Source organism: Cuculus canorus, chromosome 1, assembly GCF_017976375.1.
Source record: "Cuculus canorus isolate bCucCan1 chromosome 1, bCucCan1.pri, whole genome shotgun sequence".
In the NCBI taxonomy this organism is placed as follows: domain Eukaryota; kingdom Metazoa; phylum Chordata; class Aves; order Cuculiformes; family Cuculidae; genus Cuculus; species Cuculus canorus.
This window is the reverse complement of record NC_071401.1, coordinates 23,470,807-23,757,005: the sequence shown is the minus strand read 5'-3', so window position 1 is coordinate 23,757,005 and position 286,199 is coordinate 23,470,807. Positions and strand designations below refer to the sequence as shown.

Sequence of the window (286,199 nt, the reverse complement as noted above, 5' to 3'; positions counted from 1 at the left end):
GATTTTAAGTAATTAAATGATGATATCTTGGGCTAATGCTCCAAGGTGGAAAGGCTGCACTGTGACTGATGGGCTTTGCTGCATCAGCTGCACGTGTCCTTCCTTTCCTGTATCTCTCTCTTTATGGCAGTTTTCATTGTCACAGGGAAGAGTCTCTGAAACTCCAGATCCCAAACCATCTGCTGTCCATCGCTACACTCTGACAGCCGTGCTGGGGGAGGAATCCCCAATCCCCTGCTGGGGTCACCTTGCGCCCCTGCAAGGATGTGCTGCACTTCTGTCCCGTGGGGGTGGCTCAGCCCAAAGTCCCATGGCGCTGCTTCAGCGGGAGGACAATCATGGAACCATGAGCATATCCAGCCCTAAGAGCACAGATTTCCTTTGCTAGTGCTTGGGTGTGCCAGTCCCAAACATTACACACAGGAAAACATTGGTGTTTTCATGTCCAGGAATGAAGAAGAATCCGAATCATTAAGGTTGGAAAAGATCTCTAAACTCACACAGCCCAACCGTCAGCCCAATGCCACCGTGCCCACTAAGCCATGTCCCAAAGAGCACCCTGGCCAGGTCATGCAGTGATGGGTCTCTCCTCCTTCTCCTCTCCTCCCCACTGCCATGGTCCTGCTGCCTCGGGCTGGTGCAGAACAGCTGTGAAGGGAGCAGGAGCAGTGCTGTGGGGCTCAGCCAGTGCAGTGCTGGGAGCAAAGCTGGGCTGGAGCTTGAGGGAACCCTCTGCCTACCCTGCTCCCCCTTTGGAGTGGAGAATGGGAAGCAACGAGGACCTTCAGCTGTGCCAACCTCACTTTCTCTTCTGGGTTCCTCTTGGTTAGTGGTGACAGGGTGGGTTTTGGGCAGGTCTGCTATGCCATCTCCTAGCCAGCAGTTTCTACCCCTCCATTTTTTACCTCCGAATTTTGCTTACTTAGTGCTCCATGAATCTTGGGCACTTAGTCCTCAGGGCACTAGGAGTTGTTATTATAAAACACATCACTTCCATTTTCCCATTTAGGGGTCTTTTCAGCTGCAGCCTCTCCTCCTTTTGGAATGAGGGGAAGAAGGAAGGTGTCTACAGGCTGGTGTGACCGACTGGCTGACCTTCCACTCTCAAAGCACAGGTCTTCCAGCAGCAAGTCATCAGGGCTGGGCCTTGGCTGAATGCCAGCCTTTGGGAGGAAAGGAGGGAGTATAAACAACGCCTTTCCCAGTTTTACTGCTGTTAACAATGTTCTGGGTTGCCAGAGTGTACCATTGTTTCAGCCTTTGCTCTGTCGTTTCTTCTGGTGCTTTCTCAAACACCTCCACTCATTTGTTCTTTGTATCAATCAGTATTTTGTGTTACAACGTGTACTTCTTCACAGTGCTCAGAAGTGTCACAAGCTGCGAATGTTATCACCAGCGATATCACAATCCGGTGAAAACTCCAGCAGAAAAGCCTCTTTTCAGTTTGTCACACAATCCTAGGAACAACATTCGACTCGTTTCCCTGACCTTTCAGCGTTAGCCAGCACTATTAGGATATAGCTTTGTAAGATTTAGTAGCGGCATCTTCATTAAACTGATTTCCCCATTCTAGTTGCTCCCCCAGCTCAGAGCAGCTGATGTTGGTACAGATCAGTTCAGCTCTGCTTTTCAGTTTCTGGTATAGGCAGCGAAAGATCACCCTGTGTGGAATACTGGATAGTCAAGGCAGAGCGAGAAGTTGGTCTTCTCACCACCAAGCTCCAAACCTTTCCAATTGCTTCACTATTAAGGATACGCTTACCCAAAACACATATTTTAGGTGACCCTAACCATCTGCTTCTAGCAGTTCACCACCAGTAGAAGCATGTAGGAGAAGAGGGGCAGCTGGGAGTTGCACCTCCAATAGCCTCCATCAGGTGTGTGGAACACTCTCCTCCTGAAAGCATTCCTTTGAATTCACAGTGCAGATTTCATGATCAGACCTGGGCAACTGCTAAGAAAACAGTTACGAGGTATAGTAGAAGGCATAGCTTCCAAGAATGCCTAAAAAAATGGAATGAGCCACATACAAGCTCACACCTGGTTTCCCAGCAGACTTTGTACTGCACAGTAGCTGCATTTCCAGCTCTTCTACAATATATTGCTGTGATGCATAACTGAGGCAGCATGTAACCCTCTCTAACAGCTTTGCTCAAGCACTAGGCTGGGCATGATCAAACATGGAACTTTTCAGCCACTGGTGTCGATTTATAGCTTGAAATGTGTTTGTTCTTGTGTGCCCTTATGAAGCATAGAGGGAGCAATCTTCTAGAGCAAAAGGGAAAAAATGCGTTGGCACTGAGGCATCACTGCTTGGCCTGACTTGTCTCTCCTCTGGTTCTCTCCGCTGTGTTTGCCCAGTTTGTCCCAGCACTGCCAGCTCTCCTGCTGCTACCAGCACCCCGACCCTGCTGCCCAGCTGTACCTCGGACTGGCTTCATGGACCTTTAGCTCTGCAGCTCCTGCTTCCAGCCAGCAACACATTATAAACATTTACCTTTGTATGAAACCTCTTCAGGTGATTTTTCTGAATGTGTTTATCCAATATGACACGCGGTCTGTTGCTTTACAAAATACAGACGCTGCTCCAGCCCCTACGGGTGAGACATAAAGGCACACGCGGGCTCTGCCAACAGCGCCGCAGTGGGCAAAGTCCTCAGGGCACTAGGAGTTGTTACTATAAAACACAGCAGGCGACTGATAGTGCTGGGCATGTGCTCCATATCTCATAGTCCTGATTTTCTGCTCAAACTAAAGGCTTTTAAATGCCACAGAAATGCTTTGTGTTAGGAAGAGTGACCAGAGCAAGAGGCTACCTGAGTCGTGTCAGTCCATACATGTTCTGATCTCCAGAACGCTGGAAGTACCTTGAGAATTTACTGACTCTGAGATCCACACTACATGCAATTCTGTTGCCTTCTGAGCACTGAAAATGTTCCTTCCAATCTGCTTACTGGTCTCAATATTGGAACTTCACTTATTTTCGATTTTTTTGATGGAAAAAAATGTCAGGCTATGAAATATGGATTTTTTTAATCTCCAATGGTATCACTAGTGATCACAAAGACCAAGTACTATAGTGCATACAGCTAGTTGAAACCCTGAATTTTATTGTTTATAAACATGGATGAAATCTGAAATGATTGTTTGCAAACACTGAAGATACTATTTGGAAAAAAAGGGGGACCTAAACTAAATCACAGAATAAATCACGGGAACAGATCTTCAGATGAATAATGCAGGAGACTCTAAAACCACCTGTCTATTCACTGAGGCAGTTGTTACTGCTACTGCAGTCAAACAAACACAGCTGTATTTTCAACAGAAAGAGAGTCGTTTTGTCAGTCGCAGCAGCCACCATAAACCTGACCAGGGTGAGCCAGCAGGTGGGTGTGCACCAACAAGAGCCAAGACGCCAGGTCATTCAGAAGCATCCTGGGGTTGCCGTGGGCAAACAGTGACACTTGTCCTCTACCCAGCCTGATGTTTCTGGGGGCTTTAGTAGTTCCCAGGCCCTGCTGAGGGACACATGAAGTTGTGCCAGATTAGAACAAGCACGGGAGCATCTGAAAGCTTTTCTCCCCAACAGCCAGTCACATGAGATAGGGTGTCTAGGGTGGAAATCTGCTTTGCCTTGGGAAAAGGGCGGGAGGGAAGGGTTTGGGAGATTTATCACAAGCAGAGGAAACACCCCCTGTTCTCTTGTTTTCTTATCCTTCTTATTTTCTGAAACAGCAGCAAACTTTTCTTTAGCAAGGTATAGAGCATGCAGTAGTTTGTATTTACAGCAAGATAGAGAGCTGTAACAGTATTAAATGTCCCAAGTAGGCAAATTAATACTGAACCTTTGGCAGACACTGCTTATCAGAGTGCAGCACTTCAAGAAGTTCATGGCTTTTTTTAGGACTCGCAAACATAGCTCATATTTACTCTCTGATCTTGCAAAGAGATTTCATTTCTAGTATGCTTTACACTTACCTTTCTAGCAGCAATGGGTAATTTTATTTTACAGTGCTGCTCAAAATTTATTAATGAATAACATGGCCACAAGTCCTCCCATTTGGCATAGTCGGTGTATATTTTGCTATAATAGAGGTATTTTTATTACATGTAGTGATTGGGAACCTGATACGATATTGTAAGAACAGATATTCTAAACCAGCTTCTGCTCTTGTGTAGATCATAGAAGGTTTGTGTCCCAGTGAACAGGTTTCTGTGCCCTTTGAAACTACAAGGGACAGAAGAAAGTGAACGTTTTGTCAGCTTTATTAGCAAAAAAACATTACAGAAAATGGTTGTAAATTTTAGCATCTGTTTGGTTGTTTTAGAAAGCCAAATGTTAAAATGGCAAAGTAAACAGAAGGTACTTTCTCCCACTTAGTGTTTTCTTATGCTGCTTTACTAGGAGTTTATTTGCTTTGAATATAGCAAATGTGACAGTAATTCACAGTTCTTAGCACTTTTTGTGCCACATTTTTAGTACTTTGAGGCACAAGTATTATCTACCTTAATTACCGGTGATATGAGGATAGTAGGTTGAGTTTGCAGATAGTCAAATACTTAAATTTCTTCAAGGGTTAATGTCAAATATGTGTACATATATATAAAAAATTTAATAAGGTATAGGCTAAGAAAAGAATTTTAAAATTTTGCAGTAACTGAGAACATTTCTAAAGGAAGCATTAAGCAAAAAAATTATAATTTTGAGATCTTTTATTATTATGTACAATTTTCTTTGCATACTATTAGTTAAAAGGGTGACACATTTTAGCAGAATCATTTTTTAGAGATGTTGCAACGCAGATTGGTAAAGCAACGGGAAAGGTGAAGTGCTGAGTTATAGTGAGAGCTGAATATACCACTGTATCAGTACAAGAGTAACTGGATAAGCATTAGGTGCTTCTATACTTTTCATTATTAGAATTCTTTGCCCAAAATAAAAGCAAAAATAGTTTGATTGCTTGCCAACAGTTTGCAATATGATTTTTGTTAGATATGTTTGCCCAGCAGTAATTATGTAGTTGAAACATCTCTTTGGATCTAGAAGATAATGACAGGTAGGTGCTAAATGATACATCATTTAGTGGCTGCAGCCCAGCACTGTGCAGATAGCCCTGGATGGTCTGTCAGCAGTAAGTCGCTGCTCTCTGGGGGGATTGCTAACATGAAATAATATTAATTAATCAGCAGATGGTAGAACTTACAAGGGAAGCAGAATGAAGTCAGAAGCTGACCTTTGTTCAGCTAAATGCAACATGCAATCCTAGTGAAGAATTGCTGCTAGCAGGTTGATTAGGATAAAACTGATAAGTAAACTGTTAGGGCACAACTAGAGAGGACAGAATTAAACCCTTTCTGTCTGTGTGTCTATTTTTCTGTCAATAATCTAGAGGCACCTTTCCCCTTACTGTTGCTCAATAGGATAAGCCATTGAGAAAGAGCTGGTTTGCAGCTTATGAGGACAGAAAAGTGTTTCATGAGGGAAGCTCAGCAACTGGAGACCATGCATGGTGTGAGACAGCAAGGCAGCAGCATTCATGTCTGAGAGCCATGAGGTTTCTGGACTGGTCTTACTTTCATTTTAAGTGACATTTTTTGCATTAGGGACAGAGAGCAGTGAGATGATGCCGTTGGCTATCCTTGACCTCTTGCAGAGACTCCTTTCCCACCTCAATGCTCCCTTGACTGAAAAAAAATAGACAGTTCAGTCTATGGGCATGAATAAATCTGGATTACACACAAATAGAAATTGTTTTGCAGTAAGATTTTTTTTTTAAAATACATCTATATATACACTCTAAGGACTGGCAGGGGAATGCTTCTTTTTTAAGCCACCACATAAGCCACCACTTTCACCTCTTAGAGCCGGTCAGTGTCTGCGAGGCAGCGGGTCAGCTTGTGACAGGACACACATCCATCCTCCTTGGGCAACCCAGGCCTGAAAGAGCATCACTGTGGGATGACGAGTGTGGGGAGAAGGGCAATTGCCCTGTGCCACTGACCACAGTCATTTTTAGCTGGTGTAAAGAGCGAGTGCTGTGATACTGATACCGCTGAATATGTTCTATGAGAGTTCCAGATCTTAGGACTAAGCAGAGCCAGCGGCTCCATCACCTCCTCCGGGAGAGCATCTGCTGAGCTCTGGCCAGCAGTGAGGTCTAAAAGGCAAATTGTCATGAAATAGCCTTACTTTTTATCTCGTACAGGCTATGCAGTTAATGTTTGTGCATTGGATTCCTTTGTCTGAAGCAACAGCTGAGCATTTTGGTAAGAATATGACATTTTGGTAAGAATATAGATTAAACATCACTTCAGAGAATTTTAACAAATACAACTGGATTTTGTTCCAGTGGTGATTCTTTTTTTTTTTTACTGGGCTCCAAGACTTAAGGCTTAAACTTTATATGAACGTATTTTTCTTATCATATCTACCCAGTTCTTGCTGTGCTGTTTTTGTTTATCAAGTCTGAAAGCATTTGTGAGAGGCTTTACTAAATCTGACAAAAGGGAAAGTCTGAGCAGTTGCAGTTGAGTTTCCCAAACTGAGCAAGTGAATAGATTGATCCAAAAATTGAGCTGGATTTCAATTATCTGTGCCACCAATACATGGCTGATTGGTTACAGATCCCGTAAAATGGACACCTTTTGATAATGACTTCTATGACAGACGAGCTGCAATACTGTTCATTTTCTAGATGCAGGGCAGGAATCAAAATATATATGTATGATTTTATAGTGCCAAGAAGAGCTCCAATGCATTTTTGAAAGTGCTACAAAATACCCTTCGTCAGGCTCCTCTTGTAGAAACACACCTACCCACAAACGTGGGTGTGAAAATCATTTTCACTGTTCCTGGAGAAGCTGCGGGATGTGGCCAGACTTACTGAGCAGCAGCCTGTTTACCAGTGATTGGTCCTTTCTATCCTTCTGCCTTCCTGTGTTTGTACCTCCCCAAATCATCTGAATCCATCCCTTTTCCTGCCTCTGGTTCTGCTTCTGAGCACCCAGTAAGTCTTACACAAACCCCAAATGATCTTCTCCTGCATCTTACCCTGTGTCCCATATATTAAAAACCATTTCTCCTTGTGCTTTTGGGATTATAGAGTGTGTTTCCATTCAGACCTTAAACATTCAGGAACTACATGAGGTAAGAGGGGCTGGGTTGTATGGTGCTTGCAGTTGGCAATGACTCAATTCAGAGTTTCTGGGTAAGGATTAAAGGGAGAGTAAGTAAAGCAGATGTTGCTGTGGGAGTCTACTATCAACCATCCAGCCGGGACGATGGCACTAATGATTTATTCTATAAGGAATCAAGGATATGTCTAGATCAGCTGCTCTTGTCCTTACAGGTGATTTTAACTTCCCACATATCAACTGGGAAAAGCATACAGGGGCCATAAACACATCCAGGAAATTCCTGAAACACGTTGAAGAGAACTTCTTGGTGCAAGTATTGAAGAAGCCAACTAGGAAAGATGCCCTCCTAGATTTGTTGTGTGTAAACAGTGAAGGAATCTTTGGCAAAGTGGTGACTGGTGGCTGTCACAGTGACCATGAGGTAGCTGAGTTTCAAATCTTTTGTGACAGGAGAAGAACTGTGAGGAGAACTGCCAGCAAGACTTTGACCATCAATACAAGGACAAACTTTATAGCAGGGCCTGTTGCAACAGGACAGGGGAGACTGATTTTAACTACAAGAGGGGAGATTAAAGCTAGATATAAGGAAGAACTCTTTTTACGCTGAGGGTGATGAAGCACTGGCAGAGTTTGCCCAGAGAGGCAGGAGATGGCCCATCCCTGGTGTTGTGGTTTGAGCTTAATTAGAGTCAGTTCTGTGACTCAGTTGCTGTAAGAAACTTCATTCTCTGAAAGATAACTGCATGTTTTTGAGACAGTGTTCTTCTCTGAAAGTGATAACACCGGGCACTGATATGCAAAAATGCCAATGCTTACACTTAACCAAGGCCATTCTCCAGCTGTCAGAAGGGAGGAGGGGTGAATAGAGCAGGTGACCCTAAACCGACCATAAGTGTATTCCATCCAATATAAGTCATACTTGGTATTAAATTGAGAGATCATGAGGGTTTCTCTCGCTCTCTTCTGGCTGACGTCCAATGAGGACCTCATCTGTCTGGTTGTTCCTGATCCCAGATCTGTGTGTTCCCAAGTCCAGTTCCTGAGCCCAGCTCCCTCCTAGCCGTGGACCCATTCCCTCATGCCTGCTCTGCAGCATTGGAGGTGATGTACAGTCATCGAGGGGTGAGGGTCTCGCAGTCGGACCTGTAGCAAGGTTTTTTAGGCTCAAAAGGGTGAAGCTGGACTCCTCGGGCACTGAACCCTCCGTAAAGCTTAGCCATGCCTAAACAGGCATGAGACACGTGCTCCCACCCCACCGCTGTCACCATTCTCCCTCTGCTCTGCCCTCGCTCCGTTCCACAGCACCTCCAGGGTGCCCACCAAGCACCTCTCTGACAGCGCCTGTACTGTTTGCAGCCAGCAGAACTTCATGGACATGAACAAGGAGGGGATCATGGAGAACACCTACCACCTCTCCTGCAACTCTGTGTATCCTCCTCCGGAGCCATCCCCTTGCCTCACCGGCTCCTCGCTGGAGCTGGCAGCAGAGAGCTCCAGCCCACGGTGTTTACCCAAGTCACTTTATATGTCCGCATACAGAACCTACCTGACAGTCAACCACGAGCTGCCTGGCCCTAGTGGGGGCAGGAGAACGAACATCCCCGCCGAGAGCAGGCTTGACAATGTTGTGGCAAAAGTTACCTGAAACCTGTGATGCCTTGGACCCAGTGATACTACCGTGCAGCTTGTAAGTCTGCAGCCTGCTGCTGTACCAGCTGCCTTGCGTTGGAAACACAGGACAACTGCAGTACTATTCAAAGGTAAAAGCCTGAAGAGTGGAAGTAGCTCTGTATAGAAATTCCAGAATATATGGGTCAGTCCAGTCCAGACAGCTCCCCTTCGGGTGGTAGCTACAAACCCCACTCTGGTGAGGAACCAAGCATACTGGTGGTGGGCAAAGAGAGGATGTTTTGGTGCTAGTAAGACATGGCTCAGCCTGTTATTTAGTACATTTTAGTTTGTGTCACAGCACACAAGACAATGAAGAATGGGAAAACCCAGTTATAATTCATAACACCGATGTCCATGCTTGGGAAACGAAGCCGTATGTGATAATGGTAGGGAAAGCTCTGATTTATTGCTTTTATATGCTCAACTATGACATTTTAGAGGTGATCTGACTGAAATGGTTCCTAACATGGCTAAAAGGAATTACTTCCATTTTCTCTTAGTCCTCTAATTATACTTAATGACTGTGAAGTAGGGGCTTTATCTAGTCAGCTATAACTCAGCGGAAGTAAAATTACTCAAAAAGACTAACAGTCTTTGAGCTTGCCCTGCTACTTCTTGGCAATCAAGACGTCATCCTCTTCCCCAGTAGTGAGCAGTTGCCAAACTCTGTGCTGACAAATATATCAAGATACGACCTAAAATTTCATGACTTGTGAAAAATACACCATCAAGAATCTTCAAAGAGGTATTGGTATATTTTGCAGGAATGCTGGCAGAAATGGCAACGTTTTTGGTACAGTTTTATAATGTAGCCTGTCTGCTAATGTTGTACTCGTGCTTCTGTTCGTGTACTATGGCCTTGTCCATCAGAAATTTGAGTCTGATGGACATATTTGTCCATATTTGCTTATATGGGACAAATATCAGATATTTGTCCATATTTGCTTATATGGGAGCACAAATAAGGCACGAATTAACAGTGGTTCTGGAAAGCCTGGCACGCCACTCCAGTATCAGAAGTTGTGAATGCTTGTAAGTGACTGTGAAGCAAATGAGAGAGCACAGGCAGAGGGGGACAAGATGTTAAAAAGCCAACAGATTTCCCTGCCTCCTTTCTCCCACAGCAAACCCCAAAGCAATCAATAACTATATTAATTATGTATTTGTACATGTACGTGTATATTTGTATGTGTATAAACACACAAGCAAATGTTGCTTTGCCTTGAAAACTATTGAGGCTTGTAGGCTTAGTGGCCAGAAACAGCATGACTGACAGCAGTTGACCTCACGCTTCCGGGATACCAAGGCTGGCGTGGCCAACTCATAGCTCTTGAGGCACCTGTCACTTCCAGAGTTTAAGTGCCAGATTGCCATTGTCGTGGGGACAGGGACTGGGGACATTGTTAAGGGCAGTTTTGCTGGGAGATCCAAGCCTTTTATTGTAGAAGGAAATGAACTAGCTAGGACTCAGACCAGCACCTTGATAGGAGTCCTGGTTATCTTCCCCGTTCTGGCTCCTAGTGTGTGTGGCAGATAAAATCTCAGGAGGTCTGGAAGATTGGCTGCTCCTGAGCTCAGTAACCATGTGTCTAAATCTTCTGTGTCCTTTTTCAGGCACATGAAAACAGATAGTTATATTCCAAGAGCCAGATACACTCTGGAAGTTGCATGTTCAAGAACTGACAAGGTACATCTTTTTCCTCTTGGATATAGCAGAGAGCTGCTCATTTTGTTTACATGCTCTGAGAAAGGTCAGCTCTCTTCCTCTTCATAAACCCTAAAAATTAACCTAGTAAATGACAAGAGGATTATCGTAGAAAATTTCTATCATGTAGTAACGGCCCTGCAGTGAATTCAGCCCTGAAAGAGCCTGATTGTGCTGAATTAAGTCAGGCACTAGGACAGCAACACTCCTGAAGTGTGTATTTATACTGCAACCCTCTTGGGGCAGTAAGCCTGACTCTCGTTCTGTATTTTGAGCAGAACTCTCTACATTGGGGCACAAAACCATGTCTGAGCACTGCAGACAATATTCAGACTTTTGTTCTTATAAAATCTAACCATAACAAAGGTTGTCTTTCTGTAGCAGGGTGGGATGCTACATCACATGTGGTCAAGGAACAGTGTTATCTAAAGAGCTTAACTCGCATACACAAAGGGACACAATGAATGTATCAACTTTGCATAATATGGTAGGATGCAGAGGCAGCCAAATACAGCTCTAAGTATGTCAGCTTGGTTAGTGGCTGTAGGGTTAATCATTATACCACAAAAAATTCCCATGCAGGCTAATTTTCTAGCTTTTAACCAACCAGCTGTAAACTGTTAAAGGGGCAAGTGCAATCCCATCTACTACATCCAGAAGCAAACAGGAGCAAACTCTTTGTTATCACAAGAAAAGAGGGCATGGGAATGTCATTCTGACTGATTATTGGGTTGGTACCGCCTAGGAGCTCTAGTTAAAATCAGTGCTGCTGCTTTTTATGTGTAACAGAGACAAACAGCAGAGGGCTGTGGCCCAGAGCACTCAGCTCCAGGGGGAGGCAGGACGTGGCAGATGGCAGTGATGGTTTGAGGCTGAAGGCAGAGCAGGACACCAGCAGCCTTAGCAGTCACCTGCAAGTGTCAGCTCTTGCTTTACCAGCTGGGAGCCGTTTGCACGGCATCACTGCAGAAGCAGATGTTACCAGTAATCATTCATTATAGGCTGAGCTACTCAGTAACTGGTATTTTATTTTATTGGTTTTTTTTGAAACAAGTCTGCTTTTTACAGTAGGACTGTGAAGCAAATTCCTATACACTCACCTTGGAGCAGCTCTTTGGCAAATTATTCCAGGACAGCTGAAGGTTGCTTCCACTCTAGTTTCACGTCGTGTCTTTACTGGTGATAAAGTCTGTGCTGGTTGTTGGTCCCAAGCAGAGGCTGCAGGTGTGCAGAGCACTGGCTGCTTCACAAGTGAGATGCTGCGGCTGGCAGCCTGCTGCGTTGCCATCACCCTAATTCCACCAGGGGGGAAAAAAAGCTGAGTAATGCAGGATTTGCACAACACAAGGCTTTAAATAAAAGGGCAAACAGATTCTAGATCATCAACGGTGCCTTACAGAGCTAAATGGCAAACCTAAAGGTATTCAGAGTTTGCAAACTCACAGAGAAGCAGAAATTCCTGGTGGTCTTTGAGAAAACTATTCCCACTAACGGTGTTGAGAGACTGTGGCTGTTTCTGATGTATCCAGAAATCCCTGCATCTTTGAGCATCCTCTTCCCTCCCTGTCAAATCTGTAATTTACAAATCCACCTAGAGCCTGAGCCACACCAGGTATGATTTTTTCCCTACATTCCCTCAGACAAAGCAACATTTTTTTTGACCTCTATACTTGATGATAAGTCAGTGTCTGGGCTCTCTACAGCCCTTGTCTGCATCTCTCCAGTCACACACAAGCTCACCCTGAGGCTAACAAGTCATTAGCACTGAAACCCAACCATACTAACATAAAGTAATGCATGGGTCTTTCATTTCAACTAAATACTTTTATTTTCAGTGAATGTTGACTCTACAGAAGAAATTATTCATTGTGTCCCTCAACAAATGGTACAATGGATGAAAGAACAACACAAACACAACCTTCCACAGTGTTCTTCCAACTGAAAAACCAAACAGAGATGAGAGAAGCTTCAGTGGATCAAATGCAGCTTATGGCATAGGTGCCTGTTCCAGCCGCTCTCAATAAGGCCTTCTCAATAAGACCTCATCGCGTCACAGGTACAAACAACATCCCATGTAACTGAAGAGGCAGATTCCTCAGTGAGTTTTAATTATCCGAGTATAAAAGTCTCTAGTATTACCTTTTGCTTCTGAACTATTTTTATTCTTGCATTTTTTCTGCTACATTTCTAAATTTTATTTCTTATGAATCTTTAAATATCGCTGGGTTATGATCTCGCAGCTGCTTCTACACCACTGATCTAAGACCACTATGCCCAGTACAGTCTCCCTCTCATCCCTCTTCCTCCATTCAAGCTTACAGTGAAATTTACTGGCTGTGACACACTTTTTTTGGTTTGTTTTGGGTTTTTTTTTCCTACACATTCTGTCACTAATAAATAACAAGATATGGTTCTAAATTCTTTCTTATGCCATGTGGCAATTTTTTTCTCATACAGTTGTCATTTCTTACCATTTTAATACTCTATATCTGGCTGTATTTACCTTTTTTATCTTCCCACTCCCTCTTGCCTACAGCATTACCGATGGCTTTAAGAGAGACAAAGCGAATGGTGGGAAATGTGGCTCTAATGGATCATAGTGAGATTCGATGCTGTTCCTGTCTCTACCTCTGCTGTCTGGATTTATGTGGGTCTTACCAAACAGCTCCTCCAGCCTGGAAGGAATATTCTAACACACCAAACTGAGCCCTTTATCTTGACAAGACACAGGAGTTCAACTGATGCTGAGATCAACCTGTATACAAATGCTTCTAAAAGGAAACATGAGCATTAGGCTGGCGCTTGTTAACTTCTTAAGTAGGAACAGGGTACAGGAGCAGCTCCGAGTAGCTGATACCTGAACTCAGAAGTACAAAATAATGACCTAAGGAAAAAAAAATTCTTGCAAGAAGAAAAAAAATCAAATACTCCCACCACCAAGTGCTGAGAAGCCACTGACTGATGAATAAGAAGTTATCCCGTAGTAGTTCCATCCATGTTGATAAATTCTGCTGATTATGTCCTCATCAAGAAGCCTGTGATGTTTTAAACAGCACTTGTGATGGCAATTTTTTAAAGCTGGTGTGGATTATTAGGCACTGCTTGTAGAACAGGACAGCAATGAGTTATTTTGCAGTAGTAAATGAAAACACATTGGACATTAACTAGTATGGGTATGGCTGCTATTCATCTAGCAACAAAGCAGACAGAAATAGAAGAGGTATAAAGAAACACGCTGTTTCTGGGCAAAAGCCAAACTGTCTTCAGGACTCAGTAGATGCATGAGGTGAGTTGCATGTTCTACTCAAGCTGTGTTTAAAGAAGTATCATTGTAAATAATTTTAAACTAGAGGGCCCAGGGAACCTGGCTCTGCAGTACTGCACAGGTTTACAGAACTATCAGCAAGCTGGAGTCAGCCCATTACAGTTCTCCAGTCCTTCTATGATGTCCCGCTTGGTGAAAGGAGGCACCCCCAGTTCAGCACTTGAGCCAAGTAAATGGCACAGGACCCCTGAAAAGTTGCTGAGTGGAAACTGGTGGTCTCTTCTGAAACCTCCTCCTTCCTTTGACCCATGCCTGGCGCAAAGGGCAGCCTGACAACAACCTAAAACATGGAATTGGCAGCTGATCTAGCAGGACTGTTTTTCCTCCAATTCTAAGAAGCTTCACCTGTTGCAATTAATGAGAGCAAAGACAGGAATTCAAGTACTAACTCACTCCCAGCAGAAAGACCTTGTGACAAAATCAAAGAAAGATCTTTCATGATGCTGTGGCCTCAAGTGCTCCTTTAAGGAGTAGCTCGGAAAGACTAACCCAGGGTCATTAATACCTTTGCATGGCATTTTGCTGTAAATCAAATAACCATAGCTGTTCTCTCAAACTCAGCACTGTATGGAAAGTTTAAGGGGGAATGTTCAAGAACTATGGCAGAATTACAGAGCAATATTTCAGAACTGAAGTGTTATGTTTGGTAGTGATAAACTTAGAAAATTGTTTATTTTGCTTGACTTCTGCCAGTCAAACACTATTTTAATACTACAAAGGTATCAAAGCTGATTGCTTTAGACTGAAACAAAGATCCTGCTGTAATTTAAGAATACACCAGAATGAAAGCAGTGGCTTATAAAATGTCACCAAACCTTCAGCCATACGATGCTACTAGACAGTACCTTTGTGTGAGAAATGTATAATTACTCCAAATCATTTTGCAGGTGAAATGTTGTTTCATGAGCCTTTGTTTTTGTAACATAGCTTTATTAAATACAATCAGGACTTAATGTACAAAGTGCAAAAATAATTGGAATTTGAAATATATACAATACTGTACATATGCACATTCAGTAGTCTTTTTGGGGTTTTTGTCTTCGTAGCATTCTGTGGGCTGGTAACAACCTCTCAGGTTCCTGTGTGTCCTTCTGAAGAGTCTCACCTACTTCAGAACTGCTTTTTGATGAGCTACTTGCTTCCCCAGTAGACCTGGAACTATTTTTGGGTGAAAGATCATCAGATAAATTAGTAGCCATTGTACAGCGGTTTTCATTGACATAACCAATCTTCCTTTCTTCTGGTATATTATTAATGAGTGCTTGTGTATTAATCATTGCAAGTTCTTCATCAGCAACCAGGTCATTCTCAGGAAGACGGACAGTTTCTCTCAGTTTTCTACAGGGGGTGATATAACCAATATTCTGATTTGTTTCTTTTGGTGACTTGCTACGCTGTAAACCCAAACTTCGTGGAGGCTGAAATGCTTTTTTTAAGGATGGAGAAATCACTGAACAGATTGGTGTCAGTGGTGGAGGGGCAGGTATGCAGCTGAGGAAGTCCATCGCTTTTCTCTTTTTGCTGTTTTTGATATGGTCTTCACTAATTGTAGCAGATGAAGAAGGCGTTTTTGCCGACCCTTGCGCAACAAGTTTCATATTTGGTGTGCTAGTTGACAAAGGGCTTGGATGCTTTATTTCAATTTTAGGAGAAGAGATCTAGTTAAAAAGAAAATATTTACATTGAATAGAATATCCTATTTCATGACCTTCCTCAATCACTTCCACAAAACAAGGCAGAAAAAACCCTGACACAAAACTGCTGTCATCATTCATGTACAATTTAACTTCAGATTGGTGTCTTCTGATGGAGACCAAATGTTATCAAGTGCTGATGCTTGACACATCACTGTTTCCATGTACATTAAGACAACACATTTACATTCTGTTTCTGAGATCTATGCCAAACATATGAGATATTTTCTGTGCCAGATGGTAAGAAATCAAAGCACCCACAAAAAGGGGCTGGTATTCTACTACAAGAAAGCTGGAGAGGGAATATTCATAAAGTCTTCAGGTGATAGGACAGGGGGAACCAGGTATAAACTGGAGAGGGGCAGATTTAGGCTTGATATGAGGAAGAATTTCTTCACCATGAGAGTGGTGAGGCACTGGCACAGGTTGCCCAGGGAAGCTGTGGCTGCCCCATCCCTGGAGGTGTTCAAGGCCAGGTTGGGTGGGGCCTTGGGCAGCCTGATCTAGTGGGAGGTGTCCCTCCCCATGGCAAGGAGGTTGGAACTAGATGATCTTAAAGGTCCCTTCCAACCCGAACTATTCTAGGATTCCATGATTCTACTGCACTGGATGTATCCTCCACAGGTTGTTATACAGGGAAAAACAGGGTCAAAAATTTGAAGAAAAAAGGGGTAGAATATAGATGAAAGGACTTGTAAAATCGCAGTGCACACAGAATAGATGCTACAAAGCAAATAATTTGAACACATGCTTAACCTTTAATGTCTCATCTGTTCTAACTTGATTAATATATTTAATAAACTGATATAAACCAAACCTACAGAATTAATTATTAGCGCTCTGAAACAGAAAAGGAGGACTTATAAAGCTCGAACGCTTGAATTTAGTGCTCAAGAACTGATCTCCCATCAGGGTGCTCCCACCTCCTTCACAGCTGGTGGCAGGAAAAGGTTTAGTTCTGGCTGCGCTCAGTACTCCACGCCAGGAACAACTGGTGCCAGCAGCCTTCACAGGAGACTGCACCTTTTAAGTCAATTTTTGTCAAGACTGCTACAAAATGTAAATATTTAGTAGGTGATAACTCTTCCCTTTTAAATTCTGGAAATAATGAACAATATCTAGGAAAAAAAGACCAAGAGGTAAATTCTCTGAGCAAAAGTAGGAACTGTCAAATGCCATGAAAGAAAAATCTACAGATCAAGATTTTTTACTTCCAGTGATGTTGACATCAGATAATCTTCACAATGGGATCAAGGAAGCAATAAATCATCTATTGGGAAAGGATGATTGATTTTAAATACTCTGAATTTTATATATGTATGCTGTGAAAAAACAGGCCACAAGGGGAAGTTTCCATGTACTGCTTAGAGGAGTAGTTCCACAGGTCCTCCTGGGGAATAATCCTAAACCCACAAAAAGGTAAAGGTTCTCATCAGCTTGCATTGCCCTGAAAAGAACCTATGGAGTGGGCTGAGAGGTGACACCATTTGCCACAGCTACCAGTATAAAACATGACTGAATCTTTACTGTACGTGCTGGCAGTATAAACATAATACGAATTAGCAGAAGCTTACCAGACTTTTATCCTCTGCATAAAGAGCTGAGTTGCAGGAAGGAGAGGGGCATTCCAATCCACATCTTTTACTTAAACTGGCTGGAAGTGAGACATTTCTTTGTAGCAAATTCCTCAATTTACTTTCTGCATCAGAGCAAAAGGAGGCCACATTCTGTAAAGGAGAACAGATTACAACGCATAATAGTTCTTTTTCAAATTGTTTAAGTACTATATGCTCACAAACAAAGTATTTAGGACTTTTTCTCATCATAATCCTACTAGAAATTTATTTTACATCAAACCAATGGCTGTTGCACTTTCCATGGAGGACAATACCATACCTTCCTTTTATTGTTAAGAAGGAAAAAACCTACTGAAAAAAACTTATTTTTCAGTACAAAGTGATAATGCATGACCAAGACGTGCTATTTAGCACAGCTAGAAAATGGAAATAATAAACAAACAAACAAAATCAACAATCTGATACTGCATACGTCCAACTGAGCGAGACAGCAGATTTCCACTTTTCAAATGCTAGAATTGAACTGTCCATGACAGATTCACTGTTGATAGGCACAAAATTTTTTTTTAGCCACAGTATATTCTGTGGCACGTCCTAAAGACATTGTTGGTTAGGCTGAATATAAAATAAAAAACAAAAGACATTCAATCAGTGATATGGAAAGTTCTCCAGGAAAAACGCAGTAATACCTTACTCCATTTTCCAGAAAATCTCCTCAAATTTAACATCTTTGTTTTAAAGATTTATTACTACTAGTGGGCTTTTTGGTGAAGAATGCAATGAAACATTAACTAAAATTAATCATTAAATGAAAAAAATACAGATTTACCTCTATTGTACTTCTCAGTTCATTAAGCTTCTCCTGAAGATAGTCTTCCTTTGGACTTGCTGAGAATACAGAAAGATCTCCAGCCAACAGTATAGGAATTTCTGATCTGAATTCAGATTTCCACTGTAGGTTGCTTGCAGAAAAGAATGAACAGCGGACAACTATATCTTCAATAGCAGAATGTTTAAGATCCGTCCAGATCTTTACTGCCACCAAATTATAGCTTTCATCAGCTAAGTACACCAGAGTAGTGAAACCTAAAAGCAAGAAAAATTCTGAATGAAACCTTAAACTCTGAAGTAAAGGTTGACTGCAGCAACTTGTACCTAGAAAGAGTCATGCACATCTTGAAAGAAAAATTATAAATATAACATGGCAGCCTGTCTGCAGGGTAACAGATCTTTGATTTATATCTTTCATATTCTATGCTGTCTCCCTACTGATTACAGAAAACAACTCAAAATCTGTGCTTCAGTGCTTAAAAAAATAATACTTCCATAGCACTTCCCTTTTCATTCACCAGATTATCTACTGTTCGTACCCATGAGATCCAGTGCCTGGGTTCTACTCATTCCACGACACTACACAAAAGAGGGTGCTCATGTACATGCATGATGCTGCTTCTGCAGATGCTGAACACAGACTTGAGAACTTACATCCACTTTTTACGGGGAAAAAAAGCAAACAAGGAAAGCTTTGCTTGATCTTAGATCCTCCTTTACTAAACTCTTCCTGAGCTAGTAAGTGAAGACAGTTTTTCTTTAGCAAAACAGATTATCTGCCAGTATATCACGATGATGGGCTGTATTAGAAAGTTCTCACAGGCCAGATGCAGGTACAACACTATGATCACTTTGACTTTTGAAATAAAAAAATTAGTGCTTATTCAATGGGAGGACATGAATGTGGTCTGCAACGTACCTGTTCTGCTAATAGAAACTACAACTCCAACTAAATCAACTTCAGCACATGGTGGCCGAAAAGAAGGATCTGACAGACTGGTGAATTTTAGAACCTTTCTTGGAGAGAAAATCTGTATCAGCATCTCCTGTGATACCTGAAGAAACACAAAATCTTTACATAACTACAACACACTTATATAGATTGTGATACATTTTAATGGTACACCTTTATAGAGTTAAAGCACTTACGGGTAATTGTAGATACTGAGTTTTCTTTGTTGCTGTTAACTGTATGTTAGTTGAGTCTGATCTTCTTTTGGACTGTGATGTGCACAGCTGGTAGATTCTGTACCGACTGCCTTCCTTTAACAACGAACAAACATCTACCAGTGGACGCCAGATACTCAGTATCACTCCTAACAATAACAGATTTAAGGAATATTAGCTGTGCAATGCTATTTTGAAGGCTTCTAAAAAAAATAAATCCACAACACTCATTTGCATCCAGAAGTCCTGAAATGAAACTGGAAAAATTAACATGCAACCTAGAATACTGCTGGAAAACTCTTCATATCCACCTGCTGTGTTGGCTGGTTACCATGCCTAGATAAAAGTTTTTACAGTTTTCTAAGTACTAACCTTTACATTTTTCTTGCTTTTTGTAGTCTACCACACACAACTTCCACACAGTAGACACATCTCTTTTGGAACAACCATTTTCTTCCTGTTCTGCTGACTCTAAAGCCTTCTTGAATTCTTCCTGTATTTGAGTTTGCTTCCTATCATTCATCAACTGCCTGTAAGCATTCAAAGCTTTCAATTGGTCTTCACTGAGATATCCCTGTAACCAAGAGAAAATGTAATCAGTATCTTTTTTACTAATTGAACAAAAAAATCTTGTCAAGGTCTTAGATAGCCTCTTTCTGAAGTGTTCATCTCTAAGGAGCAATTTATTGTTCAACTGATACACCACTAGGACTTGAAATAAGGTGTGTTAACACAGCAGGAGTCACCAGTCTTGACCAGTACTCAGCTGGTGCTTTGTTGTCCAAGTTCTCACATGATAATTACTGAGATACCTGCTTTAGAGTGCATAACTGAGGTGAATATTTTATATAACAGGCACACTTGCCTGTATCACAAGAAATATTAGAGAAAAAAAATCTGTAAGAAGAGTTGCACCTCTCAGCAGGCTGCTACCTCTCATGACACAGCAATTTATACTGAAATGTATCGGAAGCGTTAACTTTCTGACCACTCCTTCAAGATCCAGATGCTCTTACAGGTAGTACTACAGTATTTTACTGAAATAACAGATTGTGTGGTTTTATAACAGCCAAGGACTCTGCCTTGCAAAAGGCGAGGCATGTATTTAATTTTTAACAACTGGAAGGGATTAATCACCTGCATTTTTATTAATAATCATAGAATGGTTTGGGTTGGAAGGGACCTTAAACAGTTCTAACCCCCCTGCCATGGGCAGAGACACCTCCCTCTAGATCAGGCTGCCCAAGGCCCCATCCAACCTGTCCTTGAACGCCTCCAGGGATGGGGCAGCCACAGCTTCCCTGGGCAACCTGTGCCAGTGCCTCACTATTCTCATCGTGAAGAATTTCTCCTAATGTCTAATCTAAATCTTTCCCCCTCCACTTTAAAGCCATTCCCCCCTGTCCTATCACTGTGTGTCCCTATAAAAGGTCCCTCTCCAGCTTTCTTGTAGCCCCTTAAGGTACTGGAAGGTCGCTATAAGGTCTTCCCAAAGCCTCCTCTTCTCCAGGCTGAACAACCCCAACTCTCTCAGCCTGTCCTTATAGCAGAGGTGCTCCAGCCCTCTGATCATCTTTGTAGCCTCCTCTGGACATAAAGGCATAAACATTTAAAAGTTATGATTGAATTGGGGCCGGAAATGAAGAGAACAATGACACTATAATCATTCAAACACTTCAGTGAACAGCATGCAAGAATAAGTGCATGAAACTCAAGACTCATGGGATGCATTTAGTTTTCATATATGCAAAACAAAGCAAAGTAATAAAATTATGAGTAACATTAACTTTTAATCGTGCTATATCCTGAATTTTTATATCAAGAGAAAACATCATTCTGTTTCACAATCCAAGATATTTTTCATCTATTTCAACAAGCCTTCATTAAAATATTTTTTTTAATTTTTAATCTTTATTTAGCAATAATTGCTGCAGAAAATCTCAAAAGGCAGCAAAAAATAAAGAATAATTTAATGGTTGATTTTAGTAGAAGATAATAAATTGTAAACTACTCCAGAAGCATTTCAAAATTAGCTCAGTAGGCTCTACAATTACCTCCATATAACCAGGATCAGATGCATTCTGAATTGCTTCATAAAGTTCTGCACCATCTTGCAGACTATGGATCTGCTGTCTTGTGACTATGCGAGATCTTGATGTTCGTCTGCTAGTTCTCTCTGTTGAAAAAAAGCCATTACGTTGAGTACAACCAATACATTTTAAAAGCAAAAGAAAAAATTATTTAAGAAGCATGGTAGTACTGAAGCTTTGGCAGAACAAAAGTACAAACTGCTTCTATATGGGAGCTGATATAAGCATGTGTGTGCGTGTGTAGGTGTGTGTATGTATATATATATATATATGTAAGTATATTAGGAAAATACAAGCAGAAATAAAATCTCATTAACTTAAATACAACATTGACTAGAATATTACACAAACTTTGGGGAAGCCAGTATCCATGTCTGCACTCAGGAGAAGGTGAGAGACTTGACTGGCTGCCTCAAAACTTGAGATACTTAACCATATTTTTACTCTGACACTTCCCATCATACAGCAGAAAAGTAGAAAACTCTCAAAGACACCAAAATCCAGGACAATAGGTGACCACAGGCCTGCACATGAAGCCTCCTTAGGACACCAGCTAAAATATAAGTTAATGTCACTACATTAAACTATTACTGTCTTATTAGGCAAGTCATTTTGCTGCCAGCATTTTGATGAATTCCTTCAGCATGGTAGACTCCACTACAGATGATCTGTAGCTAAGAAGAGTCACATACATCTTGAAAGAACTGATAAGTATAACATGGCAACCTGTCTGTGCGGTAACACATCTTTCATGCTTCGTTCATAGTCTGTGCTATCTCACTACTGATTACAGAAAACAACTCTTTAAGTCCAGTGCCAATCAAACATAAAACAACACAACGAGGTGACCGATACGTGGAAGTTACGAATTATACAGTGACCTCCGATTTCAACTAAGAGTTCAGGTTTGGGCTGGTTTTGTTTTTTTTTTTTTTTTTCCTTTATGGTATGGTTTTATTTGCCTTTTCCTTGTTATTTGTGAGAAATTCCATGTTCTGAGAGAGCAGTTCAAGAACATCTCAGCATTACAAATCACCACGAGAAAGATCTATGGAAAGGGAAAGGCTAGATGGGTTGTAGATCACAGAATGGAAGGGAGTTGGAAGGGAACCACAAGGATCATTTGACTCCAACCCCTATCCCTGCACAGGACAACCCCAAAATTTACACTGTGTGTCTGAGTTCAAATGCCTCTTGAATATTTTTAGGCCTGGCACCATGACTGCTTCCCTGAGAAGCCTGTTCCAGTGCTCCACCACCCTCTGAGTGAAGAACTTTTTCCTAATATCCAACCTAAACCTCTCCTGGCACATCTTCCTGCCATTCCCTCGGATCCTGTCACTGGTCAAAAGAGAGAAGAGGTCAGCTCCTAATCCTCCTCTTGTAAGGAAGCAGTAAACTTCTATGAGGTCCCCTCTCAGTCTCCTCTTCTCCAGGCTGAACAAACCAAGTGACTTCAGATGTTCCTCATACGACTTCCTCTCTAGACCCTTCACTACTTTGTGGCTCTAGATACGACCCTGTTAACTTTGAAGTGCATAGGCCACAGTTAATGATGGAATCCTACCTGTTTCTGGTGGGAAAACCCAACAAAACAAACCCAACAGAAAACGCTCCCCAAATCCAGACCAGAATATCAAGGTGGCTAGAATCCATAATCAGAGTGACAAGAATCCTAATACTCTTCCTCATTCCTGTTTAGTTTAGGGTTTTCTCATGTCCAGAGGGAACCTCCTGTGTTTCAGTTTGTGCCCACTACTTCTGGTCCAGTCATTGGGCACCGCTGAGTAAAGCCTGGCTCGGTCCTCTTTGCACCCTCCCTTCAGGTATTCATGCACATTGATCAGATTCCCCTGAGCCTTCTCTTCTCCAGGCTAAATGCACTTTCTCGGTCTTTCCTCCTATGTCAGATGCTCCAGTTCCTTAAGCATTTTCATGGCCCTTTGTTGGAATCTCCAGTACTTCCATGTCTCTCTTGTACTGGGGAGCCCCAAACTGTACTAAACAGAGGGGAAGGATCACCAACCTAGACCTGCTGTCAACAGCCCTTAACTTGTTGACCATCAGGGTCTTTTCTGCAAAGCTGCATTGGCACATGGGTCTATTTCTTCTCAGGTGTCAGATTTGCCCTTCCCTTTGTTAAACTTCACAACGTTCTTGTCGGCCTATTTCTCCAGCCTGTTGAGGTCTCTCTGGATGGCAGCAGTCACTCATCCTAATTTTGTATCACCAGCAAACCTGCCCAGAGTACACTCTGCCCCATCATCCAGATCATTAATGAAGATGTTAAAACAGGACTGGGCACAGTATTGATCCCTGGCGTACACCTCTAGTTACCGGTCTCCAACTAGACTTTGTGTCACTGATCACTGCCCTCTGGGACCAACTGTTCAGCCAGTTTTCAGTTCACCTGACAGCTCATCTAGCTCATGCTTCACCAGCTTCTCTATGAGCATCTTAAGGGAGACAGTGTCAAAAGCCTCACTGAAGTCAAGGCAGACAATATCCACTGCCATTCCCCACCTAGCCAAGCCAGTAATTTCATCACAGAAGACTGTCAGAAGTCAAACATGACTTCCCCATGATGAATCCCTGCTGACTACTCCCAGTCATCTTCTTGTCCTTCATGTGCCTGGAAATGCTTTCTAGGATTAGTTGTTCCATCCCCTTTTCAGGGATCAAGGTAAGGCCTATAGTTAGTTGTCTGGGTCCTCCTTCTTGTCCTTTTTGAAGACAGGAAGACGCATTTGCTTTCCTCCAGTCTTCAGGCACCTTTACCAATCACCATGATCATTCGAAGAGGATCAAGAACAGCCTCACAGACATCAATCAGCTCCTTCAGCATTTGTGGATGCATACCATCACTGACCATGGAATTACATATGTGCAATTTTATTGTCTTCCACCAAGGGTACGTCTTCCTTGCTCCAGAATTTCCCCACATTCAGTACCTTAGCCTTCCCTATGTCCTGTGTCACTAGAGTCCCCGTCCCATTTAGCAGCTCCACCAGCCTCAGCATCACCACAGTCCTGCAGTGTTCATGAGTAAAGATGCTGAGTGTTAGGTGTTGGTGTTTATGTCTATTGAGATACATCCTGAGCAGCACCCACCTCCGAGTGAAATATTACAGTGTCAGATCTTGGAAGAGAATGGAATTACCAATTCTACAACTCTGTAGCACTTCCCTGAGCATTATCTCAATAGTAATTTTTTAGTAGCCTGGCTACCAACATGTTCAGGAAGAGTCTCCTAGATAGCTGCAAAGCCAAGCAAATAAGTATGGAACTGTTTTGCACTGAAAGGTTCTGATGCATAGGAAGTAAAAAATCTAAAACAAGACAACAGAAAAAATAACAAAGAAAACAACCCAATGCTCTATCTTTGTTTCTCTACCACCAGAGAAGTTTTTGCCAGTTTATTTAAACTCTTCTGTCAAATATTTTGTGTTCTTATTACATGTCCTGAAACAAAGAAAGCTTTACCTTCACGCTTTTCATACTCTGCTTGGATTTTTGCAAACAGAGTTTCCAGTTTCTTTTGTTGATCCTCTGCATGTTTGGCAGCTTCCCTTTCTTCAGCTCGGCTATTACGAAACACATAAGAACCAGCTGCTGTCTTTTCCACCCACTGAAAAAGATTCAAACAAAAAATGGACCCATTTTCATTTTTAACCTCATCTAGCTTCCTTCTAATACTCACTGTTAAGCAAAAATGCTTTAAAAAGTGAAGAGGCAATAGATCATAAGGTCTTTCAGTATAATAGATAAAAGGCAAAACCCCACAGCATTTTTTGGTAAATCTCCACAAGATATACAGACAGAATGGAGCAGTAGTCAAAGCAGCTTGAGTTAACTTCTGAAGAAACTATAGCTTATAGTAACAGGTATCAATGACATGATTTAGAAGACAGCTGTATCTCACTTATAACTTAAGATAGAAACCATCGAATTCAATGCTTAAAAGTATACCAGAACTGCATTCTACCCCATTTCCTTCCACCTCAATGTACTGTCTGTTTTAACATGCTATATCAGACGCTGTAAAAGAATTATGACATAGTTCTGCAGATTCTCTTAAACTTTTTCTGCCTGAAATGGTTCCATATGACTAGAGTTTCGCCCACAACCCTGCCAGAACAGCCTTGCCTGATGCCTTAAGAGTCTGGTGCGAAGAGACAGGTGAGCCAAAGAGGTCACTGCTGAAAGTGGTCCCTTCCCTTCCCCTTTGCTGCAGCATCCCACCTTCTCCCTGGCACATACATGGCCCTACCATGTATGTGACGTCGTCAGAGAACATTAGTTTGTTAATCCAATAGACAGCGGTTTGTTGTTTAGGTTTTCTTTTTCATTATTATTATTATTATTATTATTATTATTATTAGTTACTTACTCCTGGTTTAATGAATTAAATTAGCTAAGCAACAGTATCAGGTGAGCTCCAGGTTATTAAAGAGAAGCAGCAAGACTATAGCAAGAACAAGATAAGGAAGGGTTGAAGGACTGACCCTTATGAGGCAGTGAATTATTGAAACAGGCCCTGCCTGGCTCATTAACTGCATGCCATGTATTTCCTACACTATTCACAGTTTGACTCCTTTAATTAGCATTACTATGATTCATATACTCTTTGACCTCTTGAGGAGACAGACAGCCCAAGTCTTCCTATCATTTTGGTATGTTTGAGTAAGAGTCTCAGTCTCTTTAAAAAAAAGACTATATCAGTACATCAACTCTCGATACAGTGAGATACAAAACACCACTTTCCTCCCCAACCTGGGAGTCAGTTACTGTGATGTTGTTTCAGATTACAGTCCCCTTTCTGGGACTTAAATAAATGCGAGTTCTATGAGGCAGCTCACATAGTAAGTGCTGCAATTTTCTCCATTCAAGTAATGATCTAAATATCAAAGTAACAATCCAAAATAAAGACTACTATTACTTTTGCAGAACTCAATCTACATCAACCATCAGTTATACAACACTTCAGAAAGAAAGCAATGGAATAAGCCGTATACTGGTTAAAGTGTTAACATTAAGAGGACTGATTACTAAAAAATATTATTTCTTTTTGTAGGCAGTGCTGTTATAGAAGTAAGTAGCTACAGTTCAGTCTGACCATACTCAAAATGTCTGGATATCAAGTGGTATTTAGAGCATCTGAAATCTATTTTACACTGTAAGCACACAGTATATTCAGTAATACTTTAAAATAATACATATTAGTAATACAGCCAGCTACATGTAAGAGCAAGTCATCCTACTAACAGTTATAAATATTTAACTTCTTTGAAGGGATATGTATATTAATAATAGAAAAAAAAAAGGACTTTCCACTTCTACTTGGAGTTGAAACATTGCTTTTTTCTCCTTTAAAAAAGTTACTCTGCTTTTTAGATTACAGAACTGAAAATCAACGATTTCTGGCTTGATTTTTGAAGCTGAAAGCAGAGCCAACCAGAAGATATTGAGTGCACACTGAAATTCTTCTTACAGTAAGATAGTCCAATCGTGAAATATTAAATACATGCATGCTGCAAGAACCACTCCTGTTCACTTAACACATAATTATCTTTTCTTATTTTTTTAGCTCTCTATATTATATCTGATTTGAGCAATGATAGAGCAATTAACTAATGTAACTTAGATCTCACAACTCCTGTTAGAGTCATAAAATACTTACATCATACCTGAATAGGGTAAGTTCTTTGAATAACTACATCGATGCAACCCACTGCACCACCCTCACTGTAAAGTGATGACAAAGGCAAAGGAAAAGGTCTGGGATCCCGATGAAATCCTAGTTTTGCATGCCATCGTGCACATCTAGTGCTGTTCGCTGAAATCTGAACAAATTAAATGTTGAACTGTCAGAGGTAGGTCAAGAAAGACATTCAATTATATCTAGAGGAAAGAATATTTTCACACTGACCTAACTAAGAATATCTCATTTTTGCACCTGACATATAACATCGTAATTTTAAGGTTTCTTTTCACACTGAAGAATATATTTTAAATAGGAACTAAAAATCTGAGCAGTTAAAATTCTCTAGGAAGTGGACACCTATGAGGCAAGCCACTGCTTTGTACCAGAGAAGCCAATTTTTCACGCTGAAACTTCACGCAGCACTTTAATCATCCTTAAGCAAATCAAGCCCCACCCCATCCAAACCAATCCTGTCACAACCTGAATTTTTCCCCTCATTCTCCCTCCAATTTCCTTATTGTCTGTGACAAATACTGTTTGTAACTTCGTGCTTAACCAAATTAAGCAGCTGGAACCAACAAAACAGACAGCAAAACCTGGCAGAATTTTATATTGTAAACTTGAATAGTGCCTTATATGCCATATCTTATAAATCTGGTTATTAAACTTTGTCAGTTTGTAAAGCCCTGACAAAACCTTTTCTGTTTACAAAACGTGGCTCATGTAAATAGCATTTTTCACATCTCTTGGTCACACCCAATCAAGCTGAACTAATATTTTGTTTTACCTTTAACATGAGGGAATCTGGAGCTTCCAGTGGTGTGCATCCATTTTGAGGGCCAACAAGTTCTGCTCCTTGCACTATGATCTTCTGACCAACAGTCAGCCTTCTTCTATGTAAGAAAGCTTTGAGAGGTGGATCCAGAAGAGCTCGAATGCCATACCAGCCATCAGTAACTTCAATTATTGCTGTTGCTTTTGTACTTTCCACATTCTTATTGCTACTGCTAGGAGATACGACAGTGTTTAGTGATATGATTTTAGAAATACACAGTACAAGTGTTTTACCTGCCGCATCATCTCTCTCTGTTATCTTTTTGATTGCTGATCGTTTACTTTTATCAACTTCCAAATCATACCTACAAAAGAGAACCCGTGACACTCTGTTAAAGCAAACAAAATCCATCGCATTGTTTTTCCTTAAAAAACAACTGTAGCAAAACATTGCTTACTCAATCTACACAATTAAGTAGCAAAGTAAAAGTTACCTAAATTCCTGCAAATACCACATTGCATTTCTACTGTTCATATGTGTAAGCTTAACAATATAACCATTCTGATAAATAGTACATGCAAAGTAGATGTGCTTATTTGGCAATATTATAAACTAGAAAGTACACGGATTCAAAAATAACGACTCTAAATACATTGCTATACATTACTTACCTATATTTCAGCTGCAACAGCACAGTTTCTGGTGTTAAACATCTATTAGCAAATTTGTCTGGAAAAGACACTTCCATGGCTGCCAATTTCCATATGATCCACCTATAGTGATTGTAAACCCAGGCCTCTGTTATTAGCTTGGGATCCACACCAGGAGTGTCACAAAGGGCTCTGCAGATAAATTGTTGATATATTAACCTAAAAACCACTGTAAGTTTTTATGTGCTTATTTTTCCCTAGCATTGTATTTAACATATGTACACAGGCAACATTAACAAAGGAATATTTATTACAGTGAAAACAGGGAGATTACACTGCATAACCTGATATGGTTATTATCTGAATACTGAAGTCTTGTCCTTGTACACAGCATGCATGTGCACATCTGCATTATTGAAACAGACTTTTGACCCTAGCAGTAGCTCCAGGGGCAAGCTCTTTTGGCTTCACACAGCTAGGCACAGATAAAGGGACAGAGGTGTGCTCTACTCTACAAATCTAGTTTATTTTTGTAAGTCTGCTTTAGAAAAGATTATATTGAAAACCATATTTTCCACCCTGCCCTGCCAAAGAAGCCCCCTAAGCAGTCCCCTATCAACTTTCATTCCCATAAAAAACTCTATAGAGCCCAACCAAAATAAAACCTTTTCCACTTGAAAACGAAACCAAAACCTATTTGTACTAAGGGGGTAAAATGCTGAATTAATAGTAACATTTTTCTAGATTGTTTATTCTGTTGAAGAGTCCCTAGGAATCTTATAAATTGGCGTTGTATGTTTTCTTTAAAGCTTAGTGAAGGTCACTACTAACATTAGTTTAAATACTAAATTTACAATCCTACAATATCTTTAGTTAACACTAGCAGAGGTGCACTAAAAATGCACAGTAAAATAGTAGTCAGAGGCTTTAAAAGGTCCTTGAGTTTGATTTACTCTAGGGGATATGAGAATAACTAGCTAATAAAAAAGACACTTAGTGTCTCAAGTGACATAAGTAACAGTACCTGTAAAACTCCTTTTTTCCAGCTTTTCCCTCATCCGTAGGTATCAGCCATCCTCCATCAGCAAGCTGCATCCCATTTCCAGCTAATAAATACTCCTTACTGAAAAAATCTTTGATGAGAAACTCGAAAGATTCTGCATTTGTGCTGTTAACGTGTACGCAATGCGCTGAAACACCGTATGTATAAAGCTGAAAAAAATTAGATGAAAAAGACAAAATAATGACTATACAGTAAGAATTCAGCTAAGGGGTTTTAGAGCAAATGCTATAAACTTACATAAAATATTTCCTTGAGCTTTTGTCTGGCCTTGTCATTTCATAAGCAATCCAAGGAAAATGGAAGAATACTCAGCTGTTGTTTTAGCAGAACAGCATCACAGCATGCTTTAAAAACAATTGGCTTTGTACCTGCACTGTACCAGTAGCAAGAGGCTTTCAATATAGACTTACCCATGCTTAAATTTTAACCAAGTGTTACCCTAAAACAGCTCTTCCTATGGGTTAAAAGTCAATAGCAGCTATAATTGATGGATTTTTCCCTTGTTTGATGCTTCACTTGTTTGATTATAACATTATAGAGACATTTGTGACCATTATTTAGAACAGTTTTAAAAACTGTAGATATGCAAAGCTACTTACAAACTATAGCAACTAACACAATAGCTACTGTTAAATACTTATCTCAAAACTGGGGAATGTGTCTATTCAAAAGAAGCGTCTTTGGTTGTCTTAAGGAACAAGAACCCAGGAAAGACACAATAAAAAGTTATCAATGTACCTCTTCCATAGAATAAAAACTAGGAGATTTCTCTTCTACTGCAGTTTTCAGAGAGATTCTATTTCTTGCAGATGTTTTAATGAGGTAAAGACTGCCTGGCTGTGAGCTAATATTTTGCCTGTATTTCTTTTTAATTCTCATTTCCTGCAGATCTCTGGCACAGCGGAGATTTGTCATCATCTTGACCATAGCTGCAAAGCAAAAAAAAAAGTCATCAAACACCCTTTTTTTACAGTGTATCTCCATTTAATATATACAGTCACACTATAAAAGCAGATTCAGAGAAGCATATTTTCTAAGGCACTCTGCAGATTTTTAGAAACTGCAGCGGTCCAAATATTCGAAGTTAAATGCATTTAAAAAGCATTGTTTCAGTGTTTACTGAAAGCATTTGAATAATATTTATAGGAAATGAATGATATGAAATGAATATGACTATGTAAGTCCCTAAAATAAACTTAAATCCACATATTTTACTAATCAGGCTGAAATCCATCGTCACAGAAAACTCCAAACAAACAGAAATCAGTTGACGATGACTACAAAGTCTGTAATCCTGAGATTTTGATGTGTAAATCTGGGATCTAATTCTGCAAATGTTCATTCACAATCTTCACATTCATTGAACTATGTACAATGCGTCCTTTTGAAAAAAAAAAGATTATTTGATTGTAAATTGCAGAAGTTATAAACACTGGAACATTACACTGCAACATTCAAGAGAGCTTAGATGGCAGAAGCCCACCCACCTCTTTGAAAATAGCACAGTCAGACATTTATACTGTTAAGCCTATATTTCAATTACAAAACACAATGAAAACAAGCTTCTATAAAAGTGAATGAAGTCTAGCAAGGCTAGTCTTTAAGTTCCTAGAATACTTTACTTAAGACGTATATAAAATCAAATGAAACATAAGCCATCTTAAACATTTGCTTCTCAAGCACTGTGTGAAAACAATTTGCTCTTAATTAACTTTGGAGATGACATGCATATGCTTTATTTTGGAATGCAATATAGAATATTAGGAAAGTAATTATTTCCCAATTTTCCTGCAACATTGCCACTCCACCCCCAAACCCATGCTTAAAAAAGAAGCTTATTTTTGTTTAAAAAAGAAGTTTGACAGAATATTCAAAACCCTTAAAGGTTCGGTTATGGTAGTTGGTATTCACAGTAGGTTAAGGGATCAAAATTGGAAAATACCTAAATTGCCATTTTCTAGGTCAGAGTCTGCTGCATGCTGGATGCAAGACTGGTGATCCTGAGGTTCTGCAGTATTTTCTTCAGCTGTGATCTGATTTAATTCTGTCTCTTCAGTTACATTTTTGCTGATTGGTGAGTCACATCTTTTGCTGCTGCCTTGTTCACCTTCAGAAAATGTCTGCTTGGTTTTGAAGGGTGGAACAAAACTTTTAACAGTTTTGCCAGATTTGTACAAACTCTTTGGTTCTTCGCTCTCCTTTGCTGAGGCCTTAGATGGAGTAGAAGCCTCTGAAGTACTGCTTGAAGACTGCCTCAGTGTACAGTGCTGAAAAATGGCAGGTTTAGATTTGAATCCTTTGAGGTCTTGATCTGGTAGAGTAAGGGTAGGATTCTTGACTTCTTGTCGTTCTTTAGTATCCCTACAGAGATGAAAACATTTAAGCATACAGGTTTCAGCTTCCTGACAAAACACTTCGTCAGGATTTTGATATTCTTTATTTAATAATACAACTTTCAAGACTATGTCAATAAAAACTCTTTGACATTTTAAAAACTGAATTGCTAATTTCACTCTATAGAGAAATGCAAGTGTAATATTTGTTCAGCACCTCACTGATCTACTGCAGCAATATGTGTTATATGGTTATATCTTTATTTTGAAGTAAAACTGTTAGTCTTTTATAAAGTTGGGTAGGAAATTACTACTATATATTTTTAAAAAGTTACAAGAGCTTGCAAGTTATAAGAAATTGCATTAGAAGAATGCCAAAATATAGTATAAATTTCTTACCCAAAAGGTTGACAAGTTACAGGTTTTAATGGCACATGGTACATAAATTTTCTTCTGTCTTTGGAAATGCCTACAAATAATAAGAAACAAAATGTTTTAAATGTTACATTACATGGATAGATATAAAAATATAGAAAAGTTTCCAGAGTGGATTTAAACAGCTTTGTTCTCCCCCCCTTCCCCAATATAGAGTGTTTTTATATGAACATCTTCATGCTAGTAGATGACAGATCTAAAGAATTAGTGGTCACAATGGAGAACTCTCAAAAGTTCCTATCTGTGAGCCTGCAAGACGTTTTTAGGCTCCCGAAATAGAATGTTTATCACAGATTTTATTCCAGGTAGGCTCAGTGGTCAATTTAGAACCCCATATTACTGGCTTGAAATATCAAAATAATCTGTAGTGTAGACACCAACCAGTAAGTGTATCCTTCACCAATTATTATATGATGAAAATACCAGTGCTATCTCATTTTCCACTAGATAATAGTTTTTAGTTGATAAATTACAGATCAATAAAATACAAATTCTACTCTCAGTAGGAAGAATGTGAGATTTAGGATCGTGAGAAACTAGATAAATTCCTACCAACCTGGAAATTAAATCAGTTCGTGCAGTAGTAGTACATTGTAATATACTTGGATTCTGCACAATAAGGCCAACTATTAGTTGTGTGGTTTCAAGTTGGCAGAGACATTACCATAGTAGCTTCCCTGGCTTTCCATGACTATATTCATAAAAGAAGCAGTTACAGCAATCTTATAAGTTAGCTTACTGGAAACTGAAGGAGGTAACAACCTACATCAGTTTGCCACTTAGAACACAACAAGAGTAAAATTACCATCAGGGGTGGTTTTTGAAGCTTTCAAAGATCTGGGGAAAGTCTTTGTTCTGTTAAATTCAAGCAGTAGCTGTCTTTTAATTGGAGGTTCCCCTAGGAAAAAAAAGACAGATTTTTAAAAGCGATGTTCCTTTTTTTGGTTCACTTTCTTACCAATACTGTATAACTTAATCATAATTTCTAAATAAAACATTCAAGTACTCAGAACAAGCAGAAGTAGCAAATTTCCAGATCACACGTCAATGGCCTTTTCAAACATAGAGTTACTTCACCCTAATTTGCAAGTTTCTTCTGTTCAGAATGCCTGTATATTGTGTTACCAAGAACGATTTCAAGACTCCATATGATGAACTCTGTTGCAGAATCTTTTGTGGTCAGTTCCGTCCAAACCAAAAATTTGTGAGCCTTAAGTTGTCAAACATGGTCAAGACAGTCTGCCTCAGAAAGCGCACCACAGTGGACTTCACCAGCACAGCGCACCTGCATCATCTTCTGTACTTTCAGTAATCAGAGTCCCTACAGAATTCTAAAGAAGTGTGTAACACATCTTTTACAGTAGCTGTAACTAAGGATATGGCTTAAATGTGTCACAGCTGTTTAAATTGGACTGATAAGAGTTCTAGCTGCCTTCTCGCACCTACCCAAACCTTCCCAGGTAGCCTGCCTGACCTTTGTACCTGAACTTGAGCAGCTAGGCAGACTCTGCTGCAATCTACCCTTCCATGAAGAGTTTTCAGCTGCACCAGTTCCCTGAACAGATCTCGGTGACCGTGCAGGCTTTAAGTACCAACACTTCAGTCCCGAGACAGATTAGTTTTACATGGCAAGAAACTGTGCTTTTTAGACCAACAACTATTTTTCATATGAGACTGTCACTCTCATTAAAAGTCAAACCTTGTCCTCACCTATAAGGCAAAAAAATGTGAAAATGGAAATACTAGTACCCATTTTTCAATGAAAAGCCACTAGATATGTGCAGAGAAAAAAATAAAAAATCTACTCAGAAATGGTGCAGTAGCTTTCTTCCATAACTTTATGATCAAAAGCAAAACCCACACATCTTCAAAATTACTAATCACAAATTTAGCTTGCACTGTGCATTTAAGGTTGGAATGAGTGGATGAACTATGGCCTTGAGAAAGAATTTTTATCATTGACACCTACAGAAGGAACTTTTAACTTCTCTACGACCCATGTCATGCCAAAACCCCTCAAACAACCCACTAGGAATATGAATATAAATAACAAAGACCTACCACATGAGTTTTTTTCTTCCAAGCGCCTCTTCCCAAAGGTCTTACTTTGAAAGTTTCTATCCAGTCTGTCACTGAAGGACTGTGCAGCATTAATTTCTACTCCAGAGTCAGAAAGATCATCTTCCATAAAAGCTCTTGCACTTTCCACAGCCTCCACTTCCAAGTAACTTTTTGGAGTTTGCAGAAGATTAATATTAATTTCTGCTTTAGCAGCAGCAACGCATGGAATTGCTTCAGACTCTGTTTTCACCCCCAGATTCAGCTGCCCTTTTTCAAAAGACCTACTCTCCTCTTGCTGAAAGCTATTTTTAAATGATGTTAACTGCTTGTTTTTCTTACTATGTGGTATGTACTCAGGCATTTTGATATGGTGAGTGCTTGGAAAAGACTTCATTTCTTCAGGGCAGATGCTTTTTAAGTTAAAGTCTTCATTGCAGCTTTTATCAATTTTGGATTCCGAGATCACTTTATCAGTTAAAGATTTTACATGTTGACCACTTTCTTCAATTGAACTAAGTTGATCTGTAATGCAAAGGCCACTGCTGAAAAAGTCATCAGGTTCTTTTAAAATTGCCTTGGCTTTTTCATAGGCATTTTTAGAGACTTTTACCTGTTTTCCACTTGCAGTGCTGAACCCAAAAGCAGGATCTGAAATAAATTCAGTGCTGGTATTTTCTTCCCCTCTTGCTAACGCTGTCTGTATTTTCCCAGGCACTATTTGAGTGTGCATTTCAGACTTTTCAGCAACTTCTTCAGCTAAAAATGCTTCTTGTACTTGTGATGAATTATCACTTTCTATTTCAGAAAAAAGCTGTCTAGCTTTCCTGAGTGACTCCTCTGACAGCTGTACAGGCTTACCACTTGCTGTACTAAAAAATCCAAGATTGCTTACAGAACAGTCTGACTGCTTTATCTGCTTCTCTGGAACAGGCAAGTGCTCTAAAAGCTTAATGTTCTTATCAAAGCAGCCCCTTTCAGAATTTGGAACAGATTTTGCATCTACAAATGTGTTTGCACCTTGGTGACCATTTTCACCAGCACTTGCATTTACTTTAATAAAATGGGATGTGGCTGAATTAATCTCTTCACTTCTTGCAGCAATTAAGTCCTTAGTGCATTTAGGACTTTCAGCATGAATGATGGGAGATGAATTTCCAGCAATTTCAGTTTGATTAGTTCTTGAGTTAGCCTCAATTTCACCTTTTACAGCTTCACCATAGTCATCTTGAAACATTTGTCTGACTCTTGCTAATGCACTTTCTGAAACAGAAACTGCTTTACCTTTTGCTGTACTAAACACAATTTTTTTCATGTCATCGTTTTTATTTTCAACATTAAGTGCTGTTTCTTTTAAGGTAGTTAAATCAGTTTCATCTTCAGGAAGACCAGCTAGTGACCGGTTTTGGCAAGCATTAACTATGGTATCTGTGAAGCAGTTCGTATCAGCACAAGGTTCAGTGAGATGCTCTAAGACAAAGTCCTTAGTGTCACAGTTCAGAGAAGAGCTACTTTTTGAAGTCAAAATGAGGGATTGATTAGATTTATTGTTACCGTCCTCAACAAATAAAGTATTTTTTGCATCTCCAGGCACAGAATTATCTTCCAGGTCATTTGACACCTTCAATAAATGCAGAGATGTAGCAGAATGCACAGGAAAATCATGCATGTTTTCTAATTCATCCTTGGTTTGAGAGAGAGAGTATTGCATCTCTCTCTCTGCAAAGCATTCAGCATCTTCAGACAAGCAAGCTTTACTTAAATCATTGCTCTCCTGCCTGGAAAAGGATTCCAATTCTGACTTTCCAGGTCTGACATCAGCTTTTTTATGTGCGTATGAAGTTACCAAACTCCTTTCAACATCATCACCTAAATTAACAAATGTATCTACTTCAACACTATCAAGAATCAGTGTGTGTTTAATGGGACTGCTCTTTACTGTCTGCTGAAATTGATCCCCACGTTCTTCAACAAGCTTTCTATTAAAATGAAGTTCTTCTGGATCACACTGAGCAATGTTTTCAATGCACGAATCAGAGTCTTTGACAGAGCTTTTAACAAATTTCTTTTTCTTTACAGGGTTCCCAAAATTGTCATTGTGTTCCTTTCCTGCATCAACATTTTCTGAAAAAAACTGCTCAGCTTTAGCCATAAGTCCATCAGCAACTGTTATTTTCTTGCCACTAGCAGTTTGAAAACCAGTCAGATAACTCCCTTTCTCTTCCTTTTTTCCAACAACGAGCTCTTGCTTGGAATGTATTTGATGATGATGATAAGAACATATTTGTTTTCTGCATTCATTCACTAACAGGTTCTCATCACGGGTGGTGTCTTCTTCCATATTGTTATGATTTATCTTCTGTTTATCAGAGTTCTCCAAAACATTTATGTCTCCTTCTCCACATTGTACACCGAGCAATCGTAGAGAATGATCCAAAGCAGCATCAGAAACGGATATATCGCCACCAGCTGGAGTTTGAAGTTCTTGTGACAAGCATTCATTTTCCTTTCTGTCTTCTCCTTTCTGATTAGCAGACAGGTCTTCCATTTCATCTGATAAGCTTAAACTATGTTCTGCAGTTGTAATAGCGCCTCCTAGACATGTTACATCTAGTGGGTCTTCCTGCAAAGTACCTTCAACTTCACAATCACCTTTATTAAAAAACTGTATGGAAGTTCTGTGATGCTGGTTATGTTTTTTAATGAATGACAGACTGTTGAAGACGGTGTCAATACTATTGAAATGAACATTTCCATTATCGTTTATTGATCTTTTAATTTGATTTTCCATATCTTCCCTGAATGAAAGGTTATTTACTTCATCTTTTCTCTGTGTGTGGTGGGAAATGGAACCTGTGCGGGAAATGGCACCTGTACTTTTGAAATCTGAAGTAAAAATTGGTTTTCCTTTGTTTTCTGTTGTCAGGCATCCCACAAAACCACAGTTAGAAGATATATGGCTATTTGAAATGTGACATCTAGTACTAGTTTGAGATTTAAACAAATAGTTATCATCATCCAAGTCCTTGAAGAGCTCTGTAGATCTGGCCAAAGCCTCTTTAGAAATATTTATTTTTTTCCCTCCAGCTGAAGTAAAGCCTACAAAACCAGAAAACCTGTCCTGTGTAGCTCCTGGAAAGCTCCCATGAGATACTCTACTTTCATTTCTGTCTAAGTTAGCAAAAGTAACCTTCTTGTCATTTTTATGGAAAATCACTGTGTTTTCTTTTTCATATTCTACCACTTTAGAGTCTTCAATCGTGTCTTCCTTCTTGGTACAATACCTGTCATTTTTCACTTGATTTTCACATTTCAAGTCGCTACAGAAATCAGCATCGTTCCTTGTTTCAGAAATATTTTCCACATTTGTTGTTCCATGTGTTTCTACAGTTCGAAACTGTCGGAAGACCTGACTTTGTACAATGTTGCTTTGCTTTCTAAACTGTGTAAACTCAAACTGACTACCTGTTTCTTCCAAGATACTGGATAACTCAGCAATTTCAGCTTCTTGACTTGCTGTCAAAGTTTGATTTGTTTCTTGCAAGGATTGTTGACTTCTAGGAAAGCTTTTACACAAGTCAACTTTATGTGGAATAGACCGTGTATGCCTGGGCTCAAGAAGACTTGTCTGCATATCTAAAGAATCGGCTAAGTTCCTGCTCAACTTGCTTTCTGAATCAGAGAAAAATGTATTCTCCTTTCTAACTCGATCTGAAAAGTTTCGGACTCTCTCCACGGAAGAGGCTTCAAAGCATTCATTTTCAATATCTTTGAACAGCATTTTGCCCTTTGCTAGACTGACTTCAGAGAATTTAATCTGCTTATTGGAAGCAGTCTGAAAGCCACCAAAGCCCAGATTCAAACTGCACGCAGTAAGATTTCCTGATGATTTCCCTTTATACTTTAGGTTCTCATTTGCCTCTTCACTGGAATACATAGGTGCTACTTGTTTATCTTCTTCAGAGATCACTTCATTTAAAGATTTATCACCTACACAATGTAACCATTCCTTAGCAATCTCCACATTATTGAAAGCAGCTGCTTGAGGGCTTTCAGTATTTTTAATCGACTTTAGCTCTTCGTTCTTGGCTACAACTTCTGAAAAGGCAGTTTTCTCCCCTTGTTTTAATCTAGTACTGTAATTTTCTAAGCAGTTTGTTCCCAAAGGTCTAAGTACTTCTCTGCAGTCCACTACTGACTGCTCATCTGTAGCATGCCTCTTATTGGTTATCATATTGCAACAATCACTACTGACTCCATTTATGCCAAAGTTGATCTGACCCAAAGTACTATTGAATCCACCATTTATCACAGACGTTGTGTCATCGTGCATATCAACCAAGTGTTCATTATCCTTAGAAGAAGACCACACAAGTTCTCTCAGTTTCTGAGGTACAGTAGATACATTGTTCTCATCGGTACTAATGTACTTCTCTTCCTTGCCTTCCTCTAAGCAACAGCCTTCAGGGAGCAATCTGGAATGCTTTCTTGCCATTAGGTGTGCCGAAGTTAGAACTTTATGTTTTATATTTGAAATTATTTCACTATTTAAAGAATCTGTTGTGTCTTCTTTCTGCATATTGGATACCTCAAGGCATTTTAATGATGTAGCAGGTTGATCCTCTCTTGCATTTTCCCTCAAGACTCTCAGGTCCTCTTGCTTCAGTCTATTGTTGAACGTATTATCAGATGAGTTATCCATTATATCCATTTTTGAAGTACAACTGCTGAAATTATTTCCCTTGATAGTTGATGGCAAATGCTTTCTCTCAGCAAGAAGCAAGCAGCCTATAAGAGAAGACAATACAGAAGAAAAACACATTAATAAAGTAGTTCTCATTTATTCAAACAAATGCAAATTCAGATTTTCACAAAACTTTGGCCCATAAGATGATTTTCTACACATGCTTAACACAGATACCACAAATAGTACTTCTGTTTTCAAATTACAAGATTGGTTACAAGATTGGAGATCTGTTTAATCTAATCATGTTCTAATAGCCAGAGACGAGTAGCCTGCAGAAAATGCTGTCAGCTAAAAATAAGGCTGATTTTCAGTTATAACAAAATTTGAAGAGATGTGTGCTTCTGTTCCTTATGTCTCAACATAAGGACTGTTTCAAACTTTAAAGAGAAGTATTTCAATTCCGAATACTAAGTAATTATTCTAGCAAGAGTAACAGCTTTTAAGAATAGAAACACAAGTTTGCCTTCTTGATATAGTTCAGTTTTTACAATATTTTGTGCTTCTGGAAGAAACAGATGTACAGTCCTAGACCACCTAATTTTAGAAAAGTAACAACACTTTACCATTCTTTATTATCTCTTAGAAGTTATAAACTCAGACAGGATGGCCCTTGACACTATGGATGTCTAAACAGCATTGACAAAGATAATTAAGCTTGTCAACTGGAATAATGGTTTAAGGTGGAAGTTTCTATTCCAGAAACCAATCTGAGACCAAATCAGTAACGTAGCACCAGATTATTTGAAAATAATGTTGTTCTGTCCCTATTATTGTAAGAGGCCAACTCCATATCTCAATCCCCAGACAAGTCAAGTTACAGAACTACTTTATCACAAATACAAGATTTTATATGGTTTTATTTGAAACATTAAAAGTAAAGGTTCTTAAAAAATAAATACAGGATCTGCCACAAGTGATGAAAAGCTTAATATACCTTGCTCATCAACACTGGCCACGTGACAATCTTTAAATTCACACAAATCAGATTCTGAATGCGATAAAACAGGATGAACAGGAAACTGAGAGGTTACTTCTTTCTGTATTTTTTCTTCTTGATACAATAAAGTATTATTTATTGTATAAATAAATCTCTTGGATCTCTTTCTCAAGCTGGATAACATATTCAGGCTTTTAAAGCCAGGCTTTGTAAGAGTATTTGCACTATTTGTTAAATGTAGGTCATTACAATTATCTGGAGATGTAGCATTACATACAAGCGTGTGAGACAGAACATCAGTTACGACGGATTTAGAAGTCGCTTTTATATGCTTGGAAAAGCTGCCATTGTAAACTACAGAATATTCCGTGACATTTGTACTTTCAATCAAAAAAGAATTACAGTTTAAGAAGCTCATTTCAGGAACCTCAGCTGCACATCCTTTTATGAACTTTGGATCTTGAAAACTCAGAGAGACAGATTTCAAAGGAGTTTTTTCCGATGCTGGGTTGTTTTGGGGATTTTTCACTTCACAGCACTTTTCTGACCAACTGACATTCAACAGTTTTTGTGCTTTTGCCAAATCTGAACTATTCAGTAAAGATGTTTCCACAGCATCATCTTTGATCTTTAGAACTGACTTCTCTTCTAAATTTTTCTCTCTACTTAAGTCAGAGGGTGGAGAGCTACATATAGACACTTCTAAGCGAGTTACATCAAGACTGGATAAGTTCAGTTGAGACCACTGGCCTGATGAAGACGGCACGTCTTCTTTCAAAGGCTTCTCATTCTCAGAGGACCTGTCTGTTCTATAATCTTGCACATCTCCTGCGATCCTAAGTGACTCCAATTCTTTTTTGTGCCCTACGAAACATCCATCTTTACCATCCCCTGTACCTTCATCTGTGTTTTGGAGTAAAGAATCCTTCATTTCAATACAGTGGTTTTTTTCAGTCCAGCTAGTTGTTTCCGCTTCCTGTGAAATGCCAGTCTTCCTTCCAATAGGCTGCCCAGAAGGATCATCCTTCTTCCCCTCTGCTTTTTCTGAGTTTACTTCACATTTCTCTACTGCCTCCACAGGATGTGGCACCAGCAGAAGTGTTCCATCGGACTTAGCAGGCATGCTGAATGTGTCCTCAAAGCTATTCATCCCATCAAAGAAACCATCTAACATCTCTGACTCTAAACAGATAAGAGAAGATGGAGAGAGGAAAAGAAGTGAAAAATCAAGTTTTAAGAAACAACTTAGGAACAGCATTGTGTTTTTATAGGTAAATACAGCTTTCAATTTTATGGCTATTACCTTTACTCAGGAGTGAGTTTGGAAAAATAAATCTACCTGTCTTTAAAGTAGGCTGCTCTTCAACAGCATCTGTTAGAGGAAACAGGAGGCAAAGGCCATACATGCAGATGCTCTCACCTCCTGAGGACTCAGGTGGTTAAGCAGGTTTTCCAGACGGAATCCAGCTGTCTCAAAAGAATTTTGCTTTGTTTCTACAGTAGGTAATTTTACAAGATAAATGTCTAGATTTCTTTCCTCCAAAATTTATATGAGATGGTAGGCGCCAAATACCTTAAGAAGCTGCCTATTTTTGTCTATGCCTGGCAGCCAGGGAAACTCATTTAAGGAGGATTCTAGCAAACTATTTGCTTTGATATAGAATAGTATAGTGGCTAGAAGGACTTAGAGAAGATTCTCGTTTTTTTGATTTATTAGGAAGCTTTTAACAAGTTTCACGTGACAGGCATAAATACTAGAAAAATACTAAGAATTTTTTGTTCATATAGAGAAATAACACGCAGTGAGGAACAAAATAACAAATTCTACTCTGTAGACAGCCTTAAAAGCTTATACATAACAAATAAAAATATTACCTGCTCAAATGCATGAAACTAGGGTTACCTATCAAAATATTTCACATTCAAAAATAAAGACAGGTTTTATTTCGGGGTAGTTTTTAATGTTTTTTCACATCAAGGAAATTGTAACCAAGTATCTAGAAAGCATCCTTGCCCTCTGTTTTCCTTGGGTGCATAACCAATAGCTTAACTTTTTCCATAAGCTTTTCTAGGTACGATTTCTTTAATTCAGAACTATTTGCCCTATTAGAACTTTTAAATAACCTAGTGTACAAAGGATTTTTCCATTTGGAAGTCCATGGATCATTTCCTAATACTTGGTCATCCACGTCCAACTATTTGTAATACATTCATTAGGGATTCATGACCACACTGCAGACATAAAATCCCCTCTCTGATCACATCTTTTAAACAGTCGCTCATTCTCTTTACTTTCTATTACTCTTTACATTCTATTTACTTTCTATTTTTTTCCTGAGTGGCAGAGTGTATCTCTAAACAAGATCTCAAAAAAGAAGAAACTGTAACACTACAGACTGAGTCTACAGGTCCTCTTTTCTTATGAAAGTAAGTTCCACCAGAGTAACTTCAGTGCTCACGTCCTTTCATCTTATAATCATCTGTCAACAGAACTTTCTAAAAAGACACAGTCGTATTTCTTTTTACTTAACCAGGAGTCAGTACCCTTAACAGACAAAGAGAAACAGGAGTATCTGAAAGATTGTAAAGTTATTGGTTGTAAACCGAATAACTTGATGTCCAATAAAAAAATCAGGGAAGTTCATCTTGATGTATACAACCATCAGAAGGTCAGGGAAAGCCCAAACCCAAGGATTCAACAACAGAATTCTCCTGTTTTCCCAGTAAGTGCCCTAGCTTTGCAATAACGACCTAATTTGTTTTCTCAGAGTCTCTCCTTCTGGGTAAATAATACAATACTGCAGAAAAAAAAGAGGTTTAAACATTAAATGTTTCTTCTCTGGAATCATATATTGACTGATTGTTAGAACTGCTTACAATTTCCACATTTCAGGTTGGCACCTTTATTAGCAGAGGGTTTTGAACCCTTTTCTCCTACTTCATGAATGGTTATAGATACTGAAGTTGGAGATGAGCCACGTACTATGATCAGAATTATACAGGGAATGAATTACGTCATTTTAGTTTTTGAATTAAAGAGCTTAAATATTAAGTTTTGGGCATAGGCCAGGATAAAATACCCAAAATGTTACAGAATTCCACGCTTCCCATTAGTTTTGGCAATTTAAATAGCTTCCCAGTCAATATGCTGATTATTATATATATACATACCTGATGAATCTTAACTTCGAATCCATGGTTCTATAGCTAGAGCAAAGCTGTAAATACTGCTACAATGGTGAGACGCCTGAAGCTTTGTGTTACAATGACTAGCCATAGACTTGCTTAAACTAGGGATGTGAACCTTAGGAATTAATGACTGGGTTATGAAGGAATATGCTTAATGACTATGTGCAAATTTAGCTCCTTTTGTGAAATTCTAAAGTGAAAATACATGACAGTACACACCTTGCAGTCCATGGTTACACTAAAAATATTTTTTTTTTAATTTTTCCTCTTCCTCAAATTATTACAACTAAAAATTTTTAAAAACCCACCAAAAAAATCTTTGAAATATTTGGTAGTTCTTGTACTTTGGACTGAGTGCATATATTCAGTCTCGCTACGGCCATAACTTGTATAATATAAATAATCATCTTGTATCCTTACTATCACATAGGTATTCAAAGCAATACTGTGATGACCCTTATCTTCTTTGACTGAAACTAACCAGATACCTAGTAAAACAGATTGCCTTTCCTGATGACAGAATGCTATTCCAGAGAAAACTAACATTTGAAAGCTACAAACATTGAGGTTTGAGCTACCTTTTGTTCACAATGCATCTTCAAATACCAAGTTAACTATCACCAAAAAGGGAAGACGGAGAAAGATCACAGAATCACAGAATCATAGAACAGTTTGGGTTGGAAGGGACATTAAAGATCATTTAGTTCCAACCGCCCTGCCCTGGGCAGGGACACATCCCACTAGACCAGGCTGCCCAAGGCCCCATCCAACCTGGCCTTGAACACCTCCAGGGATGGGGCAGCCACAACTTCCCTGGGCAACCTGTACCATTGCCTCACCACTCTCATCGTGAAGAAACTCCTCATGTCAAGCCTAAATCTGCCCCTCTCCAGTTTATACCCATTGCCCCTAGTCCTATCACTACAAGCCTTTGTCAATAGTCTCTCCTCAGCTTTCTTGTAGCCCCTTTCAGGTACTGGAAGGTCACCATAAGATCTCCTCAGAGCTTTCTCTTCTCCAGGCTGAACAAGCCCAACTCTCTCAGCCTGTTCTCGTATAGGAGGTGCTTCAGCCCTCTGATGATCCTCGTAGCCCTCCTCTGGACCTGAGATGTTAGTGACATCTCTTTCTTTTGTACTTAAAAAGAAATGGGTTTCTTTCTCTTGATGTGCTTGAGAGTAGCCCTGCAGAGAAGGACTTGGAGGTCCTGGTTGATGAGAAGCTGAACATGAGCCAGCAATGTGCGCTTGCAGCCCTGAAGACCAACCATATCCTGGGCTGCATCAAAAGAAGTGTGGCCAGCAGGTTGAGGGAAGTGATTCTGCCCCTCTATTCCTCTCTTGTGAGACCTCATCTGGAAGTCCAGTTCTGGAATCCTCAAGGTAAGAAGGATATGGAGCTGTTGGAACACATCCATAGGAGGGCTACAAAGATGATCCGAGGGCTGGAGCACCTTCCCTACAAGGACAGACTGAGAGAGTTGGGCTTGTTGAGCCTGGAGAAGAGAAGGCTCCGAGGAGATCTTATAGTGACCTTCCAGTACCTGAAGGGGGCCTACAGGAAAGCTGGAGAGGGGCTATTCATAAAGGCTTGTGGGGGTAGGACCATGCCCATGTCCCTGCCCATGGCAGGGGAGGTGGAACTAAATGATCTTTAAGGTCCCTTCCAACCCTAACTATTCTATGATTCTATGATTTTTACCCAGGCAGTATTTTGATCAGCTTCCGCTGCTGCAATATGGGATGTAATAAGCTTTTTTGGAACACAGACCAAGACATGAAGTCATCCTTAATTTCTAGAACTATTTTACTGATTACTGGTTACCTGAATATGTTTACTATCAACTACACTTATCTGAACACATTTGAGCCTACAGTGTATAAGTAGCAGTATATATATCACTCTGCAAGTAACAATGCTACCTTACTCCAGCAGTCTCAGCCCTGCTCACCAAATTCTAAACCGATTTTTTCACAATTGTTACACGTACCACTGAACAATATTTTCAGTCCATTCAATTTGGGTAAAGAGACACACAGCCCTAAGGATATATTGCCCTATCTTGCTTGTGTTAATCCCTCCAGCACCCTTTTATATTGACACATGCTGAAGAAATTTCTGTTAATGTTCTTCCATTCTGTCATTGTTTCTCAATAAAAATCAAAAAGCTCACACTGAAACATATATTTTCACTTGTTCACTACCGTGGTCTGAAAACAAAATCAAAACATTTTTCCCCCTTGGCTGAATATTTTCTGCACTCATTCCATAAATGGATTTCATTTTCTGAAAGGATTTGTCATGTTTTGAACTGCTAACAGGTGAAATAAATGAAGAAAGGATACACAGAGACTGAAAAACAAGCTCACCACATAAAAGTGAGAACTGGGGTGAAAGTTTACAATAAAGCTAAACCTATTAAGTAGCCAGAAGCAGTAGTCTTGCTCCCCCTTGAGCCTGTACCATTTTTCTCTCTCAGCACTACCATGCAGTCTCACACTTTCACTTAAATGAGTACCCATCTGGTTGCCATCCAGTGGTATCCTGATTTAATTCACTGACTCAACAGAAACTGATTCCATTTTTTAAGGCCAAATTAATTTTACAAAGTTGAAGCGATCCAGGAATTGGGAGTACCCAGTTGGCAGAAGAAATAAACCACAAGATCAGCTCAGGGTAACTTTACTCTCAGCCTTGCTTCACTTGTATACTCAGTAGAAAAGCATCAATGCATACCAAAATCTTTTATGTCGTCTTCAGCGTTTAGCTTCTCTATCTCTGGTAAGGACAGCATGCTTGTATCACTTCTCCCGGGACATTTATCATGGCTGGAGTAAAAGTTGTGCAAAACCTGTAAACGAAAGACATAAGCTGTTATGAACACGACATATCAGAAGTGTCACTTCAACAGCAAAGCAAGCAACTCTAAACATTTACTGCAATATCTGAATAATCCTGCATCTCTTGAAAAGGTAACATTTTCACAGGTACACTTGAAAACAAATAAGCAGATAATACCCTTTTTCAACGCTTCAATGCCAAACAGGTTCCTTTCTATAATCAACTTAAGGGCATCAAATGGGCTCAGCAGTTCACTAGAAGCAAGGCTCTCAAAAAGGAACAAAGGAGGTATAAGGAAGAAGAAAGACTTTTGCTTATTTTAACTTGCAATGGTTTGTTAACCAAGTTTCAGATAGTTAAGAATCAACCGTAAATTTGTAATTGAACCCTATTAGTGCCATCCTCAGTTTTCAGTCTGAATAATCATTAAGCTTTCATATACACAGTGGAAAATAACGACTTTGTAGGAACTCTCCCTTTCCTAACAATATCAAACAACTGAAATTAAGACTCAATTTCAACTCTTGGTACAGTGGTTGAGCACAAGAAGTTATTGTACAACATAAGCCAAACAATAACTCTCAACACTTTGACAGAAGAGGAAGAAAAACAAACATTCAGACCAGGAGCATTTTATAATTCCTAGGTTTGAAGACTCTCACTGACACTGAATCCAAGTGATTTTCGGTTTGGTTTGGCTTGTTTTTTTTTCCCAAAAAACACAGCAAAAATATTCTGTCAAGGGGGTTATTTGTGAAAATACAGTCTACAGGCAGGTTTTGCGAGTTTAGTTTTGTGAGCAATAACTTTTAAAACTAGCCAGATAGGAGGGCCTAGAATGAAAATGACAGAAATTTTTATTCTTGGCTCAAGCAATGTAAACGTGTAACTAAATAGCTTAACTGAAATTAAAGAACAGCATAGCTCTTAAAACTACTTACTATCTCAGCTCTTTCATCTTGTAGCTTTGCTCCAGAAATAGAATCATTTTCTCCAGCTTTAGAAGAAAGACAGACAAATGAATTCATTTGCTCCTAAGCAATTTGCTGAGTGCGTTCAAGTACAGTTCTGTTTTGGGAGGGTTTTCTTTGGATCATTATAACTGCAACTGAAATTTCTAAACAAAAAACTACTAAAAACTAAATAAGAGTTCTAACTAAGAAGTCCTTCAGGTGAGGCTGAGGGACACTGTACAAAAGCAGTTTCATAACAGCATAAACCAAGCTAAATGATAGGTTGTGGTTGCTATATTATGGTAGGTAGGCTGCTAATCGCCCTGAGCCCATCATCACTGTCAATTCCCTTCCCAGCAGTTATTTGTGGCCCTGCCCTCTAATTTTTACTGCCAAAGGATCTGAATGAGATCTTCCAGCCTGTGTCAGGAATTTGCTTTTTTTTCCATTTCCTCCCACAAGAATAGTACTATCTTTTCCCATACGTTACAAAAGGAGAAAGTGAACCCTGTTTTTAAGAAGCCTAAAGAGCAGTATATTCAAACGGCACATTTCACAGACACAGCAGCAGCCATATGACTCACTCTTTCCTTGCTGTACTTATAGGTACCAGATGGCAGGGAGTGGGCATCGCTACTATAAAATACTCAGCTCATACAGGAAGTGGGAGAATGAAAAGAAGAGCTCAAACCACAACTCATCTCCCAGAAGAGCATCATTAAACTATGGTTACTTTCCCTAGCCCTTCTTTTCCGGTCACATTGTTCTGAAACAATGAATATCCAAAATGGCACAACTTAGTAGCCTTGTGAACCATTCCATCCCCTCCCTGCCAACAGAGGAATTGCAGAATCTCTCAAGTTGGAAGAGATCCAGAAGGGTTATCGAGTCCAACCCCCTGCTCCTTGCCAGACTACCTAAAACTAAACCACACGACTAAGAGCATCATCCAGATGCTCTTGAACTCTGACAGGCTCAGTGCCGTGACCAATTCTCGCATGAGGAGATTCCCAATCCTTGCATGCACTCATGATGTGCTCTATATGCTTTACACAGTGATAGTTAAACAACATTTAAAAGAGCAATGTCAGGAGACAAACAGATATCCAGGTTTCTCCATTTTTCTCAAAAGTTTGCATCAATAAATCATTAAGTTAAATTTCATTTTGCTTACATATGCTAAAGAAATCCCACATATGGAAACACCTTACGTCAAGGCTTTATGTTTAGCGCCACTGTTAGTGCCACTTAAACAGTCATCACCCACTCATCTTCAGTTATGCAAGCACTGCTGTTTGTGCAGCTGCACAGTAAATGAGGTCCAAGAATTGTCCTGTCCAATATGGTCTTCAATTGGATTGGCATCCCAGTCTGCCTCTCTGCATTAATATGATGGTAGGCAAAATGGGGGGGGGGGGTAAAAATGCTGAAGCCTGCACTGCTGCTGGAAAGTTTACTCAACAAGCTGTCTCCTTAGACCTTATAAACACATCCACATTACTTAACCTGACAGCATCTAGTTCTGTGATAGTGCAAAGGAATCATCATCTAATCTTCTTTCTATGCTTTATTATGTTATTTCTAGATTTATATTCCCTACTCCCTTATACAACGGAAGAAAACTTTAAAACTTTTGAAAAGCAATGATAAATTTAATTTAATTTCTTCCATTTAGGGCTACACTATTTAAGGTCACCCACTAAGCATTACTGTAAGAATTCTGTCCTTTTTAATTAAAAAATACATATATCAGTCCACATTGTGAACTTCTAGTGTCAAAACCACAAGTTTTTAACCCTTAGCAAATGTCCATTTTCAGAAATACCTATTATCACTGTGGCGCCAAGTGTAGGAGGTGTGGCTAAAGAACTTGACCAGGACATATCTGGATCCACTTCTGCTCCCAGACTTTCAGAAATACGTTTTGGAGTTCCAGCCTAGAAATATATTCATTAATTATTATTTCTATACAGAATTCTAAATGTACTACTCGGGAAAAAGAAAATAAAATGCAGGAATAAAATATTTACCTCCAAAAGTTTTGGTGTGCGAAACAAGCTTCCATATGGTCCTAAAAAACATTAAGTAATAAGGACATTAAGTAATACTTAAGACAAAGATTTCTATCTACAGATATCTGACATTTTCTAAAACAAAAAAAAAAAAGAAAATACAAACCAAGAATATTACTTCTCTGGGGTGTTTTGCAAGTATTCCTTAAAATAGCTGGACTGCAAAACAAAACCAAAGTAAAAAATATGAATTTCCATTCTCAAATTCTGAAAATAAGTAAATACGTCAGACATTACATATATTACCATCTCCATTATTTTCTTTCTTTGCAATTATGGCTATTTCCCCTGCCTAAACAAGAAACAGTTTTCTCCTAACCATCAGTCAGTATTTTAAACCTTACCGTAAATTTCTTTCAAAATGTAAAATGCTTCTTCTGTGAAATATTTTAATTTTCAAGAATGATTTGTCTGACTAAGAGTATACCAGACTTCAACATAGCCATGCATTTTTTAACACACTGCATAAAACTATGGAAACAGGCTTACTTAATTGGTTTTAATTAGATAATTAGTTTAACTGTGTTATCATAATCATCGTACTTTGAGCAGATTTATCTGAAATATAAACATTTAAATGTAGAGATTAAGGCTACTACTAAAACAATAAATCAGTAAATATTACAAATAGTTTTACGAACTACTACTTGAGAAGCACATGACACATCACTACTGCTCTTTCTTGCACTGGATGTTGAGGATTTGGGAAGCCGAAATATTATCAACAAACACTATATGCCAGCTGTGAAGGAGTAGAAAAATAGAAAGGAAGAATACCCAAAAGCAAGGATGTTCTCAAAATTAGCTAGCGTTTTATTTTCAATTCACTTAGGAGCTTACAAGTATCACAAAAATACAAGACACACAAGATTACTGACTGCTCTGAAGAAGTCAAATACAGTTGTTTTAGTATTTCTTTTTGCTTAAAATCCAGTTTATTTTATATTTATGTTGATATATTTAGCATACCTAGCAGCAAGGCAGTTGTGGTAGGTACCAGGAGGAGAAGCAAGTATTTCATTTCCTTGATTTATTTTTCTTCTTGTGATACTTGGGCTCATCGAATTCTCTCTGCCTACAACACATGACATGCATCAACAAGACCTTGCAGAACCGCAAGTAACAGTTTCGACTTTGAAGTTTAAAGATAACCTATAAAAAAATTATGTAATGTCTGATTTTTAGTTAAAAAAAAAAAATCAAAACACTACCTTTCTTCTAGTGTTTTGAACACATTCAAATTCTACACCCAAATAACACTAAACATATTTCAACTGCACAGCCAAAAATGGTCATTATGTCATTTCATTTATTTGATAGATACGTGTTTCAGTATATTTCCCTGATATTATTCAAGTCATATAGTCCATTCCAGTTTTGATACACTGTATTTTCTTGTCATTGCAGAAGTTACTTGTAAGAAAATCTCAATACATGCAAATATGCATTTATACCAGCTTTCTCTCAAAATTTACTTACGACATGCACTTCTTGATTTGAATAAACAGAATACAGCAAAAATTATTTCTGGAACTGTTAGTGGAGGCAGTGCCACTGGTAGCAGTAGCTATTTCTATGCTATGCATCTCCAGGCAAAAGAGAAAGGGCGTGCCCACTAAAGCAGCAGAATCCATTGATCAGTGAGCCCCTCACATGAACAAGGAACTATTGAAAAGAATTTCTACTCAGGGATTTCCACACAACTTCCATATCAGAAATTACACCTAGGTTTCTGCATTCTTCTCTGCTTCAGAGTTCCTGAGTCCACACGCATGGCACAGTGCATTCCAGTACCACACATATCAAGGTGAAATCTACCAGCTTCCGTCCATCCTTATGTATTCACAAGAAGTACAACTACGTACACAAGTTGGCGCTAACTAACAAAACCAGGATAAAAAGATCTCGGGCCAGCCAGGTAAGGACAGAAACTTTGGGAACAGTCTTTGTCCCTTCCTTAGGCAGTGTATACAAATGTCTGCAAGCATAAGCACAGAGCAAAAGTAACCATTTGGAAACATAATAATCATAAGGTTCCTTCATTTCTAACTTATGAAACGTTACCAGCATTTCACCAGGGATTTACCACTGCCAAAGTCCAAATAGCTAAATTTAGAACAAACATGTTCTCAGCTGAAGAATAAGTTGAGCAGAAGTTCAGCAATTAATTTAAGAGAAAGGAACAGGATAGCAACTCTATGGAAGCAATGTTATAAAGTATATTTGAAGAGTAACACAGTTCTACACCTTAATGACTTTGCTTTAGGATCCAAGGAATTTCATGTTCACCTGTAACCTGTTTGGAAGACCTTCTCTTACTGTTAGGAGGGCCCAGATACAGTAGATGCACAAAGGAACAGGGTAAGGCATTCTTCCACTGAAAAGATTCTTATATACAACTGAGTATACATTCTCCATAAAAAAGGTTCTTTTTTCCGCCCAAGGAGGCTGGGTATTATGGCTAGCAGATACATCGGAATGGAGCAGAGTGACATGTACTTTCATAATTTACTTGGGATTTGGAAATAATGTGGTGAGAAGTACCTCATAAAAATAGTAGAACTCTTTTGTTTCCAAGTGGTAAAAGTGTAACTTCTTTCCATGACTTATAGTCTGACAAAGTCAAAAGGCTTAGTGCTTCGAAATGTTTCTAAGAACAGCTAAGGAGTGCCCTACAGATCGCCTCACACTCAGCATGGTAAACATAATTCTCTCTCTTGAGAATATTTCCAGAGAACTTGGACAACACAGAAATCAGACTGCTAAAGAAATTCACTGTGATTCTCAGTCACCAGGTTACACAAATATGCTCATATGCTCCTTATATTAACAGTATTTAGAGTATGAGAACTAGGCCAATACATTTTCTACAGGGAACTCTGTACATACATTACACCAGCTTATTGGGAAGCTGAATTCATTAAGATTAACTCAGCATTTTTATAGGTGATCTTCAGAAATCTACTACGATACCTTTTTACCCATACACTTTCTGCAGCAGCGTTATCTATTAGGTTAATAACCATAATACTCACTTGCTTTTTTTTTCTGATCTGATTCTTTTCCAGGAGAAGAATAAAGTGGCAATATCATATTTTCTTCTTTAAAAATCCGTGGAGTTGATGCCAGCTGAGTGTATGCGGAGGGTTTTGCCCTCGGAGTTTTAAATGTTTGATCAGGCCAGTCAATGGTACCATCAAGTTCTCCTAAGAATTTAGGTTCATGTGAGGGTGCTTCTGCGCTGAGTTCTTCAAACCAGTTGAGACTGATAGGCCCTAAGTCTATGAAGAAAAACATACAGAAAACCACATTTAAAATAAAAGGGAAAAGTAAGAAATCTACCAAATAGCATGCAAATAACACATGACAACAAGTATGAGTTCACACATTATAAAACTAGCATACAATATAGAAATGTTCATTCTATATATGATACAAGTAAGAGAAGTGCACAATTAGTTCTAAATTAATACAAAACAAATGCTCCATGCAGGATTTGAAAACACACCAGGCATTTAAATGCAGCATAACGCATTGCTCCTTCTATTGTCCTACTTGTGTTTACTTTGTTTCTAGAGAGCTTTGAGTTCTAATACCCACAACATATAAAAGAATGCCTGCCCAAATTCTCAGACCATTAACAAAACTAATCAAAGAGCAGATAAATAGCCACTTTGTTTTAAATCAAAAGTATACTGGCTTTTAGTTTATCTCTTATCTTACACAGACTGGCAAGTTAAACAGGTTCCTTTTAATATTAATGCATCATACACCTACAAGTGCATTTGGCAAAAGACTGAATCTGGTCTTCATGTGGGTACATAAGAAGGCCACAGCTAAAAACCAAGTACAGAAAAGTAACTGAGCACTCAATATAAAAAAAAAGCTACAAGTAAATATTTAAAGGAACAGATAAAAAAGTAGATACTAGCAAATACAGATTTGCAGCTAAGAAGCTGCAGCCTAATGCTCTTCTATGGAACATACAGCAGATATGTATAAAATAGGAACGTCCAGAAAGCAATCAAAAAAAAAATTATTTACTGTAGAGAAGCTGTACCTGATTCACTGCAATGTGCCTTAAATATTTCAAAGAAAGTCGGTCTTTTCACAGGTTTGCATGCCATTTTCTTCTCCATAACATTACTGGAACAGTTCTTGACAAACCTGAGAAGAAATAAGAAAACATCCATTCAGTGCTACTCTAATGCTCTGGGGCTGCGAGTCTGAACCATGCTTTCCTGCACTTCTTCATAGGCATGTGCTAACCCAGCCTCTTCAGCTTCAGAAGAGTGACATGTGTGTTCAAACATGGTACGAAATCAACAGACAAGAGAAGCACAAGAAATTATACCAGACGTAATAAAAATACCAAGCAAATATAGGAGAAAAATCAAGAAGGAATCACAGAATAGTTTGGGTTGGAAGGGTCATTAAAGATCATATAGTTCCAACCCCCCTGCCATTGGTAGGGACACCTCCCACTAGACCAGGCTGCCCAAGGCCCCATCCAACCTGGCCTTGAACACCTCCTTGAACACTGGGCAACCTGTGGCAGTGTCTCACCACTCTCACCGTGAAGAAATTCTTCCTTACGTCTAGGGCTAAACCTGCTCCTCTCCGGTTTATACCCATTGCCCTTTGTCCTACCACTGTAAGCCTTTGTAAACAGTCCCTCCACAGCTTTCTTGTAGGCCCTTTCAGGTTCTGGAACATCACTATAAGATCTTCTTGGAGCCTTCTCTTCTCCAGGCTGAACAAGCCCAACTCTCCCAGCCTGTCCTCATATGGGAGGTATTCCAACCCTCTGATCAGCTATGTAGCCCTCCTCTGGATCTGTTCCAACAGCTCTATATCCTTCTTACGTTGAGGATTCCAGAACTGGACACAGTATTCCAGATGAAGTCTCACAAGAGAGGAATAGAGGGGCAGAATCGCCTCCCTCGACCTGCTGGCCACGCTTCTTTTGATGCAGCCCAGGACATGGTTGCCTTCTGGGCTGTGATCACACACTACCGGGTCACATCAAGCTTCTCAACAACCAGCATTCCCAGGTCCTTCAGCACAGGGCTGCTCTCAATCACATGACCCCCCATTCTGTACTGAAACCACAGACTGCCCTGACAGCAGGCAGAACACTTTTAAGGTATTGTAAATATGAACAAAAAAATCCACATTCAGCCTTGAGGGAGGGTGAGGGGAGACCTTATTGCTCCCTACAACTACCTGAAAGGAAGTTGCAGAGAGGAGGATGCTGGCCTCTTCTCCCAAGTGACAGGAGACAGGTCAAGGGGAAATGGCCTCAAGCTGTGCCAGGGGAGGTTCCAACTGGATATCAGGAAAACATTTTTCACAGAAAGGGTCATTGGGCACTGGCAGAGGCTGCCCAGGGAGGTGGTTGAGTCCTCATCCCTGGAGGTCTTTAAAAGTCGGGTAGATGACTAAACATGGTTTAGTGGCAGACAGGAATGGTTGGACTTGACGATGCAAGAGATCTTTTCCAATCTAGTGATTCTATGATTCTACTGTACATTAGAATTCATACTGTTACACATTACAGGCATTACAAGTTGCGTGCCAAGAATCTGAATTATAGAATCACTAGGCTGGAAAAGAACTTTGAGATCATTGAGTTGTACCTGTTCACTACTAAAACGTATCCCTAAGCACTTCATCTTCCCATCTTTTATACCCCTCCAGGGATGGGGACACAACCACCTCCCTGGGCAGCCCCGGCCAGTGCCTGAGAACCCCTTCTGTTAAGATATTTTTCCTGATGCCCAATCTGAGCCTTCTTCCGGTGCAGTCTGAGGCCATTCCATCTCGTCCCATCACTCGGGAGAAGGGACCAGCACCCCCTCCCCACACCCTCCTCAGGCAGCTGCAGAGCCGTGAGCTCTCCCCTCAGCCCCTTTCTCAAGGCTGAGCACTCCCAGCACCCCCAGCTCCCAACTTCGATCACATCGATTGATGTCAGCCACACCGCCACAGAACCCCTCCTGCTCGTTTATTCGTGATTTCCCCTGGGAAATCGCCTTCCCGCACCGCGACGCCGCTCCACACACGCCGCCCTCCCAAAACCACAGCAACGACGGGCGTTAAGAGATGGGCAGAGACGAGGAACCGCCTCGGTCCCGCACGCCGAGAGCCGGAAGGCGATTACCTCCGCGCCGCCTCCCGCTGGACCCGCCACCGGTGCTTGGCGCCAATGCACTCCGCTCCGTCCCGCCCCGCCCCGCCCCGCGCCTGCGCGCTCCGCCGCTCACGCTCGTCACGGGGAGGGAGGAGGTGGAACGGCGCCCGCCCCGCGGAGCAGCTGCACCGCCCGCAGCCCGCAGCCCCGCGAGCGCCTCCTCCGCCCGCCCCGCCCGGCGCAGCGAGGGGGGGGCCGGGGAGGTACCGGGCGATGCCGTGTGCAGACGATTTCGTGGCGTGGGCGACTGCTCACAGGACAAAAAGGACGTGTCGTGAGGCGGCGACAGTCACCGCCTGCAATCACCGTTTCTGTATACATGAGAAACGAAGCACCGCACCCAGGGTTCACTTACTGGGTTTCAAGAAAGACATTGAGGGGCTGAAGCGTGTCCGGAGAAGGGAACGGAGCTGGGGAAAGGTCTGGAGAATAAGGGTTTTGAGGAGCAGCTGAGGGAGCCGGGGTTGTTCAGCCTGGAGAAAAGGACACTGAGGGGAGACCCAGTGTCCCAGGAAAAGGCTCTGAGAGTCCTCCAGTGAGCAGCCGTGCTTTGATGGAGTGTAGTTGCCTGTGGCAGTCCTAACATTGCCCTTAGTTACGTGGTTGTCTACTCCTTTACACGTGAAATTAGTACAGTTGTTGACTTTAGAGAATCCTATTATTCTCTATATACATGTCAAATCCCATTTTGAAAAGTTATTAGCCTCAGCAATGAGTCCATAAAATAAGTTCGAGTGGAAAATTCTTCCTATTACCAGTTTTGAATTAGCCATCATTCACTTAGCTGGATGTTCATCTGCTCTTGTGTTACAAATGGGTTTCTTCCTACCACTCCATACCAGGTCTCATTTTACACAGTTCATCACCTACTTACTCCCCTGTCACCTTCTGCAGTGTCTCTTCACACAATAATTTTTCCATGTCCTTCCTCCTCCAATTGAACTTCTTTCTTTAACTTCTAATCCTGCAGCATCCTGGGGAGGTGCAGTAACCACTTCTTCTAAAAGCATTTAGAGGAAGCCATCCCCCTCTCGATGCACCCTTAACACTCTTTTTGCAGCCACACCGTAGCCCTGCAGTTTAACTTGGTCATCTTGATTCCGTGTTTTCATTCTGAGTTGATACAAGTTGCACCAGGGCAGGTTTAGACTGGATATTAGGAAAAATTCCTAAACCAAATGGGTGTTCAAGTACTGGAAGAGGCTGCCAGGGAACTGGTGGAATCACTATCTCTGAATAGATTTAAAAGCTGTGTGGATGTGGTGCTTAGCGACATGGTTTAATATTGGACTTGGCAGTGCTGGGATTACAGTTGGACTCAGTCTTTAGACTGTCAATAATCTAAAGGTCACCAGTCTAAATGATTCTTTGATTCTGTACTTTGAAAACCTAAGCATTACATGGAAATTTGAGCCAACTTTCTTATAACTAAGAAAATGTGTGTTCCCTGAATCTCAGCCTTTTTGTTCCTTAAAAATGTTGCATCTTATTTATTGTTTTCAGACATTTGAAAAGATCTTTCTCAAATACACTGTGAATGTTTAAAAGCATCATACCTACCAGCAATTTTCTAGCCCTTATCTTGTTGGCCCATAGAATTTTATAATGCAATGCTTTTGTAGAGGTGGTGAGGAGTCAGGCAAAGAAATTATATCACATCACAGCAGGTCCAGGGATCTGGGTATTCTGCAGTCTCCAAGGACTCACATACATGCTTTGGATGATTTAGTTATATGATTTTAACTATATTATCTTAGACTTGAACTGAAGTGATGTAATTATGGAGAAGGGCTGCTGGTCTAATATGCAAGTGCTTGTATTGCTAAAATTTATTTCTTTATACAGGTACTAAGCCACTTTTCCCAGTATAACTGTTTTTCCTCCAGAATGTTGTACAAACTCCATCTCTCCTAAACCAATACAGTTGATAGAAAAGCAGCACTAGACAATCTACGACTAATGCGGCAATGCGGCAATGAGAATGCTCAGACCTTTAATACTGAGAAAGACTTCCTCTCAGAGATGTCATTGCCTGCTTTCTTCGCTGAATTGTCTGTGGAGTACTCTGTTTATCCGAGCTCTGTCAAGTTCCCACCCACCCCCCACCCCCCTTCTTTTAAGACTGTAAATGGGAGTTGTGAGCAAGCAGGCTTCCCTCCACTGTGAAAGCCAAAGTTCTTCCAGCTATGGCTGAATGGCATCTGTTCATCTTTGGAGAGTCTTGCAGAGGTGTGATGCTTTTTGAGTGCTGATGATTTCTCTGGGCTTACACATCTCTGTCAAGATCTTCACCAATTTACAGCTATGTAAACAACAGGGACCGTATTCAACCCTGGGTTTGTTGTTGCAAATAACAGATCTTCTCGACCTATGGCTGCATTTCCGAACTGCTAAGTTACTTCCTAACTTACAAAGGAAGGCCTCTGGGAGCAGAGCAAGTTGGCTTGTGTGCAACGCTGTGCAGCTGTAGCCTGGTTCCGTGCAGGCCTCGACCTTCCACGAACATCTGAACAAGGCAAGGAAGGGAAATCCTGTACACGATAGCTGGAACAGAAGCTTTGTTGTCTGCATGTCTGGGCTTCCTGCACTGCATGCTTGGAAACACACTGGCTCCGGTTTCAACTCAGGCATGTGGAAGAAGCTGAGAGACAGGCTGAGAGAGTTGGGGTTGTTCAGTCTGGAGAAGAGAAGGCTCAGAGGAGATCTTATAGTGACCTTCCAGTACCTGAAAGGGGCCTACTGGAAAGCTGGGGGGGGGGGGCTGTTTACAAAGGCTTGTAGCGACAGGACGAGGGGGAACAAGTGTAAACTGGAGAGGGGCAGATTTAGACTAGACGTAAGGAGGAATTTCTTCAAGGTGAGAGTGGTGAGGCACTGGCACAGGTTGCCCAGGGAAGCTGTGGCTGCCCCATCCCTGGAGGTGTTCAAGGACAGGTTGGATGGGGCCTTGGGCAGCTTAGTCTAGTGGGATGTGTCCCTGCCGATGGCAGGGGGGGTTGGAACTAGATGATCTTTAAGATCCCTTCCAACTCAAACTATCCTATGATTTAGTGATTCTATGATTTTATGATTCTATGATTCTAAGCTCTAAGAACAGCCCTCCCTTGGCAGCCAATCCTTCCTCCCTGCAGCAGCACCACAGCTGGGGCCAGTTCCCCCATCAATTAGCAACCATCATCATCAGCTGTCCAGATAAGATAAAGGCAGGGCAGGGCAACCACCTAGACTGACTTTCCTGTGGTTATGATCATGGAGGGCTTTGTTTATCCCCCCTTCAGCATGTACCAGGGCTTCAGGGGCAGCCTCACACCGAGCCGCAGCAGTGACCCATTGGCAAAGCAGCCCAGCTGGAAGCAGAGCAAGAGCAGTGGTGTCAGCCCCTTCCCGGGGCGGCCGGTCACCCCGCTGCCATCTGACTACCTGGATGGCTACCGACGGGCCCAGCTCCAGGCCCTGCTCTCGCAGGTGAGCCCAGGGCTTGTGCCACGGCTGCACCGGGCCAATACCAAGGAGGTGGGCGTGCAGGTGAGCCTGCGGGCTGATGCTGCTGTGCAGTGCTCACTGGGACCTCGCACACTGCCTGTTGGCCATTCCCTTGGCCCTGCTGCCCTGTGCACCCAGGGGCATCCTGCCCTCTACTCGCCCCTGCTGGACCGTCGCCCCTTCATGCTGCCTGGGGCTGCTGGGTGCCCAGAGGAGGAAGAGGCGTCTGAAAAGATCCCTGAGAAGCAGAAGGTGGAGGATGGTAGCAGAGAGCAGCAGGAGGGTCAGCCAGAGGCTGCTGTGTTGAGCGAGGAGACAGCAGAGACCCCGCAGGAGGAGACTGCGGTCCCCAGACAGCGGGCTGCCTTCCAGGTGTGTGGTGCTGGAATTTGGTGCTGCCTGCTCTGGGCAAGAGGGTTGGGGGGGGGGGGGCAAACTGGGAAGTGGATGGGAGAGAAATCTGTTCTTGAGCAGCAAAAGGCACAGAGGTCCCCACGCTGGCTTCCCACTCAGGTCTGTATCATGGGCTGGAAGTACCCAGGCAGTGCTGGCTCCCTTGCAGTAGTGGAGTCTTCTGTCTGGGAAAACAGGTGGTGTAGAGGGAACAGGGCTGGGTGTTTTTGTGGTGCTGGAAGCTACTCGGTGAACTTTCTCTCTGCAGTTTTTGGAGCAGAAGTATGGCTATTTCCACTGTAAAGACTGCAAGACCAGATGGGAGAGCGCTTATGTGTGGTGCATTTCTGGAAGCAACAAGGTAGCTAACAAGTTACTTTCCTGCTCCTAAGACTTCTAAGAGTTGCACCAGAAGCTGGCAAGTCAGGTGTTTTGACGCCATTTAGGGGCACCCTGAGTAGGTCTTTATAGTAACTGGGAACTTGCTTTCTTTCAGGTCTACTTCAAGCAGCTCTGTCGCAAATGCCAAAAGGGTTTCAATCCCTATCGAGTGGAATCAATCCAGTGCCCGGTAAGTTAGATTTGTGTCCTGGTAAGATTACCAGAGTTTGTTTTATATGCTAATAACTTACAGTTGCTTAAATTGATATTGACTTTATCTGGAAGAGAATTTCCTTTCATCAAAGTACCAGGAAATGTTACTTGGGAAAGGGGTAATAGGATAGGACTGGCTCCTCCTGCAGGTGGCTTACACAAATGACTTTCCATTCAGTGTTGTGCATAGCTACAGGCAGGGTAGAGTTCTGTGCTGCTATATGAGAAGGGTCTTACAGCTTAAGTCTGCAGGATTTTTATGAGAATTAAGTGGATCAGCCCAAGTGTGTTGCTGAGATTAAAGAAAACTAAATGCCAGTCTAACATATGTGAGCACCTTTGATTTACTACTCATGTCTTCTTTCTTAAGACCTGTTCAAAGACTCGTTGTTCCTGCCCTCAGACGAAAAGACATATTGATCTCAAGAGACCTCATCGCCAAGAACTTTGTGGCCGTTGCAAAGGCAAGAAGCTGTCCTGTGACAGCACTTACAGCTTCAAATACATCGTCTGATCTGTGCATCATTTTCTATGTTGTGCTTTGTCAGTCTCTTGCAATGTTTTGACTTTAGGCTTTTGACCTGGCATTGGATAATGGATAAAGATTGTTATTTATAAAGTATGAATTTCATTGTATATATGCTGTGAATAAAGTTCAATAAAACATTGCACCACCCTGTTACCCCTTAGTTTCATCTTGCTGGGATAAGAAGGAAAGTGTATCCGAAATGAAATGGAACTTATTTGGTTTCCTAAAGAAAGTAGGCTTTGTTTTTAGCCTACTTCTAGGCACTGCCAAGATGAAAACTGCAATAGCGAGATTTTTCCTTAACTTGCTTAAGTTGAACTTATGTGCAAGATGCTAATGTTCTAGAGTGTAAAGGCTGGAGTAAATGCAGCTGCAAGGGTCTCTTCTTACTGCTTCTGTCAATGTATAAAAAAAATTACATTTTGATAGCCAGATGCTCTGTGCCAGAAGACCAGGTCTGTGAGCTCCGAGGGGAAAAGTGTAAGCTTCACCCATTTTTCTAACTGAGAAGGAAAAACCTTTTTTTGCTGGGGTATCTGTGATGGTGTATAACAAGTTCTCTAGACTTCATGTATCCCCAATGAGTCCCTGTGCCCTTGACTTGAATAAAGGCTGCTTCTTCAAAAACTTCCTGGTCATGTAGGGTGTCTCCAGGGTAGGTGGCTTGAATATAACTAAAGGCAGTAACTGGGTGTGCTTTCGTGGATACAGACTGGAGTCAGGGGAATCCTAATTACAGTACGCGGTCAGAAGCATGGTGGGGCATTAACTGCAGTTCATGTTGTCTTAAAACTTCAGTAAGGCTTTGTTGGGGGAGTATACTGATTTCTACCCTACCCAAAGTTAAAGTGGTGTGATTATGTCATGATCTTGTTGTACCTGTCAAGAATCATAGAATGCTTTAGGTTGGAAGGGACCTTTGGAGGCCTTGCTCCTTAGTGGAGGGTCAGTTGAATCAAGTTGCTCAGTGGGTTGCACTCTACCTGTAGGACAGTAAGGGTGGACAGCAGGTGGTCTATCCTGAGACCTGTCTGGTTCAATGTTATTACCAGTAACCTGGGAGAGGCAACAGAATGTACTTGTCAAGTTTGCAGGCGATAATGGAACTTGGGGACCAGCCAATACAGCTGAGGGTAGTGCAGCCATTTGGAGAGATCTCAACTGACCAAAGGGATGGGCCAACAGGTGCTTTGTGATAGTCAGCAGGGGTAAAGAAAAATTCCTCCTGCTGGATAGGGAAAGCCTTTGCAGTGACGTGGACGGGACTGCCTGGTTGGGGGGGGCAGCTTGTCAAAAGTTCCTTGGGGTTTGGTTGGCAGTGAGCCAGCAGCGGGCCCTGGCAGCAAGGGGTGGCAACAACATCCTGGCTATATGAATGGGAGCAGAGCCAGTGGAGCAGGGAAGGTTATTGTCCCCTTTTACTTGGTGCTCACTAGACCACCTCTAGATTACAGTACCCAGTTTTTGGCTCTCAACATGTGAAAGACGCTGATAAGGATTTCCGTGGAGGTCGCCAAGCTGGTCACAGGGCTGAAGCGCTTGCTCCATGAGGAGACACGAAGGAAACTGGGCTTATTCAGTCTAAAGAAGCAAAGACTAGGGAACATAACAGGTTATGGTTATTCAGGAAAGATGGAGCCAGGCCCTTCAACATGGTTTATGGCAGTGGACTGCTAAACAATGTACATAACAAAAAATGATTTAGGTTCAGACTGGATAAAAGAAAAACTCTTCTGTCATGAGAACAGTCAGGCAGAAGGGGTTGTCCAGGGAGGCTGTGCACTCTTTATCCTTGACTGTTTTCAAGACCGGACTGGATAATGGTAATGAATAGAACCATTATTGATGTTTTTAACAGAAACAAACCTTCAACTCCATTTTGGATTATTTTCAATTATGAAACTGCTTTAGCCAACATACTCTTCGTGGGTGAATTGTAACTACAGACTGACAAAAGGATCATTGCATTTCTCACTGTTTTCTTCTGAAACACCACAAATGATGGAAAAGGTGTCTTTTGGGGGCAGCTGATCATGGATGCCGTCTGCAACAGTACAGATTCAGACAAGAACACTGTCTACACAACAAGCAAGTACTCTGCTGAGATTATATATCACTTTTATATTTTAGTTAAATGGATGTACTGACCCAAATATCAACCAAAGTTACTTCACAAAAATGGTAAGTGTATTTACAGAGTGAATAAGTTACACAGTTGTCAGAATAAAAGTGTCTCAGATGTGCAACAGATTTACATGCATACATTTAATACTGGACAGCAGTTAAATGTAAGAAAAAAAACATACAGGTATGACTTTTATATATACATTACAAATAAAATAAGACATCTCTTTAAAGAAACTTAACATGAGAACTTGCATTTCACGTTAATATTTTTACTATTTATACTCAAAATTTATATTAAATAAAAATCTGCATGCATAACAGTTCAAAAGATTTGACTCTGTGATGGAACTTTCTCCTACAAAATGACAAGTTAAATTAGATCAACCATCCTTTAATAGTATAAATATATTCATAAAAGCAACCCTCTAGTAAAAAGCAGCCAAGGTCCTTTAAAAAAAAAAAAAAAAGAGAAAATCTACCAAGACCATTCGTTGGGGGCCTAAGAACAGACCTCTGCAATATGATCCAGTACCTTCAGAGACAGTAGCCTAGTAACATTAGGAAATGTACTTCATAGCAGCTGGTTTTTTTAAGATACAGTAATCATATTCAAATTACAGTTACATTAAACTGTAGTCCATTTACAGTTTGTTTCATATACACAGGCTCTCAGCTTTTGACCAACAAGTTTGCGAGATGCTGTGGCCAGCTTCATTCTGCCCATCTTTCACTCAATGAATAAAAAGAAAAAAGGAAAAAAAGTATAAGTTTTTTTTAACAAAAAATATTATTTTGTGAAGGAAACATTGCACTTTTGCCAACCTAAAATTAATTTGCTATAAAGGAAGTATTGTTCAGTGTAGTAGGCTTTGGTATGCAATGGAAGTCACTTCTTCAGTAGTGAGTTGCATTTGCTCAGTGAAATGCTAACTGATTTTTGTGCAACAGAGGATGTTGTCCCAGATGCTCTATGCTACCTTTGTCCTTACAGTATTGCTACACATTTGAAGTTCAGCCCATCTCTTTTTAGAAGAAATCCTAAATGTAACAAGAGTGAGTACAGTTTGACCAAACCTTTGTAAGGCTGAGAAGACATTGAGCCACCTCACTCCAACACGGCAGCACTCCGAGCTTGAAAGAGGACACAAGAGTCCTGTCAGAGACTTGTGCCGGAAACGCTGGAGTCTGGAAGAAAAGTATTGATGACCCGGTAACTCTGAGCTCTGCGAATCATGTCGCGGATCTCTATGTTCAGTTCCATTAATTTGGTACAGATCTCAGTCAGGCTCTGGTTGGAGCCCACCAGTGCATAGGTGCCCGTCTGACCCAACGTTTGGTGCCGGAAGTAAATGTTCAGTAGTGTCTGGACTTCATCATCAGAGCTACTTCCAAAGATATCATTGGGCCACAAAATCCTGCAGTCAAACAGGAAAAGAATGTGTGTATCATTATGGGTTTGATAGCACAGATGGAAACTAGGGGACCAAGCTCTCTAAAAGGAGAACTGACTCACACACACTCACAAGCCAAAAGCAACTCACTGTTTTATGCTACTTATTTGTTCCTCAGACTCTGGTCACGCACAGAAACCACATAAAAGCGCAATTCCTATTATCTCAAAAAAAAAAAAAGCTTAAGAAAACTAATTCAGATAAGTGAAAGTGGATCTGGGCTGAATGTTAGCTGATGCCGTTGACAGACTCCTGTGAGGAATTAGCTCCATAAAAAGATTCTTAAGAGCCTCACAGAATACTTTCAATCTACTCAATGTAATTAAACATCTTCACTGCTGTAAACATACATATTTGTGTTACTGATTTGCTATTGTTACTTGTGGCGCTCTCCTCCAGAAGTTAACTATATCATTGCCCCCCTGTACCTTGTTGAAACACATTCCGTTACTTTTGCTGGCCCAGCACATGGCACTTAGTACAAAGTTAGGGAGGTAATAAATGTATGCTGTTCTATTCGCATGGAAGTCTAATAGGAGCCGTGTGGCAAAACTTGCCTGCATTCTCTTATTTGTCGGACGGCTTTGACAAGTTCATTGTTTTTCAAACACTCCAGCATGGACTGAATCGCTGCTTCTGTAGAATTGAATGTGGGCTCAGATTCCGCTGTCAGAGGCTCGGCTGCAATTGCAGCAGTAGCATCCTTAAGATTTTTCTTCAACTCACTCAGTTCTCTTGACATATTTAACAGCTGTTCCAAGGAGAAAGATAAGAGACGGGGATTTTCATTCTACATAGGCACCACGTGGACCAGGTATTTCAAGTCTATTCTTACTACTACATTGGATGCACACCTTACAGAGAAGACCCCAGCTTAACACAAGGACATTTCTTGATCGCTGTGCTCTGTACAAACTAAAGATTTCTAAGCTTTGTGCTTCTTTTAATCCTATGCTATATTTCTGATGATCATTCAACTTAAACTGATGACCTCAAAGGTATTTTGAAGTATTAGATGTTCTATGCAGTTGCTGAAAATAAACTTGACTTACAGTAATGTTCTTAGTTTTTTTTTAAAGTAAGGTACATAGTTTTATCTGAAAACAGAGAACTATTTGGTGCAAAAGCAATAGTTTTTAAATAACAATATTAAAAGAAAAACCTTGTAAAATTTACAGAATTAAAAAGAATTATGGTATTAAGTTATTTAAATTTTTAAAATAGATGTAATAATCTTTGGAAACATTAAACTGATTTCAACTTGTTTACCCAGAGAACAAGATGAGGTGGTACGCTTGCAGTCAAACAGTAAAGTAGCTCTACACTCCACACCTTTGCTTGCTCACGCATGACAGGATGCAAAACCATTTAATATCTGCTTATCAAAGACCATTGCAGGCACTTCTAGTATGAGGCACATGCAATGGAGACAGTTTATATGGCTGGAAATTACAATGCAGGATTCCAGCAAAAACCTTAATTGTGCATCTATATTAAGACTAATTTACCAAATTATTATCATGCTAACAAGTGGTCCTGGCCTAACTGCCTCCACAAAGTTCAGATAAAATCATTTGCGATCTAGGAAGAGGATGTTTTCTGTATGTTTGAAGAAGGCTCATTTCCCCTAAAAATTAAAGCCTCAGTTAAAATAAAAATAAATCACTTGCAGATGTTCACAGAGTTCAAGTCCTCCCTACACATAAAGTGTGTGAATGAAGTTAAAATTCCATGTATTATTCTAGATGGTTACCAATTACTGAAATGACTTTTAAAGACTGAATTTATAAAAGATCCCAGCCTCTGAAAGTACAGCCAATTACAAAAAATACAGCATCTTGATTATATTTTGATGCAGATACTCCTGTATTGGAGGGTTTTGTCTGCAGATGTATATTCAGGGTGAAACAGTGTAATCTTTAGTGTAAGCCCTTAGAAAGACAAAATAAGAACATGAAAGTAAAGTGGTACTTTCAGCGTAAGACATTGTAACATACCTCTGGCATGGAACTGACTTCATGCACTTGTCCAATAAGTTTACAGTAGGACTGAAAAAGCAACAGCAGCTGGAAATGCAGTTTATATAATCTCTGACATAGTTCCAATTGCTAAGGAAAGATTTGTAGGAGAAAACATAATTATTAAAGATCAGCGAGTTTGGATAATTTTCAGTAACGAATAAAACACACTGACATAGTTCAGTTCTTAAAAAAACATTAATTTACTGGAGTATGTTCATATAGTATTTCAGACAACACAAGTAACGTTCTTTTTTCTTCAGCTAAGTCATACACAACATTGAAAATCAAAATTATAATGGCTAGTTCTGATGTAGTGCACGTCAGCATCTATCTCAAAGCAGTTTATACAAGTTAGCTTTACTGTCTCCAGTTTGCAGCTGGAAAGCAGAGGCAGAATATGGGGAAAATGACTCTGCTGCATAGACCATAAACTCTTTCAAACTTTTGAAATGGTCAAAAGCTTCTTCTAAGAGGGTGGAAATCCAAGAAAGAAGCAATAAAGCAGTTGTCCAAAGCTCCAGCCCGCTTCTCTGAGAGTAGAGGGAGAGAAGCAGTAAATCCAGACAGGAGCGAGAAGGAGGAAATGGAAGCTCTGCAACTTAAACCTCAACTCATGGATTTTCCACCATCTTAAAGAAACCATACAACAGACAGACGGAGTTTCACGTGTAAGAGGACATCTGGCTTCCATTCCCAGAATAAGTAGATACTGTTCTATGAATATTAACTTGTTTCTTCCAGTGTAATGTGCAGCACCACACAGAAGGGGTCAGACACATTGGAGTAACACGTGATTGGCACGTTTGCCAGAGAAGTCAAGTTAATATGCTCATGGTCTGGTATCCATGTATCTATCAGGAGGGGGAATCTTGCAGATCATGGTGGGGAAGGGAGGAATATTTAATCTTTGGCAAATTATGGAAGAAGTGAAAACTCTGCAAGCCAGTCAGGAAGCCTCCCGACTCCTTGGCAGGAAAGCCTTACATATTTGATTTGTCTTCTCTTACAGACAGTGTCCAAGGCTGGGCTGAGTGATCTTCCCATTTGCTTGGAGGAACTGGAGCAGAGTTTCATGCCAAATATGGCAGAAAAGAAGATGCTATTAATGAGTTTGCTTCCCTAAAGCTCTTCGTACATGCCTAGCTACCAGCACATATTTCAGCTATTTGCTGAATTGGGGTCAGTTGCAAATGCCAGCACAAATACTAATAAAAAGTACTTTAAAAATGTCAAAAGCATTAATTTGAATCAGGAGTTTGTTTACATATAATTCAATATGTAAATGCCAGGATTTTTATTAATAAGCCAAAATTAGAAACATATCCTTAGTGTTCCAGTTCCCAGAATTTCTGTAGCAGCCAGAAAGGCCTGAGGGGCTGAGGTCAAAAGAGAGGCTCTTTGGCAAATTTCAGCTTTGTTTATCAGGGAGAGGTGGACACCAACTGTGCAGCCATGAACAGTCAGCCAAGGGCACTGCCATAACCAGGCAGAGTTAGTGTCCTGAAGATTTATGGAGGAGAGTGGGAGCAGAAGAGTGCCAACCCAGTGGGTGCCAACCTGGCAGGGCTCGTCCTGCTGAAGGCCAGGTGGACAGGGCTGCTTGCACCTCAGTATTTAATGTTTGTTACTGGTGAGAAGGGCCAGAGAGTTCCCTCCCCAAGTGGAAGGGAGGAATCCCACTGGACCGGATACAACAGCAAAGACCCACAGGATCTATGGGCCAGGCAGATCCATGGTGGGGAAAAAAAAGGAGGAAATGGATGTGTGACCTGCTAGGACAGAACTGACTTGTGAGCAGGATCAAAACCTACGGGTGGCCAAGAGAATGAAGAAGTAGGGCATGAAGGATGCTTTCTGTTAAATAATTCTGCTCAGAGGCTGTTCTCTGTAACGAATGCCACAGAGCACCACCAAGCCTGCATCCATGTGGCTAATTGTTCTCCTTCCAAAATAGTGACTGTTTAGACACAGCCTCCTGGAAACGGCTCTGGCTGCTGTCTTCTCTTGAACCATGCTCGGGCACGTGAGGGACTCGCTGGTGCCTCAGCCAGGGAAGGTGCCAACTGTTAAAAGCAGCCCAGGGACACACACTTGCTCCTTGGTCCTGTTTAGTTCACTGGTAGGGACACGGGCTAAGGTTCTCTGGTAGGGATCAAATTCACTCTATTCAAATTTTTGAGAACTGGCAACACTAGGTAGCAGTTGAACACAGACACTTGAAGTTGTCAGGGAGTTAAAGATTAATTGAAAATTAAGACATGGCACAACACAAATAAAACAAAAATCTCATGATAGCTTGGCATGTAACGCGAGGTATTTTTTACTCCTTGGAGAATAATAATTCCGTTTCACCCTTCTGGCAGCTAACCTGAATGAAGACAAACTATAGCCAAATTGAAGACTCAAGTTTGACTCACTCAGTACTGAGTTACCATAGCAAGCAACTCAATTTCTCTTCTTTCTGAATACAAAATAGAAATGAATAGTAGTGAAACAGTTCATCAACATAACCAATTTGAAACATTGCCAACTACAACCTGTAGTTTTTTATTAGGAAAAACTGAAAATGATTAATTTTAAAATAAAAAAAAAACCCTGCCTTCCACTCCAGCGTATTAAATCCATTCAAAGGCTTGATTTTTTAAAAATTTATGTAAAGAACCAATTAAAACAGTGTAGGAAGGTGTCAGAATTTTGGAATAGTATTTTTACATTTCACAAAACACACCTTAGTAAATTATTTTAGTCACTACACGTAGAACCACATATTCTACAGGGAAATTATAACGAAAAAGGAAAACATGCTTAGAAATAAAACAGTAAAATTAGGGCATATTAGTCCATCTACAGATGGACAAAGAATATGAAAGAACTTCAACTTACTGCAAGAGATTCCATTTGCTACACAGCAAGCATGGCACAGGAGAAAAGGAAAGGAAAGAAAGTATAGTGTCAGTGTAATGCATGCAATAGGAAGCACAGCCCATCTTTAATAGCATAACTTGTCAGCAGTATTAGCAATGCTTGCCTCAACCTGATAACTGGTTGGAAATAACACATACAACATGCATAGCATTCCTAATAAAATCAAGCTTTAATTCTAATGGTAAATTACAGTCTAAATATCCTCAGTTAGATCTTCAGATTTATTAGTTTTGATTTATCCCACTCAGTAGCTCAGAAACTTACAGTGAAATTATGTTATAAAACTTGCTGAAAAAATATTTTCATTTAAATTTAATTTTTTTAATATTAAAAAGAACTCATGTTGCAAAGTACTCAAAAAATAGGCAGTTTTCAAGTGATGAGCAGAACTGAACTTTGTTATTTATAAATATTGTTATTTATAAATACTTCTATTTCTCAACGAAATAGAGCTAATGACATTTCCAGGATATGCTTTGTGACTGCTGCATTTATTACTTAGCACATGACAATGGAAACGTTTTGCATATAATTTTTAAGTTATGACTGTCATAAGAAAAAAAAAATCCATGGGAAGTGCCAGTTTGGCTTCATTACACAGCAATGCCACAAGATCAGACACCTCTGTATTCCTTCCTCTCACCAGCAATGAGTCACTGATTCTGGAGCTATTAAAATGTCAATGTAAGTCCTGTTGAAATAGTAATAAACATTCTAATTGACCTGCACTGGCATTTCAAAGACAAGGGCACTAACTTCTCTCCTCAAACGAAGTTCTTTGCCAAGAACTACCATTTGCACTTTGTGCACTTCTAATGCCACTTTCCTAATTATAGATATATTACACTCTCAAGACATTTTAGATGAACAGAGTCATCACATAAATGCTACAATTAACAGACACACGACATCTGTCCAGTTGCACCCTGACGCCAGTGCCTATGCACACAGTAAAAAAACATTTGGAATTCTTATTAAAATTATTTACCTTACCATCAATACAAAGGCAGCAAACACAGAAATGTGAAATAAGGCTAATTTAGAAGAGCCAAGGTATTTCCATCTGGCTTCTTTCAATGGGCCTTACTATTAAAAATCGTATGAAAAGTATTGTCCCAAATCCTGCATTACTCTGCTAAGAAACCATGACAAACTACGCTTTAAGCTCTTGATGTTTAATTTTATGCATTTTACATAACTCGAATAGTTTCTTTCTTCTATTTAGTACCCTCAAAAAACTCCTTTTATATATTTGCTTCCACACGGTTCACATAAATTAAGCTTTGTAAAGCTAAATTCAAAATAAGAAGAGGACAAGAGCATACAGATCACTGTGCTTCAGTAAATTCACAGGTGGGCTAGCTTGGTTTTTTCCCAGTCTTGTTTGTCTCTGATTCAAGCTGCTCTGAAGTTTAGCACGTCACCGAGTTTCATTTGGACTTTCAAAATACTGAAATCTACATATAAGTTCTAATTTGCCATGAAATTTGCTTTAAAGAAAGGGTGTATGGGAAACAGCAAATTCCATGGTCTGTTTTTCCAGAAAATACTGTCTTCTCTGTACTGCTCACAAGCCAAAAAAGGCGGTTGAGAAGGGGTTTTCACATGACATGAAAACCCCTTCTTCTCCACTGAAAAAAAATACACCGGATACAAAATATCCCTAAACTGCCCACGCTTAAGTCCACATTGCTCTACAATTTCATTACTGTAATTTATCTTCCTCTCTCTTTCAGCATGAAATGAAATATTCCTTGCAAGTTGAAAAGACACCAAATATTGGAGTAATTGATACTTCTTTTAGTCCCCAGCAGCAAGGGCTCAGGGGGGGGATCACCCTAGCCTTCTCTCTTCTCAACTTCAAGTTCAATTTCTACAGTAAGGGAAGTGTTGTTTTAGGTTAGTTAGTAGACAGTGCACAATTAATGGCTCTGGCAACTGCAAATAGAGAATGTTTAGAGCCTCTAGATCACTTGCGGAGTTCTTTATGCTATGTCTAAGAAGTACATCCCCAACAGCAAAACTTCGATTTAGTTTTTTATTGGGAAAGAGAATTACTGTTCTTTACTATTAGAAGACCAAGAAGATAGCAAAGTACTAATCTTGAGATCACAGGCCTTCTTGCTTTTTTTCAAGGAATCATTTTTACATACTGAAAAGAGATGCGAGATACCCAATTATTTCTTAAGACATTAGTGCTTTGATGGCAACATAGTCTACAGTCATTTATTGGCACAGGGGAGTCCCATCATAACAAAATAACTGCTGTGTGCAAGGACTTTTAATTGCAAGTGCATTTTATTAGGGTGTTCTATTTGACTTGACATTCCAGCACATAAAAGCTTTTGCTACAGTCTAGGAAGGCCGGACTATATATACACAAATGTGTGTGTGTATACATATATATCTGAGAGAGAAAAAGAGAGATACAGCATATGCTGTGCATTCTTAAATATCCACTGAACTTGAAAGATAATAGAAACTATTCTGCCTGGAGAAAACTAAAACACAGCTGGTTCCTCCTTTAGAAAAGTTGCCTGTCCAGGCCAATTTTACATCATTGTCAAACCATGGATCTGTCAAACAGCAGTCAGATAACTGATTATTGGTTATAAAGAACTGCTAACTTAACAATGAGACTCACTGTGCCTTAAGCTTTACTGTAACTTAGCTCAACTCCAGACTATGGTCCCAAGAGGTACCCCTCCAATCTTATTGGTGGCCTAGAGCAATCGAACCTTTACTCACAGGAAAACTCACTGCAACAGGTACATTCTAATTTTTGGGAGCATTTTTTAACGGAGTACAGCATGTTCTAAACGTCCAATAACAGTCTGAGTTTGCATCACCCACATCACTCGCCTCCGGTGAGTTTTGGAATGAGTAAGGATTAAGAAAGGTGTATACTAACTTTGGATACAGAGTAAACTGAATGTCTCATTAGGAGATAAATACTTGAATTAGCAGTGCTAATTGACCAGAAAAATAGGATCTTCTATGTATTTCTTTTCCTGGAAAAAAAAACCCAACCAAACAAAACCAGTCTTTGACTAGATTAAAAAAAAAAATCTGTTCAGTAAACTTGAAGAATGTACTGACAACTGTACTTATCTAAGACTGTTACACCTGGACAGACAGCACAATAATATGTGCAGTTATCTTTTGTTTATAAATTGACTCCTATGTCCTTGGGACTCTGTTGCTCAATGTAGCATCAAAGCTTACAAATCACAGACACATCCAAATCATGTAATTTGTTGCAAGAACAAGCAGGGGGTGGGGGAGAGGAGACATTCTGGGACATGAAGCTTTTACCTAGTTTCAGAAAAGTTGCTAGCTCTATCAGCTGACCAACACAACTTCTTTTCAAGCTTCTTCAATGTCAGAGTAAGCCATTTTTTGCCTTTGTCCATTTTCAGTAACAGTAACAATGGGCAAAACCCATGAACAATTATTTTGAAATAAGATCTGATTAGAGAAACCGGTGCCAAGTTAGTTACCGGCATCAGCAGGAATTTGTGATGCAATCACTTGTGCTAATGTTGAATTTGGTCTTCTATCTATCTTGTCTATGGAGGGGAAACTATTTTCACCTCAAGCTTTTTAGCAGGTGGGGAGTTCTGAGAATCCAAGATTTCTGCCTTCTGTAGAGCAAGGTGTTGCTTTTTCTTCCTTACAATTATTTCTGAACCTTTTCCAGAAGGATCGTGGTTCAGTCTTTACCTAAGAAATGTTTTATGCCAGAAGTCTGCAGCAGGATTCCAGGACCTGGTCTAGCCTCCAGTAAGTTCAAGAGCTGAGGCAGGTTCCCTTATGACTACCACTATAAGACAGATTTTTTTCCCCTACAATTAATAGACTCTTAAGCCTTTCAGATTGAGGAAGAAGAGGAGAGGGAAGATAAGAAAACAAATATTTGCCAGTCTAGGAGTGATTTTTCCTAGTCCCTTCCTAATTACACTTTCTCAGTTTCCCTGCACTCTTCTCTCATTGCACTTCTGCTCAATAAACAGAATATTCCTTTGGGAAGAGCTGCTTCAATTGACAGGTGACTGAGAAAGGGAAGAAAAGAAATACACTTCTTGATCAAAGACCTACCATCCTGTCAACTTCCAAGGAATAATACATTTTGGCCTGAAGGAACAATGCTAGGGAGAAACCAGGAATTCCTGCAGGGGCGAGGAGCCCTTCTTTTCAGTTTGTTTGATAAGCGGTAAGAATGCTAACCCTGGTTTCAGAATATGCACATTTAATTCTGAAACAGAGAACACAGTTAAAAACCCCCACACCAGTGACTTTTATTAAACTCTAGATGATTTTAGGCCAGCCTTATGAGCTCAGTTCACATTTTATTCCTTCTCCTCAGCATTCTTCATCCTCAACTTTTTCAAAAAAGAAACAATGTAGATGATCAGCAAGATGCCTGATCCTCCTATGGGTTTCCAAAAAAGAGATGAAGAGGATTAGTTAAGGTGTATACAGCAAGATATGTAACACTACCACCTGAAGTCACTGTTTAGGGTGTTGTGCATCAGTGGGAAGAGAAAGCCTATGCACGTTCCAGTACTTAACACCTTCCTACATACACTTTATCTGCCCCTCCTGATATACCTGCAGGAGAGGTAGTAGCATGTGTTCCACGTATCTCTTTGGTACCTTTGAGAATAGCTGACTTGTAACTTCCCTTTACACCATCACAGTAACAGAATAGACAGTATCTCATTTAAATGAATTGGAAGGTGCCTGTAACTTTTACTGGTGCCCATGCTGGGTGGAGGAAGACTGAACTGTTTTCCCACTGCCTGTGATTGCAGTCAGAAGATTTAATAGCAAATTACATTTGCTAATAAGGCCAAGGAAGCCAAAATGCAAGGTGGCAAGGATTTGGGATTGTTGGAAAATGGCATAAAAAATAGAAATCAAGGGAGTTCCAAGACAGAACGACAAACACATAGAGATGGGAAAGAGGTGAAGATAAAAATAGAAAAAAAGGGAAAGTGATTTGGGGGGTTAGACAAACTGAAGCCAACATAAAACAAGGTATTTGAAAACAAATGGTTACAACAGGCAACTGTGTGTTATGAAAATGTCATTATTACCTTTTATAAGATAAAATATACATGGAAAAAGTAGATGCCACTTTTTTCTACATGTTGTTGCTGCTTCCTGATTTTTGCGAGTTCTCTCCAGCCCCCTTTTTTCCTGTCCCTCTATTCTTTTTCCTCCAAAAGGAAAAAGATGCACTAAATAACATTTCTCAAGTCATTCTACACCACTAAGATACCAGCTGTTTCCTGTATCTAGTATATCAAGTAACAGGAGTGCCTGCTGATGGTGCTCATCTGAAAAGATTGATTTCTTAATTGGAATCAACACAGTAAATACACATATATTTATATGTATGTGTGTGCATGTAAAATTTTCATTCAAAAGGGATAGAGATATTTTGCCTTAGCTATAAATATAAATCATTTCACTGGCCATTTTGCAGTCCTCAACTAATAACTACTAATCTAAGTGGATTTTAACTTAGCAAGCCTTGGTGTTGGGCAGACGGAGTCAGTAACAGCTGACAACTTCTGGTAATTACACCAGAAGTGAGTTCCAGAGCCACTGTGCTGTGGGAAACTGCTGCCGCAACAGCTTACTAAAAGGGGGAGCATAGAGAACTTGGGCAAGATTAGCTCTGCTGCCTCATCTAAACTAGGAAGGCAGAAGTATTGTGTCTGAATATTTCCATTTCCTGAGGCTAGGACAACAATACCTCTGAGTCTTAAGTGTGAAAACTGGATTATGCCCAAGCCCAGCAGAGAGACAAGGAGAAAGTGCAGCAGGATCTTGTGAATCTGAGAACAAGACAGATCACACATGTCTCTTTACAGGAAAGAAATAAAACTGCTTGTTCATTACCTTCTCTTCTGAGTCCCCTGGCTGGCAGGTAATAACTCCATCTCGTGAGCCCCCAGCAAACGTTGCTTTGCAGTTTGCAAGCCACTGTTTTCAGAAAGAAATTAGAAGAAGATATGAATAATGCCAATAGTTTGATTTGAAGAAAGGGAAGCAGTATTGTAGTTTCACAGCACAGCACATAAACAAATAAAATTTGGCAACTGCACTTTTTATTCACACAGACTATGACAATGTTGCTTTGACTGGTATTTAAAAAGTGTAGTCTTGATTTCTATTAGTATTTGAATTGCATAAACCAAGAGAATAAATTAATTGCTGAATAAAAGAAAAGAGATACCAGGAATATTAGAGATGCTGAAGTTTCTAGAATTAAGGGATACGGTAGCTGTTTTTTTTTTATTTCTGGCTCACAAGTTCAGAAAGAAACATTCAGTAAATCCAATATCTGAAACATGTTTTTCTAGAGCATTAGTTTAAACAGATCTGAGTGTCTCTGCAGTCTCCTGATATAGTATAGCATAGCATAGCCACATACAAAAGCAAGAACAAAACATAATCCAGCATACCGACAGTGTTGCTTCTTTCCTGTTGTTGTATGTGTCCAAGTATTCCTGCAGTTCTAAAACACTGAATTTCAGCTTTTCAAGAAGGCCACAAGAGAGCAGCTGAAGAAATTAAATCAAAAGGGCTAGTAAATGTCACTACAAAATAAAAAAAATTTTAGCAGAGTAGAAAGCATAGTAAAGATCTTGCAAAAGAATACTGGATTTTTTTAAGTAAAATTGAAAAATATTTATATTTATGCCAAAACACACACAGATTACTGTACTGGAAATTCAATGGCAAAAGTTGAACATGTGGGATTGAAATTATGTTCTGTGTTTAACAGATTTGCAGAGAACTTCCCTAAAATAAAATACTGCACAAAGCTTAACTAGTTAATCTCCACAGCTCCCTGCTGATGTAAGGATTCCATGGTCACAGCAGTGGACCCAAGATTACACTTGCCAGTTCCTAACTCTGTACTTTTGTGTGAGGCCACACCATCCTGATGCTGTTGGATAAACATGGGCCAGAATGAAAACAACGAGAAGGGCCATCTCATTCATTCCCTGATAGGTATTTTTATCATCCAGCTCACATCACAGTTGACTGAAGTGAAATCACTAAACATATTACCATCTTTCCTGCTGAACTATGTAAAAATAGCTTCTCCTTTTCCATTTGTGGAGCCAACTGGGTGTGGTAGGCACGTGTCTTATATTCTTTTTCAGCATGCAAGCTCAACAGATCATATTACCCATCTGCCAGTACTTACCTAGTAAAATAATATGGAAAGTCGATGGAAATTTGGTTATGAACAAAAGATAAAAAATTGACATGGGTGTTTGGTATCTTTTTGACATATTTGTTCAGGAGTTGCCCCAAAGTGAAACAGCCAGTAAAACAACACACTGCAATGCAGCGCATGCCTTTTGAAAGGAATATACTCACTGTTTCTGCATCTACAAAAAGGGTAGGACATTCTGAACATGTAGTTAACATCTGAGAAGACCTCACAAACTTGGAGCCTATTCCTCGCAAGTTGTCTCCCAAGTAACTAGCTGCATCGCAGGTCAGGAAGCAGAATCTTTTCTGAATATTCTGTAAAGTAAAACACAGTTTATCACATGCTTTGCTCAAGTACAAGCTTCTTTCCTTTGTAAACAAATGGGATGCCTTTTTTTCTTCACATAATAATGTGTGTGAAGAGACCACTTCTCTGCAGAGATCTGAATGTCTGCTCAAGGATCCTGAATAACAGTTACTATGCTGCAGACAGAATACAGCTGGGCAGACATGAAACTTACTAGAGAATTTAGAATAATCTACTACTGAAATACATTCTTTCTTGTAAAGACGATTCAATATTTATAAAGAATTTTATAAATATACAAGTAGCATTTTATAAATATACAAGTAGCTTTATTTTTTTCTTGGCTGTACAGAGTTAATGGAGTTGATCACTACGTTATTTTTTCTGCCTATTCCAGGCATTGTTTTGTTAGTATTCCATGTCAAGTGGATAATCAGAAAATGTAATGGACATCCCAATGCCAAACAGCAGCACGGAATAATCAGAAAAAAACTTTTGTTTTCCCCTGTGGCAAAAACCTTCTCACTAAAACTTTTCTGCTTCTTGGGAGGACTCCAGAAATACTGCATTGCATCTGGGAATTAGTCTTCTCAGAAGTTTTTTTTTATGTTTTGAGTCCTAAGCCTGTCTAGTCTTCCAGAAACATTCTAGTGCTGATACTTTCTTTACAGTGGCTAATATAGAAAGTAAATAATAAATAAAAATAATATTTTATTCTTGCAGGAACTGAAATAATTATATTGATAAATACACAGCAGGTTTCACTGCCAAAATATATTTCACCGAGGCCAACTGCTCAACAGATGGGAATAACACAAAAATATTAAAAAAAAAGTATACAATATTTTTACATGTTTTGTTGCATATTACCATAGGTATTTCTCTGAGGAATGCAATTTAGAACCTGTATTACTGTAAGCATGTCTCACTGGCAAGAAGCGCTTCCAAAATATTGGTCTGAATGACAGACATATAAATAGCCTGTTACTGCTTCTGCGTTGGGAGCACTGAAGTTAAGTACCTAAAATTAGGTGAGCTGAATTCAGACTTTATTGATAATGGAAGCTGTTGGATTGAATGAGCCCTCATAAGCCCTCATGTTGCAGGCAGGTTATCCATTATCAATCATTTATAAAATATTTAAAGAGAAACTTTCTCTAAAGAGCAATTTTGTAACTGGTTACTTGTGAATCTCTCTCTAAAGCATCTGAACTGGCCACATGGACACAGTTAAGACTGGACAGAGTGATACTTGTCTCACTGTATGTATCTGCCAGCTTGCTTCAACACAGAAACAAAGCACTATACGTGTTGCTCAGCACATGGTTCAGATTCTCTGCTGCACTGAGTCTGTAGTAAAGGTAAGGAGCTCTTACTACCACCACATTATGTAAATTATTGGTTTTATGAGTAACTAGCAGAATCATCTAAATCACAGGGCTTGGTGACATTTGGAGATTTTCCACTACAATATCTTCTGAACAGAATGATTCAGTCCAAGTCTTAGTGAAGCTGTTGCTAATATCTCTTCTGGCAGAGGAAAGAGATCTAGATTTGATCCTACCCAACAGAAAAGAGCTAGCTGAGAAAGTGAAAGTGGAAGGAAATTTAGAAGGATAAATTATAGAACGGAATCCAAGAGATGTTTGTTGGAAGGGACCTCTGGAGAACATCTGATCCAACCTTCAACTACAAGTGGGACTACTGCCAACACTAGATCAGGTCAGCCATGGTTTTGTCTAGCTGAGTGTTGAAAGCTCCAAGGTCAGAGCACAACCTGTGTAAGTGCTGCAGTGCCCTCCTGGGGAAAAGTAATTGAGTTTATGAATCTGAGGCAGTAAAGGACACACTACAGAAATAATACAACCGACTTCAATGCATTCAGAATTTGCAAGAAAGAGCCCATTAGGAATAACTTCATGGGGAAAAGAGATATCGAGAGGTGACCATTCCTTTAGGGAAGAAAAGGAGGGCAGAAGCACATTCTATACCACTGAAAAAACAGCAAATATATTAAGACGTGCATTAGGTTGTATCACAAATACTTCACTCAAGCAAATACTCATGCAGAAAAGAACAGAAAGCGAAACTGTTTGGGTACCAAAAATAGCATGGCAACGCAGGCACAGTAAACAGAGAGGGAGATACCAAATAAACTAGTAAGAGACAGAGAGAATGTCAAGAAGTAAATACAAGTAATGAAAAGGAAGGCTAAAGAATCACAATGGAGAGAAATAGCTACTAAGAGGTGCTATGAAAAAGACTGACTGGGATAATTCCTTCTTCCATCTTATTGATCCCAGAAATGGCATCAATTTACAGGTAAAAATGAGACATCAGAGAAAACTCGGTGAAAACAGATCTTGCCAGTAAGGGCTTGGATGTTTTTACATATTTGCAGATCAGGGAAATTCATGCTATGATAGTTATAATACTGGCTAAAGAAGTCCAGGAGCCATAAAAAATATCTTTGAGAACTCATAGAACATGGGGGGGTGTAAAAACCTTGAGGAAAGTAACTATCTCAGAAAAGAACAAGAGTAGAAGAATTAAACACAAAGGTCAGGAAATTTGGGAACACAGATGAATGACAGGCAGTTCAGATTTTGGTCAGAACAAATAATATCAATGGATTTAAATTTCATGAAAGGCTAGAATTTTCTATTAGGAGGAGAAGTGAGTGATATATTATATATTAATTCATCTTCTGTATTAGAGATAACTCAGTGTGCAAAACCATAATCAGATGTTAATCATCATCAGCTCACTGTCCAATTGGAAAGGTAAATTGAGTTGATTCCACTGGGGACTATTTCAGGCACTAAGTCATTAATGTAAATACTGAATAATAGAATATGCAACATGCTTATTAAATACACGGATGATTGAGCTGCAGGGGCTGCAGACTCCTTGGAAGCCAGGATTAGAATTCAGACTGATCTTGATAAATTGGGAAAGTGGTACAGGGAAAAGAAAGACAAGATTGTACACCTAGGTTGAAAACAATCCACAGAGCACATTCAGAATGGAAAACAACCAAGAAGGCAAAATTCTGTAGAACAAGATCTGCATCCTAGATTGGGTTACAACTGGAAAATAATTGTCTGTATTCTACTGTGCAGCAGTTAGCAGAGAGAAATTTTAAAATAGGAATATCTTCTATAAAACAGGTAATCCTCTTCTATAAAACAAGTAATCCTCTTCTAATCAGTGCTGCTAAGAACTTAGGCTGAATGAAATACAGAAGCTGCACTTGCTTGTCAAGTAATACACAGACTAACTGAAGAGAGCCCATAGCAACAGTGAGAAGTTTAGAAAATACAACTTATGGGGAATATTGAAAGAGCTGTGGTTAAATAAGAGAAGTTTGGAGTAGGTGAAGGCATGGTAATGATCTTCAAATGTAAGCAGCAACTGCAAAGAAGAGAAAAAGTACCACTGTGTATACAGCAAGAAGCCATGGGCATAAAACACAGAAAGGGAAGATTTCAAGTGATAAGGGTAGGTAAGCATTGAACTACATTGCATAGAAATGTTGTGAAGTTCCACCTTTGCCTAAAGGTTAAGAACAATCTAGAGGAAAAAAGTTAAAAAAACATTTTGACCAGAATGAAAGTTATAGCTGATCCTGTCCTCGGCAGGATGAGGAATACGAACTCTTCAGGTTCCTTCCAATACACATATAATCCTGTATTTTAACAGTTCTAGTTTATTTTATGAAAATAAGTTCCTCAAAGCATTTCAGTCATGGCTTCACCAAAAATTGACCAGTCTATTGTTTAGATTGAAGAAAACATATTCTCCTTTACTGCTTTCCTTTTCAGATATTCATAAAAGCAACAATCAATCTACAGCTTAGAAGATAATAGTCTTGAACAGTGTTTTAAAGTATTAAAAATGATGAGAGACTGTGTTTTGGTATCTATGTATAGTACTTCACTAAGTGCATTTATTTTGCAATTACATGGACTATCAGTTCTAGAATAAGTTGTCATCTCAGCTCTGTCCTTCTGGGTGCAGATCACAGTGGCTGACATCTTTCAGTCAAGGTCCAAATGCAATACATATTTTATGAAATGGGACTACTGGGAATTATAAGGTCAAGCACCAGCATACAATGAATAGGTATGTGGTTGCATATAGTTGCTGTGCTTTGTGTCACTATAAATAACAACAAAATAGTGTCAAAACCTTTTCCTCTTTACCTCAGGTATCTTCTTCTGGGAAGAGGAGTTTTTATAACAAAAGGGCTCAATTATGGAAACTACTTGCTTGCTCTCAAATCTACTTGTCTTGGAACTGACTGGTCTGTTGGAAGACATTTAATTTGATGGAATACAAAGAGGCAGCCATAGAGATAATCCAGGTATCTCTGAGATACGACTCTTTTACAGGAGAAGTACTTCAATAATTTCAGGAATTTTAAACAAGTTTAGCACCTTGTAGGCAAGCATCCAAGACACTGTTAACTTGATGCAGACTGAAATGTAGGTGCCCTGGAAAATCCACTTCTTTCACTTCACCAAATATTTAGTTGACAGGCTCCTCCAAACAAGGATTTTGTTTCAGTTAAATATTTTGGCTGTACTTTGTGATGCAAGCCTAGCACATACTGGCCTTGTTTCGAAACTTCTAGTTGGTGTGGGTCAAAAGTCTTTTAAGTAAGCACATGAGTAGCAAAGTTTGATGGTGCAAAGACAATACAACTCCAGACAAGCTGGGATCTCATGAAAAAAATTATGGGAAAATAATACTTATAGGAAAATAATAAGCCTGAAGAGGAGAACAAAGCAATTATATAAACTAAAAATATGGCCGTGACTCCAGCTAAAAAATTCTGGTTTGTTGATACTAGGAAGACCCTTTTTTTTTTAATTACCATTATTCAGGTTTTGCTGTTATTGAAATGTTTTTGAGAGCAGTATTGTTTCTTTCTCCTTCAGTATCAACTGAAGAAAATGAGTATGCTGTCTTTTGAATATAGGACAAACAGAACAGCAAATGTATTGTGTGCATGCCAGGATTTGAAATTAAACAGGTACTTTACAGGCAATGTTTAGGTCTTGCATTACACAGTATTATTTATTTAGTTTTCAGAAGTGTGACACCAGTTCATTTTCACCTCTTCAAAGGGAATAAAAAAGACAAATAACTCTCAGAACACTTGAACAGGGCTATTAACCAGAATGACATAACTGCAGAGACCCTGAAAAAAACATCATGAAGAAACACAGGACTAATGTTCAAAGTTTTTTAAGCTTGTGCATTCAAGTCAGCATTGTTTTTTCCTTCCAAATGCCTGTTATCAGTATTTAAAAGAATGCTATAAGGAGCCAGTGTGCAGCTAGGGAAGACATGCAATTGACTCCAGTAGAGCACAAAGAAAACAGGACGAAGAAATGGTTCGTATTGTATGATGCTTCTTTCTTATAAGAACAGTCTTAAACATATGACAAGATCTTGGGACTGTTCATTTACTGGTGGGGTACCCATTGCTAATAAAAAATTGTGTACTCTGAGATCATGGGTACTTAAACTCTGCGTGAAGTTACCTGGCTGCTGTAATACCTTGCTGCAGCACTCTAAACATCCTGCAGCGGCCTCATATAAAGCAGGAGAAACAATTAAAAAAGGCTTTAAAACTAATTAGAACAGACTGTACATTTAATTCCTTCTTTTCCTTATCTTTTTGCAAGACGCTTGTCTTAGTGACCATAAAGTTATAGAAAGGAGAAATGGATTTCTAGTCTTCAGACTCCATCTCTGGAGTTTACGTCATGTGGTGGCAGGTGGGTATTTCTATTCAGATCATTAGGTATGGAATATTTACTAATGTTGACATTTAAATGAGTGTGGTCAAATTTCAACAGTTTTAGATGAAAGAACAGTTTAACAATAGTTTGAGATGAAACGGCCATTTCCTGTGTCTTGCTGTTATTGTTCCAGGCTGTTTGTAAAGCACTGAAGAAAATACACCTTTAAGTGGATCCACATTTTATAATGTTATCTCCAAACCTGCAAGTATGAGATGCTATTTTTATGACAAAACTGGTCCCAGAAGGCAGTTCTGAATGAAAATCTAGTTTGGCAGTTCTGCAGCATGCAAAATTACAATGGTTATACACCCCGTAGTTCATAACCAGTCCTACTATCAAGCCACATTTTGATTTTGTATCTTAAACCTATTTTCTCACCTTAAACAGGGAAGAGAACACATGAAATGTATAAACTGCACAGGAGCCATCAGAGTCACACATGAGCTGGTTGATATGACTACGCCAGGCTTCTTCTGCATCATCACATGCTGCTGGCTGAAATGCAGCAAGGATGGCAGAAAAAAATGGTGAGGGAGGAGGGGAGGCATTTCGATCATCTCCAAAACTGAAGGAAAAAGAAAAAACTGTGATGAAAGGAGAATACCCAAGAAGGTGGCAGATAAAATTTGCTGTAACAGAAAGATACAATCACAGGATCAATTACAATACCCTTCTAAAACCAGTAATGAAATTTCAAGCTATTATAGGCTTATGACCACTTTTAAAGGGTACTGGGCTACTTGATTTTTTGTATTATCCTGTGGGATGGAGAAATACTTCCAATGCTCCCCATGAACAGTAGCTGTGATTCTGAAACACGCGGCACACAGACAGGGAGAGGGCTTCTTCCTATATCCTCTTTCCTTTCCATAAATACAGCCTAATTGCAGGCTAACTCAGCACCCAAAATCTGAAATAGCTGCATAAGGCATGGAAATCCTGATGCTTTCTGGCAGCATACACTGGGGTCCAGACACTCACCAGCAGCCTCAAGAGTATGCAGATGGGATTTTTGACAATACTGAAACTTCCTTAATACCCATAAGAAATCAAAAAGCTGAATACATGGCTTATTGTTGAACAGCTAACTAATCACTATTTCCATTCCTATGAATTTTTAAAAATCCTTTTTTCCCATTTAATTAAATATATTATGTATACAATGACTAACTGCATAGATGTATGTTTTTCTAGTAGGAAAAATCTTCGGGGGTTTTTTTTTGCGTGATAATTATACTGGTAATTAGGCCACTATCTTCTTGCTGCTCTAAACTCATGAGAATTTTATAACTCCTGTGGCCAAAAGAGCCACTCCATTAACTAACACCTTTTTACCACTTTGTTCTAGAGAGTAAAAGAATTTTCACGAATAACAGCATAGACAAGTACCTAGCAAGAGCAAATTGTTCCAGCCTGTCAACCTTCTCTTCTGTCTCTGTCATATCCAGACTAAGGCTATCACTGCATTCAAATGCTCCAGGGAGTTCATTTGTAGACCCCAAAAGCTCATCCTCAGGAACTGCTGTATCTTGTTCTTCATGAACAGCTTCGACCTAGGGGAGTGAATGATGATGTCTTAGAAAACAGCAAATTAATAAGTTAATTCCACTAATAAATAGAAAGCATTTAATGAAAAAAACCACCTGACAATATGTTAAATTGCACAGATATAAAGCCACAGATTATACACTATTATAAAGTTACACTTCTTCAAAAATACTGTATTTGCTGAACCTGCTGTCTTGGATTGATATAATTTTAAAGGGATTTCTTTAACTTTCAGATTTCAGTGCATTTGGCAATAGCAGGAAAGTATTTTTTCATGAAAAACAATAAGGTTCTTGTTACTGTCAACCTGTCCTTGTTACTTATCACAGTCCAAGAAAATATTAAAGCCTCTCAAAATACACTGAAAACAATCGCTGTGTGGAAGACTATACACATGTTTAGAACTGAGAATTATTTTTAGCACCTCATTTACATAATAACTTCCATTCAAGAGCAAAGCATTCTACAGGCCATTAAAAGGGTTATTTTTCTATCATAGCCTTCCTTTTTCATCCATTAACACCTAAAGCTCTTGATTTCTTTTTGAAACTTTCCATTATCTCTTACAGTTTTAGTCTATACAAATTTTGTTACAGTTTTAATCTTTTTGCTTTTGTCTATATTGTCCATAGCATCCTGCAAAGTAGTTCTTGTACGGAGACTTCAGTGAGTAGCTTGGACTCTGTATCTTTTCTGTTTGCAGTATGTCATAAGATATGTGTTTGTGCACATACACATACGTGCACATACATATTGAGTTGGGAGCTGGTAGGAAGGGAAATCTGTGGCAAGTGGAATTAAAAGAGAAAAGCGGCCTCCTCCTTGGATCCTGCAGATAAATTCTGGGGATTTCCACTTCTAAAAATTAAACAAGTCTCATATAAGAAAGGACAGGGTAGGAAATTCAGCAGGTTAAAGGGGTTTTTGTTTGTTTTGCTTTCTAAATGAAAGGGATAAGAATATTCCTGAGTCCAGGATGGATGAAATGAGAGCATAAACCACTTTGAAAAGAGAAACAAAAACTATACTGAATTAGAAGACTAGAAGCCAGAGCAACATAAATGTTTCACGCTTCTTCAAGAAGCAGTTAGTATTAACCACTTTCAAATATGCAATTTTAGCTTGAAAGAACTATTAGTCTGTTCACTGCAGTGACTTTGTTTGTATGAGGAAAACACGTTTTGATGGGATAGGATAAAGGACGAAGAAAGAGGAAGCAAACACCTCCCACTCACCGGAGTCCAATACAATGCTCATAAAGCAAAATAAAAAAATAAAAAAGCAAAATATCCTCCGAATATTCACGCAGGATTGGTCTATGCTCCCAGAAAACAATCAGTTTAGATAACTTGAAAAATATGCAAAACAACATGATCTGATTTTTTTTGTCCCTCATAGAATCATCCATCACTGCCTTCTAATCCTTTACAAATACTATCTTAATCATTGTGATCACTGTCTTTGGTAGAAAATAACTGACTTCATGCCATTAACACCTGGATTTTGGCACTGAAACAGTTAAGAAGTAGCCTGCTTAAGGACTTTGTTGCTCTCATTCACTGCATCTATTTAAAAGCTGCAACAACTAAACATTTTGTATATCACTAGAGGAGTAACAAAAATTTTCCTCTGCATTGCTGACATTCCATCAGCTCTCTGAAAATAAAACCTCAGAGGAAAAGAGAAACGTGTGAGTCCAGATTTTGTGTTATCAGAAAAAAAAAAAATTCAGTAGTAGTAGTAAAAAATATTCAGGTGCAAGTTGGATTGACTTCTTCCTTAAAATAAATGTAAACCCAGGCATTTTAACTTTGTTTATAGTGATTCCAATTTGTTTTAACTAAGAAACAGAAGTGTGCACACTATAAGAAAGTATCTTTGAGGCAAACACCACTAATAAGGCATTCTGTGTACAGTTCATCAATTCAAACATCTTAATAACACTGGGAAATCCCTGTTAATTCGTGTTATGTGTTTCACCTCTACTGAGCCTGTCTCAGTACCAGCCGAATTTGCCTGTCAATTCCACAAGAAACTGCTGTGATTTTACATTCTTCACTTTTTTACTTCTTCCAAAGCTTTTCATTTTTTGACAAACACTGGTCCTTGGTTATTGGGACACTAAAGAGATTTTCACAGTAAGTATTCTGAACCCCCAGGCATATATGAAACTCATGAACTGATTTGCAATTCTTAATGTACATAGCAGTAGCTACTGCAGCTGGATGCATGAGATTAGCCACAGTCACCACCTGCAAACGTATCTGTTTTGACTGCAGTTTCCTGAACTGAAATTCTGCCAACTTCTGCTCTTACAGTTGTTGTGGGGTAAGCTGACTACCAACAGTAGTTTTGACAAACGATAATGAGTTTATCTTTTCCACAACCGTTATTTTGAGAGGTTCTCCTCCTTTCCTAGTCTTACGCAGACTTCCCTCCTCTTGCCCTTTTTTCCTCCTAGGAGCTTTCTGACACAAACAATTTGTCCAATATTCAGCACAGTTCCAAACTCCTTTTCTGTGACCTCTTTGCTAGAAGTTTCCATTGCTTCTGTTTTATGCAGTGCTACCAGTATAGTATCAATTTTTTTTTGTGTGGCTGCATTTGGAGCAGACCAAGGGCAAGAAGTGGAAAGAAAGTCAATGATTATAGAAGACAACTCTACTCTTCCTCTGCCCCATTCTTTACACTGCTTTTCTGCAGAAGTTACCAAATTTAAACATGACAGAGAAAGCTATACTGGTAAGGCAGCAGTGCCCTAAAGCCGCTGACACCTATACGGTGCCCTGCTCCAGATTATATTTCTGGAGAGACAGGAGGAATAGGTTCACCTGATCTCCCACAAACAAGTACTGTCAAACAGAATATTAAAGAAACCATCCCCACATTGATAATAATTTACTAACCTTACACTATGCTCATCTTCTGATACAACTGTCTGAAACAAATTGTGATGAACATGGCTGTTGTATCCTTGCAAATCCTGCCTCCTCACCCCCCCCCCAATGGCTTAATATTGCAGTCATGAATTTTAAATTTCTGAGTGTCTGCCAAAAGGCGAGAACTGAATCCAGCACACACAACTGTACAATAGGTTCCCACATACAAAAAAATCTCAGAGAATACACGCATACACCCACCACATGAGTTGGCATATTATTCTTTTAAATCAGCATGAAAAACAAAAGAATATTCCCCTAGGACTGTAACTCTTAGCCAGTTCATGAATTTATCTTCAAAAGAGCTTGTAGGATCTTAGTGTATGTATAGGGCAATATACTTAAGAAACAGTAATTAAAATCTTTTAATGAAGAAAGTATAAGTGGAAAGGAAAGGGTATGAGTGTGCAGGAGCATATGAATGTATTGCACTATGCCATTACATATTGGAAGTCAGAATGTGCTTGTTTTCACAGATCAAAACCTTCAAGAATGTGCAAGCAAAATAAACTTGTGAAAGTGTTACGTAAAATACAGCCCATTCGGAAAAGAAAGTAAAAAGGCATTCACCTTGGATCCTTCAGACACTTGGAGATTATTCATATCAGGCAAAGACACATCAAAGCTAGAAGCTTCTATATTAAAATGATGTGGGTCTGCTGAGGTTGTGTCACACGATGTAGAAAGTGAGTCGATATGATTTGTATCCTCCGATGGGGAAAGTGTTATAATCTGTGAAAGACCACAAAGCACAGGAGAACTGAGTACACAACTACCCTACCATGCGCTGCTTTTATCAATATGCAAAGCAGATATTGTCTTAAGGGGCAGTGATGGTGGCTCTATTAGTTTGTACATGCAGACATATTATAACCCTTTCAATGTTTGTATCATAAAAATTGTATGTAAACATCCCAGAAATGAACAATGAAAATCTGACAGTTTACCAAACTGTAGCCTGGTCCTATTTCTTTAAATATTAGATACACCAGAAAGATTTACTACCGGCCAATTGTGCAAAATTGTCAAATAGTAATTTGTCAAAAAGGGGCAAATAATCAGATCTGATGTTTCCTCTGTTTCAAACTTTACATTAAAATTCCTGTTTAGATTTGCAAATAAGGGAAAAAACCAAGACGTGACAAAATGCCACACTGAGTGCTAGCCCTCAATTTCAGATGATTAGATTACACCTTTGTGAGAGGAAACTAAAAGCCCAGCTTATTTAAAAACACAGCCCTATCTTTTCTTAAACTGTAGGTTTGCAGCTTACTAGGTCTGAGTTCTCCAAGATTTGGCTGGTGGTCAGGTCCTCCTCCTCTGATGACTCATCGGAGTCCTCATGGTTCATTTTGTTCAGGCTGGGTGTGCTCCCTGAGAGCTGGCTCTCTTCCAGAAGCTGCATGTCACACTTGTCCAGGCTATCCAGGGACCGTCTGCGGACTCCCCAGTTGAAGTTGTCCATGCTCTCACCCTGAAATCAGATACTGGGTCACCCTCCTTGACTTAAAACTCAAACCACTAATCATTAGAACAAAGTTAGCTCAAGAAATATTTTTATGTAAAAATATAGTACAAACTTGATATAAACATTATTTTGTTAAGCAATAATGTAATAGGAGCATTTAAAATTTTCCAGCGTTTCACTTGGAAATAAGAGCAGAAGCATGGAAATGACAGTTAAATGAAGATTCATTTTTTCCAGTATTAGATGTTTTTCATGCATTTGCCTATTTAAGAATTCATTTTTGTTAAGTCAATGTATACACACGTCTCAATACCAGTAGAGCAGTGACAGGCAAAGGAAAAGTTTGGAAGCAATTTTAAAGGATTTTTCTATGATGTTTAAAAATATTAGGAGCACAATTCATAGCAATGGTTCAATTGTGAAATATATGTTAAAGATTTTAGATTCTTTTCATTATGTACATAACCATAACGATGAGTTAAGGTAAATTTGAATGAACTCTTCATTTAGCAAGCGAAATGTAACAGGTAAAGCAGCACACCTTTTAAAACTTTTATTCTAGGGCCATATAGCTTGTTTTTGTAACTCAAATTTATTTGGATTATTTGAAAATATACCCTGAGAATAACCTGATCAGCACTGACTGAGATTTCACTTATTGAACAGGACACAGTCAAATGGACCAAACATTTTCTATTGACTTTCAGTTCTGATCCCACACACAGTTACATCAAGATGAGTATATTAAGCAAATTGCTTAACTATTTCTTAGGCTGGGTTACTGATAAAAAGATCGCTTGATTTCTTTTGTGTATAAAACGACAATTTCCCACCATTTATTTACTTATTGTATTTTCCAGTGGACTGTATCCTGCTTCCCTAATTTAGCTAATTCTCTCTCTTCCATCTGCAAGTCCAGCTAGGTTCCTTTCTGGCAAATGCAGAAGCTTGTCCACAACTGCTGCTGTCACAGACATGCAGAGGCCAAAAGACTCCTTGCACAGCGATGGAGAATCGACCCAGAAATATCCAATTGCAGGTTTTGGGTATTTTATCTAGACAAAAGCCCTCAACCTTACATGAATCTGGGAAGGAAATTTACAGAGAAAAGAAATGTCTGTTTTTAAAGACCAGGGCTGACCATTTAAAACAAGACCCTGCAAGATATAACACTCTTAAACAAGGAAACCAACTGCTGAAAATTCAAGATGACAGTGATCTTCTAAATATGAAATCACTGAATTTGACAAAAATATAATTCTGCCAAAATAATCATAAACAATAGCAAAAGTTTATAGAAAGATTGCATGTGATTATGGAAGAGGTATGTCCTGGGCTCATGCGAATTAAAATGCACATAGCAAAAGAGGTCTCAGTTCAGTAAGGTCTTTAAGCAGATTTGTAATTTTAAGCACTTGAGTAACTCAAATTCAGGAACTCTCAGAGACAGTGACAGGGACCAACTGCATAAACTGCAATTAATTCAACTCCAATTTTACCTCCTTAACAGTCAACACACTTGCCCAAATACCTCCTATTTTGCATCATTGCACTTTAATGCAAGGGCATTTGGAAAATGACTGTAGAGAGGGAAAGTTCAGTTTCATGACACCAAGCTCATCACTTGTGAACGAATATTAAGAATAAAAAATTAGGAAAAAGACAATATGGGAATGTAAAACTGCAATCCACTAAAACATTTAGAACTAAGGAATGCACTATATTCAAGAGCAAATGAATGTAAAACTGCTATGAAGCCCAACACACCATTGGAAGAACCCTTTGTTTTCATCCTGGGACTAAGATCACGCAGTAGTTTTGTGCAGACAGCAGACTGATCACTTCTATGATTTAAGACATTAGGTCTCTTTAAATCATAAAAATGACTGCGCAGTTCCCAACTACTTATTTAAACGAATTCTTTGGCAATCCATCCTCCCCTACGAAGGCTGGAGGACACATGCAGCAATGAGACACCTTCCACAAACACATCAGTTACCGAACTGAGAAATGACAACATGACATAAATGAGCAAGCAAAAATGAGATCCTCATCACATGCTGATCCTCAGTAAACTTTGCAGCCTATGTCTATGGGAATATTTCTTGCTGCAGTATTATTCTGCAAGGTCTTAAAGAAGGAAGCCAGCAAAAATAAGATAATTGAAGAGCGACACTTCTAGGGCATGCAATTAAAAGAGGGGAGTATGTGAATGAAAAGTGAGGGAGAAGAGTAAGAGAAATGAAACACAGCTTAACCCAAATATCCACAGCATTTGGGTTAGTGTGACCTAGCTATAAGACCACCCAGACTCATATGGAATTTAAACAAGTGGTCAATATATGTCTACAAAGATGGAGGAGTTGTTTTCAGGGTCTTTTAAACAATCCTTCTTTCCCAGTTAACAAGAAAGAGGGAAGATGTATTTGAGAGGCTGTTCATTTTTATCTACAGCGGGAGTAAAGCTGTGTCCTATCTGACTACCACTAATAAACATCAGTTCAAAAGAAAACAGTCACATATTTATAATAATGTGTCTGGCCAGCAGTGAGCAGGTACCAGATAGGACTTCCCATAATTACCACCCTCTGGTAAAGGAGTAGAAATGCTCTTGCAGACGTTTTAAATGTTACTATAACCCAGGGGAAAAGAGAGAGACAGAAAGGGCAGCAAAAAGAGAAGTAGCCCTATGTGGGGGAGAGCAGCGTAACTCCTCCATCGAGCTGATAAGAATCATGCAAAGCTTCTCTCACACAAGTCTTTACCTTACTGTACTGACAAAGTATGCAAAGTCAATGGAGTTGCACAAATATTGGGTATGGGCAAAAGTGTGGTGGAACTGTGTAGTAAGGCACTATTTCCATGCGTTTCTATCTTTTAGAGCACAGGCATTTTGAGACAAAAAGTTTTGGGGGGCTGTGTTTGCATAATAACTGATGTACAAACTATCACGAACAAATATGCACAATGCTGTTGTTGCTGATTTTTATGTAATTTGTTCAACTCATTAAAATTCTTTCTCATTTCAGTTCTCTCTATACACTAATAAACTGCATGTTCAGGTCCCAAACTGGCAACCACTGATGTGCCTTTTCAGTTTTCTTCACAGGGTAAATGAGTTCAGAAAAGTTGGTAGGATTATACAGCTGAACTAAATCAAGCTGTATGAATTAACTAATTTATTCAACTAAATTCAGGCTGGTAGGCAATGAAGTAAACTTTCTGAAGAGGCCTCAGGTATCAGCTTTAGCAAGATGCTAACAGGAGCCAATATACCACAACTGAAAACCTGCAAATAATACATAATTTGCCCATGGAAACAAATGGTCCAAACTTTACTGTATCATAAATAATGAAGATCTTCTTTTGCTTCTACATATTATTTATGTACAAAGACATTAAAAGGAGAAATGGCTTAATTTGAAAAATACTGGTACTAGAACTAAGATAGTTTAAAATTTGTCAAGACTGTGGAACATGTCAAAATCAAACTTAAAATGAAGCAGAATATTTGAAAAAAGACCTCAAAAAAGTCCTAATACAAGACAAAAATTGAAGCACCTGTCAGAAGTGCAAACACACGCACGCTCACCCACGCACACACTGAAGAAGGGGAGGGCAACAACAAAACTATGATGTTATTCTATAATACAAGTGTGCAAGAAGGCATAACACATACTGGCACATCTGAGTTCAAGTAGCATTCTTACCTGAAGTTCCTGGGTAGCAGATATAACAGATAGAAAAACAAATAGAAAGAATCTATGTAAAATTACTGTATTAAAGACATCCTAGACAAACATTTGCCTACAATTGTAACTAATATTATCACAGAAATTTCACCTCTTCAGCCTATCATTTAAATTTGAAAATGACCATTACTTGCTTTCACATCTTTATGAAATTTCAAACAAGTACATGTTGCGGTCTGGGGGTGATACAAGCATCACTGGCCTGCTTCAATCATAAGGCTTTTCCGGAAAGCCTATTCATGCTCTTGCTAGCTTAAGTTTTCTAATACTGTTTTATTAATCCTTATGAACACAGCAAATTCAGACCTGAGGTAAATGATGCAGTTTCAACTCAGTCATTAAAGATGTAGCCTCTTACACCAGGTCTGAATTGGCTAAAGCATCTATTTATCTAAAACAGTACTCAGTCAGTCTGTACTAAACCTTGGAATGCAAGGTCTCAGATCCATGGCAATTTAACAACAGTATTAATTAAAAGACTACAGTTTTCATTTTACTTCACATAAAACTAGAGAAACACTCTATCTGTTCCAGATCTGACCGAATTAGTATATTGATTAATTTAGGCCTCAGTCTTGAAGCTCGCCACTCATATAAAACAAATCTTTGCTGCGTCACAGTCCATTAATGTAAATTCATTTTGACAAGAATTGTTGTGCACAATTATATATAAAAATACATGTAATATCAAAACTTCTGTATGTGGTTTTAACTGGTGAAGATGAAGCAGAAATTCTTGAATTTCACTGGAAAAAAATTATCATGTAGTATTTAGTCAAAATTGCAGTGCCAAGTTCTTGTAATATCTTGAAAGCATTTAAGAAACAGAAATTACTGCAGCCTGTATGCTTTTTTTGATGAATAACCTGACATTGCTGTTTTACCATTTATCATTGTTTGGAACATTAAAGCTCCTTTATAAAATTTGGCTGACGTATTTTCAACCATAAATACCAACTGGTTCTCTTTTTTTTCAGCAAAGTCATGGGCAGCTGTGAGCCAAAATTACTAAGTATTGATATAGAGATTCCTGACTTGGAAAATCTCTCTGCAACATCTCTTTCTACTCCTTTATCTTTTCTCTTCACTGGAAAAAAAAATAAAATTCAGATGTATATGAGTTCACACCCATGGGGTCTGTTTACCTTGAAAGTATTTTACTACAGTAATTCAACTAGGGAGAAAACTGATTATTTCTTCCTGTACACATGTTCTTCTCAGGGCTAAGAACAACGCCTGAGAAAATTCATGTTAAAAATGAGTCCAGAGTATGACAAGACAATTCATTAAACTGTTAGGTTTGCTGAATATCTACACCTTATTACTTCAAAAGACCTAAGAATTTCTGAACTTTCAAATAGCAACAAAATTGTGAGACTTGTTTGTCAACAAGTTTGGGATATTAATTTCTAGCCTTTCCCACTCAAATAAAAAGAAATACTCCAAATTTCATATAAGCAAGATTAAAGGGTGTAGCCCCCCATAATTCAGCAGTTCTTTGTATTTTTCGCTTCAGCAGTTTCAGGTCAAGGTGAGCTGAAAGGCTTCACCTGTCAAGACTTGATCTGGGCCCTCAGGTTTCTGTTTGGATCCTGCACAAAATGAGGAAATCACGGACGCCTAAGCAGAGTGGAAGGTACATCTCTCTAAGCCTTAGTGATTTCATCAGCAGATGCAGAGTAAGAACAGCCCGAAGGCCTGAATTCATGTGTTGGAGAGTTACTCATGAACCAGTAGATTTGGAACAATTTTATTTTATGGGTTTTTAATCAGCAAATATATTACTGCCAATAATTTAAAACTTTAAAAACTGTATTTAAAATAAATTCATTTAAAAGTAAATTCACTGAAAATGTACTAGAACAGAGGCTTTATCTTCCAGTAACAGTTCTGCAGTGTTTCCTAAAGTAGGTTCAGAAAGGAAGGGTGTGGTAGCCTCTTTCTGCTACGCTACTGAAATAAACAGTGAGTGAACATTATAAATAATCTGAACTCAAAACTAAGTTTATAGTTACACAGTTAAAGTTCTATGTTACAAGAAGAGTACAGTGTTTAGTAGAAAGAATATCAAACTGTTGTAATAACAAAGCTGTTTCAGAGAAAATATACTTTACCTCCCCGTCTTCCAGCTCAACATCTAGGAAATCAAAGTCCCTAAAGACTCTGAATTGTTGTTCACTGTTTGAATCATCCATGTTCTCCTGCTCTCTTGTTCCGTCTTCTGAAGACACCAAGCTCGTCTGGTGCTCAATCAGGTCCAAATCACCACAGGAAGAAAAAATTACCTGCAATTCGAAGGATTTCTCTTGTAACAAACTGTTCACTCTGGTTGTTTCTTCCTAAAAGCTGTAATTGGTTATTCGGAAGACAGTACACACCTAATTCCTCCACTGAGTATTTTTAGAACACTCTTTATTATTTATGTTGGACAGGTGCCTTCAGATTAAACTTGTACAAAGAAACAACTTCATACTGCAGGAACACGTCCAAGAATATTACAGCTACCTCCTAATGGCTGCAGATTGATGTTGCCTGAATGTTTGTATACATTTATAGGAACAAAATTCAGAGGACTTAGCAAAGGAAATACTGTCAAGGGGATAAGATAGTAAATTCATCAAAAAAAATCTAGTTAAATGTTATGTTAAAAACTATGTCAAAATTAGAAAACACAACAAGCTATAATTTTTCCTTTCCTACTAAAAATAATTATATATGCAATATAGTTGCAAAAATATAACATTCTCTGGCTTGCAGAAATGAAGGAGTATAATGCAAGTGACATACAAAATACTCAATAACATCCAGAAATGTTCCTTTCTTTGTGGAAAATATTTAGTAACAATTTTAAGAGCTTCCTACCCTGGATGATCTGTTGCCCATTTCCTGGCACCAGATAGTATTAATATTTAAAGAGTTACATTAGGACTACTATCTAATGCAAAAATCAGACACACTCCCTCTTCAGTTCTATTCCTGTAATTTCATTTTTCACTTCACAAAGTCTCTAGATTGGTAATATCAGAGGTCACTACTCTCTACCCACTGAGATGGCATAAGTAAAACCTATTGCACCTCATAGCGAAACTATATGTAGCTCCATGAATCATCTTAAAGTGAGATGGCCATTCACTGGACTGTGTGCTGAGAAACGCAGTGTGGGCCAGCACAAATGACAGTGACAGTAATATGACATGAAACTGCAAATCAGGTCAGGAACTCTGGGAAGCAAAGTTCTTCACTTTTAAAGTTTAGGACACAATAAAACAAAGAAATGGTCAATACAATGCTACTTACTGAGGGGTTTTTACTCAGCCCAACTTCCTGACCACATAGAGAAAGGACGTGTACCAGCTTTTCCTTTGTTCTTTTCTAGAAAACAAGATGTTTCTCAAGTGAACATTTTTTTAACCATTCATTCACCCACTGGCTAGAAACATCCATTAACAATTTTTAATTAGGAGAAACAAACCAAAGAATTAGTCACTAAGCACTCAAAGGGTTGCTTTCAGAACAGCTACGCATACAAGGAAACATAAAAATGGTTGTTAAAGATTTTGGTGTTTATTAGTTTTAAATTAGCCTATTAATTCTGTTAAGCATAATAAGAAAACATTGGATCATGTGCGTCACTTCAAAAGTACTGTTTAGAAGCTTAACATAGAGCACATGCATAATTATTTTTTTGCAGAATTGGGCCTGAGTCACTGGTATGTAATCTGCAAAAACAATAAATACACTTGTTCTACATGTTTCTATTTTAACTGGCAGATAAACAAAACGTTATTATTAAAAAGGTAATCAAGTATCACTTAGAAAATTGCACATGCTGTCTATCTGCTCTCCTTGCTAATTTCTGAACTCACCTGTCATTTTTAGCTAAATCTGACCTAGACTTAAGAGGCCTTAAAGAGACAGATTTTCTGCAGGTTGAAAGAAAAACACTGGCAGAGGACAGATATAACTCAGTTTGTTTCTGAGTTCAAGAAGGACATTCAGCACACATGCCCGGAAGGCTGTGCTGCTGCCGCCCTAGCCAGCCAGGAGCTCTGCATAAGGTACAGAAGGCATAAGCATTTAGGAATCTAAGTAGGCATTAATTCAACTTCTCTGAGTGTAACTTCTTAATGAATAGTGGACCACTTAAAAGGAGTTCACCTGGGAGTACTGGGGTCTCTTCCAGCTCACAGGAACAAGGACATTGGAGTTAGATCCTGAAGAGGTTGAAGAAGTGCTTCGGGTAACAGCCCTTGCCCTGGGTTTACCATCTCGTCCAGAAGAACTTTGCAGCTCATCATACCGTCTCCCAATAATTGGAGTCTTAAATAGAGAGTAATTGTTTACTACTATAATGCTCCAGGATAAAACAATAATGGGGCATATTGCTTCAGTTGCAGAAAAAGATTACTCTGAAGATCATATATAGTGATCATATAAAGCAAGGAGTGCACCAAGTTTCATTTCACTTGGGATGTATGTTATTTTCCACTGTGAGCATCTCAGTAACAATTGGCACACCTACCAGCTAGCAGCTAGTGCTAATGTTCATGAATAATCAATATTCAAGGCAACTGACAAGCTAGTTTCTAATGTAAGAACCAGCAAAACCCATAGAAAGCTTATTAAATTTACTGCAAATCCACATTTCACGCATGTTTTTCAATATTTTTTCCCTAACAGTGCTGAACACTCTGGCCCTGTTCCAGCAAACATTAAAATGCTTTCCTGGATTGACGATAGGATGCTCAGCATTTTCTAGAACTAAACAGTAAGAAGAAACTCTTTATACAAGTAGCATAAAATGCCTTTTTATACTTATATTTCCTTTTAACCTCTAAGTATCACTATTATCTATATGCAATAGTCTATACTGCTGCAAACAGCCCAGCAGGTCCATTAGTATAAATAAAGTGAATTGCCCATTAAAGTCAATAGGACCATTCAGTTTTATAAAGTTAAAAGGTGTACAGGGTTTGCAGGATAAAGACTGCTGTAAAAGTGTTCAGTCAGAAGTCAGGCAGTACCTCCTTAAAGGACATACTTTGTTCTTAAACAGTTACAGAGAATATTGGCATCCAAGTACAAAATGCTTTGAGTATACTCTAAACATTTCAGCTGGCATAATTGCAACACAGCTTTTCCACCAGATAATTTTAAATACAAGTAATAATTCCTTCACAGAAAAAAAATTCTAGTAAAAATGCAGAAAAAGCCCTGCAGTAAGGGTCATGAAATATGCCACTGTGAATCAAAAAGAATTTAAGAGATTTTAAGTTTGGTAATTTTCATTTGTTTCCTAATTTTTCAGCTTTCTTAAGAAGTTGCAACACATGTTTTAGGATTATCAAATAACAAAATTAAGGTATTAGGTAACAGTATTAAAAACATTACCTCTGAAATATCAAAATGAAACTCTAAAGTCTTCCCTGGTAGCTCCTTGGAAGCACTGTTCCACACTCGATGTATTTCCATTTTTGAAAGATCACTGTGTTGATAGGATGGTAAAACTAAACTGGCAGAACGAGAAACTACCAACTTCAGGATATTCAAGGCTTCTCTCCAATGAATGCTCTAGAAGTAGGTGTATTTAATCAGCAAATGGAAAGAAAGAGTCACACACGTTCAAGATTATTTACATTTTACAGTCGTGGTTTTTTGCCATATAATAAAAATGTGTAATTGGAATATTATTATTCTTTCTCTCTCTTGACCAGTGCCAATGTATGCGCTTGCAGAATAACTTCAACAACAGAGACCAAGACTCGCCTAAGGTGTCACTGTTAGGGAACTGAACTGCAATCTAGGAGACCTGAGTGCAAGGCCAATGTGGCAAAGGATTAAAAATCTCCTACCTAAATGCCTTAATCAGTATGTATAAATATGAAGGCCATTGCAGAAACCCCATTTAACAGAAAAGCTGACTTGACACAGGCTCTTTACAGCTGTGAATTCTTAGTAGAAATATGTATTTTCCACTTGTCAAGAATTAGGTGCAGAACTCTCCAAAGGGAAGTGCTTATGCCACCTCTCCCTCATGCTAATAATTAAAGAGAGTGGTTAGTCAGGCTCTGCCTGGTATATAAGCTTGATCCTGATATAGTGTAGTTGCAGCCCAATACTTCCCACACAGTGAGCACACAACTGGGCATCTCTTCTAGGGATGTGCACTCTATGAGGCATCAGGATCTTTATAAACTAGATACCACACTGGACGGTTGCAGTCCTCCCTGCCAATGTAGTCTTAAATCCTTACAAAGAAAATTAGCCTATGATAGAGAACACTGCTAGGTTCCTATATTAATATAAAGAAGATATGGTATTTACCTGTACATATTTTTCAATAGTTTTTAGCACTTCCATGTTAAACTGTTTCACAGGAATAGTTGAGAGGTCCATATAACTAAGAAGACTGTAGATCATCTGTAAGAGGGACTGTTGCATACTAGGAAGGCCCTTTTCTAGTAGCTGTTAAAAAAAAAAAGAAAATTACTAAATTATGAGACATTCCTTCTAATGGAAAAAGCCACTTGTTTCATGAATAGCATTTGTACTGTTAATCTCTCTTCACTCACTGATTTTGAAATGCCATTTTACAACCATTTTACAAGTGATGAAGATAAAAGTGTGAAATAAAAGAGAGCTTTATGTTGGGAGCCAAATGCTAGCCTATTTTGATAATGAAACATACATTTTATACATGACTGCTCTAACTTATCCAGAAAACGCATACACCAGTTGAGTAAACTGGCAGGTAAAATTTACACTGCAGTTGCGGAAGCACACCCAATAAAAACAGGGTGGTATCTTTTTATTTCTACCTTTGCTGAAAGTCAGTGAGAAAAAAGAAAACATGCTGAAGAAACAAAACTCCTACTATTCAAGACATCAATATGTATTTATCCAAGTATACTTCACTGCCAGTGCTCACTGGCTCTAACTGCCAAGGAAATATTTTCTGTTAAGAAGGTGATGGAGTCCCTGGGCTGTCTTACTGTAGAGGCTAATACAAAGAAGGGCTTGATCTAAATCCTGGAATTTTGGAACACCTGAGTGTAGGTCCCAGACTACGACAATGAACCTTGGAATTGCAACTGTGCTCATATATATACACAGCAGTAATTCAGGAGGTGTACAGACAGACATGCTATGTTTGCACATGTGTGTAAAATAGCTCAGCTGCAAGTTTCCCAGAAGGTGGCACGCTCTTTCATCGGTGACAGGCACTGTTGCACTCCAAAAATTTCAGAGGCAATCAAATATTATTGCTGGAGATTATCAGAGGCTCAAGACTAGACTCCATCCTTCCTTCCAGGTTGACAAAAAAGTTCGTCTAGCACTGGTTACTAGAGATATGAGGATCTAGAAAGTAATTACTTATAAAAACTCTATGCTGCCTCATGTCTTCCATCAGAGAAAAATTCCAACTGTTATCCAAGTGGAGTCCAGTAATTTATTAGATGCCCTTGCTGACAAGACTCCTCTTCTGATTGAATGAGATTGCTTCATGCCAGTCAAAATGGAAGAATCAGTTAGGACACACACATCTCATCCTGTTAAATATCTTCTGATTTCTTTCATCAGTACAAGTGAGTGGTGATTAGTGATTCATAAAACAAAGTAGGGAAATTCCATTAACAGCTACGCTTTATCTATTCCCCTACAAAGACAGCAAGAATTTTTAAATTAAAGGTACTACATGGTAACCGGCTTCAGCCCATGGATACCTTTACTGAGAGCTAAGACACCACACCCTTCTTGTGCCCCTCAGCACAAGAAGGATGTTGAGGCTCTGGAGCGTGTCCAGAGAAGAGCAACGAAGCTGGTGAGGGGCTGGAGAACAAGTCTTACAAGGAGCAGCTGAGAGAGCTGGGTTGTTTAGCCTGGAGAAGAGGAGGCTGAGGGGAGACCTTATTGCTCTCTACAACTACCTGAAAAGAGGTTGTGGGGAGGAGGAAGCTGGCCTCGTCTCCCAAGTGAAAGGGGACAGGACAAGGGGGAATGGCCTCAAGCTCCGCCAGGGGAGGTTCAGACTGGACATCAGGAAAAAATTTTTCACTGGAAGGGTCACTGGGCACTGGAACAGGCTGCCCAGGGAGGTGGTTGAGTCATCTTCCCTGGAGGTGTTTAAGGCAAGGGTGGATGAGGTGCTGAGGGGCATGGTTTAGGGAGTGTTAGGAATGGTTGGACTTGATGATCCAGTGAGTCCCTTCCAATCTAGTGATTCTATGATTCTATGACATGGTTATAGGGTTAAAGACTTATTCTTGCCTTCTATTAGGATCTTGCAATAGAAGGTTTGATTCCTGCCTGGTTTATGATCCAACACATCAGCCAACAGACCATTTCAGTGTAGGAATAAAGGATTAGAAGAAACTGTCTGGATGAAAGACATTTGTTCTCTGACAGAGGGTACTGCATCAGATAATCAGTTTTGCGACAGGAAAATAAATTCTGGGGAATTTTGTCTCTATTGCTGGCTAGAAAGCTCTTCTACAAACCATGTATGAAAGATTCTGATTTCCATTCCAATTTGTATAAATCCTTCGACTTAAACAGCACTTGCCCTGTAAACTCTCAACATTTGTGGACTGTCCCAGACTGTTCAGAGGAACATGTGTTGCACTTGATATTTCAGGTGTGTACTTAAATACATCAAGAAGGAGCATTTCAGTTAAAAATAAAAAAAACAACAGCAATCTCAAAATGCATTTAGTACACTAAAATGGTTTTGCTGCCAGAAGTAACAAAAATAGCAGCAAGACAGAGTTGTGGTAACACATCACCTGGATCAGTGAGTTCCAGGTCAGAGAGTTTCCACTGTATTTAAAAGAAGAGATCATAACTGTCCTCAGGCTTTTTTTTTTTTTTTCTCTTTTTTTTCCTCTCTATTTTTTCTCTGACTCTGGTCCATATGCTGTTTGAAGAATTGTGGATTCCTCTTGTTACACGCGGTAACTATCTAGGTCTTATCTGGGTTTAGGGATCCACGCTCTGCTAGCAACATTTATCCCTTTCCTGAAGCAGCAGCTAATGGAGAGCAGGGCCTGCACCTCCAAGGGCTGCCTGGGCTGGCTGTTGCTGGCTGATGTGGCTGCTGGGGTCCTACTGCAGGATACTGTTCCCTTTGTCCCTCCAAATCTGGCAGCAAGTGAGAAGAGATACTCTGCTCTCAGGCTACGTCAGTCAAACAAATGTTTGTGCGTCCACTGAGGAAACAAAGAAGGCATTTCAGAAGCCATTTCTGACAGACAAGCTGCTAGTGAGATAATGCCTGATCTAGGACTTACTTCCCCTTGCAATACAGATTTCTTTTTAATCTCTAGTAATATCCAAAACAATCCTCTGTATAATAGGGATGATGATGAGTAAACATCTACCATGACTGCATTACTATGCACTATGCGGTTTCTTTTCCCTTCTTCTGTATTAACAGCATTAGCTATTTAAGTCCAAGCATGACCCTGGACTTAATAAATCACTAGTTTAACATGTGACACATGCCAATTCAGATATGCTCTTAGAATGTTTGTGCTGTGGTATAAGGTTGATTTTTAAAAAATAATATACAAAAATCAAACATAAAATCAAAGTAAGCTTTCAATAATGTGTTTGTATGTTGATTTTGGTAGTGGAGGTTCAAAGTTTTACTGCATTATTAAACAGTGATTTTTCCTCATCAGTAGACTGAGATCCACAAGTATTTTTCTAGAAGAAAAGATCATTTCTCATGGATGGAGTTGTAATATGTAAAACTGAGTAAGGAGCACTGCTTTCCATTGTAAGGTCTGGATAAGAACACAGTTGAAATGTCTTATTTTCTGTCAGGATCAGCCCTCTAGCTGGCAAGCAACTACCTGCCATCAAGAAGCTTAAATGCAAATTTTTGTCTGAATGGCAATAAATGAAGCTTTTACTTTCCGCTGAGAGCATTTGTTCTTATAGTCTTAATAATTTGTGGTAAAAAGTCCCCTTCTGAAGATATACTTGTGTGTTTGGAATGGTCACTGTTGCAACACAGGGTTCTTTTGTTACTCTTAGGCACTGCGTGTGTCTCAGTCTCCCTCAGGCCCAAGCACTGGAGACTGAGCCAAGACTGTTAAAGCTCCAGGCTCTGTAACTGATGGCTATTAACATTCAAATTGTGGATTGCTCAGTGGGGCTGTTAACTCATTTGGCTTTACCTATTGACAGGATATCCATAGGCAGTCCATAGGAGACAGGAGCACATTGTTTATCCTGGTCTGGGGATTAACTGAGAAGAAAAGGGGAAACATATTCTGAATGCTGGAAAAATCTTTTTCATGGCCACAGTGGGCTGAACAAGATGGTTTCTTGTCTCTCGATCATCCTCCAGACTGACAGCCACTCTATGCCCATACAAATATGCCCAGACATGACTCAACAAGGCTACAGTCAATGTAAATAGAGAAAGGAAGTTGTGCTTAGTACTTTGTCAACCTGCAATGACGGTGCTATGTGGGGAATGTGCCGTAATTAAGGTCAAAACCCTGCCTGACTTGCTCTTAATATAGTACCCCGGTGCCAACCTACAGCAAGAGGAGAGTGCAAAGATAGAGTGTCTATACACACGTCTAAGCCTGTTTGTAGAGGAGCAAGATCTCATACAATGGCCTTAGTGAAGGTGCTGCACCACCAGTATGTAGAGCAGCGAAGAAAAAAGGAGGGGGCAAACACTTTCCTAAGGCTGGGAAAGGAAAGAAGAAAGAGTTAAAACCTCAGTTCTTACCATATTTGTTTATTAGGAAAGCAAGTTTCTGCTATGAAGGAAACATGACTCTGGAGACTCTGGAGGATTTAAAGTCATTGTGTTTGAAGCACTAAAAGTTCTTAGAAGTCTCTGAGATTAAAAACAACCTGAAAACCCTCAAGGTCCTGCTTCAGTCTCCTACAAGAAAGTCATGGCTTCTACCCTCAGTTAAGATCTGATAAGATTGTTTACTTAGAGACTCCATGTGCAAACAAGGAGGAACTGTAGCATGAAGCCAAGTTTGCTCTCAAGTCTGAGTGAGTGTGGGAGCTCAGCCTGGCCCCTCAGGCTCCGGAAAATCTGTGGACAGCCCGGAGATGAGAGATGCCCGGAGAGTTTTTGTAGAATCTTTGGCAGAAGGGAGAATGAATCTGCTCCAAAAAACAAAGCAACTCTAAAGAAGCTAGTGAATTTATGTCACGAATACAGAACTGCCTCCTCCCTGGATGAGCAAAGACATCTTACTACAGCATGGAAATGAAGGGATAAATCTGAGAACTCTCCAAGAAAGTGGTGTCCTGATAATGATCTGACACACAAGGCAAAAGATCAAGTGGCCTAAGCTAAAGAGAAGAACTGAGCCTTGGATCCCCAGTAACAACACCGCATCAACTCTACACTCCATGCCTGAGAAATGATAGGAATAAGTCAGAAGTGCAGCAAAAAAACCTGGGCAGTGAGATGATCCTGTTCAGTATTAGAGGAATGCATACAAATTTGTATAAAGAACCAGATCCTCATATATCAGATGATATCTTATTTATGCTGCTGAATCCTTTCTGTAATTGGTCTTTCTCTTATTTGTAATTGGTCTTTCTCTTATTTTCCTCAGTGGGATCTAATAAATATTGTCCAGTTTCTCTCTTTCACAGTGGGAAATCTGACTGGCTGATGAGTGAAGCTGTTTTAACATATGTCAGCCCTGCAGACCTTTGCCAGCTTTTGTTTCAGGGTTCAATATTGAAGTCTTATAGTAATTCTCTCTTTCTGCTCATTTCTGCTGTTTATTCTTAATTATATAAAACAGCCACAGAGAGCCGCCAGTAATCTGCAGGCAGACTTCAGCTCTTTGGGCTGTTAGGCAACAGAAGAGTTAAAACAGTTTTTGAAAACTTACCTCAGCCAAATATGTAACCATGCTCAAAGTAATATCAGCAAATGCTTCATGAAGGTAACGGCAAACCACATTTACCCAGGTAGCGCAGTCCCTTGTATAGCTGTGTGTTTTATAAAGAGTCATGACATGTGCAAGATTTGACAGCTTGGGGTTCTTCTCCTCCAAACAAACCTAATTAAATATAAATGTCAACACGCATTAAGAACAAGGCAACTGCATTTACAGGGTTTGAGGATGTACAAAACAGTAAATAACTGATACCTGAGCAATCCTTTCAGCTATATCTTTACAAAACTGGTTTGGGTTGTCAAAATGCTGAATTAAATGGGGCAGGAGACACAAAACATTCAGTGGAAATCCTAGAACAGGAAAATACAGAACAAAATGTATATTTTGGACAGCAGGAGCCACAGTGATCTTTAAGTTCGTATTTTGAGGCAAGTCAATATTACATTAGCCATAAACTCACACAGACCCAGTCAAGTTGTTCACACCACTGGCCATGCCACATTTGTCTTAAAGGGGCCTTAATTTGAAAATCCAGCATATCATTTAGTCAACAGTATTGTTACAAAGCATGAACCTATTTCTGCAAACTCTACTGCACAAACAGGTATTTACAGGATAAAATCTCTCACGAAAGTATATATTTTATTTCCGTTAGAGAGCATGTTTATCTTTTCCACTTATCAGGCTTATTGACGGTCTCAACTGGTGGCATTTTCATTACTGCTGCTAAAACATAAATTCAGTGAGTATCGATAAATGAACAACTGTTTTGGTCAGGATGCTAGGCACAGCTCTCACTGTTCTATACTGTTCAAGTTATGAAACAAAATTCTGATATAACTGGTCAGATGTGACTACTCAGCTGTTTGTTTTTGAAGCTAGGAGGTGGGTCCAATGCCAAGTGCCATCTGCTGTCACTAGTGTGAAGGCTCTGCCTGGAGCTGGGATTCAGCTTTTTATCAACTCATAGCTCAAGGTAGTTGATAAACTATAGGCACTGACTGTAATGGGGAGCTGTAGCAAAAGCTGCTAAAGTTCAGGTTGGAGCTCAGAAGTCAAGAAATCGAATCCAGACACAATCTGTTCCTTGAAAAGAAAATCTGATCTACAAAAATATCTTCCTAATCATTCATTCCCTCCTGTTCTACACAATTAAACAAGTTCCTTAAGTTAGGAACATAATTTCCCTAGGCTTCCTCTATACCCAGGGAAATGAAAACGATATCTCCTGCTGGTACTGTCACATCAAAACAAGTGCTTAGAGGTGGGAAGGCTGTTCTTGGCATTCGTCCCCTTACATAGTTGTGAAGTCTGCACAATTGTCTTAATACCTGTGCTTCTGACTGAGGCAGACAAATAAATACCTGGAACCATACAGAAACTCCCTTGAAGAAATAAAATTAAAAAGTGTTCACAACCCCAACTAAATAACTGGAAATTACGGAATGTTACCGTATTTCTTTCTCTTTCATCACTCACTAATATGCTACTGTAGCTTATCTAAAAAGTGCACAAGAGTTTTCAATAATTGTATTTCTAGGAAAAATCCGTGAAGCACTAATTTAAAATAAAATAATTTGTAATATTCTGAACACCATTCAATCCAAAGCCTGGCCAAAATAGGCTCTAGAAAGTTTGACAGTATCTCCTTCTGCATGCTTGTTTTGTCAGCTCTCAGAAACTTTATATGGTGCTAAGCACTAGAAATGAAATGTAAAATAATACATGACTGCTTCAAAACCTTATTGTGCAACAGATCCACTTTTCAGAAACACGTCACATTGGAATTTCCAAAAAGCCCACCCAAACCAAAGCAAAAGTACATTATTAAAACAAAATTCCATTTCAGAAGTGAAAGGAAAAATACTGGTTTTGCTTCTGTGTAGCTAGCCTAATGAGGTCTGTCATCAAATGCCAATGCAACAGAAACAGAAAGAGAGGGAAGTACACTGCTTTTACCTATAGCTTGAGAGGAATCCACCATGGATATTCGAGACACTGGTGTCAGCAGACTAAAAAGCTGTAGCGTGAGATCAGTAGTAGTAAGGGAGGTGAATCCTTTCAGGAGTAGCTGCTGAAGCCCTGAGAAGTCTGCCCACTTCAGTTGCCCTTGCAACTTCTCTAACTTCTCCCGGTTTTCAGCTTTATCTAGTGGCAAATGAGCCAGAAGTTTATTCAGTAACCGCAATGCCATTAGATATTCAAACTCAAAATCCGATTCCATCAAAGCCACAGCAACCCAGAATATTGTGGCCAGCAGGTTGGTTGGATTGTTAATATGGGATGGGTCAGTGAGGCTGTCCTTCAGAGAAGATGAACTTCTGGTTTTAGAGGACAGGCCTTGTTGGGTGCAAGCCTGAATTCTGTCTAGCGTGGCACTCCGCGGTGGGTCTGAGGACTTGTCCACATCTCCAAACTTTTTGGGTACAGAGAAGCTCCTCTGGTGCCTGCTTCGTTCAGCAGTGGCTGTGTTACTGCTTGTAGGATTCACATTCAGCTGCCCTGTGCTCTTCCGGTTTGCAGTCAGTTTGGTGCTTGATGTTAAATCTGGTGAAGAAGAACTGAACCCAAAATAGATAACACACATTGCAACGTCTGAATGCACAACTTGAAACTTGTATAAGTTGGATGCAATTTCAATATTTATCATATTTATTCCATTTTATAAGTATTTATAAATGAATATTTAAATAGGAAAAGTAAAACACCACACTGTCTACTGCAGCCTGCCTTTTTTTTTTTTCCGGAAGTGCCCACAGACATGACTTAAGTGTGGTTCACCTGACACTGTGCACCAAACCAGAGCAGGATAGCCTACAGTCTAGATAGGTAAGAATGACATGGGGATTAAAGATAAAGAGCTGTGAAGTGAAGTAATTTGTGGAAATGCCCATATAATGGGGCAGTGGTAGAATTGAAAATAATTTTGGTCTTTAAAACACCCTCTTCACTGGAGCAAACCCTGAGCTTGGCACAGTTGGCAGGCAAAATGCACAATGGCTTGCTGGCTAATGTGAGAACTGGGGGCAAAATCTCAGCATGTCTTAAGTAGAACCACAAGTATGTCATATAATCATCAAGAATCCTGTCATGTGGCTGCCTAGGTTCTTGCTAGTACAGGTTGTTCAGAAACCTTGTTGTCATTGCATCCTCCCCTGTCAGAATTGTAAGATCTCTTCAAGATGGTTTACAGACATTGGAGGTCCTCCTCATGGACTATCATGTGATGATACAGACAATCCCTATAAATTGTCTGTAGAGATGAACACGCTGTGTTGATACATGCAAGGGAAATGTGTTTTGGAGAACAACTAATTCCTGACTCTGCAGTCTCATTTCTACCTCATATACCGTAAGTCCCTACTGTCTATTACATTTGAAGAGGATCTTATGGAAATAGTAACACCAGGCGTAAGAATATTGCATTCCACTGCTTTCTGGAGTGCTTCTTATTTTTGGCTCCATATTGCTTTTTCCTGAAATGTGCACAGAAGAAAGATAAATAGCTCTTTGTTTAGAAAGCAGAAGCTGTATTTCTCCACCTCTAGTCTGTCACAAGGTAACACTGGTGTTCTGCTATTACAGTACTGTACATAGCACCCTGTCTGCTGGCTTCATAAATGACAGTCCTTGTATTTTGGTTCTGCACGTAAAGCATGGTAACTTAAGGACACTTTTCAAACACATTCCCTATTCTCTTGGGGCTATTAAGAGCTGGGAGGACAGAATCAGCATCATCAACGGCTGTGTTACAATTTCCCCCCATGTACAAAATCTTACTTTAAGGCCAAAGGTTTCATGAAGATGGTCTATGCATCTAGCAAAATACATGGGTTATGTACACATGACACACAATTCTCTCTTGTTTTATTGAGAAGAACAAACCATGATCATTTACTTCTTGGGGAATATCAGAATGACAAATTGTATGAGGCCAATATTTTAAAACCATGTTTCTTCTAGGTATGTTTCAAGTGAAAGGTAAAAAAGCAAAAAATATAATATTTTTGAAGAATGTTTAAGTAAGTTATAACCAAGTGACAGCAAGGCAAAATTTACAAGGCATTCTAAAGTTCCATTAGTTCTATCAACATTATTTCAACTATTGCAAAATTTGGCTGAGATGTGCTCTTGATCTAGTTCTCTGAAGGCTAGAAATGAGCTCAGTCTTATCAAAACAATTTTATGCCATCAGACTGCAGAACTGCACACTTAGTATAATAAGAAATAAATAAAAAAAAAAATAGTAAGGAGAAAAGGCTCTTACCGTGATAACACTGTCAAAAGATCACTGTTCTTCAAACAGTCAGACAGATTATCCACAGCAGCTTCCAAAGTAAGTAGTGCTTCCATTACATATCCCTGTCAATGCATGAGGTTAACCATTTCAACAGACATTCAAAACAGCCAACATTTAAAAATCTTCAGTTCATAAAAGCAATAGGTACCTACTGAAAGCCTATAATTTCTCCTGAAAAAAGAACAACATTCACATCAATTCCACTGCCCTGAACATTAGAATGTCACTATGAATGTTTTATTTTCTGCCTCTGAATGATCGATGAAGGCATGCAAGAAGGGCACATATCTCATCAGGGGACTGGTGAGAGCACTCAGAACCTCTGAATCGCAGGTCACTGATTTAAATTCTGCACAAGCAGTTGTCACAGAATATTACTGTCATCTTGTGGCAGTTTCATTACCTAGGTAAAATATGGAGGCGATGTCAGTCTATTTCTTATGAAGAGCTAGTAGTTCTCTTTTATTAAGTCCTGAATTTTGCAATAAATAGGCTCTGATTGTAAAATTTCAGGAGAGAACAGTCTGTTCAGCTAAACCAAGTGAACATCAGAGCTCACTAAGAGAGACTGGATCAAATTAGGTCAGTGTAAGATTCATGCTGTTATAAACAGTGTGGATTTCTTTATTCTAAAAGGTGTTAATATTTGAGAAATGAGGTGGTGTCTACTCCATGTTGTCAGATTACACCAGCAGACCAGGATAACGGGGAGGGGGGGGGCAGTCCTGAAGCACTAATTAATGATGTGAAAAGAGAAAACAATGGCCATCACTAAGATTTAATTTTGACTGACATTTACTAGATGTTTTTCAGTTGTTCTCTTTAGAGCTACCTAAAGCTACCTAGAGCTGCCTAAAGAACACTTTGATAAGGTACATAGGGACTCAGTAAACTCAGAGGTAATCTCTTCTAAGGACACATTCTACTTTGTATCACTTGACTCCAGAACACTTAGTTAAAATGGTTAAATTAAACAATACACATTAAATCCACAGTAGTACGAAGCATTATGTACTCATGCATACCTGAATCTCATCTCCATGCTCTCCAATTACTTCCACCAATCTTGACAGGAGGTCAGACAGTGCATGTGCAGAAAGGGGTTGCTTTAAGGCCCTGAATATCTGGAAAGAGCGACCTGCATAATGTCGTGAAGAGCTTGAAAGAGCTGTTTGCAAAGCAACTTCACTCAGATGCTGCTCCAAATGAAACCCTAAGCAAAAGAATAGTATATAATTTTTTTTTTTTGATGACAGACTTTGCTGTGGGTCATAAAGAGGCTGAATCTACTCTGTGGGGAGCACAGGCACTGTAATGTGTCCTGCAAACACTACGAGAAATGGAGATGTCGACATGTCTGGGTTTGGGAAAATTTCCCACTGTTTACAATGATTTCACACAGAACGTAAGAAAATAAACTGCAAAATCAAAATTCGAAGTCTGCAAATGTTTGTCAACAAAAAGCTTAAATTCTTCATCTGATTTAAATTTTTTTACAATTCCTGGACAAACTTTGAGGCATTCCACTATGTTTGATGGCAGTAACTCAGCAACTTCCGAATTCTCCCAAACATAAAGCTAAGCTGAATTAGGATTTGTTCTAGTAGCTTCAGTAGGCTTTGGATAACATCTTAAATATACATACTGATGCCGCATTCTTCTTTGATCTTTGAAGATACTTAATTAGTGACTGTATTAGTTTCCAGAATACGATCAGTACATTTCCTAAGCTCTAAAAACATAATAAATTAAAGCTAAATTTTCACTGCCTGAAGAAATTTAACCAAGTACATTTACTTAGTAACTATGATGTACTTTACCAACAGGACACAATGGAGTTTATATCTGGTAGAATCAATCAAAATGCTTTCTACCAACAGCTTTGAAGAAACATTCAATTTAACATTCAGCCACAGTGCAATATAACATGAATTTTGTAAAGCAAAAAAATTAATACCTGACTTGGAATCTTTAAATACAGATACAACATGACGCAGAAAATTAGTAAGCTGTTCAGCACTCTTGGTGTTCTGATTTTTGGGTGTGATATCTTCATGGCACCAAAGTGGACCAAATGCCCTAAAAAATGTGTAACAAAGTGCAAAAGTTCCTTGATTTATTTGAAATAAATGTCATCAGTTAAAATTTATAAACTGTAAAGGCAATTAAATATTTCTAGGACCATAATATGGAAACCAAGCAACTGAACAGAATTTTATGAGCAAAAGACAAGTAAATAAATATTCCTATGCTGTATTTTATGAAATGTCTTCTTTAAAATATAATTCATACCTCTAGAGAGCAGCACAAACAAATCCCTGTTTTTTAATTCAACATTGCGCCTAGGATCAGTTGGCTATAGTCAGTAGTTAGTATTAGTTTCACCATGGCCTTTCACTACGCCCTGTACACTTCCTATCTAATTTTATAACTATCTTCTTCCATTAGCTCATTGTTTAACATAACACTATCAGTCAATTAAACATTTTATTTCTGTCAGGTAAGATTTTTTCTGTTCTTCCTGCCACTCGAGTGCTTTTAAGTACCTACCTACTTCTGTAAGTATAAATTAAAGAGGAAGAAAGGGGAGTCTGTAATTACTATAAAAACTTAGTCATTTTCGTCTGAGTCTTTTAAATTGCTACAAATAATTGTAGGGAAGACACAAAAGTGTACATTTCGAGTAGGGACGTAACAACTGCTTATCTCCATTACCTGGTTGTCAGAAACTCGATTAATTTATTTGCTTTCTCATCTGTTTCAGCAGCAGTGTCCATGTCCTCAACCTCTTGTGTAATCTGTGGGAGATTTCCACTGCTGCCTCCCAGACTGATACTGGAGGAGGTGGAGCTAGAGCTCAAGCCGGAGTCTGGCACTGGAGATGACTGGTGTTCCCGCAGAAAGTCGAAGCCACCTGCCAGCCAAAAGGGAGGAGATAAAGGTGGAATGCATTTTTTGGCCAGCATTACAGATGAAGTGTCTGCCAAGCGGCAATTTTCAGAGTCAGTAGCAGAAACCTTCTCCTGGGAAACACAGAGAAAACCTGCAGACCACAACAACCCTAAAACGCTGATGGGAGTGAAATGGTACTCCATTTCTAAACATGCAGAATCCAATATAAAATGATAAAAAACATAGTCAAAATAGGTTTTTTTACTGCACGAGTGCTACAGTACTTGAAAAAGAAATTTTTAATGGCATTTTACGATCAGAAATGTTTTTCTGTACAGTGAATTTTGAAACTGGCTAAGTGCATGCAAAGTTTATCTCACTTCTCTGGGGTTGTCTGATGAGGAAAAGCCCTCTGTGGGGTATAATTTTTAGGACTATGACACTGTCCTCATTTCACAAATGTAATGGAAACCAAGACACAAATGTTTACGGCTTCTGTTCAATACCTTCAGTAACTGTAAACATCGGCTTACTCATACCAAATATTTTCATAATGAAGGTTAAACATCCGAGTAAGAGTTCTACTAGACTGAAAGCACAACTCCAGAGATGGAAACTAAGGATAAGATAGGAAACTAAGACCTATTTTCTTAGGGTTAGACTGCTAGTCATCTTAGGCTGTGTCTACAACAGAAAAACTGGCCTTGCAAAAAGACTGGGAGTAGAAGTGGCCTCTCTACTGACAAAATCCATTGCAGGTCAGGAGACTCTTAATTTACTCACTTGACATTATGAAAAGCCTGAGCCAAACTATTTTCAAATAGGATCCTTTGCTACAGCTATGACTCCCACTCTCATTCTTTATATCAGCTGCTTAAAAAAAAAGAGTCCAAATATAAAGTTTTGAGAACTTCTTCGACTTCAGAGGCCCAGACACAGGTATCAATTATGGTTTTCAGACATGGGCATGTAAACAGGTTTTCATTTTGGCAGAAAAGCAGTAATATAATTTTAATGTAAGACTTTTATTCTGTATTTAATAATTCACGGACATGCACTGGAAAAGAGATCTACACAACTCAAGAGAGGAAATTAATGTACAAGGTAATTTCGCACACACGTTATTAAGAGTGTAATGTCAATGGCCTAACTAATTAATTAATCTGAAATACCTATCCCTTCTTCTCAAGTAATATTCTTTTTATTACTTTTGGTTATATTCCTAAAGAACCATGGAAATGCCTCTAGTTTAATAATCTTCCCTTTTAATTTCTCACTGTATGTTTCTTCCCTTCTCCCAGACAACTAATCCCATCTCCCTAACTCTACACTGTTCTGTGACTCCTTCAGATCTCAACAGGATGCTTGTAATATTACACAGCAACAGTAACTCTAGCTAGCAGCTTTCTACAAACTGCTCCTAACCAACCCCTTAAAAATAGGTAAATTGCTAAAAATTAACAGAATATCCATCTCAGCATAGGTCTGAAGTAAGTCTCCTAGTGCAGAAACAGATTTCAGGACAGAAATGAAGTGCGTCTGTGATATAAAGGAGGCTGTATATCATGTGACATTTAACTTAATAATGGAAAATCTGAGCTGCACAATCTTGCTGCTCTGCCTTGTTGGAATTATTTATTCATTTCTTTTGAAGGTTGGGGAGTGATTGCCCTCATTTAAAGTAGTCCTGGCTCCCTGAGGGGGAAGTTAGGAAGTTAATAGCCATATTAATGTATAAAATTCTACACTATATATTTTGTCTTGCATCAGCTAGCTTTCTCACTATCGTGAAAAGTTATCTAATAATAATTTGAGTGCACCTTTAGGGTAGTTCACACGGAATTGATATTAATGGGAACTGCTCATGTTTGCCACTTTACTACTTTAATTTATCAAAACTGTTACATTTTAGGAAAGTAACCTTGACATCCTACCTTATAGTATAATGCAAAGTTCTTTTCTTATTTTTCTTTATTACCTGTGTAAAGATATTCAGGTAAGTATGCTGGTTGTACTGTCAGAGTCTTGGTCTCATTCATCTCTCTGGTTTGAAGAAGCACTGATGCAATGGCTTGATAGTTGCTATTGCAAGATAATGCAATCAAAAGGTGAAGCAGTAATTTTTTACTGTGTTCAAAGACCTCAGGGCGGTAATGGTCAAGGCCTAAAAGAAAAGGTTACAGCAGTCACTAAATGTGAAGGAATAATAAACAAGGTCACATTCCAGAAATAGCAAAAATTCCAGGGCAGTTCACGGCAACAGTGCAAACAAACAAAAGATGTAGCATTTCCAGACAAAGTCACTAGCGTTTTTACTTAAATTTATGTGTCTATTTAGTGTATATTTAGTTTCCAGACTGAGGTCCCATACAGGAGGTACAAAACAATGTGTGGCAATACAACTTTATGTATTCTGTCTCATTGCAGTGTTAATTTGACAGAGCTGGAAAACCTCTAAAGATGAGAAATTCTTGGTCATCATTGTAATTACATTCCTTACCTCATTATCTGACTTTCTTGCACAGATATCAGTTTTACGATCTGTACAAACTGTAAGAGGTAGATATCGACTTATTAAGAAAGGATCTGAGTGAGTAACATGAGAAATTATCTACTAGCTCAGGACTACTGAGCTACTAGCGGAACCGAAACTGAATGTCTAGCACTGAAAGATTCTGATCTGGTTAGCACTACTGCTGTTTGCAAGATTTTAACACAACAATAATTCACAAATTACAAATATAAAGGAAACAGATGGTGGTAAAATATATTGCTCTCTGAAGTAGTAATCTATTTTTTATTCTCTTTCAGTATCTTCCAGGATATTTAGAGATGCTTTCTTCCATATAGGGACAGTTTCAGTGCAGAAAAATGGAATTGTTTTCTTCTTCTTTTCATACTAAAGATGCTTGATCAGTTGATAGTTATTGATTTGATTTATACACTTATTCAGTTCTCTTTCGGCTCACTCTTACACTTAGAAAGTTCACAGCAATATAAAAAAGAAACTAAAAAATGTTATGGGCATCTACAAAATAGATTCAAATTTTAAGTGAAGAATATATGTGAAATGTTACATTGAAACTCACCCCAGAAATCCCACCCAACATGGTCCTGCCTGTTATTCTTGTGTTTCATTACAAGTTTGCTGAAATCAATGTACTAATATACAAAACTTGAGTATTGGGTGACTGCGCATTTTCCACTTCATTGAAAAATTTCAAGGAGAATGGTTGGTAAGAGAGTAGCAGAAAAGGAGAATGAGATATCTTCTTTAACTACATACTAAAGTATATCATATACATTCTACTACTGTGCTGTAATCTCCCAATCTGACCTTTTTCTTTGGCCCATGAACAACAGATTCTTCCTAGATTGCCAGAGAATAGACTTAGTGTAACTAAGACGACAGAATGAGACATGGACTGCAATCTCCAGTTATAATACATTTATTTCACAAATGTCTGTGTTTGTGAAAATATTATTTATCAACCATGAAAGTTAGGAATGGCTTTATAATGCTACTCTTATGTGCTAAAAAATATGCTACTTTTCATGATGCTAAGTGGCAGGATGAGAAAAGTATTGATCTCCAATTGAACAGACACAGCAGAGGGGAAAAAGCAATGCCTATACGCTGAGGTATAGAAAGAAAGACAATGATGATAAAGTACTCCATTAGCAGTGAAATTAATAAAGCATGCTTTCTGGTGGTCTGTGTCCTGCCTTCACTATCTCTGCAGTACAGTAATCTCTGCTCTCTTGCGTATTTTTGCAAAGGTAAGAGACAGAACTGGCATGTGTAGTCCAGGTCTAAGGCATGGGCTGACTGTCCAACTACCCATAACAAACCAGACTGTACAAAGGCTGAGTTTCACCTGTCTTTCTTGCAGGGGGGAGCTAAAGAGCTTTTAGAGATACTTTGGAAGGTCAATAATCTTCAATTTTCTACCTACCTCTCAAGTTCAGGCAAAACTGGCCAAAATACTGAAAAGCTTCAAAGTTTTGAGACTAATTCCCAGACTGTAAGTGCCTCAGGCTTTTACTTGTTTGCAAGGAAATTATAATGAAAAATAAGAAACACAGCTCTACAACTTCACCAAAACTAAACTAAAAGGAATACATTTATACTTTATTTCTTATTCTGTTGTCTTACCTAAAAAGAGAGCATGGAGCAATAAAGGAAGGTGAAGAGCCCAATCTTCCCTCACACTGTGATCCACTACCATCTCAGTCATGAAGATGACAGCAATATTGCACCTGGAAATTAAATCACAGTATCAGTTTTCAACCTCTTGGAGAAGGGAAAACAGTAACACAATGGCTATTTCTGATGAAATAAATAGTCGCTAAATTTTCGAATTTGTAGCATTTATTCTTAACATGGTCAACGCTGAAGCACCTTAGTTACAGTATTAAGCAGGTAATCACCCACTACTGAAATGAATACTATGACTGTCAATATAAATTATGTAAAAAGAGGAATTTTAGAATATGCATAGCCTACTTAGAATAAAAGATCAAGGTGGGGAAAGTGCCATGAATAACAACCACAGAGGCTTGGGAAAGAGAAATTTTCCTTTTCTGTTTTAGTTGTTTCTTCAGTCTGATTCTTAGCAGAAAGTTATGTCCTACATTGTAAATAGGCTTTCTTGTAGAACTGCAAGCCTTCATCGCATGTTGACTTTAGCACTGGAAATCAGCAGAAATTAAAGGTATGATTTTCAGATATGGTGGGACATTTGGACTTGTGTTGGTCAACCAGTAAGAGGAAGCGTCTCACTGTTTGAAATGTCAGAATGAGAAACTGCTCACCTATGAAGGGGTCCCCGGGGAGTGATGGTTTCTGGGAGGTAGTCCACGAGTGGTGCCCAACATCCTCCATTGTAAGGCATGGGCAGGGGATGTGGTTGTTTGGTTTCAACAATATTCAATAACCAGCTTGTATATGGAGAAACAGGATCATCTGCATGGAAAAGCATTAAAACAGAGTGCATAAACCCCAAGTCTGGTTACCCATTTTGGAGAAATAATAAAATAGAGTTTATGCTAACACATCTGCGCATCTGTTTGGAATAACGTGATAAGATGATGTAAGGTTTGCAGATTCCTGTGTTCAATAACAAGTGATGCATTTTTAATCCCTCATTCGTGCTGCTAGAAATTAAAACAGATTCCAGGCAGACAGCACTGAGTGGTAGGAGCTGCACATGAATCCTTGCTGTCACTTAGTAGCTTTGGATCCAAATCACAGAGCACCAAGCCATAGACTTTCTATTCAAAAATGAGAGAAAAGTTCAGCCAAGGAAGCTGCTGTTGGAAGCCATCTGTTGCAAGGGGCTGCATACCAGTGACATATTCTTGCAACTCCTCATCAGTAACCTGTCGAGCGATGGTACAAAGGCAGAGGTTAAATGTCCTTGCATTAGGAAGGAGACATAAGGAATACAAAAAAACTATCTTCAGGGTAATTTTCTTCCAACATGGGTGAATTAACTTTTGAATTTCTCAAAAATGTATTTAACTTTGTTTCAGTATGACAGATGCTGTATGTTAATAAGCGATTGGTGTTTTCCTTCCACCTCTTTATCTGCAATGATGAGGGTCAAGTAAGCTATCTCCACCATAGTCTGTCTTCTCTCAGCTGCATAATATTCTTCATCTCTCCTTTATTTTGTTCCCTCTCATTCTTCTCCATTTTCCCATTGATCCCTTTTTACTTTTCAGGTCTGTCAGTCTGTGACACGCTGCCATGGAAAGCATCATTTCTAGGCCTGTCTTGACATATATCCAAACCCTTTGTGAGTGCCTTTTGTGAGTTTTTAATGACAGCGTTATTTTTTGTCACCCTTGCATTTTAAGTAGGTTTGAAACTCTCAGCACTTTCCTTTTTTTAACAGCATGTATCTGATACTTGTCCACTTTGCCACAGGAAACAAACACATTTTGATGCCTACAAAAGTATCAGAGCTGGCACATCGCTTCTTAGTTTTGACCAGATGTTTTCAGGTTTCCAGAACTCAGGAGCCCTTCAATGCAGCAGCTGCTCCTCCAGTTATTACTAAAATGCCAATGCTATCATTGCTGTTCTTCAGAATTAGTCTTCCAAGAAGCACTTTAGGTCTTCATGATTTAGACTTCCTACTTATTTCTCTAATTCTGTGGACAATTTATCAGTTACAGATAAAAAAGAATAAGGTGACCTATTAACTTAGCAAAGTACAGCATTTGCACATATTCATCCCCTACAGGATTAACGAGATGTTTTCCAGATGATTTTCATATAAAAAGCACTGCACAGTCACTTTTTATTACTACCTATTTAAGTATTTCACATAAAAGTGTTTCATTAAGTCCATACTAGGACGCAGTTCTTCACTCATATGTGCAGACTGACAAAAAAAAGAAGCACTTTGCACCTTTACATACACTCTGCCTAAACAAAAATTTCTGTGCTGCAGAGTTGTGTTCCCTATTTATGCCCTCAACAATACACGTATGCTCAAGTAGACTGGAGAGGAGAGAGAAGCTGCACCTTCGAAGACTGACCTACATGCCAGAAGGAATGCGTTGCACTTTCTCCATGAAGGCTGCATTACTTATCTTTTAGAATGACAAATGGTTAAGAATTAGTCTTCCTTTTTAGAGTTCTATGTAACTGTCAGCAGCTAAGTAAAGTGTATTTTATTTTACACCTAGGTATTCATATGTATTCAGACAAAATCCCTATGAGAAACAAACGTCATATAAATATTCATGGTAGTATAAAGCTTGAAAGTATAGGCAGGAAAAAAACTTGGGCATTCCAAAAGAACAAAGAAAATGCCAGCATTTTTTAACCTTTTATTGCTCTAAGGTCTTATCAAAACCAGCTATTGTAAAGAATCATCCGATTATATAAATATTGTTCTGTTTTGAAAGATTGTTCATGCAGCTCAGATTAGTCTTGGTGCTCCAATTAACATCTGCTGAAGAATTTTTAGCAGCTGCAGCACTAGAAAGTCATATGAAAGACAAGTGTACTAAAACCCACTCAGTTTAATATGTTGCATACATTTAGTGTATTTTAAAACTGCAGTATGTACATACATAATATTTTTTAAATATTGTACTTCATAATTATGACAAATAATTGTTGATAAGTGGTAAATAGTAAATTATTGTATGTTTTTCCATATTTTGCAGAAAAGTATTGCCAAAAACCTATTTGGATTAAAGAATATACAAAATATTTACTTTTTATGTCAAAATACTGTCCCAAAATGGTGTCTGTAGCACTAAGACAAGACATCATGGCCTTCATATTATTTGACCCGGTTTTATTAAACTAGAGACGAAAATCAATAAAAAGGTGTTGCCTTTTCTACATTTGGTTAGGGCCTAACCAAAACCTTGGTTAGGTTGGTTTTCTTAACACTTCATTCCAGAAATGAAGTCAAACTATCCAACTCCTAAAATTTACAGTCATTTAATAGTTCGTAGGAATATCTTGGTTTTCTTTGGAATCTCTGCTGAGCATCAAGTGTCCATTTATAGTCCATTTAGCAGAAATATGTAAAGATCAACAAGCATGCTCAGGAGCCCTATCTCACTCTCCACTTTAACACAGGTTTGGACAGTGCAGCCAGAAACTTCTGCATACAGCAGAGAAAAGCTAAAGAGGAGATAAGATTTTTGGAATCGCCTAAATATTTTCTTCACGCTAATATATCAGCACTTAATTCAGAGGGAAATACTAGTGAAGGGCACAATTCAAAGTACTCGCTTCAATGCTCTTGGAAGTCTTTCTCCTTGCCTTGTACAAAAGGTTCAAGGTGTTCCTGTCTGGAGGATTCTCTGCTGCTGCCTCCTGTGAAGTTCTCTGGCTTTTAAATAGGTTTAACTGAGCTCAGGTTAAACAAAGGAAATTAATGAAATAAGGTATGAAGGTAAAATAAGGACACTCTCTGTACAGTGATGCTATATTACTGTTTATAAAGAACTTCAACAAAGAGCCTCCACCAGTCATAAGAATGCTTTTGTCTCCCACCAAAACATCAGAAACGTCATCAAATTAAATAATAGAACTTACTTTTGTCATCATCATAAGATCCTCCAGAGCTATTGCTGTACCTTGATTCTAGTCGGGTATGTGCTCTGATTACATTACTGAACCTTCAAATGCAAGAAAAATCTTCATTAAAAACACAGACTGACAGTAAACTTCTGGACTATGTGCTTACTCTAGAAAAAAAGCATTTCCTTAACCATGGACTTTTATACCGGAGAAGACAGCAATATGAATGTAATGCAGTTTCTTTCCACAAAAGAAGATTTTCACAGGCAGTTTCTGAGACTTTCTAACAGTGTGCTCCCATGTTACAAGCTCTTAGAATTTAGAGGAGGGGAAATTCTCATGCTGCAAATGTGTGACTTTGTTGGAGCAAGAAACTGTGCTAAGGCAGAACTAAGATATAAACAGTTCACAGCTAGTATTTTGTTCATAGGGAAAACTCTGGCAACCTGCTAAAGGAGTAACTGACTGAATAGTCCAAAGTCAAGCCTACACAGGTATCAAGCATCAAAAGCTGAAGCAAATCACTAAAGAGGATAATCCAGCAACTGCCAGGGCAGACCTAGCAGAGCAGTTAAGGGACATGTGAGCCAGAACAAACTGTTCACAACTGTCCTCAAATCTGCCATAGATCCTCAATAAGCTAACTTTTCCTGACAATCTCCTTTGGCTTTCTCCACCTCCTTGTGCTGTCAGTGTAATCAGGCCTGAAGTAAAGTGAGAGGAGCCATATCGGAGTCTCACACACTAGTGATGATGTAAAAACATCATTTCTGCAAAGCTAGGAAATGAGTAACAAATAGCCATGTTAAAACAACCACATCAAAGAAAACAAGACTGAAGGCTCTCTATGTAACATTCAATCTAATTTCTTACTTATTGTTGCTTACATATTGTTGCAGGGTATTTAATTAAGTAGACATACTATGCTGCTTCCAAAGCACATCTGTCTCATAAAAGCACAATGAAAAAAGGAGACAAAAAGGCATCATCAATCTGCAACTTTCTATCTTTACAGTATCTGATACTCCTATATTTTAAAAATTACTTTAATAAATGTGTACAAACTGACAATTACTGACATATTTATCTGGCACAAAAAAAAAGGTAAAAGAAAAATAAAGTCAAGTAAAAAAGTATGAAGAAATATGCAGTGATAGATTCTATTCTGTACAAAATAAATGGATAACACTGATTATAGAAATGGTTTGAGAGCAGGGCATTTTACATCATAATGCATCAGCACAAAACCCACAGATATTTTCTGATTAGCTTGCACTATTAAAAAAAAAGCCCACACTTATGAGAAAACTTTGTATAGAGTCTATTACGTTTTGTAAATAGAATTTAATATGCTGACACACGAAGCCAATATTGATGGACATTCTAAGATCCTAGAATCATAGAATAATTTGGGTTGGAAGGGACGTTAAAGATCATATAGTTCCAACCCCGCTGCCATGGGCAGACGTACATGTCCCACTAGATCAGGGTGCCGAAGGCCCCATCCAACCTGGCCTTAAACACCTCCAGGGATGGGGCAGCCACAACTTTCCTGGGCAACCTGTGCCAGTGCCTCACCACTCTCATGTGAAGAAATTCCTCCTTATGTCTAGTCTAAACCTGCCCCTCTCCAGTTTATACCCATTGACCCTTATCCTATCACTACAAACCTTTGTAAACAGTCCTTTTCCAGCTTTCCTGTAGCCCCTTCAGGTACTGGAAGGTCCCTATAAGATCTCCTTGGAGCCTTCTCTTCTCCAGGCTGAACAAGCCCAACTCTCCCAGCCTGTCCTCGAATGCGAGGTGCTTCAGCCCTCTGATCACCTTTGTAGCCCTCCTCTGTAGCTGTTCCAACAGCTCCATATCCTTTTAATGTTGAGGATCCCAGAACTAGACACAATACTCCAGATGAGGTCTCACAAGAGAGGAATAGAGGGGCAGAATCACCTCCCTTGACCTGCTGGCCACGCTTCTTTTGATGCAGCCCAGGACATGGTTGGCCTTCTGGGCTGTGAGCGCACATTGCCGGCTCATGTTGAGCTTATCATCAATCAGAACCCCCAGGTCCTTCTGCACAGGGCCACTATAAATCACATCATCTCCCATCCTGTACTGAAACTGCAGATTGCCCCGATGCAGGTATAGGATCTTGCACTTGGCCTTGTTGAACCTCATCAGTTACACACAGACCCACTTCTCCAGCCTGTCGAGGTCCCTCTGGATGACATCCCATCTTTCCACTGTGGCAACTGCACCACTCAGCTTGGTGTCATCTGCAAACTTGCTGAGGGTGCACTCAATCTCACTGTCTATATCATTGATGAAGATATTAAACAGCACCGGTCCTGGTACGGACCCCTGAGGGACACCACTTGTCATGGATCTCCATCTGGACTTCGAGCCATTGACCACTACTCTCTGTATACGATCATCCAACCAGTTCCTTACCCACCGAACAGTTCACCCATGTGACATATTAGTTTTGAAGTGCAGATGCACTTACAGCTGCTAGTATTTTTGATAATGTAAAACCCAGCATGAATTCAGGCAAATTATTTTATATTTTTTTCTGAAGAGTCTTTCAGCAGGAATCAGAATACCAGGATCACAATTTTGTGATCTTCCTTTTTATTCTTCTGACAGATCTGAATGCCAAAAGCGTTTCTGGAGTCACATTTAAAATTTACATAAGGCAAGAAACTGTGAAAACAGTTAGATTTAAAGCATAGTAGGAGATGAAGTTTGCTCAACTTATCTGCAAATCCACTAAAGAAAAATCTAACTTAAAAATACATAGCCATAAACATGTATGTAAAAAAAAAAAGAGGAAAATGTCTTTATCTTCCTTTTAAGTACATTTCTACGCTGAAAGCCAGCATTTTGAGTCAAATCCTCCCTACTATCAATTTGAAACCTTACTTAGTACTAAGATAAGTGCCATTTTTTACTTACACTTTAATCAGCAGAGAGACTTAACTAACCTGACAAAATGGTACCCATGTTTATAACATGTAGAAGGCTAAAAATTCAAGAGGTACTGAAGTTCAGAAAAGGTTGCTCGCATAATTTACTCTGTACTTCTAAGCCCAGAACCTATGGAAGGTGAGTTGGAGCATGGAAGGGATGCTAGCAACTATCAAGAACAAGAGAATAACATAATACTAATATGCTTACAAATTAATGCTATTAGAATTCATCCAGCATTCTCTCACAAAAAATAAGAGGGTTTCAGGCAGAGAAAAATATCTGTCTGTGCTCATGGATTTGATGGCTTTTAAGCTTTGTATACATTCATCCATCATTTCTCAATATGTAATATAAGTAGCAAAAGACTAAAATGAATATATGATTTCTAAGTGAAACATTCTACACGGCTTTCCACTCTAATACATTCTTTCCAGATAAAGGAGGTGTCCGTGCAGTCATGGATACAAATCTGCATACTGAATTCCACTCACTGTCCATGAAATTAAAAGGTGTTATCAAACCTGATTTTTCATAAAGATTTTAGTAGTCATTATTTGGCACACACTGTTGATTTTCTTTCTCCTTTGTGGATAATTCCTACAAAACTACAATCTACTTAGTACAATTAATTCAATAAGGTTTACAGATGTTCTTCTGCAATGTATTATTAAACAACAGTCAGAGACTAGAGACATATGAATAGCTTTTTCAAAAAAACTTTCACATATACTTATTTTAAAGTGGTCTTACTGGGATAATGCCACTTACGATCAGTCTGAGCATCAGATTTCCTCACCAAACAAAACAGAACTGTGCCCAACACCGCACCCTTAGCCTAGGAAAATGTATAAATTTTTGAGAAAAAAAACCCCAAACCACAAACCTTTCATCAGTCTCTTTCACCACTCTGTTCTCCTCTCCATCAGGAAAATTATCTTGGCCAGCTACAACGGTGTTACTGCTAGAGGTGGTTCCTGCATATGAGATGTCAATGCGAATAGCTGTTAAATGCAGCAGACAGTATTTGCTAAGCAACAAAAGCCCATCACTTTTAATTTTTTTAGCAGTCACAGCCAAAGGAATCTTCCTGCAACTATTTGCACATATGAATGAACACTGTTGCCGCTACAAACCAGGACCTGCTGACATGGCCAAATGGTATAAAGTTTAAAAGCTTTGAGGTATAGATTAACATAATGGTGCTCTTCCACTCCTTAAATTAAGCTCATCCTCACGTGACCTATTGCTTTTCAAGAATTCGGCAAAACATTGGCAAGGTTGAATTTGGGATAGCTGTCTCTTTGACTACTGCAGCTTGGAAATACCATTAGGCCCTTGGAAACAGAATTGTCATGAGGCTTTCAGTTTTCGGGAAACTCTGCTGCTTTAGTCTATCTGCCATCACAGAATTGATGATGGCTTCTTGTTCTGAGAAACTAGTGGTAGGAGAATCACCTTGTGAGAGGTGTGAACAGCACCAAACATTGGCAATAGCTATTAAAATAGCTGAGAAAATTAAGCACATATTTACAAAGCAGATACAATATTAAGAATCAAAACCAACTGTAAACTAGTTGTGCAACAAGGCCCTGAAACTTCTACTTTATATATACACAGATCTGAATGTGTACAAAAGTAACAGATTGTTTTTTCAAAGAGATGAAGACTCAAAAGAGCAGGAAAGCATAACTGAAAAGTAAGTTCAGGTCATACCAGAAGCTGCAGCTGAGGCTTTGTTACTGGCAGCAAAACGGTAAAATGGAGGATTATCACAGTGCTGGACTATTGGGTTCACTGGGTCAGTCTGCTGCAGCTCAAAAAGCAGCTCTTCCATTGTCTGAATAGTGTTATTGCGACATAGATATATTGCAACCTTTTTTATCTAGAGAAGAAAATAACAGTTATCAAACTCCATCCAAAGTGAATTTCCAAATAAATCAATGCACGTTACACTGCAGCACTGAAAAGATCTAGAATACAGGTGTTACTCTTGCATAGACAGCACAACCACACACGTGCATCCATCTTGGTCATGCAGAAATAAAACTGCTCATTTTGATATCAAGATCATTTCCCCAGAAGAGGGAATCTGTGATCTATTTACCCTAAATTCTTTGCTTACCACCCACAAATGAGCTGTTTAGGTATATATCTATATAACATACACATATACAAAACTCACCTAATTTTGCACCTATCATTTAAGGGTATCAGCATTAACTCCGAATCATGCTCAGAGTGTTTGACTATGTGATTTCCACTGAAGACGAATCGTAATCTCTCGAACAAAGCAAACTTCTCATCTAGAAAGCTAGGTCGCTAGATCCGCCCAAAACTTCATGCCTATATTTCCACATATGGTTAATTTGAAAAAGGTAGCTCTGGCCACAAAGAATAAACCAGCCTTTGAGTAGTTAATTATATTTGTAATCAAAGTAACAGCACACGAAGGAGCAATTATCTCTACAGATTTCCTGAATCCGGATTTGAGAGTTTCATTTATACAAGTCCTGGGAGTTTCTATAAATCTTTTAACAAGGCCTCAAACTTTATTGTATGCTCTGCAGCAATGAAGATTGTTGAGATCTTGAGATAAAATTAGATTGACTACTTGAGGAAAACAAACCTCACGGCTATCAAAGGCAGTGACTCTGGCTCAAAAACATTTGATTCATAAACTGATGGAGCTGGGAGACTGTACGGGGAAGCAACCCACTATGCTTGCCTTCTTGTTTTTAAAGATGTCGCTAACAGGCGCTTATAGTGGAGTTAATACATGGGACTGAAGCGCCTGTTGGCCTCACCCGGTATTGCTGTTCTATACTCTTAAATACTTCCATTAAAGTAACTTCTTGCCTGCTTCTATTTCCTTCTTTTTTTCCCCTCTCATTTTCTTTTGTTTAAATAGAGAAAATGATGTGCACATATTCAAATTCTCTTTTAGTCCACAAAGCTAAAATTTTCCCAAGGACTTTACAGATACAAATCCACTTCTTTTCCGAGCCTCAGTTCCAGATGGATTCACAGTGCCACTTCCAGATTCTTTCACCCTAGGAGTCACAGTCCCTACACTAAGTCTTTGCTGAAGAGGTTCCTGAACTGTAAATATTTGGTACATATGTGAAAGAAAGGACAGGCCAGCAATTTGCACTGGGCCACTGGGAGAAATGCTTAGAGGAAACATAAGAGAAAGCAATGGATTTAGGCTGATTGGAAAAAAAAAAAAGTTAAGGCAAGCCTGGCCCCACACACGCAGAACAGACGGCTGAAGGCATGCATGAAGCAGCTGGTGACTGCCCCCTTGCACAGGGGGCTCCAAAAGGAGATGGCTAAACTGGCACTCCTGTGACTGTATGGTCTTTTGAGCCCAAGTGAGCTGGAACAATGCTGATAAACTTTATGTATTATCTCTATATTTGCTAATGTGTACGTTGTTATCTACATGATAATAGAAGGTACGTGTTTATGGTATCAGCATGGTAAGCACTGAATGGAGAGTCTCTGTCACTGCGTCACAACTGATGGTAAGATCTTCATCACCCTCAAGATATTTGGGATCAACTCCTTTGTCATCTCATATAAACATTGAGAATTTTCTTACAGCAACTCCACTTTCAAATATTTCCTCTTTAGATTAGCCAGGCAAACTGACTTTGCATAAATATATATACACACATATATACTGATTTGAGAATATAGAACAGAGATAATACATGAAGTTTATCACTACTGTTCCAGCTCACCTGGGCTAAAAAAATTAGAAAAAGGAAACCAACAGGATATTTTTGATACTGTGTTATTTATGATACCATAACATCATCATGAAATTTTTTAAGGTCTTCAATATTTCCTTTATTCTATTATGCACTGCGGTCACCATAAACACTCTAAGTAAAGTATTATTTCAGCAACTGTAAATGAAGTGTATTTAAGAGGCTTTTTAGATAAGTTTAATTACATTAATAGTAATTTCAAATTTATTTTGAGGAAACCAGTAGAAAGAGACTAACTGATAAAACAGCATACTGTAATTGTGCTGGAAGATTTACTAAATTTAGATTCTGTTTCGCCCAGCAACTGAGCAATAAAGAACATGGGAATGGGACTATCTTGCTTTTCTCAGCCAACCCTGATTTTATTTTAACTTGAATAATAACAATATCCTCCACAATTTGACTTGCACGTTGCAGGGAACAGTTATATAATTCAGGACAGCCATGCAAAGGCAAAAACTGATATGGTAAGGAGCTTACGAAGGTTAGCTATCTCATATCTCTTCAGATGTCCCACAGAAAGTCTTAGTTCTTCTAAAGAAAAGAATGTAGCACTTTCTTAAAACTACACACTTTTCTGGAGGAACACCTGAATCTTTACAACAAACAAATTAGATACAGCATGCCCATGACATCGCAATCACTGTTTAAAGGACTTTTGAAATTGAACTAATAGCTGTGTAAACTATATGATTACTAAGAAAACTTATAAGCATTTAGTATTTTTACTTATCTTCATTTTTCATGCAATTTATTTAACCTCTGAACAGCCATTCTGTCTTTTTAATAACATTTAAAATATATATAAAAACAGAATATTTTCTTTTTTTTTTTCCTCTCTGGTGGAGACTGAGACTCCCACTATTCAGTTCCTTTCTTGAATTTCGGTTTCTTGGCTCATTTATTCCTGCAATTTTATTTTGTGCAGCGTGCTCAGGACTATGCTGGTACTTCTTATGTTTGAAACAGAAATTCATTTTCTGCAAGTGATAGCTCTCTTTTTCATTAAAACCTGTGCAACTGATAGTAAATAAAATAAAGTGCAAACACTTACATAAGGTAAAAGGACAGTATCACTGCTAACACCACACAAACTAATGAGAAACTGCAGTGTTATCCTAAGGTTGTTACTCCATTTTTCATTGTTGGCCAAAGCATTCCAGACATTTTCCATCTCTGGTCCAGGAATTTCATCTCCATACTGCAAAAGATCATAGGCACACATTTATTGAAATATGCAGACATCCAAACTAAGATATGTTCTTTAAGAGCATTTTCAGGACCTGGGGTGTAGAATGCCTTCCCTTTTACAAAAGAATGCTTTAACTGGCACCTTAGAAATTTACATTAATTTTTTCCTTTTCTCTCTCTGATGCCTTAGACATTATCTTGGCAGATGATACAGGAGGGAACTGAACCTAGCCCCTCTACAACTAATGCTTAGTGCTCTCACTATTTAGTTCTGTAAAAAGGGCAAAACACTTTTCTTTGTTCATTTTTTTTTGAAAGAGAACAGTTTTAACATTATCCTTAAAAGAAAAAGTGAAGGAATTTCTTCAGAAAAGTTTTGTCTGATTATTACAGACTGTTCCACTGCAAAATCTCTGGTGTCAGAGGGAAGAAAGCTAAGTACTCTTTGCTTAAGAAACATAAGTTTGAATATTTCAGAAATAGTTTCACAGGTTGGTTTTCTTATTTGTTTTGCTTTTTTACCTTGGCAGTCATATACATGAGGTTATTAAGAACAAGTGAGGTGGCCTCAGGAGACCCCCAGCCATTGCCTTTTAGTCCACTTGTGACTGTTATTTCCCCATCTTTGTCCTTCAGTTCATCTTCTGGAGTGGTAGGGCTTGAACCAGGGAGGAGCAGTCTGTTGTCTACAAGTTCAATATTATGAAGCCATGGTAGCAGATAGGTAAGCATGATCTGTCTTCCATTTGGATGTGTTGTTGGAAACCGTTGGCTTACCTCTAAAATAGTAAAAGTTGAGAAGAACAACACATGAAGGAAAACTTAAATACACGGTTTAAATCAGATTTCTAACATGTTTTAGATCACCTGACGGTTTTTCCCTTGCAAAACACAAGCATAAAAAAGCATGTACTTGAGCTTCCTGAAGAGAAACAATAGTTTAATGGTCAATAATAGCAAGCAATTCGTCAGGTCCTCTGCCTAAAATAACAGACATTGTCTGGGCTTAAAAATAGAAAGTTACTCTTTTTTACTGTACTATATTATGTATTAAGTGAAATGGGTGTCAATAAAGAGGAAAAAGGATATTTCAGTTGCTGGCTGTTATTCTAGAATTTCAAGAACTTTTGGAGAATTACAGTAAACACACAACAGCATTCTGCAGAATTATAAGTGCCCCATCAGCTTCCATGTTTCAAAGCCATAGTTTAAATCTTAAGAGACTTAATATACTGAGTTTACAAAACTACCTTGCATATATTAGGTGTCTTATTTCCTGTGGGAAGCCTATAAAATTTATAGTTAGCTGCCAGTCCAGAAGTACTGTATACAGCACTTTATAAAGTTCATAAAAAAACCAAAACCCAAAACCTGGCACAGTAAGAGAAAGGGATTTGGAAAATTTAGGATAAGAAATACAGTGACCAGATTCCTGCCAAGGTGAACCACATTAGCTCTTTTCCCCAAATACTTCTGCAAAATCAGTATAGTTGACATTTCCTTTCTTTCCTCACTGCCTGTTTTTTAAAATCTTCAAGACATGTACTGTTCTCTCCTCTTATCACTCAAGATGCATACAAAGAAGCTCTGATTTGCACTGTGTATCTGAGTTTTTTTAAATGACATAGTCACCACAGCAACACAAATAGACGGTAACAGTAATAATGAGCAACATTTCATTTTTAGATAAATGAGCCATCAGAATTTCCCTGCACCAGTTACTTATAACTCATGGTCCCAGGCAGGAAGAAACGCATGATTTATTGTCCCTTTACCCTTCCTCCAGCCCCTATAGACTGAATAAAAATATCAGAAATTGTATTTAAGAGCCACTAAGAATTTCCACAACTACATTGTGTTATTTAAAATCTAGAGCAACACATTAGATGGATTAAACCAGACAGATAGGTCTCTAAACATAATTGTTCCCAGGAAGGGTCTCAGAGTAGGTATATTCTGGATCGTACACCTGCAGGTCTGATTCTTTAACATTTTTCTCATTAACACTGACAAAATGTATATCTGATAAAATTAAAATTATTCTAGGGACTAGCAGATGTGGCAAATAACAGACGGCAGAGATCACTCACTCAGAGTGATTTGAATCATTTGTAAAACCGGAAACACACAATCAACCTTCCCAAAGTTAAAGTCACATTTATATAAAATGAAGAATTCCATCCTCACAAGTATTATTTATATAAATGTATGTATAAGAAGAACCACTGTGCTTAACAAGAGAATCCATTATATCAGAGTTTGCCAGTGTCACTTTAACTTATCCAGGGCCCTTATAATTTCAAAGTTACCCTAAAATGACACATGTAGTACAGAATTCCCAATCAAGGTTTTTAAATAGCTATTCTGTACTTTGTTTAAGTACCTTAAGGAAATATATATTGCATTCCTAAATCTGATTTGACTTGAACCAGAATAAAACCAGGTCAAGCTAAATTTATAAACAGGACTGCTGTTCACAGGTGGAAATGTCTTAGCACTCTATCATTTGCACAAAAATATAAAGCAGATAATAAGTCAAATAGATATAGGTACCTGAAAAAAGTGGAAGGGTAAGTTCAGGATACATCCTTGCTAGTTCATATGAAAGAAGGGCAAGTGAGACACTGTAAAGAGGTGGCAACGGGCCATGTGTACCATACAAGATACTGCCTGGTCTTTGCTCAGCCACCTTTTTTGAATAAACAAAAAGCTTTGATTCAAGTATCTACAAAACAGAAGAATAAAATCAATGAGACAATAAAAATTAATTAATTTAGGAAATGTCAGCATTTCAAGCTTAGATATCAAAGAATCACCTATATGCTGGGAGTATACTCTCCAAATTTGAAAGACACCATAACTAATATTTTTCCACTAATTTTTATATAAATATTCCCACAAGTATTTATAGCTAAGACAAAAATAATTGTTTATTTTCAAAACAAAACTAAAAAGCAAATAAACAGTACTTTATAAGTTCACAAAACCCCTAAAGGTAGGAGGACAAATGCATTTAGTTGTTTTAAAAAAAGTAGCTGATACGTGCCTGCATAAGTTGCATGGAAATTTCATAGATCTCTCTGTTGGTGTCAGATGCCTTGAACAGCACCAAGTTTAAAAGTGTCACTATATCAAAAGGATAGTTCCTAGAAGAACAAACAGTACATTTTTGCGAATGTTTGTGAGGAATGCAGATTATATTCACTCTGATTTACTCAGTTATATAGTCGAAAGAGTATGTCATCTTTCTTTTCTCTGTTCTACCACCAGAATATGGGAAAGGGAGCTTTTATGAATACACGCTGCTTGATCAAAGGGCCATCTGGTGAACGGGAAGAAAGAAGGGATTATTTATAATTACCCTAGACTAATGCTTAGGAATGCACTGAGTCACCCACAGTGAGAAATGCAATACCTGTGTCTAAAACTGTCAATTCATTTTAATTTATAATATAAACTGTTAATAGAACAGGCCAAGACCCATGAGAGAAGATGGGCAGCACAAAAGTTTCCAGCAATGAAGTACTTCTTAAACTAAGTATCAACTAGACAGTCCCTTTGAGAAAAGGTGCTCTCTCTTACATGAACATTCCCAGATGTTAGACAGTTCTCTCAAAATTGTTTTCAAAGAGTAAACACAAGAGGCTGCTTTAAAAAGTCCACTATCTATAAGGTCAACATTAATTGTAAGAGTAAACACATTAAAGCGTGAGCCTAATGAGATAGCTTCTAGAAAAGCAATTGGCAAAAAAAATGGCAAAATATTTAGATTTTTACCAAATATGTTTCTGCTTTTTCTTGATGATTTGTAACTGCACTGAATTCAATTGTGAATCATCAATTTCTCATCCTAGATGTGAGTTACTGTGCTCCTGGAGGGCTGCAGAACGCCCATTTGCAAATCTTAGTGTTACAAAAATATAGCAAATATGCGTGATATGTGTGGTAACTGCAAATAGTAGCTGCAATGCACCCTCTACACCTGTCTGTATTTAAAAAAAAAATAAAAAAAGAAGTTAAGGGAAGAGGCTTCTTTCTTAGCATGAGCAGCAGTGATGATATCAGTCTACAGAAAAGGAACAGATAAACAAATCAAACGAAAGCTAGTTAGACAAAGAACAAAATAATTACTTTCAAGCTAACAGTATTTAAAATGTTTTTCCTTTTATAAAGTAAACAAAAAAAAATGCCAAATCTTTTTGTAACCAGATTTATGACCTATGTTGAAATTAAAGTGTTGCAGTTATTTTTATCTTCTTGAGCAAAACAGTATAAAAATGCCACAGATTTCAAATACAGACATAGTAAGAGCATCTTCTACTAAGCACTTCACTTTGTTCTCAGAATCATGGAAATACTGATACAGCCCTGAGAGCTGTTTGAGAGGATTCAACACAAACTGAACCTGCATTTTTCCTTAGATTTGAAATTGTAAATTAATAGATCAATTAATACCTGCTTCCACACACAGTTGCAATGGCTTTGAAACACCCAGAGGCAAGCTGGTATGATCCTGTATAACATCGATCTATAGCCCAGTTGAAGAGATTGATTTGATCAGGATTCAGTTCTAGCAACAGAACGACAACTTCACAACCAAGCTGATGAACCTGAGCAAATAAATACACATCAAAATATAAATGGTTCATTCTCTACAATTCTTACAGTGACATATGCAAAACAAGGAGAAAGTGCAGGATTCAAAATAAGTAAAAAGAAATTTGAAAATTTATGATAGATTTATTTTAGGGATAGGAGAGTCAAAATGTGACTCAGATTTCAACACTCCTTACTTGAAGGAAAATTGTATGTACAAAGACTACATAAATAAAAGAGATTTTTGAAGGTTTCCAAAATTAAGCATGGAAAAAAGCCGAATCTTTGGAACATCTAACACTTGATAGGTGTTCTGTGGCCACTTTCATTCATATTGGTTAACTAATATGTTAAATGTTCGTTTCCTACTTTGTGTGAGTTTCATGATGTGACACACTTTCATGTTTATCCTTCTTTTTACTAACACAGAAGCAAGGCAGACAAGAAAAATACCTTTCCAAGCCTGAGGCTATGAAAACTTCTATGTTTAATCCAAGTACATCAAGCAATCGAACAACTCTCCCTACAGACTTTGTATCACTTAATCCTAGTACCATAAGTGCTACAACTAAGGCTTGGATTGTACCTTTATGATCCTTCAGTAGAGGATAGCGCTGGAACAAGAAATACTAATGCCTATTCATATTCTGTCACCAAGTGTAGGTAACTACTTGTAGAGACTGCAAATGATCTTTAATGGACCAGGTAGGATCCTTCTCATCTAAATCTGAACTAGTTGTGTAGGCACTGCAGTTTAGTTACAGTCCTTCATTACAACGATTAATTATGAATTATAGCGATTACCTTAGGGGAAACAAATTTCACCTATCATATGCAAATTTTTCATTTTAAGGGGCAAAGTTAAAAAAAGGTAATTTTTGTCCCCAGTTGCTTTATGAGTGGTATATGCTAATGATCAGTTAGACATGGTGATATAATATTTGTTGATGATAATGTAAACATGTCAGGAGCAAAAGTGTATCTTTCCCTCTCTCTTGTTCCATATGTTTCCTTCCCGCATCCATAAAAATTTCAATTGTATATATTACTGATACATATCTTTATAGCTCATCCCTACCAATGTTAAAAAATCCTATGTAATTTCTGGAAGATTTTCTCTGTAGCTATGCCTTCTTTCTTCTAGTTTGTCATACCATTTTCTTCCTAATCGATTACCATTTCTACAGCATGTATCCTCTAACTGCTCCGCAAGCCTTTAGGCTTTGCTCTCTGCATGGTTTTCAGCAATCACAGTCACGTGTGCTGATACGAGACTTCTAAGACGAACAGCAGGTCAAAGTGCAAGATAACCCAAAGGGAAAGACCATTGTTCTCTCTCTCCACTTGATGTAAATCACCGATCTACTCCTCCTTCATCAAAGAGAGTCCAATTAGGTATAAATACAGAAATATGACTGTGTAGTTACAAAGTCAAAACCCATCTTCACAGAAAAGAAGGAGAAAATGGCAAGAATAATTTATAATATGTTTGGTAGAAAGAAAAAAGAATTCTTTATTTCCTCTCCTGAATCATTTATCCTCTTGACCCCTTTGGAAGATCTTCCCACCCACTTGCACCCAGATTTATTTCACCAGCCTCTATATTGCCATGCAGGAAGAGATTTTACATTCTTATTCCACAGAGATTTGAAGCAGGGTGTGGAAGTACTCCAAACAGATCTACAAATATTTTTGAGCTTGTGGAACATTTAACTTTTCTTTATCAGCAGATGAAAAACCTACATTTCTGTTGCAAGCAGCACTGAACCATAAGGCAATTTTTTAGCCTACTATTTACCTACATTGTTTTTTCAGGAATAGTAATTATTTTACTGTTTAAATACTTTAAAATTAATTACACTTTTGTATTAGAACCTTGCGTAAAATGATTGTTTCCTGCACAAAACAGAATGCATACAGTCTTAGTTCTTACAGTCACACAACTCTTTACTCGCCCAGTACAGAGATTAAAATTATTCATTGGTGTTGCATTTTGGTGAGTACTTACACGTAAATCTTGACAAGCCAGAATGTTATCAAGCCATTTGTAGAGATATCCATCAGGTGAAAGACCAACATTATCAAATACAGGTCCACAGCAGAGCACAGCTGACATGGCCTAAAAACACAAGGACCTTTAGTCACACAAAGAAGTAACACGAATGAACTACTCAGAGTGGTCTGAGCCCAGGTCCAGGCCAACGGGACTGTCACTTGTTTTTATTTTTGAGGCAACTATGGTGAAAATGGTAATTGCTGATTTTGCTAGAATTCCTAATTATGTTGCTAGAGATGCTACTGGATTTCAAGATAATGCTGAGTTTAAGCATTTTGGCAGGAACATTACAGCCCACTTTCCTCATTCTTCAAGATACATTTTGGCATTTTACCCAGTCTTTACAAATCAAGCTACAAAATCAGTTAAAATAACCAGATTTTTTAATTGTATTTTTCTTCAAAAATTAAAATAGTTATATATCTAGTGATGCAGCTTATATAAGTACATAAGCTACTATTTTCTCAGCTTACTTATGCGGGTGAGTTGCAATGGGTTTTACTGCAGAAGTATTTCATTATCACTGACCATGTCTCCAGGCAAGCATGGGGGACAGTCCTGAGATGTGCATGTGATACTGAGTTGGTTTTTTTTTTTATATTTATATAAATATATTTAATTTCAGAGTCTAATATCCTCTCACTGAATCTGATAACCTGTTAATGAACAGCTATGTAAAACGTTAAAATGCATTCTGGTTTTGAAAATAATTAGCCTTGAAAAGTGTCTACAAAGAAAAAATGCACAACTTCAGTGGCTCTTCCTGCTATACTCAATGATACCACTGTACATATACAAGTTTGCATCAGTATGCCGATTCAAATTTCTGTGAAATAAAAGGAAATAAAACTCACAATTACTTATATTTTGACTGGAAACCCGTTATTACTGATTTTGACAGTAAAACTTTAATACCTTTAATGCACAATACTGGTATCTTGTAATTTGATGATTTCTATCGCTGTAACGGTCCAAAGGTGTGAACATAATACTGAAAGGTCCTGCCCACTGGCTGAATAAGATGAACAGGTGATGCCTCAAGCTCTGCTGAGGGAAGAGAAATCTCCTGTGGTGAACTAAGTGAAAAGAAATAGAAACAGTTGTTAAATACAGGTTCATGTGGCTGAAATGATAACATGAATTTCAAATTTCTACAGAGATTTTCTTAAGTGTTCAATATAGGATTCCTCCAAAGTATCTAAGCTCCTTTTAAAGATTTAATGTAGTGACTAAGATGCATATTATTCCTAAGAACCTTCAGCTCTGAATAAATGTGTATTTACAGAATGCGTACAAGTACTGATTTCAGAAACAGCAAGCAAGAAATTAATTATAGAATCAGGCTTGTCACTATCTCTTGCATTCCTTTAATGGTAAATATTTACTTGTTTTTTCCAATACTTTAAATGCAAGCCCAAACAATGTGTCTTATTCTAATATAGTAATAGGTAGAGAAAAGAAATAAAAGAAAGCTGGCGCCTGCTTTTTTATGCCAAAGATGTGGTATATTTTCTGAACAGCTACATTACCTGAACGAACAAAAAATATCTATGAATTCTTAACCACGTTGAGAAAAAAAAAGAGAAATCTTTTAAACAATAGTTTTAAATCCCAAAAGCAAACATGATGGCAGAGGTGGTGTTACGTTTATTAGAAGACTGGCAAACTGCTACTGGCCAATTACTTTTCATCTATAAACTGTGCTGGAAGCCAACAAAGTCTAACTAGACAATAGTAATGCAAATCAATATGAACAGTGGTTAAAGATGATAGATGTTGACACAATAAACATTTGTTTGATACAAGTTAAATGTTATGGCTTAGTTATTGATATATTTTAAAGTTGTCTTGTTAGCAGAGAATGTATCTCTATAGAACTGTACATTGAATTATTGAAATGCAGCAGTTATTCTTGCATTTTCTAAAAACATGCAACATGGCTTCTTCATTCATACAACACAGAGTCCTTTGTCATGTGCGTTGTAGAATATGAGAATAAATGCAAAGAGGAAGGCTTTTGCAAATACTCCTGGAAAATTAACTACTAAAGAAATTCTATATTGTTAATGAACACCATTCAGAAAAGGAATAAAGGAAAGGAATACAGCGTTTTGTTTGTAAACAGCAGCTAAGAACTTGAAACCACTCAGTTTGAAGGAAATTTTTAACTGTCTTAAATGAGAACAGCAGGGACGCCACTTTTTCCTTTTGTTCTAACTATTATATACTTTTGATGTATTTTACATCCGAAAACAACTATAGAACTTCGACAAAATTTGCACACTGTGTGCAACATGAACACGTTTGTTCATTATTTATTCCCTTGCTGTACTCTTTTTAATTCCTTCTTATTTGTTGCTACCAGTGCTGTGATGTCCTGTCATAAATGATCTGGAGCCAGCAGATTTACACAGATGGACTAATCTCCAGACTTTATCTTCCAGTACTTACACAGACTTTAAAGCAGACTTTTTTTTTTTTTTTTTTTTTTTTTTGCAAATGGAGTTACATTACATTTCTGATCTTGCAATATACAAAAAGCATGAAATCAACTGAAGAAATCTTTGCTGTACACTGGAGTCAGGTAACATTGGATACAGTCTTAACACCTCAGACAAGTGTTTCGCTACATTTTACATTGCACGTTTTCTGCACCTACCTATATTTTTCAAGGCCCCTCTGAGTTTGTGAAGGGTCTGGCAATAAAGTCAAAGGAAAGCAAACAAGGCCTTACATCAAAGAAATCTAGAGCCCCTAAAGGTCACAGACAATTTCTTTGCTAGGCTTTTAAAAAGATGATTCTTATATATGAATACTACAAGCTTCAGCAAGCTTTACTGCTATTTTATTTGAATCTTAATAGACTTTTGAACACATTTTTGTCCACGTTCCTCTTTACATTCATTATATGACAATTTACAAGCAGTGAAAAAAGCACAGAAAAAAAAGAAATAAAAAATTACTTTCCCAATACATATGTCAAATGCAATTGCATAGTATGTTAAGATAATTTAGCACCGTACCTGGAACACACTGAATCAAGTTGGCAATCATTGCACTGAAATGTGCTCTCATATCCTTAAGGATTTCGACTTCTTTATCATTTTCAGCCTCCAGAAGCATGCGAGTCAGATCAACGTACTCTAAAAACAAGGCTCCAAGGGCTAATGTATCTCTTTCTAAGGCACCATTTGTACTAGCATAAAGGAAAGTTATATGTTAATATAGAGTAACAGTGTGGCTATACTACAACTTTCTGAAGACATACATAAAAATCTCTCCATATCTGATAAAAATATCTCCATATTCTTTAAAGAACATACCAACATAAACTCAAGTGTTGTAAATACTGCAAATTATTTCACTTAAAGATCAGTATTTGTGATGAGCGGCAGTCCTACCTGTCACTTATAACACCAGCATCAGCAAGTAGCTCAAAAATTCGCAGTAACTGTAGTCTTAGTAGATCTCGGCGTTCTCGACGTTTCTTGTTCTTGGAATTTTTTTAAAAAAGCAAACATTTTTATATGCATAGGTGCATACATTAAAAACTAGTAACTTCAGAAATGTCAGCACAATAGTGAGATGTAAGAATACCAGTTCAAGCATTTTCTTCTAAAGAAACTTGACTGCTTTGGGCTATTTTATCATAACACTGTGCTTATAGTCAACACAGAACTAAATATGATCAAATGTTTGTCTTTGTAACTATTCTTGAACAAACTGTAACAGCTACCATAGTTCTCAGTGAAAATGTGGAAAAGAAATAATGAAATACTGGCTAAAAATTAATTAATATTTGAGGTTCCTGTGCCAATAAAACATGCTACGTTCAGGTAGCAGGGATATTTATGTTAGTTAGCAACATCTAGTTTGGGTGCTGAAAGCATTGTGAAGTGCAGAACAGATATCCAGACTCCAGGAAAGTATTTTAGAGATTAGCTACTCTTGAACATGCTAATGCTGCAGGTACACGATCACCCAATAGTCAAGTTAGCTCCTAGCAGACATGGCTCTAGTACACTCTTGGACGTGTTGACTGCAGTGGTTGTATACTCAGCTAACATACTCCTTTGGTTGAATAGGACTGCACTGTTAACTGGTTCATTGTATCTCATTGTCTTCTAGAAAGCTGCCCTTTCTGTCTTCTATCTTGCCTTGAACGATGTGAATACAACAAAGCCTATTCTTTGCTGAACGGCTAAATTGACTTGTTTCTTAGTGTCCTGCATCTCCACTAAGTAAAAAATCTGAGAAGGTCAAAAAGCTGCTAGTACACTCAGAGAAGTTTGCTGCCAGAACTAAAAAAGCTTAGAGAAAGCTCAGATTTTCCTCTTCAGAAGAAGAACTGCAACAGTATCAGAAGCAATCTGGCAATGTCCGTGCCAGCGCCCACACGGTGGATCTTGTGTAATGTCCACTTTGGTTTGCCCCCGTAGTTCTTGGCTGTGCTGATAACTCTCTTTGTAGTCATAACATATGTCAGCTCAAGGGCGTTGTTTCTGATGTGTTGGACACCTGCTTGCTGACATGGAGACATGCCATGTTCTCTAAAGCTATTTGACCCGTACCAGTCACTTCTAGGTGTAGTGGTGGTGCTGCTTGCAGGAAGGTGGCACAGTTCTTCGTATCAGGAGCAACAGAGGAATTAAATAACATTGCAGTCTCTTGTTCTTTATTCCACTACTGACACTTCCATGTGCTAAATTTGCTCTTACAGCACACTGCAAACTTCTGCATTCTAGTGATTCCTAAGTGTAGACTGAATACGCATGTCTCCAGAAAAGGCTTTTAAAGCCTAAGTTGTCTTCAGTGGTGCACAGGCAGAAATACAGAAGCAAGTGGTTGCACTAATGTGTATTAATCCACTTCTGCCCAGTACCAAAACAAGTAACCTTCAAATAAAAGGCTTCATAGGGACTGAAGGCACACAAGTCAATTAAGGTGTGAAGCAACACAAAGTGGAAATGGTAGTGGATGTTTGCCAGACAAAGAATTATTAAGAATCATCCACATAAAACTTAACATGAATGAAACACCTGGCAAGTAAATTAATTTTTGTTTATTTCCTAATTGAGCATAGCTGAGAGCCTCTGTCCACCTATTAATTATTTAACTTCCTCCTGACCACCATTCTCTGCATGTCTTCTGCACCAAAGACTATGACTAGGGAGACAGGGAGAGCACACCAGTCACTATGACGATATCTGATTGAAACTGCTGTGGAGGACAGAGTAGGAAATACACAGTTTGAAACTGGCTGAGAAACAGATAAACAAGCCTGTGTAGAGGACAGGATTAACATAACAACATTGTTTTCTGCATGCAGACGTGTAGACTTCTCAGTAGTGTCACATGAACACAATGGATGCGCCTACACTGGTAAACAGAGACAGAGACTGTCCATGGCCCTGAAGTCACAGCATAGGCTGCCTAATATTTACACTGCTCCAGAAGACCTCAAAAATGCTGTCAAATGTTGCCTAGTGGGATTCATGCAACACATCTCTGGCCCAAGGCATTATCACTGAGTGTTTTATCACAAACTGCCTGCTCCAGCCTGAGGGCTGTGCTGCAGTCACAGCACCGGGTTCACAACTTGGTCCATAGGCTGCTGCATGCAGAGAGGAAGGAGATGAGGAGAAGCACATCAGAGCAAAAGCAGCTGGGGTAGTTTGGAGGACTGTGTCTGGCGGCTTGGTGCCTGCTGGGTCTTGTGCCTGGGAATGAGCTACCTCCAGAGTAATCTCAGATTTCTGACTTGGAGCCAGCTGGAATAGTCCAGAACTGAGCCAGGGAAGGTAAATTCAGAAGAATGGCAACTCGAGTCCAGTACTGAAGCCGTCCCCACAGCTTTAGTCATTTAGCCACACACTTCCTATGACTAAACTACTTACTGAGGCTACAGAGGCTGTCAGCACAGGTTTCTAAGAACAGTTTAGACAACATCTGTCAAGAACGATACAAGACCAGTTCATCCTCCCTTGGATGGATTGGATGATCTGTTGGGATCCCTTCTAGCATTGCTTTCTATTATAACAAAAGAGAGTACTAAAATGAAGGTGAAGTCACGGATGAATATCAGTTAGCCTGTTGTATTTAGAATGAAAAAATGTAGTCAATAAAAAATTGAAATAGGTGACCCTGCCTACCCTGCAAATAAAAAGCACATCTGAACTCTGCTGCGAAATGTGCTTGCACTCTAGCTATGTTACAAGGTATTTCTTCCAGATACCGCAAGTGGATTTCCAATATATTTCAGTTTCATATGAGGAGATTCCATATTTGACTGGAAATTTATCCTAAAAATGGATTTCTATATTGCACATTTTGTTTCACTGGTAGAATTAATATGAAACTAGGTTTTAATGGAATTATTTTATGTTCTTATACACAACTAGTAAAATTCTTGCTGCACACAGTACTTATCCTGTTACTCACTACAAAAGAATATCCTTGTATTTCAAAGAGGTGGCATTACTACTTTTAAGTTAATTTTGCACAATAAACAAACATTTAATTTCTGCAACTAACCTCTGGTCTTCTTTCAAGGGCTTCTTTCATGAGTGGGTGAAGTTCTTCTACTAATTCCCTAAATTTAAAAAAAAATAAAAATCTTTGTAAGCAAAATCTAGTCCTCTCTGAAAAGTATCAGCATTTTATTCAATGTATAAAAAAAAATGTCTTAAGTGCAAATAAAAATTTGAGTATATTTAAATTACAACAAAAATAATGCATTTGGACCAGAGGCAAAAAAATGACAATGTGATAACTGGGGAAGTACCTGAAAACAAGGGAGTTTGTTCTTCCAAATCCTAATACAAGTGATTCTGTTATTTCTATGCTTTCAAGTCTCATCAAAGGCACTAGCTGCTTTAGTAAGACTCCAACAGATGGAGTTCCAATAGCCTAAAATATATAAAGAAATTATTGACATGTAATTGTTAGGATTACCAATATTAAGTTAACACAATTTATTTTTTACAAAAGTACATTGTCCAAGAATCAACATATATTTTAAAACTGTGCTGAAATGGTTCTTACTATTATGCATATCAATACACCAGTCTGCTACATCGCTATCATCTCAATAAGGCCTAACAAATAAATACATCTGGGAAATATCTGGTTTCATTCAGACTATCATAATTTATTTAATTTGTTGTTTCATAAAAACACTCTAGTAATTGCATTTGTGGACCTAACGCTCCTCTCAGTTTGTCACTACTTGAAATTGTATTTCATATAATACTCCTTCATGTCCAACAGGCATGTAACGTTTATTCAGAAATCTGCCTTATTGCTTAATAATTTTCTTAAATTTTCAAATTGGACTGCTCTACAAGGAAACACAGGGGATGATAAACTAAAGTTAACTTCAACACAAATATCCAGAACTTGTGTATTTTGAAAATGCCATGGCTTTTGCCTAATATTTATTGACACATCATGTCAATACAGATTATACAGATGTTTTAATTGTTAATTATGTGCCTCAAGCAGTTTGTGAATATCAAGATATTCTTCTAACTGAAATATTTTCATCTGCAGATGATTTTGCATGCAGATGCAGTTTAAAACTCTCCTAATTGAATAATTTGTTAGAAACAGGATGCATCACCTTATTATCGTAGTTCACTGTTCCATCAGGAGTGGTAGCCATGATCTCTGGTGTTGAAGCACGCAAGTGTCCTGGACTCATAATACTGGGCTTTGCTACTCCAAAACAGAGAATAAGATAGTTTCTCCACAAAGTAACATAGTTGTCTGCACTGCTTGCTGTACTTGTTTTCTTTGCATTAACAGGAATACTGGAATTGAAAAAGAAATTAGCATCATTAAAATGATTTCCCAGTCTTAATTAAACAGTATTTTAATATTTTTAAAAGGCAATAAAACATGCTACGTATCCACCAGCAGACATCTTGTAAATCAAAGTCTCCCACAAGGACAAGGGCTATCGATTGTAAGACTTCTCCCAGTTGCTTATAGAATAACTCATCAGCCTTCTCATCCTGGCTGGGTGGTCTATATCAGACTCCCACCACAGTGTCTGCCTTATTAGGTGAACTTCTGATTTTCACCCATAGACAATCAACCCTATCATCACTATCACTGAGTTCAAGGCTATCAAAACTCTTTCTGACATAGAGGGCTACCCACCGCCTCTCCTTCCTCGCCTGTCCCACCTGAAGAGTCTGTCACCTTCCATAGTAGCACTCCAGTTATGTGAGTCATCCCACCATGTTTCTGTAAGAGCAATTACATCATAGTCCTCCTGCTTTACAATAACTTCTGACTCCTCTTGTTTATTGGCCATGCTGCACACATTGGTGTAAGTGCACTTCAGTTGGGCTGTTGATCCCACTACACTCCTAAGACGAACAGTCTTAATTCCTAAGCAACTACTCACTGAATTATCTAACCCTTCCATGGAGCCATGTGAAGTGCTATTTCTCACTTCCTGTGAGGTGGTAGACCAAGGGTCCTTGCCAGCACGCCATCCCTCAGAAACTGGAATGCCATTCCAAGGCTTTTTTCGATCAAGCCTGGTTATGTCCCCCTTCCCCTTCACATCTACTATAAACACTCAACATGACATGATGCATGGGAAAAAAACTGAATGAAGGTAGAAGACTAGAGTTTTCCACCTTACAAGTTGCAATTATGAAACTCAAAACTGAATGTCCAGGTAGCGCTTTGCAGGACTTACAGACTGATACTGAAATGAGACTTGAAAGCCCTTGTATTAAAATCACGCAACCTGTAAAAATGAAAGTTAAATGCAGATTGCCACTTACTTTGGATCCACAAGAGGCATTATCAGCTGCAGCCTCGTGAAAGCATATGGCCAAGCATAGCTGAGAGCTGTAGGACAATGTTTTGGTAAATTCTCCTGCCTAAGAAAACTGAAGAGGCAAAGAACCCATGGGTCTTTAACGGACTGTGCAAATATCCAGACATGGGAAGGACTTTTCACATCATAATGGCTATTTACTAGGACAGCATTCCACTCCACCAGCCACTGCAAATCCACGCTGTGTGTTAATGGGATTGTTGTCTACGGAGAGAAAAGATAAAATATCATAGTGACAGTAATTTAGTCCCTGCCATGTTCCTCCTCAGTACTTGTCTTTATTTTCAAGCTCCGCGGCCAACTTCTGTTGGGTATTTTAGACCAATGCTTCCCATCCTACTGCCCTTTAACTCAATAAGAGCTTTTCATACATGCCGAGAAGAGCTACCTCATAATTTCCCCTTTAGTTCCTCCTTAAAGCTCCCATTTACTGTGATAGGCATAATAACTTGCCCTTAAACTCTATGATAACTAATGATTATGCTGACCAATATAATATCATTGTTACTTTCTATTCCCCTTGCTGCTGCAGTTATTCATTGTCTCTTGTACGATGCTGCAGTCTGCAATTGGTAATAGACAGTCCTCATGTTCATTGAACACCCAGACAGAGCCTTAGGCCATGATTAAGACTCTTACATGCTATGACAGTATGATAAATACCAAGCTATTAATAAATATTCTTCAGAATTCATCAGGGCATTTGAATGTGTAACAAATTAAGAGGCCAAAGCAGGCATTTAAACACTTTTAACCCACTTTGAATCTTGCTACCTTCATTGTTAAGTAGAGTTCTTGTATCAATAAACCACTTTTCTACCATAATTTAAATTTTGTCTTAAAAAAACTCAAATCATATAGACTTCAGATAAAACGTAGCAGTTGACTGCATTCTGCATTCACTGCTATGGAAGTAATCACTCACTAAAATATCACTCCCTGCTGTACTTCTCAGAAACCAGGTACATAGACAACACATTTGCTTTGCTATATTATTAATGCATAGAATTAAAGCACGAAATCCAAACCTTCATCCATAGACACTACAACACCTAAACCCAGGTGCCATTATTTCAGCTGAATTCCCTGATTCCTGGGTTACAAAGTCAGAATGTCTCTTGCTTGCTCTGTTTCTGATCCCTCAGCTTTCCTGTTTTCAGCCACACAGTGGCCCGACTTCACCATCAGTTTGCTATCTCCTTCCTCCCCTAGGAAAGGGCATCCACGTGGCAAAGACTAATTGTTGCTTTGAAAACAGGCTGAAAAGTGCCCAAAACTGATAGCTTCTGCTCTCTGGACAAAGGAACACATCTCTAAGACAGTATGCAAAACAAATCGCCCTATGTATCAGTTCCTCTGCTGATACTTTTCATCCAAAGTGCCTACTGCATCTTTGCTTCCTCTGGTGGCATGTTAGATGCTTCAGGCCCATGAGGGAATGAAAGCAGAGATCCACCCCAGCTGCGAATTACTCTAGAGTCTTGGCTTAGGCAGGACCACTTCTGAGCATACAAGTGAACTAAAGCTCATCCCCTTTTGTGACAGATGATAGCAGTGACTAACTTCCAAGCACCCCAAGTATCGGGGTGGTCCTAGCAATAAGACTTCCTCAGCAGTTCTGTTAGATGCAGGTCATGGGTTCAGAAACTATGTAGTTTGGGTTATAAACTCTGTTATATGTTTTTTTCTATATGTAGTACCTTCTATATGCATAGCATGGCTATTTTCATGGAGCATATTGTCTGGTATCTTGTAGAGCCTTGGAGCTCTTAGGCAGATTCATAAAGCCTTAAAGCTATATGACTTCTTCAATATTTTATGTCTGATATTTGTTATGTCCATGCGCTATGAAAACACTAGCAGCAACAATAAAGTAATACTTACTGAATCTGAAACAGCGACATGAATGAAACTCTCAAGAATAGAAGAACTCAACTGATCCATGACATCGATCATAGGCCTGTCATCATCCTGCATAACACAGAGAAAACAAGTTAACTGCTTTCCTGACTGAATTATTTCCCTTCTTATTTTGCTGTTACATGAACTAGAACAACCTAATCATTATGAGATGAATCTAAAATGGCTAAAAAACCTCATTGGTGCATTTTGTCTTTTTCATATTAACCTAGGAACCTAGTCCAGGCTGTGTTTTGAAATGAAGTTGATTTGTGGCAATAGCTCACTGCTTACTGAACAAAAGCACATATCAGAAAACCCCAAACGACTTCGGATAGCTGGTATCAAAAGACTGAAAAATTAGCTTACTGTTTATTAAAGCATTCCTTTGCCATGAACACACATATTTGTGTTCTCAGGCATTTAGATGGCTCACTGAGCTGTGACCGCCAACGCACAACATGACTCTCCATATTTCTATATCCATAAAAAAGAGGTCTTTACTATACAAGGAAAATGTATGCGAATAATCTTAAATGTGTCTTATGCTGTGTTGTTTTACAAAATGGTATGCTACAGGAATGAGCTTCACTTCCAATACAAATTTATAATCCTGACAATACAAAAATGATCTATGTAGTAAAAAAAGCTTTTACAGTGTCTTTTGCATTCACACCATGCCAAGAGAAAATATTAAGTTGCTCTACATGTTTCCCTTCAAATTCCTGTACACGGCACATGTTACTAACATTACATTGTCGAGTAGACAGAAAGGTTCGCAGTGTTAAGGCAAAAAGAAGATGTAAGCTCAAACCAAATGCTTTTACATAAACTAAGTGCACACCTACTACACTGCAACAATTATGTTAACAGCAACTGTAATAGCAGGTTTAAGCTTTATCTTTGGAAAATTTTGATTGAAAGTTCCAGAAAAGGAAAATCATACCTCCGCTTGGCCCAGGGCCAGGAATAAAGCACGGATCTCTCTGAGAATCAGAACAGCTAGTTTACGTGTAGCAACCTGGAAACTACACAGCAGAACAAGTGCAAATCCTTCAACTGCGTGTAGTACATTAGAATAGGGGCTTCTTTCAGACTGTATTCTGTGGCTGGATCCATTTGGTATCAACTGTAGAACAGTGCAAAGGAAGAAAATGAAGTGATGTGTTTGAAAACCAGGTCTCCAAGAAACATTCTATGTAATAAGGATATATAAAGAAACAAATGCTGAGGTCATGTAAATGCCAAAGTAGGGGACTGATAGCATTCCCTCAAACAACCAAGTGTTTTTGCTTTAAGTTACCTTCTTCCACAAAACCAATATATGAGCAGGGTCCTTTAGCCAAACCCCTCCTTCTAGTTTGCAATACAACTACCTGCTTTGTTCCATCCTCCACTGAAAAAAGAAATGGGCAAATCAGACTGTGAAAACGTCACGTTTTTTCTACTCCAGATAGCAGGTTTCTCTCTGATCTTGTAGCAGAAAACACCTTATCCTGTGGCCTCTAGAACCTCAGCCCATCAGTAAAGTGTAACAATACTTACCAAAAAATACGTGAAGCTTTCCGTTTTATACATTTTTATAATATTACATTACCCACTAGCTAATGGTCCTCTGCGATACAGAGCAAACTTCATGCTTGCCCAAAAGAAAAAAATTTCTAATGTGATTGGATAAGGAGATAAGAAGCCTGAAAATCATCTCTCATAGTGAAATTATCTGTGGGACAGTGCAGAAGGGAGGAACACAAGCAAAGCCGCTCAGCTCCCAGGAATGTTTGTAACACATGGAGACAGCAGGCTGCAGAAACAACAAGGTTCACTGATGTTTTTGAATCAACTAAATGAAATGGCTACAGGAAGGGGGAGATTCACATCACTCTTCTCAGCATTCCTGTTAGCATTATCAATCAGTTTCAGTCCTGGGAAAATGTCCTTCTGCCACGTGTACATACACACATTTCATTTTATGTGCTTTTGTTGATGTGCATGTTTCAGTTTGACATGCATTCTCTTAGCTTGCTCAACCACAGTAACATCTGCTGTGTTACTCATGGACATAGTTGTCCTCAAAAGACAGCTGAACTAATTACTTTAAAAAACCTTATGCAGTGAATTTTTCTCAGGTGAGTAAATACAAAATATATAAACCACAGCAATATCAAGGAACATAATTTCTCCCTTCAATCAGTATAAATGTTAGGACACAGATCTCTTGATTTCATACCTCTGTAGATCTGGTTTTCGCCTGTTCAGAAGCTTTTCCTGGAGTATGTATTACAAGCTTCCACTGTGTAAGCAACTGCAGAAGTAATTTCAATGAAGTATCAAGAAGGGTATGATGCATATCATTTACTTCACGTAGCAGAAAATTAGTAAAACCAAAGAGTACATCCTCCCGCCAGTCAACAAAGTCAACAAGTAGACCCTGAAGAGAATTCTGTGCAATGTGTCGAAGTTCATCATCCATATGGATAGACAGCCTGTAAGTAGAAGTAAATGTCAGGTAATAACAATCTAAGGACTGTTTATTGTGGCAAGAAGCCACAGCAACTTAACAGTTTCTCAGCAACTTAACAGTGACAGAAAATACCCAGTGACAATGTAAATTTCATTGACACTATCAGTGTTTCATTATTACTGACCACAACTAACATCTTTAACCTATCTTTGTCCTGTAATTATTGCTACAACAGCACCTGAACATATTCATAGATCCAAAAGAAGCCTTTTTGCCACTAAAAGACAGTATCTTTAAAATACATGATTTGGCAACTTTGCTGTCTCCCCAAACCAAGTATACTTATTGATTGACTCACTTATAAATTAACTCCTATTTAGTTATGATAACAAAAGATTAACACATAATTTCACAATTTACATTTTTATTTGTTTACTTTTAATATAAAAACAAAATAATCACACCATTTCAGCTGCCTAACGAAATGAATCTTCAGCCAAGAAGCAAATCACAATTATTGAAAGTAAATCTTTAAAAGCAATGAAGAGAAGCATTTGAATTCAAAAATGCTTCATGTTTTAAACATCTTAGGATATGGAAATGGGAAACCAGCCTCAGGACTCTTCATACTTTTAAAAACACATCAGAAACCCCCAAAGTCCTGAAAGATAGAGCAATTGTAGATTGTATTTAAAATTTTATTTCTTTCTTTATTTGCATTGTCCTGAAGTTCTTTTCAACAGAAAAATTCTATGTACTTTCTTTTGACGCAGAAATTATCAAACCCTTTCTGTGTTGGTAGCTTGGCAGAATAAAGTAAGTTTAGATTGGTATTATCTGCAGGTTTTGGTTCATTGCCTTTATGATGTATTTTGTTTTCATTACCCATGAGACTGTAATTTTCTGTAGTGTGTTAGAAGCAATTTTCAAAGTATTTTATCTACATTTAATCTACATAGTTGAAAACAAGTATGCATTACAAACAAATGGATGGAAAGCTAGGAAAAAAAACCCAAACCAGCCAAATGGAGTGGAACCAAATTCCATTCACTTGGAAGTGTCTGATGAGATGTGGCTCATAAAAAATTTGGTTCATTATAGCTGCCTAATTGGGAGGCAAGGGACATTTCAGTTAAGTCAAAGGAAAGCGACTGCCAAGAAACTTCACCCCTGGTGAATATGACTCCAAAAATAACTGCTATGCTTCAACTACCATGTGACTTTCTATATAAATTTGATAACACAGTATTTTGTTGTGCTAAGAAAGGACAATTTTTGTCTCCTCTTTGGAACACCAGAAGCAGATAAACAAGCAAAAACCCCTGAGACTACGATTAAGTCATCCATGAAATGACCTCCACAATGACAAAAAGTAATAACAGAAAAGAGGACACAAAAGACATACATCTCTTAGCACAAGTTACCATGCAACAGCATTATCAAATGACACAAAACTCAAATTTAGTGTAAGAACGCATCTGTGTATCACCAGTATATGACAAGCAGCTTGAGGTGGCAATGAAATGTTAATTTGTTTGTTTGCACTTGCGTCAGTTAAATTTAAAGTCCTACTCGGGAATTTTTAATGAATGGGTTCAGCGGACAGTGAAAAGGCAAAAGATACAGTATACACTTGATGTCTGCCTTAAGGCTTGTAATTTGAATACAGCTGTCCTGGAAGAAAGTCTAGCTGCTGAGTTACAGAGTCCTGGAAAAAGCCAAAAGACACATCTGTCATGAGGATTAAAAATTCGAACCAAACTGTGAATAAAAGAAACAATTAACCCACAGATGTTATTTTATTTTCAGTGAAAAGAAAATATTTAACAGCTTTCCGTCCCAACAACACAGACACGTGAAAGTTCCTGGCAGAACAGCTTGGGTTCTTCTCAGAAACATAAAGGAGCTGAAACCTCATCTCTTCAAAGTTTTTTATCCTTGTATTGGTTTTAGTCTCTGACCCAGGAAAGACACAAGATTATAATGCAGTCTTCTCTAGAACAGCAGACTTGCCTTCTGGGACTATTTTTTCATAATTGGGAGAAGTAGTCGAGCTGGATCCAAATAAACACAGCGCAGTACAGAGAATGTAGAAGCAGCTCTGGTGCTGGGGTAGCCTGGAGACTTAGACTAAGATTAGGTCACGTATTAACTCCTTAAAAGGTTTATTACTTTATTCTCTGAAGCCATACTTTTGTAGACTGTTTTGAGTCCATGCTGCCCCAGACTAAACAGACCCAATGCTTTCAACACACCGATCTCTCTTTCTCTTGTTCTCTGGTCAGTGTCTTCTTCAACTGCAATGTCCCATCTTGAATGTTGTGCTCTGACTCAGGCATCCTTGATACTGATTAGACCAGAACTTTTCCAAAAGTCTTTTACACTTATTTATATTTATACATTTGAATAAGGGTTGTCTTTTCATAGGAACATAACATATTTTTGTGTGTTCAGTTTGTGATCCTGTCCTGCAATATAGAGACCCAACCCAGTTATTTCAACACCATGTGATACACCTCCTGGACCATGAACTATCTATTAACTGCTTTCCAATCTATTATGCATCCACTGGCTTTAGCCTAAATTGTATTTCCCTTGTTTATACTTGAGAATCTGATTTAAAACAGTATCCATGTCTCAAAGATGCTGTAGCATGAGTCCATGTAGGAGATGAGAATAGCGTCCAAAAGTTCCCTTGCTGAGAAAAGGCTGAGTGTGTAACTGCTTTCAAAGTTGCTCCAGAGATGCTGGCCTGAACTCCTCTTGATGTCTCGCTTCTTCTCACAGTTGAGTCAGACAACCCAGCAGACCTACTGCTTGCATTGTCCCACCACGGAAATAATCCAAGAAATGCTTATAAACTGACCATGGCTAAAGAATCACAACTGACCTTTTCTGTAAGAACTTCGATGACAGAATAAAGGCAGATCAGTGGTTATATTGACAGCTGTGAGACTTAAAAAGGGAAGGACCACTTTATGAAGAAATCCACAACAGTCTCTAAACTTTCTTGAGCAGTGACAGGTCTGACCTGCACAATCCTCTGAGACTGAAGAGCTGTTACCAGAACGGATACCTGCTTTCTACTAGCTCAGTTAGAGCCATTACTAAGAATAGAAAACTAGTTAAAATATTGGATTAAAGGAAAACACATCCTTTTCAATTTTGCTTAAGCAGAACTGATCTTACTATTTAGTATGGTATCTGCATAATTCGATAATGTAATGATTGAAAGCAAACCACAAGTGATTTATCACAGAGGGGGTAAACACAAGGAAATCAAGCTGGCCATGCACCACAGCACACCTACCCTTGGCTGCAATTTTGGCTTGTTTGGCTGTCTGTACTCTTTACTGCTAGCAGAATTAATTGTTTCACTGTTTTAGCACTTTGCCGGTAATCGGGTGTTCACAGAGCAGAAAAAAATGCTTTTGCATTTAACCCTCTGACTCCCACACCTGCCATTCTTCACAGACATTTCAAAAGCAAGAACAGAGTGGTGAAGATTGTTTTGTCACAGCTACCTGAGAGCAATATGCTGCAAGGACTTGATGGCTTGATTTACCATCATAATACACTTATATAAATAACACATGCTGTTATGACATTAATAACAGATGCTGCAAACTTTGACTTGGATACTAGAACTGAAGTGTAACAGACTTTACTGTATTGTCCAGTACCTGTTATCATAATTATTTGCAGTTAGTCACTGTTTTGACATTCTGAAACCTAAACTGTTTTAGCAGTCATGTACTGTAGACTGCCTTCTTCCATGAAGTGAAGTCTACCTGGATAAATCTAATGAACTCCAAGGAGGAAGGATGTAGAATTTTAACTTACCCTTTTCTTTATTTTCTATCTTAAAGAAAAAAAAATTAAAATAATTCTCATAAATTAAAAAAAATATTTGGAACTATACCACATCTAGCACATTCTGTTTTATCAAACAGACATGTAAGTATCAGAAATAAAAACTAAGCAGGTGTCTTTACATTTTTCCACTACACAGAAAATATGCTCTTCCCTGTTAAATCAGAATGCTCTGATGGGTGAAAAAAGGCAATAAATGGTGAATATAATGAAGAATAGTGAATATAATGAAGAATAGTGAATATCATATAATCTCCATACTGAAAGAAAAAGAGTTCTGGGTGCCTTAGCTCCTCTCTTATAAACTAGGAACTAAAATATAAACATAATGCCTTTAAAAACATAAGACTTTTATGTGTTACCCATTAATATCAGATTACCTTTTATAAGTATATGGTTCTGCCTAAGAAAGAGTTATGCATCCTGAGGCTCAGTTTTTCTGACTGCTCTGTTCCCTTCGAGCAGTCGTTTAATGCTTGAAAGCTTACCTTGCCAGCAAGTCGATCAACTCAAGTTTTGACATTCCATCAGGAAGCAGTCGAGGAATAGCAGCAACACATGTTCTGAACAGATCGATTTTTGGTTTTCTTTCACCACTGAAAAATTAAACCAGAATTTTGATTAAGTTTAGCAAGTAACTATATTGAATGACCCACCTACAGTCTTTCAGAAAAGTCTGGACATAACAGAATGCCAGACGCCTAGTGAGAACATCAGCACAGAAAGCTAGGCCCTATAAACAAAATAAGATGAAAATATGCATAAATGTTTCCATTGAATAAACGGTTTCAGTTTTGACATTTTTTTCATGCATTTTTATCTACACAGTGCTTGAAAAATCAATTATTACTGCCTCATTGGTTTCTCTGAAAGGAGCTGGCACATATATCAGAATGGAATTATAATGTAGGAGAGTTCCTCCACCAAGATCAGCATTTGCATGATGCAAACTTTGGACGAGGCAATGAGAAAAAAGCTAGAGTATTCCCCATCACAGTGCAGCTATAGCACACCAGTTGTACAAAGCAAACAGCAGGTATGCAAGAAGCCCAAATGACAAGACTGAACATCAGGCAGTTGGCCTCAAAAAGGCACAGATCTATGGAAATCACGCACCGCACATCATTATGCTGAAAAAAGAAGCATACTTTAGAAGTAGGTACAGCCAGAGAGTTTCTGTTGATCACTGCCTGAGATAGCAGCACTTATCAACCATTATCAGCTAAAATATGTTTTAGCAGCCCAAGGCTGCTCTGATCTGTGCAGTGGCTCAACTGCTCCCTAACAACCTGGGAAAGTAGTTGAGTTCAAAGCTCAGCATAAACCTAAAACTAGGCTGCAAGTCCTTAAGTCTTCTATAATTAGCTCAAGTTTCAGCTGCTGATCATCGTCACAACAGATGCAGTTGTTTTATGACTTGTTTCCAATACTTTTTTTCAAAAATGCAGATTAAAGAAGTCTTTCAGCCAGACCCCAAAATGTGTTTCTTTAATTCACTCATTTTTAACTCAATAACCTATTATTTGACAATTGAATATAGAGGAAATAACCAAAGTATAACAGCATGTCAAACTGTACAGTCTTTCCCACAATATTACTAATTATTAGCCCATAATATGCTTCGGGGAATTGAAAGAGTAAGGTCCTATTTGGGGACGCTACTATAAACATACAGATTAGAACCATTCCTACTTTAATATGCTTCCAATTGAACTAGAAATGAATGGAAGGAAAAGAGAGTTGCTGAGAAGCATTGTAAGCTGCTAAACACCATATTGAAATTTGGTTACAGACCAGAAAATGAACGTAGCTTTCCTGCACCTTAGTCCAATGCCCTGCTTTCTACGTTACTCTGCCTTTCCACCTGACAGAGGGCATTGAATTAGGATACCTTACTTCTTACATTCTGTCTTAAAGACTTGAATTAATACCATCTTGCAATTCTAAAATAAGCTTTATAGAATAACACTGAGTAATACTCATATAAATCAGATATATAGAGTAACACTAAAATAATGGGTACAGAAAAGGCATAAACACACACTGAGCTCACTTAATTTGAAGATTAAAGACAGTTTTTTAGTGAATTCCATTCTTTCTTTTAACACCGTATATGCTTATCAGCTTGGATATGTGCTACCTTAATAAAATAATAATATGATATGATTTTAATCTATTGACTTATATTGCACAATGATGGAAAATTATTTTCACAATGAATTATCTCTGTCTCATTGTATATACATCCTAACAGATAGAACTTCAAAGTAAGTGTCAGCAATTGACTTGGAAAAAAGTGAAATGCAACGTCTCTTCTGAAAATTTGGTTATAAACTTTGAACTATTATTGCCAATGCAACTACTAGTTGCATTAATAACTATTGCAAAATATTATATTTTTATAGTTGTAAAGTTCCACTGGCAATTTTATCTGCAGGCAAACCAATGAGGTTTCCTTGCTGACTTGAAACAGAAACTGAACTTTGCAGTTTCCTTATTATCAGTCCCCAGAGAGGGTAAATGGTTTGTGCATTTTAAACAGAGGCAGGTAAAATAATAGTCTGAGAGAAAACTGTTAGGAAGGCAAATTAGTAATTATTTGTAAACATCAAATATGTGGGTGTTCCATGGCTTATCAGCTGCTCAAAAGACTAGCAGGAGAAGATCCAAATCTAAGGCTCAACTTATCTCAGCCACCAGACTCTGCATGTGAAGTGTCTGGCAAGGGGGCTCACAGGACTTCGCAGTCATTATTGGCTGTCTCAGGATCCAGCAGGACAAGCTCTGGATGAACACACCGACAGCTGTCCTCACCTGGAGGCTTGTGTTTCCATATCAGCTGTATCAGATTTTAGTTAGCTTTGTCAGCAAAAATCTCTGAAGTACTTGCAAGAACAGGTCTGTATGTTAGCAAAATGGATGCCCTATTCTGAGTAGATGTTGGAAAATAATTATAACCAGTACTGAAATTCAGATTGCAAGTGGAGGATGCAAAGGATGCTCCTTAGTATTTTAGTACAGCTCTTCAGAGCGGCATTTACTACTTCAAAAATAAATGCTTAAAGAATCAGTGATAAAATACAGAAGCATGTCTAACACTGCCAAACAAAATTCCACGATCTGTATACTTTAAAATTTTATGACTACTCAGTGCCCAGCTACTTCCCTCTGATTCTTATTTTATTTGTTATGAAAAATAACATGATGTTCAGTTTATAAAATAAAATTAACTATATGTAAACATGACAAAAGCCATGACTTCAAAAACAGAAACATGTAGTGCTGTATTTATGTATTTAAGCCCATAAGAAGTCAAAACAAGTGTGTAACTCTAGTGAAGCATGAAGTTCTGTGAATAAAATGATAAACAATTACATAAAACCAATATATTGGCTTTTCCAGTTATCGTGCACAATGCAGCTTTTAAAAGAGCCATTTTAAATGCTGATAGTAATAGCTAATAATACTTTTCATGAGTTCACATGATTTTAGATCCACTGAAAATTAATAATCTCAGGTTTTTTTTTTCCTAGGGAGAACGAGTAAAAATAACTTCTAATGTGTTTTTCCTTTCTAGTGTACATATCATTACAGCTCATTTGGATATAAAGTACAATACAGAAATACAGTAACTTACACGCCTACATCTTCCAACCTTAAAATCTTTGTGTTTCTGACAAAAATTACTACCAAACCATAAGACTTCCTGAAATCTAAAACTCTTACAGTTATTTGTTCACTGCCTGTAAAAATAAACATTTTGGTGATGTTGACAAACCACAAAAAGGACCTTTACATCTAAGGTTATTTCCACTTCTGATCTAAATGCTCAAGGTTTTACTATGCAATTGTCTTTTGGGAATAAAATGTGAGTTTCAAAACTCACTTTCCTTCTTGCAAAAGTCTGGATACCCAAAATGGTTATGAAAACTGGCTGTGAGTGACTGAGCAGTACAGTGGGTAGTACTATAAGAAAAATACTAAATATTATTGACAAGTAATACTGGAATTTAATATAATTAAAGTAAGAAAATGCTAAAGACACAAGGAGCTTATGATCTCATCTACAAAGTCATAGCAATAAACAAGGGCAGATAAATGACATTAAAACATAAAGACTGTATCAGCTGTAAAAGGCACCTGCATTTGGCCAGCCACTGCAGTCTATCTACCACTCATGGTAATTATAGCAATTTGTCCTTCTTTTATGAAAAAAAAATTTTGAGGAATGTCCTTTTAATTACACCTCAGACCTTTTTTCCAGAGGTTGTTTCTCTTCTAGCATAACTGCCATGTCCACTCTTCTAACAGGAAAAGATATGCAAGGTGCCTGTACAATTGGGATCTCTACAATCCATGCTCTGCATGTGTCAAATAATGTCTCTGTGACTCTAAAGTGTACTAAATGTCCACCTCATTAAAATTCCTCCAGGAAACTTCCCTCATTAAGAATTTTGGATGACAGTGTTGTTCAACACTGCTTGAGATGTGCTCGTTTGATTCTGTTACAGTGGGGTACTTCTTAAATCCAAGACTCTCTATCTTTTTAATTAAGATTTGATTTTGATTACAGGCATGAATAGTAATGGAAATTTTAAGAGAGTATTATTATTTACAGAGATGAACATAATGTGTTCCATTCATTTTGAAGTTCAGTCATGTAAATATACCCTGAAACAGTGTTCTGAGTGTAGGCTGAGAGGTTTTCATTCTGGGCTTTCAGCTTCTACCATATAAACATTCATAGGATTCACATGGGATTTTGGGTACATTGAGAGCATCGGTTCAGTTCCAAACACTGCAACATGCAAAGCTCAATCTACTCGTCATGAAGAGTTTTCCAAAGTATCTACTAAATAAGCTAAATGTTCCTATTTCTTGCTGTTTCTCTGATGGCTCCTGATAAACAGAACAGAGAAAAAGTACTGAAATTACATCTTAATATTTTATGGGATTTAGTGTTGTTTAGCACTCACGTAATCATGTCTTCAGGTTCTTTGTTAAGCATCTGTATGTTGGTTAACATCATGCACCGACCCACTTCCTTGTCAAGGTGTCTGAGTATGTTGTCCACAGCTTTTCTCACTTGAGAATAATATAATGACATACCTGGGATATTTATAGAAAAAGACACTTTGAAAAACAAAGCTGCTTACTCATGCAGTGCTGCATAAATTAAGGAAAAAAGTTTTCCTCATGAGACAGTACATTCCACTAATAATGTTATCCTGATTCAGAAATGGAAATTCTTTCTCTCCAGAAAGAATGCTATTGTATGTAAAAACATTCCAAGTGAGATAGATAGATAGATAGATAGACAGACAGACAGACAGACAGATAGATGGACAGACAAACAGACAGACACATGTATTTTTCCTGCAGGAAAAAATAAAAAGTACCTAGTAAAAATATGTCCCTGCACAGTAAAAATATGTCCCCATATTGTCAAATGAAGCCACCAAGTTTGGATACAATAAAAAATTCAATGCTAGAGCAGAAAGCACAACAAAATAAAGGAATTACCTAGCTTAATCTTACATGTTATACACAGAAACTAGAATATTGTCTCATAAAATGGTGAAGAAATTCCTAATAAAATATAACAATTCAATAGTGTAAACATTTATTATCAAACACATGAGGAGTAACCAAAACAAACTGAATTAGTGACAGCAGTAAATATTCTGTCTGCTGTACATTTCAACAGCAGTGGGTCTTACATTGCTTATTTTCTTGAGATTACTACAATGATGTAGCAGCAGCACAATATAGGTCTTTGCCACAGGTGTAGAAATATGAAGACTTTGTTTCATTGACATAACTTCAGGGACTTAATGAAGTGCTAAGGTGCATTGCCAAATTTTTTTTTGCCAGCCAAACCAGACACCTTCAGGGCACGATACAGAAGCTCTTTTACTACAGCACAGTATTTTCTCTCTACATTGACTGAAGGAAGCTCAAGGAAACGGTCCTTTCAACTGCGGCACTTCAGCTTTATTTTACATTTAAAAGTTTCTGCCATTTTGAAAGTCTCACTTGGTTTGAGATACTGCAGTTAAAGTGAAGATAACAAAGGAAACCGTTGATTTTCAAAGCTCGTACATTTTTACGAGTACAGGCACTGTTTCTAATAAAATAAATATCCATGGATAAACACAGTTAATCAGCACTGAAAGAAGCTAACTCTTAACTATCTGTGTACTTAATCCCCTGAGAACACAGGGTTACTACTACTTGTGTGGTACCACTAAGGACTTTTCTGAAAGTAACTAAAAAGCAAATATTTGTCAAGCCAAACCACATATTTGTCAAACTAAACCACATATTTTGTTAAAATGCACAATAAAGTAAACATTTACAGTAATAAGATCAACCGACTACTTAACAATAATAAATTATTCTGCTCAGGTACTAAAAAGTTTTTCACATTTATTCCAATCCAAGTTTCTATATTATCCATTCTCTTACCGACCTATCATTTTAGCTTCTTCCTCTGTAAGAGTTTTGCTCAAATAGGTTTTCTTCACTCTGAGAGTGTTTCCAGAGGGAAGGACAGCTCCAGTCACTGGCATTGGAGGTTCACCATCTTTTTGCTGCAAGCTATCAGCAATTACCAAGAAAGCTCTCAGACCAATATTCATTCTCTGCAAAGTTCGGAAGATGAATGAGTATCATAATCAAATAATCATGTTCTACTTATATTCTTCAATCACTATGAGATTTTGAGTACGTATTTGCCTGCATTTTTTCTGTATCTCCGCTACCTTGACTAAACTGATATATTTTGCAAAAAAAATCTGATTAAATAGATTGTGAACTCATATCTGCACTATAAGCAGTGCTGTCCCCTCTCAAAATTTCCTTTTAAGTATTTTCATTAGTACATTACCGCTTTATCTTCAGGAGAAAACATGTGGATTCGACCTTGAGTTTAGTAATATATCTTAATTGGACATTCAGTTAAACACAAATGTCCCATATGGTCATTACAAAAAAAGATCAGTAACTGTCTTAAATGGCCCCAGGGCTCACTGTACTGCGTGAAAAGTCTGGAAAGGTGCTCAGCACCGAAACTGCAATTTGAAAACACCAGAAAGACGAGGCTAAGCAACCTGAGTGTCTCCAAGGAATTCACCAGAGGAAAACCTGCAGGCTTTGCATTGCAACAACCGAAAGACCAGAACATTTTAAATTTTGCAGGAACGTATTCCAAAACTTCAGAAGTTGTCCTACTTACAGTCTCCCAAAGGTGTATTTACATAGATTATGTGTATATTTTTAGAACACTGAAGTCTACATACATAAAAAAGCAGCCCTATTATTTCGTTGTTTTCGGACTTACATTGTTGCTGACAAACAGTAAAATTTCACTGTTGATTCATCAAGAAGCTAAGGACTATGTCCATTCCATTCCATATAAGCTCCAGCTTCATTCAATGCTTATACACAACGTCCTTTCCAGGACCTTCCTCAGTCACTACTGCAGATGTCTGACCCAGAATGTGGTGGAGACTGCCTGCTCAAGAATTCTGTTTCATCTTTCTTTACTGCACTGAAGATGAAAGCTGTGCTCATCGTAAAGCTTGCCTTTCACTTCTGCTGCATTTGACAGTAAGAAGTTTGATCTACTTTTTCAAGGTTGTTTTTTTTTTAATAAAATATAATTTTTGTAAGGCAAATAACTCCATTTTATCAACTCACAGAAAAGATACAAATGTTTAATACAGCAAGATCAATATGTACATATTCTATGAGAACATCACACATCTTTTTTACTTTTCATCCCTTTATTCTTAATTTTAAAATGAAATTTTTTTCTAAATTAGAAGCAAATATATTATTTTCACGAGAATTTGTCATTATTTTATCACGTTTAGTTTGATTTTTTTCTCAGGTTTTTCAAATTCCTGATAACTGTTTTCTCTAGGGAAAGCACTAGGAAGCTGACCCATGACACTAATGTTAGTGGAGACGTACCAGTCAGAGTGGTAAAACCTTATTACTTTTTTGGTCTTTGTTCTCTTCAATTCTTCTTGCATTATGTAAGCTTTTTCAGTAAAACTGTTTTGAAAAATATCAGTCATTAGAGAAAACTTATTCTTATGGTAAAATAGTTTAAGGCATTGCATATAGCAATAGCAGAGTGATACGGTGACACTGTACCAATAGGTTTTTTTGTCTTTTAGTTTTACACATTTGCACTACATCACATTTGATCATCTTCAATGAGGAAACATGAGATAGGCATAACCTGTGACATTTCACAGGTCAAAGTACAGAGATGTATTTTACCAATATATCAGGTTCAAGATTTGGCCTGAAAACCGGACAAAGTTGAAAGGATGCTTAGAATACAACCAGAAAGTGACTAGCAAAATACAACAGATATTAACTCAAAAAAATGCAGATGCACATCATACCTCAGGGTTGAGACTGAAAGCTTTTGCTGGTTTTCCAACACAAAGGAAGTCAAAGATAATTTCTTTCATTGCAAAATCTAAACGTTCCTAAAATAGTAAAAACATTACAAATCATTATGCTGCTGAATTCTGTATTATTTTCTTCAAGGCAACAGAATGTTGAAAATCAGTTGAAAATCAGGATTTATTTAAATGTATGAAAAAGACAGATTTACAAAAGTTTGCAGAACATATTATCAGATCTAAGCTTTCAACACTGCTGTATGTTGACAAATTCAAAAATTTATAGGATTTAAATAGGAAATGATCCATTTTGGAAATAAAGTTATTTCATTTTAACAGTGATAGTTATGGTACTAACTTAGTACTTTATGTAAAAGGAGCTTGTTCACAGATGGTACAATTCAGGGAAGATTTCAAGCATCTGTTTAATTCATTCCTATTTAGAAACTTCAAGTATGTGCTTAAGTGCTTTGCTCAATGGGAATGTTTTCTGAATTTAAGTAATAAAAAAGATGAAACTTCCAGCGCTGAAGGCTACTTGTTCTAGCAAATCCCATTTGAACTGATGAAAACTAAATACATCAACTCCACGCTGAACCTGTATTTTCTCTGACTTACTGCTTTAAAAGCAGTGCAACTTGTCCTGTATAACGGGAATGACTCAGTATCAGGAAAAAATACGGCTTATTTTTTTTAAGTTTATTGACAGTCAAAGCTTGTCAACAAATGCATTTTCTGACTTGCTGGCTATGCAAAAAACCCTGACAAAAATACACCTGAGTTGAAGTTAAAACATTTGTATTCATTTTCAGTGGAATGAGTTAACCAAACCCTCTTCTTCGAAAGAAGTCTGCTTCACCACAGTCTATAATTTTCTCATTGCCTAGATGAAAGAAACTAACAATTGAGTTTCAAGAAATTTAGAAAAGAGTAGTTTTCTTATTTGTCAATTTGTTGTTGTGAAACCAAGTTACTCATTAATTAGAAAGACATCTGCCTGGTTCTCCCATACCTGAGCAATAAACTGTATTATCTTCACAAAGATGTTTAGAGGCATGTCTCTTGGCACAACACCACGGGACCCTTTTGGGAAAAGTGTTGTGACAATAGTAATAAGTCGACTGTAAAAGAAGGAAAAAAAGCATTAGATATTTTTGGACCTTGCAGACTTCACTTCCCATGACATGTAAGCTGGAAATCCTAATCCCTTTAGAAAGACTATAATGTATTTCCTTTGAAATGAAAATGTAATGCAGTATCTTGTTCTGATCTTTTGCTATGAATTCATTACAATTCTCTTATTTCATTACTACATTACAAGCAACAATAAACCAGTCAATGAAATGCCACCACAAAAATATTTCTAACTTTAACTAGGAAAAGAGTCATTTTCAGTTCTTCCAAGAGCATAAATACTTTATGCAGTAATTTTAATAGGCAGGAGAATAAACTGACAGTGCCACAAAATGGATTATTTTGTTGAGTACAGTTGAGTTCTTTACACAACATGCATAGGTTCTGTTCAAAGGAGTTCAGGAGAACTATAAAACCTCTCTAATCGCAACATTCACTCTACAAGGCCTGATAATCATTACAAATATAGCATCTTACCTTTGGGTAGCTGTGTTGCTTTCACATTTAATTCTGATCATGTAAACCCACAGTAGCCTGTACAGAGATTCCAGTGCAACTCGAGCCATTTTGGGGTCCTTATTCTAGAAAAATTTATAACATAAGAATAAACTTCAGGCACAAATTGGAAAGGAAGTTCTGTATTAAACGGATGTCAAGGTTCAGAGTTTTCATAAGGACACTACAAAAAGACACAGCCTTGCAGCTGCCCAGCACTGCGCTGCAGGACATTTATGTGTCTGACCTGACTCTCTTGGCATTACTCAAGTTCTTCAGGAGATTCAAGTAACAATTTAGTTAAATTAGGTATGTTACAATTTAAAATCTTTATTTGAAAACCACCTCAATTTGGCTCTGAGAAGAAAACCTTATCTTCAGTCAACTCTACCGATTCAAAAGCTGTTGCCCTATGGCGGAGACGTGGTACGAACACTTTAGATAAATAAATGTACAGCACAAATTCAAAAGTGAAAGGACAAAAATTTGTGGATGCTTAGGCTGGCCTAATTAACATACCATCTGGGATCATTTGGACTGAATTGGATTATCTGTCTGGATTGCTGTTTATTTTTGGAAACTTTTGAACTTGTGCAAGATTCTCTTACGGTCTCTTTGGTCATATGAAGTTTTTGGTGGCAGTTTTAAGGGCTTTCTGTGTAGGATGCAAGTATATGCAATCTATTCAGATGGTTTCCCACTTGTTGGATCATCCACTAGGTTAAACTTTGAAGGCGACCAGTACACTTTGACCCAACATAAGATTTATCTGGCTCACAGTGCAACTCTCCTCGGCAAAGAGCTGATTTTTGCCTGCAGACAAATGTTGTGTCACAGATCAAAGAATGTGGTTTGATCAAAGAAACTGCAACCAATGCCATGAATAATTCCTGAATGAGTATTGGTCTACGTCCTGCAAAGACACCTTGCAGATTACATGGAGTATAGCTCCAACTTCCAATGTGGCACCTGTCAGAAGTCTAGGAATAGGAACACCGTCCTTGGGTTAATATTTCCATGTAATCCCTTGACAATACATTTTATACAATAAAGCTGGAATGGAACAGAAATTTGAAAATCCTTTTTGTTTATTATAGCAGCATACAGAAAGTTGTAGAGCATGACTAGAATAAGCAGTTAAAGGAACGACAAAGTTTATGTGACCTATTACTCTTTGCCAGGTTTTAAAATTATAACATTTTTTACAATCAATTTGTTTCATAACCTGTTTACTTTCAATCCATTTTTCATCAGGTGTCATCATGTCAGTCTTTGTAAACTTCAGTCCTAAGAATTTAATTTCTTCAACAGGCAATGAAGTACATTTATCAAAGTTTACTCTTACCCCAAAGCTTTCAAGAAAACAGCAGACAGTGGCTAACTGAGTAAAGGTAATAAGAGCCTGTGTGGCAGAGGAAGAAATCATCCCTGTAGGCAACAGTCCAACTGTTCCAGAGATGAGACAATTCAGCTGTGAGGGCAGTTGAGAAGAGATGGAGGAAAAAAGGGCTGAGACTGATACTATTCAAGCTTTCTAAAAATAGTAGAAGAGTTTCCTGTCAGTAACAGCAAGCTGCAGAAGCAGGTCTGAGAGGAAGATAAAAAGCCTGAGAAACATCCAGGGAAATCATGTCCATGGGCAAGATCTGTGCAAGTGCATGGTGGCTGGGTGCCCAGCATTTTGGAAAGCACACAGCATGTCTCCCCTGGGGAAACTGAGAGAAGTCCACCTCCAATTAAGCCTCTTCAGTATTTTGAGGATTTTTGTCAACAAGAAAGACACGGCTAGCAATCCTAGGACAAGGAGTATTTGGCCTAATATATCTGACATCTTCTTCACTTTCCCAACAAGAGGTACTAGCACTGGAGGCTGTTCCTTTATTGCTGCTGTCAGTGATCAACTCACTGTTGGTGTTGAAGAATCTGTCCAAGTCGATATGGGCCTTTTGAACATGGGAGTAGTCACGACAGAGCTCTCTCAGGATCTGCTTTGTTTCTTCTCTGATATACTCTGCTGGCTTTTATCCGTTGCTGTTGGTCTTCTACAAATTTCTCTTTCAATGCCTCTGCCTTTTCTTCTGTGATGGGTGGAGGAGCAACTGGATTACCAGGAGAGAGGCCTATTTTCTTTAATTCTTCCATTTCCGTTCTCCAATAATAAGGTGTTAGGTCTAGCCCTTTCAGGCCAAAGGGATATTGTGCTGGTACTCATGGATTCATTTCTGTGATAGGCATTGTTTGATTCATTCTTTGTAAATTAAGTCCTGCATTCTTGGCTCAAATTGTACTGGAGCTTTCTCCTTACCCCACGTAGTTTGAAGACAAGGAACTGTTGCTCCCACTGAAAAACTTTGCCTCTAAATGAAACAGAGTACTTTGACTCTCTTCTATATAGGATTCCTGCCTTGCATAGTTTTTGGTAAATAAAGTCTAGTTAATGATAAATGTTCCATTTCAAAACCAGGATACTTATTAACTTTTACACCACTTTCTACAGGGTGGTATGAAATGCTCTTTAGCAGGAATTTGGCTGAAGTCAAATATTTCCATGTCCTGGTAGAAGTGTCCTTTATTAATTCAAGAGAAAGGTTTATTTCTGTAACATTAGAGATTTGTCAGTTTATATTAAAATCAGAAATATAATTAGAATATAAACCTCTTAGCCTTCCCAGCGTACGCTTGACATTAATGGTTTCGGGAAGGAGATTGTGCTCTATGGGGTGAGGAGGCTCTTAAGAAATCTGATCCATTATGTGGTTCATGGGAGCCCACACAAGATCATGGAGTTCCATATACTGTCCTGGTGTGCGTAACTCTCCTTCTAATAGAAGGATTTCTCCTTTTTGTTGATTTACCTTTTCTTTCAGCTATGTGAGTGTGGCTTGTGCTTTGAGGTGCCACTCTGACTGGTGAAGCCACTGCTTGAATGGTTGGCGCATTTCTTTCTTCTGAAGAAAGGAGAAGGAGCAGCCAACCTGTTCTTAATTTAGCCAAGTATTCAGCTACCTCACCTTCTGCCCAAACTAAAGGCTGAATGTGCCACCACATTAATCTCTGAGACTATGAATTGAAGTATACGGCAATGAATTACAGGTGGCAAGGCAAATTCCAATTTGATTTTCAATCACTATGGTATGAGCAATTTTACTTATATTTTCTGTAACGGTTTCAAATAATTTCTAATGATCTCCCTAATTTTCAGAAAAATTTATGCTTCCAGATGTGTCCTCAGAGATTCTACAGCTGTAATGACTTTTTCTAAAGCTTGTATAACTTCATAAACTTCCATAAAATCAGTTGCGATAACATATTTATTTTCTGAATCTCTCTGCAAATAAGGTCCTAATACCTCTTCAGCAGAAGGAAGTAATTCAGCTTCAAGTGGAAAGAAATCTCCAGAAAGACTATGAACATTTTGTAGAGCTATTCTAATACAGCAGGATTCATATGAAGACATAAATACATATGGTTTCATTAAGTAAATACATATGGTTTCATTAAGATAGGGACAAAGTACAGCAAGAAAGCAACAGTAATAAAGGATGTAACATATACCTTGTTGACAAGCTTGGGAATTCAACTTCTGGAGAACAGAGCTTCCAGCTTGCCACTGAGATAAGAAAGTGTGTTCATGTTCTACCTGCGCCATTTGCAGAAGCCTCCTAACCACTGGTTCATCAAACAGCAGATTGGAGGCCCTTCATTCAAGCTAACCTCTTCACTGTGCTTCTTATATTGGCCTTTTCAGGTAGGCACGGGACCATCCTTTCATACAGATCCACAAGTGTGGATGTGAGTTATTGCACAAGTAAAAGAAACGTGGAGGAGTACTAATGATAACTACCACATGTGAATAAACCATCCATGCTAGCAGATTGCAGTGGACAGTGAAGTATTAACCTTCAAAGATCTAACAAATGGTAAAGGAATAGGAAGAGAGATGTGGAGGAAAGAACTTAAAATAGTCTAGGATTTTTTAATGCAACTTAACAAAGTGAAACAGGCAAAAGAATCACTGTTTTGCAACTAGTTCCATTCTGATAAAATAATAAGTGCTTTGTTTGAGAATGTCTTCATCAAAAAGAGCAATTTGATACTGGGTCAGTTTTAGCACATCACTTGAGCTAAAAACTTTCATCAACAATTTTGCCTGTTTCACAGCTGTTTGACTTTGGTTTGGCTTGAGCAACAGTAGAAATTCAGACCAGGCACAAGAATACTCTTTTGTTATTGAAAAAAATCTGCACAGCTGAAGTATTTGTATTGTTTGGAATAAAATTATTTATGGAATCGGGTAAGAGCAATAATTCAGCACATTTACCTAAAGCAGATTTGTAATAGATCAATAGCGCATATTGAAGTTTTAATTCATTATTAAAACCAGCAGATACTAACCTTGAGATTGGATAGGCAATTGTTCAGGAAAATATGCCATCTGTTTAAAAAGAACTGCTTCTGGCTGACACAAAGCAGGCATGTTACCAAAGGGTACAAAGCCTAAACAAAAAATGGATGTGGATACAGCATTATTTGCATGTCTGCACAACATAAAAGTAACTTAATAGAGCTACTGTAAACTTAAAAGCTCTAACTCTTCCATTTTGAGTAAAACATGTTAGCCAACATAAACACACTGTTAAGTAGTACAATTTAAAAAGAATCTTTCTCTAAAGTCGTTAAAGGTATGTTTTATGGATGAACTAAATCCAACCAAATGTCTACTTACAATAGTGTAATAAATCCAAAGATGGGCCACAAATCAATTTTACAGACTCACAGGGTTAATTTCTGTCAGTTAACTGCAAAATGACAGCGTGGAAATAACTAAATTTTATTATAATAACAACAACAGGAACCACGGAGATTGTTGGGACTTGTGAATGCTCAGATGCCTATTACTCCTCAAATCTACAGTCACCATATTTACTGAGAGACAGCTTGAACACTGCAAAGAATTGTGTTAAAATTCAGGCAATGCCTGGATTTGCTGGCAGTTATATCTTGTGAAGTGAAAAAGAAAAAGAAGCAAGGCAGAATACAGAAGTCCAAATACTGGAACTTGGTCTCTATGTCAATACTTAAATTGACACTCAGTGTAAATGTTACACTGAAAAAAGAGCTAAAATGCCCCTACGAATATTGAAACTGACTTTGCTATTTCAGAAAGACTTTTCTGTTTCAGTTGTCACGCTAATATGCCCAATCAGGACTTTAAATAACTTTAAAGTTATTAGTCAAAAATAAGGTAACTTTATCTGAAAAACTAATGTTTCTCAAAATTAACCCTAAAATTCTAACTTCAATCACAGCTCAAGGTATAAAAACTGACTTCTATCCTGTAATATATAACATAAATTGTCTACAGCTGTGTCAGACCTAGTGTCTTGAGCTAATGGCAAATAGAGACTAATTTTTATTTTTATAATCTTTATGTCCAAAATACACACAAGAGAGGATAACTGAAGTCTTTTCATGGAAGACTTTCTTACATTATGACTATAATAGTTGTGTATGACTATAATAGTTGAGAACTTGACAAGATAAAAGTTTAGTAACACCCCAAGATTCATAGAATCATAGAATCACCAGGTTGGAAAAGACCTCTTGGATTGAGTCCAACCATTAATATCTGCCACTAAACCATATCCCTGAGCACCTCATCTACCCATCTTTTAAATACCTCCAGTAAGGGTGACTCAATCCCTTCCCTGGGCACCGTGTGCCAGTGCCTGATGACCCTTTCTGTGAAAAATCTTTTCCTGATATCCAGTCTGGACCTTCCCTGGCAAAGTTTGAGGCCATTCCCCCTTGTCCTGTCCTCTGTCAGTTGGTAGAAGAGGCCAGCACCCTCCTCTCCACAACCTCCTTTCAGGTAGTTGTAGAGAGCAATAACATCTCCTCTCAGTCTCCTCTTCTCAAGGCTCCAGTTCCATCAACCGCTCCTCATAAGACTTGTTCTCCAGCCTCTTCACCAGCTTCGTTGCTCTTCTCTGGACACACTCCAGAGCCTCAACATCCTACTTGGAGTAAGGGTCCCAGAACTGAACACAGGATTCGAGGTGCAGTCTCACCAGTGCCGAGTACAGGGGCAAAATAACCTCCCTGGACCTGCTGGCCACACTGTTTCTGACCCAAGCCAAGGTGCCATTGGCCTTCTTGGCCACCTGGGCACATTGCTGGCTCATGTTCAGTCGGCTGTGAATCAACACCCCCAGGTCCTTCTCCTCCAGAGAGCTTTCTAGCCACTCTTCCTCTAATCTATAGTGCTGCACAGGGTTCTTGTGTCCAAAGTACAGGACCCGGCATTTGGCCTTGTTAAACCTCATCTCATTGGTCTCAGCCCATTGGTCCAGCCTGTTCAAATCCCTTCAAAGAGCCTCCCTATCCTCCAGCAGATCGACACTTCCTCCCAGCTTAAAGTCATCCGCAAACTTACTTACGGTACATTTGATCCCCTTATTCAGGTCATTGATAAAGTCACTGACACAGGACTGGACCCAGCATGGAGCCCTGGGGAACCCCACTTGTGACCGGCCCCCAGCTGGAGTTAACTCCATTGACCACCACTCTCTGGGCCCGGCCATCCAACCAGTTTTCCACACAGGAGAGTGTGCACCTGTATAGGCCAGAGGCTGACAGTTTCCTAAGCAGAATGCTGTGAGAAACTGTGTCAAAAGCTTTACTGAAGTCCAAGAAGACTACATCCACAGTCTTTCCCTCATCCAGTAAGCAGGATTGTTACAACCGATGGTAAGGAAGAGCCTTAAGAGGGAAGATACAAATAATCTCCTGGAGTTTCCTAATTCTCTTCAGTCACTATCAAGAGAATCTCAAACACTAACTCAGATGAGATACTTTCAGATCGAAAATGAGACAAGACGAATGCCTCCATCCTGCCTGTATGGTGAGTGCACTGATTCACAGAACACTAATCTTGGAAATGAAGGTCCCCTTCAGACTAAAGACTGTGCTTTCTTCCTGGAAGCCTGTAAATATGCACTGCAGCTATTTCTGCCAACTGTTTGCCTTTCCCCTCCTCCTCCTCCTCCCAGTGTTTGTACTTCTAATCACACCCTCACAAGAATCTATTCTATTTAGTCTTTTAACTATGTAGCCTCCAGTGTGGTATGTGTAGACAAGTAATCAAACGCAGAGCCCCAGCTGTGCAATCCTTTCTCAAGCACGTAGTGTTGACTTTGGCAAGTACGTCCACCAGCTTAGGGAAGTTCTACCTAGTGTAAAAACTGTACAGCAAAGCTCTTATCCTGCTGTAGTTTCAACAATGTTTTATCATCTCAGCAGAGTGGAACAGCCACATGAGCAGAGTGACATCGGAAAACCATCCCTAGATTCCCACTAATTCAAATTGGATCAGGATTGTGCTCCAGGGGATGCTCTGCCTCTCCCCTGGGACTGGTGTAACAGTGGCAGAGAGCTCAAGCACACTCCTGCAGCCAGCCCTGCAGAGTCACTGGCACTAGTGATCAGCATTTGCCAAGAGCGCAGGGACCAGGGAAGTCTTTTTGACTTTCCCACAGGATGAGGGAGGACAAATGACAACTTTCTCTACTTAAAAGGTCCAAGACTTCAAAACGGATTAGCTAACACCACATTGCTGACATGCACTGACCCAGTTGGAGAGACAGACTGCTTAAGGCGGCCAGCATCAAACTGACTCAGATCCTCATTTAATTCAGATCAACTCATGCTTCCAAAAATATACTGCAGTGCCACTGTTCATCTCACAAGAAAAAAATTAAATAGGGAGCAGCACAGTAGCCAAGTTACAGATTTAAAAGGGCATGTGTTATACATATTTTTGTTCCTACAATGTATTATTTAAGCCCTGTGAAAGAGTTGTTCCCACATGCCTCATTTGTTCTCACTTGACAAGAAGTGACCTCTATTGTTTCTCTTCTCCTCCTAGTGTTTAAACCCAAGTATGAGAAAACCTAATCAGCTGATAATCACAGACCAGAAACTAAAAACGTTTGATTCACATGGTTATTTTCTGCAAATAAAATAACCTTCCCTGCAAACACAAATATATTGGTTATAAAGCTGAATAGGGAAAAAAATTTTGCAATTTCCCCAGAGTCCTGCTCAGAGATATTTTTAACAAAGAATTTTAGCATCTGCTTCTGAGGGTTACTAACCAATGAATGCTTCTTTCGTGAGGAAAGTTCAAGTGTTGTATCATACAGGCTTTCAACAAAGTTCCTCAGACAGGGGACATTCACTTCATTTTTGACAGCCTGAAAGAAAATTTCATGTTAGTAAAACACTATTTCGCAAGCTGGTTTACCCAATGTAAAGAAACCATGTAAACAACCTGGAAAATAAACTCACAGCTGCTACGGGGACGAGAATTTCAACAAACAGTCCTGCCAGTGCATGCTTGATATCTTTGTCTTTAACTTCAAGGAAATAATGTGCACACTCCTAAAACAAAATGAAACAAGAACATAAATCACATATCAGCTGGAATAAAGACCTCTAAATGTTTGCTCAATGCACATCAAGTGTCACTGACTGTTTTTATCTTGCAAACCCCACAGAAAACATTTTTTATTAACTTTTAAATCTGCATTTTGCAGCAAGCACAAAGCAGGACATAAGTCAAGATCAAGGATCTGTTACTCTAACCATGACAGTCCACAAACTCTCCACTGATTCCAGCTGTGTTTGATGCTGTTCTGGGGATGGAAAGGGAATTGGACTCAGGGGCTGACCTCATGCCTTTCCTGTGTATACCTTCAGGAGCAGGAGTAATATCCCCCATGGACTGCTTTACACAATGCTCCAGGAAGCCAGAAAAGGAACACACTTCTCCAGAGAGGTAAACAAAGCAAGGATCAATCTTACTGTAAATAGTTTGGGTAAACCTCACTGCTAGGATCCATTGCACATTAAGGATCAATACAGAACTGTGTTAAATGAGGGAAGAGACCTGTGGTGCAAACCACAATTTCCAGTCTGAAACTGGGGTTTGAGAGAGGAAGTCAAAATGCACATTTGTTCTAAATATGCAACAAGCTACCATCCACATAGCTGTGCTGCTCAGTAGGTGAGGGAGGGCAGATAAGCATCCACTCACTCTTCTGTTTCTGTACAACTTCTCTGAGAACAAAAATGCATGTTGTTCCAGTTACTTCTTTCTTCTGGGTCCAAGGTCCACACAGCTACTGATGTTACAAGGATGTTCCCCACTGCCCTTTTTTGCACAGGCGTGCAGAGCAGTTTACCTTTAGACCATGCCTAATTTTTGCTGGCTGCATGCATTATTCTACACCACATGGCTTCAGTCACTCCAGCCACTTCTGCTACACAGCTGAAGCCCCTGTACAAAGACAGTAGTCTTCCTGGGCTGCTTCTGCACTGCTTAGTGGAAGACAGGCTTTTCTGGAGCTTGCTCCTGAGATTAGCTCTGCTGTTGAAAGCATCTCTGTATGAGAGCTCTATCACTGATTTCAATAGCGGTGAACACTGGATCCTACCAGCGCTGTGCCATAAATATACAACGTCATTCACCCATAGTCATGTGCACTGAACACACACTACTTTGATATCTCGCTGGCTCTGGATAATTTACATTAAGGCAACACACACTCAGATGTGTTCATATAAGGGAGCATAAGGTAAGAAGAAAACCGAGCTGTTTCTGTGTTGTTTAATATGGTTTAAATATGTTGTTAAACATGGTTTAAAACACATTGCAGGAATATTCTTCCTGTTCAGGATGCAGAGAAACATCCCTGTGTGTATGTATGCATGTGCATTTGAATTCCAATGTCAAATCCCTACTTGTAGGCATCTAACATAGATTTTTTTACTCCACTGACACCATCAATAAGAGGATCTTTGCATCAAGGTTTATATAAAACATGCATTTTACTGGATGAGCAGCTACAAACCACACAGCCAACAGGGTGATCCAAGGAAAAACAGGCGATTAAAAAAGGTTAAGCTGAATAAACCTGCTGATGAAAACAAAACCCATTGTGCCTTACCAGTAAGAATGAGGGCTTTTAAAATGGTTACACATAAAAGATTTTCCTTCCTTCTACAAAATAATGTAATCTGTTAATGTAAAGCATTCATGATAGTCAAACTATGTTCTGTACTAGTGGCTCTCAAACCAGGTAGGTACAGAATGTACCAACAGGAAGGAGGCTGAAGCTGTAGTTTAAGGAGACAAAGCATCTAAAGGAAATTCTGTCCATCTTTGCCTCAATTCTTTGTCTCTTACTCTGTGTTTTTCTCCACCAGAAGTTCCTCTCCTCTCTAGCAACTATGTCAAGGGTGGAAGATTCACTTTGCAGGCAATGAACACCTAGGAAGACATAGCTAGGCAGAGATATAAGGCAAGGAATTGCTGTGGGATGGCAGGGTGGAAGGTCTAGCGTCTACAGAACCAAAATTCTTTTTTGTTTTGAGGATGAGATATAGGGACTACGGGTATGTGCCTAATGAAAAGTTGGTATGGAAGGAGAAGTTGGAGACTGGAGCACTGAGGTTCAGAATAAACAAGGAGTAGCTGCACATACATGGGAATGACGTGGAAAATCTCCTGAAGTATTATTACAGGGAGGTTGAAGGGCAGTGCATTCTAAAAGGTTTGCAAGCTACAGTTGTATATTTATGAATTTTACCTGCATAAACTGAAGAGAAGCTTCAAAGTCCTCCACAGGATACATCTTAATGCGAAAGAATTTCATTCCCATTATAAGACTGATAATGCTTTGAACTACATACGGGCTTTGTTCTTTATGCCGTAACTCTTTTAACTCGGCCATGAATTTCTTCTTTACAGCAGGAAATCTATGAATTCACATTGGTTAGTCACAAGAAAGTATAGACTCATATTTGAAATGTATTGTAAGGTACATAAATGGGGAAAAACCCAAAGAAGATTCAATCTCAGTTGTAAAATACCACTTCCGTCAGTATGAGAACAGATTTCTTTTTGTTTGGTTTTCTTTCACTCCTGCTGAACTCAGAAAAGAAGATTAGGTGTACAGTCCCTTTTGATAACTACAACTTTCCCACTATTTTCTCACCATGTCCCTCTTTTACATAAGGGCTAACAATATCACTAGAATAACCCCTTCACAGGTTTTTCAAAAAATCCAAGATGAATGATAGTTTTCTTGCAAGTGCAGGCAATGCTTTCAAAAGAAAATACTTAAATGATAACCATGAAAATATTTAGATAGGCCCTTTCTCCCTTCAGCTTTGTTCTAATAGCCATTACAATAACATTGAAGTATTAACTGCAACACTTTGGGATAGGGAGGTCTGTGACCTTTTTTTACCTTCCCCATGAGTCTATTGGATGTGTCCATTGAAACACACTGTCCATAAAACAACACTCAGGAAGATTATCTCACAGGACCTCATGTCTTTCTTGAGACAAAATGAAAAGAACATAATTCTCATGGGCAGGTGTAGCATGTAACAACCTGTTGTTATTAACTCTGCCATTGAACACAGGTTGGCAGGAAGAAGTCCTTCAGTGGGAGTAACATCTTAGCAAGGCCCTTCAGAACCAGAAGTGAAAAACAGTATTTAAGGAGAACAAGTATGTTTTGTCTTTGACAGTCAACTTGAACCTTCAGATTCAGATGTCACTTTGGCTTTTGCCATTGACACAACCAATTTAAGTGAAAAAGACCAAGTGTCTGAGGCCAGCTCTCCACAGCCAACTCTCTCTCCATAGCGGACAACTCTCTGCAGGACTAGTCTCTGCAGGCCAACTCTATGCAAGGAGGATTAGAGTTAAGGTTAAGGTTATGGTTTGGGGCTACCCATGGATCGTTGTCCCTGTGGAGAGTTGGCCACAGGCAGTTGCAATAGAACCAATTTAGAAACCTAGGTAAGGCCTTAGCTGAAGTTTGTGAATGCCATACGATTTCCAGGAACTCAAACTGGTTTGGCTTCACCAAGCTAAATAGGTAAGTTCGGTAAAGTTGATTGGTCTCATAGAGCAGACTCATTCTCAGCAATATCAATAAGTCAGGAGACAGAGACCACTGACATGGATCTATGTTGGGGCAGTGAGTTTCATCTGTCTGCCTAGTTTGTGTGACAAGCAAATGATGAGATGTTATATCGGGTACAAGAGTTTCTGAACATATCTGCTTCCAGATTCAAAATTTAAGATCAGACTTCACAAAGCGTTTTCAGTCTTTAATGTGACAGCCTGCTCAGAATTGCAGGATGAAGGATTCAGAAGTAGTTGCATTAAGTTCTAAACTGAAATAACTGAAGAGAAACTTTAAAATGTAGCTATGTTGGAGTATGGCCATCTTTAGGTTTGTCCAGTTAAAGGAAAAATAATATATAGAAAAAAGATTAATTAAAACAGCTCTCCCCAGCCCTTTGAGCTTTCCACAGATGTCATAGCTGAGATAAGACAAATAATGTTGCTGTAGTCTAGTTGAATTTATTTGGTATCACTGGACTAGACGCAGAAAGCCTATGGTTTCCTACACTTCTATGTTCACCTGGATGAAAAGAGGGCCAGTGAGCTGAAATGATTTATTCCTACACTATCTTTACAAAAGCGAGAATATCAGAATAATCATATGCTAAGCAAGTAAAACTTCTCAAATTTCCATTATATACGGTATTCAATTGTACTTACTTTGCTTGAGCTAGAACACCTATTACTTCTGCATACAAATCTGCAACAATGTGCATATTTCCAGTGTTAGGACCAAGGTACCTAGCAAAAGACAAGAAAGAATTCTTGGCTGAGAAGGTACTCTGCTTAAACTGTTAAAATAAAAAAATTCAGCAATTTTTTTTTTCACAAATTTTGTGTAAAAAAGCACCTTACCCCTCTTTGTATTTAAAGTGCTTGAAGGCCAAGTTAATAACATCATGTACCAAGCTGTCTATTACAGGATGGAGCGGAATCTAAAAACACAAAGTAAAACATAACTGGTACAAATACATTACACTTCAAGCTGCCTACATTAGTACTTTTATTATTTCTAGGTGTCTTCCCTACACAAATATGGTATTGGCTGACATAGCATCTAGCTAACAAAACAGTTGAAATGAGTCAGACATTTAAAGTTTATTTAATACTGAAGAGAAGTACTTCAGCTCCAAAGACTTGGCTAAGTAAAGCCTGTATAAGCATAGAACACTATATATCTTACAGGTGCAAGAAAGACAGCAATAAACAAGTATGCAAGGTTTATTTCATGATAAAATTGGGTTTTATTGGTAATTTCCATAATTTTCTAGTTAATGAATAATTTAAGAACTCCATACCTGTTTTAAGACTTCTATTAATACTAAAGAAAAAATAAAATCAATAGCCAGATCTCTTCTCTCCATTAAATAATCCCTCTGCTGTTCATCACTGCAAAATCAAAACAGGAAACACAATATTTAGGAGATAAGTTGTAATTTATATTATATGCCCTCCTCAATTACACAAAGACAGATCACTGGGGATTGTATTACTTTTTAAACTGCAGTCCAGCATTTCAGAAAGTAATGCACTCACATGGTCTTAAATCTGAGATAAACAGAAAAAAATTAACTCGCTGCTTTCAGCTTCTTTCAAATGCTTAAATGTTGCACTCTATTTCCTCCTTTGTTCAGTTTAAGATCAACACAAAACTTCTCAGGAAAAAAACAACAACAAAACAGAAACAAAGACACTTCTGGATTCTATATTCTGACACATACATTTTATTTCAATTTTCTCACTGGTGGCACCATTTAGACAGTACTCAATTACACTTTGGAGACACTTTTGCGACAGATTTTGAAAAATGCCATACAAGCACTGATGAAGAATTCATAACCAAACTACATTCTCTTTTTAAAACTGTTTGAAACAGTGTTATTTTTTTGGCTTTAGCTTCACTAGTCAAATATTCAAAAGTATATCTTGTGCAGAGCAACACAGAGGAACAAACGGTCTCAGGTGAGTAGCTTGCAATGCAAACACAAAAATACCCATTTGGATCATCTCATCACTGTTTCAAGTTGTATTGAAAAGATAACATGAACTATACAATACTTTTAAAAAATTAAGCATTAACGGGACAGTTCTGCAGTTTGCTTGAAGCAGTTACCACTGATTTCAGTGAGATTTCTGTATGCATAAATTCAGCATAATTCTTATAAACATTAAGAACATTAGCGATTCCAACCAATTGTACTTATGTACTTATAATAAAACATGCATTTAAGAGTTCTGCTTGATCAGTGACGACATAAATTATTTGAATTTTCCTTTTCTTGGTTTCATGTTAACTGGAGAAACGACTGGCTATACGTTGGTTCTGTCACACTATGAATTGACAGAGTGGCCTTGGTTCACTGCTAAGCTGACTCATAACTAGATTTTGGGTGGAGTTCCTGAAGATATCTATTTATGAGCACATTATCCCGTAACAGGCTTCTGTAATGTGTCAAGAGGCACTTCAAAGCAAGGGTTCATCTTAACCAAAAGCAGACATCTAACTGATGATTCATGACTTCATACTGCCTACTTTCACTGACATAAAGAGTCTGATTCAGGTTCATTTCTATCCTGATATTCTAAAACTGGCTCCTACCCCTTCATTCCAGCAACTATTGCTTTCAGTAGTTACTGGATTATAATATAATTCTAATGGGAAGAACTGCCAATGCATTTCCAGACACCAGGTCTGCCATTGTTGATTTTCTAAACCATCAGACCTCAACGTAAATGAAGATCAATCTGTTGCCTTATTACTGAGGAACTACTGATATCGTAAGAGACCAATATATTCATTAGGGAGTCTTCATTTTTGCTTGTTTGCTTTAAGAACAAAGTCAAGGTTGCTGAAGCCCTTTGACTACGCACAACTTTTTAGATTGAGGATAGCTGTTACGTGAAATTTCTATGACTGAGCAGAAGGCTGTATAAAAAAAATAATCCTTCTAAGTGTCACAGATTTATTGCCTGCTCACATGAGTGAAGAAGACAGACACAGCTCTGTATACAAACCAACATTTAAATGACTTTACAGTATCCAAAACAGCACTAAGAAATAGTGCTTCAACTATGAGGTGCATAATTTTAAATATGCAACTACTCCATCCATCTAGAAGCTGAGAAAAGAGTCCAGGAATAAGCAGAAAAGGATGACAACAACTTTCAAACAACTGTAACGACAAAAGCCGATATGCGACATAATTTATCTTAGAATCTATCAATAATGTATGTATGCATCTTCAAAGTCATACCTTTTGGATTTAGTGCTTGTTCTTGGTCTGTACTCATGAGATTCATCTTCTATGCCATTCTGTCTTTTATACCAATCAAACAAAGTGCGCAGGATAGAGGGTAGACAATATTCTGAAAGTGAGCTCATTGAGCTTATTACCTATGAGGAAAATACAACAAATCAATGGGCGTTCAAGTTCTCCCTTCTCCTTAAAAAAAAACCCACTAGTTATTCAATGGTTAGACATGTTCATCTCATTTTTGAGATCCATGGTACAAGCAATGACTTAATATTGATATAATAATGACATTTCCTGTTGAAACATAAGCAGAAATACAATAATGGGCTGTATGTCGATAGTGTCCTTCCAATGATGATACTAAAGCGCACTAAGATTCTGTATCACAACTTAAAACACGTCAGAAAACTACCTAGTTCTTCAAAGGGCTTATTTTACTTTGTTACACAATGTTGCTTTGAGTTTGAGAACAAGATAGGGAAAGAAAAATAATGAATCAGAGGAACTGTCTCCTGGGTTGCATTTGACTGCTGGGTGGGAAACTCCAAGAGCTCTTCAATAATCTCAACCAACTGAACATGCAGATGCATCCATCTTACTATTAGGCTGACATACCCAATAACTAAGACTTTTTTTTCATATGTACAAAAATATTTACAGTTTCCTGTGTCTTTGTGTGCACAAATAAGTAAAAAAAAGTTTAAAGTCAACCCTTAAAAGTTCCTGATTAAACACGTCCAGGGGCATACTGGAAAAGAAGATTACCGGTCACTCAGTATAAACTGTGCTACCAATTACAGAAATGCTACCAAACATGTTAGTACTGAACTATGACTTAAACTTCCTATTACAGGAAACCATAAAGCTGCAAAACATGAACATATCAAAACCTAGGGTGGATGTTCCCACTATTAAAGAAGAGGATTATATATCTACTGCAACTGAATCTTCACAGCTACAGCTTTTGAGCATGTTCCGGGAAAACAAAAGACAACTATTTAAAATAAGAACAAAGTATGGATCTGGAGATTTGTGATCACCTCAAGATCATGCAGGGCTTGATCCTGTAAAGTGCTAGAGCCAGAGCTGAAGAAGGTACTTCATGTCAACTACAATGATTAAGTCATTAACTGTCAGGTTCATCCACCTGTATAAACTTAAACCAGCATGTTTCAGTGCTGGAGGAACAACAACAGAGTTCAATGTCTTGTACAAGACCAAGTTTGTGTGAGTCTCTGCCTAAGCTGAGCAAAACTGGAAGACTGAGCACCTTACAATTCCCAAACTTTACTAAAACCTTAAATGACAACATCTGTGCATGGCATTTGGTTTAGATCTTTTGCAGTTTTTCTGCCTCAGAATTAAACTAATCCACAGTGATGTTGTGGTCTAAAGTTAATGAGACACTTTGAGGATAAGGCAGTATTGTTTTGATTGGATTCAGGCATTATGGCCTAAAATTAAACTTGGAGCATTAGAAAGCTAGAACAACTGCCCCTGTAAAAATAAAAGCTTCTATAAAAGTACTATTTTAGGAGAGCTTTCAATCCAGCGTTTCCAACATATTTTATTACCTGAAATATGATACAAGTTGCTGTGGAAGATGGCATGAAGGCACTGATGGCAGTCGTGACAGAAGGCCTTTCATGACAAATTACTACAGCAGCCCAGGCTCCCAGGCTCAACTGCAGCAAAGCCTTCAAGCTTAAGACTTCTGATAAATGCTTAGAAGACATGAATGGCCCAGTGTCAGTGCAAACTATTCACTACTGACACGGAATGCTTCGACATTTCAATTACTTCTCTTACTGTTTTCCAAAAGTTTTTCTGAAGCCAACATAACATCAGCTGCTAATTATGAGATGCAGTGAAAAAGAGGTCGCTGGGGAAGTAGAACAGACTTAAATATCTTCTAAGGGATCACAACATTTAATTCTAAGTGAAAAGTTGTTTCAGTCATGTCATTCCGCACGTTCACCAACATATATATCAATTCTGCTCTCTAAACCCCAGCTACACAATTTCACCCACCACCAAAAGTCCAAGTGATTCCTGTTAAATCTCCTCAAGCCATACTTTCTCTGCTGAATTTACAGTGTGTGTCTTTAGCAGGGATAAAAGGTCAATATAGTGGGTTTTTTTAATCTTTCTGTCATTGCACTTTTAAGACAGGAAGGAAGGGTGGACTGGGTAAAGACCTGGCTCTCAGGGAACAGGAAGGGAGGGAAGTCTAGCCAGCCTGTTGGTTACTCAACCCTTTCATTTACTGGAAGTAACTCCAGGAGTGAGATGAATTCTAGCTCTGTGCTGCTCCTGAAAGGGAGTGCACAGATGTACAAATAGGTCCTTGTTGGACAAATGATCATGTTCTTCCACCATAAATGAACTGCCTACTGTACAGCTTAAGGATAAGAAAGCCGCACAAGCAAGGAGCTGTTTAAAACTTGTCTTCACAGAGCATTAAATATACTTTAAGCAAACGCTTAATATTTATTTTGGACTAATATATAACAGTAAATTTAATGAAATTCTGCCCAGATAGTTTGCTACATTTCATATACTTTCATAAAAGTATTACTATTGTCAAAATAAAAATATAAGAAATATTTCCACTAACAGCAGATAGATGCTGATTATGTTTTTTATTTCATATATTAATTTGTTTGCACCTAAGCAGCAAACATTTTCAAAACTGCATTCAATTTCTAACAGTATCATTAATTTCTTGGCTTTGTATTTTTCATACAAGATATATGTCAGTATGTATATTAAATGTGCATTTTATCGTCATTTTAATAATGTAGAATTGCAGCACCTTATTTTCGCATAGCATTGGCTTATTTCTTTTGAATTTCTTCTTTGCATAGTGTCTTCATATTCTGCCTTCAAATTATTGTGTAGATTCCAAATAACGGACATTAGGAGTTAGATTTTACACTTTCTATTAATGCTACTGAAAGCAGAATTTGATGAACATTGTTCTAGCTGTATTTAGGATACTCATAGCCACATAATAATGTTTTCCCTTCATTCAACATTTTTTTCCACTTCATGTAGATGTTTATAACAAAGCGCCGTAACTACAAACAATGTGGATTCAACGCAAATAACAGCTGCAATGAAATCCTTGCTTTTTTAAGTAAGAGCAAAACACTCCTGGACCACAGTAAGACCGGGATTTCACATGGAATACATGCAATTAAGGAGATAAAGTCAATAATTCCTGTTCCAAATACTCTAGACTGGGGCAGGATGAAGGTGGAGAGATGCCCTAAGCTCTAATCGAAGAAGCTACATGCTGTAATTCTGCTGGACCCTTTCAGACAAAACTTTTTATTTCTAATGACAGATTTCTCTAGATAAGTCAACTCCTATTGACAAATCTGTAGAATGAAACATTGGGAGCAAGTAGCATACCTGCATTTGTTTAGGTCTCCTTTCACTTGCATCTCTCTTCCAAGCATCGTTTGGATAGTGCCGCGAAATTGAATGTCCTTGGGAACTGTTAAAACTGATCACTACTAAGATGGACTGACTAGTTTTCATTTATGGACTTGCTTTTATGAGTAAAAACCCAGGATTTTTTTCATACCATAATTTTGTAGATGGGTAATTTCACTTAGCTTTTTCACACATTAGCAATGTTTATACCTAATTTACTACCAGGATAACAGCTTACATGAAAACTCTTCTATTTCTACTGTGAAGCAAGTTCAGTTCTGAACATGTTACCTTTAGATTTACTTCTTTATACATTGCTTCAAACCAAACCTCTGATCAGAAATCAAGGGTTGTTCTATGACCCCACCACCACCATTTCTTATGCTTCCTCTACCATGTGCCCTTCTGCCGGTGAATGCAGGGAAAGTGAAAACACAAAAGGGGCCACAAGCAGCACTAGTGCAATGGTGATGATTCCATTATTTATATATTATGGCTAACAGGTATAATACTGGATGGGAATAACTATCAGCATGTCATTTACCACATTTAGGCTGTCATGAAAAAGGGACACAATCGTTAGTATGTTGCTTAGTGTCTTATTTACTTATATTTGTATATTCCACATTTTTATTACCACATTTTTACTTTCCTTTTACTAGCCTGAGCTGGTTTTTGCTTCTGTCTCCTACAAGTATATAGAATGTTAAATGCTTTTGCTTTCCAAATTGTATTGTCCAACCTAGTTTACTTCTGAGAATAATTAAAATAAGCACAACTTTTTGTGCAGTTCATGTTAAACCTCTTGCAGCAGACACCTCATATAGACTGTTCCATATGAAAACTAAGTATTGCTGTTAAGTTTTCACTTCCATGGCAAAAACATTACATTCATTTTGTATTTTCATATGGAAAAATGTCTGCAGGTTAGTCCACAATTACACAGTCCCCTTTTTCTGCCTCCAGTGTTGTCAATTCTCAGAACATTTATATACCGTGGTAAGAAGAGAAGATAATTTAGTAGGGGCTGAGAAAATACTAATGTTTCCTTGGGTAAGGATAAGACTCTTGGATAATTGTGGGGTTTTTTCACCCTAGCTTTTGATCTTTTCATGTACTGGAACATTATGGTTTCCTGTAATAGGAAGTTTAAGTCATAGTTCAGTAGTACTAGCTTTAATAACATTCTGCAATCGGGGACACAGAGCATGCTAATGCCAGAGCAATAATGTTCTTTGCAAACAGGCAACTAGAGTTCTCTAATCAAGAACTTTTAAAATATGATTTTAAAGGTACTACAGAGATATTTAAAACCGTATGTAAAACCTGTATAATTTCCTGTATATATTTTCTTTATATACATACACATCTAAAAGGGAAAAACACAGTCAGCAGAAGGAATCCAGTTTGTGAGGCTAATGGTGAGACATTCTCCAAGTCAGGATAAGTAAGATTACTTCATACATTGCTCAAGACGCTATTATGAGTTTGAGGAGGATGATGCAATTGGCAGCTGGCCAGAGCACACAGGACAATACCATCTGCCTATCCATGGAATCATGATCTACAGTTTTCCAGGTAGACCATGCCTACATTTTTAATATCAGCAAAATTATCCATATTTTTGTGAAAACTTCATAATACTGACAACATCATTTGTAAAACAGCTTTATAATACTGTGAAGTACTGACCTAATCTACTGAGTGAAACATGCCAAGTGAAGAAAGACTTTTTGCTCCATTTTCTTGTCTCTACCCTAGCTGAGTTCTATCAAATCTCTACTGTGCATTACAAATTTTTGAATGAAAATCTAATTCAAATTTAGCCAATCTAAAATGATTTTGTTAAGTATGAGCCATGATCTTGAAAACACTCTTATAAGCCAGGTACAGTTCAGGTCCCATCTTCCAACCACAGATGTATGTCTATCCCAGAAGCACTAGAACATCTCAAAACGATCATGCTGTTCAAGCAGAAAACAGTGTGAAACCTGGAAAGAGAATCATCCATAACAACTCAGGCTGAGGCAGACAGAAAGCCTGAAAGTTCCAGTCTCAATAATTTGTTCGGAAAATTTCAAGGAACTGAATACAAGGTTTCCTGACAGGACATCTAAGGCAATCTCAGCTCTATAGTTTTCTATCAACTCTACACATAAGCAGGACTCTAGATGCGCAGTTAGAAATACACACAAACATTGTGTATAGCAAAATTTGCCTTTGTTTTTTTGTCTGCATCTGTTTTACCTGCCCCCAGCACCCACAGTAAATTGCTACAGCAGGAAATACACAATTGTTTCACTCTAGGAAGCATTCGCTGTTCTCATTAATTGATTCTGACTTAATTGTTCAATTTTCTGTCTATTTACCAATAATTAGGAGAAGCATAAGTCTTCTAATCCTTCCTTGTAAAAGGCCACAATTTGCTTAACCCCGAATTACGACCACCCATTATGTGTTTGTTTAATAGACTGCAGGAACAGTATCACATAGGTTTGCATATGGGTGGCCTAATTTATTTTTCTTTCCCATTTACGTGTGACACACTTCCCACAGGAAGGAAAAAAAAAATATATAATATTAAGGCCAGAATACCACAAAAAAATTTCATTAGGCAGCTAGGGAATTTTCACAAAGCAGCCTCCTTCAGCCTATGGTGGTTGGCTCCCCTGCGGGGTCTGTCTGTGGTCAGTGAGGCTGGGCAGGGAGCTCTACGGTGCAACACCAAAGTCCTACTGTTCACCTCCTGCTCTGAACAGCCCTCCAAGAAGGCTACCTCTCTGCAAAAAGCAACTAAAGAACAACCAAGAGAGCAAATCTTCATCAAGTTACAATTCCGAAGTGAGCTCTGTGAATGCCAGTGGGGTCTCACAGGGCATCTCTGCTTCTGGTGCAATGTGTCTGACGTCCCAGAAAACACAATAAATGTGTTATACTCATTTGAGGTTCAGAAGTCCTACCAATATCTATCTTTTCTCCCAGAGTTAAGTTAATGATACTCACATTAAGTTTGGTACCTGCAGCTTACGACAACAGCCACAGTTGCTTTCAGTGCTCTTGTTGTTACTGCTGCTTCTGCTATGCTTTTGTGTCCTATATTCCTGGTACTGCTGGCAGCACGGTGCTGCAGGCAGCCATGGAGCTGGCAGCAATGGTGACAGCACGGCAGCTGAAGCAGGAATGACAGAGCAGCAAATACCTTTGTTGTTTATGATACAACTTGAGTTTATCCTTCCTCTTTGTTGGGAGTGAGTTTTACATATCCTTTATATAACTTAAGCTCTTCAGCACCTATCTTTATTTTCAAATAGGTTATTCATGTATGATTTTTTTTTAATTATTGGTTTTATTTTTATATTTGTCCTGTTTCCCTAACATAATAAATTTATTATTCTAATGCCAGATATGTAATTTTATTCGGTTTATTTTTTTATTAAATGAAATATAATTAGTGATTTCTTTTTCCCTGCCAATCATTTTTTTCTAGTTACTATTTACCTTGTTGCATAGAGGCATTTATCCTGACACCTGAATTTATGCTTAATTTCAAATACAACAGATTGGCTCAGCCTATTTGCATATGTGCAAGTTATGCTGGGTCACAGCTACAGAGTCAAAAAAAGACTGATGAGACTGATGCCAGTGATAACGATTCTAAAGACACTCATATTAACCATGACAGTAACCCCATAAAAGAAAGACTGGGGCCCACACGTCTGTTCAAAAAAGCAGATATTCTGAAAAATTATGGAGTTTGCTTTGAAACTTTCATCAGAGGAAATAGTCAGGAAATAAACATGTGCCTAACACACTGCAAGAAGCAAGAAGCTCTATGGGAAAAAAATACTGAGCTTGTGAACAGTGGTAAAACCCTCCTAATTTAAAACTAAGAATGGTTAGGCAAAGCACTTATTGTTCTACTAAAATACATTGAGACATACTGTTTTTGCAGTTGGCAGTGATAGCATACAGACACTAAACTGCCTTCCACGTATTTGTCTTACAGCCTGAGGAATGGAATTAATATAATTTCAGATGTCTTACTTGATCAAACTGGGGGTCTTCTCCTCGTTGCAGAGATTTGGTCAATGGCTTCTCCTAAAAGAAAACATATGAAATATGTATTACTTCAGATCAATCCTATGTTGTACTCTATCAACTCTACTATGATTTTTCTGTTAGATTTTCACTCACATAATTTGCCTCCTGACCAGTTTCATGCTGGATATACTGTTTGTTTCACATGCAAAGGAGACATCTGCAAATACATGACCTAATACTGACAGAGTGTCTTTAGCGTCTTAGTGTCTTTCAAAAAAAGAAAAGAATGAACTATTTATTACACCTAAATTACTTTGGGCTCACACTGATTATTAATTCTTTCAAAATCCTAAAAAGAACCTGGTATTTCCTTTAATACATAAGCAACGAGCTCTATTTAGCTACTTGATGTACCTTCCTGTTATAATACTCACAGGCAATATGAACATGTTCATAGATATGGTGCATCACACAGTGTATACTGAAAGAAATGCAATTTTAGAAGAATCAAATATAATAGAGTTCATTTTTAAGTAAGAAAATTGTGGAAAAACTGACTGTATTACTAAAAAAAAAATAATTTTGGAAGTGGAAGCAAATTTTCAGGACACATTTTCAGAGTACCTGGGAAGGCCAAAGAGAACTGCCCACCTCAGAAATCTGAGTCCCAAAGCGTGAACATCACCTTTATGGCTTTTTTTACCAAGAAGGCTCAATTACTGAGGCACGCAGAAGTACATAATCCAGTATTCTTGATCTACGCAGCAGTATACAAAACATGGATCTCCTAAATCACAATGGAAATAAACAATGCATGAAGGCAGATGACAGTCTGAAGAACATGGCACAGGCACTGTCACAATTCTGCACTGAATTGTACTACTGTTGCTAGTGTTTGAAATGAGCCAGTGCATTATTCTTCTGCAAATCATGCGTGGTTCATCTCTTACAGCTGCAAGATCGGGGCTTTCCCATCAGCCTAGAATGAGATTTTCTGTTCAGCTTTCAGCAAACCACTACACTCATCAGCATCTGTTAATGTATCAGGCAAAATACCATCACTGCCAGGGGATGTGAGATGCAAACCAAAGAAATCTGTAAAACTGCTGAGATAATGGAATGGAAAGACTTGAGGCAGTCCAAAGATTTCTTTTATTTAATGTTTCTCTTCGGAGAAAGTGTTGTCCAGTATAACCTGCTGAATTATTTTGAAATTAATTATGCTGATCCATGTGTAACGCCAGCTGGCAGGGAGACTGGCTGCAGAACGACTGTAGTATCCCCTGACTACCCACCAAATAGAAAAATCAACAAAATGCTTTCTACTGAGTCACTGATTTATCCAGGACCGTCGTCAATATTTTTCATTGTTGTCTCTAGTGTCTAAACGGACTTCCACAAGTTACATTAAGGGCAAACAACTATCAATTAGAACTTTATGACAGATATTAGTAATGAACAGACACAGAAAAATTCTGTAGCCCAGAAACAGGCACCCCACTTGCAGTCCTCCTCCTCCATCAGTAACTTGGTGCTTCCCTACCTAGCTGCATCCCATGGCAGGACAATAGGTCTTTTGTCTATTGCTGCACACTGGAAAGCACAGCAGATAATCTTTCAAAAGTAGTGTTTGACTTAGTTAAAAGATTCTTAAGTTTTCATGGGTTCTGGACAAATCAATGTCCTGAGAATTCGTGCAGGTTAGGAAAAGAAACCCAACACACAATCTTTTTTCCTGTTAAATTTTTGATTCTGTTACAGAAGACTTGCGTTACCATAGAGACATTTCTTAAGGTCTGTTTCAATAAAAGGGGCTTTGGCATCCAAAAGCACTGTAGTCCAGTGCCCGACACTGCAATGCTTGGCTTTCAGAGTAGTATCTAAGATCCTGCAGAAATGCACTCAATGTTTCAGGCAGCAATGAGGTGTGGGATTCCTCATTACATGCTCATCTGTAAGGTGGACACAGCTAAATGAGACAAAACACGCCCTGGGAATCTAGGTCTGGAAGTGCACTCCTGAAAACATCCTCCTCACCTGTTGCCTATCTCTGGAAAAGAACACACACCTTACAAATACTTCAGTTTGTGATGATGATGTTCTTCAGGGACTGTGTTTCTAAGTTAGTGAAGAACCCTCCATTTAGACAAGGCCATACAACTCATCTCTTGCCCTCTTAACAGTTAAGTAGACCAGGGCTTCCCAAACTGTGGTACATTCACCTAAAGAAATGGTTCACAGACCATGCAACAGACCTGGTTGCAGCAGAAGACAGCCCTAGGGTGGAGACCAGCCAAGGACACCTACCAAAAACCAAGAAGGATTCTGCTGCCATAACTTCTCAACGTCACCAATCTAGGGCTTAAACTGAGGTCTTTTTCTTCTGTTCACCCCATCCTGCACCGACTGCCTTTCCTGCCACTTAATGTCTCTTCGTGCTTTTGCCAGCCAGCATCTGCTGCTGCAGCTGCCTTCGATTCTTCTTCGTCGCCCTGTTCAGGTTGCCGCAGTTGCTGCTTTTTCCTTGACTCTTTCTAAGCACGGTGCTGCCTCTGACCCTGCCTGCAGCAGCTGCAGCCCTGGCTCAGCCTACCTGGACCCAAGCTGACCCTGTGAAACCAAGTGTCTCTACACACCCGCTCTCAGCTGCCCCCATCAGAGTAAATCATTGTACCCCTGCGATGAATGGTAGTAAAACCAGATAATTATACTTGGGGCTTGGAGAGAGATGTCCCTCAGGGATCCGTACTGGGACCAGTGCTGTTTAGTATCATCATCAATGATATTGACAGTGAGATTGAGTGCATCCTCAGCAAGTCTGTAGTTAACACCAAGCTGAGTGGTGCAGTTGCCACACTGGAAGGATGGGATGTCATCCAGAGGGACTTGTACAGGCTGAAGAAGTGGGTCTGTGAGAACCTCATGAGATTCAACAAGGCCAGGTACAAGGTCCTACACCTGGGTTGGGGCAATCCCCGCTTCCAATACAGGATGGGGGTTGATGTGATTGAGAGCAGCCCTGCAGAGAAGGACTTGGGGGTACTGATTGATGATAAGCTCAACATCAGCCGGCAACGTGCACTCGCAGCCCAGAAGGCCAACCATGTCCTGGGCTGCATCAAAAGAAGCGTGGCCAGCAGGACGAGGGAGGGGATTCTGCCCCTCTATTCCTCTCCTGTGAGACCCCACGTGGAGTGTTGTGTCCAGTTCTAGAATCCCCAACAAAAGAAGGATATGGAGCTGTTGGAATGGGTCCAGAGGAGGGCCACAAAGATGATCAGAGGGCTGGAGCACCTCCCATACAAGGACAGGCTGAGAGAGCTGGGGTTATTCAGCTTGGAGAAGAGAAGGCTCCGAGGAGATCTTATAGAGACCTTCCAGTACATGAAGGGGCTACAGGAAAGCTGGGGAGGGACTGTTTACAAAGGCTTGTAGTGGTAGAACTGGGGGCAATGGGTATAAACTGGAGAGGGGCAGATTTAGACTAGACACAAGGAGGAATTTCTTCACGATGAGGGTGGTGAGGAACTGGCAAAGGCTGCCCAGGGAAGCTGTGGCTGCCCCACCCCTGGAGGTGTTCAAGGCCAGGTTGGATGGGGCCTTGGGCAGCTTAGTCTAGTGGGATGTGTCCCTGCCCATGGCAGGGGGGTTGGAACTGGATGATCTTTAAGGTCCCTTCCAACCCAAACTGTTCTATGATTCTATGATTGATCTGAGCAAATTCAAAGTGGAAGCGATTACTATTTACTTTATTATTAACACTGGGTACTAAATATATAATGAACTGAGTATAGATGAAGGATCAGACAGAAGTTGGCATCTAATTTAAAATATAAAAAGATGACTGATTGCATAATGAGTGTTAACAAGTGACTGTGTCAGTCAGCCACTGCTGAATAAATTCAAAGACAGCTCAAAGGCAACTACATGCAGGTGCTTCAGGTATCCTTTGGAAACAGTATTTTTATTTTATGCAATAGATAAATTCTCATCCACTGTAAATAACTTGCCATTTCTATACCTCTTATTTCTAATATCCTTACAAATCTTAGAATTTCCTTTTATGCAGTATTTTCAACATTGTTGCTATGGCAGCTACGATATAATATATATACATAGTAAATGGTAGACATTTTTACTACATACCAAAGGTTCAGGACTGGCAACGCTAAGGTTGAAAAGTATAATAAAGTGAAATCACCTCTGATTAACAGATTTTGTAGCAGACTCTTTAATCTGGAGACACATTTATTTAACAGTTTTTTAAAAATCCTAAAAATGTTTTCCAGCCTCAACGCATCATTTTATTTTTATTTATTTTCTTACCCACCTCATTCAGAAATGGCAAAGAGGCCCTTTTATATCAGAGATGACTCTGTTTGAGTCTCTGTAGCTATAATACATTCTACAGAAATGTCTTCCAAATCTTGGATGAATAGGTAGGCTGAATTTGGAGCCAAAACCTACAACTACAAAATATGAATAAAGAAAGTTTTGATTAATCTGAAAGAGCCCATAGCTTTCTGGGCTATAAAAAACATCAGAAAAAATCAGAAGAATGGACTCTCAGTAATAACATTTCCATTTTTAATCACTAAGCTAAACATCCTTATTTCTTGTTTGAAGTGCTGCCTTCAATTGTATATTCTGTGTTTGCTCATGTTGGAAACTCCCATGATATGAATACACATTAGAGATAAGTAGTAAAGATCAGTAAAGCCAATTCTGCATTTAATATCTGCAATTATAATTTTTCAATAAAACTGTGTAAAGTTTTTGCACCATCAATGCTTACAAAATGCTAACCTAAAGGTTAATTTCCTTCCTCCACCTCACTACTGTTGTGAAATCATTAATAGAACACAATAAAATAAAATATCTTGAATATCTAGTGACAAATGACTCTTATATCACATTTTCATGTATTAACGAAATACAATATTCATAATTTATCTAAAAAATATCTGCCAAACCCCCTATTCACACAGGCACACTAAAACACTTCTCCAAAGACTATCAGCTACTTTTAATGGTTAATATATTAATGCTTTTTCAGGGCTGCTACACAAACATAATTGGGTAAATTTACACAGGAATAACTTTCCTCAAACACCTGTCAAAGAACCGAGCGTTCAGGGAAACATGAAAACAAAAGGATGTTGTAGTGCCTATTAAGCTTCACTATGGCACCATGATACATGATGCCCCTTAAAGTTATTTCCAACCTCAGCAACCACCAGGCATGTTATTCCCACTGAACTATGAGTGGGTAATGTATTACAGACTGAGATAAAACTCATCCTTTTATAAGCGCATAGAGAATGCAAGAATACTTATAGACAAAATTTAACTCTCACTGCATGTTAAAAAGCCACCACGTATACTGAGTAGTCTTCTGGGATGGAAGAGTTACCAAGACAAAGTAGCAGAAAATGGCTTTTTTTTCACATTAAACAGAGCAGACATAGACCACATGCAACTACTACAGCTAAAATATATATATTAAATGCACATCAACACAATCTTAAAAACAAAAAAAATCCCCAGGTGTAATTCTTTCCTGCTTACAATGGATCATCACGTAAGTCCCATAAGAAATTGAACATATTTATTTGTATTATATTCTTTTCAGCAGGAAAGGAAGGTGGTGTTTGGTAGAAAAAGGCCTGCTCAGAAAATACTGCACCAAAGATGCTAAAATTTTTATTTTGCCATTCCTTCAGAGACCTGACTATGTACTGCTCAATCTTGCACTTGTCTACTCTGCAAACCATTATCTATACCATCTAGGAGAAAATGCCATGGTGCCAATTTGCTTCTGAAGGCTGGGCATGTGAAAACTTCATTCCACAGAGGAGCACCACCCCTCAGATGCTGCTGACCTACCAGCCAGTTGCCTCTGAAATGGGTAGTTTGTCTGTCTGGTCCTTTCCACCAGTTTGGCTGTGTGCTTCCGCCTCCTCCCTCCCAGAATGAACCTATGCTGATCCTGCATTGAGCAGGTTCATGCAGCTGACCTTGCAACTACTTAGTTCTGGTTTGCCCTCTCAAAAAAGAATAGAAGAGTTCATCTCATAAAAAAAACCCTACTGTACTGAAAATAGTTGTGAACTTCTTGGCAAATAATTTGCATTTCATATTTACCTTTTTACTATTTGAGAATCCCCTCTATCATTCCAGGAAGCCTAGTTAATTTATATTTAAGCAATTAATAGAGCCAATTGGTTTTGACTCAAAAAAGACAATGTTTACTACCATAATACCCCAAATGTCTCCTATGGAACTACTATGAAACAGGTAATTAGTATCCTGTTTTCTCAACTGTTCTTTGAAAGTCAGCAGGTTCTCATGCATAAAAATATAAAGTGCCAGTTCAGTGTACAACAACAGAATCTTTGATTTCTCTTCTCGCTCTGCTCAGCATCAATTAGTTGCTATTATAGATACTACTTTTAAGAGACTCTGTTAGTGACCATGGCACAAACATAGTAAGACCAACAGAAAGAGGATTACCTTTAGTAAACTTCAAAATTCTAAGCATACGCCAAAAGGAAATTCTAAACGCAAATACAATACAAAAGACATGACAATATAACTTCAAGAAAACACCAGAACTCTGTATGAGACAAAACTATGATTCCAAAACTGCTAAAAAAACCCCTCTAATGAACTTGATGTTACTTTTGAAAATTAAATAAAAAAGCAGTGGTAATTGTACATGGTATTTCATTGGGAGAAAAGAAGTATATTTCAAGTGGGTATGAAATATATATATAAATATATATTCTACCTCCACAAATTTTTATTTTAGCAAACTCATGTCAAAAACCTACTTGACGATATACTTATTGCATAAAAATAATGAAATTTAGAAGACAGTCTTAGTATTACTCAGTCTATTCTTTTTCATGCAATTGCTCCTCTTTTCTTTGTATCAGCTCTCTTTCATTCATGAGGAAAAGGACGTGTCCAGCTGTACTGCTGAAAACAAAACAGTATTAGAAAACATCAGTTCAGCTTCAAGTACAGCTTTTTCACTCACTGCTTCTCTGGCATTCACATCATTTACTGCTCTGACTCAGTGATAGCTTGTATCAGCACATCAGGTATTACAGACTAAGTTTTCTCTGATTATCACATTCTCTGTAAAAGGAATTTTTACTTGTGCTGTCTACCGACAAAATTAAAATGTGGACACTAAGAAATTTTGGTCATGAGACTGTTTAATCTGAAGTAACTGAAGAACCAGTAAAGATGGCCAAAAATGTCAAAGAAATAGCAAATTAATTTTCAGTACTAATATTAATAATATTGGAATAGCTGACTCAAAATGGTTGAGGGGTTTTTGAATATTCAAATTTACAGTCAAACACCAGCTTAGTCTATAACTCTTTTTGTGTCTCTGCCCATGGCAGAGAGGTTGGAACTAGATGATCTTTAAGGTTGCTTCCAACCCGAACTACTCTATGATTCTTTTAGCAGTGTAAATCACTGAATCTGTAATAACTGATTATAGGTATAGAAATTTGGAATATTGATCATGTCAAACTTAACCCGTGTAAATCATTAGTTAGACTAATAAACTCAATCAACACCTAAAATTCAATTAGCACTGTCTTAGTTAAACCCTTATATCTTTTGGTCCTTTCCTGAGCTGTACGTACATCACGGGCCTTCATGAATTTTCTTCATAAGTAAGGATGCCACTAAAACTTAAATAATTCTCTGCCCCAGCAAATTAGGTTCCAATTAACAGAATTTTATCTTCTTAGATTGGAAGTTTTAAGTCAGAATCTGTCAGTCTACTGACACATGGCTGTGATGGAATTAGGGTGTCAACATTGTGTTCATATTTCTTTTTTTAAATTTTTCAAACTTAGCAGCTTGTAAAATTCACCTCCTTTTTTTTTCAGTAAACCGTAATACTGGAGTAATTAAAATCAGGGAAAACCAAGGAAAGTAGTATGATACTAGTCCGGACCTTACAACTTGTGTATGTTCAGACAGAGGACTTTGATCTGTTCATTGTTACATTTTTTCAAAAGCACTCCTATATGCACAAAACTCTGAAAATAAACAGCCGATAAAATTTCCTTTCTCACTTGTGCTAGGGTCTACCTCAAACGTCAGTAAAGTCACATAGCACTCCCTTCAACTTTCCAGATTTCATAAAAGCATGTATTTAAAATACTCCTTCCAGAACTGTTCCACTGGTAGCCACCAGATTATTTGGGCTCGAAATATCCCAGTAAAAAGAACTTCTTTACTTCCTACTTACAACAGAGCACCTTACTTTGCAATAGAAAAATATTAGAGAAGATGTAAATGCTGAGAGTAGTAGGATTTTTGATTTTTGTTTGGTTTTTTCTTCTTTTAGTTACCTGTGTATCTGTAACAACACTCAACCACTGTTTAAAGTCTGTTTAAAGTTTGTGACCATTTATTATCAACACCACATCTGTGATTTTTTTTACTGATCAGATAAGAATGTCAGAGTTCCTGAGTTGTTTGCTCAAGATAAATGAAAGAAATACTTTTGTATTTGGGTTTTGTGAGGTATTTTTCTTAAGTTCCATGTTATTTTGGGAAAGTAGCAGTGCTAATTTTTGCACCGTGCATCTCCAACTTGGAAAGCAATATCTAATTCACTGGGCTTGCTTTTCTCTCCAGTCTGCTTGGAATTTACTCCACTTCTGTGTAGTATTAACTAAACCAGCAATAATGAAACGAGAAAGGCCCGTTATAGGAAGCAGCAGTAATAAACTGCTGCAGAGAGGGAAAACAACCTGGCTATTGCATTGCAAAGTCTGACTGCATGCAGCAAGACACACAAAAAGAGTTTTTTTCATATACAATCCATTTCTGTCAAGGTGAGAAAGATGCATAGGATATACTTCTCAAAAATTACTGAAGTAAGTACAGATTTTGTCTTCTGTTGTTTGTGCTGAGATCCATTACAACACATTTTCATAAAAATGCTGCTCCTACATGAACAAAAACATGCTCAAAGTACAGATACCTAGAGCAAGCTATACTCCATAAAAACACTATTTCCACCCTGCTTTGAAGAGTAAGCCAGGAAGAGGACTTTCTGGAGTCATACTTTAAGAATTAATGATACTTTATATAAGGCTTCAGACAAAAGTAGTGTCACGAGATGCAGTATGAGAGTCCAAGATCTTTTATCTATGAGCCTGTGGGACTGGAATAAACATGATGCTCTGAAAAAGCATTTGATACAGTGATTTGTATGTAACTTATTTTTAGCAATCTAACAACAATAGACTATAGGATCTGGACTTGGACATCCATGTGAAGACCTTTCCACGAAACTGCTATTCAAAGCCATGTTTCTGCTGTTTACCGAGGTGGTTCAGCTAGGGAATCTTCATCAGCTAATATATGTATTTAAATAAATTAATAATTCAGTGTTATGCATGTAACTGTAAAGGACATGCAATTCTAGGAAGAGAAGGTTGTTGTGACGGCAGATGTCTGAAATAGAAACACTGAAAGGTCCAGTGGTAAATTAAATAGATTTAGGAGACAAAGTCACTACAGTCAAAAGTGTGGAACTTGAACAGCACTGTTCCCTCCTTTCCATCTCTGTCATCTCTGAGAACTAACGAAGAAGGTAAGAGGATGCTCTTTCCTGACCCTGAGGTACCTGGTCATTCAGTAGATCTTTGTTTCCTGAACAGAGAAGAACTGACACTTCAATCCTCTATGCAAAGTGTTTTACACGAACTGATTTATGACAAGCAAACTTATTTCTCCTGCGCAAGAAGGACATAGGAGACAAACACAGGAAACTCTTTTTTCCTTCAGAGAACAGGGGATGCATGGCTTCCCTCGAGTTCTCCAAGTCACTATGAGAGCACCATCATCTCAGTCAAACCTTCCATTCATGACATGAGGAATGCTAAAAGCATTCCAAGCAGTGGACGAGGTTCCTTCTTTTAGCACATTTAAAAGGTACTAGTAAAATGCTATAAAAACAGGGAAGTTGGGAAGGGTGGGTTTCCCACATTTGCAAGCCTTGGGAATGAAAATACAGGATTGGCACCAGACCTCTACTAAAAGATAGAGAAGAGCAAAATGCAGAACACCTGTCTGGATGCAGACACCCAGAATACCTTATGGCCACGCAGGACAGATATTCCACCTCCTACTGTGTACTGAGAAACGGAGACACCTACGGTTGCTTCTGACACAGAACTGCCTGCGATCCCACTCTCTTCCCAGTATCTTAATCTCCATGGGAAGCACTGAGCAGGACTTGCTTTGGTTACAGCCAGGTGAGCTGCTGAAGAGCTCCTACGGCTGTGCTGGTGGTACCAGGGATCAGAGGGGCCATGAAGGCTTACTAGTGCCCCCAGGGCCCTGACCTCAGGTTACCCATTCAGAGTAATGCGACCTAATTTATTCAAAGCTATAGGAAGCCCTTATTGGTTGATTCGAATAAATTTAGAGTCGTAATTGCAGGGCTGCTCCAGGCATAGCTGAGAGCTCCATACAGGAGCCACATTTCAGTGCACTTTTAGGCACTCAGGGTAACACAAACCAGCTACTGACTCCCGGTACCTGTGTGTGGTGCAGCCACTGCTGCCTTAGGGTCAGACAGCTCATCAATGTCATTCACTTTATGTTTATTTTCATAGAATAAACCAATAGGCCAGGAAAGCCATATTTTAAAAGTGAATCCAAGAACTTCTGATGACTGTCAGTTGTTAGCTTTCTTTAAACTTCCTTTATTTGGGGCTTTCTTGGCTACATATTTATCTCAAAGGCTGTCTCTGGACTGTAAAAGATGTGTCCCTGACACTCTTGATCTGAAGCTTTTTCCTCCTGCTAACTGGTACCAATCTGACAGACGTTCAAGGAGGATGCCAGGGAGCCCTTGCAGAGCTAACGTCAGCCTTCTGTCGACATCAGTTCTTTTGCTGCAAGTAAATAGCCACAAAAGCTATAGCTTCCACCCATACTACATGCCCAGCTAAGGAAACAAGACATTACTTTGGATTTCCAAATCAGGAAAGTAGCTACATGAACTATTTAAGTTGCTGTCATATTTGTCATGCCAGCAGATATGCAGGATCAAATATGGTGTAATTCAAGCAGTCTGATGTGTAAACTGTACCATACCAGACTCAGGGCAGGAAAAGAGCATGCAAATTTAAACTTAAAAACATACAGCATTCCTCATGAAGCAATATCTCATCGACTTAAAACAGCTCCGAAAGCATGCAAAAATATGGACAAATACTTTTTTAATTAATTGCTACTTATTTGGCAAGAATGCTACCAAAGTAGATATTTGATTTTCTTTCTTTCCTTCATGATGACAGACCAGTGATAAGGCTGCCCCAAGATAACTGCGGTGTGACTTTCATTTTCTGGATAGAGGTAATAAGCAATATCCTTAAATGACACAAAACTGTGATTAGAGGCATGTGGTAGGTTCTCTGCTGTATTTGCAAGCATCGGTCAACACATGACAGCCTCAGTGACCTTGGATTTGATCTCTGTCTTCCAATGTTAAATCCTCTTAGCGATGTAAACCATCGTATGCATCACTGACTGTCCTCTAAGCATATGCATGCAGGCCCAAGGACAGTGAACCTCCTGGAGAATTTTGCTGTCAGAATGAGATCTGAAGCCTCAAACGGTATTTTGCCCACCCACCCAGCTATGGAAAACCTGACATCACTGAGAAAGCTCCTGTTGGCATTGCTCGGCTCTGAAATGTATGAATGTTTTTATGGACCTGTATCTAGCTGCAAATGCCTATGCCAACAGCTATGCAAATCTGTGTTCTTTTCCATCCTGGCTGCTACAAAGTCATGAACTTTTTCCCCTCTATATCATAGATAAGAGCTAGAACTGACCCATGCTGCATCCTGTCTCCATCCTCCTGCACTCCCCATGACTACTTCCTAAACCCTACATTTGTCTTGAACTTTTTTTTCAACTCTGTCTTTCATGTTCTTTCCCTCAACTCCAGCGCTTCAACTTTACAACATGTCCCCCTGAATTACACAGAAGGTATCTCATCTGTGGCCACAGCTTCAATCCCACAAACCCTTCAAGGACCTTCAGGAAGAAGGAAGGAAGATAAGTGTCCCAAGACTCAAGATTAGCCACCCTAGAAGGACTACTGCTCTATGTTGTTCAGTGCTTAGCTTCTGCTATAGATCTCAGCCTGAGATACGTACTGAGATAACTCGAGGGAGATATTATTTCTGAGGTGATGAGTGGAAGGGGAAGTGAAGGCTCTTTATGCCATTGGAGTTGTCTTTGCTATATTTCATGTCTCCATCTTCATTATAGAAGCTTGATTTTTTTTTCCTATATTCTTCTGCCTTCACATCTTTTGAGTACATGAGTAGAACTCACCAAGCTAACAGAGAAGTTAGCTGGAAGTCTGAGTAAGAAAGACAAAGAACCAAGGGGATAATCCACACAGAAAAATCAAACTTTGTCCCTAGATATGGCTGGGAGCTGAATAAAGTACTGAGAACAACTGTTAGTCTAAAAAACTGACCTGAGATCCAGTCAGTGACTTGCAGGAAAGAAATTCGGCTGAGCTGACATATGACGTAGGACGTGGGCCTTCTCCTGTGGACAGTGAATGTCCTCAGTCCTCCAGACTGTCCTATGACTGACAGACATAGATCTGCCCATTCAACAAGCCTCTCAATGCATTCACTGTGACAGATCAGTAGGGATCCACACAATAAAGGATCGTAAATGCAACTTACATAAAGTAGTTAAGGTAGGATGTTGTGTAGAAGCTTTCCTTTTCTTATAAATAGTTGAGAGGACAGTCCACAGCACAGTATAATACAGTGGGGCAGAAATTAATGAAGAAGCATCTTAATTACTTGAGAGACACATTGAAAGAATAGATAATTGTTCTTACGTCCCATATATTATTTGTCACAACTGGATCTAAAAGGACTAATCTACTAATATTCAGTAATATCATTTAAACACAAAATAGAGAGTACAGTAGAAATGAAGAGTTATGATATGTTAGATACAAAGTTATGATATTATGAACTATGAGCTACTTAAGGATGAGATGGACTGCCCATATGCTTCGCAGAATTTTGACTACCACAAACACTAGTGGAATAAAAGAACTGTATTCATGATAAATGACATGAGTGACACAGAGGTACACAGGGACAGATGACAATGGGAATCTGGCACATTGGTAGCATTTACAGAGGAGGGCTCTAGGGAGAATATTTTTTGTATGAGAGAAAAAAAGAACAGCATTTTCAATATACACACACATAAACTTATTCAAATAAAGTTATCTTCTCTTCAGTATATCTGGGCCTATGCATACAGAGGTGACAGAACAGAGCAAGGCACTTTGCTTTTCCTCTTTTCCGTGAAATTGCTTATAGTAAACTCCTGTCTGTGCACTGTGAATAAGCAAGGGTCCAAAGGTCCTATGTATGCCAAACTATTCATGAAGACTTCAGATGTATAGAATTTGTGATGCTAATGTGTCTCTTTATAGATGACAACAACATGTGATGCAGTTGGAATTTTATTCCATGTAAAACAGAAAATTTTACATTACAGTTATGTGATAAAACGGCTTGGTATTATTTTAGCTGACACAAATCTTAGTAGTTATCACAGCCCAGTGCTCAACACCTCAAAAACTTTCTCCTTCCTTTTCTTCAGTCTGTCCTTAGCTTATTTCTTCTGCAATGACTAGAGAAAGCAAAGCTTAAATTAAAGCCAATCAGTCAGCAGTGCTACTACATGTTAGTTGGCCAGTCTTAGCAAAACCAAACTTGCATTATTCTTCCCTTCTCAGCGTCTTCCTAGCTAAGTGCTTGGCTGTTATCACCGTCTCTGCTTTGAAACAGGTCTATATTTTAACGTCTTTGAGATTTTTAATGAAAAGTGAGTAATAAATACACTAGTATCAACCACATTACTGCTTTCAGTATTATTCCAATGGTGAGATAAAACCTACATAATAAACGGAGAAAGCTATGGGCAGAATAAATGAACATGCTTGTAGTTCTAATCCTATAATCAGTAAATTCTGTCCTTGAGTTCAGTATTCAGAAAGATCCTGAATTTAGATAAGCTCACTAAAAGGAGATGCTTGCAGGAGAAAAGCATAATGAAAGTTTAGCAACAGCTAAATTAACCATTAACTGTTGTCAATGCCTGTAGCTCACTATGTTTTATCAATGTCTACAGCTGCGTGTAATCATTGCTGAATGCCATATTAAAAGATTAGTCTGATCAGTATGCACAGGATGAATTATTACCCTAAGTGATAATCAACCGTCCTAAAAAGGAAACTATTTTCTAGTTTTTTTCCCTTGCAGCATTAAGATACGTAAACACATTTGATCTGGCATAAATACTTCCCTGGCTTCCTCATTCGAGCTTCATTTTAAGGTCACCGCTGCTTGAAAAAAATCAGCAGTAATAAAATATCAGTTTGTGTTTGCAAGTGAAGCAATGCAAAGATTTAAAATATAATGTAAAAAACGTAAATGTGAATCTAATCTGCTGTGAAAAAAGGTCTGCAGGAAAAAATCTTAATATTCATGGTAAGGGAGAACAATTATTTACAGAAAAGAAGCAGGAAATTATTAAATGTTGTCAAGAAGAAATTATTTTAATTTCCTTGATGTGAATTTAATTTTATAAACTGGAAAAAACCCTTTTATTTAATTCTGCTGTCAAATACTTTTAATTCGGATTAATATAACTTGACAATCTGGGAACAATTGTTTAATCATTAAAAATTAGCCATAAAATTATGAACTTGATGTAATTATTGAAATGTTTGTTACATTTCAGAGACCCTAAAAAGGTGAAAAAATGGACACGAAATTGCAAATAATATATTTTCCAGACAAAGGAAAAACCCATACATCTGGAAACACAGGGTTTCCATTCTAATTCATTAAAGACTTAGCAGTGGATAGTTGACATGAGAGACATGCCTAGAAAACATATTAACTGGGAAGTGATTTTTTTATGATGATCGCTGCCAGATCTAGTAACCAAAATGTCCAATCATAATCAGCTGACAGCCAAGGCAGCAGGAGCAGTAGGTGACACTGCCCTCTTTATTTGCTGCTGGAGTCTGAAGGAGGGGGTGGCTGGCGTGCCTTTCACCAGTGCCCTAGGTAAGTGCAAAATGTTTACGTTCCTTGCTTGCATCTGCATTTCATGGTGGGACACAAACCTATTTTTCCACCATAGTTGTCAGAACATTGCAATTTACAGTTGGGCTCTGTGTACATCACTAAAGAGATGGATATATCAAACAGGCACACGGAACCCAAAGAAACCGAGATAAAAAATTAATAAAACCAACAGTAACGATAATCAGAAAGGATAAGCAGAAAAAATGTGTGTATGAATAGAAATGAGTCTTTAATTTAATCCTATAGTATCTTCAGAGCTTGAATACGAGCTAGTCTTTGGGATGAAAGAGAGGAAAAAGCAATTAGATTATAAACAGATCTTTTTAGCGCCTCTAAAAGATATCTTATTTGTCACTCATTATAAAATAAAATTGTCGTATCTAGTAATGACTTAAGAGAATTCAAACCAGAAATATCTCAGTGTTACAGCACTTTGCAAGTTTGATTTTCTTTGAAGTACGTTTGAGTTTAATTAGAACAGAATCTTCAAAGAGCTCACCACTTGACTACCTATTGTGAAAAAAGGCCACAGGCTGGCCCTGCACCCCCAATTTATAATCCTTGCTTTGCAAATCCTCGAGACTTCCTGGTCTCAATTCTAGTCAGTAGAGAAGAAACGTAGGAACAAAGCTGCTAAACATCCAACAGCTACACCACAAAAAGGGTAGATTTACATTCTTAGCCATTATTTCAGAATAATTTCTGCCATTTTCCCTTGTCACTTGTCTCATTACAACCCAATTATTTCAAGACTACTTTGACTGAATGTCTAACTGCTTACACATTTGTCACAGTCACCCTCAAATAGCAGCACGCCATGAATTCTAAGTCTTATTAGTATTAATAAAATGTATGTCATTGAATTATTGTTAGTGTCTCATAGTTAGGCCCCTGTAAGAAATACCTTCTGAAAATGTTGACAAGAAGAAGGTGACATTCCAGTATCATCATATTTTTACATTCTATGTTGAACATCTACCAACTGCAACTTCACTGAATAACCTCTGGACTAATATATGATCAACATTTGGATATTCCTAGTTTCACAAAGTGAAAAAAACAATGCATCAACACATAGCAACCAAAAATCATCAGAACACAAGTAGAAGTGGGAATGAACCAGGGTCACATTTCAATGTCTGAAAAAGCAGAGGTGTCTAAGTGTAATAGAGGTGCCGCAAGGAAATCATGTTATCAGTGCCAGTCTTTTTTTTGTTTCCCTAATCTTGTCAAGTAATTTCACAACACGTTTTGTCTTAAAATTTTAAAGGTGTTCACTGTGCATCGCATGAAAACTGGATGCTAATGAATGGCTGCTGGAATTTGTTTTAAAAGACCTGTGCTATGACTTCAGTTTCCTCTACTTTTTGCGATTTGGAGGGGACTCATGAAAGAAGGTAAGACTGGATCTTTGTCAAAATATTCCTTCCTGTTGGGTCTGTTTTGTGTTATTTCCAAATTATGTAAGATATTTCTGCCATCTTGCATCTACCTAATGGTTCAGAGGAAAGTCTGAAAAAACTTCTCAAGCATTAATTCTAAATCAAGACACAAAGCTAAACATATACGATCACAATCAAGACAATCTTAATATTACTGTTCAGAATAACCAGACCTGAAAATGGTGAACTGAACTAAGTACTTTATAACAAAAATGTTATAACATTTTATAAAAATATTTTATAAAAATATTTTTTTTTATTTTTACATTGTCAGAACTAAAATACAGCTCTGGAATCATCCTTCCCTAATAAAAATAACAAGAATGTATATAGAATGTAGCCTCAAGGTAAAATAACAGACTCCTAGAAGTTCAGTTACATAAGACAATTTGCAACAGACACATTTCTATGTTAAATTTGCTTAAAATATAAATAACCATGGCGCTCCCACTGACTGTGCAAAACCTTGTAAAGCAGTTATTTTTTCAATCCTGTAGTGCTGGATTTTTTTCAATTCTTTTTCAAACTTTTTCATCTCTGGAAAATAGGTGTTATAGTAATTTGTTAGATTATGAAACTTACTGCTGTCAAAACTAAAACGGGAACCAGCAGCAGTGTTCATTTTCATGCTTTAGCTGAAAACCAGGCCAGGTTGGATGGTGCCTTCGGCACCCTGATCTAATGGGATGTCCCTGCCCATGGCAGGGTGGTTAGAACTAGATGATCTTTAAGGTCCCTTCCAACCCAAGCTATTCTATGATTCTATGAAAACCGGTAATGTTCAGAAATACTGATTTTATCCTATTTCAGCATTTTCTAATCAGCATTTTGATTCCAGTGACCACTCTCCCCTCTTGGCCCCTGACTCCCCTCTTGCCTCCTGACTCCCCTCTTGCCTCTCAGTAATATTGACATGTGCTGCTACTGCAAACAGAAATAAAATATTAATTCCTTTTCACGTCATCCCATCTTGCATACCTCTGTCTTCGTCCACAACCTTCTAACTGCCATAATAGTATATCTTACAATTTGGGCAACACTATCAAACTGCAACGTAGATTACAAGCAAAATATTCTTCATTGCATGGCAGGCAAGCCTTATTTTAACAGAAATTCAAAGCCAAGTACGTATAAACTCAGAGTTTCTTTTTACTCACAAGAGGTTCTGCCATGATGATGCGAATCTTGCGTTCAGCCTGAGTAGTAAAGTTAACAAACAAGCTCTTCAGGACATATTCGCCTGGTTTACTGTCCGGGTCAACACTGATAGGCAACATGGCTGGAGGTCCTTTTTCTCTCTGTGTACCAGAAGCAGGTGGCACGGGTGGCTTGATATATCCGTTACCAACTGGAGAAGCTGAAATGAAGAAAAGACACATTTACTTTTGGATAATTCAACATGTCTTAACTTCTTCAGAGCATCCCAATGGCCGACTATACTGTCAAAGCAAAAATGGAGACTGGCTGATAATCAAACACACAACACATACACACTATTCACATAGTATAGTTACAGGTAAAATTTACATAATCTAGACTGGAAGAAGAAATCAAAGATGAAATCCTATGTATTAAAACTGAGCAGTGTTTACTACGCAGTGCACATTCCATCCTCTTCTTTACATGGAAAGACTTGCTGTCATCTAACTGTTTGAATAATATTCTCATTTCTTACTCTTTGTCCTGCAGGCCAGATCTGTAACTCAGTTGTCAAATAACAAATTTATTTACTGCTATGCAAACTGATGTATCCTTGCAGAAGCCAGGAGTCTGATCTTTTGATTAAGGTGAGATGTAAAGAGCCTGATTTTCTTCTCATGCAGAATGACTCCTTTAAAAACAATGACAATTCACCAGTATAAATCTTACATGAAGAGTCAGATACAATTTTTTTTCCATGGCCGAAAACTGTTCATTACCTATTAGTTTTGCTGAAAGTATCAAACCCTACAGTCCCATTTGGCACTTTGAGATCACATCTGGAGTACTGTGTCCAGTTTTGGGCTCTCCCATACAAGAACAATGATGCTATTCTGGAGCAAGGCCCAGGGAGGACCACAAATATGTTCAGGGAATTACACGCTTGCTACATGAGTAGAGGTTGACAGTGCTCTTATTGCAATCTTCAGATACCTAATGTAGTAGAGCAGAGATGGAGTCAGACTCTTCTTTGAGCACGGTGACAGGATGAGAGGCAACATTAGTTGCAATGAGGGAAACTCTAATTAGATACACAGAAAAAAAATCCACCGTGAGAGGGTGATCAAACGTTGGTACAGGCTGTCCATAAAAATAGCAGAAATTCCAATTTTGGAGATACCCAAAACATAATCATAGAATCATAAGTTTGGAAAATACCTTAGAGATCATCAACTCCAACCTTACCTGTTCACTATGAAATCATGTCCCAAAGCACCTAATCTACCCACCCTTTAAACTCAACCACCTCCCTGGGCTGGGCAGCCTGTTCCAGTGCTTGATAAACATTTCTGTGAAGAAATTTTTCCTCATGTCCAATCTAAACTTCCCCTGATGCAGCTTGAGGCCATTCCCTCTTGTCCTATCACCTATCACTTGGGAGGAGAGACCAGGACCCACTGCTCTGCAACTTCCTTTTAGGTAGTTGAAGAGCTACAAGGTCTCCCCTCAGCCTCCCCTTCTCCAGGCTAAACAAGACCCTGAGAAACCTTTATAGTTGGTAAGCAGAGGTTGGACTAATCATCTTTCAGAGATCTCTTCCAATCTAAATTATCCCGTTGATTCTGTGAATTCCCCTTAACTGGTATAAAGATATTATGTACTCGGCTCAGCTCTACTTTCTGTTTTTCTGGGAAAATGAAGAAAACAATAAACTGAAGCATTATGAAGCAAAACCTCATTAATTCCAATATTACCATTCTATGCATAAAATTTCCAAACCAAAATCCTCAGGCTTAGCTCTTATTGCCAATAAAAGTCATGTCTAGTCTTCAGGCAGGTACTGGTAGCACCCTCTGTTAGCTTTGCCAGAGACTTTAAAAGCAGCAAATTAAGGAAGACTGGGAAGGCCAGCCATTAGCCTCTCTGAATGCAATACAAGTGTTCTAACGGCCATGAACACTGCTGGCAATTGGGACTGAGGTGCTTTAACACAATACAAACTGCAGAAGATATTGTGAACAAATGCCATTATTTCATTTCCCCACAGAAATGCATTCCATAGTGTAATACTGTATGTTGCATCCAAACTGCAAAGGAAGAAACAAGAATGACTATAGTGATGGATGCCATCAGCCTTACCTTCTAAGGAAAAGAACTGTAACTACCACTGAAAATAATTGGCAACTATTAATTAAATGAGATTGTTTTAATAATAAATGAGGTTTTAGATCTTTCCTAAATACTTAAACACTTCATTGCCATGGGAAAAAAAAAAAAAAGAAAAAATGAAATTCCAAAGACTACATGTTGTTTGAGGGTATTCAAGATGTGGCAGAATTGGACCCCAAATAAGATGCATTGGAGAGAAGAGAAGAGAAGAGAACAAGTTCTCCTTTAGAAAAATCAAAGTTTAAAAGCCCAGTATATGACTACAATGCAAGACAGAAATGCCTTTGTTCTTTTATCTATTATTCCGCAAGCATAACACATCCACGCTTGACTTTGAAAATAACTCCCCTGACAGGCACGGCATGCCATCACTCTCTAGCTCCGCAGAACCACTTCTTCCACTCCAACAGATGTCTCCTGGTATATCTGCTTCATGCAAAGTTTCACGTGATTTTTGAGGGTAAAAACATAATCATGGAGTTTTGGTGGCATCATGACTCTTTGCATAAAACAAAGTGCATAGAACTATTCTACATTTATTTTATACAAAACCATTTCTAAAAATACACTGTTATTCTGAAAAATAATCTACTTTAAAGTAATGAAAAAAGAGCCACCAGAGAAGAGCATAAGCACTGTTTCTCTCCTGTCAGCACCTAGGCTCTCCTGAAGTTTAGCATGAAGGCAGCGGGATGCAAAGGATCAAATGCAAATTTACATGGACTGTAAAATATACTACATAATGGAAATTTCTCTGCAAATAGCTTTAGGAAGGAGTCAAGCAATATTTTTACAATCATGAATGTATTTGCCAAGTGCAAATATAATGGTTTTAACTGGCTCACAACTATCCGCGAAGTCAGTTTGATCGACAAGTGCTCAGTTAGGAAAAACTTTTTTTGTGAGCAGTGAAATCAGTTTTCTCAAGGATTTGTGTGCTTTGTGCAGTGAAAGCCATGCCCTCCCTCCTGTCATTATCCCAAGCTTCCCCAGCTGTTTCCAAGCTCCCTCTCAGGTCCTGTCCTCAGGTCTGCCTGCCTGCCACCCACACAGCCCAGGGCGCCCACGTCCCTCTGGCCAAAGCAATCAATCCACAGTCCCGCTTCTCGAAGGAAATTATAGGAATAAAATCAAATGCAAAATTGTCTTCTGCTCCTCAGGCAATTTTGGTTTAAGTTGCCTACTCAGTTCAAAATTTACTATGAAGGGACAAGTGGGAGGGATGGAAGAAAGGAAGGCAGTATGTGAGGTCATGCATGCTTCACATCCTTACAAAATTAAGTTTTAGAAATCCTGGTCACACTACCTGGGAGCCGCCACGCTAACCTTCAGTCATCATGGCATTCAGCCAGGATTTTGAGACTGGAATTCAAATCCACATAGTCATTGTTAGTAGGAGGTCTTTTAACAATGATGCTGTTAGGTTTGTGACACAGGCTGATCTCATTTATTTTTCCAGTCATCTAACAGAAAAAATCAATTATTCGCACAGTGTAATAGAGAAATGCAATTATTTCTGAGATTTGACAATGCACCAAAGATTTTTATTCTAGCTCTTGAAAGACTGTAGTGCCTTTCCCCATAAGGAAAGAAAGAGCATGTCCTGCGGGTTAACATCTATAACTGCTACAGCAAGTACAGCAGTTACAGAAATTACTGACACATGACATCGATTTAGTTCAAATTTTTAAAGGATCATTTTGTAGCTGCTAACTCCGTAAAAGCACCTTCGCTGCAGGAGTTAATGCTGCCAACACTGCAAGGGTTCCAAGTTGGTCATGAACTGTTATATACAGGTGTGGCATTCTAATACCTCTTTTCAGTTCCATTATCTCAAGCATTTGCATACACTTCATATTTGCTCTGCAAAAGTCTGGCCCAGTGACTAGACTAACACTGTCCCATTAAATAAAAGGCATTTTTATGTGAGAAACCACTACATATATTTTGTATGGGTTTATGAAGAAGATATCTGTTGGGGATTGGAAGAGATTATACTCAATTCTAAATATGTATTGCATTGGCAAATTAAGTTTTTACTATCTGATTTCAAAATAATGGTGTGCCACAAAGGTAACTACTGAAATGGACCACTGATACATTTAGTTTGAACTCCTAACATATTGCAGGGTACTGCTCACCACAAAAGCACTGCACTGAACTAAGCCCTTCAGCTAGAGAAAAGTAGCTCATTCTCAAACAGAATGAAAGGTGATGCACACGCAGGAGACCACGGTAACCCTGATGCTTTAGGACCCTGCAATAGTGGGGAATCCGTAGGTCACTTTTAGAAAGTTGTATACATATATAAAGCTTCAATTCTAGCAAAATCTTTAAAAAAAAAGATTAGTGATGTATCTTCAGCCATAAGATGTCCATACCATTTTGGAGTGAAATTCCAAGTCTGTTTCCCTACTTTAATACTGGATCTGCAATAGCTGTATTTCAAATGATGCTTTTTTTTTCCCTACAGAATATATTCGTTTAGTTCAGGCTATAACCATAAGATTTTCTTGATGTCATGTATTCCTAAAAAAATCAGTAAAGGAGCGAGTAAACATGGAAGCAGCAATGCAGTATCACGTATGGTTGTCATCATCACAACCACACACTACCAACACAGAAAGGATTACTAAACTAAAATAAATGCAATTTTTTTTCCTGTATTGATCCATTTTCCGGATCAGAGAAATAGCTGTAAAAAAGCACAGTAGTTCTAACATACACACATGGCTATTAAGCTGATAATGGAGATGAGTGCAAAATTAAATTATCATAGTCTCTGCTGTGATTTACACTATAGGTATTTTTCTTAAAGCTCTATGATGAAGCAAAATGAATCAGAACAGAATGATCATAATGCACAAGCCAAGAGTCTATTCTACATTAGATACAACTTCAGCCAAACACAGTTAAAGAATTTTCAGTATTTTTAAGCAGAAGAAACAGAAATTGCATATTTTTAGTTAACTGTGTCAAATTTACACTTTAACAACAAACAAATTAGTAAAACAAACTGAAACATGTAATTGCAATATTTTCATACCTACCGAGCCCCTTTATAAAGCCAATCACGCTGGATTTTCTCCAACATGCTACTGTAATATCCATGAGCCTGTGAATACCTGAAATGCTCCACTTCTTGATTTACAAAATTTAGATTCCTTTTCTAACTAAAATCGAAAAGGAAATCAGTTGTTCCATACTTCACTATAATTTTTTTCAGCATTTATGCAGACGTTTCCTTTAGTTTTTTGGTTTTGTTTTTTAAAAGACAAGTGCTGAAGACCTGCACTGTGTGAGCTAGAGCAGGCCTCCGGATCAGATCAGCCTTTCCATAACTAAAGGGGCAATTTTTAGCTTCGGCATATGATGATGACCACTCACGGAGTGGCTGCCTGTCTATATTTATCCACAAGTACATACTATGCTGACAGATTAGCGAAACTACTTCAGGCACTCCAAGAACATGAGACAGGATAGTGGAGTTCGACATAAACAAACCACGCATATCCAACAGGCATATTATCATACAATCCAAGCTGAAAGCAATTAGTATAGAAATGCAAAGCACAGAGACAACACAGGATGGGTTTTGTTTTGTAATTGAGGTCTTTTGGCCAAAAGTACATACATTTTAATTTCTTTGCAATAAAACGAGCCCTGTACCTCTTCATTTCCCATGCCAAGAGTCAGTGAGAAACCACATAAACTTAAGGATAGTTATACATCTACTGAAATAACTTTTAAGAAAACTTGTTTTGTTTTAAAACTGCAATTATAATGTTAAAAAAAAAAAAAGCACGTTATTAAATAAAGCATGAAGAATTGAATTCACTAGGACATGCGCCAAGGTTACCAAAAGGTGGCTTTTTCACCCTTTGAGGGAACATTCCAAGTTAGTTTGAGCTCAACAGACAAAGAGAATAAAATCCAAGGAAAAATCTTGCTGAAAGAAACAAACTAAAGTTTAGCAGATCCATTTTTATCCTTATGAAAGTAACTATAAAATTTTAAAGGAAAACGTTATTCCAGCATGTTAGTAAGATGCACTAGTAGCAATGTCATGATGTAAGCATTATTTTCACAATTCACTTACATGTTTCAACAAAAAATAACTGTAAATGCATAAATTTAACCAATAAAACATACTATTAATGACTTACAATATATATGATAGGGAATACATTTATTCAAAGCACAGAACTTCAAGATGAGTAACTGTTACTTTTAACACCTGACATTTTTGTGTTTCTGATCCTCTCTTAGGAGGATTCACACTAAAAAATGAACGACCAGGAAGAATTTAGTGCACATCTGAGAACTGCATCCAGTCCAATTGGAAAGTAAAAGTGCAAGCTATAGTGGTACCAGTGTTGGTCTTACACTTGACAGGGAATCAATTTCATGTAATATGAATATCGGCCTACATGTTTTTACTGCTTATTTTCAACTTTATTTATTAAAAGAGTTGATAAACCAGGGCGTCAATACACCCCTTTTTAAGACACTCATCCCCTCTTATCAACTGTATGCTTACCTAAATATAATTTAAACTAATCATTAAATGCAACAAAACCTGATTGTATGGCCTACAGCAATTTCAGATGTCCACATAAAAGCCGCTATATGAATCTGCCACAAGCATTAGCACGTCAGAAACAGCTTTTCCTTCTCTAGTGCTAGGTATCATTTACACTTCCAACAGTGATGAGGCTGGCATGTGTTCTCCTAGGGATGGAGAGATCTGTAACTACCGTTTGCATATGTATGTCCCAGGCAGAGTCGCAATGGTGGAGCTTTGATACTACACTTAACTGAACGTACTGCTGCACAGCTTCCTCTATCTTAATAAAAACGTAAAATAAGTAGTAAACAAAACATGTAGAAGCATATTAATATTGCATGAAACTGATTCCCTCTAAAGGCTTATTTGCAGGTGGAAAATTCTTTGCAGTGAAAAATTCACTCACTCGCAATGGTTGTAAACTCAGACAGTAGATACAGGCCCATAAAGACAACAAGAACGTATGATTGAGTCTATATGGCAAAGAACTCAAACATGTTTTCTCTCTTGGTAGAAAAAAACTGTCTCCAAAACTACATATAACAGAAAGCTCAGTGAATTTCTATTTTAAAACTGCAGACTGAATGCTGTCTAGAGCCATTGTTGAAGCAACTGCTGGGAGAAGATGCCAGGTTGTTCTGTGCAGCTGTCTTGACACCAGAACATGACACAAAACCACCCCAATTCATCTTGTCTTTCAAAAGCCTACGTAATTCAAATACAGGATCCTTCAGGTAGAATTACTTTGGATGACCAACTAGATAGATGGTCTGCAACGTAACAAAGATAAAACCCAACAATTTCACGCAAAACAGTCTGGGCATAGCATGTAAATCCCTATGACAGAGAAAATAAGTCTGAAAGGAATTACAGGTTTGGGTGGATTTCCAAAAAGGTGGTGGAAGATGACCCAAGCTCTTCCAAATGGAAATTCTCAAACTACATGATTATGCTGGAACTGTAAAGGAGAAAAGGCTAATTTAGAAATCTCAGATTCCTCAGTTTCTTTAAAGAGACATGCCTTAGGAGAGTCATTTGAGTAAAATGGCATGGGGGAAGAGAAAGGAAGGAGACGTCTTCAGTGATAAAAGAATTTTGTGGCTTCATCACAGATTGAACTGAGATTAAGACCAACATTTTAAATTATTCCTGTCTGAAGACTTCGTGAAAAAATACTGCTGCCTCATTTAGATATTGCTATATCATTCTTCCCCAAATACTTGTTGAACTACAGAAGACAGCTGCAACCCCTATCAACTTGGTTGGGCAATCCTTCTCCAAATTTCCTATTCCTTTTACCATAACAAGAGTGTAACTTCTATGTGAACAGGAAAGGAAGGAACAGCAAAGTCAGAAAAAAGATTAATTAGTGCATCCAATAAGAAGGGGCAGAGTTGCTGATGAAGTGTAAGCTTTGGCCAACCTCTACTGTTGCCAAGAAAACAGAGCCTTGAACTTCATGTGTATGTGTGTGCAAGAGCATACGCATGCTATTCTCCCAACTTACGTTCAGTATCTTAAGTGATGTTATAAAACAGCAGGCCTAAAACAATCCATATGATATCCTCAGTGAGACTAAACATTCCAGGACATAAGGCTAACTCCTTACAGTAAACTCATTCTGCACTCTCCTGAATCCAGGAGTGGACAGTGATCTTCAAAACAGAGCCTCAACAAGTCCCAGATATGGTAATTTCTTAAAAATCAGACTCAGCCCTCTGCAAGATAGAAACAGAATGCAGCATCCATGAAAATAAGTATATGGCCACTCAGTAGGTTTGATGGATGCTAAAACACCACTTGTTGGGGACACTCTTCTCTGCATGTCTACAAAGAGCTTAAACGCTCATTCCACTCTGACATACGTACAAAGCAGTGATCTTCTGAGATGACCTCCCCACTAGAAAATAACCAGTTTAATACAGATATCTTTCTTTGCTCAAGCTCAGGGAAGTATTACAACAGTCCTTACACACACTGACAGGTCTTATTTGAGATGGATATATGTCTTGAAGTGCTTGTTAACTTTGAAGCTAAGGATCTTGTTCAGCCTGGTACCTTGGAAAGGTTAAAATTATTGGTTTGGCTATATTAGCCACTAGCAACTTTCTGGACCTCACATCCCAGCTGCTGGCAGGTAGATATTAAGCTTTGTAATTTTCAGATGTGCACTGCTATTCTGTGCAAGAGAAGAGTAATCAATACAAGACGCCGTAAAGGAAAGCAGTGAGTGGAACACATTTTCTCCTCTTGCAAGAGACCATTTTTCCACATACCGGAGATTCAAGAATGACAACCGCCAAAACCAACAAACAGACAGGAAATTCTGTCATATACATCCACCCACTTTCTGAAGTCCTTTACACTGACTTGGCAAAGCTCCCAGTGACTACAATTCTGTAAGATGCAGACTTTCCCTCTTTCTTTCTCCTAAGCTGCAGGTCAAGGGTTATGCAGCTTAACAACATTCCCTAGGTTCTTATCTCAGATCCCCGCAAGACATCCAAGTGAGGCAGGAAATCAATTCTCCCTCTTGCCCATTCTCTTTGCTCAGCATTTATTTTTCTGCTCCTTTTCCTCTAGATCATTATCTTTTGTCTACGTATACCACTGTGCTGGAGATACGTGGGAATCCAGGCACGAAACATAAAGATCTTGAGCTGTGCTGATTTTAGAATTTGTTCAGTTTATTATAAGATTAAAGACCGATAAAGCTCAATGACATGGGAAATCTCGTGGACAATCCCAAAATAATTTTCAATTGCCATTTGAGTGCTCCATTTAGGGGTGACTTCTTACTAAAGTAAACAACTACGTTGCCTCTGAAGGGATCCAAACATAAATAATTCTCAGTTTCTGTGTTTTATATAATAATGACAGGCTGCCACTTTGAAGGCTGACTTGAGATTAACAACATACTTCCAAAATGTTATCTCTTCCAGACAACCTCAGAAGGTTTTTTAATCTTTGCCAGTTATTCCAAAAACAAAACCTTCAACTAAGGGTGGAAGGGTATATTGAGATCATAATTTTCAGATAAGTAGATTAACTGGGCTTTTATTTGTAAAAAAATAAAACAAAGGCTTTATTTCTGAAACTATGCCAGAATTTCTTTAGGCTCAAATAGAGCTTAAAAACATTTTATAGTAAATAAAGGTATTCATACTGTTCTTTTATACTTTTGTTTGTACTAGGGGAAAAAGCTAGCCTCCTCTTTGGTTTTGCTGGATGAGAAAATAGCTTCTTACAAGATTTTTAGACAAATGTTTTGTTGGGGTTGCTTTTCTTTTCAGAGACAGAGACATGAAGATATTCTCGTCATTTGTGGTTGATGGGTGCTAGCATAAGAATTATTTTTAGTGAACTTGGAAAGGTGCCGAGGAAGCACAAGGCTAAAACAGTCCAATACAGAAGGAATAGCTGCTTCCAAAAGTGGGACCAGTAAACAGAGAGATTGTGACCTGCATCTCCCTTCCCTAATCATTTTCTCTCAGAGAGAGTATACTTTTCTTTTTCTCCTTAAGTGTTTTATGATAAAGATGTCAGAGTCTAGATAAGATGGATTTTTTATGAGATAATTAAACTGTTTACTTTTTACTACAGGAAGACATTAAATGCTGATATTTGTGTTCATTCTAATTGCAATAGCTACCTCAGTTGTTAGAACCAGAACCTTCCCTTAATTTTGCTCTGTTTGTCCACACTTGGTCTTTCAAATCACTGACAAATGTTGGTTCATGCTGTTAAAAACTCATGTGTTTCGCTGGAATGAAAATCGCGTATCAGTTACAAGTGATGTGACTTCTGTGCAATGTACACATGTGAATGAAAACCTGAGCATGTCGTAACGTACTTGTGCAAACATAAGTTGTATTTTATTACTGATGCACAAAAAGAAACAGGGTGTAGCTCATTTCCTTCTGAAACTAAATGGTCTGAACAGTCCTACTGACCTAATACTGTTGAATGGCTAAGAGTTCATTTCTGAAAAAGTTTTGCATATTTCATGTCATAATAAATGTGATGTCCTGTTTAGTTATGTTTCAAAGTATAGTACTACACTGAGGAAAAATCTTCAAAACTGTAGCTGCTTCCTTGACCTCTCCTTCTGATGTCTCTGATCTACCCTCTGGTTGCCTTTTAGGGAAAGGTTCAAATTTAGCCACCTACAAGACAAATATCAAATTTAATCCAGCCACCTAGGCTCCAAGTAAAGGAAATTAAGAGACATTGCTAGGTGATTCATCATATCCTTCTTACATTCTTAGCTTAAGACAGAATAAAACACTAGTTTCTAGAGGTGTCTATCACTTGCCAGTGATTTCTGAAGGAGACCTGACAACAGAGATATGCATCCTAGGTCGTAAGAGATGAGTCTTGTTCTAATGTCTGTAAAACTCTTCAGAAGCATCTTGTACAGATTTGAACTGCATCATGGTGCATTTCAGCTGCTGCTGGCTAGAATTCATATCCTTGCTTGTGTGGGTGGAAAATGGCACAGTACCAGGAGCAAAGCAAGCCACAAGCTGGCTCTGTGAACCAGCATGCTAAACATTCACAGACGAAGAAGACTTCTACAGAATTTTGTGAAGCTTTCTGGGATGGAACCACAGGAGATATTTCTATGAATAAAGAGTAACATAAGGGTAAGCCAGACATCCATTCATGTTTCTCTCTACAGGGAAGCATATAAAGTGTATATATATATTTAGTGTGTATATAGTGTATATTTAAGCAACTATATATTAGTTATGTATATAACTTAAACTTACTAAGTTATATAAAGTAACTACAATGGGATTGAGTGTACACTCAGCAAGTCTGTGGATGACACCAAACTGAGTGGTGAAGATGACACCCCTGAGAGATGGGATGCCATCCAGAGCTACTGTGAAAAGCTGGTGAAAACCTCATGGCGTTCAACAAGGCAAAGTGCAAAGTCCTGCACCTGGGTTGGGGCAACCCTCAGTATCAATACAGGCTGGGGGATGAAGAGATGGAGAGCAGCTTTGCCAAGAAGGACCACCAGGTCCTAGTGGATGAGAAGCTGGACATGAGCCAGCAACGTGCACTTGCAGCCCAGAAGGCCAACCATATCCTACAGTGCATCAAAAGAAGCATTGCCAGCAGGTTGAGGGAGGTGATTCTGTCCCTCTGCTCTGCTCTGGTGAGACCACACTTGGAGTACTGCATCCAGCTCTGGAGCTCTTAGAACAGGAAAGACATAGACATGTAGGAGCAGGCCCAGACGAGGACTACTAAAATGATCAAAGGCCTGGAACACCTTCCCGATGAAGAGAGGGTGAGAGAGTTGGGGTTGTTCAGCTTAGAGAAGAAAAGGCTCAGAGAAGACCTTATTGCAGCCTTTCAACACCTAAATGGGTGTTGAATAAGAAAGACAGGGAATTTTTTTTTTAGCAGGGCCTGCAGCAATAGGAAAAGAGGACACGAGGTGATCATTATAAACTAAAATGATCCAACTAAACTAAACTAAAAGTTTAGAGTACATATTACAAAGAGTTTTTTTTTTTCACTGAGAGTGGTGAAACACTGGCACAGGTTGCCCAGAGAGGTGGCAGATGCTCCAGCCCTGGAAACATTCAAGGTCAGATTGCATGGGTCTGTCAGCAACCTGATTTGGTTGAAGATCTCCCTGCTTACTGCAGAGGGGTCGGACTAGATTACCTTCGTGGTCCCTTCCAATCCAAACTATCCTATGATTCTATGACATCTACACAAAGAAAAATGAGAGAAAAGATTTTGTATCCAAAATCTAGATTAGTAATTATCATTATCAGTCTCTTACTCCATGATTAAATTATTACTGTCATTACTTCATATTGGTTGCAGCAGCACACTCACAACATTGTCCGTCTTCTATATTAAATTAATGCTATTTGGTCTCTTTCCTTACATAACCCAACACACTGTGTGTCATCTTTTATTAGCCACGCACCATTACAATGCTGTAGCATCTCACAACCTTTTATTAACATTACATTAACAACTTCTTTGAAAGTGGAGTTCACTCGTTTCTTAGCCACAAACATGAAGGCAAATGTAAATGTTCGCTGCTTTGCTAGACTCAAACTCCAGGACATATATATTTCTCATGGTGACTCTGTAATATAAAACCAGCAGGGACAAGATAATGACTGTTACTGTCCACACTGGCTCAGTGAAGTTTTTTGAAAGTCTGGCTTGAGTATAGCTGCCTACTGAACAACTTTGGCTTCAACAGATGGATGAAGCACATGGAATTAAGCTGCTGTCCAAGGAAACTTCTGCATGACCAGACAGTTGCAAATACAAACACAACATGGACAAGACATTGCTCTCATGCTAGTCAGTGGGCATGACAGAAAACTTCCATATATTGAAATGTCTAAATGTTTTGGAGTAAGTGACTGCCAGAAATACATTATTACATTTGGAGAGGAACAGGCACCCGTAGAGATGAACTCTGCAGCAGTTAGTTATGAAAATAAAGAAAGAATCCTAAGGTTAACATCGTATTTTCCAAACTAACAGCTTAAACACTGAGAAAATAGAGTAATTCCTTAGAAAAACTGAAGAGCCTAATTACATCTGAAAATAATAAAAATATTCCTTGTTGTGGAATATTCAAAGGGAAACTCAGTATTCCCAAGGGCTAAGGCAAAACTAATGTTGTATCAGGTTTTCTCGATGCGTCAGCAAGGACTATCCAGGCAACCACAACACAGTTGGCCTGATATTCATCCACAAATGGCTGCATTTGAATAATAGAGAAACGAAGTATAATAATGCAATGTCATAAGCATAGGTTTGTGGAAAATAGATTTGATTAAATTAACTATATCTTTTTATGGGATTATAATTTTGATTAACAAGGTTAACAGTGCAGTCTGTTATTTCTGTTTGTCAATTAGATTGGTATCTTATCAATGTTCACAAGAAAAATAGATTGAAAGCCAGGTAACAGATACTTTTCAACATGGGCTAAAGAAAGACAACACCCTCATAAATGTACTTCTAGTGGAGGTACAGACACCAGTTCTTGGTCCTGTACTATTTATCCTTACTGTTAATGACATAAAACCAAACCCATTTCTATAAAGTTTACAGACAAAACACAAATTAAGATTGTTAGATAGAAAAATAGTAAAAAGGTCCTTCTGCTTTGAATAGCATTTTGAAAACTCAATATAAGCAAAGACTATATGAGATATTAATTCTAATTTATGGTGAACTGCACAGCCAGAGACAAAGAACTCACGCCACATGGACAGAACAAGAATAAGGCTTTCTATTGCCGGGAATCACTGATTATGAAAAAGGGCCTGAGACCAGGATGACTAATGTGTGGAAAACAGGCTGCTATTCTTGTGACCTGAAGAGCTATGGAGAGCCTTTTCAAGCAGGATGAACAAAAGCAAAAGCAGGAAAGCCTTAATGCTTCACTGCCAGTGTCTCTGTGAACGCTGCTGGATGCTTGGTCCGGTTCTGGTGTCTGCAACCTGAGAAAGATGCTGGTAAACTAGAGAGCCTTCAGGAGAGGCAACTATAACTATTGACTGGAAAACTTGCCTTAAAGCTTGGTTTAGTTTGACTATGAGAAATTTAATGTAGTTATTACAGCATGTCCCCTAATGGCAGAAATTTACAACTATTGCATCAATAATGGCACCTCTTTGCAAAACATATTACAAGGAGCTACTCAATCCAAGATGCCTTTTTAGACAACAGGAGCACTCAGGCACTGCCAAGGTGTGATTCATCACCTCCTAACAAAAACGTCTAAAGCTGCTCACCTGAACTGTGCTCTGGAAGTGCATATTTCTCTGCTATCAGGGAAGCAAGGCTTGACTATGACAAATGTAACATAAAAATCAAAGGTGCTTGAAAGTTAGGTGGGATGACTTCCATGCCTGCAAAGAATGAATATAAGGAACAGAAATTTGCTAACAGACAGCTTTTTGTTCAGTAACATCCAATGTCTGGAATTTTAAAGTAGACAAATGCATTAAAGAAGTTAAACACAAAAGGAAGGAAATTAACCACCAGAATGCTATTAACGCTGGTACTGACCCTTCCATTAGTGGAAATCTTAAATTAAGGATTTTTTTTGAAGCTGTGCTTCAGTTCAAACAGAAATTAATTCAGAGAAGCTATAAAGCCTGCTCTATGAAAGGAACAGATTGGATGACACAATGGTTTTTCTGGTTGTATAATTTATGACCCATTGAATACATTAGTGGAAAACATTGCTGAGAACAATCTTTCATTGGTCTACCGAGCATGATACAGATGTTCTAAGGATTGTTCTTTCTCTAATCTTGGTAACATCAAGAAGCAGAAGTCTTGCTTTCTCTTTGCACATCCAGGTAAAAATATAACTTGTGTGATCTGAGTATTTTGTGATGTATGTAATAATTTCCTGCCATGATGGCTGGTTTGTCAAATGCTTTTTGCCAAAACAGAAGCTGATTTTAAGGGCTGTTTTGCAGAATACACCTCAGATGAACATGAAAGTGTAGACAACTTATTGGGATGATACCATTTTCAGGGAATATTTTAAAGAAAAAGTACATTGCCAGAATAACTTATAAACATGCCTTATAACTAAAAGAAATAACCAGACAAAAAAGTGTTTTTCCTTAAGAGAATGCTTGTATAGAAAAGCATGCACATGCATATTAAGATGGACTATCCTGAGAATCTGGAAAAGGCTAAAACCACATCTCAGTGTATGTTACAGACCACCAGCTGTTGTGGTTAAACTCAGCAGGCAGCCAAATACCACAGAGCCATTTGCTCACTCCTCGCACATGGGAATGGGGAAGAGAAACAGAAAAAAAGTAAAACTTGTGGGTTGAGATAAAGACAGTTTAATGACAGAAAAGGAAGGGGAAATAACAATAACAATAATAATAATAACAACAACAACAAGAAGAAAAGAATACACAAAACAAGTGATGCACAATGCTATTGCTGAACACCCAATGACTGATGCACAGGCAGTCCCTGAGCCACAGCTGCATCCCCCAGTCCAACAACCCCCAGTTTATATGCCGAGCATGACGTCATATGGTATGGAATATCCCTTCGGCCACTTTGGGTCAGCTGTCCCAGCTGTGTCCCTTCACAGCTTTTTGTGCCCCCCAACCTCCTCGCTGGCAGGGTAGTGTGAGAAGCTGAAAAGTCTTTGACTCTGTGTGAGCACTGCTCAGCAACAACTAAAACATCCCGGTGTATCAACACTATTCTCATCCTAAATCCAAAACAAAGCACTACACCAGCCACTAAGAAGAAAATTAACTCCATCCCAGCAGAAATCAGGACACCAACAAATGCCTAGTCATCTGCTATCGAACAAAGCTGAATCAATATAAAGATTCTAGGCCTGTTCCTTGTATAGAAGCAGAGTCTGAAATAAAATTCAGTTCCACACTTGGATGTATAAGAAAGATTGCTGTAATGCTGTTTACATTACAAAAGCATGTATTCCATCTCTTGAACATAATTTTCTTCATTCTTCTCTTGTGGCATCTAAGTTCACCAAATCCAGCAAACTGCCCTGCCTCTGTCCCAAAAGGAAATTTACGACATGAAGTTGGGGCTCCAAGGGGACACGAGAGCTCAAAAGACAAACACGTTTCTACCATTAAGCAAATAGGCTAGAACTGTCCTGTAAAAAACTCGGATTCTCACTGTAGAAAGAAAGTAAAAACCTTACAAACAATATTGACCTAAAAAATGCATAAATGGTTTTGTAAATAGGTGTGGAATCAAAAAGATAATTCACAGAGTCAATGTCTGGCAATGCTGTTCCATAAACTGTGATCTTACCATTAATTGTATTAGTTACAAACATCAGCTGTTGTTATGGGACATCACTTTGCATCACACACAATGACAAGCTATATTAGCATAATGGGTTATTATTCCCAGATCCGTGTGTTCAGAACTCCATGGCAACCCAGTGATAATGAATGGCTTTGTCAGTAAAAAAGCATACACAAAACTATAAGAAGCATGAACCTCAAGTACCTGAGATGGTACATAAGGCTGTTAATGCATTAAGAATTTAAACACCATCACTGACATTTCTTGCCGTATATACATGGAAAGAAGAACTGAAATTTTCCTTACATTCTCAGCCAACCCTTGCCATCGAGGGGACTTGGCATTTCCAAGACACTTCCATTCAGAGCTCAAGTCAGTTGAGAAGCTCAGTACTTAAACCTGGCCTGTGGAACAGAAACCCAAAAACTGACCCAAATCATTGGGTTCCCAGCGAGTCCATCAGTAGCTCAGAACAAGATCCCCAATAGTCAACCTGTGCTCCACACCTCCTGAGATACATCCCTATATGGACCTCCTATTGTTGGGCCACTTCAGATGTACAAAGGAGAGCAGATAGCAGTACCTCTCCCTTTCAGTTTGACCATGAATGGCTTTTTATGTAACAGCTTAATGGCCAAAGTACTGACCTAGAACGTGGTAGCTCTGGGTTAAACATTCAGTTAAATCTCACGGGTTTGAAGGTCCTACCTTCTTGCAGTGCACTCTCATTTTCTGGCTACTGGTCAGAATGGTAGGGATTATTCAAGTTCTGCTTGTTCGAGCTTTGTCCAATTTGAAGAAAGAATTCAATGTGCTTTGAATTGGAGATGACTTATAACAGCTAGCATGGCTCTAGTTCTGTAGTTGCCACTCAATTTATAAAAGAGCGACAGTCACTGAAAATTACAGGATAGATTATATTACTATTATATAGATTAAAGTAACATTAAGGCAAGGGAATGCCTACATTCGTAAACTACCTTTTGTTCTTGTCACTGTATTAGACACACTTCTCGAATGCCTTCAAATCACATTCTTCAAATATTTCTAATTGTCTTCCACCTCATTCTGAGCCATGCTACATAACTTCTGTCACATTCATCTTCATCCTGGGCTTCTTTTTGAATCTCAGTTTATTATCCCACTAAGCAGAGCAAAGGGCAAGGCAAGAACCAGCCTCCAAAGCAAGAATTATTCCATATGCCCCTCTTTTCCTAGTAAAGACATCTCTAATTTGGCACAGTTTATCCTTGCGATATTAAATGGCAATAAGTAACAGCTGCACAAAAAATACATAGGAACTTTTAAATGCTATAAAATAGACGTTATGCTTTTTATGAACCCAGTTGAGAGCAATCAGGACCAAGCTACTAATCCAAAACAAATCAGTCTTTCACATGAGGTAGAAAGATGCCAGGATAATGACCAACAAAACAGATGTCTATTTCCTTCTGCCTCATTCTAACCAATACTAAATGCTGCATTTGTAACTAATATTTATTGCCTATTATTTTCTTAACATCTTCAAATAAGATAAACAATAATATGAAAGGATTACAGATAATCAGGTATTTAAAGACCCTGAGTATATTAGCTATAACCCCCACATATAATAGGCACTTAACCAAAACCACAGGGATGGATGCTCCCTTCTGTAACAAGACCCAGGCTAACTGACTCCTCTTAGTTGAGGGGGGGGGGGGGGGGGCACAGTGAAAACCCCGGGACTCTGCCCTTTATGGATGGGCCCAGTTCAGTAGATTTTACCTGCTGGGAAGATAAGCCCTTAAGCATCAGATTTGACACACGACAGAGAATGAAACATTCCTGAGGAAGAGGAAGGACAGATGAGAAAAGTCACTGTATAAAGACACACGATTACTTGGTTCACGCATTTAGGCAGATCTCAGGCGTGTCTGTGGGGTACACACACTGCCTCATAATTTTTCATTTACATACTAAAATCTGTGAGCCCATTTTTCAGTCCGCTGAGGAATTCAAATTCAAACAGTCACCTTAGCTACTGGGTACACAGCCATTCCAATTCACTTTGCCTTGACCAACAGAAGAACATGGACAGAGCCAACCAATTAAGCTATTTCATGGCAGCTGTCCAACCCTACCATGAATGCAACATAATCAATTAATTAATTTAAAATACATCCTTAAATATAAAGCTGGACAAGCATGCTTAAATCTGTAATTTTTTTTTCAGTATTTCAGAAAAGATGATGTCATAGAAGTGAGTTAACAATAGATAAAATTGCAAACATCAGGCACAAGGACTGATACAGAATTGTATTGTCTGTTGTTTTTTAAAACTTTACATTGTATTTTCATTTTATGGTTCTGTAAAAAGAAATCAAAGGTAATTTTCTTTTCATGAAAAAAGTATAGTCTAAACCTTGATGTGCAATATCCTAATACCATAAATTTAAAATATCGTTTGTGGGCTTCTAGAAAACACACATTAAATCAGTCTAACTCTAATTCCACTGATGTGAACAGTTAAATACTTCTTTGTCTTCAGTGGAAAAGATTTAGGACAATGCTCAGCTTTCTGAAAATGCTCTTCAGTTTATCTTACTTAAATTATCAACACAGATATTTGTCAGAATTTCATGAACCTGTGACTGTTCTTGTACAGTTTATGGAAAAACTTATCTATTATTTGAATTCACAATGCACATGATATATATGATTCAAACCACAAAAAATAGATTGAAAAAGATTGCTTTTGATCACACTGATCATTCGTGTTATATGAAGTTTAAAGACTGAAGATCATTTTCTGTACTAATTAGCAAGATATAATTTGTTATATATATACACACACGCAAACTCACATATAACAATAATGTATAGATTCAAACCTCACAGCTAATTGTTTCAAACTATGCTTCTGTAAAGTAAGTAAACTTGTCCAACATAATAAATGTAAACTATATCAATTTGAATTGCAATTTTTGGATTTCATATTATAAAAATGAAAACTTCAGAACAAAAAGTCATGTCTTGAGGATATCTTCATAACATAAACGTAATCTTTAAAATGCATGGTGTCTCAGTCTGACAGGATTTAGAAGAATCTACCAAGAAGGTTGAAATTCGGTATATAAATGTTTATGATATGGGTTAGCTCCGCAAGAGGATTGGGCTAGTATTATAGACCCCCTTGTACTTAACTGAGAAACGTGCTTGATTAAAATCAGTGGCAGAAACTTTCTAGAAACTATCTACCTCGTGACTTTGCAGGAACATATTAATTTTTGTAACAAAAAAATGACTGCATAAAGTAATAATAGCCTTTGTGGTGAACTAGAAAGAATGGTATTAGTATCAGGCAGAAAGTCATTCTAAGTATCTGTTCATATCATAAGCACGTAATAAATTTAAATCAATCTCCAACTTGCCAGTAGTGTGATGCTTCCATTTTACAGCTTGAAGGACCACCGTTTGTCCTCAAAGAAATTAAACCTCCTTCATTTACTCGTAATTGCCATTCTCAGCAGCTCTGCTGCAAAGGACAGACCTCTGGGTTTCCCACTTTCAGTAAAATAGAGCCGGGAATTAGCCCGGATGCAGCTGCGCAAGTGCGTGGACCTTCTCTCACTGCAGCTGCAGAAGACACCCAACCCTATGCCTCTCCTTCCAGGGAAAAGCTGGCTCTTACTCTACAGTTTTAAAATTTAGCCAGTCTCAATTTTCACGGTTCAAAACTAAATTCTGTCTCCAAAGACATTTACAGATTCCCACAGTAAGTACATTTTCCCACGGTAAAAACATTTTCAGATTTTAATCTAAATATCCCCTAATTAAATTTGATTATTCTTTTTTTTTTCTCCTTTTTCTTCACTGATACTTAAATACTCTAATGTAAAGACTATCACAAATGTCTAACATGCTATTTACCTTCTTCCAAATCGCTAATGACGATACAAAATAAAACAAAATCTACCATCCATCCCTGCAGTACTCAGCTGCTTAGCTCAATCTAACGTGACAACAAAGCATCAGCAGGTATACTTCATTTACAGAGCCTCATGCCAGTTTTTAACACATTGCTCATAAAACTACTATGCTTGAAAATATGCCAGGTGCTGCTCAAATATTCCCTAACACCCAAACACATGGTCTGTTTCTTCATTCACCTAAGAACACTGTTAAAAGCCCCCAAATCTGTCTGACATCCTCCCATAGGAGGTCTTAAGAGAGACGAGCTTTTATTATTATCTTATACACTACCTGCTGTACCGGGGAAGAAATGCGTTAGGAAATTATCCACTACTGTATTACAAGTAATAATAAAGAAAATACTAATATGGTAAGAGTTTTTCTTTGTATATTTGTGTGCCTTACACTGTGCTGCACTACCTCACTGGACTCAGGCTTTCAGAAGTGAAACTGATAAGTGAGGTAGGATAGTGGATATATGATTAATCTGATGCCAAACGAACCAACTGTTGACCCAGTTACCTTAATAGCACACACACGTCACTTGATGCTCTCCTCACCTGATAACATTTAACACTTTCTGTTGCCTAACCCAAGCACTAAGGCAAAGCAAAGCATACCCTTTGTCAAAGAGATCTGCAGTGAAGCAAAGATGGAAAGCAGGAGTCCTGCCCGGCATTCTGCACTTGGGAGGGGATTTCTCTTCTCCCTTCACTCACACTGGCTCTTTGCTGGGCATTTAATCACAATTTACTCGCCCCTCACTTTCTTCATGCAGTCACAAAATGGAGACAATTGGCTGTAAGGTGTCTGTCACCCACCCACCCCAAAGATCCTCTTCAAGAGGGTTTTTAACATGAACAAATAACAGTGGTTTTGCATTTTCTTAATCTTAGAGAGGGCCGATTATCTCTGCAGAAAATTCTTAAATTGACCTTTAGGGATATTAAGTCTAGTAGTGCTTTAGCCCAAACTTTTGAGCTCAGAAAAAATTACTAGCAACAGAAAAGAGTGTTTTTACCTTATAAAGTCAGCATAGCAATATACACAGATAATCATTTATAAATATTCTCTTTTTTCTATCTTTTTATACAATTCCAACTTGTCTATACCAAGAAGTTAGTTTTAAAAGTTCATCTAAATAATAATTCTAATCATTCCAGTAATTTCACTTGCCATAGAAGCCTACAGCTCTCTGTAACATCTACCTGCACCGTCCCTTCCTGCTTGAACACATGACAGACAAATGAGTAAAAGCAATCAAAACCTTAAACTTCACTTTCCCTTTGAAAACACTTCCATCTTCTATTTTATGACACACATATTGAAGTTTCACCATGGACAAGCTGAAACTTTGCTTATTTTACTAACAACCCCAGTGACTTTTGTATGTCAAAAGCAATACTTTCCCATTTGCAATTCCTGGAGAGTTATTTCTCTTGACCAAGCACTCATCCCAGTAAAGAATACAGACATTGCTATGCCAGACTTTCCTGCCTCTGAGTAATAGAACAAAAATCAAAATAACAGCCTAGCTTTGGTTCAGATGGCACAGAGATAAAGGGCGTAGTAAGGTTATTTATTTCAAGCATCTGCCTTCAAAGAAAAAAAATTATAGGTAAGTAATTTTGTCCTCATTTAAGGCATTGATAACAAGAAATATACACCCCATGGAATTTAAATAATGCCAGGACATTTCCATCTTAAAAATATTACTTACTGCCAATTAAATAATATCCAGTTGAGTCATGATTCACAATGTGTCATTTGGCTACCAAGAATGTGAAAGAAAAAAGGTTATTCCAGTAAAGGAATAGAAGACAGGGTTTCAATTCTAGCTCTAACACAGGTTTAATGTGTAATCTTGTGTTTCTCAGTTAATTTGCCCAGTTTTCTCTGTTTCAATCTGCCCAGTAATAGCAATAAAGGAATAATATATCCACATTTCGCATTCATGTAATAATGCTGAAAGTATTTAAGTCTGTAAAGCTTCCAGATGGGAAGTACTGTATGAATATTATTGTAAAGTAGACCACTGCAAGCAGGGTATTTGCAGTAATTTCCCTGCATCTAAACTAATGAATGTCAATTTGCATCTTGTGAATGTATTTTAAAACAAGCAACACTATGAGTTTTGTGTGCAGTCCTTTCAAAAGTGTGACTGCAGCTTGTCTCATAGATGGGGTATTTACAAAGGCTGTCACAGCAAGGATTTTCTTATGTCATTTTTCATCAGGTGGACTTCCCTCTTCACTATCTAACTGCCTTGTTTTACAAATTCTGTACAAACTTAGGTATCTTTAAGAATTTTACCCATCTCTTGAATTGGTCCGAATTTGGTCAACGTGTTCAAAAAAGGCAGGCAGACTGAATAAACTTTGCTTCCATTGGAAGGCAGACTAAATATAATTCCAGTTACAAGGGAAGCAATTGCAAAACCTGCTGTCAGGTAGCTTAGATGATTTTCCACACATGATATCTCTATAATACACACAGAATAAATCTCATACAATATATTACTGTGAGTATACGCAGAAACCTACTCTAACAAGCTTCTCTAGGAAGAATTTTGGCTAGAACTTAATACAGGTATCCTTCCTACAAAAAGGCAACTTGATCCAGACATTTTAAGACATTCATAAGTAACAATAAGAAATGCAATAAAAAAGGTAAATGTGTATATTCTGTTCCACAAAAGTTGTTCAAGGAAATCAATATCAAAACAAAACAAACTGATAAATGGGCATCCTTTGAAGTTTAATTTACTCCACATACAAGCCGAGACTCTTCAGAGCTACAGAAACAGAGGAGAGCTAGGGAGCTGCAGATCAGGGAAAAAAGTTACTATAATGATCACTTAATTATGGGAGAATTCCTGCAAAACAAGACCTTTGGCAGACTTCTGTGCTGAGCCAGGTGCTACTGGTTACTTAAGAATTCAAGTGACTATAAATGAGTCTTTCAAAGTTAACCTTTTCAAAATAAAAAAAAAATAAAACCATCTGCAACTTCACAACTAAAAATAAAATCAAGAACAATAATAATCAATGATTTCTGATCCCCTCACCGACTACTGAAAACCACAGCAGTCTCTACTTGTATGCATTAGCGCTACATTTGATTACAGCAAATTTCTGAAAGCATAAAGTATTCAGGATAAATATTGTACAGCATGTCTCTCAAATGGGTCATGTTTTTTAGTGTGTGTGTTTGTGAAGCTTCTCTGCTAAGGCTGTAACCACCTTATTAAGCTCTTTATCAGCAACACATTCCTCTGGAGACACGTGATACACGTCTCTACAGTGATCCTACAACATTTACAAAACAACACTCAGATTTCTCTCCAAATCAGTGGCCTGATAAGTATCCCAAAATCTCCCTTCTGGGATGTGACGGAGCAGAACCTCTCAGGAGGCTCTGTAATACCAGTTGCATCAGTGACCTTGATATTTAGGCACAAATATCACTACTGTTGGTGGTCTTTCTATATTAGTGATCTCCGTATTTCACACAGAGGAAGAAGCCAGCAGCATTTGACAAATCAATGAAACCACTGCTACTTGCAGTGAGCAAACTAGGAAGCCCGTCCTTCTCAGATGTGTTTCATTCGGGCACTTGCTCTAGTGAGCTCTACTGTCTGCTGCGCATAGAAAAGCTTTGTCATCCCTCAGTTTTGAATATGCCAATAATTTGCAATATATAAAAGATCATAAATACGTATGGAATTGCTAAACTTCTCAGTAGTTCCTGTGAGGAAGAATCTGTGGTCCCACACTCTGGCCTTCCACAAGTTCTACCTTTCTCCTTTATTCAAAGTGCCATATGAAGGGACTCTCCAGCACCTGGAATACAGAGACTGGGGAGACCCTGTGAGTGAAGACTGAGGCAAAGGCAGTACTTGGTACCTCAGTTCATTGTCATTGAACCCCCTGCCACATTCAGCACCAGGTGCACATTTTCCTTTCTTAGCCTTTGAAGCAAGAGACACTCTTCTTGTTGCCCTTGATATCCCTTGCAATTCCCATCTCCAGCTGAGATTTAGATTTCCTAGCACCACCGTTGCATGCCCAGGCAATGTCTACAAATTCCTCCTTTGTGACCAACTCTTGCTTCCACCTCTGATACACTGCCTTTTTCACACTGGAGCTCTGCCATGAGGTCCCTGATAAGCCAAACTGGTCTCATATATCTGCTCATTTCCCTGAGTATTGAGGCATCCCACTCTGATGCTTGGAAGATGCCGACCTCAAAGACATGCCAGCTTTCCTAAGTTCCTTTGCCTTTCAGAGCTGCTTCCCATGCAATCCCACCTAACAGTTTCTGAAATCTGAAAAACTGAAACCTGCTCTCCTCAAGTCCTGAGTCTGTACTCTGCCACCCTCTTTCCTCATTCTTTTCAGGATATTGTGCTCCAATCAGTTGTCCCTTGTTAATCAACAGCAGTCCCAGACGCACTTCACCAGTTCACTGGCTGGACCATCGTGCATCAAAAAGTTACTTCCATCACCCTCAAGAAATCTTGCCTGCTTGCATCCTACTATGTTGCTCTATCAGCAGACATTAGGAGGTCCAAGTGCTCCATGTGAACCAACATCAGCAATTCATCAGCTTCCTCAAATTGTTTAAAGAAGGCTTTGTCCATTTCCTCATCTTAATCAGCTGGCCTGTAACAGGTTCCTACCATCACTTTGTAACCCTTAAAGTCCTCTCTTCTGATCCCGACTCACAAACTGTCAAGCACACTGTCACTCACCCATCCCACAGAAGAGCTCTATAAACATGAGGAGCTCCTTCACAAAGACAGCAACCTTCACTCCTCTTCTTCTCTGCAGGTCCTTCCTGAAAAGCCTGTGTCCATTCATCAGAGCACTCCAACTATGTAAGCTGTTAACATCAAGCCTGCTATTGCTATGATGTTGTAGTCTTGTGACTGCACTTGACTTCCTCCTGCTTGTTTTCCAGAGTGCATGGGTTTGTATACATACACTTAAGATGGGTGTCTCTTCGTCCAGTTTTACAGTTTCTGACATCTTCCTTGTTCTCTTTGCCCTGCAACCTTTGCTTTCCATCCCAGTCTAGCGGACGATAATCTCCCTCCACTGTCATTCAAACTAGCTTCAAACTCTTAGCAGGTTGACGAACCCGTTGGCAGATGTCTTGCTCCATTTTCTGGAAGTACTGAACATCTTTCCATTTACATCCTTAAAAAATATAAACAGTACAAGAGCTCACAATATCTACCTGAAAGAGTTGCTGTGAAGTACCAACACTATGTTTAGTATTCCGTTTAGCTGATGCAATAGACAATGGATTGGATGATTCAGAAAAAAGGTTGCTAGAGGAGAAGGGATTTTCTCTCTATGGACAACTGATTCACATCCAGTTTAGGTAACAGGGAATGAAAAATTACCAGCTCACAAATAATTTGGCTGCCTACCTCTGAAATTATCTTGCAGTCAAAATTTATCATGGAAACAATAGCGGCAACTACTGTTGATGCTCTGAAGCAGAGAAGAGAGGGATGCAAAAGCTAGATTGGTGCCTGGAGAAGGAACTGTCTTTGATATTTAGAAGCAGGTACAGGCTTAAGAGTCACTTTTAAGAAAGTAAATATGATTTAACATACAGCTCCACCAGTCTACAGCAGGAATCAGCCAAAACTGCCTCTTGCTCCTAGCTGAGTATCCTTGTCCCCTTCCTTATGCTGACACCAGCATCTACACTATTTTAGGAAGTTTAACGGGCAGGATATTAACTCTATGGACAATCAGGGTGGGAGAGAAGGGGTAGGAGCACAGGGACAGGGACAAGAGGCTGTCTCTCCCAGGCACAGCTATTGCAATGACACATGTGCCCACTGTGGGTTCAACATCCACAGGAATTCAGTCTCTAAGGCTACAAACTCGTAGCAAGTACTGGAGCACTTACCAATTGCTTAGGAACTCTGAAATGAACACAAAAAATAAAGCTGGACAAGCACACGCAACTGTAATTCTGGAAGTGTGGAGCCTGCTTCCTGCTGTCCACATGGGAATACAGAGAAGAGAGGTTGAACTATTAACAAAATGAAAGCATAAAAAGTGAATAAAATACAAAAGGAATATTAAATAATACTTTGGCTTACATCGTCCTCTATTAAATTTTAAATATTTTTGTACCTTTTACACACCTAAGGTACCTGTGTATTATAACTTCCTTTATACTGACATGTATTCCCTTTTACACATTTATATTTTCTATATTTATATATTCATATAAAATAAAAGATAGTACATTTTATTCACTGGTATTTTACAGCAAACCACAACAACTGCTAGTTCTTTCCCTGATCCTCCTGAACAGTAACTAGCTATACTTGGAAAAAACCCAAATTGCTGGTAATGTGATAAAACCAAGAATATAACAAATTAATCACTCAAAGTAATTTTATCACAAGTAATATTATTGGAACCTTTATGGAATACCTACCAGTGATTATCTATGCCCAGCTGAGGCCCAGTTTCTAGACTCTGTTATATTTCGAGATTAGGACTGAAGCTTTACCACCAAAATTTACGTACTAAGATTGCACTCAAAGTATTTGTAGATTTTTACTACGATCATTCAAACTTACTGGCAAGCAAACTAATTCTGTAAATAAACTGAAATCTGCGAGAAAGTGTTTCTGATTCTCTCACCCTCCCAAAATGTTAGAAACAATTCTGCAAGGTCCAGAACACTGTAGCTAAGAGCAAAACAAACCAAAATCCTTTTTTTTAAAAGAGTTTTTAGGTCCTCAACGTCATGAAAATTCTACTTTCCTCTAATTCTAAGAAGAACCACGTGAAAATGCAAGTTCTGAAATGGGTACCATCCAGAATACAAACAACCCAAACACATCAGCTTCTTGAATCAGCTCATTTGGAGTGGGCAAGAGTAAGAACACCAGAGCAAAAAAGATAGCAGAGAAGGACAGGTTCCTTCTGTTCAGTGAATGTGTTTGCTTAAGTGGGCCCTGAGAAATGTGAAGGAGCTCCTTCCCCTCACTGGCATCTTGCTACAATGACAAAGTCTGACAGCACAGCGTGCTTAGCGTATTCAGCTTTAAACAGGTCTATGTTTGCCTGCAGATAAGCAACCCCCTCCAAAACAGCTTCAGGCACAATAAAATCTTAATAGAATATCAAAATAGTCCACATAATGCATACTTTTACCTAAGAAACTGCCAAGGCCTTCCCTTTCTCTTGCTTATGGACACAAGACTTGATGAATATGCTCTGTATAAAGGTCAATCTCTGTTGTTAAATGTATTATGTTAATTTAATAACGCACTAAATGTCCTTCACTCATTTTTGCTCCAGGTAGAAACATTTCTTTACGAGCTGAACATCCAACAACCCCACTAGTTGTACAGTGGTCGTCAAGAAGCTTCTCTGACGCCCAATGCTCTTCTGACAACAAAACTTGTCTGGATGCTCACGCTGCATTCAGCCCGGCACGTGACCAGCAAGCTGTGGAGGAGCCAGAGGTCCTTCTGAAACCGTTCTGCGATGCTGTTGTACATGAGCTACGGGAGCAATAGCTGATGCTGGTGCCTGTGTGCCCCCAAGGTTAAGCTGTCTCAGACGTGACCATCACTAGTAAACAGCACGTGGCTTTTGCCAACCACTGGACAAGGACTGAGCGTGGAGGAGGGCACAAAGAGATGAGTGTGTACGAGGAGGATGAAGCAATGTGCTTTGTACAGCACAGAGGTGAGGAGAGTGATGGTATGAGGATTTTGATGTGGATGGTGGCTATTTGGGAAGAAGACAGGGAAGTAGGGCCATAGGAAAGAGATCTTCAGTCCTGAGACCAAAAAAGGCCTCATTCTGAATCGGAATTAAAAGCAAGTCTGAAGAAAAAATTCATGTTGCCATTCAAAGGTAGATAATACGGAGCACTAGACACAAGTGTTGTAATCCTTAAAATAAGGCTCTGAAGATAACTCCATGCTCTGAGAAGAAGTAAATAAAGTTTTCACAATACAAAATCTGCCCTCTCATTTAATTATAGATAAAGTAACCTTAAAATCTCTCTCTAGCAGAGAAACTGGGAGACAGTGAAATGCAGTTCCTACCAGCCCACGTAAGAGCTCACTTGTGAGAGCATGAGTGAGCCATCAACCTGTGCCATTTGGATTCTTCTACAGAATCTTTTCCTCCAATAAACTCAATTGCTAATCTGAACTAGAAACTGAAAAAAAATAGTAATTATTATAGAATTTCCTGCAATTTACAGTCATCATGTTCAGTTTCTTCTAGTTAGATTTTTAAATTCAATTCAGATTTTTTAGAACTATGAATATGAAAAATGCATTTAAAAATTAAATTAAGCATAGATCTAACTATCTGATTCATTAAAAAAATCAGAAAGTCTAAGGAAGGAGCAGATTCAAATTCTTAACATTTGGACAGACATGTTATACTTTGAACAAATTAAAAATACTTACTTACAAAAACTATTTTGCACTATTTCCGTAACAAATCTGAGAAGACTCTTAATTGTCCTACTTTCAGTGGGCCCTATTTTATTCTCCTCATCTTACTGACCTCAGTGAACTACTCACCTTGAGTAAGCATGATCGTTTCAGCAATAATTACAAAAAGAAGTAATGCAAATGATTAATGCAGTTGTTGACTAATGCAGCATTGATAAGAAATACTTGAATATTTAAGAAAACATCCGAACATCAATGAGGTCAGTTAGGAAAAAAAAAATCACTCTTATTTTCCAACTAGAGAATCCCAGTTCAGATCTCAATACATTACAGGCATATTTTCCAGAACTGCATGATGTGCACAGTATCTTACTGACAGGTGCAGAGCAAAAGGCTTTCTTGAGAGCTCCATAAAGGAGTATCTGAGGTCTCTCAGTTTGGTGGAACGATTCAAAGACCAGACTATGACTCGGCTTTTTTATCCCCTAGGAACAAGAGTGCATGCTCACACACCACCGACTATATCATCCGGATTACAAGAGGCACCTAAAATGAACCAACTTCAGTGCCCATAAATAACCTGCCCCGTTAGCTGGTTCATGAGCATGAAAATCCAAGCAGCACGCCAGGTGAACACTTCTGCAAGTGCTCTGTGACACTAACTGAAATTCTGCCCAGCATGTCAGGAACACTAGTTTGTTAAAGACCTCAGACAGTAAAATCAGAGAAAATGGTCATCCCAGGTAGAAAAACTGAGTGTATTTCTCGGTGTGGTATGGACAATGGGTGTGGTTAGCAATCTATTAGAAAATGTTAATGCTCCGTGTAAACCAAAGGACAAATGAATCGAAGGTTTTGGTGGGACTATAAAGCCCAGGAAGGATAAATGCTCTTAACAGCTACTGCTTTGAAGTCTCAATTTACAGAAACATATATGGACAGGACCTCTACATTATCATCATTTAAGCAAAATGCATACTGTAGGATCCAAACTTATTTTTCTTTTAAAACAGTATGTTAGGCCTCTTGCTACTAGGTAAATGCCCTGGCATAATTTATAGCTTACTTCTGCTCTCGGGTATGCAGCCACAGCACCTATTCCCTGAAACAACACGTTCCTGTGCGTGCATGTGCAGGCTTCCCAGCAGTTTCTCAAGCAAAGAAAGCGTTTTCCTCTGCTCCACCCATCACACAGCAGAGCTGAAGAAAGCCCTAGGTCTTCTGAACTCCCTACTGGCTTCTTATCAAATTGTTTGTTTTTCAGCTAGAAAGGATACATACAGATTTACGAACACAGCCTTTCTAGACCAAAAACAAACAAACAGAAAAACAGAATTGGAAACAAGTTTAAATCAATCTGGATTAATTTATTTCCCTTATTATTTATTCAACTAAGTAGAAGGTGTGTTTATCAGATAAAAGCCTGTGAGAAATACCAGTTGTTCATATACTATTTCCATTTCTCTAAAATAGAATTTCATTTAAGGACTTCTAATTTTAGACTAGAAACATCTTTGCTGTTTTGAAATACTTTCAACATATATAATGTAGAGGAAAAAGTAAAAAAGATTAAAATGTTGTATCCAATTCCACAATATAGTCATTTTTATACTCTTAAGTACTAGTTTTACTTTGTCTTAAAGTTACAGTAGCATATTACAAAATGATGCCAGAACTGATTTGATTTCTGCACCATAACTTGTTTACCTCCTGTCACAAACTGTGACTAGCTTGTGTGGTCACATATGTGTGGTCAAAATATACACTTATGTGCTCAGGATTTGATTAATATTGGTCCAAAAAAGTAACTAAATTGTAAAATTCTCTTTCAGGCCTTGTGGGTTCAATGATTTGAATGAATATGCTCCCAGTATTTGAGAAGGTGATAAGCAATGCTATTTAGGTAATAGTATTATTCCCTCGTGGCTTCACACTTGTGGTAGAAAAACAGATTCAGACAAGCAGTCAGTGTTACTGAGGTTACAAATGACCTGGAAAAATACAGTTTCTATGGATATAATTTAATCAAGACAAACCTTACATGTTGCACCTCTAATATAGTGTTATTTTTACTTCTTTAGAGGTATTCAGCTACACGCCTTGTATTTTTTATACCACAGAATTTTAAACTACTAGTCTTGCATGTAGAAGTTATCAAATTATAGATATTGGGATGATAAGAACCTTATTGCATATGTAGCCAAGGTGGATTTTTTCCAGACACATTGTGTTCTCTCTTTTAAAACTGTTAATTATGGAGATGCAGCACTGTTAATACAAGCTTATATAGAAAATGAACATATTGTTCATGTATATTTTAAATCAAAAAATACATTTCTGCCAGCGTTATCCCGTGGCCTTACCTAGCCTGAATATATTTACAAGTACTAAAATTTATTCAGAAATTTTTATTATATAATATTGCTAAAAATCCAAAGAGTGATTGATTTAAACAGCAACAGAAACAGCAATACTGAAAAGACTAAGGAAGACTAAAATGCCATTTGTTTACATTCTGCAAAATCCAGCCTGGATTAGATAAACAGATGGATTCTTTCTGGATGGAAATATTGCATAAGATTCTGAATTTAAGCAGAGGGTGGGAAGTGCAGCTATAAGCAAGCAATGTTTTGCTTTTCATCACATTAAAATAATGACTTTCAGACCTTAAGTATAATCACTGTATTTTTGTCCTCGGTGCACAATTAATAAAACCAACTTTTGAGTGATGCCACACCCTTGTGATTAAACAGCATTTTCAAAAATATTTAGATGAAGTCCAAACAAATCAAATAAACATGTAGGCAGGAAATGCTGTTTGGAATGCACTCCCTGCAATGTACTGTTAGAGAGCCAGAAAGCAGCCTAACTTCAGAATTCAATCAAGCAAAATCTACTATAATCTCATTACAGCCTTTGCAGTTAATGCAACCTATTTAAATCTTGACATTCTGATTTTTAGAGCTGATGAAAGCAAAAATCATTTGGTTTACATAACACAAACATATAGAAATATAAGATTTTATCCTTTAGGTTATCCTAGCTATTTAGCAAGCAATGCATAATAGGAAAAGATTACTCTTCTGCTACTCACTATTGCTCCAGGATTTCAGTAAATATTTGATACTGATTTCAAAGAAGCCTGAATCCTGCTGGCTAGCCATGTCTGCTGCATACAAAGAGGCTTCTATAATTCTGAGCAGCTGAAGTGGCAGGTACTATGTATGTAGATGTGACTGTCACCAGTTAGTGATGTAAACGAGGGGTCAGAGGAGGAAATGAAGTCTCCGCAGATCCACTTCTTCCGTTGATGGTAGGTAAGCTCATTTAAAAAAAAAAAAAAAAGCTCTCAACAACAAAAACACACCATGAGATTTTTGTCCTCTGCTCTTTTGCCAGAGCTCGTGCTTAATTCTATCTGTGGAGTATTTCAATCCCTCACCCCCTCAGGATATATTTTCATTTATTCCATTCCACAACTGGGCAAATTTCTCCTGGTCGGCTAAGACATATGCAGTACCACAGCACTTGTTCCATAAGCACAGTTAGAATATCTTCCCGAAGCGTGTCTGGGCTATGCTTTTAATAAGGTGCAGTCTGCTTGTCTGAAGCTTTTTTTTTCCCCCTCTGAAGCCGACAGCCTGAGTGTAGACACCTCCTTTGGCGAACCGAGTATCAACTCTGAAACCGTTCTCTTCTGCAGCTGGAGGAATTTCACACGTACTGTTTAGGTGTAGGAGAAAACCCACCCTCTAACGAGTATCCTCCGCATGCTCTGGTCAGCTGCTCGCCTTCTGCTGTTTCCAAGAAGAGCACGCTGAACTATACACAACTGCATCACGCTGCGGTAAAGCAGGGCTGCACCCATAGATCTGATTGCAGTGACGTTGGGAAAAAAAAAAAAAAAGCTCTCCCTCAGCCCAGTTGCACAAGAGAAGCTCTTCCAGAGCATTAAAAACACAGCATTCAGACTGGCTGCTTCTGCTTTTCTTTCACTGCTACAGAAAAACGTGTTGTCATTTTTTTTTTCTTGCCTTTTTTTTCCCCCTGAACAAAGATGAGAGACAGCGAGCAGAATTCGTAATGGCAAACAAACCAGAGAGCTCACTGCTTGGTATTCATCTTCAAAAGAGCCACAGAAAATTCTCAGTTTGATGTCATTTTTATCTTGAATAATGCTTTTTTTAAAAAAAGGAACTTAATTCCCATAAGGAATTCAATAAGAAAATAAGGCGGAAGCTATTCACTGCTGGTTAAAGTATTTTCTACAAAATACTTAAATGCTAGCTATATTTTCCATGTTCCTGAGGTTTTATTTCAAGTAATCACAGCACATCAATATGTATATTTTAATGGTAATGAAAAAAAAAAGAAGAATCAGTTTCCCAAATATTTTTTGTTTCACATATTCTTGGTATCATCCTTCCATATATTATTTCCTGGGAATAACAGTACTTCTTTTCTCAGTTAGTGGAATACATTTCCTGCAGCATCTCATAATTACAGTATCTGAGCCAAAACAGAGCTTGTCTGCAGCTGAGTCTTCTAAAAACTTTATCAGCAATTATATTTGCGGATTATTTTTAGCTTCAGTATGCAGAATATTTGATGTTTGGATTGGAAGCCGAGGAACATGAGGGTCATTGAGTCCAAACTCCTGTGGTTCTCACTGAAATATGCTAAACATCTTCTGTAAACATACCTTATCTAGAGATAAGGGTTTGCGTCCTCACTAATGGAAGGCTGTTGTAGAAACTACCTTTATAAACCTTTCCATTCCTAAATGCAGTTTACTCAAAACCATTTTACGCCCTTTTGTGAATGAGTACTATTGGGTGTTCAGCGTGTGCCAGGTTTGATCTCGCCAGTTGTTAAAGAGAGCTGATCAGCTCTACCTCCCTATACTGATAAACATTATGCCACTGCTCTCACGCTGGGTCCCCAAATTCTCTTCTGAGACTCCTCCCTATTCCTGTCCCCCGCCACTGACAATGCCTCCTCACTGTATCATCCTGTTTCAATCAGCACACTCCAACTTTTTACAATTAAAATTAAATTTAATACCAAGTATGGGAAGTCCTAAGACTTAGGACTTATAACTTTCTACCATCACACTAATGGATTTTTCAGCAGAGACAATGCCAGGTAGATCCTTATGCATTCTCACAAATGCTGCATTAATTCCTCTGTTCGAGGACTTAAGTAACAGTGTCTCCTGTGGTGCAACATCAAATGCTTTTCTGAAGATGGCTGATGTATTAGTTTTATCACAGTTCTTTTGTTGAAAATAAAAATATAAGGTTGAATATAAAAATATAAGGTCAATTTGCAAACAGTTGTCTTTCCTAAATCTGTTTAGGATCTTGTCCAATTTTAAATTGAATCCACACCCTGAAGTCTAATCTCCCAGCAAATTCTGGTTCAAAGTTTTGAGTGTGGCTTAGGTGAAGCAGCCTCTCTGTTGACATAGATAATTTTTCCCCCATAAACTTTGCGGTTTATATCTACAAGGCAGAATCTCTCTTCTAATAGATTTAACCAACATTTTATTATCAAAGCTTCAAATTCAACTGCCTGCTCTTCTGTTAATATTAATGAGAAGTTATCTGGGTTTTGAAATGTGAATTTGAAGATCTTTGAGGGTTTTTTCCACCTCATAATTGATTTTTTGTTTCGCTTGTATTATTCCTCCTACCTTTGTTCCTCTACAGCACTACATTCTTACAGAAAAAAAAAAGCAAGGCATTCACTTAATGTTCATATCTTATTTTTACTCCGTCATCCTCACTGAATACTGGACCCTTTAAAATCTATGTTCTTTTTTAAAATTTTAAACTACCAAGGACATTTAGCCATTTGCTTTCAATTCATTCTCATGTTCTTACTCAGCTGAACTTTTGATAGTGTTCAATTTAAATTGACATCCTCTAACCTCCAAGCCTCAACTTTCTTCCTTAACAACACAATGAGAACTCTTCAAAGAACTCTGCAGTACTTTTCCGTAACAATTTTCCCTAAGAATTCTGGACCATTAAATGAAATGACTGGGACATCAGTTTAAAACAAACAAAAGAAAGTGTTTCTTTCTTCAGGAACTTGTCTGCTACTAGAGGTTGAGGAGACAGCAGCTTCAAAATGCTGATAATAGCAGCTTCAAAACGCTGATAATAAACCCAAATTTAGGCCTGTAAAGGATGTTGTTACAAAAGGACCAGGCAGGAAAGTACTCACCTCTAATATCCCTAATAAAGAAATGCACGCACTAGGACATACGGAAAGGATGGGCTTTTCCCCAAAAAACTTGCTTTTCCCAAACAGTCTTCCACTGTTGCTGTCCAGAGGAGAATACCAGGTGAGATGAGTGACTGGTAGGACCCAGCGGGATGCTGCTGAGGGTCTCACCTTTCCCTCACAAGCAGAGGAAAAGATCAGGGTTTTGTTGGTTGTTGGGTTTTGGTGCTTTCAAGTTTCAGACATCCTCCATAGATGAGCACCTGATTTCTTCACCATCACTAACCTGTTCCTTTTATTTCTCATACCTTTTTTTTTTTTTTCAGAACTGCAGGACTATCCTTGCTTATCCAAAATCAGCTTGTACGAACATGATCCAGTAACGTTCCTGCCACTTGTCCTTCTTCACTAGTTATCAAGTCTAAATAGCACAATCTCTTCCTGGCTTTACAATCATTTGGCAAAGAAATAAATGGGCTACCATACCCAAGGATATCTAGATTTGACTGCTGTAAGTAGAGTCTGTGTCTGGGATGTTAAAGTATCACCCAATGCCTCCTTGCACTTCCCTGAGAAGCAAGGTTTAGAAAGGCTACAGCTATATTCAGCCTTTTGTCTAGGAGTGGCAGATCCCCTAGCGTGTTTTTAACTGACCTTTTAAAGTGATCTGGAGCCAAAGCAATTCCATTTCATGTATAGTAGCCTTTTCCAACATTGCATCACAACATTCACGTACAATGCAAATCTCTCTGCCTTCACCTTTTAGTATTCTTTCTGAAGGATGTTTAGCTGTTGTGCACTTCCACTGACAATGTGCTGCTGTACTAAAATATTGAACAACTTATTGGATGTCTTAAGACAAAGCACGTTAAAGAAAAATGCCACCACTCTTAGAATGGCATCGTGTATTTTTTGAAATTGTATGAAAAAGTTCATAAAGACTACAACTTTTACATGATTTTTCCTGATCCCACAATCGCACTAATGAGTGGTACAGAATAAGGAACTGCTTTCAGTCCACAGAGCAATCTAAGGAGCTACAAAAACTGCCCCACTATTTTGATACAGGTGCTGGCAGCACAGTGTTCAATGTTATTGTCAAAATTTACTTCAGGGCTGATACACCTTCATTATCAGTTCTGCTTCAGAAAGCATCACACAGAACAGAAATGCCTCCCAACTTACCTTTTGCTATAACAGCTTCTTTTAAACTAAAAGCATAACCAATTCCTAATTTCTATCATTTAATAACCATAAAATATTTTAAAAAAAATTTTAATGCTAAACTTCATTTACATATTTGCTAGTCTAAATTTGTTCAAATTGGACAGCCTCTACATATTTTCATAGTGTTGCTCACACTTTGGAAAAACTCTGAAATGGATGTAATAGTGAAATGGCAGAAACAACAGCATTCTCATCTAGCACTCTGACCTTATTTACGGACACTGACAAGACTAAGAAGTTTTGAAGTTATACAGCTATCACTTTATTTATTGTTGACTTTATGATATTTAGAATGTAATTATCTAGTCCAGCTCGAGAAAGATAAGACAAGCATAAGCACACAAAATCTGTCAATGTAAGTAAGCTTTCTGATGAGGTATATTACAGTCTTACATATTTACAAATACAGAGGGCTTCTTTTCATGATATTACTAAAAGGGAGTTTATGATAAATTAACGACAAGGTAACGTTATTTTCACTATCAGAAATCATAGATCCATTAGGTAAGGCTTTTCAGAGGTCTACCATAAAGAATTACCCACTGATTGTAGTGATAACAGAACCAGCTCAGAGGTAGCGCATATCGAGGAGCCTTGTGTATATGGCTTACATCCTTTCTCTGGCTGAATAAAGTCTGTGGAGTGAGTTTCCATGCCCCAGCCTTAGTTGGGAGGATCTGTTTGTCACAGAATGGTTTGAGTTGGAAGGGACCTTAGAGATCATCTAGTTCCAATGCCCCTGCCGTGGGCAGGGACACCTCCCACTAGATCAGGCTGTCCATGGCCCCATCCAACCTGGCCTCGAACACCTCCAAGAATGGGGCAGCCACAACTTCCCTGGGCAACCTGTGCCAGTGCCTCACCATCTGCATTGTGAAGAATCTCCTCCTTATGTCTAGTCTAATCTAGGCAGTATGTCAAAAGTGTTCTCATGAGCAGAACACTACATGAACAGCTATTTTTGTTGCAAAACATCTAAAAAAAACAGACTTCCAAAACTTTCACTCAGTAAAAGAATAACAAAAATACATACCGTTGGAGGTATTCACAGTCTCTATCTTGAGGCATTCAGTTTAGATGCCTACGTGGTGAGGTGAGGGTGAATGCTTTCAGCATTACTCAAGGGGTTCCAAGAGTTTCAGTACAGAGCACAATTATTTTCCGAAGCAGCCTATTTCTCTTCACTATCGACACATGATACTTAAGGTAAATCCTTCTGTAAACTGAATACTTTATTTAGATGCTTAATATTTGGCAGCAGAGGTACCCATTTTGTTTACACTTTTAGTGACTACTATTTCTAACAATCATACAGGCAGTTTAGTCCTCTACGTTCTGAGCAATGCTTGCAGGAATCCTTAAAAAACACATGGACATGTGAATACAGCACAGCCCTTGCACAATCTTTTGGGGCTCATTTTAGCTTGGTAAGAAATGATCCGCTTGGGTTTTGCAATCTGAACTCCTCGGAATCTGAGGCTAAATGCAAACAGAAGGTTGAAGGTCCCTATGAGATGACAACAGAAACAAAGCAAGTATAAACTACAGATGCAAATTTTGTACACATAGGTTCTTTCCTAGTGCTCCCGACTGTTTCTAGTTGCAGAAACTATTAAGTATAACAGTGTGTTCCATATTTGCTGCTAAAAGGAGTCTTTGAACTATTTAGCTGGTGATTATATTTTTCATTTATACAAAACAGAGTGATTGTATTTATGAATGCACAATATATCTGCTAACGGTACAAAGCCTCTCCTCAGTCTGCAGTGATGCGTCTTTATAACCCAGTCTTTCCTACAGTGTGATCTGCCAAGATACGGAACACTTCAGCCCTAATCTAACAAACAAAATTAAGCAAAACAACTTTCTATTTGCTCAGCTTGTGCTTAATACCTTGCTTTTTTCTTTGCTAGATGTCAATCATTCTGCTCCCGCTCAGCTCCTCACAACTTCAAGATAGCAATTTTTGGACCAGATCCCAAAGCCAAAAGTAGTTTTACTAAACTGCTCAAAGTTTTAACACAGTTTTTCCTATTTTTTTATGGATTCAGCAAGTCATACATCCTCCTTTATTTGGGTCAAATGTTATGTCCTTTTAGCCAGATAGTGCGGTATGCTGAATTACACCTGTGAATCTGATTTCCATGGAATCAGCTTGGATTTACACTGGCATCGTTTATATAAAAGTCTGGCTGTCTATAAGTTTTACTCAAAAGAGTTAGTGAGACCCGCTTATTAGGGTCTCTGCGGTTTTGATATGAACTAATTCCTCTCGGTAAAGTAAAGCAACCCTACAAAGATTGATTCCCAGACTGATCTGATTCCCATGCAGAACACACCTAACAGATCAAATAAAAAAGGATCTATTCTGAGTATATCCTGAGATATACTGCATTGCACATTCCTTTCTTTAACAAAACTACTTGGAACCTCTTCATGATCCACTCCTGAAAGACTGCACTAGCTTTCAGATGGATATTGGTCACACTCAACTGGTATTCAGGTGCCTAAATACAGGTGCCCAGTGTGATTATAGACACCTTAAGGTATGAGAGCTATTGAAAGAGACCGTCAGATATGACACAAGATGTACACTAGATCCACAGCCTTCTAATGCAGTTGGAGGCTTTTGCTAGGCGCCTATGTTTAGATATCTGCTCCCTATGTTTAGGTGTCTGGGTTTCAGGAGTCGAAAAAAGACATTGAAAAAAATGGTGTGACATTGTGAAGTGACAAGTCCATGTATAAGCCAGCAATAAAAAAAGGAACAGTATTTTTACATTTAAGCAGAAAAAAACCCACAGTATTTATACGTAGTGAGTTTATTTTCTTCAGCTTGACATTTGCTGAGTTTATGCGCTTCTTTCCTTATCTGAAAATGTTTACAAGAGTTTTTGCTTTTCTTATTGGAACTTGCATAACACAAAACAATTCAAAGCAAACATTAACAAAGCAGCTTGCACACATGCTATACTAATGTTGTCTACTAAAATGAATATCAAAATTGCTATCTAAATCAACTTCAGCCTAGGATGTCCCATGATTTAACAAGATAAACACCTTGCTGGGGTCCAAATTAGAAGTACAGAGTGACAAAAAGCACTGCACAAAATAAGATTTCAGTAAGCAAACCTAATGTAACATGATAAGCTCTAAACAAAGCAACAGAAATGCTCCTTAGTTTACGTCTCGCTAGTTTTGCTGCACCATTTTGTTTTGCCTTGTGCTTGTCACTGACTGTTAAGATATTGCCACCTAGTGATGAAAAGCAAACAAGCAGAACCAGTAGAACAGTATATAAAGCACAAGGAATACATGTTTACATTGTAATTCTTCAGAATAGAAGATAGGACCACAGAAAGGACATGTTTGTATTTCTGGAGAAACAGCATCAGGCACTATGGGTACAATTATATACAATCTTTTAATAGAAGCCCTTTAAACAAAATTAGATAGAATAAAATTAAAATATGTTAATATTCCAGTACCTGAAGGGGCCTACAAGAAAGCTGGGGACTGTTCACAAAAGCTTGTAGTGATAGGACGAGGGGGCAATGGGTATAAACTGGATATTTAGACTAGACATAAGGAAGAATTTCTTCACCATGAGAGTGGTGAGGCACTGGCACAGGTTGCCCAGGGAAGCTGTGGCTGCCCCATCCCTGGAGGTGTTCCAGGCCAGGTTGGATGGGGCCTTGGGCAGCCTGATCTCGTGGGAAGCGTCCCTGCCCATGGCAGAGGGAGTGGAACTGGCTGATCTTTAAGGTCCTTTCCAACTCAAACTTCTATGATTCTAGAATAGATAAATGTTAGGCTCATGTATCACCCAGCTCCGATCCTCAGCTTGTTCAGTGAATTCGTAAGAGTAATTAAATAGATTGTAAGGGGTTTGTGACTTATCTATAAATAATAAATGATAACTACGTACCAGTCATTTTGCAGAGGACTAACTGGTTAATCTCAGAATTATGCCTTCAAGATTCTTTGCATCTGTCAAATTGAAATGTCCTCTCACGACTCAGCTGCTCATCTCTGAGTTCTTCCCTAGCTGAACAGTCTCTGGAAGCATCAGCCAGCCAGGAACAAACTTCATTTGCCCAGATCTACCATAAAAGTGTTAAAAAACAGACCATTCTATAAACCTGCTTGAAATCTGCTCTGCTACCACTGGGGCACGGACTCGGGCAACACTGACGTGAGAAATATTGCTATGCAAGTCAAAATGCAGGCTGTGTTCTGCAAGCACAGCATGCAGACACCAGCAGGCATGAAGAATAACTTAAGTATAACTTCCTCCCTGCTCTTAACCTTAGTTTTGAGACACCATCCCTAAAAAAAGCTGTTTTCCATTATTAGAATCATATAAATGTATTTCTTTTGCAATTTTGTTACAAAACCTGATCTATATTTCAGATAAAACTAGGTAACATACTCTCCAAAAGTTCTAACATGACATGCCTTGTCAGAACTTCCTCATAGAGGAAATTTCCTAACAGCCATTGATGGTTCTCTAACTTTGGGTGCCTGTTTCAGAGACAAGATGAGTAACTGTATCCCATACAGCTACTCAAAGTATAATTTGCATTAGGTAACTTATATCTAAGAGATTGGTACCAGGTCACACAAAACCCAGGACAGAGGAAACACAGAGGTTGTGGCTGCGCCACTTTTCCTTTTATAAAATTTCATGGCACAATGCTCAAACTGAACCCCCAAATACTCAAAAATTTAGGGTCATTATCAGGGCTTCTGCAAATCCTATCTGCAATGTAGCTGTATCTCTTTAACCCTGCTCACAACAAGCTTTGTGTGAGGGCACGGAGGTGGAAGCTAGGAGGGGTGGAGCATGCCCATCACGAGGTACTCATGGAATCATAGGTTTGGGTAGAAGGCACCTTTGAAGATCATCTGGTCCAACCCCTTGCCATGGGCAGAGACACCTCCCATCAGGTCAGGTTGCTTAAAGCAAGTGCTCGTTTCTACAGGGTCTATAGGGATGGCTAACAATTACTGGGAGTAATTGCTTAGGGAGTTTAGGAATGGTTGGACTCAGTAACCCAGTGGGTCCCTTCCAACGTAGTGATTCTATGATCCTACTGCATGCTACTATAGCTGAGATGGTATGACTTCTCAGCTTCTCCTCCCATTCTCATGCTTGCCATTAGCAGGCACGCTCTGAGGTTCAGGTAGTGACCTCCCCCTCATCTCCCAGGGTCATGGAGCTGGGGCAAATCCCCCTCTCCCTCCTTGTCCCAGGCAGCCAGCTGGGGATCTGCCTTGGAAAAGGAAAAGCTCCTGACTCTCCTGAGAGTTGTCAGATATGTGCCAGGAAGCAGAGGACAGTGGACAATGAGAGGGTTGTATCCACCCAGAGCAACACCCTGATACCAAAACCAAGGCATCCCTGACCCAAACACAAGCTACATCACACACTTCAGGTTTCCTGATTTTGACTTCTTCATAGAATGACATGTTCAAAATACTCATTATCCACAAAATACCTCTCTGTGACATGCTGCATATGTATGACATATGGAGGAGGAATTTTCAGTGCAGGAGCTCCAATGCGCTCCCAAATACTAGTCCACTCCTCAGACAGTTCTTGTCTCAACGAATGCACTTCTCACAGTGAGATTTTTAACACAAATGTTTTGCCGAGTCTCAAATACATTTACAGATCTATTTTCTTTCTCTTAATTCTACCACAGCAGTTCTTAAAGTTTTCCCTGACTATAAATAAGATGCTCTTGTGATAAGCTACTTGCTTACTTGTTCTTTTTTTAAACTGTTCTTTCCATTCTCTAGTTTTGTCTTTAATTATTAACACTTCTTCCTTTCTGGCTGACCTATTTGAATACATCTCAATGTTTTCATTACTCTTTAGAAACGTATCTTTCTGCTTATCTTCCTTTGCTGCACTAGCAATGTTAAACTTGGAAGAGAATTTGATTTTTTACTTCTCTCATAACATGAGAATAAACCTGTTGGAACAGTTTCAACCAACATCCATCTACTGCAGATCAAGATGAGGTGGACATGAGATCAGACTGTACTGCATTTGCGCTGCTTCTTACATATTCCTATTGGGTATTGCGCTCTGCTGCTATCTGAGAGAGGTCATCAGACCAGCCGGGCATTGGGTCTGAGCTGACACACACGTGCCCACATAACATAAAAACCTCGCAGTTCCCTTAGATGGGCCTTAAGCATCCAGCATTCACTCTGAATTATTAAAAAAAATGCTACCTCTTGCAACACCTCTGTAAGATTAACCCCTCTGAAACTGGGAAACTGAGCACTGCCAGGATTGGCTCACCTTAGATAACTAACAGCGGTTGTTACCACTCTTTCAAACGATGAAGAAGTATCAAATACTGTGTAGCAATGCACCAACTTTCTCCACTTCGGACACATACTGTGACATGCTATCCCGAAGAAAAATGGAGATCCTTCAAGGAGGACTCAGGCCCCTGCAGTGAGTGCAGTGCTTGGGATAACCGGAGCCCTGGCTTATTACTGGATAAGGAGCTTTTTCTCTCATTTTACTCAGAAGCGCTAAACAGAAAGATCCAAAAATTCAGGTTCAGGTAGCCTAGAGAAGTGCTACCTCCAGTTAGACAAGAGACCTAGTAACTCAGCTGGATAGCACCTCCAGCTTTTAAAACATTTAGGGTTTTTTTTCCAGGTGGAAAGAAGCAATGCTTCAAAAATCAAGATTATCCCAGAAGTCATGCCATGTGGTAGCCAAAAAAAAAATATTTTTCTTTCCCTGACTGCAGTTTATAAACAGAGTGTGCACATGAACATAAACTTCTTAGCCCACTTGATACCTTCAATAGCTAGGCTGTCAATCACCATGGCCTTCATGCTTTTGAAAATATTTCTGTATGTCCAAAGTAAACATAAATAGCTATCAGCAAAGATGTTCATGACTCAAACCACTGGCTCTTTTACAGCAACTTTATGCGAATGACTGAAGTAAGGTAGTGTCAGGAAAAAACAGGCCATATGATTTTACAGTGAAATTTCTGTTTCTCTTGGTTGTTTCTCCCCCACATTCCTCCTCATTATGTGCAGACGACCCTTTGGTTACAGCTTCTGCCTTAGAACTCTCCTGTTACTACTCAAAATTATTTTCTCTGTTCTTCGAAGAACTGATGCCAGTAAACTGTCTCAGTCCTACTCAGTTATTGAAGGGCTCGATGCAGTTCTGAAACCCCTTTCTGTATAACCCTCCTGGGCAAGCAATGGTGAAACACAGCATATGGAGTTTACTACATGATACTTTCACTTGCACAACGGCGTGCTGAGATGCTGACTAGATAGGATGTGCATACTTTAGTTAAAAAAAACCAAAATAAACCAACTTACTGCTCTTACATAAGCTTGTTCTGACTTGCAAAAATCTTTCCTATATATTTTTTTAACTAGGAAAGTAAAAGCAGTGGTTTATTTTTTTTTTTTTAATTAAAACATCATCTGTAAACATGTATTGTTTCACCTTTGGAAGTAAACCATGGCAAGAGATATCTCAATTTCAGAGAAAGAGCTTTTCTCTGCTGCTTCCTCCCCATCTCCCACGACATAGTACTTTATAACTGATGAACACTCGTGCAAGAGCTCTGCCTTGCTGTGGTGAAGGTTTTGCAACAGCAACTCTTCCATCCGGGCACAGGCAATAGATTAATAGAGCTCCAGCATCCTGTGACTTGTTGCTTCTCTATAGAAGCACCAGTGTCCTTACAGAGGGAAAGTTAAATATACGTGCAATATTTGTAATTGGGTCTTTTATATCCTTCAGAGTCTGTTCTTTCCTGCTAACCTAAAAAACATCTTTGTTTTTCTAGAGCTACAAGATCTAACACAGCTCCCTGCTTATGTTGGAGAAAAGGCAAATGACCTTCTTGCCATTTAAGGGGTAACACTATTCGTGGTTTCTCTCATGCTACCTTTGAATAGAAATTGCAATTTAGTGAAAAAATGTACAAACTCAAACTTACAAGGTGCTTTTTGTTAACTAAAAGAGAAAACACTGTTTTGGGTTTACCACCCAAGAAATAAAGCACAAAAACTTAAGTGACATTTAAAATTGAATGATTTCCTAGCAAAGATGGTAGTAGTTATTGTCAGCTTAATTACACTTAAAATGATTAACGATTTTGAGTCACCACAGGCTAGATTTTCAAAGGTAGTGAGCTCCTGAAATATCTAACAGTTGCTTTGTAGATTATCAAGTGCCTGGTCTGGTTAAGTATCAAACTTACTTGTCCACTGCATCACTAAAGGCTTTGAAAACCTAAACTCATTTTTTTTTTAAGTTATTGAAATGGGTAGATTTCATCCGCTCCCGTATTTTTATTTTTACCAGATCAGAAGAGGAAAGCAGGTCCTTTCATTTTCATCTCTGGACTGGCTTTTCATCCATGGAATCTAAAATAAAGGACTTATAACTGAACATACTAACACAGAATACTTTTATTGAAGTATTTGAATATGATTCTTAGCTGTGGAGAAAACCTAGTTAAATCCTATAACAACTTAATTCAAAACAGAATGGCGTTAACAAAAAATAACAACTGGGATTCATTTGCTTTGAAATCTTGCAGTGGAGCAGCAAGCAGCACTGGGCTGCAGTTCGGGATATGGAACTCGAGCTTATGCTTGGTCAGAGACTGGTGCTCAGTGACACCATATCCTCCTGACTCACACAGGGCACTAAAGCACAAACCTTGCCTGAACTCTTCCACAGACCAAGGGAAGGCAGCACTAGCTACTGACTAATTCAGTGAACTAAAACCATAGCATTAGCACAGGCAGAATCCTTTATAAAATGGAAGCTTTTCCAAGAATATAAGGATACTTCTACCTCTTCTGATAATACAACAGATTTGACAAAGGGTGTATTTTCACAACTGGCTTGACCTAATCTAACATTGTGCTACTGTTGGAAAAGCTCTCCCTTTCCCCCCATAATTTCCACCAGGTCTCCTTACAGTGGCACTAGTTAGGAGAAGAAATTTTATTTGGGAGATATGTGTCTGGTTTGGGGAATATGATCAGAGATACTGTTTTACCTTAAGCTGATGAATGAGGTTATGAGTTTCCCCACAGAAGCGCACGATCATTACGGTCAACACAAGGGAGGCTATGTGGGTGTTTAGGAGGGAAAAAAGAGCAAAGGAAAATATTTCTAAACTGAAAAAAATGTTTAAAAAATCTAAGATACAGTTTTCATAGGTATTACATGGTTAAATAGCTTTGCCAGCTGCTCATATGCATCTACACACACCTATAATAGGCACTGTATTTTAAAGTAAGAACATTCTTCCAAGCCATTTTTCTGGCTGAGCCATTAATAAATTTTGACTGTTGCAGGAACAAACACATTCTAGGTTTAATTGCAAGAGGCACGGCCAGACAATGAGCTTGAATACTTCAAAAGCCAGAATGGACAGTGATAATGAGCCTTATGACAGAATCATAGAATGGTTTGGGTTGGAAGGGACCTCAATGATCATTCAGTTCTAACTCCCCTGCCACGGGAAGTGACATCTTCCACTAGATCAGGCTGCTCATAGCATCATCCAACCTAGTCTAAATTTCCAGGGACAGGAAATTCACAATTTCTCTGGGCAACCTGTTCCAGTGCCTCACCACTCTCACAGTAAAAAAATTCTTCCTAATATCTAATCTAAATCTCCCCTTTTTCAGCTTAAAGCCATTACCCCTTGTCCTGTCACTACAAGCCTGTGTAAAAAGTCCCTCTCCAGTTTTCTTATAGGCCTCTTTCAGGTACTGGAAAGCTGCTATAAGGTCTCTTCAGAGCCTTCTCTTCTCCAGGCTGAACAACCCCAACTCCCTCAGCCTGTCCGCATGGAAGAGGTGTTCCATCCCTTCGACTGTTTAAAGATTCTACACAAAGTAGGAAATACAGGACAACTGAGGTTACAGTAAAGAAGATGACACTTGCTGACTGGTGCTCTCCTCACCAATATGCAGATTAAACATTATGATTAAAAATTATTTTGCCAACTCTTCATTGCTTGCACCACAAATTATTCCAGAAATGGTTTATTAGGAAAAGCAGATAATCCACAACAAAGTGACCTTAGGGATGCAGAGTAACATGTTCTGCAACTAAAGCACATTGCCATTACAGCAACAGTGAAACTGCATAAACAGTAACTCCAAAGACACAGCAAAATCCCACACAAAGTCAGAACAATACCCTTGGGCAGCTCTAAAACAAACAAATGAACAAAAGCCCTACTACACAGCCAGGTCCTTGGAAGAGGAGACACTAGATTGTATCACGTACAACACACATTGCTTATTTAGAGATCTTTTTTTTCCTGGCAATAGCGATGTCTTCCAGTAACAGATGGGAAAGATTTCTTAATTTTAGGAAATTTTAAATTTAGGTGCAGCTTAACTATATGGCTAAAAAGTATGAACAGACATTTGTTAGGTCTTCAAAATTGTATCTGATTATGAAACTGCATTCCAACATTCTGTAGCAACTAGACATTAGTATACCCTGTGCAAGAACTTGATCTTACCATGTGAGGCACTGCAATTTCAGCTTCCCAGAAACCCCAAATATAATGATGTCCTGAGCCCCTCAAGTCAAGTTCCCAATCTAAAATCCAACCCCTAAAGTTCATAGAAATCACATTCCAAATTGACCATTCTGAAACAGTAGCAACAGAGAAAACTAATGAGACATACAGTTGATTAAATTTGTTCTTTATGGAAACCTAAATATATTAACTCAGTGTCTCTTGGCTTACAGCTGGTTTAACAGAAGTGCCATAAGGATTTCATTTCACTATCAGGGTATCTTTCATCATGAGAATCTGTAGAAAAAAAAATCTCCCGGCTACCTATAGTTGTGTTCAAAGAGTCTTCATTACTTTTGTAACTAAGGTGACTTTTGTTATCTATGCCCATCTTCAGGCAAAACAGTCTGAACCTAACACACATGGATAAAATACTGTTTTTTCAAATTCTTAGTGAAATTAAGTAAGTTTTTTCAGAAACTGGTAAACTTGTTGTTGCTTAAATTCCGCTACAGTAAGATAGCAAAGAAATAAAAAGGAAGACAACATTAAGAATTTTTATTTCAGAGATTAACGGGTAATTTACCATGGATAGAGTATGCTTCTATTAAGTGTGTAAGGATAGGTGAAGTATAAATACCTGGAAGGAAAATAGCTACCTACCAAATTCACCCAACAAGTCTACAGAAGTATCTACAAGTAAACAAGCACTACAGAAGAAATATATTTTGAGTGATTTATGCGCAGTGCATAGACCCATCTATCAAGAGAACACACTTCAGTGTCATCAACTACATTAGCTTATGTGAAAATTTCACTACAGAAGAACAACAAAGAATACACCAGGAACAAAGTTAAATCAAAGCCATTATGATAATCTTTAAGTCTAGTTCTTTTAAAACATTTTACTCAGCTGATAAGCTCTTGATTGCAGCAGATGCACTACTGTAGAACTTTAAAAGTAATGTCTGTCTTTCATGTAATGAAATTATATGTATTTCTCAACTCTGAAAAAAACTACTGTAGGCAATCTTTCCAATCCATTAGTGCAAAAATAATTCTTTATGGGCCAAAGATGGGCATAATTTTAGCATGAGGCTGCCCTTTAAAGTGTATCTTAAATTACATAAAGAGAATAAAAGATTCTGTTGTCTCATGATGCTCAAGAAAGATTTACTTTCAAATAATGTCAACAAATCCTCATTGATTTACTGCACATGAAATGTAGTTAAGGCTACTACCATTCGATTAAAAGAGTGACTGGCTCATTCTTAAATCTTTTAAAACATTTTTGTATGTTTCCTGTTCTCTAATGTTTCTTAGGACTGTAATTTTCTATTTTAAAATTCTATGTTTTACATTAACATACATATTTTGAGATACAACCAGTGTTGAACATTAACTCAATGCTCCTTCTTGAAACTTATATAAATGTATAAAAAAGTCTGGTACATTTCCCAGAAGGCAACCTTTCAACACAAGTTTTAAGACTTCACTCTACACTTTAATCATTATCCTCTAGATTAGATGTATCAGAGAGCCAAAGGGTGAAACTGGCCAACCATGTTACTAAACCAGATTCTTTTTCACGTGCTCTTTCTATGGCAGCATGCACAGAAACTTGTGCTGAAATCAGGAAGTGAGTACTGTAGCGACTTCACAAGCTCCTCCAGCACAGGGAAGTCTACAAAGACTCAGACATCATAAGAATTGAGGTATATTACTGTATGTACAGTGGGTTTTTTTAACTTGAACACTGGAGTCTTTGCTTTACAGTAGATTCTTAACACCTATAACAATTTATGGTGGCAATCTAAGTCTTGCAACAACTAAACAATTTTTAAAACAAACAAACAAAAAATCAGAAAACAGAAATCCATGCCATTATAGCAGAAGAAGACTTCTCTATCTTAAACTCACCTTCCTCCCCATCCTCCCCCTCATCTTCATGTTCAAGCCACTCTCCAGTGGACATAGAGAGCTTCCTTTATGTCCCAAATAAAACTTTGGATTTTAGATAAAATTTTTAGATTAAGCATGTTCATCACTTCCCTTAAGGACATTAGGAAATCAGTCTCCACCGTCCATAAAATACCACTGAACCCAAGACGAAAACAAGTCTGACAACACACATATATTACATCAGACTTCAAAATGCAGAATCCAGAGCTTTCCTCTGAATCATCTACCCATCCTTCCTGGAGAAAATGACACTTAAAAAAAAAAAATTCAAGAACTAAAATGCTGATGACTATATTAATTTATGCAGACATATGTAAGTTTGCATAAAAATACAGAAGGCTGATAGCATGGTGGTATGTCAATAGAACACAGTAACACACAAAACTAACACCAGCTCATTATATGAACAGCAAATTAAAAAAAAATGCAACACCCCCCACATTTTAGGTCAGCAGAAGGTCTTGCTAACAGCATTAAGGGGAAACCAAGCCAATTTTTTCAAGCCAGAAAGGAAGGAGAAGAACTTTGAGACAAGGCAGTCTTGTCTTCCCTTCTGCTGTCATTGGATGATACCTGCAAAACGCCACACTGACACAAGCCATTCTACCAAGCTTCGGGTGACATTAGGGGCACGATAAGTGAATAGTAATTATGCAATGCATATTTCAAGCATACATTATTACCATGCAGTACAATTTATTTGGAGAGCAGACACGATATTCAGATCTTCACTAAATTAAAATACTGAACACAGATCATCATAACTCATTTGACTCAAGACACATACTGTACCCATGATTTTAACACCTTTATTAAAAGCAATTACATTTTGGCAAGCCTTTCACAATTAACATAGCCAGTCAAAATTAACAAATAACAACTAAAACATACTGGCTGTTTTACTCTCACATCTCATGAAAAATTAAGTAATTTATTCATATCACTGTTGAATATCTATTAAATATTTTTCTTATATGTAAAACTCTTCTTCTTTTTTTTATTTTCAGTATTTTAATTTGCATACAAATATGGTGTCAAATCAACTTACTTATTTTAGAAAGTGATTTTGCTAGACTGTATGCTGGTCTGAACTCCAGAAATGCTTTGAGAGAGTGCCTCAAGACTTCTAACTGCGACAATATTTTCACTGAAAAAAAAAAGCAGTGAATTTGTTACAAAATACTACCTATTCTGTCCTTAAATCACAGACCAGCAACCTACATTCTTACTTTTTGTTGCTATATAAAGTACTGTTAACCACCAACTTTTGACTTTTGACTTTCGTTACATTAACCCACAGCAACACCACAATGACTTTACTGAAGCAAATATAACATACTGTCCCACACAATACACAGAACTTATTTTGGCTGTGAAGACAATGCCTGAGTCACAGGCATGAAATGGAGGTATGCTTGGTTCTGAGAGAAGCAGAAAATCCAAAGTATTTTTCTCATCTTCTGTCCTTCAAAACTGACAGGAGTCAATAAGCATTATTCAACAATAATACAGGCTACCTGCATAGAAAAAGGAAGGAGAAGAACAAAGCCCAAGAGATCTAGGAGTGTATTTTCAGTGCTGCTTAGTTAAACAAACATCCCCAGCTCACAACATGAACAGCTTCCATGTAGCACTTCACTACTATAATTTTTTCATGTGTGTTTTGACCTTTGTAATTGCTGTATTGTTTATTCTGCTTTCTTCAGAGCATTAACAATGCCAGCCAAAATCTCATGCCCTTGAGATATGTAAAGAGGAAACTCAAACAACAAGAAAATCAGCCGCCTTCATCCAAAAAGAAATAAACAGTAAAACCACTCTATACTTCCCTAGATTAAATTTAATAAATACAGACTAATTTTTTCAGGCTGTTGTGCTTTTGCATATGAGTCAGCAGAGATGTTTAATGACGTTTACCTAATCCATTTTAATCTTATGCCCCTTCAGTTAGTTCAATTTACCGTTCCTAGGTACCTCCATAAGGACATGACCTCCTAAGACCCATTCATTGCCCACTCCATGTTTTTATATTTTTTTTCTCATTAACATGTCACAGGTTTCTCTGTAGGTTAAGACATTCATAGAATCATAGAATCATGAACATTGTTCTTTTTTTGTATGGTTCTGTCAGGGTTAGGTTCAGTCATAGCCATGATGGTACATAGAGCTGAGGGTACGTCAGCTGATCTGTACAAACTCAGCTAATGAAGGCAATGAACCTCTTTGTTGACAATAAATGGCCCTAAATGTTGATTATGATCATTTGTCCCTGTGTTGTTTTCAAGAAAAAAACCCCATAACCATGAAATAGTAAAAATGAAAATTTAGATTTTGTTGCACAGAAGTATGCAACAGCTCTAAACTTCAAATCTAAAGAACAAGAAGAAATTGAGTGCTTTGTCCAAAGAAAAAAAAAACATCTCTGTGCAGTGCATCTCTTCGGCAGTGCCATGGTTTCTCCTCACAGTCATACTATTTGTTCTCCCCTTGCCATGCGGGAATGAACACAACAACCCAGTGATACCATTATTCGGATAGTTCTGCCTATGCATATGTGAATTACTTCATGATAACAGGACAGACAGATGTTCTCTCTTCTCAGGTTTCAGCTTTCATTTTTAAAGAGTGAGCTCCTAGCTATTACAGCTAAGAAAGAATTGTAAACCAAGCCTATAATGTGCAAGATGCATCCCCGAGTCTGCATCGTCTGAAACACAAGTTCCCATGTATGAGCCAACCTGTATCCCGTCCACAGATGTTATAATGTGTCACTATTGATTATTTTATTAGTTAAGCTCTTTAAAGATAGCACAAAATGAAAGAAAACAAGATGTACAAGACTAAATGTTCTACAATAAGACAGGTTCATAGTGATATAAAAGACTGAACAGATATGGTGATTAGAAGATGGAAGAATCAAAATGATATAATTTTAAAATACTTATATTAATACACTAATAGGCTGAAACAAGGAAGTATGAACTACCACATTCTTCAGAGGTCTTCAGCAGTGGCACAAAAGACTGCAGAGTAAGTACATCTATATCTATATCTATATCTATATCTATATCTATATCTGTATCTATCTCAAGTGTTCAGGTTGGATGGGGCTTGCAGCAACCTGATCTAGTGGAAGGTGTCCCTCCCCACAGTGGGTGGGGATCCTTACAGGTCCCTTTCAACCCAAACCATTCCATGATTCTATGACACAGCTCTGTTTCCATTCTAACCTACATTTACAGCATAGAAAACAGTGGTCAGAGGACTTCAAGGTTACTTTGTTAACCTGTTTTCAAAAGCAAATCAAGTAAAGCTTCTCCAGTGTATACTGCTGACCTACCAAATGAAAGACTACACCCATCTTTCCATCATGCTCCATCAATTGCTTACAGCAAGCAGTTTGCATTACCTGTGAGTTAACTGCCCTGAGCGTAGAGTAACAGAGCTGCAGTGGATTTCACAAGTGTAATAGCAGGATTCAAGACACACAAACTACACTAAAGTGCTCATATCTGACGCAGCACAAACGATGGGAGTATTACTGCTAGTATGGTAATTTCGGAGGTTGGAAAGAAGACAGAAATAAGAATTGTATTTTAAAGAAACAGAAAGATCACAGAATAAAGGAGAAATCTGCATGAGCACAACAGAGTACAGGTGTTGGGAGACCAAACACAAGGCTACCTGATATGTTTTTTCTAACAAAAATGTTGATGTACAGAGAAAAAAGTAGTGAAAAGTTACAGGAGGAAAAAAAAATCCAAACACAGAAGTAATTAAAGGACAGAAGAGGTAGCTGAAGACAGAGCAGCAATTGAGAAAGAGTAAGATACAGAGGGTCTATCCTGCTCAAAATAACATGCTTCAACAGTGACTAATAGACTGTATCACCTCAGGAAAAGCCTGCGCAGGCACTAGGAAACACAGGAGCCTTGGGCATGTCTGAGTCACCTGACTTAAGACTTGTTAAGGCTTTCTGCACTTTTTTTAAGCTGGGGAAGTAGAATAGGAAAGAGGAACGAAGTTTTATTTCCTAGTGTTGGAATATTTTGAATACCCTAACTAAAGTACAGTAGAGGCTTCACACCCCACACAAATGGTGCTGCCCCGTGTCATCTTTTAATACCATATTCCTATTCCTTCAGCGGTGTTTAAACTCATGAGAGTTTAGCAGTCATTATGGACTACAATATTAATATTTAAATAATCAACAACACTTCTTATACACTTACTAGCTCTTTAAAGATCTATATGACTGTACTGTTTCTTCTTAGAAATTTAAAAATCATCATTTTCATCTGGAAATGGGATTACCTAAATTTAAAAAACAGTATTTTTTTTCTAGAAAGCATTTCATTTCCTCTGATCACCTCACAGAGACACACCTTCAGTTTCAGTAGGGGTGAGCTGCTATTGATTTCCCTAGCAAAAAACTTTTTCAGTCCTTTCAGTAAAGAAAGTTGCTCCGCAACAAATACTTTGTCATCATGGTGATCTGTTGCCTATTTTTAGGCATATTTCAAATAATAATTTAAAAAAAAAGAAACCAAATAACCCAGGCTTGCAACTATCTTGACTGAAGTCCACTCTTACACCTTGTTCCTACTTCCTAACAACTAGAGAGAGTTAAACTGAACTATTAACTACAGACATTACAGGCTCCAGTGCAAGCCAGGAATTCAAAGCATGCATTTGACTATTTGGCGATGTTAATTTCTGTCTACATAAAAAAAATAAAAAAAAAAATCAAGCAGCTAGAGTGAAGAAGTCAGAGTATCCCCAAATCACTCGCCTCCAGAGAAGCAATGAGGTACAGTATTAGAGCGTCAAGAGAGATACTTACACTGCAGCTATTGACCACATTGCTTGTAAGTGGGGTTAAGCAAAACACAGTTTCAAGCTCTAGAGAAACAACTGGTTTTCTTTAAATGCCAAGTATTATAAAGAAGTCTCCACAAGCAACACTAAATCAAAAATATGAAGAAAGTCTCTGTTTTCGGTCCCATCACATTAACTCTAATGGTTGGCATACTCAAACATAAATGCTACTTGATTAAATCTATATATGAAGACTGTCTTAGGTTTTAAAACTGAATAAATTCTGACTATTCTGAATGAGCTACTGAATCCTTCTAATAATACCAAAAAGGTTTAGAACATATTTTACCAACATACTATTAACATAGCATTTCCTACCTGAAAATATAGAAGGTCTTTTCCTAGAGCGCCTTGGATGTATAGGCTCTACATTCCTAAGATCCCTTTGGTATTTTCCTTTAAGATCATTTTCTAGCAGGATGCCTGGTGGTAAGCTTCTCCGTCTTGTTGATTTATAATGAGTCTGATAGGAATTCAGTTTACTTTTAGTCCTAAAGTACAATTTGCTGTCATCAACCGCCATCATAAAGCCCTGCCTGGTAAAGCCACCCCAGCGTAAAGCCACTCCAAACAGCCAGAAGTATTTGCACTAGTGGTTACAGATCCAAGCAATCTCAGATGTTCTCATGCTCAACCCAGCACCTGTTGGGGAAGTCGAACAAGTCGATAGGTGTGTGCGGGAGCAGGTGTAGAGTTACTGCTTTGCTCCTCCTTGCATCACTGCCACAGCACAGGGAGGAGACCTGCTGAAATCATCCATTTGAAAGTTTGGAGGCAATTAGGAAGAGCAACAAACCTGAGCTCAGCAGCACAATCTGTGCAAAGGGGAAAAGTCAGTTGACTATGAGGCACTAAGGCTGGTATGGTTTATACTATACAAGCAGCATTTCTCAGTTCAGTTCATTAACAGTTCATTAACTTGGCAAGCTAAACAAGTGTTGCTAAACCTTAAAAAAAGAAAAGAGAGTGAGAGAAAGAAACCCTAAACAACAGAAAAGCAACCCAGTCCCCAGCCTAGGGACCTGTCTGGGGAAAGGTACAACCTTAGCTGTATGTTTGGGGTTTTGTCCTGTCCTTTGACTATGTTAGGTTTTAAAGACTGACAAACAAAGCCTAAATGTTTTTATGGCCACAACTATCAGTCTAGGGTTTCTTTCCTCAAGAAGCAATAAAGTTATTTCCTACTGGAATCAGAACCAAAAAATCTGCCAGTGTGACTAATTTTCTCTGTGTGCAATTTCTGACTAATAAAAATAACCCATTTAAATATGTTTATGCCAAAGATGGTCTGTAAATTCTCCATTTAATGAAAAGTCAAGGTAGATAGCAAACCCATTATTACGGGTCTTGCTGAGTATGCAAAGAATCATAAGCTCTGTTTATATGGAGAAGTAAGCGTTTGAAAATCCCACCGGACTCCAAAATAGGCTAGGTGGTGGGAATTAGGTTATAATCAAAGGGAATTATTGTCTAAATTACTGGGGTATTTTTTAGAAATTCCCCTAGGCACTGGTCTTCATCATTAGAGGCCAAAACACGTCTTTCATGTCCTTCAAATCTGTAAAAACTATGGAACTCATCCTCTTTTTTTTCCCCAGTTAGTAAAAAAACAAACAAACAAACAAACAAAAACAGGTCAGAGAAGCTTTCCTTGCCTCCCCTTCTCTTCCAACAGCACTTGCTTTTTCAGCTTTGAGTAAACCAACATAAAAGTAGAGTCCATTCCTGATAGTCCAGCTAAACCAAAGTAACTGAATCAAAAGCTTTTCAAAACAACAGAAAGTGCTGAAATCTGAGCAAATATAAATATATTCAAGCTATGTGTGAAGGCTAAGAAAAACCAAATACCAAATGCAGGAACTGGCATTTGAAGAGCTTCAGACTGAATTTTGATAGAAGATTTAAATAAAATTTGAACATCTTCAGTAAATGACCTAACCACCAGGCTACAGAACATTCTGCAAACAGCTCTGAACTTTTCCTGCTGCAACTACTCCAATACGTATAAATAATTAAATATTCATTAGAAGAGTGACTCGAAAGTGACTGTCCCATATTCTAGCTGAGTGATACAATTGCTGCACTGTACAATCTTACCTTCTCTGGCCCAATGAATATTCATGCCAAGTGGAACATTTCCAACAGGAGAAATCACCTCAAAGGTGCGATAGTGACCGCACCCTGTCAGATGGCGGAGAGACCTGTCAAAAGCACAAGCCCCTGATTCAGCAGCCATACACAGGAACCTAAGAACAGTTGATACTTGAGCGGCCTTCAGGTAAAAATCCAGAAGAGGACAGATAAAAGCTCCAAGCATCTCATCACTAAACTGTGTTTTGTAGGAACAAAACTAGAACACTTTGTAGGAACTTCTCTAGAACATACACACTGAAAATTCATTCAGACCTTAAAATCAGGACAGGCAAATACGTGTTCTGTAAACTGAAAATCCTAAGCAGGTAAAGTAAAGGAATATGCAGAAGTAGAACAGAAGCCAAGGGTCCTGGTAGTTGTTGGAGCGAGGTGCCCAAGTGCCATTGTAGTATCTCACCTACTGGTCACTTCCTCATCTAGAGACGTATGTGTAAAAACTTGACAGTCTACTCTCAGTCAAGACCACTACCGAATAAGTCACAGCACAATATAAATGAGAAAACTGGGAATGGAGGAAGAAGAGGGACTTGAAAGAGCTGATTATTAATTTTAAGACCAGAGAAATAAAGCAAATGCACTGAGCAGCAAAAACAGTTTTTAAGATTCAGCACAGGAAGAAAGAAAAAGAGCACTCATTAAAATTTGAGATTCTTCTCCACTGTGGCAGCAGTAACAATATCCCTCTCAGATCTCCTATTTTCCACTTAGAGATGAAAGGTTTCCACCTTTATAGACAGAAATAAAAACAGAAAAAAAACTCACAACAAAAAATGCAAGCATGATGTGTGGAAATAAACTTGTTAATTTACATGCAATTAATCACAAGGTTCCCGTCATATATATCCAGGAATCCAGAATGAAACCAAGAATCAAATGGTTGAAGCATTTTGCAAAAAAAATAGGTAAAACATTGGAAAATACAGAGAATGAAGAATGAAATATTTCCTTTATTTCCTTTTTTTTTTTAGAAGGCTATAGCATAGTTTAAAGAATTACACACTACCAAGCCTTTTATCTGAAAGTGTGATTAAGATGATAATTAAGAACTGCATAAGTCACCAAGATTACAACACAACAGGACTAATCAACCTGGTTGCTAAAAAAGGTGTAATTAATCTATTACAGTTGTTTGAGCATAGAACATAAAAGAAGACTAATTATTTGTTTATCCCATCAAAGGTTTACACAAGATCCTTCAGAAGAGATTACTAGAAGAAAGCAATCATTGTGTTATGTTCAGAACTGAATCATGAGAGTGCTCAAATGATGAAAAACAAAGCACAGGAATTATAATTTGGTTATATTTTCCAGATGGCAAAAGTTTATAAGGCTTTTTTACAATTGTGAAAGCTCAGTATAGTAGTCAAAGGCTAAATCAGAACATCATACCCTTTACCTACATCAGACTACTCAATTGTAGTACCTGCAGCTTCTATTATTACTTTTTTTGACTAAAGATTAGTAAATAAAAGCTAAAGGTAACTCATATTTGATAACCGATTTGTGTTTGGACAATACTTTATAATGCAGAAATACAGATTTCAGGCTACAAAATTACATTGGTCCAGGTCATGGAAAAATAAATTTTCTCACAGAGGAGGAATTATCATTAGCTTTTTGTTTCATATTTTGGCAGCAAATCCTGTTATATTTCATGTACAATAAGCCACATTATTATGAGTGCTTTAGAGCTGTCATTCTCATTCTCATCTGAGGAAATACTTGAGCTTATTAACAACAAAAATAAGAAAAAGGCTTCCTAAAAAGTGTTTTCAATGTGTCAGCCAGAGCAGGCTGGCTGTGAAAATCTGTATTATGGAAGAAAAAAAACACCACCACAATGAATTCCTGTCTGGTTTGGAAAAGTTAATTTCATATTAGTGTACACTGATTCATGGATCTTCCTGCCATGTTATACATAACAGAACAGAATGGTATGCAAATACCTCCAAGGGAGCATGAGGCCTTTTACTGCTGGTGGAACTGCAATGAGTTTGAGTTTTACTAACATTTTAAACCAGCACAACTCAATCAATCAATCAATAAAAAAGCCTCATCCTTCTTCTTGCCTGTGGCGCACAGAGCCTCCCACCTTGTTGCATTCGCACCCATTTTGTGAGGCTGCATAGCAAACCTCAACACAAACTAGGTTACTTTTTGTTTATTTATTTATTTATTTTTAATCATGCTGCCACAAGGGACAAAAAGACAGGAGTAAGCATTCAGGACAGCGATACACATATAATTTCTTTTAGTTACTGTGCCAGGTTATCCCTAGTTAAAATATTTGTAAAATTAAGGTTACAAAAGTAATGCTCATGCTACTTTGAGTAGCATTTTGAGTGGGTTTTACAGCTATCAGAAATGCTGAAAGAAATCAAGTTGATAAAAATCAAGTTGAGCATTCTTTGGGTACCTGCTTGCTCAGAGGAGACTGTCTAGCAGTACATACCCATTTAGAAAACTTATTCTCCTTTTTTCCCCCATTAGTACTTATTACCTTCATCTCATTCCCTATACGTAGCAGAACAATCACACACATCTGCAAACGCATCTGTGCTCCTCTTTTGTTTTGCATTTCAAACAGGAACATTAAGCAATGCAAGAAGAGAAAACAGGGGATCAAAAAGTGAGAAAAATATACAGCTGTTCAAACCCTCCAACTTCTATTAAAAAATTATTTGTTTAATTTTGTGGAATAACCTGGCTGTCTTAATCCATAGGATGTGAACATCTGACACATTCTCTGCTTGAATTAACCCATTTCTTCCAGTCTAATGCTGTTATAAGCAAAGAGCCTGGATTTGATACAGCCTTAGCATCCAAAAAAACTCCTTAGTCAAGCACCATTTTTCAGAATTGAGTACAAGATGAAAAGGTCAACAAATAACTAATCACGGTCATACTTTCAAAGACAGCAAAGAGATAATTTTAGGTTTGCGTTAATTACTACCCTCATAGCAAATACTTGACTCATAGAATAGTGCAATTAGGACTTAGTTACCAGGCTACACCTGACCTTAGTGCAAGCTAAATCAGAGTATGAGATGTTAATCAAATCATGCACTACATTTACAGTTTCAACTTGCAATAGATAACTTACTATTGACTTACAGTCACAGAAAAGAGAAATAAGGTTTCAGCCCAGACCAATTCCTCAACTCCCTCCAATACAAACAGATCAAACAGGAAGGAGATAATACAGCTTTTCCAGAGCTGCTTTTTATGCCGGTACGCTGATTTTAATAGATGTATATTGACAAGATATTTGGCTGAGTGTTTCAATGGCATTATCTTTCAGCTGAAAGAAGACAAGCACTTTTAATTTGTAGTCATATTCTTGTTTGCTAACAACAAATAAAACATACAGTTAAAGCTGTAATCTGGTTCTAAGATAATATTAGTCCTTTACTGTTTGATCCATAACGCGCATTTCCTATGTTAAGAGGAGAAGCTGACTCATGTCACAGCATTTCATAAGAACAATTCATATGCTAATGTACATTTGTAATAATTTCACTTCACACTGATGTTCCCATTACATGATAGTTGTCACAGCCTTATCTTCATAAGGACTTGAAAGCCCATCCTTCTCCAACAGAAAACCCTGGAAACAGGTGTTTTCTGGCAGGGTACGATGTAAAGAGGCACAGCACAGGAACCCAGCCAGGTGACAGGGCTCCTTGCAGAGCAGCCAAGGCACGTGGCATGCCCAGGCGGCAGCCCAGAGGCCAGGCATCTTCCAAAGATCAAAGGCTGAGGGTGGAACTTGCCAGAATCCACGTCAATAATAATCAGAATTACAAGATCATGCTAGCTATTATTCCAACTAGTTAGTTGTTATTATTAGGCCTATGCTCTAGGTACAGCGGGCAGAGAAAGACCTCAAGGCTCTGCAGGAATTTTATTTAGTGGGGTGCAGTGCTAGTCCTGAATAAAACATGCCAGATATCCCCGTTTTTCCTATTGCATTCTGTGTAGTAAGTGAATACCATGAGCAAGCTACAAATAGGAAATTTCTGTCTAAGACAACAATGCATTCCATCTCCATCAGTCACCAAAACATCCTCCTCCTTAACCGCCACACACACAAGGGAGTCATAATCACAAGTGTATTCCTGACGTTTAGCACACAGAAATAGGTGTGTGCTTTCATCCTCTTTCATGGGAAGCGTAACACGCAGATTTATACAGACTATGACTTAATTTTATCCTCTCTTTAGTATTAGGGAAATACTCAATTTGCTCTTTGCAAATAATTGGCTGTTTTTCAGCTTCCACAGAACTTATAAAACTGTCCCAAGTAAGAGACCAATCAATAGGAAAATGAATGTTTTCTACCTGAGGCCAGAGCTCTAAGACCACCAGAACACATCCTTACCAGCTACTTTGAATGCCTGATTTGAGGCACAATCCTGAGGACACGAGTTTCAGCTGCAAAGCCCTACTACAGAAGTCAGCAGCTGGTACAAGAACCAACCTGACCTTGCTGCAGCATCGAATGCACTGGTATCTAAATTATCTCTAAAACTCCCAGATACAGATACAAATATCCCACACCTGTTTTGTACATTTAATTGCACAATATTAAACTTCTGTAGTTTTATAATAGAGACTTATTTTGCATTTGAACAGTATTTTATAAGATCTTATGGCACCTAACACTGCAATACAGTAGGATACTTCTTTCATAAAATAAGCATTTTTCTATGTATTGACTTGCAACAGAGTTCTGTCACCTCTCTTAACATCTTAATTTGACAAACTGGTTACTCCTGCTTTGCCAGTGGCAATTCGAATTCCTCACTGCAAATAAAAGCTCTCTCTCTGCACCTCTGTCCCACCTTTTTGCCTAGGTAAAAGGAGAGGGTCTGAAGCAAAATTTCTCTAGACAAGTTCATAAATGTGGATTTAGAAGCAGTCTGAAGCTCCTCTTACATTGTGATCGAAAGAAAGGCAGAAAGCAAGGAAAGGATCAGCTACTTAAACATTAAATCTACATTTTCTTTTTGTTTTCCCCTCCATACTCAGACATAAAACCAGCACATGTGTAAAATATGGGGAAAAGGAAAGGACTTGAGGAAACTCTGTCTCCAAACCATCCAAACCACATGAAGCAGTGGCCAACGGCAAGTAACTGACACACACTGCTGCCTTGGGCAATTGTACCTGTTGCTGCTTGGCAAGCACCAGCAGTGGCTGATTCCTAGAGCAAGTTTTGAGGTAAGTGGAAAAATTCCAAGTGCCTAAAGACTGAAAAAGGGGAAAAATCCCACAAAACATTAAAGGAAGATTAAGATTCCCTGAAGAGACTTACTTGGAGTCAGAGATATTTTGGGGTTCTCTTTCCTCCACTTTGATTCCTGAATATGTGTGAGAACTTAATTAGTTAAAAAGCACCCACCACCTTTTTAAACGTCACTAAAAAGCTCCCAATTTAACTGATTATTTTCCTCTGACTTTTTAAAGCATGGCAAGATGGCATCCAAATCATGCCTGGAACATTGATCCTGGATGGTATTGGGAAAACATCACACTGTATTACACTGCTACAAATCTGTCGCGATTTATACAGCCTGCACACCAATATCACATTTAAGGGAGTGTGCCTGTGCATTTTATATATATATTTCTTTTTTTCAGTGTGGCTAATGAAACTGTTCAGATGTATACTGATTATTCAATTTTCCTGCGATTATTCAGATTAGGACCCTCCATCCTTATTAATAAAAGCAGAACAAGAATAAATTAGAAAAACATTTAAAAATTTGGATGAGATTCTCTGTAACTCTGTACTGGCCTGAGTTAACTACAATTTAGACTAATTTGACAATAGTTAATTATCAAGAATGACGGTAGATGCATTTATAACAGAAGAGAGTAGTTTCACCCCCTTTGCAAGCCCTATAATACAGGCAAAATGACAAAAGAGATCACGTGTTTAACAGATGCTCCCAGTAGGGACTGTGTTGCTGAAAGTGTGTTCCCATACATGTGGCCCAAGGTTCACCAGGTAACACTATATATATATATATATATATATATATATACACACACACACACACACATATGCACATTACTGTATGCAATGAAAATAAGAAATAAAGATCACTCCTGCAACAACAGGCAAGAAAAGGAGAGTTACTTTAATGAGCGACCGCTGTGCAATCAGTAAATTTTAAACTAAGACAACACAACCTTATTCAGACTAGTAACACCTACAAGAACAACTGAGAAAAAGGTAGTGTTAGTGTTAAATGAAAGTGTGCAATAACCTAGTATAAGTCAGACACTCATTGTAGCAAGACCACATTTTAAGACACCTGTTTGCCCACTGACTGTGAACATTAATGGACTCGTATATCAGCTCTCTCAAGAAAAGGAAACACCCTTTCACTCCTTAATGGGTTCTGCTGTTATCTCTACACTGGGCTTCAGAACTGTGGAATTCATTTCACACAAAGTGAATTAAGAGCTTAGTTAGAAAAAAAGCTTGCCAAGGGAGATAAATCCTGCAGCACGCTCAAAACATAGCAAGCCTCCCACTGAACTCTTCCAGTAATTCATTCCACAGTCTGGGGAGGTGCATGAACACCATCATCCTGCTTTTTGCAAGCTCAGCTCCAGGCTTTATACAACCCAAATAATGATAAGTGGCAAAATATTGAGGACAACAGGTTTTTCATCTGGGCTGTAAGCCATTTAGGGTTTTTAGAACTCAGGGTGATAATCCTAAAATTAATCTAGATTCAAAGATACTCAAACAAAGACTACAGCCTTGTTGCAGTATCCTCACATACCTCGGATAAACTCTAATTTCCTGACATTTCAGATTAGTTTTGAGAGGAATCTGAAGAACTAATGCCTGTGATAGCAAAGAATACCATGATCTGGCTTATCTCTGGTAAGTCAAGTTGCTACCAGTCTCTATGACAGGCAAAGATGAAAAAAACATTCCTGAACACTTCTGTAACTACGCAAACACCCAAGAAAAAGTGCTAATGCTATAGAAACTAATTATTTTCAGGAAGACATATAACAGTAAGATAAGTCCTTCAATCAATTTGCGTTAGGAATCACTAGTCTTACATTTTTTGTAGTTAAACACTACTGTCATGTTAGCACTATAAATTCAGCTGATAAAGCAACTTTTCATCTGAGAACAACTTTTACCTATGGAAGTGAAAAAGTACAATAGCAAGGATAAGACCTACAGGATCAGTAGGTGATCACAGGATCAGTGCTTTACACCACTGGCCATATCATTTCTATCTTACTTAGGCAGAGAAAATTATTTCAGGCTATTCTTCCAAGCCTTGACTCCAAAGAGCAGAATATTAGGGCAACAGCTCCTTCAGCATAAGGCACAAATGTAAAGAATACTTTTAGGAAGGGTGGAAGCTAATAGGACGTCCCGGTGGGACCTAAATAACCTCAGATCCCCTTGGTTCGAAATGGATTGGAAGGACATAAAGAAATGGGTGAAGTTCAGATCACATTTCAGCAGGAATTAGATTCCCAGTTATGTTCCTCAAGTATAACAATAAGGACACATCTGCTTGCACAGGAAAGAATAAAGCACAGGAACATAAAGATGAGGTATCAGTGAGCGTGATTTCGCCCAACTGTATACAGAACGTTGCATAGTTTTTCTTGCTAAAGGTCAGCTTTTGGAAAGTATTGAAGACTCATAAGAATGAAATCACAAAGTCTAATTCCTATCCGGTAGCCAAGACTTCCACATTTCTTTTACAGCCAATAGGCAGAGCCATTGATTCAGGGCTGGGAATAACCTCTTGGAAAAATCTCTGCCTCTCCACTAACTACAGTGATTAGTGACAAACTTAAGGTTAGCTTTTGAGATTTCCGGTTCCATAATAGTAGCATTCCTCCTTCCTTGGTAGGATATGCTCAACTCATCTATTTTAATGTTAATATTCCCTTCTTGTGAGAATATTTGTGTTTGGGTGGAGCTAGTTGAGCTTCAACTTCCAGGTGCCTTTATTTATAAAGCCAAGAAATTCTTTGCTTTTTAAAAGACAAGAATTCGTAGATGTGATCAACTCATCTTGCAACCTTCTGTTTGTGCTCATACAGGTTAGATGAGAGGAATGCCACACCAAGCCCTGCTGCACTACAGTCATTGTGAGTTAAGGACAATAAATGAAAAAGGATTTCCTGCCATGCAGCTTCCCAGAGATGCTCTGCTGCGAAGCTCTCACATGTAAACGCAGGGTTGCTGGGGCTGATGAACTTTTTCTGCCCTAAGCAGTGGGTAGGAGCAGGTCTTCATCCCTTGTTATTTGTTGTCTCATAATTTGTTCATACAATCCCCAAGCTCTCTGTATCATTATTTTAATTGGGAATGGTAAACCAATGGGCTGAACATTCTTTGATGATCAAAGTGCTGAATAAAGAGATGCATGGAGTCAAAGCAAATGATTCGAAGGGGTATTATTTTCCAGTCCCTAAGACAATGCTGAAGAAATTGGAAAAAATATAACAAGATTCTTACAGCAATTTTGGAAGCTAGGTCAAATTTATTCAAAATTGGGAACTGAAAACTTTTATCATATAACTCAGAGTTAGAGCACCAGTAGATTGAAAATCTCTTCTAGTCAAATCCTCTAAAGGCATGTGTCTAGAAGCAGATCTCTGCTGCGATTATTGTTGAAATCATACCTAAATTGGCAATCTTGATTTGCTACTGTACATCAGCCCCCACATTAGCCAATGTGTGTGTCTGTGTGTTTGTGTGCTATCTATGTGAAAGGATGTATAAAAATCCATTGAAAAATAAATCCAAATCTTTCTGCAACCAGAGCTAAAATTTTTCAGCTTGCATTATGGAAACACAGAAAGTAGGTCAGCATGTATCCCAAAATAGCACATACAGAAAGTAGTATATCTGCATCTTTGGACTTTTTAGCTCATTTCTCAACGGGGGGGGGGGGGGGGAAGGGGGGCAGGGAGGAGGAGAACGAAAGCCTTTCCCTTTTTTTACTATATGGAGGAATATACACAAGAAGAAGTTGCTTATACTTAAAAGAGCCCCCAAATCAGCTGCCTACATGGGGGGAAAGCCTGTTTTAACCAAAACAAAAGAACATTGAGTGGAACCACGTAAGCTTTGTCTAAATATAAGCAAGGGTAAAGTCAAGAAGTTTAGAACGTGTTTAAAATGCTGTACTGGAGATGTATCACACCCCGCTCCTTGTACATCTTGTTCCTTGTATCAAAAACCTATTTGGTTAAATATTTACTTTGGAAATAACGGCATACTTTCTGTGATTCTGTTGTTCATCTTGTGATTTTTTAAATATTTGCTGTTTCAATAAGAACTGCTGCCTATTTTATGATATCTTCCATGCTATGCACATTCCTAAACAAAAAATATCTTCTTTAATACCAGATGCAGGTCTCCCACTTCTTATTTTCTTCTCCCCCAGCCTCCTTTTTAAGGAAGTAAAAAGCTGCAAGGAAAATTATTTAAGTACTCACAAATCTTATAGCTATAAAGATCCTGAAGAAGTCTTCTGTGATTAATATTGATAAATATCTTTCATGAACTATTATAGTACCTTTACATGAAAAGAAAACAAAACCCACTCTTAGGCAATACTAAATGCTGATTATCAGCCCTAAAATTTTATTACATTATTCAAGTCAATATCAGTACTGTTTGCTACAACATGATGAATGATGCTGATGTATTTCCCAGAAAAGATTTCAAGCTAGAACACTTGAATTTTTAATTAGGAAAAAATGATATTGCCTCCCCCAAATTCCAAGTATCAGTCTCCATTTGGATCTCTGCACTAGATTAAAATGAATGTCTGAAAGGTACTGAGCATTGGCAGTATGACCTTTTAAGCTGAGTGATTTTTATGCAACCAGCACGAATCTCTAAACATAACAAAACAAACCTATTTTTAATTCTTCCTTTTCAGATTTTTTCTTGTTTTATTTTCTAAACTACTGGTCTATTCATGTTCCAGCTCCATTCTTGTACAGCTCATTCTCATTTATTTCCCTGTATCAGTCCAAACTGTTTAAATATCTCAACCACCAGCTTGTGAAGTACTATAATCCATACATATGTACATATCTTAGGCAATTATAGAACTAGACTCTTCCACACAGCCAGGCTTAAGTCTCTCCAAAAAGGGAGATCGAAATGGAGAACAACTTCTGGAACCTACACTTGCTGGATCTGCACTTTTCTTTGATGCTTAATAAACCAGTGCTTGTTTTCAGAACTTAAGTAAAAATTTGGACCTTCATAGCTAACGTAGGCGTCACAATTAACCCAGTGAAGAAACTATGGTGTTTGTCAAACTTGGAAAAATGAAGTCAAAGTACTAAAACAAAATCAAATAGTTGAGTCTTGTGAGGCCTCCATCTTGCAAAGTTTTAAAACTCTAACCTTTCATAAAAAGTATAGAATTAAACGCATTTAATTGCATTCCTGGATTACTGCCAGGTAGTTTGTCACATGTCTTGGTGGGTCTAAATAGAATTCCATCACTTCCAAAAACCAAAGGCACAGAACCGATTGAGTTCTTTTTAGAGTCAGACAAATAGGCTATTAAAATATCATCAGATCAAATAAATCCAAGAGCATACATTTATAGTGCAGTATTAAAATAAATAAGAGGAAAGAAGGCAGTTATATGTTTAAGTAGCAACAGATACAATCTCTGCTAGCATTCTCTTGCTGATACCAGCAATGTCATCCCCCAAAACCTGAGAGAACTTATGGAAAGGTAATAGGACCCACATTCATCAGACTCTAGTACTGCTAATTTTTTTGATTTGTCACCAGTGTAATTAAAACTCAACACTATTCTAGTTAAATAGAACTAAATCTTTCCCTCTGTGCCCTGGGATTTTTCTGAACTGTAGAAGACGAGATTTCACAAGAGCACATCATGTCAGTTGGTCTCATCTCCCTTGTAGAAAATAAAAGTCCATGCATATGTTTGCATATTCATGTAATTCCAGCTCTGAGTTCAAGGACATTTACAAGACACCTGCTAATATGCCAATTTGTATTCACTGGAGTGGGAAGCCTGCTGCCAGGAGATACGGTTTTCACTCTGAAGCCCTTAGCTTAACTGCTGAGAGGTTGTACCTTCTTAAACTGCTCTGTGAAGGAGAAGCATTTGTATATTCAGTTGTTTCAAGGCACAGTAAAACAGTTAAACTAGTACAGAGGTGGTCATATCTAGTATTTTCTGAGTTTGCCTAACCAGGACTGGAAGGTCCTAAAATTACATTCACGAGGTAGTCTAGGAAACGGTGCTCTCATTTCCCAGCTTAGAGCCTGTCATTAATTACACATAGTTGTAGTTTTCCAGACCAGAGTCATCATGCATTCCCTCCTGGCTCACATGGCACAGTGATATGTGTTCAATCTTCCGTCTAGAGCACTAGTGACTCCTGTGACTGCATTATTTTATATGGATTAGACGTTGCCCATATACCCTTCAGTGCCTGACATCGGAATTTCAGCACATTCCAAGGGTAAATCAGGTTGAAATCGCACATGCTTCTGCAGACGTGTCCTAGAGCCCTACTACAAATCAAACTTATAGACTGAGCCATATGGAGCCCTATTCATGTCAGCATGCATGTACATAGCCCTGCCGCACAGAACAGCTTATCTCTAGGCAATGAAAATCACCATCTTCACAATGGCCACATAAGTCTAGAATATATACATACCACATGTTTACAGATCTCTGTGCTCTGCAGCGTAACTACATCCTTCTACTTGTTTTGATATGTGCTGTCTTCAACAATAAAAAGACTACATTGAAATAAAATTGGCACTGAATAATTAATGGCATCATAACAATTGTTATAATTGTTACCATCACCTAAAAATCTGGAAAAGCTGAAACAGAAAAATCTGTATGTAAGTAATCAACAAAGAACATAAAAATAACTACTCAGATTGAAAAGTCTGTGGCCCTGTCAAAAGCCTTTATAGTACTGCTCTTGAAAAGCAAAAAGAAAATATTTCACTCTTCAGTGGAGTAGAATTGGGAGCACTATGGAAGCCAGGACTCCAGGAGAAATACTACAAACAGTGACTGTCATTTTCTGTGACTTAATAGCCAATTACATGGAAAAATTAATTGACTCCAAGAAATATTATTGTTATAAGACAAGACTAACTACAGCTTAATAATGACAGGTTAAAGCTTGTCCAACTTCTAACAGAAGGCAAAAAAGGTTTTGTTTTGTTCAAGAGAAGGACACTCATGAATGTCTACTCGTGTTGCTCTGTGGTTTTCCCCTGGTTCCTTGAGATGAAAACGCATGGTAGCAATTTCAGCTATTTCAGACTCTTATTTAGTACACATCCAAAATGCTTATTCATCTGTTTTCAAACACATATCAGCATTTACAAAACCAAATATAGCCAACAGTTTTCTATAAGGAATTTCAGTCCCAAGAAGGCTTTAACTGAACACTTGTACTATATCAGGTTAGTTAAAACCCACAAGTTTCTTCAGCTCCTGGGGAAGGTTTGCCAACTTTCACTAACATAAAGATCAGTCTATAAATAGTTGTAGCAAAGTACGTGCACAATCTCACACCACAAGTCATGCTCTTAATATAACTTTGTAATTCTTATTTAAAGTGAGCCTATAGGAAACCAAAACCTGTCATTGCCAAACATTTAAATCCAGGCACACAATCCTTTTCAGTAGGGACTACATACACATGAGCTTCCAAATGCCAATATGTATGATTCTATTTTTCACCTATGCAAAAGACTTTTAATTATTTAATAAAAAAAGGATAATAGTTGCCACATTTCTTAAATAAAGAAGTGCATTCATACACAAAATTCAACACCATTCTAAGAAAAAATCCCATAATGAGGTAATTAATCCAAAGTCTTACCTTTTCCTGAAGTGACAGTTTTCAGTAGTGATCACTTTTAATGCTTTAATTTTGCAATGTAATTTACTTAAGTAACTTTCTAGTTCAGGCAGAGATGGGTTAACTGCAAGCAGCCTGGATGCTATCTTGCATGCTTCCTGGAGATCACTGTTTTGCATTGTCAGCCATCTCAACTACCTAGAGAAAACAACAGTCATCTTAACCTTCAGTCACCTGGACAATGTGATATATTACTGCTCCCAGATTAAACAAAAGATTAAACAAAATCCAAGTCCTGAAATATGACCTTAAAAAAATTATTTATCTACCAAACATTTAATTACAGGTGCTGTTAAAAGAATTATTGCACACTTTCTTACCAGGAATTCATGCTTCTGCATAGAGACATAAAACAAGGGGGAAAATTTTTTATGCAAATGCGGCATTTTTTTTTAAATTACAACTTGTTTTTACACTGACAATATGAAATCTACTTTTTTTTTAAAAAAAAAAGTAATTCTGCTCAGAAACTATAACCAACAACTGAGTTAAGCTGTAACTCCTTAAGCAGAAGTGAACAGAGCGGTTCCTCTGGAAAATGAAAAACGCTGAGAGTAGGAATCTACTTTTATTATTTGGGTATAACTGCGAGTTCCCTATTAGAACAGGAAATGTTACATTTCTATTTGATGCAATTACAGGCATGTGGCAGCCAATTTTTTAATTCAGTCTAATAACAGCTGCAGGCTCAGAAACAAAAGCTACTCACCCACAACCATTCTTTGAGACAGGCTATGTACATTTGCTCTTACGCTACATGGAAGCTGCACAAAGCCAAGCACTCCAACTCTTCCCTACCTCGACTGGCTGAAATCTTTTCAGTCCCTTAAAATCTTGACAGAGAGATAGCTTTTGGGATGCAGGACCGTTCTTACTGTATATCAGGTTTACACCTTAGATTTCCTGGTCATTGTATAAAAGGAGCATGAAGTTTCCCCTGTTGCTCCTCCTCTGACCAACACGTTCATCACATGGTGCCATGTCAGCATGTTCTAGGCTGTAATGCCATTTCAAAAGGTGGTGTTGGAAAAGAAGCTGAGCATTTTGAGCAGACCCCAACATGCACAAAGGCTCTGAAGCCGAGACTGCCACCTGCACCATGTCTGTGTTCAAAACCACTGGCAGTAGATGTGAGTACTGCACTTGGAGGGAGAGCACTGTCCCATGATGGATATACCCAGAAGTCCATAATGCTGGATTATCAAACCCAGCTTGAACCTCATTCCTATGAAACTTGTAACTATGAGCTAATACTAGCATCGAGGAGTGATGATGCTCCATAGAGCCATGACATCTTGTTTGCTAACTTGAATATGAGATGCAGTTGCTCAGGGCCTTGTCCAACCAAGGTGTTGAATACCTTGAAGGATAGAATCACAACCCATCTGGACAATCACAGTGCTGTCAGAGAAGCCTCTTGAACGGCATATATCAATCTGAATGTTCTAGACCAATGGCAGTAAGTAAAGTAGTACAGTCCAACTCCAACAATGTTACTTGACCTGCTCAGCCCCATGAAATGTTTGAAAGACCACTTAATTGAAAGATCTATTGAGCTGATATTAGCAAATGATACTCAGTTTTCTGCTACCTCATAAGATCTTTTAGAACCTTGTCTCCTCCTACCATCCTTCCCTTGGCAGCAACCACCCTCACCACTCCACCATGTATTATTAAAAGACTTATAATTTTTTTTTCCCTCTCTTCAGTGCCCTTCTCCTTCTGGATGGGCCTTTGCAGCAGTTTTCCATAAAACCACAATAGTAGCTCTGCCCACACTTTAAGAAACACTAACATAAGTTTCGACAATTCTTCCTGTGCACATTTATGCAAGAGTTCAGGTTTTCTGAACATTAAGAGAACTATCAAACTGTGGTGTCTGAGTCAAAAGTCAGAGACAGACAGGTCAGTCACGGCTTAGATGTTTTTTGGTTTTGGAAAACGAGAAGTGACAGACAGTCTATCTGACAGGTTCCTGAAATTACTCTAGCTCAGCTCCCTGGAGAGAAGTCCATTAGTGTCTGTGAGATGCAGTCAGAGAAGTACAACATTTCCGGATAAAAATGGATTACTGAGTTTTCAACTCATCAAAGAAAATCCCAACAGCTCGGAATACTCCAGCTTATGACCACCAATATAACAGGGTGGATTTAGTCCCTCATACATCACATCTGTGCAGTAGCGAGAAACTGCATCTTAAGAGCAGCTGCCTGGTTTTGCATATCCATGCAAAAAACTGCACTCCTCAACACTTCATAGCCTGAAGTCATTACCCTTCACTTTCGGGGGGAGGAGGAGGAGGGTCAGGAGGAGAGGAAGGGAGTGCTTTCCACAGCAGACTCTTAGGCAATGCTTTTAGGCAATGCTGAAAATACAGACTTTTCAGGGACATAGTCTACTACAAAGAACAGGGGCAAGCTGAATCAAGAGGTCTCCAGCCAAACGTTAGAGCCCTTTGGAGACACACCACCTTTCCAGTCCAGGATATAAAGGGCGCAGTCTGCTCCACAACCAGAGCAGAAACCAGATCCTGAACGAGGATAAAAATGAGGAAACTGAAATAGTATGGATATAATTAGTTTAACTGCAAAGTGTTGCACAATGACTTGTCATTACTTTTTATTCATCCTCCTCAAGACACTTCTTGGTAAGTGTGTTGTTTACACAAAGGTATTATTTACATCAACAAACAATGACTTTCACAGATCAATGCTTTGTTACATCAGTCTCAAAATACATGCAACGAAACGTGTATAAGTCACAGATATCATTGGCATTTCCACTGTACCCAGCTTTTTCCTTCGGAGAGAGCAGGATTTTCATTTTTATCTGTTCTTAGAGGTGAAGAAAATTAATAAATGCACTAAGTAGGTACACGCCGTTCTTCTAAGTATGATTGCTTAATGGGTATTTCTGAAATAATCTTCATAATATAATATTTTATACTATGAAAATTATGGCATTAAACTCCCACAAAATGCTGTAACTTCACAGCTGTACAGTAAGACATCCCAAAATAAGGAGGCTTAACAAAATACACGTTGTTGTCCAGAAAACAAACAAAACAAAAAGTGAAGGTGAGAGCTGCATCACTCCAGCACCCTCTGTTGGCCTTCCTGCAGCACATTACTTTGCATACTCATTTAAGAGCATCATTTGTTTCATCTTTAAGCTACAACAAAGATTCCCTTGTACAAAAAACACATGAAAAGCTAAAAAAAAAAAATCCACCCCACCACTCCACAATCAATCCCTACTGATACAAACTTGATATATATAGCACAATGTAGCTTACTATCAAAACACTCAGTACTGCTGGACATGTCATGCATTGGCCCATTTTTGCAGACGGTCAGAACTGATCTAATTACAAAATGTTCTTTACTAGCCCTCTCTTTAATATTTCTAATATTTAATATTTCTAATAGACATCAATACTAAATAGCATCGCATGTGCAGCTCTCGCCAATAGTAATGACAGCTTTGCAGAAAGAACTAGTATTTTTATGGAACATCTTTTGCTGTGGTGCCTGAGAACTGACAAAAGAAAGTGCTCAAACCACGTGTTGTCAAGCATGTCAATAAATAAAGTCCAGATGCCAAATACAAGATGATCTAAATATAAATTCTGCATACCGCATTCTGGTGAACAGCCAGATGGTGTAATTTCCAGAAGCAAAGGCTCTTAGCCCAGCGAGCTTTGCAACTGCTTCGCAAAGCCGGCTCACCGCTCTGCAACAGCAGACGTGAAGTTGCAGTGGGGAGCAGAGAGGAAGAAGCAGGGGGAAGTGGCAAGGCTGAGATGGAGAAGCAGGCAGGCTGGGGGAGGCCAGGGTGCCGCGGGCAGCTTCTGAGAAAAGCCACTCAGGGGTTACCAGGGCTGCCTTGTGCTTTCTGTCCCCTTCATGGGTGGGTACAGTGGAAAGCAGCCTGTGCAGCAGGAGGTGAAGAGCTGCTGCTTGGCCAGCTTGCACCTTGAACCACCACTCAAGAAAAGCCACAGGCACGGGGAAAGCAGGACCAAAACAGGTCTTAGTCAGCTGTACAGCTGCTTCCACCAGCCAAATGGTTGAGCAACCGCCTACTTTACCTATAGCTAAACCCTAAAGCCAATGCTGGCCAGAAGCCAAGGAACCAACAAAAGAGCATTTCTCAGCTGACCATAAGTTTAATGGCAGGAAAAAATTTAGTCTCAGAAGTGTCACCAGTTACTGCAAACCTCTTCCTAACACTGTGTCTCAACTCTGCATCTTTGAACTCTGAACAGTTTTGTACCTTTAAGCTCCAAACAGTTTTGTACCTGCTTAGTTTTGTTTTCACAGCATCCTGTCTGCTCACCTGAAATTCTCACCCATTACCTCACCACCCTTACAGGCTCTGCTCACTGCTTCTCTCCTTTCCCTCATGCAGCTTCACATCATTCTCTCCTAATATTTCTGTGTTTACCAACTTTAAGGTAGTGCTAACAAAAACTGATGGTCAGATAATAACCTCCAGGACACGTCGAAATGCACACAGACTTTTGCCAACCAAATCTGTAGTACTGTTTGTCAGAAAGCATTACTAACCTATTTCAAATACTTACACATATGCTTCCACTTCGGGTAATTTGTATTTTACCACTTAGCAGGGACAGAGAAATCAGTTTGGTTTGGAATGTCAAGATCTGAATTATAAGTGTAAAATATTTATTGCAGAGAACAAACCATCAACTATCTCACAAAATCTGTACAGTTCATTTGAGGTCACTTGCTAACCAGTCCAGAAGCCAGAGAGGGATCCAAACCAAATCCACATCCCTAAACCTCAATACTGAGCAATTGAGCATTTGCAATGCATGATGTTATCATCCATTCTCAGAAGTTATTGTTTTGACAGCTATTTTCAGGCATTTATGTACTTGCTTTATACTACTTTCTGCTGGCAAAGATTTCGTTCTCTTTAGCTGTTTTGTTATTTTGAAACAAAATTACTGCTTCATTTTTTCCATGTTTAAAAGGTCTGGTTCCAAACAGTAAATGGTAGAAGTTATTTCATTTCAGACTTGGCTGTTCCTAAGGTGGCTGGTCAGGGTTGCAGTGGGCTGTTCACTAACAGGTTACTTACGCAATGAAGTTCTCTGCCTTAGCAACCCTAAGGGTGGGGTTCAAAACAGCAACTGCACCACTCACTTTCTGCAACTAAAAGTGGGGAAAAAAGAAACACAGGAACATAGAGTGCAAGGGGAAATATTGCTCTTCTCCCTGAGAATTGTAACTTACTAAGAAAAGAAGGTAACAAACAGCATTGATGAATGAATCAAAGGCAGCTAAAATATTTCCCTCTCACAGTTGTAATTAATTCTTAGATCATAAGATGATAATGATTATTAAAAGAAAAAAATTCATGCAGGGAACACGTTAATCCCTGCAGAGGACAGTGTAAATACTTCACTATTCTGGCACTAATCTTCCCTTTCCATTGAATAATAAAACAATGTTCACTTATAAAAAATTGTTAAAGTTACTGGTAAAATAGCTTAATATTTTAATAGCGACAGAGAAAAGCTCAGTCTTAGTATCTACATTGATATGTTAAATTGAAAAACAAGTGAAGGCAAACATTAAAATCACTGTTGACTGAGTTTTAGGAATAAAATTAACTTTATTAATTTAATTTACTAAGTTTGTGCTGGTTAAAAGTAGGCAAAATTAAAAGGTAAAATATCTTATTTTGGAGATATAGAAACAAGTATCCTGTGAAAGAATCTCAGACACCAGTAAAACATTAAGAGGAAAAAAAACAAAACTATTTGGCCATGTTTTGCTTTATTGTTCATAAAAACTATACTATCTAATGATTCCCCAACCTTCCCCAATTTGAAAGCCTTTCCCATCGTGTGCTTGCCCAGAAACTGATTGAGTACCACAGTGAGAATAGACTTAGCTGGGGAAGTTCTTCATTTACATTCACACAGAACTTGTATTTTTTAAAGAATTTGATGCAGCGGGTAGAAACTACCTTCCAGGCAGCAGAGATGCACTCCACCTATCCACAGGGTGCGGTGCCAAGCCAGGAATATCTGTGCTGGCTTCAGCTGTGCAGCACATATAAAGCTTTCCATATGGGTGTTGGAAGGAGCAGAGCTCTATCAGTTGCCTGCACCTACCCAACTAACTGCGCTTCTCATTTGGTTTCAGTTGGTCAGGCCTGAGCAGCTCTGAATTGGAGCAAACGGCTCAGAAAGGCAGGGTGAGCATTTGTGCACAGCAATACAGCTCACACTGTACGTACAATTCCTCACACTTCTTTCTCATCCTCTCAAAGACAACCAGTATGAGTCTTTATTCGTATTTCAACTCTTATGTCAACACACTGGTCTCTCATTCAGAAACCCTCTCCGGCACCTGTCTTGCTTTACACACTAAGTCAATGCACTAAATCCATTTACTAAATGAAGAGTCCAAGATGCATCTTGCATGCTCTGAAATGGATGGATAAACACACCAGTACTGGGAAGGCACTGTTCTCCGATGTATTACACAACCCCCAAGAGGTCAGCCTGGCAGATTATTTCTTACCAAAATATGTACCATCATGGGTTTCTTTTACATTTACCTAATTTGTCAAAAAACGTTCACCTCACCAATTGGCTGTATACCCACGAGATCCAATTACTATTAGCAAAGGCAGCTCTATAATAAACGTTCCGTGGTCCTCAAAAGACTTATTTAATTCATTAGTAGTAAAGAAGATGATGTGACACAAAATAAACACCTCAACTATTAAAAACTGGTAAGTGAAGGCCAGGATCAATCTTGTTTGCCAGCAGGATGGCAGTAGATGGATTATTGCCTCCCACCATGGTCACCAATAGCTCCATGATGGCTCTCTGGAGAGTCGCACATTGATGAAAACTTTGACAATTAATATCAATAAATGCCATACCATTCTAATTTTAAACTCTCCTGTCTCTGGCTATTTTATAAGAGAACTTTTCAAAGCTTTCTCAAAGCTCTGCATAAATTTCACCTCAAAACTGCCCATCACTCTTCAAAAACTTGTCAGGAATTTCAAAAGTGGAAAGGACAGAATAAGATGGTATTCTAAAAAGGCCCTAACATCTGAAATAGAGGATTAAAACCAACCAATCAACCCACAAAAAAACAACCCCAATCCTCCTTCTACTTCACATTAACTTTTCTTCGGAAGATTTGAGCATGGCCAACACAAAAGAGCTGCTAGGACAGAGCAGGACGTGCGATGAAGTGATCTCATTTTCTAGAATCAGCACTGATTTCCTCCAGGTGAAAGCAATACAATAACCATGGCCTTGTTGGGAGTCAAAGTAATACGGGGAAAATACGTTATTGCTTAATAGGTAAGGAGTTTTCTATATATGACGGAGAGGGAAGGTAAATGGTGGTGGGGTGTTGCGCTTGCCACAGCAGGACAGTTCTGCTTTCTCAGCAGTGTGCTATGCCTTGCTGTCCTACTGCAAGCATCGCTAGAGGTGCATAAAACGTTGGTTTGGGGACTACAGCAAGAGTGGAGATCTATTCAAACAAAAATACGGAAAATAATGCTCTTCTTAAAAAAAATGGATTTTTAATCGCAGCCCCAAATCCAGTATTTATTTTAGTATGCTCCTATGATGTGGCTGGATATAATAGTTTTCAGATAGGAACTCCTACTTTTGTTTTGCTAGTTTGAATTGAATTTGATCTCAACACTGACATTTCACTAAACATCTTCCTTTTTCTCTGGTCCACCTCCCCAGTCTGTTTCGATTAACTGGATATGCAAGCACCTTCAGTAACCCAGACACCGCAATTTTCCATCAATAAACTCTGGATGAAGCTCATATCCAATCTGTACAAAGCGTCCCAAACAAGATTTAGACCTGAACTTTTTCAGCTTTTGTTGCAGGCATGAGCAGGAAGAACAATTTGTAAGATGGACGTCAGAAATGGTAGAATAGAAATCTATTTTCCAGAGATCCTTTCCGTATCATGATTTGCACAGTTTTTCCCCAGCTAAGTACCTCAAGTAGAAGAAACACAACACCCACTGTAGCCAATACTTTCCCTTCATCTTACAAAATTAGCCATCTCTTTAAATTAGTTTAAATTTCCTATGTCTAATTAATAGCCAAATTCTGTAGTACAGCATTCCTTTTTTTCTTTTCCCACTTCAAGTAATTCTTTCTTATTTTAGATAAACAAAGAGTAGGAATTGAATAATAAATCCAGCTAAGAACCAAACAACGCCTTACCTTGACTTACAGTTGACTCATCCATCTCTTACGCCTCTATACATAAAGGTCTTCAGAGTGAATAGTTAAGAAGCAACACTAAGAGAAGTAGCATTTAAGTAAATTTCTTGGTTAGGAATACCAACCAGTTTGCTGCCTACTTATTTATTAAAATATTCAACGAAAAAGAAAAAAAGACAAAAAAAGAAATACCAATCCCAATGTGAAGTGAAAAAGTTGAACCATTACAGCCAGTTCCTGAAGACAAGTAATCTGCCAAAAAGGCCCAAAACCAAATTTCAGGCGCGTAAATTTGATAATAGTGTTCTGAAAAATACCTCCAGCAACTGCACTTTCTAGCTGTCATGTATATTACAATCTCAAAACCAAAACTGGAATCAGAATCATGAAGACTTCCAAAACAATAGATAGATAAAAAAAAGACTTTCAGTTACAAAATTCTTTAAAAGATGACTTCATTTAGGAAAACTAAACAATTCAGAAAGCATCCGCAAGGACGTCTTTATACTTGCAATCAATATTGCTTTCTTCAGTCATACAATAAACCACTGTTAATCATGCTGCTAGCGAATTGCTTCAGAATTAGGTAGAGAACACTTTATTCAAAACTTAGGCTAACAAAACAAGCTGAACATCTATCTCAACTACACATCCTTTTCTCAAAAGTAATAATAATGAGCAGAGCCCTTGATGTGTTGTTCTTCTCCATTGTGCTTGGAGGCAGATCCAGATCTGTTCATCTCTGACATGTCTCTATAACTCTATTAAAAAAAAACAAATGGGGAAAAACTAAATAATAAAGTTTTGAGAGAGAATCTCGTGAATATCTGTGCTTTGTAGTACTCAGCACTATCTGCTTTTCTGAAAGAAACCACTCAAAGAAATAATGTAAACAAATACTAACAAAGGCATACAACTACACTGTTAATGTTCCTGTATGCAAATCATGGACAACAATATATACGGAATTAATTTGCTGATGCTTAGCAAACTGTATGGGAAAGAAGGCACTGAAAAAAAAAAAATCTATGGAAATAACAGAAAAAACCAGCAAATACCAGGTAGCTGAAATACAGGATTAGACCTTCACTGATCTATTAAGAAGCATGTGCCGTTGTTGGAGATGTGTGCACATAAACAGACAAGCTTTGACGCTGCCATTCTTTCAAAGATGTTACTTCAAAATTTCTGAAAAGTTAATTAAGGAAAATAACTGTCTGTAGTGTTTATACAATGACACAGCTCTCCTTCGCTGTATATAATCATATAACACAATTTTAACTGACGAGTAGACCTCACAACCCAGTCCCGTCAGCTCCACTCAGCAGAGCTGAGGTGGTGTGAAGCAACACCATGTAGGACCAGCCACAGAAAGTGCACCTCTGCTGCCAGTGCTGTGACCCCAGCTCAGTGCAGCACCCAAGGAAATGTCCAGAGGGAAACCATCGCAGCCCTCTAACTTTCATTTCAAAGAGATAAATAGGAAAGCAAGGACCAGACAACAACTGCCATTCACTGAACAGTCTCCTATTAGTGATGGGGCTATGCTAAAACATAAGTGCTTTTCAATTTTGAGGTTGGTTTTGGTTTTTTTCTTAGTTATTACCTTTTCATCTGTATAATTTTCACTGCTATTTTTTAATTGCCCAGCTATTAGCCCCTGCTCCCAAAAATAAACTTCACAAGTGTTTTCTGAAAGGTACATTTATCAAGTTCATGCTCCCCAATGGTGTCATATCCAAGATCTTCAACGTACCAGAAAATCCTAATCTTTTTTTGCAATTAAAAAGGCTGTTTTCTAATATCTAACCTAATGCTGACTGAAGAAAACAAGAAACACAACCATTCCACCATGCAACTACATGAAGATCTTTTTGAATAGGACACCACAAAATATTACTATTACATATACGTTGATCATCGCTCCGGACACAACACAAAGCCCCTCTCCCATTCAGCACGTATCCATTGTTAAAGCAGTGTGCATATAATACAAGTATGAAAAATACAGAGGTTTTGCATAGTTTCTTCTATACTAACTGTTAAAAACGATCAATGTATAAAATACCAATGCAAGTTTTACATTCGATCCAGTTCTGGAACAGACAACAAAAATAAAGTCTGAAAATCCAGTCTTTAAACACGTCTGTCTGGGGGAAACATATGTAGTACCTCTATGATCCTCTATCCCAACTATGTTTAAGACAGACAGCCCCTCTCCTTTTCCTCTTAGCTTGCACGTCTTGATTCATTTATAATCATTAGTGGCAGCTTGCCTTTTTTCAAGCACAAAAATGTGCAGGAAGCCTGTGCAGCTTTAGAAGTTAATGAAGGAAATCAAGAGCCTCATCATGTAATACACATCTGAGCTTTTTCTTACATGCTGTATGCTGCTCCCTACTTATTCTAAGCAGTAAATTAACTAAAATTGAACCTGATGCTGATATTTGCCATCCTTCTTTAGGCATCTCTCAATTCTATGCCTTCATACTTGCCACTGTTTTCACAGTAACTATTGAATTAGTTTTGGTTCATTCTGATTCATCCTTTTTTAAGTTCTAAATGTATGGTCATAACCTGGTTATAACTTAACTTACCCTAGAGAACAAAAAGAGAAGCCTGCTTTAATAGAGCATTTTCTATAAGATGGTTTGAAAACTTGAGGCAATAAAAAGAAATTTGAAATTAAGCACATAATATTTATACAGAGATTACTTTATCAGTTAATTTTTTGCCCTAAATGACTTAATTCAGCTTCCAAGCAGAAAAAACCCAACATCCCTAACCTCAGGATTGTTGCATGTGAGCCAATTGCATGTGTTTTATTTATTTTAATGGGGCTAATTAACAATGAAAAATAGGTCTGGCTACTGGGAATTCTAAAAACGAATTTATGACAAGTAGTTTGCTACAGGGCAGGTGAATCATACTTAGAACTATTGTGTATGTTTACTGATTTCCACCACAAATTTATAAAAATAAATGACACATTTCTAAGCAAAACTATTTACAAAGGCATGATGCCTGCAGTTCTTTCATCCAGCAAACCTACAATGTTTATCTCAGACAGCTTTCCATCAGTTCACTCAAAGATGCCTTCATAAAGGCAGTCAGGTTTTCATCTGTTTTGAAAAAGTGTGTCCTTAAGCTTTATCAGGGCACTTGTAAGTACTGTTCCTTAATTCAAGATGACCTAGGACACCTTACCAAATTACTTCTAAACTAAAGCTTTAAAAATTAAGAGCTATTTTATGTGACTAAACCCAGAAAGAGGTAAGCACACAGGCACAAGGTTACAACTTGTCTTATTGAATCTTAGGACACACATTCTTATTTATTTCTGTTATATTTTTAAGATACATAGTCATACATGTGCCCTGGCCAAGTGCATCTCATGCTAAAATCCTTCCATTTCTGAAATTTTTGGTTCATGCCTGAATTCTCGCTCTTAGCACTGCAGTAAATGTATATTTGTGTGTACTTGCACACCTAATCTATTGCTACTTTCCCTAAAAGTTTATGCAAAAACCTGTCACAGTCTATGCTAATGTGTATCTCTAAGGTTTTTAAAGTAAAAAGCATGCATGAATATCAAAGAGCACACTGTAAATGATCATTTCTAATCTTAGACATGTATCAATTATTCACTAGCTCATTCTTGTGCTTTATCATATAGTCTTCACCATGGCAACACTGTTCTGCTCTTCCTAGCCTTAATCAGTGAATCAGTAAACTAGCATTTGATTTAGCTGTTGGATTACTTGATATTCTACTTATAACACTATGAACATAGAGATGGCTCTCTTATTACACCATGAACCATACACAGTTTCCAGGATATCGATAAACTTTCATTTGATCAGCAATACTGAGATGGTATTTTTCTAAGAACTAGCTAGTTCTTCTTTTACTGCTAACTATATATACATAGCTTGCAATTACCACCAGCAAAATTCAGAATGCAATTTAATGCCTGGGTGCAATACCTGTCCTATGGCCCTTATACAAATAGGGAAATGGCCCACCTACAAAAAACTATAAATTTCTAAATCACTGTTAAGCTTTACAACTAATCACTTGTTTTCAGCAAGTGCCCTAATTAAAAAATGGCTTCATAACAAACAGCTTTCTGGGTACTATACCATTTACAGAAGACAATATATTTTAATGTTTTCTCTCCTTCTTTTTTTCCAGCACTGTTATAGATAGTTTTCCACCTTCTCAAAATAAATACATATGCTTTCTAGCAGCTTTTGGCCCAGCTACTAGTCCTTTCCAGGAAGTTTCTTCCTTCTGTCTAATTTCTCTCTTCTTTCTGTCTAATTACCTTTTTATTCACCTTTTTTTCTTATGCTTCTCCAATGCTCTTGATCCTGTTAACTCTCACCTTCCTCTTGCTTTTCCATCATTCAATCAACTGCCTTTCCCCTCCGGTTTGTGAGATTGTTTATGTATCACGTTAGCCCAAAAGGCACATCTTTAATGCAGTAACGCTGCACTGTTCTTTCCCTCAACTTGTAAAGCAGAGCAGCAAACATCTCCTGTTTGCCCCAGTCTTACACTTGCTTTTTGTTCAACTTGTGATATCTGTTGGGGTTTTTGATTCAGGTTGTGCTTCTGAGCATATCATTAATTATCATCGTGGCAGCAATTTCTAAGGTTTCCCTAATATGTAAAAATCTAATATGGTATTGCCAATGCAGAAACAGTGATATACACAGGCAGCTCATGGCCCTTACCAATAGGACCTTAGTATTGTTCCCTCATCATTCTTTGTTAAAATGATGAAGTGTGCAATATTTCCCTTAAACATTAATGATCTTCTTAAACATTTGAACCATAGTTCAAAGAAAAAAAAAAAAGGCAGAATTCACTTTTCTGAGGGAGCTATCACAACACAAAACCTCCAAAAACTCAGACATTTCAGAGTCTTGCAGTATCATGGGTATTACCTAGAGAGAAAAAATGTTAGTGTTAGTGTTAGTTTATGCTTGGCTGAGACCCCACTGTCCTCTATATTGATCTGCAAGCCTTGACGAGCGTTCCTTTTGGGTCTGGTATGATCATCAGTGGACTCCTACTACCTCTTGAGAGCAGAAATTATCAGCCTTGTACCATCCTGTGACAGAGCTCAGAAAGTCACAGTGGCTTCATCGTGCTGCTCTTTCCTTCAAAATCTTCACTTGTGCAGTCCCCAGGGATCTACCTTCTTCCCACCCAGCTCAATACACATGGAGATAATAGGGTACACTGCAAAGCAAAAAGGATCGGGAGATTATTAAAAATTACACATCTTCATGGTTGTCAAAGAATATCTCCAAGAACACAAGAGAACGCAGCACAGCCTGACTGAAGCGACTTCCTCTAGGCAAAGAGATGACCCTTAAAGGTCAGTGTCAAGGTGCCCTGCACGACCTCTTCACCTCTTCCATGGGGATCAGCGCTGTGCTTAAGGCTAGATCCACTGTGGTGCTGTCAGAGAACCCTGAGAGGAGCTATGCAGGAAAGAGCTATGGAAAGCCTTGTTGGGGGTTTCCCTCTTTTCCTTTGGAGCTATGCTGAAGCTCAGCATCTTGCCCTTGGTCCTTGCCTGAGCCATGCTCCACACACGCCTGCCCCTGGCCAGGTGCCCTGGCCAACTGACTTGACCTTGGACCCTGGATACTGTCACCAGACCATTCCATTCTTCTTGTTTGGGTAGTGTGGGACCACGTCCTTTGCCATCACTCTTGGCTGCTAGCAGTCTCCCTTGCAGAGGAGTCTCTTCCTGCTGCTCCTTGACAATCACGATCAAATACAAGGAAGTGTTAAGCTTTCAGTAAAGGATGATGTTAATGTTCTGTCTAAGAAAACCACAGCCTCAATTACCACTGAAAAATGGATGTAGTCACACTTTTAAAAATACTTTTTCCCATCCATCAGAGGCAAGGTCACTGCATCTCCACATTGTACTTGTGAGTCAGCCCCAGTGATGCACACACTCGCAACACACATTGTTAGCCATAATTCTCCATGTGCAGAAATTAACTACCAGCCTTCAGTACACTGTACTTTTTTCAGACCACAGAAGCTGCTCCACCAGCAAGAGGGCACTAGGATTACACTTGGGATTCAGTTCAGCTGATCACATTGAAACTCCTGCTGCAGCTTCTTTGCTCCTGCTCAAACACTGCTGCAACAATTTTCAGTGATCTTCTCAGAGTTCACAATCCTGACCGCCTTCCACATGCAAGGCAAAACTGAAGTTCTTGATTCGGTTTCTTCATTAACGTGCCAGATAGCACATATACTAAATTACCTTAGGAGCCAATTCTGACCCCTCACATATAAACCACACAATTTGCATCATGCAGAAACACAGATTACAACCCCAGTAAAGCCAACACATTGCAGCCATTACTGTGCCCATCAGGGAGGCTTCAAAAGTGATACCAGAAGAGAAAAAGCATCATATGCTAACATGAGAACGTTCCCTATGACACTTTTTCTGCTGGAAGTTTACCAGTAGAACTAAAGGGCTGTTGCACCCTCATTAGCACTTGTGTCTGTTCTGTCCTCTCTGCATGAATACCATGGGCAATCCCTGCGTGTGCATCTGCTCTCCACATTTGGTACGAATCATAAGATGGATGCTAGACGGAGGAAAAAGTATTCTTCCTCAAACTTCTGTTGCTTTCCTAAATACAAGCTATGAACAACTCCATAAACAGGGCACGACTAAAATACATCTTACATTAATTGACTGCTTATGGCACTAAATTAAAAGAAGGCTTCAAAGCTTGAACTTGCAATTATTTAGACTCCCGTTCTACCTTTGATCCAAAAGAAGAACAATGTAAACATACCTACACAAATTATACTTTCTAAATAAATTATAATGGTAAAGTAAACATTCAAGCAAATAAGCAGGATTATTTTTTTTTATAAAAGCCTGATCACAGGAACTGATAACACTAATGAATTTCTGCTGGAAGTACTGAAAACTATCAGCATCCTGAAATGAGATCTTATTGTTAGGCCCTCTCATAAAATGTAGATTAAGTTAATTAAAAAACATAGAGAAAATACTTCTTTAGAGAAGAAAATGTTTATTTAAAGTAATAGCAAATAAAATAAACTGCTACTTGAAAATCTTTCTTTGAACAAACTGGGTATTTTAGCATTGTTATCTAAAAAATGCTATGTTTATTATCTTTCATTTTGACCATCAGTAAGTCTCAACAATCTCTCTGCTGTTTAAGTGGTCAAACACCTATAATAAATATTAAACAAGGCTATGCTGGGAAGTGTTTTTTCCCATCTAACATATTTTTCCATCTAACCAGCATCAAAATCCATAGGGCTTTCTGAATCATATGTGCATGATAAAGACTTGCTACTGGCATTCTTTTTCAAAGTGTAGAGCAACATTCTACAGTTGATACTCGGAAGTGTGCGGTCAAATAAAGCAAGCTAGATTTGTTCTCAATTTTTACAAAGAAAGCCTAGATTAACAACCCACCCACCTTTTGTCCTGCTACAATCTGCACTGTACACATTAATGTACAAACAGTTTAAATCTTTTAAACTGAAAACAAAAAAGAAAAGGACAGATGGTTACTGGATGCAGTACCTCCTGGTTCTGACTGATAAGATTAAATGGAAGCTAAATCAAAATAAAGTTGTTCAAACTTAATTAAAAATAGCAACACTATTCAAAGATAGACATGACTACACTCCAAATTTTAAGTTGATCTAAAAGGTTACTTATCATGATAGACTGGATCCGGCCCAAATTGCTATTAAGCTTAATGCTCTCAGTGATGTTGAATGGGATTGCTCCTTCCAGCAGCAGTAAGGATACAGACAAGTTTGAAAGAATTACAGTATAGCTGCCTGTTATCTTAAAAGT

General features: G+C 38.4%; 3 protein-coding genes across 12 annotated transcripts; 1 reads left to right on the top strand and 2 right to left on the bottom strand.

Moving 5' to 3' along the window:
• Positions 1-12,485: 12,485 nt before the first annotated feature.
• On the bottom strand, positions 12,486-55,176 carry BRCA2 (BRCA2 DNA repair associated). 2 transcript variants are annotated; one of them, XM_054088231.1, is made up of 27 exons: positions 55,118-55,176; positions 53,015-53,121; positions 51,990-52,235; positions 49,924-50,029; positions 49,061-49,113; positions 48,913-48,953; positions 48,708-48,819; positions 46,871-46,926; positions 45,825-45,939; positions 39,897-41,081; positions 34,219-39,003; positions 32,963-33,055; positions 32,122-32,191; positions 31,332-31,750; positions 30,128-30,318; positions 29,351-29,538; positions 28,348-28,518; positions 27,689-28,040; positions 26,885-27,040; positions 24,681-24,825; positions 21,162-21,283; positions 19,480-19,681; positions 19,090-19,256; positions 18,860-18,995; positions 17,939-18,195; positions 17,107-17,259; positions 12,486-15,496 (listed from the first exon to the last, which is right to left on the bottom strand). In XM_054088231.1, the coding sequence occupies exons 2-27, from the start codon at positions 53,091-53,093 to the stop codon at positions 14,852-14,854; spliced, it is 10,245 nt and encodes a 3,414-aa protein (XP_053944206.1). In that variant the 5' UTR covers positions 53,094-53,121; positions 55,118-55,176; the 3' UTR covers positions 12,486-14,851. The 2 variants fall into 2 exon arrangements, with proteins under 2 accessions (XP_053944206.1, XP_053944213.1); XM_054088238.1 differs by having other exon boundaries at positions 12,490-15,496; positions 40,797-41,081.
• A 2,763-nt stretch (positions 55,177-57,939) lies between these two features.
• Positions 57,940-60,171, top strand: ZAR1L (zygote arrest 1 like). The gene is made up of 4 exons (XM_009566478.2): positions 57,940-59,002; positions 59,292-59,384; positions 59,520-59,594; positions 59,988-60,171. Exons 1-4 carry the CDS (start codon positions 58,391-58,393, stop codon positions 60,129-60,131), a joined length of 924 nt encoding a protein of 307 aa, XP_009564773.2. The 5' UTR covers positions 57,940-58,390; the 3' UTR covers positions 60,132-60,171.
• A 2,000-nt stretch (positions 60,172-62,171) lies between these two features.
• FRY (FRY microtubule binding protein) lies at positions 62,172-270,192 on the bottom strand. 9 transcript variants are annotated; one of them, XM_054057215.1, is made up of 64 exons: positions 270,016-270,192; positions 257,041-257,144; positions 251,114-251,212; positions 201,128-201,327; positions 183,332-183,385; positions 175,847-175,986; positions 173,891-173,981; positions 173,448-173,527; positions 173,253-173,333; positions 171,259-171,427; positions 168,956-169,048; positions 168,763-168,861; positions 165,002-165,103; positions 160,589-160,692; positions 159,990-160,098; positions 158,975-159,061; positions 157,027-157,198; positions 155,531-155,663; positions 151,043-151,150; positions 146,448-146,703; positions 145,167-145,349; positions 144,206-144,292; positions 142,266-142,525; positions 141,086-141,275; positions 140,249-140,373; positions 139,999-140,056; positions 136,866-136,957; positions 136,488-136,660; positions 134,380-134,540; positions 133,417-133,527; positions 131,268-131,422; positions 129,859-129,958; positions 129,366-129,537; positions 127,335-127,591; positions 126,676-126,822; positions 123,562-123,730; positions 122,732-122,822; positions 118,897-118,979; positions 115,641-115,791; positions 114,982-115,085; positions 112,804-112,989; positions 110,649-110,847; positions 109,891-110,012; positions 108,959-109,146; positions 107,901-107,995; positions 105,593-106,194; positions 103,886-103,983; positions 103,625-103,795; positions 98,064-98,204; positions 97,131-97,310; positions 95,898-96,059; positions 95,037-95,111; positions 93,854-94,024; positions 87,793-87,993; positions 87,090-87,251; positions 83,422-83,585; positions 82,411-82,597; positions 76,075-76,224; positions 75,147-75,245; positions 74,581-74,664; positions 68,629-68,646; positions 65,722-65,832; positions 64,282-64,475; positions 62,172-63,688 (listed from the first exon to the last, which is right to left on the bottom strand). In XM_054057215.1, exons 1-64 carry the CDS (start codon positions 270,171-270,173, stop codon positions 63,430-63,432), a joined length of 9,327 nt encoding a protein of 3,108 aa, XP_053913190.1. In that variant the 5' UTR covers positions 270,174-270,192; the 3' UTR covers positions 62,172-63,429. The 9 variants fall into 9 exon arrangements, with proteins under 9 accessions (XP_053913190.1, XP_053913199.1, XP_053913208.1 ...); XM_054057224.1 differs by lacking the exon at positions 68,629-68,646 and having other exon boundaries at positions 62,173-63,688; XM_054057233.1 differs by lacking the exon at positions 251,114-251,212 and having other exon boundaries at positions 62,174-63,688.
• Between the last annotated feature and the right edge of the window lie 16,007 nt (positions 270,193-286,199).

Bases quoted from the DNA above. Each gene is read 5' to 3' on its own strand.
- BRCA2 (XM_054088231.1), bottom strand. From the start codon at position 53,093: ATGGAGAAGAAAATGGCATGCAAACCTGTGAAAAGACCGACTTTCTTT. The intron at 30,319-31,331 runs GTATTTTCCAAT...TTTGCTTTGCAG, and splicing joins CCTAGAAAATGGCAATTTAG to CTATGGTCAAGATGATGACA. The intron at 19,257-19,479 runs GTTAGTACTTAG...TGTTATTGTTAG, and splicing joins AAAGCAAGAAAAATGTAAAG to GAGTGATACTGAGTATCTGG.
- ZAR1L (XM_009566478.2), top strand. From the start codon at position 58,391: ATGATCATGGAGGGCTTTGTTTATCCCCCCTTCAGCATGTACCAGGGC. The intron at 59,385-59,519 runs GTAGCTAACAAG...GCTTTCTTTCAG, and splicing joins GCATTTCTGGAAGCAACAAG to GTCTACTTCAAGCAGCTCTG. The intron at 59,595-59,987 runs GTAAGTTAGATT...TTCTTTCTTAAG, and splicing joins TGGAATCAATCCAGTGCCCG to ACCTGTTCAAAGACTCGTTG.
- FRY (XM_054057215.1), bottom strand. From the start codon at position 270,173: ATGCAAAACAGTGATCTCCAGGAAGCATGCAAGATAGCATCCAGGCTG. The intron at 129,959-131,267 runs GTATTAATTGAT...TTGTTCTTCTAG, and splicing joins GCAACTGTGTGTGGAAGCAG to GAACTATCCTTTTGATATAG. The intron at 129,538-129,858 runs GCACGTATCAGC...TCTGTTTTGTAG, and splicing joins TTTCCATGCAACTTATGCAG to ATACTTGAATCAAAGCTTTT.